We start from the raw sequence: 284,168 nt of genomic DNA on the forward strand, positions 1-284,168 counted from the left end.
AGGGGCTCGGGCTGCTATTCCGGGCAGGGACGGGAGGCCAGATGGAGCGTGGGTGTCACGTTCAGCAGATGGGGCTGTCATGGCAGATCCAGGGCAGGGGTGGAACGAGAGCGGCTCCGTGCCCAGCCCCTCTGAAGACTACTCCGGCCAGCAGCCCTTGTCTGCTCGTGCCCCGTTCAGGCCATCTTCGTCCGTTTGGGCTGCCACGACAGAAGACCACGGACCGGGGGCTTGTAAGCCACGGAGAGTTATTGTTCACGGCTCTGGAGGCACCAGCAGATGCGGCGTCTGGTGGGGCCTGCCTGCCTCTTAGCTCAGAGACACCATCTCCTCGCTTCTCCCCCCATGCTGGAAGGGGCGAGAGCTCTCCCGGGGGTCTTTCATAAGGGCATTAATCCAGGTGGCCTGGGGGCGGGGGGGGGGGGGAGGGGCGGTGCTCAGTCGACTCTTGGCTTTGGCTCAGGTCACGATCTCGGGGTACGTGGGATCGAGTTCCAAGTCGGGCTCTGCGCTGACAGCGGGGAGCCTGCTTGGGATTCTCTCTCTCTCTGCCCCTCCCACACTTGTGCACGTGAGGGCACGCACACGCGCACGCGCGCTCTCTCAAAATGAATAAACATTGAAAATAAAACAAAATCTTTCGGCGTGTCTGGGTGACTCAGTCAGTTGAGCGATCGACCTCGGCTCAGGTCATCATCTCGTGGTTCGTGAGTTCGAGCCCCGCGTGGGGCTCTGTGCTGACAGCTCAGAGCCTGGAGCCTGCTTCGGATTCTGTGTCTTCCTCTATCTCTGCTCTCTCTCTCTCAAAAACAAATAAACCTTAAAAAATTAAATAAAACCTTTTTAAAAATCTTCTTATGAATGATAAAAGACACTCCTGTGACTTGGGAAATCCCAAGGGTTTTAAGAGCTCTGTACCAGGAGCTGGGGACAGAGACCAAATATATTTCTCATCAAACCACAGGGACCTTGTTTGGAAATCAGGGCTTTGCAGATGTAATTCAGGTAAGGGCAGGGATGAGATCATACTGCATTGGGGAGGAGGGTGGGCTAAATCCAGGCGAAGTGTCTTCGTAAGAGAAAGAGACACAGGGACAAGGCCAGGTGAAGACAGAGACAGAGGCGCAGTGATGTAGCCACAAGTCAAGGAACGCCTAAGGGTTGCCACCAACCACCGAAAGCTGGACAGGAGACATGGATGGACAGCTTCTCCTTCAGGACCTTCGGTGAGAGCCGCCCCGCCAATACCTTGATTTCAGGACTTCTTGCCTCCCCAGTTGTGAGACAAGAAATTTCTGTTGTTTTAAGCCACTCAGTCTGCGGCGGTTTGTTACAGCTCTCCTAGGAGAGTAATATTGCTACTATTTAATGTTTTTAAAGCCATCTGTTCTCCTTTTTCTACTTATGTGTGTTTTTTAATCATTTTTTTTTTAAGAATTTTCTTTTTTTGAAACAGCGCATTTATTTCGCGTGCGTAAGAGAGAGCGCACGAGCCGGAGGGGGGCAGAGAGAGAGGGAGAGGGAGAATCCCAAGCAAGCTCCCCGTGGTCAGCGAGGAGCCCGACACAGGGCTCGAACTCACGAACTGTGAGATCGTGACCTGAGGTGAAATCAAGAGTCCGATGCTTGACCGACTGAGCCACCCAGGCGCCCCTCTCCTTGTGTGTTTCACCACTCTAAGCACCAGTCGTTGCTCTGTAGGTGAGGCTTTTCCAAATGCATGGTGACATAAGACACGGGCTGAGCGTCGTGTCCTCGTCCTCCTCCTTCCGGTTGCTTCCCTAAAACCGGGCCTTTACCTCCATGCTGCGCAGCGATCTTGAGGAGCCAGTAGTCCCCATCGTGGGGTGCTCTGGTCGGCAGCCACCCACAGATCTGACTTTCCCACAAGTCTTCGAGCCAAGTGCTGTCACCCATCCACACCCCGCCAGTCCTTTGATGGCAGCTGCTGGGGGTCAGATAGGTGCCACCCCCAAATACGCCACTTGAGGATGATTTTGAGCTGAAGGCAAGTGAGATGCAAAAGAGCTCTCTGTCCTCCTCTTTTCTACCTAAAAGCAGGGCATCAATTTCCTTTTAAGAAGGTGACAGAAAGTTCCCGTTTTGAAGGTGTCCCCTTTTCTCCTGTGTCGGGAAGAGAAGAGTGACTCATCACTGAAGACGGAGAGGCACCAGGGTGAGTCTGTATAAACAAACCTTAGGAAACCTTACAAAAATAATCCGTATCTTCCATTAGTTTCCACTGTATATTTCCTAGTCATTTCCCCATAATTTACTCATCCCTGCAAGCCCAAACTCCCTTTTCTTTGTTAAAATGGTATATAAACCCCTGAGTCGAATCACTCTTTTGAATTTCACCGCTTTTCTGCGCGCGTAAATATTAATAAAAGTTGTGTGCCTTTTTTCCCGTTAATCCGTCATTTCTCAGTTTATTTTTTTTATTTTTTATTTTTTTATTTAAAAATTTTTTTTTCTCTTTCTTTTTTCTCTTTCTTTTTTCCTTTTTTTTCAACATTTATTTTTATTTTTGGGACAGAGAGAGACAGAGCATGAACGGGGGAGGGGCAGAGAGAGAGGGAGACACAGAATCGGAAACAGGCTCCAGGCTCTGAGCCATCAGCCCAGAGCCCGACGCGGGGCTCGAACTCCCGGACCGCGAGATCGTGACCTGGCTGAAGTCGGACGCTTAACCGACTGCGCCACCCAGGCGCCCCGGTCATTTCTCAGTTTAATTCACAGGCCTCAGTCAGTGACTCTAAGAGGGTAGAGGAAATGTTTTGCCTCCCTGACACAGTAGTGGGCCCCCATTTCACAGACAGAACATTGAGGCTCAGAGAGAGAACAGGGGGAAGCTTTAGACTGTAGCGAAGCAGTTCCTTTCAGCCCTGAGGATGTCCGGATCTCTCAGATCATTGTCCCCAGGTAGGAGGCTGCCCAGGGCATTTGCAGGGTATACTTGGCTTTCAGAGTCCCCATTTCCCTGCCCCTTCTGCAGCCTTCCAGATGACGTGGCTGAGGCCAGAGACTGAGGGGATGTGAGACCAGGGCTTAAGCCAAGCCACCCTCTGCCTCTTCCCCTCCTGATTCCCTCCCTCTGAGTCTCCTGGGCAACTCACATTTGCCCCAGCCTGAGGTGTGGGTGATGGAGGCCTGGGGTCTAGCCTCCCTGCACGCAGCCTCAGGTTTGGGCCCAGGGGCTGTGGGGGGCTCTGGCAGGGGGACTTGTTCCCTTGTGGACAGATGGCTGCAGTTTCCCTGGTTCCAGAGGGAATTGCACGGGACAAATGTGCCGCACAGCTTCAGCACCACGGGAGGTGGGCCTTTGCCGGAGGCCAGCCCTGCCTCGGGCAGACAGCTGGCCTCGACGTCTGTGGGGGGTTGTGACTGGCTTCCTACCTGGTTAGGAAGTGAAAACCCTCTTTCGCTTTTTGTTGGACCGGTCACTGCCTAGATGTCATTATTGTGGAGGGAGCTCGGCCTGCCTTGCCATTTGGAGGCCTTCTCAGGCTGCCTGCTCAGCCTTCTTTGCCCAAGGTAAGCTCGAGGGTCGAGGTCTGGCGGAAGGCCTGTCGAACTTTCTGCTTTGGTGCTATGGAAATAATGGCTCAGGTGGGACGGGTGACACTCTGAGAACAGCAGGTCTCAAAGGGGTCCGGGCCCCTGGGGCGGGGGATATCTGTAACTATTACCCACATAAAGAGACATGCTTTGGAGTCCTTGATAATTTTCTTAAGAATGTAAAGGGGCGTTGACACCAAAAAGTTTGGGAACCACTTATGTAGGACAAGGGCCCAATCTGGCCCACTGTCTGTATTTATAAGTAAAGTGGGTTTTTTTAAATGTTTTATTTATTTTTGAGAGAGAGAGAGCGAGCTCAAGTGGGGGAGGGGCAAAGAGACACGGGACCCGGAAGCAGACGCCAGGCTCTGAGCTGTCAGCACAGATCCCCACGCGGGGCTCGAACCCAGGAGCTGGGAGATGTTGGCCTGAGCTGCAGTCGGATGCTTAACTGACTGAGCCATCCAGGCGCTCCTGTAAATAAAGTTTTATCAGAACACAGCCACATTCACTTGTTCGCATGTTATCTCTGGCTGCTTTCCTGGTACGACTGGCAGGTGGAGGAGTCGCAACAGAGACTATCTGGGTCCCAAAGCTGAAAATATTACTCTGATCCTTTAGGAGAAAGTTCGCTGGCGGCTGATGTAAAATAGCGCGTTTAACTTTCACAGTCTTATTATCATTTCGATTTTACAGCTGGAAAAACAGAGGCACGGAGAGGTTAAGTCACTTTCCTCAGGTCACATAGCCAGTGTGTATGCTGAGTTGGGAGGGGCTCTAGGGAGGGTGGTGGCGCTAAGCTCCCCAGGGTCCAATGACTGACCCGAAAGTTGGGGTGTTAGTCTCCCCCTGCCTGGCGTCTGATTTTCCTTCTTCTGGCGCCCTGATGTTCCCTGAGGACCATCCCCCCCTCTCCTTGTCTGCAGACTTTGTGGGATTCCCTCAAGCCCTTTCTAGGGAGAACGAGGAGCTGCCTTTCCGCTCAACTTGAACAAGGGGGTGTAACGGGTCTTTTGCTCACCTGAATCGACACAGCCCTCTGACCGCCAACTCTGACTACAGTTTTGTGGCTATTGCCCGTATTTGCAGGAGCATTCACAGAATAGGCAAGGAGGTGAAGTCTTGACGATGGGGGGGGGGCAACGTGGGAGTTTTCTGTCACTTTCATCTGTGGGGCCAGCTTCTGTAAGGCTGGAGCGGGAGTGTACAGGCAGGGGCAGGGGATGGGTCTGAGGGTGGAGGGAGGGCAGGCTGTCAGCCCCTGTGTAAGAACCCCACCTCCACCTGTACCTCTCACGTGCCGCCAGCATCTTGAGCTGGCCGTGACCATCCCCCATTACGCAATGGGGGGGGGCTGCTCTGACCTTTGACCTTTAGGACACCCCACCTGCTGCTCAGATGTTTCCAATAGGAAGTTTCACTAACGTTTGGGGCCTCACAGGCACTCCCCGGGCTCCCACTGGCCCCATCATGCAGGATGGTCATCCGAGATGATTTATCTTCCAGGATGGCTGCTTGTAGGTAGAACCTGGTTGACAGTAGACGGTGGGAGACCCGGGTGCCCGAGGGTGGAGGCCTGGGGTGGCAGCGGGGTGCACTGCTCTGCCTTCCAGCCAGGACAGCTGGCAGGGACCTGGGTAACATCTTCGGCCTTGGCCTTCTTGGGCTTGTTCAGGTAGCCAGGATTTCTAGGGCTCTGGCCACCAAGCTCTGTGAGGATCAGGGTCTGTCTGCCTCCTTCTTTCCTGCCTTCAAACCCTTTCAAAGGGCTTCCCTTCCACCATTCCCCCCCAAGAGACCTGGGGAGCACTTTGCAGAGGGACAAAGACCAGTCGATCCAAAAGCCCTTTGATTCAACTTTTTTTTATTTTTTTTTTTCTTTTTGGATGTCATGCAGTAATTCACAGTCCCAAGCCCACAGTTTTCAAACAAGGTAGGAAAAAGGAAAAAAGAAGCAAAGGAAACCGGTGGTGGTGGTGGTGGTTTTTTTTTTTTTTTTCCTTTTTCTTTTGTTATTTCAAGCAGGACCAAATGTCAGAAAAAAATGCTTCTTTTCTCAATCATTAATTTTTTTGTCCTTTTTAAAATTGTGTATCTTTTTAAATTGATTTTTCTGCAGGCAGTAATAGTAGGGTTTGGTATAACCAGCAAGCACTCCTGTGTGTGTCTGAGAACGTGTGTGGGGTATGAGCGTCTGGTGGAGGGTCTTGTGTGGGACGCTGGGTTTCGGCTTCGCTTCCGGCTTCTCCGCCACAACACGGGCCACCAGCTCGCGTTCACCAGGGAAAGGAAAGATTCAATTGAGATGATAAAACTCATCAATAGAAGCGATTTTTTTTTCTCCCCGTTTTTCTTTTAAAAATGTGTGTTGTTTTTTTTTTTTTTTTAAATTTCCATTTTCCCCAAGGTTCTCCAAAAATGGCTGAGTTAATTCGAATCCCTTGGCTGTATGGTTTGTCTGCCTCCCCCCCCCCCTTCCAGGGTCCCCCTCGTGGGGGGCGGGGGGAGGCGGGGTTGGGTCGGCTGGGTGGGGCTGGGGGGGCTCATCGCCGCCCCCCCCACCCGCCCCCCAGCGGCTTTTCTGGCCGAGGGTCTTCGCGGGCCACCCTGGTGTGTCCGGGTCCTGGGGTCTCCCTCCAGAGTCCGGGGCCGTCCCGGGCCCCCCCCACCCCCACCCCCACCCCCCGGGTGCGCTGGGCAGGCGGCAGCGAGGTGGGCCCGCGGCCCGTGCGCGGCTCCTCCCCGCGGGGCGTGTGCGTGGGGTGCGTGGGGGGGCCGGGCGGGCGCGGGGGCCACCTCGCCCGGGCTTAGCACCAGTCGTCGTCGTCGGTCTCGCTGTAGGCTTCGTGCAGGCCTCTCCGGGGGCCCGGCCCGCGCGGCCTGGCCGGTCCGTGCGCCAGGTAGTAGCCGTTGGGGAGTCGCCGGCCGTGCCGGGAAGGCGAGGCGCACGCCGCCGGGCCCGGAGCCCGGGGAGTCCTGGGCGAGCACGCGCGTCGCGCGGGGGGTGGCGCGTCGTAAGCCGCGGCCCGGGGCTCCTCCCCTCCTCCGCCGCCCGGGCCGTCGGCCTCGTCGTAGTCGGAGCCCCGGTAGTAGCCGTGGTGCCGGGGCCCGGGGGGCCCCTCGGACGCCGGCCACCGCGCCCCGCCGTGGCGACACGCCCTGGGGGACTCGCTCCGGGCCGGGCCCGGGCCCCGCCGCTCCATCGCGGGCGAGCGGCTGCTGCCGTGGCCCCCCGCGGGCGGCCGCTCCCCGGCCAGAGGCTCGGCCGCGGGGCCCGGGTACCTCCGCGGGCCGCTGGGGGCCGCCCGGCCCGGCCGCGCCGCCGGCTGCTGTTGCTGCTGCTGCTGCGGGGGACCCGAGCCGCCGGCCTTACGGATCACGGGGGAATAGGACACGTGTGGCCGGGGGGTGGAGGGGGTCTGGGGGAGCTGGCGGCGTCCCCGCCGCGGAGTGCTGGTACCAGATGTTGAGGGGGCTGGGCTTCCACTTACGGAACTACTGCCCTACACGAAAATTGAAACAAAGGAAATCAAAAAAAAAGATACAACAAAATCAACCAGAAGGAGACGGAGGAGACACAGAGGACGGGAGGGAGAGAGGGAGGGGGCAAAGGAAAACCAAAGGGGGCGGGGAGAGGGGACCGGGAGGAGGAGGTGGAGGAGTGGGGGGGAGGGGACACAGGACGTTTGAATGGAAAAAAAGGAGAAAAGCAACAGCCACAGGTAGGAGGAGGAGGACCGGGAGGGGAGGAGGGGGAGGAGGAGGGAGAGGAGGAGTGAGAGACAAGGAGGGAGGGGGAAGTCGAAAACCAACACAACAAAGTGAAAAGAGAAATGAGAAATGGAGTTTTGTAAGTTTCGGGGTTAAATAGCAGAAGTTTCAAAAATTACTCACAGGCGTCCAGAGGACAGAAATCATAATCGAAACAAAAACGGAAGCCGGGTTAAAGGAAAGCAAAAGGCAGCAGGCAGCCAGCGGGGGGCATGAGTCGTAAGGACCACGCTGGCCAGAAACTCAAACGGTGATCCACAACCAAAGAGGAAGCAGCTGCGGGGCAGGGGAGGGGGCGGCAGGCGGGCAGGGGGGCTGGGGGGGAGGCAGAGTGGGGAGCCGGAGTGGCTGGGGGCAGCGTCTCCCCCTGCCCGGCTCCCCCCTGGCTTGGGGACCCCAGTGGTGGGCAGGGTCAGAGGTCACATTTGGGGAATGGAGACCCTGCCTAGAGTGGCTCTCTGGTGTGCCCCCCCTCCCCGCCCCCGTCCCCGTCCCGCACCCCCGAGCTGTCTCCCCCCGGGGGCTCGGATCAGGGGTGCCCGGTGCCACACCCACCTGCCGGTGTGCCATGTGTTCACGGCCCTCGCTGGGCGAGCGGGACCAGCGCTGGTCCCGGGCCCGGGCCCGGCCATGGTCAGGCCGCTCCTGGGGGTAGCGTTCCTTGTCCGAGGGTGGGGGGTGGTGGTGGTGGTGGTGGTGATGGTGTTGCCGGTGCTTCCGGTCCTTGGGCCGGCCCCGCTCCTGGTCCCGCTCCTTAGACGGCAGGTCCCCGGACTGGGTGGTCATGCTCAGGTCGGTCCCCAAGCCTGGGCAGAGCAGGGAGTCAGACAAACAGACGGCCATGCAGGAGGCGTGGGTGGCGCACAGGAGGCCTCCCCGAGGGCCTGTGGGCTCTAGACAGGGGCACCTTCTCCCGGACCAAGGAGAGCCTGCTGGGCGTCAGGGGTCTGGTCCCCAGGCTCTGGGCGGCATCGGGCCCAGCTCGGCCGCTTGGTCCTGTCCCCTGAGGGACCTGCTCCTGGTCCAGACCTCCTCTTTTCGGCCTCGGTGTTTCCCTGCTCTCCCTTGTCGTCCCCTCCCCTCCTTCGTCCCCTGGGCCCTGAGCGGTAGCCCACCTGTGTCCACGTCCGTGTAGCGGCCCAGGGAGCGCTCAGAGGCTCGGTGGCCGCGGTCTCGGCGCCGCTGGTGGTGGTGCTGGGTGTCTTCAGGCGGCACCCTCTCCAGGGAGTAATCGTCCAGGCGCCGGGCCTTGGGGCCCAGCACGGAGGCTGAGCGCTTCATGGGGCTGGTGTCTGAGATGGTCTGGGGGGGTGGACAGGCCAGCGGGCCGGGGTCAGCGGCCCGCACCGGGCGGTCCCGGTCTGTCCCGGCCCCTCAGCCCTCGGTGACGGGGCGTGAGTGTCGGGGGGGCAGAGTCCCAGAGGGCCGTGGGGCTCGGCTTCTGATCCACCAGGGTCCCGGGACCCTTCTGCCTCCTCCCGGGCCCATCCTGGGTTCCGGCCAGGAGGCCCCATCTGATCCAGCCCCGTTTCTCGGAACCACCCCTGGGAGGTACCCCCCAGCCCTGGCCATCCAGCCAGGGGCAGGCAGGCTCGCCGAAGGGGAGAGCGTCCCCCAGCCCGGGTACCACCCGGAAGCCCCGGGCCCTGGGCAGCACAGCCCGGCGCTCACTCCTGTCTGCTCTCTGGAGGCTGGCAGGCCTCCTGCGTGCTCAGGACCGGGTGCCCAGCCTTCCGGCTCACTGTCCTCTCCTGGGCTAGCCGGGACCGGGCTTTCCTGCCCACCCGAGTCCGGCTCCCGAAGGGAGCCCTTGAGGGGCTTCCCCTGGCATTTGAGGCCCCGAGGGGAGCTGCCCTTCCCCTTGGCCTGCAACCTGGGAGCCTGCCCGCGCTGCACCCCCAGGGGTCAAACCCTACAGAGGGGCCTGTGGTTCTCTGCTGCTGGGAGAGGAGAGGAGGAAGATGGCACCTGAGGCCATCCCAGCCGAATGGCCGGTGGCTCCGCCCCAGGTGGCAGTTTTAAGAGACTTGGGGCTTCTGCACCAGAGGGTCAGGGGTGGCGTCAGGGGTACGAGCCTCTGAAAAAGAGCGGGCCAGGTGGGGCTGCAGGTGAGGCTTCCTGGAAAGATGGCATCTCCCAGTTTGGGGGCTTGGAGGAGAGGGGGTTGGGGGGTTGGGGGGAAGGGTGGGGGGCAGGCCCGCCCGGCAGGCACACGGAAGACACAACACACAAGGATGGGGCTTCACGGGGTGGGGGGGTTGCAGTCTGCAAAGAAAGGGGGGGGGGGTCCGAGGACAGGGGAGATGACGGGACTCCCACGAGGGGGGGTGGGCGGGAAGAGGGGGCCGGAGCCCAGCCGGGAGGCGGTACATACACTGAGGTTATTCCCACGTGGCCGGCCCCTTCTCCTCTGTCACAGCCCCACGGGATGGTGCACACAGAAAAACAGAAAGAAGAAAATAAATATAAAAGCCAAGAGGGAGAGTGAGAGGTGGTACACGGAGATGCCAGGATCAGGAAAGAGGAACCTGGGCGGTGGGGGGGGGGGGGCGGGGGGGAGGGGGACGGGGCAAGAGGGTCAGGGAAAGAGGTGTTAAAGTCCCTGGTGTGTGGGTGACCCCAGGCCCGGCCGGCCAGCCTCCCACGGGCACAGAGGAGACAGACAGGCGACCCCACAGACAGACAGATGGCAGAGGCACGAGACGGACAGATGGGATGGCGTGACCACAGGCCCCGGGCCCTGGGCTCCGCCTCATGCAGGGTGCCCCAGCCCTGGTTCCCACTGACACTCAAAAGCTTGGGGAGGGGGTGGCCGTCAGCCGTCCCGTCCCAACCCTCTCTTGGGGTCCAGCGACTCAGTCCTGGGGGTGTGGGTGGCGCGGGAGGTGGGGAGAAGGCCTGGCGGGATGACGCTGGGCGGCCACATGCAGCTGGGCGCCCCCCCCCCCGAGTTCTCAGCAGCCAGAGGCCAGGTCCTGGAGCCACCCTGGCCCAGCCAGGCACAGCACAGCCTTGTACCCCGTGCACACGCCATGGCACAGCACACGGGAAGCCTGCCACAGCCAGACTATGCCACCCTGCCTTGTAGGCTGGGCGGGCGGCCAGCCATGCTTCTGGCTCCGGTGCCCCTGTCCCTGCGAGCCTGGGGCAGTGGGCGCACCTCTCCCCCCCCACCCCTTCCCCCGCCAGCACTGACCAAGTGGGTGCTACAGCTGGGTGAAGCGGCCACACACAGACACGCATCAGGCATACGTCCCTGTCCCTCCCCACCGGCCCCCACAAAGACCAGACAGGAAATACAAACCCCAGCTGTCCCCAGGCCACCCACCCCCCCGCCAGACTCTGCTACCAGGTCCTAGGACCTGCCAAGTTCCCAAGAGCAGACCCACGTGCACACGCGTGTGCGTCCGTAGGTGCCAGTAAGAGCACAAACGGACACGTAGCGTGCGTCTGTGCGTGCGCGTGCCCGGGTGCGCGTTCCCGATCGCCGGTCTCACCTGGCCCTGACGCGTCACCTCCCCCACCCCTCCCGCGCCCCCATGTGTCCTCCATCAGGGAGGAGCTGAGGGCCTCCGGGGGTGGCCACAGAGGGTGGCAGGGCCCTCACCCTGCGGCTGAGGGTGTGGGTGGCCCCCTTGAGCCGGGATCCCGGAGGAAAGAGACCCCTTGGGCCGTGCGGGGAGGGAGGGGGCCACGGCATCCCCACTGCTGGCCAGCAGGGACCCTGGGGGCCCTGAGTCCAGCCCTGGGTGGGGGGGGGGGTGAAAGCGCTCACCTGGTTCTCCGCGGGGAGGCGGGGCATGGAGGCCGCCCGGGCCTGGCCTTCCATGGGGACGTAGTGCTCGCTGTCTGAGTAGCCGTCTCTGCCCATCTCTCGCATCTCCACAGACTGTGGGGCACAGGGCGAGGCCGGTGAGTCCGGGACCTGACGCTCGGACCCCAGACCCTTCCCTCCTGTGCTGCTCGCGCCCGGGAGCTGTGGGGCGGTGGGGGGTGGAGTGGGGGGGACAGAGGCACCTGGGAGTTGGGCTGGCTGTTGGGCATGTCGGTGGGAGGCCCCCGCTCTGGGCTCCACGTTCCGGTCTTCTGGAACATCTCCTGGGCCCGCTGGGTCACCCAGGACGGGCTCTCCTTCATGCCGCTTTCGTGAGCCAACCTGTGCGGGGGGACAGAGGCTGGGGTGGTAGTGGGCACTCCAGGGGCGGCTGCCCCCGGGGGATGGCGCCCCCTGCCCTCCCATCCCCACCTTCTGGCCAGAGCCACACTCACAGGCCTCCTCCTGGGTCCAGCTGGGAGGACGGGAGGGCGTTCTGGCCAGGGCCCCCCTCCTGGGTTGGGGACGGGGGCTCCATGCGCTGGAACATGAGTGGTGTCCGATTCTGGGGGGACAGAGAGCAACGTGTGTGCACAGGGCGGAGGCTGGGGACGGTGTTCAAGGCTCAGGCTCTGGCCACGGCTGCAGCTGAGAGACAGCAGGGACGCTGTGCCGAGAGTGCGCCACCTTCCCCCCGCCCCCCGCCAAATGCCCAAAGCAATTCCCTCCTTGCAAATCCATGCGGAACGGGACCACTTCTCAACCCGGTCTGGCCCCCTCATCTCCCACCTGGACCTGGAGATTCGCCTCCTCCCGGGTCTCCCGGCCCCAGCCCTTACCAGCTACGGCCACCAGAGGGCGGCCACCTGAGTGAGGTCGCTTCCCACGTCTAACGAGGAGCAGGGTGGCTCCCGTCTGACCCAGAGCAAAGGTCAGATTGCCCCCAGGGTGCCCAGGGCCCCCAAGGCGGAGCAGATGAATTCGTCCGGGCCACCTCCTTGGCACGGCCCTGCTTTCCAGCGACCTGCTCTGGGTCCTGGCTACCCCTCGCTGTTCTGGCCTGTCACCGCGGTGCCCGCAGGGCGACGGGCACCGGAGCGGAGGGCGCCGGGGCCCAGGGCCGTACCTGCTCCTCACGCAGGGCCTGCAGCTTCTTGGCCTTGCTTTGCCGGTAGTATTCCATAATCATCATGGCCGCGTAGATCTTCCCCACGGTCAGGTCTGTGGCTGGGGGGGGGGGGCACAGGACGAGCTCGCCGTGGGTGGGGGCCCCGGAGGCACCAGCCTAGTCCCTGCACCTGCCTCCTCCTCTCTCCCGCCCCTTCTGTCCTGGCGGGTCAGAGCCCGGGGCCGGGCGAGGCACGGCTCTTACACTTGTGAGGGGTGACCAGCAGGTCGAGCGTCTTCTGGGACAGGTTGGGCCAGATGGCCATCATCTCCTTCCTCAGCTCAGCGTCCATTTGCTGCTTGTCGGCCCCGCCTGCAACGTGCGCACAGAGAGGCCCTGACTGCCCGCCCGCTCGGGCTCCAGAGCCCTGGTTCTCACGGGTCACCAGTTCCCTGTGGGCCTGTCCCGGAGGAGGAATGGCTACGTGGGCCTCAGTCCTGGGCAGGGCCAGGGCCGCGGAGTGGCTGTGTGGGGGACCGCAGACATCAAGAGGGTCCAGCCGTGCAGTCTACCGCCCCGGGCCTCGGTATTCCCATCCGCGAAACGGGACGGTGGCAATAGGACCCACCTCACCGGATCGAAGGCCACAGTAGGTCATATGCGTGTGGGCTCAGGGCAGTCTCTGCTAGAGGATTATTAGCACGGTGGCCCGTGCATCTGAGACGCGGCCCGGAGTAAGGCCCAGAGAGGCCAGGGCGTCCCAGAGCAACCCTGCTAGAGGAGACTTCTCCTTCAACCAAGCCTCCCCTCCCCCGGATGTGACCTGCTGCCGCTGCTGGCCTTTGGTCCCTCACCCCAGCCACGGTGGCCACCGTCTCTTTGCCAGTGATTCTTGGTCCCTCCTGCCTGAGTGCACGGGAACATGACTCTCCCTGGCCCCTGGGACTGGCCGGGGCCCGCGTGAGGAGTTCTTTCTAATGAGCTGTGAGCACCGTGAACCGTCACTTTCGGGCGGGGGCATTTGATGGCCAGCGAGGGCCACTCTTGAGTTCTTTCTCCCTCTGGTGATATTACGGATCGTGGCTGCTCCCTCAGGCCTGGTGCCTAAGTGACTGACGGACAGAGCCCCCTGCCGACCCAGGGAGGACACACAGCAGGAACGGGAAGCAAATCTTTTTCGGCTGGAGACCTTGGGGCTGTTTGTTCCAGAAGCAGCACGTTCTCCTCCATCTTGCCTGAGACACCAACCTGGCCCCAGCGCCGTTTCGGAGCCCCCAGCCCCGGGCACAAGGGCACTGCTCCTGACTTTTACGGGCAGGCACGGAGCCACAATAGTCACAGAGCTAGAGCAAGGGCCGGAAGGCCCCCTGCAGGCCAGATACGGACCCTGCAGTTGCTGGATTGTGGGGGGAGGCCCAGCAGGTGTGGGGAAGGGCAGGGGCCAGCTACCCCCCTTCCCCCACCACAGAGAAGCATTTCAGCGTCTCAGCAGCCATCCCCTGGCGCATGCCCGCTGAAGAGCTGCTCCGCCTGGGGAGCCCCAAAAGCCCGCTTTGCCTCTCCTGGCCCGGTGTCTGCCTCTCTGCCCTTCCTTCCCCGCCCCCCCCCCCATTTCCCCCCCCCACCCTTGGGCTGCCCCGGCCCAGCTTCTCCGCAGATGCGGGCCAAGCACAGCCATCTGCCAGGCACTCTGTGGAGTTTTCGCTCATCTTCTCCCATGTGACTCTGGACACGTGTGTTTATTCCGGGAAAAGTCTAGCAGAAGGGGCTTTTTGTCGATGCGCAGGTAAAGCTCAGTGCCTGTGCTGGAGTGAGAATGTTGAGGCAATGCGGCACTTCGCTGCCTGGGTTAGCACGGCCGCCTCTGCTCAGGTCTCCATGTCCGCCCCTCTCCACCACCAGGGGGCGCCTGTGACCATCCCTGTCGGTCACGGGCCTCCTCTGCTTGGAGCTCTTGTGATTGCCCACGCCCTCACCATGAGCCCAGAAGTCCCTGCGGGATGTTCCTTCTTTTCCTCTACTTCTGCCCTTGCTCACCAGACACACCGATCTCACTGTTCCTCAAACACACCAGGCACGGTCCTGCCTCAGGGCCTTTGCACAGCCTGTATTTCCTTTGCCAGGATTGTTCTTCCTGCAGATATCCGCATGGCTCCCTCCCTTACCTCTTTCAGGTCCCTGCCCGACCTCTTTATCAAACAAGTCTTCTAGCTGGCCTCCCCAGCTAAAAACAGCCCTCCCCCATCCTCTTTGACGCCCTCCTTCTTTCTCTTCTTCCCACAAATCACCTCATGATGTCATTCCCTATCTCACCCGCTAGAGGGCGAATTCCCCCGGTCTGGTCTTCCTTTACACCACTGGCGACGCAGGGGGCTGTGGTCACCAGGGGCCAAGCTGCACGGGGGGTGGGGGGGTGGGGTGGGTGGGACTGATGGGTGGTGGGTCAGGACTCAGGTTGGGAGGTCAGGACTATTGCGGGAGACCCTTGGGACCCTTGGGAAAACCCCCGGTGTTGTTAAGCTCTCAAGACCCTAGACACTAACCTATAACTGTTTCTCTTTCCTTACGGGAAGTGGTTGTCTGCTGTCCACTGTGGCTAAGGGAGGTGCCCAGGGTCTCTGTGGCTCCTTCTCAGAGACACAGGAAGGGAGAAAAGAGAACATAACATTTCTTATTAAAAGCCACTTTCTCTTTAGGGCTTATGTTTCCCGTTTCTCATGAAGAAAAGGAAGACACCTGTCATTAAGGACTGAAATGTGTCCCCTCCCCCAAATCACGTTGGAGCCCCAACCCCCCAGTGTAACTGCATTTGCAGATAGGGCCTCTCAGGGGGTAATTAAAGCTACATGAAGTCACAGGGTCGTCCCTAGTCCAGTAGCACTGGTGTCCGTCCCTATAAGGAGAGAGAGAGAGAGAGAGAGAGAGAGAGAGAGAGAGAGAGAGAAGTGTGCCTTGGTGGCCAGTGAATCGTCCGACTTTGGCTCAGGTCATGATTTCGTGGTTCGGGAGTTCGAGCCCTGAGTTGGGCTCTGCGTTGACAGCTGGGAGCCCGGAGCCTGCTTCGGATTCTGTGTCTCCCTCTCTCTCTCTCTCTCTGCCCCTCCCCTGCTCGTGCTCTGTCTCTCTCAAAAATAAATTAAAAAAAAAAAAGGGAGAGAGAGAGAGGAGAAAGGCCTCACCAGGGATCAGCCCTGCTGGCACCTCGATCTTGAACTTCCAGCCTGCAGACCCGCGCGAGAAGACACGTCTACGGCTTAAGCTGCCCGCTCCTGGCATCTGTGGACACTGGGGGCTGGGTCGTTCCCGGTTTCGGGGTGCCCACGCGCTATATGGCGGGGGCTGAGCCGCGTCCCTGGCCTCCACACATCCAGTTACTGCCAGCAGCTCCCTCCTCAAATCCTGGCCACCAAACTGTCCCCAGACATTGCCAAGTGTCCCCTGGGGGACAAGACTGCCCCCCCACCCCCCCACCCGAGAACCACCACCTTCAATCACATCTAGGATTGTAAGATTGTCAGTCGCATTGAATGAAGGGAAATGTCCGGGGGATTTCAAGGTGGCCTCCCGCGGAGGTCCTGGGGTTCCCTGAGGGCTGAGGCTCGGACTTATTCCTCCTCCAGGTACACGATTACTACGGGGGGGGGGGGGGCAGGGGCAGGAGCAACAGTCACGCCCAAACCAGGTGTGATCGGAGCGTCCTGCCCCAGGGTCCTCCCCTCCCCCGGCTCATTCTGCAGGACTTTGGCCTCAGAGAGGCGGTCCCTCCTCTCAGTGTGACAACTAAAAACGTGTCCGGACACTGCCAACGTCCCTTGGGGGCAGACGGCCCCCGGTTGAGAGACTCCCCGGCCGCCGACCCTGCTCTAGCCTTTCCGCAGAGTTCCAACCTTCCCACACATTACACGCTCCACGGACTCGTCGTGCTTGTTGTTTGTCGCCTGTTTCCCTGCAGTCCCGTGAGGGTTGGAGGTTCACTGGTCTTTCACTGCCGTGTCCCACATACCGGCGACGGGGCTGGGCACACAGCAGGCACTCAATGAACGCTCCCATTCAACGAGCCATGGCCAACGGCCATCAGTTTCAGGCAGGTAACAAGAGGCCAGGAGGCCACCCTCTCTGGTGCGGGCAAGGCAAAGCCTTTAAGCTCCCACGAGGCCCACCCCAGAACCTTCCAGGTTATGGCGGACCCCACCTTCAGAGAGAGTCTGGTCTTCGGGGGGATTAAAGGGTGGGACAGTGGCCTCTCGGCTGGCCAGCTACGCGCAGTCTTGAACAAGAGTCCGGGCTGGCCCTGGGTGGGGTTAGCCAGGACTGTGGCCCTTCCTAAGACCATGGCAGAAAGCGTTCCTGTTTTTAGGAAGCTGAGGTCACCCTGCGTGTCAGCTACTAGTTGGCTCTGGGCTTATCTTTTCCCCATGCGACCCCTCCCCTCGCCCTGCCCCCAACCCTCCCAGTGACCGGGCTGGCAGCACACGGGTGGCTCAGTCAGTTCAGCGTCTGACTCTTAATTTCAGGTCACGATCTCACGGTTCGTGAGTTCGAGCCCCACGTCCATGCTCACGGTGCAGAGCTTGGTTGGGATTTTCTGTCTCTCTCTCTCTCTCTCTCTGCCCCTCCCTTTCTCCTGCTCGAGCTCTCAGCTCTCGCTCTTTCAAAGTAAATAAATAAACATTAAAAAAAAAAAGTAAAGCTCTCGCTTTCCGCTCAGCGGAAGTCAGAACGTTAGTGTTCGGCTGGGGGTTTTGATCTGCTAACTGGGTTTATGTTTGTTCAGGCAGGTGGTCGGCCCTGCCCTCATCGGCTGGCTGCGGGCAGCAGGAGGGCAGGGGGGCAATGAAGGGACGCAGACTGAGTCCCTTGGAAGGAGGATTCAGGAGTTCAGACACAACATCCAGGAACAAAAGAAACTTGAAGAGAGAAGGACTTTCCCTGTATAAGGATGAGACGCTCCTGGGCGGAGAGAGCGGAGGGGTGGGGTGGTGGGGGAGGGACAGACAGACAGAGGAGGGAGGGGCACAGACATAAAGGGGACACAGGGGTGAGCCGAGGGACTTGTGTCCTCTCTCCCAAGCATCTAGCTAAGAATGGCCTCCCAATTTGGGGAGATCTGGAGAATGACAGAGGTTAATCTGTTCCCACATGCTGTCCCCTGCCTGCTGGACAGGTGCTCAGTGTGTTTAGAAGTAAACTGAGCTGTCGGGAAAAAAGAAAAAAAAAGGTGTTATACTTTGAGCCTGCCTGAGACTCTCAGCTGAAATGGCTGTGATTGTCATCACTGTTGTAACTGTTGTCCCCACGCACTCAGCCGACATTCCTTAACCCCAGAGATGGGCTCAGCTGTTCCCCGTGGAACTCTGGCGGGGGGGGCGGGGGGGGCTGGTGCCTTTGTCAACGTCAGGACCGAGGAGAGGCCCTTGGCTCAGAGATGTTGAGGGCGTGACCCTCTGGGAACTGAGTAGCATCTGGAGTACGAGTGACAGCCAAACTCAGGCACATTCCCAGGAGCCCCTGAAACCCTCACGTGGGGAATCTGGCAGGTGTCCCAACGACTGGCCTTACTGGGGTCCCACAGAAGGTGTCCCCGTGGTAAAGGACAACTCGGCACATTCTGGAAGAAAGGACTGGTCCCTGGCCGTCTCCTGGGAGGTCACTTTCTAAAGTGTCCTGTGTGATAAAAACCTCTTTGTTTATCTGAGGGCCTTGGGCCGCTCAAGATGGTTTATTCTAACAGTGTGATTTATGGCAGGGGGGTGGGGGGAGGGGGGTCTGGGCCATGTGACATCATTAGTGTGACCTCTGGAGTGGCTGGGGTCTGAGTAGCTAAGGTCGGTCAGGCCTACGCGAGCAACCCCCAAGGGACACTCTGGTCACCGAAGCTCGGGCGGGCTTCCCTCGTCGGTAGAATTGCACCGTCACACGCGGTCGTGGGGACACCGGGAGCCGACTTCCGGGTGCTGCCCGCGTAACTCCACCAGCAGGGGACCCTGACCCATGTGCCTCTGCTTTGCACGTTTCAGTTTTTTATTTGTAAATTCTACTTATTTATTTTTTGAGAGAGAGAGAGAGAGAGAGAGAGAACCATGCTCAGCAGGGAGCCCAACGTGGGGCTCGATCCCACAACCGTGAGATCATGCCCTGAGCCGAAATCAAGAGTCAGCCATCCAACCAACTGAGCCTCCCAGGCGCCCCTCCTCTGCGGATTTTAACCTGTGTCCTTCTGCTGTAATAAACTGCGACCGTGAGTCAAACAGTGCCTCTCAGTTCTCAGTCTTTCTAGTCAATTACTGAACCCGAGTCTTGGGTTCCCTTGGGACCCCTGAACAGGTTCCCCAGAGAGAAACAGCAGCCGGGCCACCAAAGCATCACGTGCCAAGAGTGGGGGCGCTGTTAGACCTGTTTTACAGGTGAGGGAACCACGGCAGGCCAAATTCTAAAGCCGCCCCTGCCTCCTGTCCTAAGATTCTGGCTGTCCAATCCAACGCTAGTCTAGGGGACTGCTGTGAAAGGGCTCTGCAAAAGTAATTAAAGTCCTGAGTCGGCTGACTGTCAGACACAGAGCTGATCTGGGTGGGCCTGACCTAATCAGGTGAGACGCCGAAAAGCCGAGTGTTCTCTCTGGCTGGCGGCAGAAGAAGTCAGAGAGATGTGGAGTGCACGAAAGATCAGATGCGTCCCCGGGCGCTCAGCGTAACCTCTGGCTAAATCCCAGCGAAGAAACAGGACCTCCGTCCTACAGCCACAAGGGACTGAATTCTGCCAAAACCTCAATGAGTTTGGAAGTGCATTCCCCCCCCCCCCCCACCCAGAGCTTCCTGAGAAGAGCCCAGCCCGGCCAACAGCGAGATTTTGGCCCTGGGGGGACCCTCAAATGGGTCACACTAACCCATTTGAGCCCTCCCAGGCCTCTGACCTACAGAACCGAGAGCTAAATAAGCAGATGTTTTAAGCCGTTCCGTTTACGCCGGCGAATACACGGCCGGAGGCTCGGGGAGGGTGGCCTCACCTGCCCAGGTTTACGGCGCGGACGGGGCAGGTGGGCGAGATGAGGCCACAGAACACGACCCTCTCACCCGATTTCTCACCCGGAAAACTGCCACCCACCCCTGTGCTCCCTCCCCTCCCTGGGCTGGGACCTGGACCAGCTTCCACCCCAACGATGGGGAAACAGTCCTGGGGGCACAGAGCCACGAACAGCCAGAAACCGGGCCCGGACTCCCATCGTGCACGGAGCTGCCCCGTAAGCATGAGCCGCTCACCTCCGACTTCCTGCAGGAGACAGGACTTCCAGGGGGATGGCCCCACCCCCCTTCTGCTGTCCCCTGAGCCTCATCTTGGCCCTTTCCGATCTTTCTCGCTCTCTCCGGGGGCTCTTTCTGCTTTTGTACCTTCGCCAGCACGCTTCCTGGCCCTAACTTTGTCCGTCCTCAACCTGCTCTCCCTCCGGCCCCGGCTCTCCCTCCCCTGGGGACCCTGGATGGAACTCCCGGTGGCTTCAGCTGGTGGAGCCCTGACCTTTCTCTTTAGCCCCCCAGCTTCCGGCCCTCTGCTGGACGACACGGTCATCGATCTGCCCGCCCCCCCTTCCCACACTCCCTCTCCCTGGCGACTGGCGCACCTCTCTCTCTGCCCCGCTGTCCCATCAGCTGCCAAGTCACATCCGGTCTCCTGTCAGGCCTCTAGACCCCGTTCCAAGGCAGGGGGGCTCTGACCCCCTCCGCCAGAGTTGCCTGTCATGAAATCCACTGCTCGCTCTGGGTCCTTGTCTTCCTTGAGCTGTTGGGCGGGAACGGACGTGCTGGAGACACCCTTCGGGGGCCCACGCTGGCCCGGCCTTCATCTCCTCCCCAGTCGCCCCTTCCCTGGTCACCTCTAACACTGCGGTGGCCCCGGGCTGTCCTTGGGGCCTCTCGGTTCACACTTATCTCCTTGCCGAGCTTGTCCAGTCCCCTGGCTAAGACGTGTCGGCATCTGATGCCTCCTGACTTTTTATCTCCAGCCCAGCTGGGAAGACGCGTTAACCTCGCCTTCAGAACCTTCCTGGGGAGGCGTTCCCCACCGGAAGCATCCGCGGGAGAGCCCCCTGCCCGCACCGTGTCTCCAGGCCGACACCGACCTCCTGCCCTTCCTTCGCCCCAAACCTGCCCCTCCCACATTTTCCTCGTCTCAGGCAGCCGCGGCTCTGTCCTTCGGCGGCTCAGGCCCTCGCCCCTGGGGGTGGCCTTGACTCCTCTCTCTGCCCCACGCCTTGCATCGGCCATGGCGTGGGCCAGCTCCCAGGACACGGCCGGACTCTGAACGCTCCACACCCCCCGAGTCTAGGCAGCCATCCTGCTTTCACTGGGATCATTTTTGGGTCAGTGGCCTCCACGCTGACCTCCTCCCGGTCTGTTCTGCCCCGCAGCCAGAGGGAGCCTGTTCAAGTGTGAGTCAGGTCAGGTGCCTCCTCTGCTTTGGAGGCTGCCGGCACCCCCCTCGCTCAGAGGGCAAGGCAGTTCAGCACGGCCACGGGTGGCCTCCTACCTCAGGGCCTTGGCGCCTGCTGGGGCACTTTCTCCCCACGTGTCCACATGACTCCTTGAGAACCTCCTCAGGGAAGCCTCTCCCACTGGAAGCGTGAACTGCCACGTGCCCCCCGTCCGCGTATAGCACTGGCCGGCACACAGGAAGCGTGCACGAAACGTTTGCCGGCTGAGTGGGAGAGTGAGTGGAGACCGGGACGGGCCAGTGGCTCCTCTGGTTTCAGGCGGGGAGTGGGATCCCCGGCTGTCCGCTGCTCTCCCCTTCCAGGCCCCAATTCCATCCGGTCCCGCCTCCCTGCTCCCGTCCCTGCCCTTACCCTTGGCGATCTTGATGTCCAGGGCTGTGCGGATCAGGGCCATGAGGGTAGAATTGAAGTGGACAGTGTTGTCATCGGCCACGGGCAGATCCATGCGAAGGAGCCTCTACAGAAGACCAAAGGCGAGGGCAGTCATTCCCAGGTACCCCTCCCGGTCCCCTGTGAGCCAGACCCACACTACCTGGGGAGCCCCAGGAAGAACTCTGAAGGCAGTGGCTGAGGCGACCCCACCCTCAGGCTACCTGTCTCCAGGGCTCCGTTTACGGACTCCCCTTTGTGGCCCGTGGGGAGGGCTCTGGGGCTCGGCTGCACCAGGAGCCCCCGCCCTTCCCTCTCCCGCACGCCGGACGCGAGAGCTGGCACGTCCCCAGGTTGGCCCAGACCCCCCCGCCCCTCGCCCTGCCCCAGAGTTCTTCTGGACGACTCCGTTCCGTTCCGACCCCAAAGAAGAGAGCAAGCCGGATCTCAGCAGCACGTGCAGCAGCCAGGCACAGGGGTCCACGGCCACAGCCGCCGGGGGGCCGCCGGCTCCCCACCTCCCCCACCCCCCCCCACCCCCGCCCCCGGCTCGGCCCAGACCAGACCAGATGGGCACAGACCACATCATTCCTCTGAGAAGCGGCAGGCAGGCGGCCCCCCCGCGGACGGGGCGGCCCCTCGCGGACATGCAGCGAGGCACAGACACACAGAACGGCAGACAGGGGCGCGCATGCAGACGGAATCTCGAGACTCATTCATAGCTCCGTGGAAAGTGTATCTCAGGGGCATGTCCGGATCTTGGCTCTGTGTGATGGCAAGGGGAAGGGGTGAGGGGGCATTCCCGCGGCCTGGGGAAGAAAGGACTCCCCATGTCCCAAGCAGGGGCTCTGTCCCCCGTGCTTGGTGATATAGGAGAGGATGCTGGACCGGTGGGCACCAGCCCAGGCTGAGGTGGCATGGAAATGGGGGTTGAGGGGGGGGATTCAGACGCAGGTCGGCGGGAAACACAGAGCTGGAGACGGGGAGAGGGCTGGCAAACCCAGAACAGGACACGGGAGAGGGACTGGGGCGGGGAGGCGGGGAGGGAGGTGGTAGACGCAGACACACACACAACTGCAGGTTGTGCACTGCACAAAAGGCTCACCGACTTAGAAGTCACGCATTTGTGTATTTGAATGGCAACTTCTCAGGCGATGACAGAGAAGTTTCCTGTTCTTACCACATGGGTGGATTACAACCATTTTCCAACAGACCAAATGTTCTGTGGAAAGGGTGTCCTTTTCAGAGTTGCACAAAGGTGCCTTATGGACTCCTGGTGGCCCTGCACAGAGCCCAGGAAGCGAAGGGGACCGTCTCTCTCTCTCTCACACACACATGCACACAGCTAAACACCAAGAAAAGGGACAAAAGGAAAGCGAGAGGAGGGAGAGGCGCGGGGGGCGGGGGGGGCAGCCCCTTTCCAGCCTTGATCGGGAAGGAGGAGGAGGAGGGATGAGGCTGCAGTGAGATGGCTAGAGAGGCAGGAAGGGATGGCACTAACAGAAGGGGAGGGAGGACTCTCGCAGACACAAGGTGGGCCGGGGTAGATGGGAGAGCAGGATGACGGGGTCATTTTCCGGGAGGCGGTAGGCAATTTTAAAGGTCATCCCTGAACTTCTCGTGGATGAGCTGGAGGGAACAGAGCGTCTGTCCTTGGGTGCCAAGGGAGATTCCGGGACAGGGGTCTGGAGGGGCGGCCCGGCCCAGCCGCCTGGCGGCGGGACCCTTGCTCCCTCAGCCAACATGCACCATCCCCCGATCGGCCATGGTGCCTGCCCGCCCCAGGCCCCCGCCAAGGCAGCGTGCATGGCCTGCATCAGGGTGCCACGGTCCAGGGGTCCAGCTGCGGCCTGCCTGCCCACTCTGGAACAATGGAGAGGCATGTTGGGGTGTCTAGGGGAGGATGGGTGGCATAGGGATGGGGGCTCGGGAAGCAATTTGGGGGGGGAGGGAGAGGTGGAGGGAGGAGAGGCTCTGGGTACTCCTCGGGAGGTCTTGAATCCCCCAAGGCCCTAGGTCAGAGATCAGCTTCAGGTGTACATGGGGGGGGGGCTTCTGGACCTGGGGGCTCGAGATACAAAAGATGGGGGGGCAGGGCCTCGCCTTGTTGGGGCCAAAGCCCCCTGCTGCGAGGCACCTGCCCCGGCCTGGGCGTGGGGGGGGGGGCCGCTCTGGGTGGGCAGAAAGGAGGCGAGGCGGTGTTCCCTCCGAAGCATGTTTGTGTCCAATTTGGTTCCCAGGGGACCAGGTGCGAGGGGACCGGGGGGCTCCCCTCCCCCTCCCCCCCGGCGTGTCGGCCATAATGGAGTCTCAAAACACCAAACCACACTCATCAGAAAAGACGGACACAGTGTGCTGCTTAGAGTCAAAGGGACGGTCATGATCCATTTACTCGAGGAGGAAAGGGGGAGAAAAAAAAGAAAAAGAAAAGGAAAAAAAGAAGAAGAAGAGTAACTCGGGAAGAAGAAACTCGGCTGGTCGTTCCTGGTCAGCACTGAAAAATCCCCAGTGCCCGACGCTAGTGGTCGGCAAGGGTAGACTACCTTGTAAGCCACTCTGGCCGGACACTTCTTCCCCAGACCCAGGGGCGGAGACATGTGTCTCAGCATCTGATACATGTCCGGGTAAGGCATGCGGCCCCTAGCAGCACCGAAAACAAAACGGGGTGGGAACGGAGAACCAAAGGGAGGGGTGGGGGGGGGGGAGAGGAAGAAACCGAAAAAAAACCAAAAAAACAAAAAAACAAAAAAAAAAAAACAAAAAAAAACCCAAAACCAAACAAAAGCAGGAACCAAACCAAAAAACAAAACAAAACAAAAAAACAAAAAACCAAACAAACAAAAAAGCCACACGAGCCGAAAAAGAGAGAGAAAGATGCAGAGAACAATAAAATAGGTATTTCAAATCAAGGGAAAACAGGAGAAAAAAAAAATGGAAGAGGAGGGAATTAAAAAAAAAAAGATTATTTCACTGCTCACGAGCAGGGAGAGAGAAAGAGAAAAGAGAAAAGTCAGATTCAGTTTTGACTCTGAGCTATGGTTCTGGTGGGGCGTGGAGGAGAGGGGGCAGTTCTCGTTTTGGAGCGCCTGGAACAACGCTTTGGCTCAGTGTTATTTTAAAAATCGGGTGAAAGTTCTCTGGTTTGGCTGAGGCTGGTCTCTGAGGGGGCCTAGACGGGGAGGGGGGCGCTGGGGCGGCGGGAGGAGGGCTGGGGGCTTTGGGAGGCGAAGGGTGGAGGGGGGAGAGAGTGGAGGTGATGGGGGGGTCAATGCACACTTCCGACCCCCCCCGGATGTGTCTGATTTGGGGTGCCGTTGAGACCCTGGGATGGGCAGCTTCAGCTAACAGCAAGCAGAAATGGCCGAAGGGAACGGAGAGATATGTTCCATGCTTCATCGAGTCTACGTGACTGCATTCTGTTGGCTAAGAATTTTCTAGTTTAATGCAAGAAAGAGAGATGGCTCTGTTTTTTAGATATATATATATATATATGAAATATATATATTGAAGAACCCCAAGCCACACTCATTCCATGGATGCTAGCAGGTTTTAGTGGAAATCAAACCTTGCAAGCAACCCTATGAGGACATTTCTTGCCTAAGCCGAGAGGGGGAGATATCACGCGCAATAAACTGTACATATCCTTATAATGAATCCGACCGCTGAAAGGAGAAGACAGGGGTTAGTGGAGGTAAGGGTCAGGCTGCGCTCTCGCCGGCTCCCCCGCGCACACGGCGAGGTCATGATGCCAGGGGTTGGGGACCCCTTGGCTTGAACACTCGCAGACCCGGGGCAGAGGGTCTCGGTTGGGGTGTGCGACATTTCTGGGCTGGTGGTGGTGGTGGTGGGGGAGGCCCTCCCCCCCGGGTTCTCTCTGCGTCTCCCTTCTCCACAAGCTACATGGGCTACACTGGGGGGAGGGGGAGCTCGTGGAATAGAGGACAAGGGGACAGCATCCAACTGCTGTGACCTAAAATCAAAAGAGGAAGAGTTAGGAACCAGCCAAAAGTCAAGCCCCAGACGCGTGGCTCACCCCAGGCTCTCGGTCTCACGGAGGGCTTGTCTGGGGCTGCAGGAAGGGCAGATAGACTCCTCCCTACTCCTCCCCACCTTCCTCCTGAGGCCTCCCCTCCAGCACCCACACTGCTGAGGGCCCCCATTAACGCCTTCTCAGGCCCCAAGCCCAGTCTGAACTAGACTCCCCGGTTAGTGGTGGGTGGGTTCTGAGGTTCAGGATTGCTCCTCTGAGCGTCCCGCAAGGCGTCACGCTGTTCCATGCACGCACTGGGTGGAGACAACCCTCTGGAGCCACCACCTATCAGTCAGGAGGGAGCACTCGGGTGCCTAAGAGTAGGAGAGCTCGCGCCCCTTGAGACCGTGATTTGTGTGATCACTTGTACCAGCACGACTCCAAACTCACGGCCAAGCCCATCTGCCCAGGGAGCCAGGCCGGCCCCTTTCCCACAGCTCCCAGTAGAGCAGAGGCTGAGAGGCCTCTGGCTTCCTCCCTGGCTTGCTTGTCCTCATCATCCGGAGGCCTCTCAGGCAGGGGCAGGGGAGATTCACGGGAGGCAAAATTCTCAAAATCCTCAATGCTCGATCCCTTTCCTCATCTCCCAGAAAGCCTGGGCCTCGGGCAGGGGTGTACCCGACCAATTCACCTGTGGTGTGGGAGGGCACTGATTCTCATCTCTTTCCTCCAGGCTGACCCCTCTGAGGTCCCCGCGAGCTCCCTAGGGACCCAGTGCCCCAAAGTCTGGGCCCTGGCCTAGCCTAGGGTGCTTTGGTGCCAGAGAAAGGCGGGCAATGTGGCTGAAGGACTTGGGTGACTCCTTACCACGCTGCGGGGTCGTACTCGGCCCAGACACGCACGTACTCATCCAGGTGGTGGGGGCCCAGGATGGAGGAATCTCGGGTGAGGTACTCAAAGTTGTCCATGATGACAGCGACAAAGAGGTTCAGCATCTGTGGGGACCCCGGGGGCCAAGAAGGAGTGGGGGAGAGCGAGACAGACCCAAACACACAGACACAGAGGCCCAGAGAGAGAGAGAGATGAGAGAGAGAGGGAGAGAGGTGAGATGGGGAAAGGGAGACGGAGAAAGAGAAAGATGGGGGGGAGGGGTTAGAGAGGAAAGGCACAGACTCACACAAGGAGTCCGGAAACAGATGGCAATATGGAGACGGGACAGAGAGAGACAGAGGTGGAGACAGAGAGAAATACAAAGAGACAAAGACCAACGATGATGGACAAAGAGAGTTGGAGAGAGAGGGGGGAGAGGCTATGTGAAATGGGGGCCAACCCCAAGGGACCGCCATGGCCCCAAGTCTTCCCACACCTGGCCCCCAGCAAGGCCAAAGCGAGTGCTTCTTGCGGGCTGTATTCCCAGTCCCAGCCCACAGTAAGCAAATATTTCTTGGGTGGATGGGTGGATGGATGGATGGATGGATAGATGGATGAATGGGTGAATTTTCCTGCCCCCGTCTGCATCCGGTGGCACCTTTTCACATATTCTTTTAGCCCTTAGCACGTGGGGGTCTTGCATCATCTTGCCTCTAAGTCTTTGCAAATGTTGCTCCCTTAGGGAACATCACGATCTGTCTCTCTATGGGTAGCAGCATCTGGGGGAACTCCCTCCTTTATACTTAAGAGGCTGTAGCTGGGCGTGGCCAACCCCCACTTTATGGCTCCACAGGCAGCAGTCATGTAACCCAGATCTGTGATTGGCTGGGGGGGCGGCGGCACGTGACCCAAGGTGGCCAATGAGAGCCTTCCCTGGGATTTGTGCTGACGCTCCGGCCGCCATTTTGCCTCCACAAGGAGAAAGTCTGAGAATGGAGCCAGTGTGGAGAAGAGCAAAGAGGATGGAGTCCGCTTGTCTGGCTCCAGCCTCGCCTGACCGTTCAGTTACACAAGTCGGTGAACTGTATATGCTGCTTACTTCAGTTAAATTTCTGCGGCTTGCAACCAATTTGATTAAAACGGGTTCTAGCGCCTGCTCATCGGTCCTGCAGGCCACTCTTTGAAATCTTTCTTTCCTCAGTCTGAGTCTCCCCCATCACAGCACATATCAGACCACATTGCTATTACCTGCCGACCTGTCTGCCTATCACCCCTGCAGACTGAGAGAACCACGGTCTGCCCTTGTACCCCGGTGCCTGGCATGTAGTAGGTATTAAACAAATGTTGAGACGTAAACATAGTAGGTGCTTAACAAATAACTCATAATCCTCGCTGTCCTTAACTTCAGTCGCTCAATTTTTAACTCAGCTTCGTGATATCGATTGAGCACCTGCTGTGCACCAGTTGCTGTCCTAGGTGCTGGGGATCTGGCAGTGAACAAAAAAGAAATCCCTGCCCTTGGGGGGCTGATGGTCAAGTGTAGATGTCCTCTAGGGGCCTGCCCTTCCAAGATGGGCTGTATTATAAGATCTTGTCCCCACAGGTACCCATAGCTGCTTGGACAAGGGTGGCCATTTGACCAGAGACTGGGTTGGCCCTTTCAGACTCTTCTGGGAATTTGGAACTGGACAATGGACCCTCCGGGTCAGCAGCTGTAGATGCTGGGAGATAGAGGCTGCAAATCTCTCCGTGTGAGGCCACTGGTGTGAAGACGGAGAGGGTGCTGGGCTTCTGCTGACAGACGCTGGCGTCTGGCTGGGGTCTGCACACGTCTACACTCCCTCAGCAGCTGGCTTCTTATATCCCGCCAGTGGGAGCCACGGTCAGGAAACCAGACCGGGAAGGACAGGAGAAGGGACTCCTTTTCCTATATTGTGGGTTGAATGGTGTCCCCCTCAAAAGACATGTTCAAATCCTAACCCCTGGGAGCTGAGAGTGTAATCTTATTTGGGAAAAGGGTTTTTGCGATGTCGTCAAGTTAGGAACAGGTCATACGGGATCAGGGCGGGCCCTTGATCCCATCTGACTTCTGTCCCCCAAAAGAGAGAAATCTGGACGCACACGCACAGGGGAGAGGCCATGCGAAGGCAGGGGCAGAGACTGGAGGGATGTGGCCACACGCCAAGGGCCGCGTGGGGCCACCAGAAGCTAGAGGAGGCCGGGAAGGATTCTCCCCTAGAGCCTTTGGAAGGGGCAGGGCCCTGCCAACGCCTTGGTCGGTTTTAGCCCCCAGTTTGTGGTCCTTTTTCACAGCCGCCGCAGGAAACCATCACCGTCTGCAACGGTCTAGGGGCAACGGACGACCACGGTGCTGGCACCCCCTCAGCGGTGCCAGGGGCAGCGGGGTGGGTCAGTACACCCTCTTGTCCTTTTAATTCCCCAGTCCTTGCCTTCCACAGCCAGTAATTCTTGGTGGCTTCGGGGTTTTCTATTTCTCTTTCAACCCCATGTAGCCAATCCCTGTATTAAATCTCCTCCGCTGAAGACACCTAATACCTAGATGGTTTCTGTTCTTCTCACTGCTCCAGGGAGAGGGGAGAACATAACTAGCGTCCTGTGTAACTAGACTGGCGGGGGGACCAGCTCTCAGCACCACTAGGCTTTCCCTCGGTATAACCCAGCAGGTCTCGGGTGGGGGAGATTCTGCCCTTCCCCTCTATCCCTGGGAACACTGTCAATGTCTGAAGGCACATTTGCTGATCAACAGCTGGTAGGAGACCGGGGTGGAGACCAGGGATGCTGCTAAACACCCCGCAGCACACAGGACAGAGAGTGAGCCAGCCCCAAGTGTCGACAGTGCTGACGTCGAGAAACCCCGGTGAACCTAATCCCCAGCGGGCTCAGAGACGCTTCGGAGGGGGCAAACCTGTCACACAGCCATATTCCAGAGAAATCCGTGCCCCTGAGTGGGAGCCAGGTGAGGAAGCCCACCCTCACATGTCCGCAGACTCACCAGAAACGAGCACAGGAAGATGAAGGAAACGAAGTAGAAGTAAGCAAATTCATTGCCACACTCGGGAGTCAGGATGCCAGAGTTCTTATCACACGGCTTCCCACTGAGGCAGGAAAGCATGATGTTGTGCCAAGCCTCCCCGGTGGCACTCCTGAGAACAGAGAGGGGGCATCAGGGACCTGGGCACCCAGTCCTGGACACTAATACCCCCCCCCAGGGAGGCCGAGCACTGGGCTCTGGGTTGGACTGGCGTGAGTTCAAGTCCAAGGTAAAGCACCTTTTTTCTCTGGGAACTAACAGAGGTGATTCTCACCCTTTGGCTGTGCCTTAAAGTTCACGGGGAGCCTTTCAACAATGCTGGCACCAAAGCCCCACTCCCACAGACTTCGTTTCAGTTGGTTTGGGGTGGGGCCTGGGGATGCAGGTATGTTTTAAGAGCTCCCGTCCCTCCAGGCAGTAGTCACCTCTTCCTACCTTCTCCCTAGGTCTCTCTGTTCCAGGCACACTGGGATCCTTGCTGTCCCCAAACATGGCAGCCACGTTCCTGCCTCAGGGCCTTTGCACTTGCTATACCTTCTTCCTGGATTGCCCTTCCTCAGATATCCACACGGCTTCCTCTGTCAGCTATTTCTTCCACATGTCACCTGCCTCCAGGGAGGCGTGACCTACCAGCCTCCGCTCCTTTAGTTGTTGCTAAATTAGAACTTTTTTTTTTTAATTTTTTTTCAACGTTTTTTTATTTATTTTTGGGACAGAGAGAGACAGAGCATGAACGGGGGAGGGGCAGAGAGAGAGGGAGACACAGAATCGGAAACAGGCTCCAGGCTCCGAGCCATCAGCCCAGAGCCTGACGCGGGGCTCGAACTCACGGACCGCGAGATCGTGACCTGGCTGAAGTCGGACGCTTAACCGACTGCGCCACCCAGGCGCCCCAGAACTTTTTTTGATTGTACCCAAATACGTATAACATAAAATTGATCATTTTAGCTATTAATAAAGGTATAGTTCAGTGGCGTTCAGTACACTCACAATGCTGTGCACCCATCACCACTGTCCACGTCTGGAATCTTCATCTCTCCCAAACTGGGAACTTGTATCCGTTAAACATTAGCTCTCCACTGTCCAGTTGTGGAGCCCCTGGCAATATCTGGTCTGTTTCCTCTCTATGAATTTGCCCTTTCTAGGTACCTCCTATAAGTAGAGTCACTCACTATTTGTTCTTTTGCGTCCACTTCCCTCTTAACCTTTTTTATCCCCTTCTAGCACTCTCCATCATTAGCTCACTGATTGCCTTTCTCCCCATGGGAATAGAAGCATCCGGATGGCACACACTATCTCTTTCTGCTTTGTTGCCAGGACCTTCTGCAATGCCTGGCACAGAGTAGGTGCTCAGTAAATCTGTGATGAGTAAATGAAAGAACTCTAATGTGCAGCCAGGATTAAGAATCAAGCCTCAGGGTCTATAAGCCTCAATTTCCTTACCTGTCGGATGGGATTGCCGAGAATCCCCACCTCACAGGACGGTCAGGATTCAGTGAGGTAATGTCTGAAAATGCCTTCTGCACTTGTGTCCCTGGGCCTTCAGCTTCTGCCCAGCCAGTGTCCCTGCCGCCACCACTACCCCCCCCTCCACGCCCCCACAAGCCCAGCCCAACCCTCACTGGAACAGAAGAGGACACGCCCCCACCAGAAGAAGAGGGAGAGGACACGCCCCCTATAGGAAGAGGAGGAAAAGGACACGCCCCCACCAGAAGAGGGAGAGGACACGCCCCCTACAGGAAGAGGACAGGCCCCCACCAGAAGAGTGGACACGCCCCCTACAGGAAGAGGGCACGCCCCCACCAGAAGAGGGAGAGGACACGCCCCCTACAGGAAGAGGAGGAAAAGGACACGCCCCCACCAGAAGAAGAGGGAGAGGACACGCCCCCTACAGGAAGAGGAGGAAGAGGACACACCCCCACCAGAAGAAGAGGGAGTGGACACGCCCCCTACAGGAAGAGGAGGAAGAGGGCACGCCCCCACCAGAAGCGGAGGCTGAAAGCGCGTCCCCTCTCTCACCTGAAGAGAAGCATGAGGGCCTGGAAGAAGGTCCGAAAGTTATTGTGCTCAGTGATTTGGAACTCATCCTCATCACTGTCCTCATCCTCCACGTCGATGCCGATGTTGCCAAACACCTGGGGAATCGGAGCGTGATGACCGGGGGCAGCCATGCCCTCAACGGCTCCAGGGAAACCCCACTCAATCCCCATGGTGGTCTCTCCAAACTGGGTCCCCCTGACCCGCCCTGCCTGAGGACGGTGGCCGTCCCAGGGAGGGCTCTGGGAACATTAGGGGTGGGCACTCACCTGCATGCCGATGATGGCGTAGATAAAGAAAAGCATGGCAATCAGCAGACAGACATAAGGCAAGGCCTGGTGGGAAGGAAGGCAATGAAGGAGAGTGCGGGGGGGGGGGGGGCGGGGGTTGCCTCTCGGCCACACCATTTCCCTCCCTTGTCCCAGAGCGCCACCCCACAGGGTTGGGCGGTCCCAGGCTGTGCCAGAGTGGTGCCAGGGCTTTTGGTGGGCCTCTTTGAGGCCATGGTGGCAGGGTATCAGGGGGGATTCCCCTTGGAGCTCTCCAGCCGCCCCAGGAGCAGGCAGTCTAGAGAAACAGACTCTCAACAAAGTGCACCACACAGGCATTTCCACCCGATTTGTACTCTCAGCCAGAGCAGGGATGGGGGGTATGATCTTCTCAGCCCCAGGCTGGCTCCAGGGGCTCACCTTGAAGGACTGCACAAAGGTCCAGAGAAGGATTCGGATGGTGTAACCCTGTCGGAGGAGTTTGATGAGCCGGGCAGCTCGGAAGAGGCGGAGAAAACTCAAGTTGATGAAGTTATTCTGGGGAGATGGAGAGAAAAAGGGTGACCATCCACCCACCCCCAGGGGCTCAGAGCCGTCACCACTCACAGAGGCCCCTACATGAAGCCAACCAACAGGAAAAGCAAGCCAGACCCCAAATAAGGAGGGAGAGAAAGCACTATTTAATGCAATGGTGCGGAGGAAAAAACGTCGAAAAGGGAACAAAGTTTGGGAGGTGGTGGTGGGGGGGGATAGGGTGGGAGGAAGGAAGAGGCAACTCAAAAGCATAAACCCTCCCAGCAGCCCCACCCGCAATGGGGAAAAGGAAAGAAAAAGGAAGGAAGAGAAAGGAACCGGGTGGGGTAGGGGTGGGGAAGAAATAACAAAAGAACAAGGAAAAGAAAATATATCCGAATCATCCAATCAGGAAAAAAATCGAGATGGTTTTTGTTTCTCCCAACAACCAAATGCACTGAGACGATAGGACACAAGCGGGTCAAGTTGCCGAATCCATCACACGTGTACGATGCACAAACACCAGGGCGGGGTGGGGGTAGCCAGCACGCTCAGGCCTGGCGGACATGTGCGGGTTCCCAGGGCATGTTACGCTCCGGGCCAGAAATGCATCTGTCGTGGGACTCAACGGGCACCTGCCCTGCCCTGCCCTGTAGAGCTGCCCACCCGCTCCTGCCCGCCCTGACCTCACCCCACGGCCAAGAGGAGCAGCGGCTTGAGCCAATCGGAGAAGCGAAAGAGCATCTTTTCTTACCCCCTTGGCGAGCGGGAATGGGGAGGACGGGAGGGAGCTGGGGCTGGTCGGCTGCAGGGCGAGTCCTCGCTGCCCGCTGAGTCGGAGAAGATGCATTTGGGGCCCTTTTCCCCCCTCTCAGGGATGGCTTCTCAGCTTCTGGGGCTGGGTGGAGTAGCTCGGGACCAGGCCTGCGGGAAGCAGGAAGTACGCAGCGCCCGTGGGTGGGTGAGCTGGCAAACAGCCCAGGCCCACCGAGGGGCCGGGGCTGGAGGTGGGGCCGTCCCTGCCCCCAGGACCTCCCTGGGTGGACCCTGCCTCAGCTCACGGGCCCCCTGTCTAGTCACTGCCTCTCCCTCCTCCCGCCCAGCCGCCGGGAGAACTTCCCAGGGAAGGGGGGGGGCAGCCAACTGGGAGGGGAGCGAAGAGACCAGGCAGAGACGGGCGCTGGCTGGCTGCCCCGGGGGGGGGGGGGGGCGTGCCTGCTGGGGCCTCAGGGTCGCCGCTGGGTGGGGGGCAGGAAGCTCAAAGTCACAAATGGACCACATCTGGCTGACGGAGCTGTCTTGTCGGGCCTCGGCAGTTTTTGTTTTGTTTCGATGAAAAATAGTTGCCAGTGTTTAAAAGTCTGACTTCTCCCCCACATCTGACTTGCTGGCAACCCTGGGCCTGCTTCCAGGTTGGCAAAAGTTAGCTGGGGCTCAGATGTGGCTGGCCCCCTGAAACAGGCCACACGTGCCCTCCAGGATCCTCCAGGATCCTTCCCAGTTACTGTATCTTGCCTGTATCCGGCCTGGGAGCTGAGAGGCAGGGATGGGGGTCCGAGACATTTCTGGGGCTCCAAGAGGCCTCTGGATTTGCTGGCCAAGTCTAGGATGCCTCTGGGGACACATCAGTTGGTCCTTAGGCCTCTAGGACGGGGGTGGGGGCTGGGAGATCCTACCTTGACCGTACTGGGCCCAACCACCGTGAGAATGTCCCAAGGGCTTCGAATACGCTCCCACACCCAGCTCAGCTGAGAGTCACCCCCTGTGCCCAGCTGACCTGACACCCAGCCCTGCCTGGCCACCCAGCTCTACTTGGGGATGGGGCCGATGGCCCAGGTGTCCCCAGCCCCTCCCGACCATCCCCAGAGTACAAGCCATCCCTTCACGGGGCGGGTCATAACATGGGGACTCTGCCCAGCATGCAAAAGCAGGCGGGCCCTGGAGCAGCCTCCGGGGGCTCAGGGTAGAGCAGGGGGGAGCCTGTCACCATGCGGGAGAAGCAAGGGGGTGTTGCAGGGAGACGCGTGCAGAGAACATGCTGCCCTTCTTGGAGCTGAGGGAGGAGACACATGGGGGAGGTAGGGGGTGGAGAAGACAGAGGTCCAGGTGACAGGGTAGGGGAAGGAACTCATCTGCCCTCCATCTCTTCTTGGTTCTGCATCGAGTCCTTCAAGTGCTCGCAGAACTGGCGACTTCCCTCTTCCTAGCTCCCGCTTTTCCATCCACAAGCCCGGAAGGAGCAGCTATGCTGTCCTTCAAGGCTGCCCTGTGCTTCCTGGTTCAAGGGCGATGGGGTGGGATGCAGGCCCCGGAAGGCTTGTGGTGCTCAGGGGCGCGAGAGCTCAGAAAGACATGGGAACCAGCCACCTGAGGGCTCCAGAGAAATCCTGCCCCCGGCAGCCCCCATCTCAGCCGACTTTGCCTCTGAGCTCCAGACCCCACAACCACTCGCCTGGCCCGACTTCTTCCAGGGTGCTCTTAAAGGCACCTCAGACCCGCCACGGCTGTGCTCTACACCTGTTCTCTTCTCCTAACCTGCTCTTCTGTCATTCCCTAGATTCTATCTCCCAGTTCAAGCCAGACTCCGATCTCTCCAGGTACCTTCCTCCCCCAGTCCAGACCTAACCCATCCCCGGGTCCCGGAGAAGCCCCTGCTCAGACGGCCAGCCCCCTCTCGCTGGGGATTCCCCATTGCGGCCCAGCACCTCCCCCCCTCCACACCCCCCTCCCTCCCCGGCCGCCGGCTGCTGCCTCACAGCCTCGCCATCCTGTCTAATCACACTTCCAATGCTACCCCTGCTCTAAATGCTCCCCGGCTTCCGCTAGGCCCCAGGGGCTTATCCCCTTCCGCCCTCTTCACTTTTCCCGGGTCAGCCTTCCCTCCCTCTCTTTGCTCCAGCCACACCCCCTCAGCTTGCAGACCCCGACCCCTGCATGATTCCTCTTGACACAGGGCCTTTGCCCGTGCTGTTCTGGGCCTCAAATGCCCTTCCCCCCGCTCTTTTGCCTTGTTAACACTGCTCATTCTTTAGCTCCGGACCCAGGTATAACTTCAGGTGGCTTTGAGTGCCTATTCGACCAATGCCCGGCTTTCCCACTTCGACCCGCGAGGCGGTGGCAGCGATGTTGCCCGCTTCAGCCCGCCACTCCACTTGGGGCACCGAATTTGCAATCTTTCAACGTTTGTTTGGCGGATGACTGCATGTGGTACTGGTTGGGGGTGGGGAGGGGTCCTGGCGCAGAGATGCCATTCCGGGAGTCCTTCAACGGGGCTCCGAGGTGGCGGGCGTGGGGCGGAGGCAGATGGAAGGTACCAGAATGAGAAGTGAGCAAGGAGCCGAATCCGTGAGGCGACAGAGGAGGAGATGGTGTGTGCTGTGACAGGGCATGCGGGGGGCAGGCTGGATGGATGTAACAGGGAGGGACAGGTGTGCGTGTGTGTGTGTGTGTGTGTGTCGTGGGCAGAGGAGAGGAGGAGCACAAGAACAAGAGAGGAAGGGAGAGAGAGGGCGCATGTGGGAAAGGGGCGAGGGCACCTGTGTGCCTTGACTGTGTGTACGGGGGCGGCTACGTGAGCACGTGAAGGCCGGGGCTCCGGGAGAGGGTCTCGTCTGGCCGGCCCGAGTCCTGGCCCTTCCGTGTTTCCCTTGTCTGGGAGTGTTTGCCTGCCTGCTGTCCGGCCCTCCGGCCTCCTTGGACTTGGGAGATTTGCATCTCTAGAAAGTCACACCCGTGGGCCTGGAGTTTCCCGGGGCCCAGGCCCCATGGAGCTGATCGGGGGGGGACAGGAGCGATGTCTGGGTGCTGTAGGGGCTCGGCGTGTAGGGACGCGTGTACGGGATGGGGTGGGAGGCCCACCCTGGGAGGCCCACCCAGCTGATGAGTCCTGCTGGAGCAAACCCTTTGCTTTGCAAAAGACGCAAACCAACCCACACAGAAAACCCCAACTCAGAGCCCAGTAAAAACGAGAGAGCGAGAGAGAGAGAGAGAGAGAGAGAGGGAGGGAGAGACTGCAGGAAGGAGGAGGGAGGGGGGTGGGCTGGGGAGACGGACAGACAAGACGGGGTAGGGGTGCTGGGGGAGGGCGGGATGCATCAGGCAACCCAAGTCCAGAAAGCCCAGGGCGGGACGTGCAGTGCTGGTACGAGAAGATGCGTTCACAGTTAATGTAAGGCATTTAGACTTCAGAAAGAAGTAAGACCAACCGGATTCTAGATGCAGATGTTGAAGATGGAGGGGGAGCGGGCGGGCGGGGGCAGTTGGGGAGGCGTGTTCAGCGTTTTTTAGGTTGATTTGTAACCAGTGCCAAAACACCAATGGGTTTCGGTTCCCGGGCGGGGAGTGGGGGTGGTGGGTTGGGAGATAGTCATTGGTGTATGAACACACAGACCATGTCATGGATGAACAAATGAATTTCATAGTGCATTTTGATTGGATGAGTTTTTCAGACGGCGTTGTGCCAATACACAGTTTATAGAGCAGGCATGAAAAGAGACAAGACAAGAAACAGTCATTAACCATCGCACGCAGGGCAAACCCCCGTCACCCGGCCACTAGGGGGCGGCAGCTGAGGCCCAGTGGGCCTCCAGCCCTTCCCCCTCCCGCACAACCCTGGGGATCTGCCCTCCCAAGCGTCTGGCGCCCCCTGCCTCAGCCTGGCGGGGTTCTGGCCTGAACCTGGCGGGCTTACCTGTTGCCCCGCGGGGCAGGCCTCCCCTCAGCCCAGGTTGGGAGGAGCATAACATCCCGAAAGGGTCCACACACCCAGCCTCCACCTTCCCCTCCGAAGGATTCTGATCCAGGGCCCCGGGGGGCTGGGGTGGGGGAGGTGACTGGCAAGCCCAAGTACAGTAGAAGGCCCACTGCAGACCCAAGGACGCTCCCAGTAATAATAGCAACGGCTGTAGCAGTAAGAATAACAACCGCCATTTGTGAACGATCTATTTCCTGGCAGGTTCTGTGCCAAACCCTTCACGTGGCTCGCTCACGCGTGTTAAAGGTTGCCAGCTCCTTCCCTAGAATGCCAGTCCTGTGGGGGCGGGCGTTCTTGTCTGGTCTGGCTTTGCTCACGGTCTCCAGCACCTACGGCAGTGCCCGGCACACAGCAGGCGCTCAATGAGTGCCTACCGGATGCATGTGTGAACGTGAAGCTGGCAAGGACCCAGGGAGGTTAATTACAACAGTTATCCCCACGCTACAGGAGCAGAGGTGATGTAGGCTGGCAAAGTCAAACAGCTTGTGGGGAGGGCTGTTCGACTCACTGAATAGCCCTGATGCCCTTCCCTGTCCTGCCAGTCCGGAGCCCGGGCCGAGGGGGTCCAGCCCTACGGATCCCTTACTCCTGGCCACTGGAGGTTTCAACCCACTCCCTCCACATGCTCTGCGGGGGCGTGCGGGGCCACCCTTGCCTCGTACTGGTTCAAAGCTGTCGTGTGCTCAGCTGGGTGACTGCCAGTCGGAGCTCTGGATCTCTTAGAGACTCGGGACAGAAGATGAGGCCGGGGCTCTGGTCCTCTGCCAGAGCACGGGGCCCAGGTCGGGGACACCCCCGCTGACCTCCCTAGAGGAAGGTGTTAGGGATGGGACGAAGGGAAGGGAGAATTTCTGGCTCAGTGGAGCTCAGGGCAAAGAGGTATGGTCAGGATACCACTTGGGAGGGAGGTGCCAGGGGACCCATCAGAGAATGGCCTCCTTTTCTGTGTAGCTCTTTCGTCCCGTCGGCCTTCCAGGATGGGAGAATGGGTCCATCGATCCCTTTCTGCTGGGGGCTCTAATGGGCCACCCCAGGGCCACTAGTGAGCCTCAGGAGTTACCAGGCCTGGGTGCTTGCACGACCTTGGGCAGGTCCCTCGCTTCCCCGAGCACTGGGCACTAGCTTCCTCATCTGTGAAATGGGGCAACACCCTCTTCCTCGGGCCACACCCCCAACCACGTGTATTCTCCACTTTTCTCTGCTTGTTCTGAGCACCTCCCCCACCCCCTGCTCCCTGGCCTTCTGGCTCCCTTCTGGCTAGGCTTGGCCAACGGGAAGCACTGGCAGGAGATGGAGGGCGGGGGGAGAGATGGGCTTGGGTTATTTCTCCCCTGATGCCCTGAGCCTGCTCTGGCCTTTCTCTGGGGCACAGGCTCTGTCCCCGCAGGTCCACGGCTCCTGCTGGGCGGCCCCTCCCCACCCCAGCTCAGATTTCCTCCCCGCTTCAGCACCTGGGCAGGTGACAGCTCCTCACGGTGGCTGGGTGCCCCGCGCTTTGCCATCCCGGTCATCCCGGTCGGCCCTCTTCCCCTCCTCTCTGAGTAGTCTCTGCTTTCCAATCCCTTCGGTTAAACCCTCCCAAAGGAATCCTTTTATCTACCGACCCCCTGACCTGTACCACGAGCTGATCCACGTGAATCGCTTGGCACTGTGCCTGCCACGCAACTAAGTCGGCCATTATTTTTACTGCTATTTTGATGAGGTTGATATCCCTTCCCACCCCTGGCTTCAACAGTCTTTGCCCTTTTTGCTCCCCTTGTGAGGATTTCCTGCCCTCCCCACCACTTTCCTGAGGGCTCCCAGGCCTGGGCTTACTCGAAAATGGCCAAAGAGGGTATCTGAGATAGGAGCTCTGGGGCCCTGAGTCTCTCAGATGAGGGGGAAGGATGATGTGGCTGGCCTATGGGGCCACCACGGAGGTCTAGGGACCGCCCCCCTCCCCAAGCTGCAAGCCTCCCAAGCCTGGGGACAGAAGAGGGTGGACATCCTGGGGACCTAGGAGTGGGATCCCCTGTTGGCTCCAGGGCCACGGCTCCCTCCTCAACCTCCTTCCACGAACCAGAAGATGGTTAGTTCAAACAGAACGGACTTGAAGCTCGTTCTTCCTGGGTCCCCAACACTGTGTGGGGTTTGGGGGGTAGGGCTCAGCCTTGGGATCCTTTAATTATCTCAATGCACTCATCCATATTATTGATTCAATGGTCAACAGCCGAGATGCAGGAAAGTTCACACTGCAGTGCTGGCCCCACAGCTGTGGCTTCGGGCTCCCCCGTCTCCCTGAGCCGCCCTCCCGAGGGGCTGCCCTTGCCCCTGGGGTCCCCGCTTCTCCCTCTTTGGTCACAGTCAAGTGCTGGCCCGAGTCAGCTGTGGCTTTTGGGACCGCTGCTTTTGGAAGGTTCCCCCCCACCCCCAGCCACCCATTCTCCACCCAGCCGGGAGCTACCCAGAGAGAAGCTGGTGGGAAACTTACCCCAAACTCAGTCACGAGGATGTCGGTGATGCTGCCCAGAACAGTCACAAAGTCGAAGATGTTCCAGGCATCACGAAAATAATTCTAGAATGGGGACCCACAAGACAGAGATGCCAACACAGGGGTCCACGCCCGGCTGCCACGGCCGGCCCCGGGGTGCATTAGGGGCACGGCTGCTGGTCAGCCCGAGTGCCCACAACACGCGTGGTCATTCAAATAGCAAAGTGCTGCTGTATGGGCTGCTTAATATCACCTGCTCTGAGTCCCCCTCCCTGGGACCCCCATGGCTCTCCTGGCCCCGGGGGGGCCTCCAAAGCCTGGTGTCGCTCTGCTGGAGAACGAGGGCTGTCCTTTGGGCTTGCCTGTCTTTTTGACACATCTGAGGGCTCCCTGAGACCCGAGATGCTTTTTAAACGATGTCACTGGGATCCTCACATGGACCCTCAGAGCAAAGGATCGTCACCCGCTTTACCCGAGGCGACGGAAGCTCGGAGTGGGATGCCGCTCACCTTCTGAGGTGAGCAGCACAGAGGTGAAGGGTCAGGACTGAACTCAGCTCGAGTCTAGGGTTTGTGTTCAAGACCGCACCTGCTGCAGCATGCTCGCTAAGACAGTGGACTGTGGGTTCGAATCCCAGCTTTGTCACCACCCTGCTGTATGGCTGTGGGCCAGTGACTTAACCTCTCATTTCTTCCACTTCCTAATCTGAAGAAGGGGAAAGGCAACAGGGGCATGAAACGCCTTCGGGGCACGTGCCAGGCTGCACTCTCTGGTCCCCTTGCGGTTGGATGGGGCCGCCTGTGTCTAGTTATAGCCAACAGGTTTTGCGCAGAGGAATATTTGTGAAAACATTCCACACCGTTTGAGCCCACGCCGAGCAGCACCTCTGTCTGAATCCAAGGGTCTGGTTCAAACAGACAGCCCTCCCCTCCAGGCTCAGTGGGACCCACACCGAACACAGGCTTTCTCAGCACCCTCACAAAGCGGGGGCCAGCTTGGGGCTCGCAGGTCCCCTTCTGGTTGGTCTGTTCCTCCCCTGAGCGTCTGGCCCTGAGGCAGCCCCTCTGCCTCACAGAGAAGGACTCAGGCTTTGGAGCTGTGCTTTCCAGGCTCAAACTATTTTCAGCGCGTAGGAATGAAAGGGTCTCGGAGTTGGGACTGGTTGGGCCTTGGAGCCCTCTTCTGGAAGACAGGGGTATAACAGCAATCAGATAATGAATGTGAAGCCGGGGGGTGGAGTTTGGTTATACAGCAGGTGCTCAATGAATGGATGCTGTTTCGTAATCATCTAAAAGGAATTCATGTTCCATTGGCACTTTTGGTATTTTGGCACATGCTGCTGGGGCCCTGCCCACATCCCCTCATATTTCCCCTACACACCTTCCGTTGCTCTGCCCAGGGTCTTTCTCTGGTTGCAAATTAAACGGCTCCCCCTGGGAGCGGCCCTTGATTATGACTGATGGGCCTTGGAGGATAAATACCCCGGCTCTCCCCTCAGGTGGAAAGAGGCGGCAGTATGTGCTCTCTTCTGCCTCCTGCTGGTCCTCAAGGGAACTGTGCCCCTTTTGCCCACAGTGGGAACTGGCTCCATTAACACACCTTGTACTGACCGCCTTCTGGCTCCTGCCTCACTCCTCTGCCCCACGCTGAGTTCCCTGGGTTTCCAGATAAATTCCTCGCACTCAGTCCTGATCTCAGGCTGTGCTTCTGGGGGGAGTCCAAATGAAGGCAACTTTCTAGGCATCTGGCCATAGGCCTTAGCCCCTGGACGACAAGGGTCCCTCCCTCCCACCCCACTGCCTAAACCGCACATGGTGAACTTCACCCAAACCAGAGGGGGCGGCTCCACGCAGGCCCCTGGGGGATGGTCGGGGGCGGGGGGGGGGGATGGAGCCCTAAGCCGCTTCATTTACCAGAAGATCGACGGGGGTTACAAAAACCACACAGCACAACTGGGCTGGGCAGGTCCCGCGTCTGAACCTACACCACGCTCCCCTCTGCCCTGGGAGGCCGGGTGCACGGTACTCCTGTTTTGTAGATGTGGAAACAGGAGAAAAAGGCCATGTGCCTTGCTTGAGGCCACACAGCTAGAAAGGGGTTTGCACCCTGATACGGGCACGCCAGAGCCTGATTGCCGCGCCCCCCCATACGTGTTCTGTGACCCATCCTGGTGGCATCCCCAGGACCGAAATGCAGAGTCGGTGCCCTTGCCCTGGCTGCGGGGTGCCTCCCCTTTCTGCCTGTTGTTCAACACTAGATGCATCTTGGACTCCCCTTGGGGCACTCATTAAAGATACGGATTCAGGGGCTCCCACCTGACCAAGTGAGCCTGAACTTCCGGGGCTGGCTCTGGGGGATCATTCAATTTTAAGGCCTCATGGAGACCCTTCCTGGCATTTATGGGGCGCTCACTCCATGCCAGCCCTCACCCTCAGCCTTCAGGCACACTGGGGTTCGCAAGGGCTCTTCTGAGGAAGAGGCAGAGGACGAGCCCTCGCGACGGAGAGGTGAGGTGACACAGCCCGGATGTGAGTTGAATCGAGGCCTCTCTGGTGTCCAAACTAACACCCTTTGCCACCTTGGGAATCCAGCCTCCACCTCGCTGACAGCCTGGCGAGGCCACAGGCTGTGGGCCACTCTCCTCAGAGAGCTGGACAAAGTGGGTGGGCAAGAGGGAAGCATCCTGTCCTAAGTCTGAGCTTGGCCACTCACAGGGGACCTTCTAGAAGGTCCCATCACACATCCATCAGTTCAGTTCAGGCCTTCTTGGCTTTTTTTTTGGGGGGGGGGCTGTGAACCTCCCTGGCCTCCTGGGAAGACCTTCTCAGAGGAAGCTTTGTAAATGCGTAAAATAAAATACCCAGGATTGCAAGGGCACCTGTTACACCGAAATACAATTATCAAAAACTATTTTTAAACGGTGATCTAATGATTAATGCACTTCTTCATTAACACATGAAATAATTTCCGGCGGTAGGTTTGACGGTCACCGGCGTTCGAAGCAAGGCTGAACACGAACAAAAATTTGGAGGAACCTGCTGCCTCTGTCATTCGCTACGGAAAGATCTGATTTTTATCGGTGACACAGAGAGTACTGGTCACACTGCAGGGGCTGGTCTGCCTTCAAGATGGAAGGAAATGTTAACGTCCAGTTAGCGGCTTGTGAAAACTAGAGACGTGATCTGCTCACGTCTAATTTCACAGCTCTCCCCCCCCACCCCCCCCCCCTTCCCCTGCACCCACGGATCAGTGGGCTTCAGGTTAAGACCACTTGCATTAGTCGGAGATGAAGACAGGCTAGGGGGCGACCAACTGCATTTAGAAAAGAAAAGCTCCGCCGTCAGTGGAAGAGCCCGTGACGCAGGCAGAGACGGGATTTGGATTCTGGAAAACTTCACGTCGGTTGTCTGTTTGCGCGTCTGGGTGCTGCCTCCCTCGCAAAAGGTACGCCTGACTGTGGACTGTGGTTAGAACGGCTGGGACACCACGGACCTGGCCCGGTCCGGATCTCAGTTTCCTTAAACTGGATGGTAATCGCCGCCCCCCCCACCCCCGCCCCCCAGTTTGGATCGCTCTGAGGAATGACGGCAGGTGCGTGCGCCTGGCAAGGGCTGGGTCTCCTTGCCGTTACCTGGCAGACGCAGGAATGACTAACAAGGGTCTGTGGGCACTGGAGGGATGCTCTAGCTGCCGCTGGGATTGGGGAGATCATCACCCACCATCCCCGACCCACGGCTCTAGCCCCAAGGCCGTACTTACCAGAATCCCGAAAGCCATGACTTTCAGCAGACATTCCAGAGAGAAGAGGGAGGTGAAGACGATGTTGAATACCCTCAAAGCGTTTTCATAAGCAACCGAGGCCCCGTAGAACTGGAGTAGAGAGGAGGAAGGACGTTGGGGTCAGCGGGCAGGGGGGGAGCTGGGGAGGCGGCTCTGTGACTGTCCTGTCCTGGGGCAGGCGAGACCTGGACACTGGGCTTCCCGACATGCTGTTGGAGGCGACCCAGGCCCCCCCGGCCAGCTGTTCCTGGGCTGGGCTAATCTTTTCACATCCAAACACGCACTTTCTTGAGTCCCACCTTAGCATCCCAGATCCCAGGACTGCCTGCTTGATGCAGCTCCGGAGGGAATGCAGGAGGAGGTCTGTGGCATCCTCTCTGCGGGATTTTCTTTTCTTTTTTTTTTTTTTTTCAGATCTTTTATGTATTTATTTTGAGAGAGAGAGCAACAGCACAAGAACAGGGGAAGGGCAGAGAGAGAGAGTGAGGGAGAGAGAGAATCCCAAGCACTGTTAGGGCAGAGCTCGATGTGGGGCTTGAACCCACGAACCGTGTGATCACGACCTGTGCCGAAACCAAGAGTACGAGGCTTAACCCACTGAGCCGCCCAGGCGCAGCGCCCCCCCCTTTTTAATCCTTAGCTGTGCACTCCCATGAGACTGCCCCCCAGAACACTTCCAGCACCCCCAAAAGTTTCCTTGCACCCTTTCCCAGTCAGTAACCTGCCCCAGAGATAACTGCTACTCTAAGACTTCCTTATGAGGTCTTCTTGTCCAGACTATTTAATTATATTCAAATTTATAACATTCAGCCCTGAGGACCAGGTTACAGGAGACACGGCAAGTGGGAGAAGTCACAATACCCCACGAGGAGACTAACGCACCCACAGGTGGGACAGTTTTCATTCAACTTATCTGGTTTCCTCAAAAAGTCAACAGCATGGGGCAAGAAAAAAAAAAACAAAACGGTATGGGGAAGACAGTGATTTAAGAGACAACAGCCAGGGGCGTCTGGGTGGCTCAGTGGGTTAAGCATCTGACTTTGACTCAGGTCACTACCTCATGATTTGTGAGTTCAAGCCCCACGTCAGGCTCTGTGCTGACGGCTCAGAGCCTGGAACCTGTTTCAGATTCTGTGTCTCCCTCTCTCTCTGTGCACCCCCGCATTTGTACTCTGTCTTTCTCCCTCTCTCTTAAAAATAAACATGAAAAAATTAATAAAAAATAAAAGACAACAACCAGAGGCCATGTGTAGCCCTTTGGATCTTGGCTCAGAGAACAACCCATACTGTAAAAGATACTTTGGGGACAATTCAATACGTATCTTAGAGAAATCCTGTCAAGCATAAGAATATATAGGAAAAAAAAAAGAATATATAGGAAAATTTCTTATTTGTTTTTTTTCTTATTTCTTAGAAATACATACCGAAGAATTTAAGGTCGAAACATTGCGGTATCTTTAAAATAATTGGGGAGCCTGGGTGGCTCAGTCGGGTTAAATGTCCAACTTCGGCTCAGGTCATGATCTCACGGCTCGTGGGTTCGAGCCCCGTGTCAGGCTCTGTGCTGACAGCTCAGAGCCTGGAACCTGTTTCAGATTCTGTGTCTCCCTCTCTCTCTGCCCCTCCCCTGCTTGCACTCTGTCTCTCTCTCAAAAATAAATAAACATTAAAATAATTTTTAAAAATCGACGAAATTGGGGCGCCTGGGTGGCTCAGTTGGTTGAGCGTTGGACTTTGGCTCAGGTCATGATCTCGGGGTATGTGAGTTCGAGCCCCTGGTCGCTCTGTGCTCACAGGGCAGAGCCTGCTTCGGATCCTCTGTCTCCCTCTCTCTGCCCCTCCTCTGGTCACGTGTGCAAGCGCCCTCTCTCTCTCTCTCTCTCAAAATAAATAATCATTAAAAAAATAGATGAAATGTCCAGAATAGATAGATCCACAGAGACAGAACACAGACTGGCAGTTGCTGGAGGCTGGGGGAGGGGGATGGGGGGCGGTGACGGCTCACGGGGACGGGTCCTCCTTTTGGGGTGATGAAAATGTTCTGGAAGTAGGGAGAGGTGATGGTTGCACAGGGTGGTGACTGTACAAAACTGCCCCTGAATCGCACACTTTGAAACGGTTATTTTATTTTTTTTAAGGAGGCTCCTTTAAGGAGCCCACCTTGAGGCTTTAACTCCCAACCCTGAGTTGAGGTCAAGAGTCAGATGCTTGACCGACTGAGCCCCCCAGGTGCGCTTGAACTGGTTAATTTTATGTTATGTGAATTTCACCTCACAACAACGACAACCACAAAAAAAAAGAGAGAGAGAGAGAGAGAACGGATGAAGCCAACACAGAGCATGTTCCAAATGGGCACCTCTGGGTGACAGAGACCGGTATTCAGGGACCCGCAGCAATCCCGGGGATTGCTGCATCCTGGGGGATGCTGATTAGAATTTCAGAATCCTGGCCCCACCCCGGATCTGCTGGCCGAGAATCCACATTTTACCAAGATCCCTAGATGATCCGTGAACGCACAGCAGTTCGAGAAGCGCTGTGCTGTACTATTCCTTTCTGTCTGTTTGGAACCGTTTAAGGATTATAACGATGGAAAGAGAAAAGAGCTTGCTTGCGGAGAAGCGTTTCAAGCAAACGCAGGCACTGCTTTTTCGCCAATTCAAAAGTTGGCAGCTTAGGGACCGCGTGTTTTCAAAGTGCCGAGACATGTGCCCGTGTCTTTGCCTGGACTTCCTCATTCAATCCTCACCCCCGCTCGAGGTCGGGAGGAAGGTGCCGTTATTATCGTCCTCGTTTCATTGACGGGGAAACTGACGCCTGATAGTTGCTGGCCCCTGGCGCCAAGTTAAATGCTAAGTCAAACAGCGGAGCTGGGCTTGAATCCTGCCCTTTGGTCTTTAGACCACAGGGTGCAAGGTCCTGGCTTTTCACCCGGAAGGGACTCCGCGGCCCCAAGGGTTGCAAGGTCCTTACCTGCCCCTCCTTTCTCATTTCACCCATCGCACGTTTCTTGAGGGCCTCCTGTTCCCTCACCCCCAGGGATGTGCCGAACCCCAGGAATTCAGGGCTGAGCGGGATTTGCCTGGCCCCTGTGGAGCTCACAGGCTGGTGGGGCAGACGGCTGGGCAACCCAACACCAACATTACGGCCCGCGGGAGAACCGCTAGATGGGTGCCTTGTGCCGCTGCGGGAGGCCAGGGAGGGCTTCCTGGAGGAAGGTCCCCACAGGTGAGGTCGGAAGGGGCTCGGTCTGGGAGACTCGCGGCAGGCGGCTCCGCTCTGCGGGGGGGGGGGGGTGGCGGGACGGGCGGCCTTGGGAGGTGTGGGCGGTGCTGGGGGCTCACCTTCATCATGAGCACGATGGTGTTGAGGGCGATCATGGCCATGATGGTGTACTCGAAAGGCGGGGACACCACGAACTGCCACATGCGATACTGGAAGCTTTGCTTGTTCTGCGGCATGTGTCGGGTCAGCGGTTTGGCACTGATGGCGAAGTCGATGCAGGCCCTCTGCGGGGGAGAGGCCGGCGGCTGGACACGGGGTACCCCCCACCCCCCGGCCCTCGGGCACGTCAGCCGAGCCTGCCCCCAGCCAGGATTCCTCACGCCCGCTGGGTCTTCTCGCCCGCTTCCTCCTGCCAACACCCGCGGTTCCCTAAGAAGTCGTCATCTGCCCACGTGGGACGCCATCAGCAACCCTACTTTGCAGGCTCAGAGAGGCTGAGTCACTTGCCTGAGGCAGCACAGCTGCCAAGCGGGCCAAACCCGAACCTAACCGTTCTTTCCTACTGAGCTCTTTGCTTCGTTTCCTCCTTCCCTTCGAAGGACGGAGGGATAATGGCCATTCAGTGTGAGGGGCCAACAGAGCAGAGGAAGGATGCATTCCCAGGTCCTCCACCTGGCTGAGCTTGGACGGTTCTAGAAGAGCCAAGGGCCGCATCTGCACTCTCTCGGGAGGAGTGGATTTTCACTCACAAATATTCACCACCCTGCCCTCGGGGAGATTACACTTCGCCACCCCACGGACATCAGACACAGATGTGTGACTTCCTCTGGCCAGTGAGATGTGGATGGGTGGATGGAAGGGTCGCTTCCGGGCACAGATCCCCCGCCCCCCACCCCCCGAAAGTGCACAGTGGTTTGCCATTATCTCTTCTTGATCTGAAGTGTCTCGGAGAGCAACCAGAATAAAGGTAACGTGGACCAGAGCCGCCTAGACGTGCGGTGCTGGGCAAGAAATCAACCGATCCCTGTGTGGGCATCTGGCACTGAGATTCCGGACCTGTTTGTTACTGTGGCATAACCTCGTCTGAACTGACTGATACATACACCTTCTTTCGGTGTGTTTTCCTCTGGGAACCCCATGAAGGGCGGCCCTACAGACCGAATGCTGCCTAGAGGATTGTTTTCTGGACGCACGCGTGTGCCTGTGTGTGTGCCTGCGATGGGGGGCGGGAGTTGTCAATTTTTAAGTGAAGGATGCAACTGGGAAGCGGCACCTCATTTTTCTCCAGGCTGTATTCCTCCATCATCTTGTCCCCCTGCTCCTGGAAGGTGATGATGATCAAGGCCACGAAGATATTGACGAAGAAGAAGGGGAACACCACGAAGTAGACGACGTAGAAGATGGACATCTCCATGCGGTACCCGGGGCTGGGGCCCTGGTTCTCAAAGGTGGCGTCCACGGAGTGCTTGAGGACCCTGGGAGGCGCGGAGCAGGGGGAGGGGGAAAGCGGGACAAGCAACGGGAATGGAGGGAGACATTAAAAGAAAACAGCAACAAGATGGAAATAGTCGTTATTTTCCGACCCCGATTCCTGTGGTGATTTTACAAAGCCAGGAGAGTTCCCTCCTCCTTCGTCTGGGGGGAGTGTGGACAACGCTCTCAGTTACCTCTCCCACCGCGTCCTGAGGGCTATCAGGGGCTAGAAATGATTTTATCTATGTCCTTGGCAACCCTCTCAGGGAGGTTATTACCAGCCCCGTTTTGCAAATGAGGAAACTGAGGTTTGGCAGTTTAAAGTGACCTGTCGAAGTTCACCCACTAAGGCCTGGCCAAGTTGGGATGGGAAACCAGGCTGGTGGGGATGGATGGGAGGGTGTATGGGAGTCATGGAGGCACACACCTAAGTGCGTTGTGTGCTGGGGGGGGGGCATTTAAGCACAGGTGGTGGTGCTGGGAAGGTGTAGCGGGGATGAACATGGGAGTGTGTGTCTGCAGAGCTGCTCTGAACAGCTGCACAGGTTGTGCACTGCTCAAGGGCTCTGTGTCTCAGGGGTGCCATTCGTACTGGAGACATGATAGATTTGTGCATTTATGAGGACAACTTTTTGGCAGGTGGCCACGAAGTACCTTATTTGAACAAAATCATTCGGTACATTCCGACAACATTCTGACAGATGGAAGTGAAGTCTGTTGAGGAAGCGCTGCCGAAAAAATTTGCCCAAAGGTGCCGTATGGGCTAGCACTGGCCCCGTGTGCGTGGGCCCGGCCCTGGACTTGCACAATTCAGCCTCACCACAACCCTGACTGGCCCTGTCTGGGTGAGGAACGGTCCCGTGGTCAAAGGGACTTGGAAAATGCCACGTCCAGGCCTTGTCCTTGGAGATCTGTGCTCACCAGCACAGAAAGGGTTAAGAGGACGTGACTGCCTGCGTCCATGGAGCCTTTCTGCAAATTAGAAACAGCACCCCATCTGGGAGGGTGCAGGGCCCTGACTCTTAGGGTTCGGCGAACTGCACGGAGGGAGGCCTGCATTTCGGCCCCAAACGAGCCCAGGCTGCTGTTCTGGTGACGGGGCCCCTCGTGCACCCAGCGGGGTCTCCACCTCGGGAAGCCGGGAGCAAACCCCTCCTGGTCCAGGCCTTTCTCAGCGCTGGGCTCTCAGACCCTTCCCCATCCTGCTCCCCGGGGTCCCCTGACTCCTCCGTGGCGCTGTCTGGTGGGCCACTTACTGTGGCCAGCCTTCTCCCGTGGACACGGTGAAGAGAGTCAACAGAGCCCAGAGCACGTTGTCATAATGGAACTCATACTTCTTCCACTGCCTGTCCCGGGCCTTCACCTCGTTCTTCTCGTACAGGAGGTACTTGCCGCTGATGCAGAAAATAGGGGCCGTTAGTCAACGGAGGAAGGGGACCCTCATCTTTGGTGACCAGAGGTAAGAGGGCGAGGAGGCCCACCAGCCCACACGGCATCCCTCAGCCCAGGGAGTGGAAGCCCCCCGTGCGGCTCTCTGATGGACGTGCGCACCCCCTCGGAGGTCGTCAGATGAGGCCACGGTCCCTGCTCCCAGCGGGAGAGCTGACTCAGGACCCAGCACTGTCTTCCAACATGAAAAGTTCCAGTCCTGCGGGGGGGGAGCCTCGGACTTCGGGGGGGGCTGAGAGCAGGGAGAGAGACAGGAACTTTTCTGGGTCCATCAGGCCGAGGGGGACGGGGGCTGCTCCTCTTTAGGGCAGCGATACAAGGCTTAGCCCCAGACCCGTGGCCGAATGGAGTCCTTCCAACGTCAGGAAGCCTCCGAGATAACGACAGGCTGCCCGTAACATTTTACACGGCGACAGCATGTACTGGGCACGTCGGTAAGGGCCTAGCGATTTCCATCACGAGGGGGCGCCCGGGTGGCTCAGTCAGTGAAGCGTCTGACTTCAGCTCAGGTCATGATCTCGCGCTTCATGAGTTTGAGCCCCGCGTCGGGCTCTCTGCTCTCAGTGCAGAGCCTGCTTCACTCAGCTCCTCTGTCTCCCTCTCTTTACTCCTCCTCCACCCTCTCTCTCTGTCTCTCAAAAATAAATAAACATAAAAAAAATTAAAAAAGAATTTCCATCATGAAGATGACCCAAAGACAGGCGGGGCGGGACTCCAGGCCCGCAAGTTCTCGTCCACAACTCCAAAGTCTAGAAAGTTCTGAAAGCCAAATATCTTCCTCTTAACTCAGAGGGTGAACGTTATGGCTTGCAGACCGAATCTGCACCTGTTTCTGTATGGCCCACAAACTAGGAACGGTTTTCTACGTTTCCAAGTGGTTGAGAGCAAATCGAAAGAATGCATTCATGACAGATGAAACTTACACCGACACTCAAGTTTTCGTTTCTAGAAATAAAATTTTAGGGGAGCCTGGCTGGCCCAGACGGAAGAGCATGTGACTCTTGATCTCAGGGCTGTGAGTTCAAACCCCACACTGGGTGTAGAGATTACTAAAAAATAAAGAAATAAAAAATACAGAAATAAAATTTTATTGGAACCTTTGTTTATGTGTCGTCTGGGTGCTCTGTGTCATTTTTTAAATGTGTATTTATTTTTTAGAGAGAGAGCGGGGGGCAGGGGAGGCAGAGACAGAGTGTGAGTGGGGGAGGGGCAGAGAGAGAGGGAGAGACAGAATCCCAAGTGAGCTCCAAGCTCCGAGCTGTCAGCACAGAGCCCAACGCGGGACTCGAAACTACGAACCACGAGATCATGACCCCAGCTGAAGTTGGACGCTTAATCGACTGAGCCACCCAGGCGCCCTTGGCTGCCCCGTGTCACCACGGGAGCTGCAGCTGAGACCATAGACTCCATAAAGGCATAAGTGACGCGCCAGCTGGCCCTTGGCGGACAAAGTCCGCCCACCTCTGATCTAATTCGTTTGGCGACAAAACCTGACCCCCTGGACCTGAAGCTCTTTATACTTGCTTTTCGTCCCATTTGCTGCAAACAGTCACGTGACCCCCCGCCAAAAAAAAAAAAAAAAAAGTTTGATTACAGGGATGCCTTAGACCCAGCGGAGGGAGTCACGTCCTGCGTGGAACACGCGGTACACGGTCTTTCTCAAACAACTGCGAACTATTCTGAATTTTGAAACACATCTGCCCGTAAAGGTTTTCAAACAAGGGGACGCGGACACGTGTCAATATCCCCCAGGTCGATCCCACGTGGCGACTGAATGAAGAGTTAAGCAGCCAGCTTAGGGCGCATCCTACCTAGAGCTCCAACCCCGACGCTTGTCCTCCCTACTCCAGACCCCAGCGGGCGGCCCCTGGCTCACTTCCGGAGCCCAACACTCCAGTCGCCAAGCCCGGTGGCTCGTGCTTCCGGCCCCCCCCCTCCCCCGCTCCCGCCAGCCCCTCGGTGGGGGCACCGAGGAGAGCGGAGACCCACCGACAGTCTTTCTCAAACTCCTTGGATTCGTCGGTGCAGTGGAAGAACTTCCCCTTGAACAGCTGCACGGCCACCACGGCGAAGATGAACATGAACAGCATGTAGACGATGAGGATGTTGAAGACGTTCTTGAGCGAGTTCACCACGCAGTCGAACACGGCCTGGGGGGACGGGGGTGGAGGGGAGAGAGCGCGTGAGGGGCTGGGGGCCTGCCCGGTCAGTTGCCTCCAGCAGCCCACGATCGTTCCGTTTCACCGACCAGGCCTCACGCCAAGTCACGCGGTTAAGGCCCCGCGGCTCTGGGAGGTAGGTGCTGGGGCTGCACTCAGTCCTGGCTTTCCGTGCATCAAATCCCCGCCCCCGCCGTTTTCAACTCCCGGGAAACGGGGCAGCTTCTCTGAGCCTAAGACAAGCTCACAGCTCCTCAGGGCAGGAGGAACGGGCAGACAAGGAATTTCCTGTTAATTCTGTGTCCCTGCTTCACTCGTGGCCCCTTTTCCCATCCCCTGGAGCTGTGCTCTCACGCCCTTTGGACCGCTGAGCAGTAGGGGGCGCTCTGCCGGTGAGAGCCGACTTCACGTGCCCCGGAGATCCTGCCCTGGGTGACCTGGAACCCTCTCACCATCTGCCCAAGAAGGCAGGGGTCCAGGCCCGGAATGTCTCCCACCCCGTTCTGCTTCTAACCGCAGCGGGTCCTAACCCCAAGCGGACAAGGGTCCTCGAACCTACTGGAACTATAGGCTGGCTTCGGCAGCTTTCCCCAAGGGAGAGCGTGCATAGCTTTCCTGGGGGCTTTTATTTATTTATGTTTTATCTAATTTGATTAACTAATTAAATATTATTTTTCAGAGGGAGAGAGACAGAGTGAGAGCGGGGGAGGGGCAGAGAGAGGGACAGAGAAAGAATCCCGAGCAGGCTCCACAAGGTCAGCGCAGAGCCTGATGCGGGGCTCAGTGCCACGAACCGCGAGATCATGTGTGACCTGAGCTGAGATCAAGGGTCGGATGCTTAACCGACTGAGCCACCCAGGCACCCCTCTTAGGCTAGATTTTAAGAACAGTATCTTGTCTTTTGGGAACATGTTTAGCTTTATCTTCTGTTGGGTTCTTTCTGCTCTTCCCGCTTGAGAACCTTGACGCGGAATTTCTTTTTAAAATACGTTCACTTAAATTTAAAAAAAGTGATCGATGAAACAAACATGAAGAGAGGATACAGGTGGCCCTCAGGTGGAACACCAATTGGAAAGATGCGTTTGAATGACTAGGTTTCATTTCCTTTTCTCTTCTCCTGAATGACAAGCTCTGGGAAATACTGGTTCACACTGTTGAGGAACAGGAGATACTCGAACCTAGAACTGGTAGGTGAAAAGTCAAAAGCTACGTGGGACCAGAAACCTAGTTTCTTGCTTCCCACATTAGGGTTGTGCCCGACTGTTATCCATACGACAGCTTCGTGGGAATCAGGAAAGGGGATCCTGACCTCAAGACGCTTCATCTAATGGAAAATTGTCATAATACACAGATTCTGTCAGGTCAGCGCGCTTTACTGCCATCTGCTGGAAAGCTGTAGTAATAAATACATCCATCTACGATGGATGTGATGTTACCAGCACCCCTTTCAGTGTCTGTGTCCTTGAGCAGTGCTCAACCTGCCCAACTGTACACGGCAGCAACCCTGACGGGCCTCCCACCTGCCCCAATCTCACCTTGAGCTTTGGCAACCGCTTGATGGTTTTAAGAGGTCGTAGCACCCGGAGGACTCGGAGGGACTTAATTGTGTTGATGTCCTTTCCTTTGCTGTTGCCACTGTGGAGGGACGTTAGGGTACGGAGAGGGGAAAAGAGGGAGCAGAAGTCAGTCTGGGTGGGGGGTGGCCCACAACTCCACGTGACCCTGCCCCCTCAGGCCCAGGAGTCTGGGGTGAGCCTGGCACCGGCCTGCCCTTGCTGGGGAAGAGTGGTGAGCACCCCTGCTGTGTTTGGGCTCAAGAGGTAGCCAGCAGACGGCCTTCTGTGGTCCTGGTCTCAGGACTTGTTAAGGGCCCTCCACCACTTGGCTGGGCCTGTGTAACTGCATGGGGTGGCCCTCAGACCCAGCATGGGGCGGCTGGTGGCACCTGTGGGCTCTCATTGGTGCTGGAGAGCGGGATTCCCTGCCTCCCCTCCCAAAGGATCTAGGAACGAGTTAACGTGGCCCTCCCTCGATATTCCCTGGGCCCGCGCGAAAGCAAAGAACCGGGACGTCAGAGGCTGATGCTGAACCTCTGCCAGGGTCTCAGGCCTCATTCTTCCAGGGTCTCTTAACCCATCTTTTCTACGGGGTTCAGTGCAGGGTCTACTGGACCGGGGCCCTAGCCGTACAGCCCCTGCAGAGGCCGTGATACCCTTAGCCAACCATGATTCAGGTCCCCCAAAAGGAGGGCATCGGGTGCGGCCATCAGAGGCCTGCGGTTAATAGAACTCACCACCCGCCAGTCGCCCAAGCCAGAAACCCGGGTCCCGTTCAGCTTTCTGTCCTCCATCCCCCGTGGGTTACCCTCCTAACCTCTCCATCATCGTCCCTGGCCATCGTCTTGTGCTGGCGTCCCACTACCCATTTCCCAGCTCCCCCCCCCCACCCGCTCCCTGTCTCCCTCTCCTTCCACCTTTTCCGCACACAGTGGTTCAAAGCCAATGACCATGTCACTCTCCTTCTCAGAATCCTTCTGGAGACATCTGAATGCCCAGAACTGCAAGCTTTTGGCTCGGCATTCAAGGCTCTTCAAAACCTAGCCCAACTTACCTCGCCTTTGCATTCCCATCGACTGCTACACACCCCAAGCCCCAGCCAGACTCTTTGCCTCTGTTTGTTTTTGCACCTACTGTCCCTGCTGCTAGAAATGCCCTTCTGCCACCTGTCCGTTCCCAGGACTATGTGGCCTTCGCAGCCAAGTTAAGTGGCCCCTTTATCCGACAGCCTCCCCTGATTGCCTGCGGTGCTACCAGACCCTACTGCTGTTTCAGAATCATCTTTGCTTCGTCTTTGGCTTCTGGCTTTAGCGAGAGAACTTCTCAAAGGCTTAAACTGTGACCTATTCTTCTACGGTTCATTTTCCCTTTGATCTTGGTTCTTGTCCCAGCTCCCGCCGTGTGCCTGGCGTGTGATCTCAGGACACACGTGAACGGATCCAGATGAGAGTTCTTTGAGGGTCTCCTAGCGAACATCTCCCCAGAGTTACCTCGTGGGTCAGGTGTACAACTCCCAGAGACCCCTCCCGTGGTGTATCTGGATACAAACCCCCCCACCCCCTTTTTTAAAGATCTCTTTTCTCTTCATTTTTCAGGGAATAAAGAGCGGGAGCTGGACTTAACCCTGCGGGGCACAGCCATGCTCCAGGATTCAGCTGGAACACGTTTTTCCCTTGTGAAACCCAAAGTCACCGTTCTCTCAAGGCCGTGCCCCTGAAATACGAGATGCACGTCAAGAGAGCCACTGAGATAATCTGAAGCAGGACAGGGACACAACTTGGATCGCACGGGGACACGGCTACTTCTTCCCCAAGTGTCTTTCAGGCCTTTTGCTTTGGGAAGAGCGGAAGTCTCCGTACTAAAACATCAAGCAAGGGGGCATCTAGGTCGTAAGCGGGACCGGCTAAAATCCTGAAGTGCCGAAGGCCTGACATTTGGAAGCAGGACCCCCGTGGGCAGATCCACTCCTCGGAAAGTGACTCCCCGGCCATCAGGGGGCCCTCTCTCCCAGAAGGCGCTGTGTGCCCTCTGGCCAGGCTGGGAGACAATCTTGTTTACGGAGGCACTGAGGAGTGTTCCTGGCGGGTTGGCTCCTGAGCATATGCAGGAGTGGCTTGATCAAGGCGTTCTCACAGAAAACCACCCGCTTTTTGAACCACTTTGCTGAGAGTGTAGATGTTCTTTCTCCCTTCTCCCACCCTTCTCCCATCTCGGGGCCTGGACATGCTTAGTCCTTCGGGAGTCACCTCCCCGTGCTTGTCTGCCTTGCTGAAGGGAGCCCCTGGGGAGGCCCCCCCTCCCTCACGTCCCTTCTAATCTCTGCCAAGAACCAGACTAATGGTGCGTTGCAATGGGAAGCAGTTGCCAAGACCCCTGAGGGCTCCCCTCCCTGGGGAGAGACCGAGGGGGGGCTCTGGTCACTGCAAAAAACAGGACAGCAGCAAGGACACGAGGCCATGGAAAGGGGCCCAGAACCAACGTGGCTGCACCAGAGCACGGAGAACGAGAGACGAAATGAGAGAGAGAGAGACAGAGAGAGAGAGAGACAGAGAGAGAACTTTACCGTGTACTGCTCCTGGTGAGGTGGCGTTGGTGGGAGAGACAGATCGTAAGCGGCCTCAGAAGAGAGAACACAGAGCACACACATACACGCACGCGCCCCTGAGCGCCCCCTGCCCCACCCGGGCACTGGGTTGGGGCGGGGGCGGCAGCCTCAGGCTTGCGGCTCTGGCCGACGTCCATCCTTCCATCTGGAAGCCCCTGTTCGGTCCCCTGCCCTCGGCAGGCTCCCAGCACTGCCCAACCGCACCGAGAAAGCCAAATTTCCAAGTAGCTGGACAGCCAGAGAGCCGTCAACTGCCGAAGGCGAATGCGCCCCTGAAGGTCACTGCCAAGAGCTGGAGAAAGAAAGCCCTTTCCTCCAGAGGTCCCGGGGCTGGGAGGTTTTAGAATGGCTTGCCAGTTGGGAGCTTTGGAGTCAGGAGCACCAGGGTTTGGACCCCAGCTCTGCCTCTAAGGACCGTCCTCATCTGCAAAACAGACCCGGGGGATTCTGGTGCTTGACACGCAACAGCCACGGCCTTGCCTGGACCCCCTACGTGACGAGGGACAGGGAGGTCAGTGGAGGGTTCCGATGCGGGCTGTGGTTAGAGCCTGCTCTCGGGAGTCCCGAGAAAACGCGAGCCTAGACGAAGCCACCTTCGCACAACTCCTCTCTGGCCTCAGGCTCGGCCTCGGTAGGACCCTCCGACCATGGCGGGAGGTCGAGGCCGAGAGACCCGACCGCGTCAGCGAATGGAAGCCTTGCCGCCTGCCCCTCTCGAACTTGGTGGTGTTTCTAACAACGGAACGGCTTAAATGCCTACGAATATTCCCGATGGGGTTTTTCCTCCCCCGCCCCCCTTTTTATTCTATCTCAGGGGTTCTCAAAGCTCAGCGTATCTAGGAATCGCTGCGGACGTGGAATCGTGTCGCTTCTCCTTCGTGGACGGCTGACAGATCTTTCAAGGACGGTGACTCCCGCCTAACCCGCTGACTTCGGGTGTGACCTGGGAGTCTTCTGAAGGTCCCCGTGCCTGTGGGAAGGTGGCACCGTTATGTCTGTTTTCCAGATGAGGAAGCTGAGGCCCAGAGCGGGGGAGCGACCTGCCCAAGGTCACCCAGCGAGATTCAAGCCCCGGTTCGTGTATCTCGGGCTCAAATCTTCTCTCCGTTTTAGCGCACGCAAGAAAAATAATGCCTTCGGTGCAGGGGCTGTTTTGAGGGTAGGATAAGAAAGGTGGCAGCCTGAGGGCTCCTCCTTTGGCTTCCCGGCAGTTTGGCTGCCGAGCATGCAGGAGTGGCTTGATCAAGGCGCTCTGCCAGCGGTGCCGGCCTGCCCTGAGGGAGGAGGGGCGGCGCCAGATGGACTCTTGGCAGTGAGGGCAGGATCGTGATCCGCCAGCTGCTGAGAAGTGTCAGGTGGCCGCCCCGATGCATGGGCACAGAGCATGACATCATGTGTGATGGCTCATGAGATGCTGTGATAATGGCGGTCACGTGGACACGGCACGCAGCCCGTAGAAGGAGCAGGACGCGCACACACACACACACACACACACACACACACACAGATCTGGGTGAGATGCAGGAGGGGTGGAGACCGTCAGCAGAGCTTCGACACATCCCTTGGAGGACCACAGGGATCGTTCTCCCACATCCGAGACGGGGCCACAATCACAGCGCTGAGGCAGAATCCTTGCCTCCACCCCAAAAGGCCGAGCAGGCTCGTGTCCCCTTCCCCCGACTCTCGAGGAACCCAGGCTGGCTAGGCCGTCAGGTGCCATCCGGCTCACTGGTGGAAGCTTCCAGGTTCAGGGCTGGGACGCGGGCAGCAGCCCTGAGTCTGACAGCCGAGGCCCACGGCAGCCATCCTGCCAGACTCGCTTCCCTTCACACGCCCTCTGGGCCTCAATTTCCTCATCTGCAGAATGGGGATCACGAGACAGCTTCCCACAGGAGGCGGTGGTGAGGGGTTTTCTATTTTATGGGGAAACCGAGGCACGGAGCAGGCTAAGGGACCTGCACACTGCACACAAACCGGACAGGCTTCCAGGAACCTCTTTCTAAAGCAATGAGACTACTCTAACACCTGTTTGGGGTTCTCAGCCTTGTCTACGAGAAGATGGCACAGGGCAGATAAACTGAGGTAAAGGACCAGGGAGAAAGGGAAGCAGAGGACTCTGGGGTTGGGCACTCAGGCTAAGACCCCCACGTCTGCCAACGTTGACATCCATGTAGTAACAAGGAAAGGCCATAAGCAAAGTCCTTACAGGGACTTTCTCAGGCAAGAGGCCAGAACCCTGCAGCCAGGAGGAGGATTCTGAAACGTTTCCGGGGAGGAAAGCAGCAGCCTGGGGGCTCCTTGTCTGGCTTTTTGGCGGATTAGCCCCGGGCATGCAGGAGTGGCTTGATCAAGGTGCTTGGCCAGTTGCACCAGGCCTGCAGCCCTGCCTTGAAAGAGAGATGGCGGCACCCGATGGAGTGTCTGCGGCAAGGGTGTGGCAGGGGGCCCGAGGGTCCGCCTCTCCCACCCCTATGGCCACCATAGACAGGTGCTCCTGTGACGGTCAGCTCTTCCAAAACCCCGCGAGAGTTGCCGGCCCTTGTCAGGATCCCACTGGCAAAATCTCACATCCCCCAGCTCCTGTGAGATCTGCGAGCCCATCGAGGCTCATAGGATGCCCTTAAATCCCAGTCTGGACCTTTTCCTTGCATAGGGATTAAAAAAAACACCAAAACCCAAAACAAGAAGCCAAACATTCAAAACAGGGATTTTTCAAGGTCACGGGCTGGCTGGCTTTGTGCCTGAAGCAACTTCGCAGAAGCAGCTGAAAAGATTCGCTACAAACGTGCTGCCAGATTTCTGTGAGTTGGAGGCTCGTTTCGAATGCCCTTGGATAACTTCATATTTAAAATGAAAATTCAAAACAAAAATCAGCTCCCTCCAGCAGATTCTTTTGCAACACAAAGAATCCACTCTGCGGATTGATTTTTGGTGGAAAAAATAATTTTGATTTTGCAGACTGCAGAGACTAATTGTAGCTTCGGGGATCCTAGAAACAGCATATTGTGAATTACCAGCTCTTTATGGCCAAAGTCCTTCCTATGGTTGAAAGCCCCCGGTCTTTCGGAGGCTACCCCTTCCCCAAACTGTGAGGCCAAACTGGGGGGTGGAGGTGGGGCGGGGGAAGGGGTGGGTAGGGAGGGGGAGGCTCCTTCAGCACTGAAGCATTTGCTGCGGACAGAGGTCTGGGAGGAAAGCGCCAAGGTCAAGGGTGAGCTGACGCGTCAGTCGCCACTTTTTCTGTGCTACACCCAGTGGTGGCCGCGGAGGGCAAAATTCACCACCCAGGGCACAGCTGGCCAAGCGGTGGTTGTGTGTGGGCAGGGGGATGTGGCCGACAGGTGCTCACCCCTGTCCCTGTCCCCGCCACCTCCTGAGCCCTAGGAGACTTGGGGACTGTTGGAAAGACCTCATCCTGGAGGGCTCGAGGAAGTATGGAAGAGGCACCCGCCCAAACTTGCCCTCCCTTGTCACAAAGACCACCGCTGCTCCGAGTATAGTGGGGATCGGGTCTCCTGATGCCCGAGCGTATGGCGAAGGGTCCGCCTTCTCCAGGCCACACAGCCCAGGTTACGTGGATGGTCAGGCCCACGTCACCGGAAGATAAGGGCCAGGGCCCGGGGAGGGGGAGAGAGAGTGAGAGGGAGAGACAGAGGGACAGGGAGGGAGAGAGAGAATATGAACGAGACAGAAGGACAGAGGAGACACATGACACATGCTGAATGGGCTGGGTGGGCAAAGAGAAACAGAGAGACACAGAAAGTGATAAACAGAGAAGAGAAAATGGGGGGGGGGAGGAGAGAGGCACACAGAAAGAGGGAGGGAGGGAGGGAGAGAAACGGAAGGGGAAAGAGCCAGGGAGGCAAGTCAGAAGGAAGAGGAAAAAGGGGAAAGGGGAAGAAAGACACAGAAGCAGGGCAAGGCAGGGGATCCGAGACAGAAAACAGAGACAGACAGGGGTGGAGACACAGGTAGGTTATCTCGGCGGGGGGGGGGGGGGGGGGGGGGCAGATTCATTCTAGCCTGAGGGAGGTAAGACGTTTTGGCTCTTCTGAGTTGAAATTTTCCCTGGACCTAGTGTGGAGCCCTCCAGCCACCTTGGAGGAATCGCTCAAACAGCTGACACAGGGAGGGACGACTGTATTTCGTTACCTTCTCATATATACTTCAAAGATCTTTAAAATAAAATTTTTTTTTAACATTTATTTTTGAGAGAGTGAGACAGAGCACGAGTGCGGGAGGGCCAGAGAGAGAGGGGGGGGACACAGAATCCTAAGCAGGCTCCAGGCTCTGAGCTGTCAGCACCCAGCTGACCCAGCCACCCAGGCGCCCCTAGAAATCTTTTTTTTTGAAGAAAACTGGTGCTATCTTGATAGGAAAAAAATTGTATCTTGTTTGTATTTTATATTTCTCCAAATTCCAAGGAGGCGAAATTTTCTTCATTTTTACTAGCTGTCAGCATTCTGCAAAATTTCTGTTTATATCCCTTCCCTTGCCCACGTATCTACTGAGTTTCAGGTTTCTTAGTGATTTGTAACTGCTTTTTACATATGAAGGCCATCGATTCCCTGTCTTATTTGTGGCCATCTTTCTCCCCTCATTCGCTGTGCATTTTACTTATTTCACTTTTTTTTTTTTAAATTTTTTTTTTCAACATTTATTTATTTTTGGGACAGAGAGAGACAGAGCATGAACGGGGGAGGGGCAGAGAGAGAGGGAGACACAGAATCGGAAACAGGCTCCAGGCTCTGAGCCATCAGCCCAGAGCCCGACGCGGGGCTCGAACTCGCGGACCGCGAGATCGTGACCTGGCTGAAGTCGGACGCTTAACCGACTGCGCCACCCAGGCGCCCCTTTATTTCACTTTTTAAAAGTGTCGACCGTTTTAATAACGTAGCCACACTTCGGATTTTTACAAAATCTCTTCGACTGCTCTAATACTGAAATAATCATTTAAAAAAGGGGGGGGAGGCGGAGGGAGTGAGGAAGAAGGAGAGAGAAAGGAGACGAGGTGGAAGACGAGCAAACCTAGAAAGAGGAAAAGAGAGTAGAAGGAAAAGGGGAAAGGGGGTGGGAAGTCTGGCCAGAGTCAGAAATACAATCAGCCCCGGGACCCTCGTCGTAGGGCTCCAGAGGCTTGGAGCCGTCCGGAACCCTGGAACTTTCTTGCTGTTCTGACACAACTTGACCGTATTGTGTCCCCAGGGGAGAATCCGAGCGTGGCCCGCTTTGGTCCTTAAATTGGAAAGGAGCCACCGCTCTGGCCTCCTGACAAACGGAGTCTTCACTATTGGGTTGGGGGGCCATTCAAGGACCCCGAGAGAAGGACGCGAGGGAGCAGAGGCACGAGGGAAGCCTCTGATTTCTCACTGTGGGGGTGAGGCGGGTGGGAACCCCTCTGAGACTTTCCTTTCTGGGACTGACCCACTGCGGTGGGCACACACAGGGTCTGCCAAGAAGACTTGGGGGTGAAGGGCCGGCTAGGTCTCCTCAACCTGCCCCAAATGTCTAGAACTTAAGGCACGCACTGCCGAGTTCGCTCTCGGGGCCCTAAGACCTCGCGGGTGCTCAGCCCTTGGGTACCACCTTGAAATGCTTCCCAGAGCTCAGGAGCCATCTTGGAATGGGTCCCCACAATTTGGGTGCCATCTTGGAGAGAATGGCTGCCCGGCCCTTGGGTGCCATTCTGGGATGGCTCCCCAGGACCCAGGGGCCATCTCGGAGTTGCACAACGATGCATGGCCTTTCAGAGGGCAGAGAGTCTTAGGACCTGCCGGGACACGTGAAGGACACACAAGGGGAGTCACCAGGTCCACAACTATTGAGCCTGCAGACACAGGGTGGGGGGGGGGGTCCGAATTCTCATGCACATTCGTTTCCTGATTTTCTTTTTAGGGGATCTCAAAGAGACAGCGGTTGGGGTGGAGCTTGTAGAGCAGAGGGAAGATGAAATGTCCCGGCGGGGCTATTCTACTGAAAGCAGCGAGCGAGGGGCCAGTGACGTGGCTGCGCGAGGAGGTAGAAGGTGGGGTCCCTTCTCTTCCTTCTTCCACAGGGGACGTCATGCAAAAGCCAGTCGAAGCTCTTCCTGGCGTAGCATGCGGATGTCCCCCCCGCCCCCCACCTCCCAGAGCCCACTCTCCCGTCTCTACGCCCTGAGAACACGTTCCCTGGTCCAACGGGCAGCCCCCGGCCGGGGGCGGGGCGCAGAGAGGCAAGTGGAAACCTCAGGAGGAGACTTACGTGAAGGCAAAGGCCACCAGGGCCCCACTGACCACTATGAAGTCGAGAATGTTCCAGAGGTCGCGGAAGTAGGCACCCTGGTGCAGGACGAGCCCCAGGTCGATCATCTAGGGGTGAGAAGAGACGGTGCTTGGGTCCCTCGTCCCACTTGGGGGAGCAGCCCCCACCCTTCCAGTCTCTGGGGGGAAGGGCACCAGGAGGGGACACACGGAGGGGAGCCCAGTGGACCTCCCCATCTCACGAAGGGCAGTTCTAGCCTGCTGGTTCTCAGGTCCAAACCTCGATGCCCCCCTTCACTCCTCTTTGTCTCGTTCCCCCACGTGGAATTCACCAGGAAGCCTGCCAAGAACCTGCCCACCTTCTCCACCACCCTGGCCTGCCCCCACCACCCTCTGCCCGGCCCAGTACAATCGCCTGCTCCTAGCTCTCTCAGCTCCCACCCGCCCCGCCCCTCCCTCAAGCGCATCCTCCCCAGCGAGGCCAGAGGGTGCCCCTGGCATGGGCAGGAGTCAAGTTCCTCCTCTGCCCAGAGCCCTCCATGGCTCCCACCTCATTGGGGTAAAAGCCAAAGTTCTCCCCGTGGCCCACAAGGCCCCGCCGGATCTGTCCCTGTCACCTCCCTGCTCTCATCTCTCCGCCCTGGGTTCTCCACTCTCCTCACTCACTCCTTCCAGTTCTCACCGCTGCTCCAACACACCAAGCGTTTCTAATCCCCCTGGGGAAGCCACCTGCGCCAGGGTGGCATTCTTGAGAGTGAAGTTTCCCTTGGATCTTGGCTCTCTCAGCACTCACCTTGATCACCATCTCAAAGGTAAAGACGCCTGTAAAAACGTAGTCAAAATACCGTAGCACCTGTAGGGGATCAAAGCAAAGGGGCAGCAGATCACTGGCTTGCTCCAGCAGAGTCCCCAAGGAACAGACTCTCCAAGCAGAGGGGGAAACACGGCTGCCACATACAGTTGGGCAGGGTGGGCACTGTACAACGGCCCCTCCCACCCCGTCTCATAGTGCAGATTAGTACGTTGTGTATGAAACTGTCCAGCAGATGGCAGAAAAGTCCTAACGAAACCACTCAGGGTGGTTTGCTTACCCACGGGAAGGGCGCCTTTTTTTTTTTTTTAATTTGCCCAAAGCTCAATATAAAGGAAAGGTGATCTTAGGGACGTTCAGGGAGGACTGTAACCCTGCTGGCGACCGGTCTGACCTCCCCACGCCCTTGACCTGCTGGGTCTCCTAGGTGAGAAGTCCTAAACATGACCGGCCTTCTAAGCCAGACACTGGGGGGGGGCGGGGATCAAACTCACCACCGTGGTCTCCCCCAGCAGATCTGCGGCCACATCTTCACCATGGTGGGGGGATTCTCCCCGCACCCCTCCCTCCCCCCACTCCCTCGTGCGGGGCCAGAGCTGGGTGGTCTCCGCCTGGCTGAGCGACGGCCTGCAGCCTGGCCCCTCTCCAGGCCATGCCATAGCACGGCTCTGGTGTGGCCTTGGCAGGAGGATGTGGTTATGCTGACACAGCAAGTGCACGTTGGAAGGGCTGATATTTACTGAGCACCACCACCAGAGGGCGCCCGTGAGCACCGCACTCCGGTTAGGGTCCTTCTCTGCCCTAGAATCCTCTACGGCTCCGATCTCACTTGAGGTAAGAGCCAAAGTCCTCCTGGTGGCCCCCGAGGCCCCGAACGACCTGCCCGGTCACCTCTATGCCTTCACCTCCACTCACCGTCCCTTGTTCACTCTACACCCGTCACTCTGGGCGTCTTCACCGCAGGGCCTTTGTACAGGTGGCTACCTCTGCCTGGAATGCTCTTCCCCATGTCCTGCCTGATTCCCTCTTTATGGCTTGGCTCAACTCTCACTTGCTCGGCGAAGCCTTCCCCTACTGCCTGTTTAAAGTCCTACTTCCTGGCGCTCGCAGTTTTCCTCACCAGACCAACCACCCACCCCTGCGAACGATTCGTTGTAATTTGTTATAGTCATCAGTAACCTCATCGTCCACGTTCCTGACCTGAGATCAGCCCCACGCGGCCAGGGACGTTTGGCTATGCCTGTAGTGTCTCCAGCTCATAACACAGGCTCAAGCATACAGTTGGCACTCAAGAAATGTTTGCGGAATGAATGCATGGGTAGCTGGAAGGGTCCTGGGGATCTGTGTGGTCACACCTCACGTTCCCGTTACGCGTGGGGCTTGAAGGGCCATCAGGGCCCAGAGTGGCCAGGATGGCTGGCTCCCTGAGACGGGGGGGTGGCAGGTGCAAGGGGCTGGAAGGATCTGGGTGCAGAGAGAGCAGTTCAGGTGCACCGGGCGGAGGGCTCAGCAGGGCCAGAGGCCTGGCGCTCTGTGAGCTGGGAAGGCAGGGGCCATCTCCTACCCTGTCAATCCTTGACGTTTAGCTCTCTGCGTGGCACATACTATTTGCTCATTAATTGCTAAATAAAGCAATGAATGGAAAGCAGAGAGGGGGTGCCTGGGTGGCTCAGTCAGTTAAGCGTCCGACTTCGGCTCAGGTCACCATCTCACGGTTCGTGAGTTCGAGCCCTAGGTCAGGCTCTGTGCTGACAGCTCGGAGCCCGGAGCCTGCTTTGGAGCCTGTGTCTCCCTCTCTCTCTGTCCCTCCCCCACTCGCATTCTGTCTCTCTCTCCTTCAAAAATAAATAAACATTAAAAAAAATTAAAACAAGAAAAGAAAAGCACAGAGGAAAAAAGGAATGAGGGGAGTGGGGGAGGGGCAGGCCAGGTGGTCAGGGGAATCAACTTCTGGAGAACTGAGGGGTTGTGAGTTCGAGCTCCCACGCTGCGTGTGGAGATTACTCAGAAGTAAAATCTTATCAAAAAAAAAAAAATTCTGGAGAACCGAATTAAGTCGGACAAGAGGAAATCAAGGAAACCGAGAGACCAATAAATCAGGTTTGACTCTCTCGGATGTGCCGATCCTTTGCCCTATGCAAATGACAATTTCCTGTGGCTCGGTTTACTCCAAGCAGGTGCTCGGGCTCATTTATCCCAGGGAAACGCAGATCAAAGTCCCAGAGAGCCTCTGCGTCATACCCACCAGGTCGGCCAAAGGAGTCTCCAGTCCCCAAGGTTGACAAGCCTGGGGAGTGGGGGGGGGGGGTGGGGTGGGGTGGGGCACGAGGTTGGGTGACAGAAGAGAGGCACAGAATTATTCCATCTGTTTTCATGTCAGAAATGAGCAACAACACCCAACTCTAGCGCCTAAGGGTGCCCAAGCCGGTGGGAAAACTAGAGTAGCTAAGCTCGTTCCAGAAGGGTGGTCCCTTCTGGTTACCGCTAGGGTTGGGTTATCCAGTGTGGACCCTTGGGGCTGGCGCATTCCCCTCGCGGGGGCTGCCCTGTGCCCCTGAGGGGGCCGAGCACCCCTCTGGATGTCAGTAGCGCCCCGTCTGCCCACCCCAAGTCGTGACAACCCAAATGTGTCTCCGGACGTCCCGGGATGTGAACCCTGACTTCAGAGGGAGGGAAAGGGGGCACTGAGGAGATGTGCCCGGTGTGGGGGGTGGTTTTGTTTCACTTCCTGCCCCATGGGGGAGGGGGTCCCCGGGCATCAGCTGGCCGTGTGGGGCCACAGTGCCCTTGAAGAGGGGAGGGCTTCGAGGAGAGAAGTTTCAATTGCAAGATGCAGCAGGCAGGGGCCGGGATAAGGCTTTGCAGACGCCCCATGGGGCTGGTCCGAGCCCCGCCGGGCTCCCTCAGCTCCAGGAACCGCAGCGGTACCCCTGCCAGTGACAGAGCCTTCTCTGACCTCCTAGAGTCTGCAGGGGGGTTGCTGACCGCTCCTGGGACACCCCCTCCCGGACCTGGCTCCCTGCAGTCCCCGGGGGTGGGGAGAGCTGGCCGTAGAGAACAGAGCGCAGCCTCAGCCCTGCCCTGGTGCTCGTTTCTTCCGGGAGCCGTGTTCTAATTATTTCCTTCCAGCTCCCCCCTCGGGTCCCCAGGGGCCCTGCCAGGCCTGCAAAGGAAGGGAAAGTGCAAGGTAAGCTGCTGTCCGGCAGGCTTGATTTATGGGGCTTGCCAGCCTCACCAGGCTCCTAACCTACTTAGCGAGGGCGGCAGGGCCTGGCTCCCATCGGAAAATGTGCCCCTGGCTCCGGGCAGGGGGGCAGCGATGGGGGGGGGCAGGAAGGAGCTGGGGAAGGAGGTTCTGCCACCGGTGTGGAATCTGCCAGGCCCTCGCTTCTCAGTGCCTCACTTTCCCCTCTCAACCACAGGCACGTGCCCATTCTTGCTGGGCAGGACTTAAGGGGAGCCATGCGCACAGTAGGTGCTCAAAAAACGGACACAGTTGAGGGAAGCAGAAGGAGCGACGGGGGAGGCAGCATTGGGATTCTGCCGTGTGATCTCGGCCAGGTCACTGAACCTGCCCGAGCCTCAGTTTCACCATCTGTCCAATGGGGATACCTGGGAGAGCTTACATGTCAAGTGCCGGGGCTTGTGCTCTGAACACAACCACCACTCAGTTATCAGGAACCGTTAGCAGACCCTGCACCCCTAAAAGGAGAGCCTTACAGCTCTCCAAACAGCTGAAAGTGTTTCTGCGTCAAGAGAGTTCTTTCTTTCACGGTTCCTGGGCGGCTCAGTCGGCTAAGCGTCCGACTCCGGCTCAGGCCACGATCTCGCGGTTCGTGGGTTCCAGCCCCTCGTCGGGCTCTGTGCTCTGAGCCCGGAGCCGGCTTCGAGGTCTCTGTCTCCCTCTCCCTCTGTCCCTCCCCCACTGGCTCTCTCTCTCTCCCCCTAAAAATAAGCACGCATTAAAAAAAAAAAAAAAAGCATCGTCCTTTCTTTCAAAGCTCGTGTCAAAGCCAAGATCAAAGCCAAGAAGTCTGTTGGGTGAGACCCGGCGGCCGAGGGGATACCTGTGGAGCACCCCTGCCTGGGTACTCCCTACGTTCCAGGCAGAGGGTGCGCACCCCCACCTAACGCCAGCCTCGCTCCCCCTGCCCGGGATTTCAGCAACTTCCGGCCCCTCCTGCCCTCGGCCGCCTTTCCCCCACCAGGTGCACAGTCACCACTTCCTCGCGGGACGTCCCGCCCCCAAGAGCTTACGCGACCAATCAGGGCTTCCCCGCCCCACCGGAAGCCGTGGTGAGCCCAGGGCTGCGCCCAGGGGTACCCCTGACATTCCTTCCAGCCTGGCTGGCGGCGTTGAGGACGCAGGGGAAGGTGGCCCGTAGCAGAGCGGCCCGGCCAGGAGGGCGCCCGCGGAGCGGGACTCACGTTGTTTCGCGGTGCGTTGGGCTGCACGGGATCCTCAGCCGCCAGGGCGATGCTGCTCATGGCAATGACCATGAGGATGCACATCTCAAAGTAGCGCAGGTTCAGGATGTAGTGGCACAGGCGGCGAAGGCTGTGGGGACAGGTGGGTGTGCAGGGGTCCACTCAGACTGTGGGCTCCCAAGCCCTTTCCTCCTGTAATCTCCTTCTGTCACCTGCCACCACCTGAGCTCTCTGACTCCCAAGGTTCTATACCCCACCCAGTGTCAAGATCTTCCCCCTGGGGGGCCTCTCGGGGGTTCATGGAGCCCCAAGAAGGTGGCGGGGGGGGCCCTCGGCCAGGGAAGATAGTCACAGGCCCTGTGGATAGGTTCCTTTCACTTCCAAACAACCCTCTGGGAAAATCTTGATTCCCGGGACGAGTTGAAGAAATACTGTTCTTGATTCTGCAGGAGACGAAAGGGTCTTTTGTGCATAAAATACCCTATGGTCAAACAAAATTGGGAAATTCTGGGTTAAACAGATTTCTTTCTTTCTTTCTTTCTCTCTCTCTCTCTCTCTTTCTTTCTTTCTTTCTTTAATTAATTGAGTGACCTTAGGCAAGTTACTTATCCCCTGTGCCTCAGTGCCCTATCTGTGAAATGGCCGTAATAATGGTGCCTACCTTACAAGAATGTGAGGCTCCGAAGAGTTAATATATGCCTGGCACATAGTAAGGGCTCCAGAAAAATCAGCTACTGAAATGATTCATCGCGGGCCTTATCAGAGCCTTTGATGGGGTACTAGGATAACACTTAAGTACTTAACCTCTTGAGTGGAGCTAATAATATTAATAAATATGTCACAAAGTTGTGTGAAGGGCAGCAGGGCTGAGTGGTTAAGAACAGGGATGCTGGCGTCAGTCTGTTTGGGCTCTCCCACTTGCTTGCTGTATGAACTCGGACAGGTGACTTCACCTCTCTGGGCCTCAGTTTCTTCATCTGTTAAATGGGCATACACATAGTACCAATCCCATAGGGTTATTATGAGAATTTTTTTTCCCCCAGTTTGTAAAGCACTCACAACCGTGCCTGGCACTAAGTGCCACATAAGTGTTTCCCTAACAAAATAGATAGTTTCAACCAAATAAAAAAGGAAGCACGCAGAGTGAGACTCAAGAGTCTCAAGAGGCAGGTTACAGAAAGCAGTTACCGCCCAATTTATGTGATGTGAGTTTTCTTGGTCAGGAAGCACTTTGAGGGACCAGGGTTTCAAGAAATAGCCTTCGGAAAAACGCAACCCTCCATCAACCACCGTGACACGCATGTGATAAGTCTCTCCCCTAAATAATCTTTCCTCCTCAAGGATGCCCAAGACAAAGGGCTATGGAACTCAGAGACCATCTGCCTAGAATCCAAATCCTTGTGGAGCAGAGGTTAGGAGCCAGAGCTCAGGGACCAGGGCCACCAGGTATGACGGTACAGGTTGCGCACTGCACAAGGCAGCCGTGTCTTAGGGGTGCCTCTCACATTACAGACCGTGTAGAGTTGAATATTTATGACAAGGATTTCTAGCTGATGGCAGGGAGGGGTCTTTCCCCCCCCCCCCCAAATCAGTACTTTATGAGAAATTTCTCTCTTACAGGACTTAGGAAGAGAGCATCCGTTTCTCATCTGCTCAAACACCCCCTATGGGACTAATCGTGATCTGGGAAGCAACTCTCCCCATTACCCTCCACTGGGCCTGCCCTCTGGCTTGACTTCGAGTGCCCCAGTGGGAGCCCCGGGCCCCCTGCCCTGGCCACAGGCCATACTCACGGGTTGGTTGTAGAGAGGATAAACATAGAGCTGTAGGGGGGCATGGGCTTGGGGCCGTCTTCCCCAGGGTCGTCTTCCTCCTCCTCCTTCTTCTCTTCCTCCTTTTTTGGCAGTGGGTCTGGGTTGGCGTTTTTGTTCACTGTGGGGACAAGAACCAACACAGGGCTCCCTCCGTGATTTCCCACAAGCCTCTGGGCTCCTGTCCGCTCCCCAGGGCAGTGCCTACTATGTGCCAGGCACCACGGTATGTTGTTGAGTCCTCACGTGACCCTACGAGGTTTGTACTTGATAAGCTCCGTTTTACAGATGATGCAGCTGCGGCACAGAGAGGTGAAGTGACTTGCCTAAGGTCACACGGATTTGAACCTGGTCCCAGAGTGGTCCCTGCACTCGACCACTCGATAGACAACCTTGAGTCTGGTGGGACCCTCACAGGATATTAACACAAACCTGCCCCCATTCATTTGGAGGCAGGTAACATGAGCCCCAATAGCCCCACTTTACAGATGGTAATACTGAGCTCTCTCTTCGTCAAACTGCAGGGTTTGCCCCCCATTAACACCTCTCTCTTGATTGGAAGCGTCCTGAGCGTTGATTCTGCAGCCTAACCTTGCTAGGAGTCTGTGGGCAGGCGGAGTGTCCCTGAGCCTCAGTATTTCCATCTGTAAAATGGGCATAGTGACCAGAGTCACCCTGTGGGACTGTGGTGGGCGTTTATTAAGCAGACTCACGGAAATCTCCTACACAGAACTGACAAGTAAGAGGAACCATCTAGTTACATCTAGTTCAGAAATAACAAACCCGGTGGGTCGTTTCTAAGTTCTTAGTGCTCCTCTGACCCCAATCTCACATGGTGGGGGGTCTGGGGGTCAAAAACTGCCAGTCTCTCAAGGGTCTAGGCCTCAGCCGTGCAACAGTGGCTAGTCCAAACCACGAAAGGCTGTAAGTGTAAAACACACTGAATTTCTAAGACAGAGTACAAGAATAAGAACTAAAATAGACGATTAATCACGTGAAAAATACTGATCATAGGTTGAAATGGTGGCATTTTGGACAAATAAATAACACTCTGGGTTAAACGCAACTTATTATTAGAGTTCATTTCACCTTTTTCTTTTTTTTTTCTTTTTTACATCACTCCTTCCTCCCTCCTTCTCTCCCTTCTTTTCCATATGGATTCTAGAATGCTTCAAGCTGCACACGTGGCCTGTGTCGCATTTCTTTTGGACAGCGCTGCTCTAGGGAATCATGTGAGGCCCCCTCAATTTCCATCAGAAGGATCCATGGTGGCTTCCCGGCTCCCCTCTGGGAATTTGGGATGCAGGCAATATCGCTAAACCCTACCGAGTTGCACAGATATTAACCCTCCCGGCAGTCCCGTGGGGGCGGGACCCACGTCTATGCCCATTCTGAGAGGAAGAAACCGAGGGCAGAGAGGTAGGCTCAACTGTCCAGGGTCCCCCAGCCAAGCCTCCCGGGACTGGGCCCGAGGCGGCCGCTCCGGGGACCCCGGGTGCCCCGCCCGGTGATGTGTGGAGGCGAGGGGGGCGGGGGTCTCACCTTGGACGACGGTGTGGTTGAGGGGGGGCGGGCAGGCCGGGGGGATGTCCACCGTGGTGTGGTCGGGTTTCCTGGCAGTCTTTGCTGAGTTGGTCTGTGTGCTGCTGGGGTTGGTGACGATAAGGCTGTTCTCGGGGGTCTTGGGGGGGCCGGGGTCGGACGGGTCCCCCGGGTTGTTGGGCGCCCGGCGCCCGGCGGCGTTCTGGGGGTTCGCGGCCACGGCGGGCGGTGCTGGCGCGGGGCCGGGGTCGGTGCTGTTTCCGGTCCTGGAGGGGCTCTGGGGCAGGCCGGGGCGGCCGAGGCTGTCGTGGGCGCCGGCCGACCCCGCGGTGGCCAGCTTGTTGTTCCTCATGTTGTCAATGTCCTCGGCCAGCGGCGGGTCCTGGCGGCCCAAGTCCTGCTGGATTGGCCGGGTGGTCGACAGGTTGGGGCCCGACACGGGGACCCCGGAGCCCTGGTTCTCTCTGTAGAAGGCAGGCCAACGAGAAAGGACCCGTAACGGAGTTAGAGGAATAGAACGCATGTTCTGGACCCCACCCCAACTTTCTGCCAGAGCCTGCATTCAGCCTACAGGCCCCCCATTAGCTCCTGGGCAGGACTGGGGCGCACGGTGTTTTCTGGAGTGGCTAAAGGAGACACGGGGACACCATCCCTCTAGGGGTACAATTGCCTCGTGGCTTTACATGCCTGCAGTATTTACGTCCCCTCCCAAAATTCCGGTTTGGGGGAGCACTCAATATAGGCAAGTAAACAACATAAAAAATAACAAAAGTAATAACAGCAAACACCTCAGTAACACACAAGCTCGCAGGTGCCGTTCTAAGCACTTGACTTCTAACCACCCGTGTCCTCAGCCCCGCGAGGCATAATGACTGGCACCGTTTTACAGATGAGAACACTGTAGCCCAGAGAGGTTAAGTCTGTTGCCCAAGGCCACACAGCTGGTAAGTGAACTGGGTAATTTTTCACGGGGATACAGGTGTGACGGGCAAAGGGCATCCCAGGCAGAGGGAACCCAGCCGGTGCAAGGGTCCAGAAGTGGGGACAGGCTTGTTGAGCTTCAGGAGGCTGGTGCGGCTGGAGATGGAGAGGGAGGGAGACGTGGTGGGTAGGAGTCTGGTGCCTCAGTTACTCAAATAATTAACACTATGCAGATGGACACGAGAAGAAAAGAGCCTGAGCGTTCGGGGGCACGGGGGGAGGAGACAGAAATGTGAAGGGTCCCGGCTGATTTTCCACCTCGGTGCCCTCTGGGACATCAGCTCTGCGAGGCAAGTGGTTTATTTTTGTCTCTCTTGTTCACAGCTGTGCATCCAGCGTCAGAACAGGGCCTGGCACCCGGCGCACGCTTGGCCGCTTCTCGTCGAATGGTCAACCAATGCCCCCATTTCTCAGATGAGGACACCGCGGCCCAGAAATCCCGCAGGCCCAGACCGCCCATCGACCCCTGCCTCCCCCCATCTGCACACTCACCCCTAGCTTGCCAGACACCCCCCCCAGGAGCCGTGGCCCCAGGGAGGGCGGCTGGGGTCTAGGGCCTGTCTGGTGCCTCCTCGGCTGGCCCCAGCTCCGCCCGCCTGAGCCAAGTGCACCCGGCCCCCCAGTCTGCTCTGTTCACTCTCACACGCCCCCCCTGGACCCTCGGTCTTCGGATGAGGGGCCTCATCCTTCCCCAGTCCCCGTGAAGTCCATTTCCTGGAAACTTCAGGACATCTGTTGTTTACAATCTCAATGACTTCTCCCTCCAGAGGGTTCTACGATTCAGAACTTCTCTCTCTGGGGCTCCTGAAAGGCTGCCCCAATTCTGCTTCCTGTATCCTCCACTGCTCCTAATAGCTCACCCGTGTACCAGACTCCACAAAGCAGCCCCTGTGATTCTCAGAATCGCTGTGGGAAGTGGGTAGTATTGTTAGTCCCATTTTACAGATGAGGAAACCGAGGCTGGGAAACAGGAAGGGCCTTGGCCCGAGGCCACACAGCCACAGCCAGTTGGTGGCAGAGGCAGCTTGGAGCCCAGACGACAGGGCTCTGGTGCCCAGACTGCTAAACCCCTACCCGACACCCCGCTTCTCTAAGCAGTCTGAGATCTCCCTGAAGGCTTAGCCCAGCACTGACGGATGCGGGGGCATCCTTGGCACCGCCCTCATGGCCAATGGCGTAAGCCAGCCCCTGGCTCCGTCAGCTCATTAACTTCTCAAACAATCTTAGGAGGCTGGGGTCACGATGCCTCCCATTATACAGATGCGGAAACGGAGTCCTGGAGAAGCCGAGTCGTAATAGAAAACGGTTTTCTCAGGCTGTCCCCACCACACGCTTGCTCAGGACACCGGAAGTGAGCAAGAGACAGCACTTAGATCATCACACCGTTCGTTGAGCAGCTGGGAGATCAGGAGCAATCGCAGGCACCACAACCCAGGCCCGATCTGGAAACGTCCATCCACCTAACCCTTCTTCGTTTTAGTTCTGCATTTTACCTTGCAAAAGTCCAGTGTTTTTAGGGGGCGGAAGGGCAGGCCCAGCCGGGTTTCTCCCTTCTGAGTCACGAGAGTGGGCCAGAGTGAGCTGGGTTTGAGTCTCGGCAAAGCCACTCGCTCGCTGTGTGACCTTCTGGGGTTTGATTAACCTCTCTGAGCCCCGGGTCCCTTGTTTTAAAATTACGAATATAGCAGCGGAACCTTGCCTGTAACTTGGGGACTACGGTGGGGATCCTAGAGCCGATGTGCCATGTAACCATCGGCGAATCACTCAGCCTGTTTCTAAACGGTCACCGGGTGGGCGTGGTAACTTCCCTGAGTCGCTATGAGGAACACATGTGTTACCGGGCCGAGGGCCGGGTTTTAAACCCGCTGGGTTTAGAACCTGTTTGGGACCAGTGACCCTTCATCCTTCCCAACACCCCTCTTTTGGAATAGGAACGTCTGCCCCACGTCTGTCCCCCGACTGTATTCTGGAGGCAGAGAATCTGTCCTTCCAGTTTCCCATCCACAGAGGGACAGGGATTTGGCCCCCAAATGGATCTTACCCAGAGTCTCACCCACACCCGACTTAGAGGATGAGACTTAGGATCTCCGAGCTGGTGCGGTGACGGACAGGTTTAGACTTCTGGGGATGCTGGGATGGGGAGGTGAGTATATGCCGCCCGTGAAATGGACACACATTTGGGCGGGGGGGCGTCAGAGGGCGGACGGCAGTGGGTCGAATGGTGGCCCCTCAAAAAATATGTCCAGATTTTCCTAACAAGAGAGAGCTATCCCTAGCACAAAGCAGGCTCGGGTGAATTTCTATTTCAAAGAGAACCTAGATCCCTCGGCCACCGTGTGAAGAGGTCACACTAAGAGAACACAGCAGCTGAGACCATGGTGAACCTCGTGGGGACGTCAGCCTCCCGCCCGGGGCCGGGAGCCCCTTGTCTGGATGGAGGGGCTGCAGGCGTTCTGTCCTGTTTGGCTCCCTCTGTCGACCCTGTCTGCTGTAGAGCCTTCCTTCCGAGCTCAGCCTGCAAGGCCACTGCACATCGATCTCCAAGGAGAACTCAAAAGGGGCAGAAAACTTTGAAGTCAGGCCCCTTCCCCCTTCCCTCTTGGGGACCTGCATCATCTGCCCGGAATAGGCAGCCGGTTGCATAACCCCGTCTGCACCGCGTGCCTCTGCCAGCTAATCACTTCAGCATCCTTCTGCCAGGGGCGATGGCCACCTTGCCTGGGGCGTGCTCAGGCCCCCAGGAGCAGAGGACGGTCCTGCTTCCCTGGGTCACCAGGCTCTAATGCCCACAACCACCTCTGCTGGAGGTGGGACTAGCATCAGGCCCATGTTACAGGTGAGGAAACTGAGGCCCGGAGAGGCAAAGGCATTTGGCAGGTGTCCCCCAGCTGGGAAAGGGCTGGGCTGGACTCTGGTTCTACAGATTCAAAAAAAAAAAAAAAAAGTTTATTTATTTATTTTGAGAGGGGGAGGGGCAGAGAAAGAGAGAGAGAGAGGAGAGAGAATCCCCAAAACTCCACATTCAGCGCAGAGCCTGACCAGGGGCTCGACCCCACGACCCTGGGATCATGACCTAAGCCAAAATCAAGAGTCAGACGCTTAACTGACTGAGACACCCAGGCGCCTCTGGTCCCACAGATTTTAAGCTACGGCACCACTTGGTGAAGAAAATGTTGCAGTGGACAGCCTGGGGGCATGGAATGGGGGTGCTGGAGCCGCTGGCTAAGGCTCACTGGGGGTGCTGTAAGATCAGGGCGTTAATGGATGGAGCGCCCCTCTTCTCCCCACGCAGGACAGACTGTGGTCTCAGCGGTCCCGGATGTCTCCTTGCTCTTCCTGGGGTCTGGGTTTCATGGTGATGGGAGGGAGCAGGTGGAACTATGGCACCGAGATGTCAATTCTGGGGTGACACAGATCTGGGCAAAAGATTTCCCTGCTCAGCCGTGTCCAGCAGGAAGAACTGCCCAGGTCTGTGACCCACAGCGTTTTACCGGGAGTCAGGGAAAGCGCTACCTTCCCTTTGGTCGCCCCGGCGTGGGGGATCTGGGCACAGAGGCTACTGAACGATGTAGAATGAATGAAATAGAATGTGCTTCTGTCCACTTTTCACCGGGATGAGCTGGGTGGGGGGCATTTAAAGCTGGGGACGCCGTCGAAGAAGACAGGAGGTGTAATCGGGGGAGCGACAGAAAGGAAACAATTCTATGTATATTGTCAATGTTTTGGAGAAGGAAAAACACAGAGTGTGTCTGGGAAAAGGTCTAAGAAATGACAAAAAGAAAAAATGCAGGTGGCAGACCCCTTAGGCAGGTCCCCTGGCTTGTCACCGTATAGAACTGAAATGTCTTTTTAGTATATCATATTCATGAATGAATGAAGGTTTCTCTGCCATTCTTTTTTTTTTTTCGTTTTTTTTTGTTTGTTTGTTAAAGCACGTGAATGCCTCGTCTTGGATTTTTTTTTCCTCTACAAGTGTCTGAACCTTCACGAAGTTTTATCTCCCATGAGCATTAGAACCTTTCCATAAGCCAAATGAGTAATGCCTCTCCTGGCCAGGACATTTGACGTGCCCATTAATAAGGGAGTAGCAGATTGGGTGCTTCGGTGGGGGGCAGCGGGGATGGGGAGGTACTTTCTGAGAGGAGGGGAAGCAGGGGCCATCTGTGGGATTCGGGAAAGCTGGGTTCTTATCCCACTGCTGCTATCGGCTTGCGGTGCCCGGGGAAAATCCCTTCCCCTCTCTGGGCCTCAGTTTCCCCATCTGTGAAAGGAAGGAGCTGGGGTGGTCACTCTAAAGGCTATGAATGCAAAGGTGTTTTTTATATCTACTGATGAGAAAATCCTAATGGTGTAAGTGACACTGATAACAGCAATAGCCATCCAGCTGACCGGACGGCTCAGTCAGTTGAGCAACTGACTCTTGGTTTCGGCTCAGGGCATGATCTCACGGTTCATGGGATCAAGCCCCACATCCTGCTCGGGATTCTCTGTCTCCCTCTCTCTCGCACCTCCCCTGCTCAGTCTCTGCCCCTCAAAAATAAGTCAACATTAAAAAAACAAAACAGGGGCGCCTGGGTGGCGCAGTCGGTTAAGCGTCCGACTTCAGCCAGGTCACGATCTCGCGGTCCGTGAGTTCGAGCCCCGCGTCGGGCTCTGGGCTGATGGCTCGGAGCCTGGAGCCTGTTTCCGATTCTGTGTCTCCCTCTCTCTCTGCCCCTCCCCCGTTCATGCTCTGTCTCTCTCTGTCTCAAAAATAAATAAACGTTGAAAAAAAAAATTAAAAAAAAAAAATGGGGCGCCTGGGTGGCGCAGTCAGTTAAGCGTCTGACTTCAGCCAGGTCACGATCTCGCGGTCCGTGAGTTCGAGCCCCGCGTCAGGCTCTGGGCTGATGGCTCAGAGCCTGGAGCCTGTTTCGGATTCTGTGTCTCCCTCTCTCTCTGCCCCTCCCCCGTTCATGCTCTGTCTCTCTGTCCCAAAAATAAATAAACGTTGAAAAAAAAATTTAAAAATAAAAAAACAAAACAAACAAACAAACAAACAAAAAAACCCAGGCGCCTGGTGGCTCAGGTCATGATCTGGCGGTGAGGAGTTCGAGCCCCGCGTCGGGGCCCCTTCATGACTTTCTTTTTTTTTTTTTTTAAAGCAGGTTCCAGGCCTAGCTCACGACCCTGAGATCACGACCTGAGCTGAGATCAAAAACTGGACACCCGACCGACTGAGCCATCCAGGCGTGCCCCCTCCGCCCCGCTTCACGACTTTTTAACGTCCCTGACACGGCCGAAAAATCTGCTCGTGATGTCCTGCGTCTTTAGTTTTAACGTGACTCCGTTCTACGTATCGGCGTATCTCGTATGCGTGAAATACACACCCCATGTCCCCGGAATGCAGCTACTGGACGCACCGAAGGAACGCCAGACCCGATCGCATATGGAACTTCACCAAGGGGCGTTCTCCACTTGGGAAAATCTCAACACCGGTGGCCACTCCCTCGTGTCACCTGAACGGCCCACAGCACCCGGAGCCCGCCAGCATTTCCAGCTGTCGCATTCCTGGGGACTCTGCACGCAGGGCCTTGCGTCACTTAACTTTGCCCTCTGGACTCTTCTCGACTCAAAGTGTGGTCCTTGGACCAGCATCAGTCTCCCCTGGGAGCTCCTTAGAAAGGCAGAATCTCAGGCTGCACCTGAGACCCAAGGAATTAGAATCTGTAGCTTAAGAAGATCCCTGGGGATTCGCGCACACATTCAATTTTGGTTAAGCGCTGGCCTAGTGCCTATGTCATATAACAGAGCCACTTAAACACATCATTAAAAAATCAATATGATGCCCTCGTGGTGATAGAAAAGAAAACTAACGGGACATCAATGACTATAAGAACGATGTCTGTTTCAACATCGTTGGGCTCCTATATATAGAATCACCACAGGACCGGAAGGAGTGTTCCAAAGTACCAAGAACACGAGGATGCTGTTTCCCACTGGGCAGGGCTCTGGCCTGGAACAGGCCTCCAGAAGCCTGAACCCCGCTCTCCTTTCAATTCCGAGGGCCCAGTGTGGGTTTTCAGATGGCTAAAAGAGATGGCTGCCTCATTAACAGCTAAAAAACGGTCTGCATGTACCGACTACTTAAGGTGTCGGCTGCTCTTCCGGGTTTTTTCCATGAGTGATCTCTTAATTCCAGCAACGACCCAAGTGGACCCCCCCCATCTCCATTTTACAGATGGAGGAAACGGAGGCCCAGAGACGTGAAGTCACCGGCGCCAGGTCACACAGCAACTACATGGAACAGCGCCAAGAATTCTGGGGGGGGGGGGCGTGGGAGTGGGGGGCGCGGGGAATTTCTCATAGATGTTCCCAGAGACATGGCACCAGGGCGAAATGGTGGGCCTGCAGCCTCTGGCCGCGCCACCTACTGCACGTGTGACCTTGGGCAAGGCGCTCCACCCGAGTTTCCAATCTGTGACACTGGGATCCATCTGCCGAGGGGGGGTGGGGGTGGGGCGCAGGGCTGGGGGGCGGGGCGGTGGGCAGGGGGCGGGGCGTAAGGCTTGGGGGCGGGGCGCAGGGCTGGGGGCGCGGCGGCGGGGCGCTTGGGGGCGGGGTGCAAGGCTGGGGGCGGGGCGGAAGGCGGGGGGAGAGGTGGAGAGGACGGAGACGCTCCACCAGAGGAACGGGCCACACGGCGGGCGTCGTTACTACCGCTGCCACCAACCCAGATCAGGGGTCACACCCACTTACTTCCTCCTCCGGTGGCGGCGCTCTCGGTCCTCCCTGCGCGCTGCGTCCGCCTCGTAGGAGGCCGGGGGGCCGTGCCGGTGCCGCCTCCTCCGCTCGCCGCCCTCGGGCCCGTCGCCCTCGCCGCCCTCGCCGCCCCGGGCCGGCCGGCTGCCCTCGCGGTGCCGGGACCTCCGCTCCGCCTTGTCCTCCGCGCCCTCCTCGCCCGGCCGGCGGTGGGCCCGGTGCCGGCGCGGCTCGCCGTCGGCCCCCGTGCGGGGCGAGCCGCTGCGGCTCTCCCTGCTGCCCCCCTGCCGGTGGGCGTGCCTCCGGTGGGGGTCCCCGGCCTTGGCCCGCTCCGCCTCGCCCTCCCAGAAGCCCGGCTGCTCCAGGCCGCCCTCCCGCGCGTGGTGGTCCGACTCGCGGCCGTAGGGCCCCTCCCGGCTCAGCTCGGCTTCCTGGCTGCCGGCCCAGGGCCTGCGGGGGTCCAGGCCCATCGAGCCGCTGGGGTCCCGGGCCCGGTCGTGGTAGCGGGCCTGTTTCCTGAGGAAGTCCTCGGCTCGCTGCTGGCCGAGTCGCTGGTCCACGGTGGGCTCGGCCGCCCGGCTCTTGTTGGTGTTGTTGTTGCGGTTCTCCTGGGGGTCGACCACCAGCGGCCGGTCCAGGTGGGTCTTCATATCCGGCCGCAGATGCCGGGCGTACGAGGCCTTCCAGCGCTCGTCTGGGTCCATCTCGTTGTACAGGGCCTCCCGGCTGGCCAGCAGGTTCTGCTTCCGCATCTCGCTGGTCCGCTGCTCCCACACCGACTTGGCGGGCTTCTGGTTCTTCTGCTGCTCCTTCCTGCAAGGGAAGGGTGGGGGTGGGGGGTGGGGGTTAGAGCGCTGGGCCACGTGGCCTGCTCAGGCCCCACCGGCGAATGTCTCGGCCTGGGGGGCCTCTCCACCGGGGAGGGTATTTCAGCCCAACCGAGCGGCTCGGCCTGTGCCGAAAACTCAAGCTGGCTGGGCATCCTGGCCTAGCCAGGGCCTTGGCCCAGGTGGGTGTCTCCATCCAGCAGGTGTCTTTGGGTGTGACTGATGGGGAGGGGGTCTCAGCCCAGGTGGGTGTTCCCGTTGTCCTCTCCACGCTTCCTCAAATTGTAGCACGTGACCCCCTGGGGGATGTAGCCTTGATGGTCAAACTATCTTAACCTCTGGGATAAGCCATCACAGTGGACGTTGGCCTGGAGCAGATTCTGGAATCGTCCACATGATCTTTTAATTCTGGGTCATGGAGGGTCTGGGTGGTCCCAGGGGGAGCCAGGGTGGGCACTGGGGAGTCTTGGGCAGTGCCTATTTACCCAATGGTGCCTATTTACCCACAGGGCCGGTGCTGGCCAGCCTGCAGCCCAGTCTGGGGTATACAGACTTCTCTAGGGTTTTTGCGGGCATTGATAGTTTTTTGTGGTTTTTTTTTTTTACATTTATTTATTTTTGAGAGACAGAGAGAGAGCACAAGTGGGAGAGGGGCAGAGAGAGAGAGGGAGACCCAGAATCCGAAGCAGGCTCCAGGCTCTGAGCCGTCAGCAAAGAGCCCAACACGGGGCTCGAACTCAAGAACCATGAGATCGTGACCTGAGCTGAAGTTGGACGCTCAACCGACTGAGCCACCCAGGCGCCCCATACAGACCACTACCTTCCACAGACTGCACACCTAAACTCGCTTGTCTGATTATGTGTTTTCCTGGGCTCTCCTTTCACAGACACCTCTCCTCCTTCCACTTTGGCAAAGAAAGCCCCCTCCCCACCGTCCCATCATGCACTGTCCCTCGGTGTGCAACGTCCCTGGGACATTCCAACACAGGCAGAATGTGGGTTGGCTCAACGGATCTCCCTTTAAAAAAATTTTTTTTTCAACGTTTATTTATTTTTGGGACAGAGAGAGACAGAGCATGAACGGGGGAGGGGCAGAGAGAGAGGGAGACACAGAATCGGAAACAGGCTCCAGGCTCTGAGCCATCAGCCCAGAGCCCGACGCGGGGCTCGAACTCACGGACCGCGAGATCGTGACCTGGCTGAAGTCGGACGCTTAACTGACTGCGCCACCCAGGCGCCCCATCAACGGATCTCCCTTTAATCAAGATACCTGAACTCTCACCATCTCACCACCTCTGATTCACCAGGGAACTCTGTCCACTCTACCTTTCACGATGTGTCTAGAACTCAGCTACATCCATCACCATGGCCACCACCCCACTGCAGTCCCACGATCTCTTTTGTATGGACCAATGAATGTAGTCTCCAACCTGGTCCCCCGACTCCCACCCTTGTTCCCTACAGCCTGTTCCCTTGACAGCTGCCAGAGGGGGCCCATGAGCACCCGAGTCAGGTCTTGCCCCTCCTGTGCTCCAGAGCCTTCCACGGCCCCCATCTGACTCAGATCAAAAGTCCACAGCCCACCCGTGACCCTGCATGATCTGCTTATCACCTATCTGCTTCACTTCCTCCCACTCTCCTCCCTCCCTCTACTTCGGTCACAGTGGCCTCCTTCATGTTCCCTAAACACACTAGGCACATGCCTGCCCCAGGCCCTTTGTATATACTGTTCCTGCTGCCCGGTATGATCTTCCCTAAGATCCCCCTGCCTGGCTCCTCCCTCACCTCCTTCCGGTCTTATCTCCTTCTCAGCCAGGTCTTCCACGGCAACTTTATTTAAAGTCCCAACTCTCTCCACCCCTGGCTCCCCCCACGCCCCTCAGCCCCTTATTAATACCGTATCCCCAGTTGCTAGAACAATTCTTGGCACGCAAGAGGCGCTTATTAACTATCTGTTGAGTACAACTGGGCGATAGAGCAGAAGCACCTCTTCCTAAAGCTCACCCCTGTCAGGGGCTGGTCCTTGCCCCCAAATTCTTGACGTGAGGACCCCGGACAGCACTCTGGAGGTCGGGGCACTTACACAGCTATGGACATGTTGGCGGCTGACAGGGGACTCACTTCTGCCACCTCCTTGGCTTTCTGCAGGGCCAGTTTCTGGTTGGCTGCCTCTTCTTCTTCTTGTTCATCCTGAAAGACACACGGGGTCCCTGTTCACAAAACATGACCCAGGCCTTGGGGCCTCACTGCTGACCCTACTGCCACCAAAGGGCAACATGGGAAAATATTTACAAGCAGGTGTGGCCTGGGCGTCGACCTCCCCCCCCCCCCCCCCGGCCCCGCCCCGAGCCGAGCCCCGCAGACCGGAACAGGTGCCCCGTGTCGGTCAAGTGTACTGCTATCCCCTCTAGGTGCAGGCTCAGTCTCCAGCTCGTTCTTTTTTTTTTTTTTTTTTTTTCAAGGTTTATTTATTTTTTTGGGACAGAGAGAGACAGAGCTTGAACGGGCGAGGGGCAGAGAGAGAGGGAGACACAGAATCGGAAACAGGCTCCAGGCTCTGAGCCATCAGCCCAGAGCCCGACGCGGGGCTCGAACTCCCGGACCGCGAGATCGTGACCTGGCTGAAGTCGGACGCTTAACCGACTGCGCCACCCAGGCGCCCCTCCAGCTCGTTCTTAATCCTGTTTTAGGACACAGCCAGGAGAAAACCAAAGGGGAAAGAGACTCCCTTGCTTTCCCACAATGGAGACTTTTCTGCACCCCGTCTCAACGAGCCGGAAATTAATGCAAAGACCTCCCTCTCACTCTACCTTCTGGGTTAAGCTCTCCGAACCCAGACTTTTTAAAAACACGGACTAGCCCCCACATGCAGAAACCCTGGCCCATTCCGTGCACTGCCAACAGCTTCCAGAAGGGGAATCGGGAGAGGAGCTTATATTCTCGGCCGGTTAGGTTCAGAGAGGAGGAGGGTGGAAGATGTTTTACAAACACAGAAGAAGATGTGTTGGGGCTTTAAAGCCTTTTTCATTCAGCCTTCATGCAGGGCCTCATTCGTAAAACAGAAAAGCCCACAAAGAAAAAGCAAAGGAAAAGCAAACGAGGAAGGAATGGCCAGAGAGGAACCCACCAGTAAGAAGCGTCGGGCTACGTGGCAGGGTGCCTCTCCCCCTGCACTGCGATCTCTGGGGCCAGAAGCAACCTTAACCACCCCGGAAACGGTCAGATCAGGACGCTCTGTCAGTGGCCACACAGAGGTGGGCCCCGACCAGCCACCCCGTTCTCAGAAGGCCTTCTTTCCTTCCGGCATCTCACCCAGCGTTTCTCAGAGCTGGGTCCCTGGACCACCTGCCTCAGTGGCTTTGCAGATGCAGGTTCCCAGGTCCCCCGCCCCGCCCCCCGAAAAACCCCGGGCTGGGCCCCATGGAATCTGCGTTTTCAACAAGCTCCTGGGCGAGTGTCAAACACGCTCGGGCTTAAGCAACAGTACACGTGGGTCAGAGCACAAGTTCTGGACCCACGTGGATTCAAATCCCAGCTCCTTCGCTCGCTGTTAACGTCGCCTCTGGGTGCCTCGCTATCCTCACCTAAAATTTCCATTCTCCCCGGCTCTCCCACCTGAGCACTTCTCACCCCCTGAGAAACTGATTTCGTGTCTGTCTCTCCCTCCCGAATGTCAGCCCCACAAGGGCAGGGATTTGTGCCTTTTTGTTCACTGCCATATCCTTGGCTCTTAGACCAGGCTCTGCTCACGGGAGGTGCTCAAGAAACGCTTTTGAAAGACACAGTCTGTAAAAGGGGGGCTCAGAGAACTTGATTCCGGGGGGTTTCTGAGAAGATTCAATAAGACCAACACATCGGGGGCTTAGCGGGGTACCTGCCTCATGAAATGCTCAAGAAATACCTGCAGGGTAAATGAAGGAAACAAGTTGGTCTGGAGGAGAATGTCCCTACTAAATACATGATCTTGCCTTTCTCTCTCCCCTTCTCCCATGCTCCCGGCGCACCCTCTCCCCCGTGACAGCCCCTGAGGACGGGCTCTTGGAACCCGGATGAGCATACGGTTGGATTAGCCCCTGGAGCCAGCCAGCTCCATGGTGACCAGGCTCGTGGCCGTGTGCTTGGGGTAGCAGAGCCTTCCGTTTCTCCCCCCCCCCCCCCCCACCGCCAGTCAGAGCGGGGCCCGGGAAACTCTCTCTCCCCCCTGCCAGGGCCAGCAGATGGAGGGTTTGGCAACGTCCGCTCAGTTCGGTTCAGTTCCACGAACGTGTCCTGAACACCTCGAGGCACTAGAGATGGGACCATGAAGAGGAGGGAAGCCCCAGGCCGGGCCCTCCTGGGCTCACAGGAAGACTCTGCACATGTTCTCTTCACGTGATGGGGCTGTTTCCCAACACCCTCCTCTGAAATTGCAGAAAAGGTGCCAGCTTCCTTTGTGCAGTGCGCAACCTGTACAACCATTCCCAGCAGCCCTGCTTGTGGGCTCTCCCAAGGGTGTGAGCTGTGTTCCTGAAAGCAGTGTTGTCTCCTCTGTGCCCAGCTGAGACGCATCCGAGTTCCAGGGAGTCCAAGGCTGCTCTAAGGGGCATCTGACACGAAGTTTTGCTCCCTTTATTGGGCACTTACTGTAGAGCAAGAACTGTGTCAAGTACCTGACGTGCATAGTGTGCTACTGTGAATAGTAGCTGCTATTATCATACCATCTGGGGCCAGTGACTTTGCCTTTCTGAGCCTCAGTTTCCCCTTCTGCAAAAGGGAGAGAACAGCGATGCCCGGCACCGGGAGCATCTAATTCTTTACTGATGTCACTTGGGGGCGACGTCCGGCCAGCCCCCAAGCTCATGGGGCCACGAGGTGAGCCTCAGGCCCCTGTGTGGGTTTTCCCACCTGTCCCATCCCTTCAGGTCTGGGGTGGTGACAGTGCCTGCTGGCCTGGGGGCTGCACCATTCCTTGGAGAGGTCCCTTGACGCTCCCCGCTCCCTATAAATGGGCCCTCGGGTGGAGCCTGCCATCTGTTTCCTGCGGCAGCCCCGCAGCCTTACGCCCCCCCACCTTCTTTGCTGTGGAATCCTCTTGATCAGAGACAGACTATTTCAGGGGGAAGGGGCTCCTTCTCCCGGGGAACAGAGCCTCCAGGGCAAAAGCTCGGACCCTGTCTCCACCCCCACGCCCAGCACAGGGCTGATCGGCCACAAGCAGGCGGTAACTTTGCCCGAGGGAGAAGCATTCTCCCACCAACTCCACCTTGGTGAGCTCCTGGGCGTTGGCCAAATTATCCACCGCGATGGCTAAGAACACGTTCAGGAGGGTGTCTGCAGGCGCTGGAGTCAGGGAAAGCACCACCACTCGGACCCCGGGTACCCGGGCCTCGAGGACCCTCCCTCGCCGCCCGGCTGCTCCCCCAGCCCCGCCCCCGCCGGCCCCGCCCCGCCCCCGCCGGCCCCGCCCCGCCCCCGCCGGCCCCGCCCCCGCCGGCCCCGCCCCGCCCCCGCCGGCCCCGCCCCGCGGAGGATACAGTTCCCGAAGAGCGTCAGCACGATGAAGTAGATGGAGAAGACCATGCCGCCCTGCACGCCCCCCTGAGACTTGATACCGTCATACATGACCTCGTTCCAGTCTTCGCCCGTCAGGATCTGAAAGGGGACGGAGAAACACACAGCCAACCCCTCTCAGCCACGGGCCCCGCGGAGACGCCTTGGCTGCGGAGCTGGCGCCTGCCTGCGGTGGCTCTTGGGGCGTGGGAGGGGCCACCCCTGCCCTGAGGGGCTCTCGGCCTGGCTTCCAGGGAAAGGTGCCTCTGGGGGAGTCACAGGTCGTTCCGTAACTCTGTCCTGCCTCGTGTGACCAGGGGATTCACTACCGATGGAGCTGTGCCCCCCTAAATTCATAGGTTGAAGCTCTAAAATATATTTTAATGTTTGTTTTTTAGAGCGAAAGAGAGAGAAAGACAGAACGTAAGCAGGAGAGGGGCAGAGAGAGAGGGAGACACAGAATCCGAAGCGGGCTCCAGGCTCCAAGCTGTCAGCACAGAGCCCGACGCGGGGCTCAAACTCATGGACCGTGAGATCACCACCTGAGCTGAACTCCCCAACTGTGAGATCAGGACCCGAGCGGAAGTCGGACACTTAGCCGACTGAGCCACCCAGGTGCCCCAGTACGTTTAAGATCTAAACGCTCATGTGACGGTATTTGGGGATGGGGGGTAATCAGGGTTAGATGAGGTCATGATGATGGGCCTCTCATCATGGGAACTGGGGCCTTTATAAGAAGAGACACCAGAGAACTTGTTCTGTCTCTCCCCATCTCCACGCCATGTGAGGACACGGTGGGAAGGTGGCCATCTGTAAACCAGGAAGAGAGTCCTAACCAGGAACCAACCCCGCGGGCACCTTGCTCATGGACCTCCAGCCTCCAGATATACAAGAAAGAAATTTCTGGTGCTTAAGCCGCACATTCACTGGTCCTTCTGGCCTGCTGTGCCTGGGGGCAGGGCGGGTGCCAGTGACGGGAGAATGTGTCAGGCACAGGGAGGCAGGTGCTGGCAAACACAAGTCTCCCTGATGCATATGGGACGGACTGAGGGGACAGGCGTGCGTCACCCACACGCTCACTAAAAAAAAATAAAATAAAATAAAAAAATCCAACTTCCCTCCTCTGTAATATTTCCACAAGGATAAACTAAATGTGAATCAACTCCAAAAATGTCAACCCGTTAATGTGGGTTTCTCAGCCTCGGCCCTGCTGACATTTGGGGACCGGGTCATTCTCTGTTAAGGGGCCGTCCTGGGCACTGTGGGGTATCGAGCAGCAGCCCTGCCCTCTACCCACCAGGTGCCTGTAGCGTAACTTCCCCAGGGCTGTGACAACCAACCACGGTTCTAGAACTTCCAAGTGTCCTTGGGGGACAGACCCCCCCCCCCTTAGACAAGAACCCCTGTGCTCAAGACCCACCATCAACAATCTTCATGGCTAGTTTCCCTTTCTAACCCCCTGTCCAGGGGTTCTCTTTTAGAAACTGCCCTCCCCGGGGAAGGAGAAAGTGAAGTCACATTTTCCATAGATTCCCTGTCTCCCCCACCCCACAAAGAGACAGAACCCACCAGGTTCTGGTGGTCCCAGCCAGGTCAGTCCCCAACCTCAGGGCATGTGCCCACACAGATGCAGCAGTTGGTTTGGGGAGAGCACCCAGGGTCTCTTTGCCTTGGAATGTGGGATCAGGGGCATCTCCTAATCCAGGGAGGATGGGTGTGGTAACCATGCCTTATTTTCTGTATTCTGATGCTGTGACTTGGTGGGGGTCGGGGGTTTGTTGACCCTGGAGGGGGTCAGGGCCAGCTAATTCCTAGACATAATGGCCAACTTGCCCACGGTGTGCACTTTTCAAATGCAAACCAACCACCTCCTCTATGGGGCTCTTACACTCGGGGCCCACAGTCCCCTGATTTTTCCTCATCAGCTAACCCGAGATGGCCCCCACGCCCAGAGCCCCACTGAAATCACTCCAGCTAGCCACTTCTAAATCTGCTTACCCTGCCTCGCGGGATCCTTCCTGCAGAAACCACAATAAAGGCTTGTGCTCATGTTCCCCCTTCTCTGCCTCCTGACCTCCCCCTCGTGGCCCTGCGTGGCCCGCCGTGGACTTCCTCTCTTGGGATCTCCAAGTACAACAGACTGCCTTTCCAATGGCATTTACCCACCATTGTTGATTGAGGTTGCGATCTCACGGAGATCTGCTGGCCTCACCGTGCCTGAATAATTCTAAAACCTGTATTTTAAAACAGCGGGACAAGGCAAAGCGGAGGAAGAGCGATTCGAGGAGCCCCCCTCCTATGCTGAATGGTTGCTTTAGTCTCTGGCACTAAGAGGTATCCGCCCACGGGGGCCAGGTGAAGACCGTACCTGAAACACTGTCATTATTGCTGCTGGAAAAGTGTCGAAATTGGTAGGAGGAGTCCCTTCATCGAAGTTAAACCTGCGGGGAGGACACAGGCATTTCACGCTGGCCCTGCCCTGGGTGCTCTGAGGGCTTACTTAGCTCAGCATCCTGTCTCCAGGGCAACATCTCCAGCATCTCTGTTCCCCAGGACACCCTGACTGGTACCCAGGACCCCGCCCATCCGGGTGAATACACTGGGCTCCCGGAGCCACGAGGGGGGCGGTCTGCGGGACGGAGGCGAGCCTGGGTCTCTGGACGCACCAGACCCGCTTCTGTCCCCGCACGGGACCCCGGGGGAGCGGAAGTCAGGGAGTCTGCTGAGTGCTTACTGGCCGCCGAAGAGTTGCATTCCCAAAAGGGCGAAGACCACGATGAACAGGAAAAGGAGGAACAACAGGCTGATGATGGATTTCATGGAGTTGAGAAGAGAGACGACCAGGTTCCTGAGTGATGCCCAGTACCTGCCAGCAGAGCCCGGGTCGGGGAGGGGCGGTCAGGCCGGTCAGGCCGGTCAGCTGAGCCCGCCCGTCCCCACAAGCTGGAGGCGGCCCCACCCCGGTCCCCATCCCCGCCCCTGCTGGGATGCGGGGGGAGCTCCAGAGACTTACTTCGTGACTTTGAAAATACGCAATAACCTGAGGGCTCGTAACACGCTGATTCCAAAGGATGTGCCGGGTTTTATGACGGCCCAGATGACCTCGAAGATGCTCCCGATGATAACCTGGAGCAGAGAACCTGGTCTCACGTCCCTGGAAACCGTGCCCTGGCCCCGGACCTTACGGGAACCCAACCAAGATGCCCCCACACGGAAGCAGGGTGAGGGTCTCCACCCCCAGAAGCCTCGAGGGGCCCCTGGGTACTGCAGTAACCATTTCCTTGCGTTTTTTCAGAAATCGAAGTGAAACCCACAGAACGTCAAAGTAACCACTTGAAGCACACAACCCGGAGGCATTTCGCGCATTCACAATGTTGTGTCAGCGTCACCTCTATGCAGTTCCGAGACGTTTTCATCGCTCCCCCAAGAGACCCTGTCTCCCCATGAGCAGTCACTCCCCATTCCTTCCTCCTCCCCACAACCACTAACCTGCTTCCGGTCTCTATGGATATGTCTATTCTGGACCTTTCACAGAAATGGAATTATGCAGTATGTGACCTTTTGGGTCTGGCTTCTTTCACTGAGCATAACGGTTTTTGAGGTCCTTGCCCCTTTAAAGTTCTCAAGCATCATCCTTAACCAACACACAGTCGTCTAGTTTTTATCCTTTTGATCTTACGTGAGCGGAGCGGAATCCTGCTCTACGGGGCTGATTTTTGTCAATGTCTGCGGCTGGTCGCCTCTCCTTGCTGTGGAGAATTCCGTTACATGGCCGTGCCACAGTTTATTTCTCCATTTTGCTGCCACGGGATATTGGGTCCTGTGGTTTGGAACTTTTATAAACGAAAGAGGGCCTGAACGTTCCCCTCCCGCTGGCAGTGGCTAAAAGTTTCGGAACCTCTGTGTCCTCACCGGTATCTGGGATTGCCCTCTCATTCCTTCTGCATTCAGCTGCGTCTCTCACGTCCAGACGTGACCCTACTGTTCCCTTTCTGATGTGCCCAGGCATCAGCCGTTCTTGGCCAGAGCCGGAGAGTTGAACTTCCTATCAACGAGAGTACTTACCCCACAGTCAAAGCAGTTGAAGGAAGAGTGGAAGTAAGGCCGCGTCCCAAGCCCGTACATTTTTATAAACATTTCGGACATAAAGAGTCCTAAGAAAATGAATTCTGCATAGTCTAGAAGGGAGAGGAGGGAGAATGGAAAGGAAGTTAGGTTTGTGGAGTGCGTGGCGGGGGGGGGGGGGGTTCCAGGCGGCTCTGACTTTCCTGTTAAAGTCAGGCTAAAGATTATGCAAGCTTCCTTTCCACGGGCCTCAGTTTCTCCTCTGTTAAAGTGAGGAACAACAATTGTCCCCCACCCTCCAACCCCCAACCCCTGGCCGATCTTAAAAAGGAGTGGGGAAAGTTCCATGGCTCTCCACCATGCACTTTTTTGCTCTGGTTCAACGATAACAGCTGGGCACAGGTCTTTGCCAAGGACTCAGGTTTTGTGCTGGCTGGTGGGTTCCTGTGTGCTTAGTACGTTTTATTTTTTTATTTTTAAAATTTTTTTTTAATGTTTTATTCATTCTTGAGACACAGAGAGACAGAGCATGAACGGGGGAGGGTCAGAGAGAGAGGGAGACACAGAATCCGAAACAGGCTCCAGACTCCGAGCTGTCAGCACAGAGCCCGACGCGGGGCTCGAACTCACGGACCGTGAGATCACGACCTGAGCCGAAGTCGGATGCTCAACCGACTGAGCCACCCAGGCGCCCCAGTACGTTTTAAAACTAACGAACGAGGGGCGCCTGGGTGGCGCAGTCGGTTAAGCGTCCGACATCAGCCAGGTCACGATCTCGCGGTCCGTGAGTTCGAGCCCCGCGTCGGGCTCTGGGCTGATGGCTCAGAGCCTGGAGCCTGTTTCCGATTCTGTGTCTCCCTCTCTCTCTGCCCCTCCCCCGTTCATGCTCTGTCTCTCTCTGTCCCCAAAATAAATAAAAAAAAAATGTTGAAAAAAAAAATTAAAAAAAAAAAAACTAACGAACGAACAAACGAACTGCCCGACTAACAAAATAACAATGAGCCCAGGATGCCATAATCTAAGAGTTATGATAAGTCCACTTTTACATGCCTGAGCTCGAAAGGAGAAACAAATAGAAATCATAATCGTGTCCTTTTAGTAACCTTTGTGTCAGGGGCTTAGTTGGAGATTCAGGGGCAACCAATCTAAGATGCGGCCCTTCTCCCAACTTGGAAAACCTATCTGATGCCCCCCGGTAGAATCCTGTCTTGTTGATGTCTAAAAGTCTTGGACAAGATAAAGCACTTTTGTTCTTTGGTAAGAAAGCATGATAGTCCAAACGCCCTGGGGAGAGGTAACATATGGGAATCTGTTTGCACCAGCAGAGAAATGGCTAATTTCAAGACCTCTTCCGAGAGAGCTTTCTTGGTGGGGTAAGGAGGCTTTCTGAGCGGAAGAAAACAGAAAGGAAGACAAAGGACCCAAACTTCCAAGAGTTTCAGTTTTGGTCACATAGTTAATTCTGTTTGAAAGCCAAGGGTGTTGGGGCGCCGGGGTTGCTCAATCGGTTAAGTGTCTGACTCTCGATTTTGGCTCAGGTCACGATCTCACGATCCGTGGGTCCGAGTCCCGCGTTGGGCTCTGTGCGGGCAGTGCAGAGACTGCTTGGGATTCTCTTGTCCTCTCTCTCTGCCCCTCCCCGCCTCAAAAATAAATAAACATTAAAAAAAAAAAAAAAAAGAAAGTCAAGGGTGTTTCTTTTATCATTCTTTTAAGAGGTGGTTTGAACCGTCAAGGTCCTTCACACTCATTCCTGACCGAATCTTCTTCCCCTTAGTGTTTTGGATGCCAGGGAGCTCCTAGTGTCTGAGGGAAACCAGGGTCTCTGGGATCGTCAGGCCAAAATATCAGCGAGGGACATCTGGCTGTATGTAACTTCTGCTGTATTCCGAGAACCACCAGAAACAACTTTGGGAAACCTGCTCCCTAGTTACCATGGCAACCTGGTTGCTGGCAATGCACAAGACCTGAGAGAATTGTCTGTAGCCCTGGAGGGTCAGGAAGAACTTTCAGGGCCCAATAAACCCAATTTCCGGATGAGAAATCTGAGACGCCGAGAAACGACCACACTTCACGGATTCTAAGACACACGCTTTTGTTCAGTTTGACATCTGGGAAATTGGGGTGTATCTTCAAATCGACATGTCCTCGTTTAAGATAGTAGCCCTGCTTTCTTTCTTTGTGGCAAATAAAATAAAAAGGGTGCTTTATAAACGAAGACGCTTTCCGCTGATGGCTGGCTGTCGGTAGTGACTTGTCCGGGGTCACACGATGAGTTAGGAGCAGAGCGGGCACTGAGAACCCAGGTCATCTGGTGACCAGGGCAGGGATCTGTCATTAGTCACAGTTTGGATTCTGGGTTCAAATCCTGGCTTTGTCACTTACTAGCTGTGTGTTCCTGGGCAAGTTACTTAACCTCTCTGTGTCTCCTTTTCCTCAAATGGGGATAACTAGAGGACCTTTACAGACACAGAAGCCCAGGACAGGGAGTCCCAACTCTCTGTTCCTGAACCAGGACAGACAGAGCAAAGTGATTAGTGTGGAGAATATGGGAGATTAAAAATAGACTACCAGAGGAGATTAAAACAAGAAGTAAAGAGTCCTCATTTGTAAGACTCCACGGGGACCAAATGCAATTACGAGGGTTGGAACTAGGTCAGGGCTCTCAGAAGGAGAGCTGGCCCCTGGGGAGTGTCCCTGGGGGGTCAACCAATGTGACGGAGAACAACAAGGGTTACAAGGAAATAATGACCTGGACCAGGCTCCTAGGCCTCTCTAGGCTGAAGACTCGACTGTCTCCAGTGGCTGTCTGGGTCAACCCCGAACCAGGCCAGACGGGGCAAGAAGCTACGAACCTAAGTCAGGCCAGTAGATGCAGGCGGAGGGCAGCCAGCAGGCAAACGGTGTTGGGAAATCCTCACTCGGGGCCCACAGGCCAGAGCCAGGGTATGCGCTTGCCTTCCCCACCGCCAGACGCTACTCTTATTGATTTCTCAGAGCTCTTTATTTTTTAAATCGCGGTCAGAGGTCTCCCCACCTCTCACTGCTTCTCCTCACCCCCTCCTGGCCATCAATTCTGATACTATCACATGCTAACTCCTGGAATCTGGAATAGGCCCAGAAAGGCAAGGCCTTAGGGGTCCTGGTAGCCATTGAAGGAGCCAGATGTTCTCATAGTTGTTGGGGCAGATCTTCTAGGAATGAATCCCGGATATAAGGAGGTCATAAAGGGCTAGAGAGGACAGTGGCGGGAGTGGGGGTGGGGTGGGGAAGAAGAAGGTTTGAAAGAAGAGGGGAGAAGCAGGGAGTGTCAGAAACGAGCAGAGAAAATGGGGACAACTTATAAGGGCCACTCTTTGCCCCTAAAGCACCCCCTCTCTCAATCACAAATCACTCGTTTTAACATCCTGTTAATTGCATGTGTGTTTCTGTCTCCATCTGGCTGTCCTGTGGTCTCTACCCCTTTCTGTCTCTCTTCCAATGCCCCCTTCACCAGCACCCTCATGCCTCTCTTTTAAAAAGCATCACAGGGGCACCGGGGTGGCTCAGTCAGTTAAATATCCGACTTCGGCTCAGGTCACGATCTTGCGGTTTGTGAGTTCGAGCCCCGCACTGGGCTCTGCGCTGACAGCTCGGAGCCCGGAGCCCGCTTGGGATTCCTGTGTCTCCCTCTCTCCGCCCCTCCCCTGCTCGTTCTCTCTCTCTCTCCGTCTCTCTCTCTCAAAGAATAAATAAACATTAAAAAATTTTTAAAAAGTATCACAGAAGTATTTGGTGGCCTGAATTCCAGCTTCCAGCCCTCAGGCCCAAAGACTCAGTTGAGGTGCCAGCTGCAAACACGTCCACATCAAAGGGCAGACTCAACAAGGGGTAAGGAAGGAACACGCGGCACCACAAGTGGGAAAGGGTGTGAGGTTGGGAGCGGGCGTGGGCAGGGGCGGGGCCGGGCGGTACTCACAGAGGAAGTCGGAGAGCCACTCGGGCTGGTTGTAGTGAACAATAGCGACACACAGAGTGTTGAGGGCTACCAGACTGAGCACAGTCCAGTAGAAGGCCTGAGTTTTGACCATGCGGCGGATGTAGAAACGCATCCTCCTCTCCTTTTTGTGAAAAAAAGTCGAGTTCTCCAGCTTGGCACTTTTAATGCTGGCTCGGGCGAAGGGAGACCCTGCCGAGGAGAGGACGGAGAAGGTCAGGGCGTTCCTGTGGAGGAAATTAACCGCCGCGCGGCCCAGGCACAGAATCCGGCCAGGGGATCCATCAGCCTCCCGGGCGAGCCGTCCAGCCCCCCGGGGGGATCCACCATGACCCAGGGACGTAGCGTTCCAGAGCTGGAGCTTACAGGAAGGCAAAGATCATAGTATCGCAAACGACCAACGAGAGCTCTGGATGTCACGGGGAGACAGATGGCTCTCCACTGATGATGCCAACCTCCTGCGTCTCCCTCTCCTGCCGCATCTGATGGCTCTGGGGGTCATGGCACGGTGGGGGGATGAGGAAGGAGCTTCTGCTCAGGACCCTTGCTGCAGGGAGAACTCCTGGAAAGCCTCCAGGAAGAGGTGTGGCTAGGACATTTAGTTTCCGTGGACACTTCACTTTAGACGTGAGCAGCAAAGAATCTGCCTGCATACACTTTTACTTGTGGAGCATCTACTGTGTGCCAGGCTCTACTCCAGGTGTTTAGGACACTCTAGGTAGCAGAGCCCTGCCTTCCTGGGACTAATCTCCATTTGGGGAGAGAGAGAGCAAATATGGTTAAAAAAAAAAAAAGTAATAGTGTGATGGAAGGTGCAATGTACTTTGGCAAAAAGAAAAAGGACAGTAGTGTAAGGGGCTGGGGAGCCTCAGGAGGGACCATGGGGCAGGCTGCCATATTTAAGCCAAGCGGTCAAGGTGAAGGCGTTGGTTTAAGCCCCCTTAGTATTTGTGGGCAGAGGAGACAGTAAGTGCAAAGGTCCTGAGGCAGAAATATGCCTGCCTGACCTATCTGGGGAATGGCATAAGGAAACCAGTATGGCTGGAGTGGAGAAGATGAGGGGGAGACAAGGAGGAGCTGAGGGCAGGGTGGGGACCGTGCGGAAGGAGCGGGGCTTTGCGGGGCCGTGGGGAGAACTGACTCAGCTGCTCACAGCGCCCTCTAGCTGCTGCAAGGGGGGGGAACAGTCTGGATGGCCAGGGCAAGAAGAGGGAGGAGGTGACTGCATTGGTCCAGGCCAGCAATGACGACGGCTGGACTCCGCGGTGGCTGGGAAGGCAGAAGAGTGGGCAGACTGGGGATGTGTTACTTCAGGGACATTTCCACGCCTGCTGCCGGTCGAGTGTGGGTGTGAGAGAGACAGAGGAGCCAAGGTCTTTGGCCTGAGCCCCTGGAGGGACCGAGATGCCACGCACTGAGAGCGGACAGGTTTAGGGGAAGGCTCGCAGCTCCTATCTTCTAAATGATCTCTCCTTGAACACCTTCAAGGGCATTCGTTTGCTGGCTGACTGTTCTTTGGCTCATTCATTCTTTCCCCTGTTCACCAGCTTGTTCATCGATTCATGCGCTCATTGGTTGATCTGTCCATTCACTCATTCGTCCTCCCAGCAGGTGCATCAGCGGCATCCCACCAGCATGGGACGCGGCAAACGTCTCCCAGGGCGCCACTCCCTTTCCACGCACAAAATTTTAAACACACATGCCCGCTCGGCGGCAGCTGGCCAGCCCTGGTGGCGGGACCCTCTCTCCCTCATGTCCGTCGCCTGCCTGACCTCACAGGCGTTGAGAACCCCAGCGGGGCTCCTCACGGCCCCTTCTCAGCTGGGGCATTTCTGACAGCTCCCAAAGACGTGGGATCCGCAGGCGTCCATAGGGCATGACAAAGAGTTGAGACTTTTGAAGGTCTCAGGTCAGGTTGGGATGTTCCGTGGGGAGGAGGAGGGAGAGCTCAGTCACAGTGGGCGGGAGGCTCCCCACCCCCCACTCCTGCTGGAGCCCCACCGAAAACCCGTTCCATGGCCGACCAGCAGGTGACCTTGGCCAAGACACCTCGCATCTTGGGGCCTCAGTGCCTCCGTTTGGAAACCGGGACAACCATACTGCCCACTCACAGGGCCGCTGGGAGAATACGCCTTAGCCCCATGCTGGCCACCATGGCCATCATAATCTTCTACTAGAACCCCCAGTGCTCCAGTGAAGACCGAGTTCATGTGCCAATTTATCGAGCAAGTCTTTCCTGATCACTGGCCCGGAGACATATCCCACAAGCACAGCACCCACTGGGAAGGAAAAGGGAAGTGCATGTTAACTGAACACCTACTACGTGCTAGGTCCCTGCTAGCTGCGTATCACCTGGATTGTATCTCACACTCACTTGGACCCACGCTCCCCTTCTCTATACATTCTTGTCTCTAGCTTTTCTCTGTGGTCTGGAATGGCAATTGCAGGCAATTCTTAGATTTTACAAATATTTTCATAAGACAGGGTGCCTGGATGGCTCCGTCGGTTAAGCGTCTGACTTCAGCTCAGGTCACGATCCCACGGTTCGTGGGTTCGAGCCCTCCGTGGGGCTCTGTGCTGATGGCTCAGAGCCTGAAGTCTGCTTGGGATTCTGTGTCTCCCTCTCTCTCTGCCTCCCCCACCCCGCTTGCGCTCTCTCTCTCTAAAATAAATAAACATTAAAAAAAACTTAATAAGAGATTTTATGGAACCCAACAGATCCAAAACATTATCATTTCAACATGGCATCAGTATAGAAATACGTTAAAGAGACGTTTCACACTCTTTTTCTTGGGCTAAGACTTCTAAATCTGATGTGTTAGAAGAATGAAGCACCTCTTTGCTCACACTTTGCTTACATGCCCCTGAAATCGTCCATAAGTTGAAACGGGTCCTGCCCACGCTGCGGGTTGAACTGTGCCCCTCAGAGAGACGTGTTCCAGTCCTAACCCCTGGGATCTGTGAACGTGACCTTACTTGGAAGTTAAGGGTCTCCGTGGATGTAATCAAGTGAAGATGTGGCCCAACTGCATCAGGGTGGGTCCTAAATCCGGTGACTGGTGTCCTTATAAGAGGAGAAGAGCCACACAGATGCACAAGGAGAAAAGCGTGTGGCAACAGAGGCCGGAGTCCAGGGATGCACACAGACGCCGGGGATCGCCAAGGATTGCTTCGAGCTTCCCAGTCTTGACACTATGTTACGCGGCCCTGGCAGACGGATACGGCCCGCGCAGAGCTTCCGATCAAAAGTCATCTAAAAGGAATCTGATTTTCCTGAAGAGCTGGTTGTGATGGCGGCTTCCATTCGCGGCTCAGCTTTTCCTATAAACGACTCAAATTCCAGAATTCAGCAGTATATTCGTCAGCTGCAGACGAGACGGCTTTGTGAGGCGCTCATCGGCTGATTGGACCGCGCGGGAGAAACACCAACTGCGCAAGGCTGTGCTCGCTGCCGTCCAGGGTTCGACGGCAGATGCACGGCTCCGGCCTCATTCCGAAACGCTCAGCTGGTCTCACTTACGGAAACGCAAGTCAAGCCATTTCCTGGTCAGAACGGGAATTCCAGAGGTGTCCTTTGGGGTACTGGCTGGAGCGGGGGCCCCTTCCTGTGCGTTTCTGAGCCATCGGGCAAAGGGGCTGGAGTTTGGTGGGTTTGCCCGGGGCAAACCTGGTCCGGGGACACCAAGCCCCTGGCCTACGTCTGGGACCCGTCTGCAGAGCTGAACGTCGCCTGCTCTGTTAACAGAAAGGGCACGGGACAGCCATGGCTCTTAGTCCGACCGCTTCCTACTCTGGTTTCCCGTCCTTCCCCTTATCACGTGCTTATCCCACACCAGCCCGGAACTGCATTCTCCAAGGAGCAAGGTCTCTTACGTCGGCCACCAATTCACGAGCAGGGTCTCCCACGGACAAACCATCTGTGAGTCTCTCTCATGGCTTCTTGGCTGGCCCCCCTGTTATGTACTGACCTGCATCCCCCAGATTCATATGCCGGAGTCTTATCCCCTAGTACCTCGGAATGTGAGCCTATTTGGAGCTCGGTTCTTTAACGAGTGAATTTTAACGCAAACTCAGGTCCTGTAGGTGGGCCCTGATCCGATACTGACTGGAGTCCTTGTAAGAAGAGATCGGGAAAGACCGTGTGAAGACACAGGGAGGGGTCTACCAGCCTGGTCTACCGCCTTGGAGGGAGGCCTCAGAAGCAGCCAACCCTGATGGACGCCTTGAGCTAGGAACTCCAGGCTCCAGAACTCCAGTCTCCAGTCTTCTGCTGTTAAGCCCCCCAAGCCTATGCTAGTTTATTATGGCAGCCGTCGCAAATGGATGCTCTCTCCCCATTCCACAGAAAGCCCAGCTTAGAAACAAACCCCTCCCGGGGTGCCTGGGTGGCTCAGTCGCTCGCGCGGTGGACTTCAGCTCAGGTCACGATCTCACGGCTCGTGGGTTCGAGCCCCGCGTCCGGCTCTGTGCTGGCGGCTTGGAGCCTGGAGTCTGCTTTGGATTCTGGGTCTCCTTCTCTCCCTGCCTCTCCCGTGCTCACGCTCTGTCTCTCTCTCTCTCTCTCTTTCAAAAATTAAATGAACATTAAAAACATTTTTTTCAAAAACCAAAACCAAAAAACAAAACAACAGACGCCTCCTCCGTGAAGCTTTCTCTCTCTGCTTTCCACCAAATTCTTCCCAGCCTGTACAGCTATCAGAGTCCTCATGATCAGTCCCTTGTTGCTTTTTTTAAAAATATTTTTTACCTACTTGCTTACGTACTTAATGAATTTTTTAAAAGAGAGCGAGAGCACAGGGTGAGGAGGGGCAGAGGGAGAGAGAGACAGAGACAGAGACAGAGAGAGAATCCCAAGCAGGCTCCACACTGTCAGCACAGAGACCAACTCGGGGCTCAGTCTCACGACCATGAGATCGTGACCTGAGCCGAGATCGAGAGTCAGACACTCAACTGATTGAGCCACCCAGGCGCCCCCAGTCTGTGTTGCTTTTAAGTAACTTTAACCGTAGTTAATTACTTTTCTGATTTCAAAAGAAATGCCCGTCACTAATTTGTACGTTTTAGAAAATTGTCGTGTAGGAAGTGAAAGAAAATCCCTCACACTTTCCCACACTTTTAAGTACCTCTCATACTTAGTATTGTTCTTGCAACGGGATCATACATTTTATATAATGCCGTGCCGTTTGCTTTTTTCACTGAGAAATCGCTTTCAAACATCTTTCCATGCGAGCAGCAGCCACGTTCTTTTTCCTGGCTGCGTAACAGTCCATCGTACGTAAATACTGCAATTTCTTCAGTCGTCTCCCCATTTCTGGGCATGCGGGTTGTCTCTGGTTTTCACTTTAGTTTCTTGTGTGTGTTTTCACTGAAAAGATTTTAAGTAATCTCTCTACCCAACACGGGGCTCCAACTCACCACCCCTAGATCAAGAGTTGCACGCTCTACCGACGGAGCCAGCCGGGCTCTTTTGAACACCAGAGACAACGCTGTTGAGAAGAGGCATCGATCTTTTGCACACGTGGAAGAAATATTTTTGCAGCAGAAATGCCGGGTCAAAGAATAGAAACATCTACAGTTAAATAATACCCAACCACACGGTGGAAACCGTGCAAACCAAACTCCTACCCTCAGCACGCGACAATGCCCATTTCCCCACATCCTTGCCAACATCGGGTAGTATCACTTTTCCATCTTTTCTAGGATGACTGATGAAAAATAACCTCTCCATCAGTGAGGAGCAGGTACCCAATCTTATCCACAGAGGCGATCCTGACTTGAGTATGCCAATCTTTGGGTGTGTGAGCCAGACGTGACAGATCAAACACACAGAGCACTGTTGGGAGTGCTCCCGTTCTTGAACTTGCTGTGGGAGGAGGGACACAGATGCACCCACAAGTCGAAATAGGTCTAGCTCAGCACTACAAGGCAAAAGAGGGTTGTGGCTAGAAATTAAAAATGCAAATTGAAACGAGCTTGAAGGTATCATTACACACCTACTTAGCTGGGAAAGGGAATTAAATGGGCAATACACAGTGGCTGGGGAGGGGGGGATCCGTTGAACGTATGAGTGCTTGGCAGGTTTATACATGGGTTCGGTGTTTCTGAAACCCAGAAGGGCTCTGTGAATAATGAGTTGAAAAGCTGTTGATATCTTTGATCCTGTAATTATCCCCAAGGAAACACGCCCAAAGGGTGGGGGCAGTAATTGAACATAAATGCTCGCGGTGGTGTTCCTCTGGAGGGGCAAAACACTGGAAACTCCAACACCGTAGGACAGAGCCACGGCTAAGCAAACAACTACGGGGGCGCCACCCTCCGGGAGGATGGGACTGCAGTGGAATTGATGTCAAAACCCAGCGCACAAGGTCAAAAACCAGGGGGGGGAGCGAAAACAGCAGCATATGGAATAGTTGGTGCCCGTGGATCAGAACCACGTGTATATATTAAATTCCCTTCTCCCCTTCCTTCCTCCCCTCCCTCCCTTTAAAGGCTTTCTCCCCGCAAGGTCATGTGTTACTTCCCCTGCCTGGATGCTCTCCCACTTTCATTACTGGAATGTTTAAAAACCCACTTCAGGGCGCCCGGGTGGCTCAGTCGGTTGAGCGCCTGACTCAGGTTGGTTTGGGCTCAGGTTCGTGAGTTTGAGTCCCACATCGGGCTCTGTGCTGACAGCATGGGGCCTGCTTGGGATTCTCTCTCTCTCCCTCTCTCTCTTGCCCCCCTCTCCCGCTTGCTCTCTCTCTCTCTCAGAAAAAAATTTTTTGTTCAAAATATAATCTAGTCTCTCCGGAGAAGGTCGGAAGCAACACGGTCTCAATCAGGAGGGGCGCGCAGAGAAGGAGCAAATGTCCCCTCCTCCCCAGGCTCTGCCCTTGGCAAGAACCAACGGCAACAGACCGAGCACAGCCTTCCGCCTGGCTCTCTCTGCTTTCACGGCCACGGCCAACTCCTATACTCATCCTGCAGTGCTCAGCTTCAATGTCGCCTCCTCCGAGAAGCCTTCCCTGACCACCCCCCATTCTTCCAGAGCACGCCAAACCCGGGGCGTATTCACAGCCGGCCCTTCGTAAGAGCAGCCCCTCCGTGAGTACTGACGAATCGTAATATCATTACTGGGAGCTTATGCTGTGCCGGGCGCCCTTCTGAATGCTTAGTGTGGATTATTTAGTTTAAGCTCCACGGACGGTATCAGGAGAGAGGCGCCGCTGTTATTCCCATAATCGCGTCACCTCCTCCAGGAGACAAAGGTGGCAAGGGGCAGAGTAGGGATCCAAGGGCAGGCCTGGAGGGTCCCCGGCCTTCAGCGCGCATCTCTGACGCCATCGGTGACAACCGAGCGCCAGGATGCAGCTGGACGGACTCACCCACGGAGGCGATGTCGGCCAGCTGGTCCTCGGCCTCCTCGGGGTTGAGCAGGTCGGTCTTGCTTTTCTTTATGGTGGCTCTCCGCAGAGCTCCAACAATGGAAACATGGCAAGAGAAAAAGACGTTACCCTTTTGGACACCGGAACCACACCTCGGCGCCCCTGCGTCCTCGGCCCCAGGTGTTGTTCTGCCAGGGACTCTGCGGGGTGTTGGGTTTAACCCTCACGGCGATCCGGTTTGGTGGGAGGGAAGAGTATGCCCATTTTGCAGACGGGGAGACCGAGGCTCGGGGGGGAGGGGTTACATGACTTTGCCCAAGGGGTCAAGACGAGAACCACGTCCTGTTCAGTCTGACTTTAGAGACTGAGGTCTGGGCTCTCAGTTGTCATTGCCCCTGGGGGATGCCCGGGACCGGATATACAGTGACCCCTAATGAAGGCAGCCCACCCTTGACCTTTAGTACGCTTGCCAGGCCGGCCGGGACTGCGGATCCCTTTGCTCAGTATGTAGGTTCCGCTCCTCCCCCACGGGCTCTCCAGGGGACAGTGAGTTCAGGCACACGCTTCCGACAAAATGATTTAGACACCCCCGTGGGTCACCTCTTCCCCTCCCCCGCAAATAGTAAAATCCATTTTGTAACCCTCCGAGATAAACCCTAGCTCCTTTACTTCCTGCTCTCGCCTGGTATTTTCGATCCAAAGCCCTTGCTCTGTCTCACCGAATTTCCAACCGTGAGACCACGGTCCTGAACGGTAAGCCGGATTCTTGGCTATTTATTTATTCAGCAAACACAGATGGTGAGTCATGACCTTGAGTCAAGTAGGCGTTGTATTTGCAAGCATTAATGTAATCTTCATAAACTATCCGATGAGGTAGGTATTATTATCATAATGCCCATTTCACGGATGCGGAAAACTGAGGCACGGGGTCAAAGCAGAAAGGGCAGGCCAGAACACGAAAAACCTGCGCCGACGTCCTGAAATTCCCGAAAGCCGCAGATTCCTGCCATTCCCTGTATCCTCCTGGTCCTGACCTGGTCTTGTGTTTGTGCTTGGTGTCACCTGGGCTCTGAACGTCCATCCCCTGGAGGCCCCTGACAACCAAACAGCCTGTTCCCCCAGCACTGGCTGCTCTGGTCTCCCCCCCCGGGAGCCACCCCCCCACCCCCTGAGCCAGGTTCAGAGCAGTTACCATCAAAGGGATGCCTCTGCTCCCCGTCGGTTTCATCCTCGGCGAGGATCACCTCTTCTGAGGAGGAAGAGCACAGAGTTAAGCTCCAGCGTCTACGGGGCTCTCCTGGGACGCGCTCCCTCGGACCAGGAAGGGCAAGGGTCTGCCCGGCCACCTTCGCTCTCCTCTTGCTGATTGCGGCAGCTCAACCAGCCAGCAGCGTGCTACTCGGTTCTTCCTGCCTCGCAGCCCACGTCAGCAAGAGCAGGAGAGCGAGCACCACCTCCACGTCCCTCAATATGAGACCCAGCTTCCTCATAAGGCCTTGCCTGATTCGGCCCCCGCCACCTCCCTGCCCTCCTTTCCTCCCCATCTGCCCTGCGTGTCCCTGCTCCAGCCACACCGGCTTCTTTGCTATGACTCAACGCTGCCCCTACCCCAGGACCTTTGCACCTGCTATCCCCTCTGCCCGGAACACCCTCCGCTAGACATCCACACGGCCTCCTTCGGGTCTGCTCGGACATCACCTCCTCGGAGAGATCCTCTCTGACCAGCCCACCTCCTCCAAGTCTTTCCTACTTCCTAAGCTGCGTTATTTTTCTCCTCGGCACTGGGGAGCACCCCGCGTCGTCCGTACTTGTTTCTTTTCTGTCTCCCTCACTAGAACGTCGGAGCCCCATCTTTTGTTCTGTCACATCCTCAGAGCCTAGAGTGGCGCCTGACACAGAGTGGGTGCTCCATAAGCATTGGGAATGGCTGAGCCAATAAACACGTGCCTGCTGCGTGGACTGTCTCACTGCACACTCCACAGCCCTGGAAGGTAGGCGTGAGCGCGTCTCCACTGAACCACCCAAGAAACCGAGGCACAGGGAAGGGAGGTACGCTGCTAGGAGGCGGCAGGGCTGGGACGTAAACTACAGTTGACGGGAACAGAGGAGGCGATGTCCTATCCTGGCTTCACCCCGGAAGTCCCGCTGCCGTAGCCCAGATTCCGGCCTCCGGGAGGTGGGGCTCCTTGGTCAGGGGCCCTCTTTGCTCCCCCCGCCAGGCCCTCCCCTCACCCACCTTCAAGCCGCGTGCATGACTCCGTGCGCGCTCCGGGGCCTGGGGATTTCGGTTCCCGGGCCCCAGGATGAATGGGCCTCACCTGCTTTTGAGATCCACTCCATGTACCCGTTGAGCTCCCGTTCGATCTGCTGCTGCCTCCTCAGTTTCAGAAAGGCCCGCCGGTTCTCCACCCGCTCCCTTTCTTTGGCAAACTCCCTGCAGAAGCAGGAAAGAGCCGGGTGTGGCCGTTGCAAACGTTTTAGGGACTCTGTGCGTGTGTGTGCGCGCGTGTGTGTGTGTGTGCGCGTATTTAGGGGTTCGAAAACCCCAGGAGGGCAGTGGACTTTAGCACGAGGAGTCAGGTCTTCTGGGAGAGCACCACAGGGATGGGGGTGTTTCTGCCAGCTTCCCACATTATCCAACAGCTGCGCCCCAGCTAGAGGAAACAAGTCAAACCGAAGGCTGCACACCCCCTTCTCATTCTCTGCACTCCCGGGTGAAGAAGATTTGAAGCCCTCTTTTAGGTCAGGCCAAGGAGACACAAGCTGATTTCCTGCCACAGCCTCCCTTCCCTCATATATGCCCTCCTCCCCTTTCCCTTCCCCTCCCTCCTCTTCGGGTTTGGAACATGCGGTGGCTCTCTTGTGAGTGTGAGGCAGCCCCTTTCAGACCATGAGGCATCCACGAGACCGAAAGCCTCTGCCTGGTAAGGACGTCAGAGCAGAAAACCAGAAGGAACTGGGGTCCCTGATGGCACCGTGGAGCCACTATGCCACTCCCCAGACTTCTTGTGACGAGAAAAAGAAAATCTATTTATGATTAAGCCAAAAAACCCCACAAAACACCCAATACCCGATCTTGGGGGTACAGGACAATATATGTCATGGAAATGCATGCTTGACTGTATATTGAGATTTTGCATTTGGAAGACAGGAAGGGGAGAACCCAATCTACTGGTTTTTGTTTTTTTTTTTAATGTTAATTATAGGAAGTAACGCTCTATAGAATTTTCTTGTGTGATGGGCTGTGTGCTGGGAAAGACTTCTGAATGAGAGGTCTGCATTGGAAAGAAGCTCCCTTTTCCTGGGTGGAGGTTGCTCAATGCCAGGGGTGCAGGGTGGTGAGTCGAAGTTGCACCGGATTTCAGCCCCCTTGAGTCCTTTTGTTGGGTGCTCTCAGCAGTGCACAGCCTGTGCATCTGTACCTGACTCGCTAATAACTTTCTAGCTAGCCCAAGACAAGGGAAGAAGCCTACTCTCTGCCTCTGCCTGGAATATGAAAACAAAGGCTCGATGGCCTCTTTATGGTCAGAAGATGGTGACGGGGAGTGGGATGGGGAGAGTACCAGACACTTACCCTGACAGCACACCCAGCACGAGGTTCAGCATAAAAAAGGAGCCAATGATGATGAGGGGGATGAAGTACAACCAGTTCCAAGTGTTCCCTGAGGCATCGTTGCTCTGTGGGAGGTGAGGAGGGAAAGCGGGTGAGTGTTCAGTGGGACTCAGGTATGACCTGACAGGTGGGAGAAGGGGGACCTCTGCCCTCAGATGTCCGTGGCCTGTGGAGTCCTGGAGCTCTGGCAGCCCCGACAAGGAAATAGAACACAGGATCAATTAGTGGGGGAAACCTGAGAGGTATCATTAGAAGCACAAAGCCCCCTCCTAATCATGTAGCCCTCACAGGACTCAGGAACCAGCATGAAACTCAGAACTTCCCAGACCAAAATCCATGAGGAGAGAGAGAGAAAAAAAAAGCCCAAGCAAAATGTACAAATGAACCCCTGGTTCCCTCCTCCTCTCTGACACAGTCACACTTTTCCCTTCCAGGAGGGTGTGCATGAAGGCAGAGTCTGACTCCCGGGTTAAATCACCAAGACAACCAACAGGGCTGTGAGCCTTTTCCTCAAATGTCTCCCTCCTCTGTGCCCTGCAGCCTCAATGTCAATCTCAAAAACATTCCTGGAAGCGCCCAGCTCAGTTTTCAAGGTGGGGAGAAGTCCACAAGTAGAACATTCTTCTCTGGGAGAACAGAACACTGTGCCAAGAAGGAAGTAAAAGGAAGGGATGAAAATCCAGGAGAGAGAGAGAGAAAGAAAGAGAGAAATATAAAAAAGCAGTGCTTATGGAGTACTTACTCGTGCCAGACACTCTTATAAGTACATCAGCCATTAGCTTAGTTAGTCAGGATACCCTACTTTATCATCATGCCCATTTTATGGCTGGGGAAACTGAGGCCCAGAAAGACAAAAGTGCCAGCCCAAGGTCACGGAGCTAGCTGGTGACGAGCATGGGATTGGATCCCAGAGCCCATGGACTTAACCTCTGTGCTGGAGAAGCCTTGGCATCAGCCGCCGGAGCAGGGGAGCTTTAGGGTGGCTCATCAGCTCTGGGCCATCTGCACAATGTGGGGCCCCCAAGAGTGGCTTTAAAAGCTCACCTTTAAAAGCACATCTAATGCTGTTGCCACCAAGCAGAAAGGCCCGAATGAGAAGGACACATACGGCCAGGTGCTAGAAAGCCTAGAGGATCTGTAATCGTCACACGCTGCTCATGGGAGGGTGACATGGTGGATGAGGGTCCTGTGTCTGGGTAACGAAGAACCACAACTGTGTGGCCTAAAACAACGGAAATTTATTGTCTCACGGTGCTTGGAGGTCAGACGTTCAAGATCAGGGTGTCGACCAGTCTGGTTCCTTCTGGAGGCTTCCAGGGAGAACCTGCCCCATGCCTCTCTCCTGGAGTCTGGGGATTCACTGAAAACAGCCTTTAGTGGTTCCTTGGCTTGCAGAGGCATTGCTGTGGTCCCCACCCTCACCTCCGCGTGACGTCCTCCTCGTGTGCATGTCTGTCTCTGCGGCCAAATTCCTCCCCCAGCAGTCATACTGGATTGGGGTCCCCCCTGATGACCTCATCTTCCCACAATGACCCCACTTCCAATTAAGGTCACATTCTCAGGTGCTGGGGGTTGGGACTTCTACATAGAACTGGAAGAGGGAGGACACAGTTCAATCCACAGCACATGGTCCAACCACTTTGGAAGATGGGTTGGGAGCTGCTGCTGAAATTAGTCACGTCCCCGCACGACCACCCGGAGATTCCCCTCCTGAGTCCTGGATAGTTACCCAACAGACACGTGAACCTGCGTAAGCCAAAGGCACACACAAGGTTGTTCACAGTGGCGATCTTCATAATAGCCCCAAACTGGAAATAATCTGAATCCCCCTCGACAACAAGAGAGAGGATAAATAAATGGCATAGCATGCAATGAATGACCGCCACTTGTCACACGAAACCTTACAGAGTTCGTGTCGAGCGAAGGAAGCCGGACACAAAGGAACATCGATGTAGGATTCCGGTATACGAAACACAAAAACAGGCCAACCGGTCAACGATGCTTGAGGTCCTGATGGGGCACCCTTTGGGGAGGAGGTATAAGCAGGGACATTCTCATCCATGGCACAACATGGATGAATCTTGAGGACACCACGCTGGGTGAAATAAGCCAGTCATAAAAACACAAATGCTGTAGGGTTCTACTTCTGTGCGGTCCCTAGATTCACAGAGACAGGAAGTCGGCAGGGGCTGGGGGAGGGGGTGGGGAGTCAGTGTTCGGTGGGGACAGAGTGTCACTTTGCAAGACGTAATGAGTCCCGGAGATGGGTGGTGACGACGGCTGCCCAACAATGAGGATGTACTTAATGCCCTGGAACTGGACACTTAAAAACGGTGAAGATAGTAAATTTTGTGTTCTGTGGGATTTCACCGTGATAAAAAAAAAAAAAAAAGGAAAATAAGACAAACAAATAAAGTCAACTTTCACTGCAGACACAGACAGGTTCTGGGGACAATTAACAGGCCAGGGCTCCTAGCTCCTGCCTTTCTTCCCAGAAACACCCAAAGTTCCAAAGCTGTGCTGCTAGAAGGTTCTGGAAAAAAAGAATGGAGTCAGCAGAACAGGGCTGGACAGAAGGCACGACTGGCTTTGTGCTTTTCCTTTCCAGTGCTGTGGCAGCTGAGGGTTCTCATGCCTATTTCTTAGGCTAAATATAGTCCAGGGAGAGAAAGCCCTTACCAGCCAACACAAGAAATAGTCTGGGCCATCTCAGGAAACAGGCTTGGGATGGGAACAGAGCAGCAGGCGTGTGTCGGTGGGGGGGGGGGGGGGAGGCAGGATGGAATGGGGAGAAATGGCTGAGGCCCCTCGGAACCGAGGCGGCCCCTTCATCTCAGACTCTGCCCACACCCCAGCTCCCCAACGGGCTTAGGGCCCTCTGGGCCAAGACGTGCTGGCGAGGATGATAACAGACATCCACAGGGCCAGGCACTCGGTCTACCCGAGCTCGTTTAATCCTCCCACGGACCCCCAAAGCTGGTGCGTAATCCTTCCCATCCTCCTGGGTGAGGAAACTGAGGCACAGAGAGGTAAAGTTCCATGCCCAAGGTCTGTTCTGGGTTGCGCTGTGTCCCTCCAGAAGATGTGCTGAATTTACAACCCCGGTACCTGGGAATGTGACTTTACTTGGAAATAGGGTTTCGGCAGCTGCCATCGAGTTAAGACGAGGTCGTGATGGGGGGGGGGGCCTAGTCCAATATGACTGGCGTCCTTTTAAAGAGGAAAACACCAGGTGGAGACAGGGACGCGCAGGGGAGAGAACAGCCACATGATCACGGAGGCAGAGGGTGGAGAGGAGCCAAGGAACACCAAGGGTCAACAGCCAGAAGGAGAAGCCAGGAAGAGGCGAGGGAGGATTCAGAGGGAGCATGGCCCTGCTGACATCTTAGTCTCGGACTTCTGGCCTCCATGTGATGGCAGCCACAGATGGAAGCACCCCCCCCCCCAAGCCCCTCTGTCACTCTAACCTCGGATAACTCTGCTCCAGCCACATGGGCTCCTTTTGGCTCCTCAAATGCACCAGGCACAGTGCATTTGTGCCCACCCCAGGACCTTTGCACCTGCTGCCCCACCCCCGCCTGGAAAGCTCTCCTCCTAGATTCCTACATGGCTCTTCCCTCACCTCCTCCAGGTCTTTGCTCCAAAGTCACCTTCTCCAGGAAGCCCTCTTTGATGACCCTCCATTGCTAACCCCATTTCCTGCTCTATCTTTGCCCTTAGCGCTTCACCCTTTCTACGCTTTGTTTATTTCTCTTGATCACTGCCTACCTCCCCAGCTGGGATGTCAGTTCCACAAGGAACAAGGACAGCGCTTTTTCTGGTCCCTGCTGTGTTCCCTAGCACAATGCCAGGCATGCAAGTACTGCTCGATAAATGTTTGTTGAATGACTGAATGAGAGGCGCGTCCAAGTTCCCCGCCCAGCCCGCGTCCTTAGTTCTCAACCTGTTCTCCCTCTTCCCCTCTCCCTTGTTTGATTTTCTCCCCGGGACTGGCAGAGAACGTGTTGTGTTCTCTTTCCAGTCTGGCCCAAATGATTCCATTCCACGCTCTGGGTCCAACAACTCATGGAGAAGGAGTTGGCGCAGGGACAGGCGCGGGTTTTGATCACCAAGTGGGCTTCCCGTGGGGTCTGCTCGGGAGCAAGATGGCAACTAGATTTCCCAGGCAGAAAGGCCGGAGCTGCCGTGGCCACGGTGACGGCAGAGAACGTGGGGCGGCCCAAACCTCCCCTCCTGGGTCTGACCTCCTTTGGCAGTTCAGGTAAAGGGCGGGTGTGTGCACAAGTCTGGGTCTGGGGAACGGAAGGAGGATGGAAACTTGCTCACTTGTCATCAGTGACACTGAAAAGGATGTGCTCTTACAGTCCCGTCTTTCCTCCAAAGGCTCAAGGAGTCCTGGTGCCTGGAACACTATTCCCCATTAGTGCTGTCACTGAGTATTTCCGGTGACATGGTAGGATGGCCTGTTCTGGTCCCCCTGTGGTTGGCTGACGGCCACACGATGGCTGCTGGCCGGTAAGGAGTGGATGGAAATAGCCGTGCCACTTTTGGACCAGAGCACTGAAGTGTCACTGTGGGACCCTCAGGGGTCTCTCTCCTTTTGGGACAGCAAGTGGCAATGTCCTAGGGGCTCCAGAGCTGGCTCCCAAGTGACCATGTTGCACACGGCCCCCTCTCCTCCACTGCCAACCCACACTGGACATGTAGCTTGAGCAAGAAAGGAGATTTGTTGTTATTAACGTCGCGGGGACTTTGGGGGATGTTTGTTACTGCCGCCTAACGTAGTTTTCCTGGCCGATACACCCTGCTGTCTCCTCAGTTTACTCTGTCAAGTCCTTCGTCTCAAATGTCACTTTCTCAATGACCCTTCCATGGAGCTCAGGAGGCGGGTGTGGAAAAAGAATGTCTCCGGCACGTCCAATGGAGACATCGGTACGCCAAAAGGTAAAGTTCCAGATTACAGTGTGCTACGTGTTTCTGTTCCCCGAGCCTCTGCCCGGAGCCCGGTGTCCCCTCGATCTTGGTGTGGTTGATTCCTCCTCACCACTCAGCCTTCAGCTCCTACAGTGCCCCCCCTCAGAGAAGCCTTCCTGGACCTCCCGGCCCAAAGGACTCCCTCCAGCCGCCCCCTCCAGCCCTGCCAGACATCCATTCTTCTCCCAGCATGCTCTGCTCTCTGAATCACCTAGTCAATTCATACACGTGCTTGTTTGCAAATGGCCTTTGCTCCCTAACACGTCAGCTCCCCAGTGCCCAGCACGGCACCCGGCACGCAGTAGGTGCTTACCGAGCAGCACGCAGTAGGTGCTTACCGAGCCTCGGCGGCATGGCGAATGCACGGAACCCTGAGGTCCCTGGGGGTGGACTGTTTAAATAACACTAAGGAGGCGAGACCGTATTTATCTCGGGTCCAAAGGATCAGGCTCTTCCCCTGGAATGCGATCCCGCACTATCGCTTTAGTAGAGGACTTCCGAGCCAACGAAAATGCCCCGTGATTTCCACAATTTCCAGGCCCGGTGGATGGGGAAACTGAGGCTGAGGAAGGCAAGGTGATTTGCTGGCTCACACAGGGTGTGGAGGGCACAGCTGGGGTGAGAACCAGCCTTCGGGCTTGCAACAGAGTGAATTTTTTTCCCCCTACTTCACCCCTTCGCTGCGTTTACGTAGTGGTTTCCATCTAAAATGGTTGGTCCAGGAGAGCCTTAAAGGAGATGCGGATTCATCCCAGCCTCGGCCCCGGGGCCTCGTGTGGTGCCTGGGGCTCAGCGAGCATTCAGTAAACACTCATCAAGCAAATTAATGACCGAGTCCCAGTAAAATTCTGAAGTGCCTTCTGTTTTATGGTTTATTTTCCTCTAATGTTCTGAGAACGGTTCATTCAAAGTATAGAGGATGTTAAAAAACACAATATTCAGCTCAGGAGAACACCCCGTTCCCCAGCCTCCCGGATAAAAATGATGTGGGTTTGACCGTGAAAGAGCCAAGGTCCCACAGTGGTGGTGCGGGAGGTCGAATGTCCCAGTTTACACCCATTGTAGATCAGGCAACGCCTGTTAATTATTTTTTGAGTCCTCCTTTACCTGTTTGCGCTCAAAACTGTCCCGGTTTGGATGATAAATTATACAGCCTCTCCGCCTGTCCCCTCCTGGGACCTCACCCCCTCCCTCGTCTGCCCTTACTCTCTCAACCAGCCAAGTGAGCCACCTTGCTGCGCCTCACAACTACCAGGCGTGCTGCTGCCCCAGGGCCTTTGCACTGGCTATCCTGGGTCTTCCTTCCTTAACATACTTCCATGGCCCCCCTCACCTCCTTCAGGGCTTATTAGGAGAACTACAACCTCTCACTCTGATGATCCACAACCCCTCTACTGCTTAATTTTTCTCCCCAAGCTCCCACCCCCCTCCCACACATGAGTCTGCAAAGAACCCATGGACGAGCCACTTGTGTTTGTAGATTCTGGCTTTGTTGGCACACAGCCATGTCCAGCCCCTCATGTATTTTCTCCGTGGCTGCTTTGCGACCGAGCAAAGCTCACGTTGTCGCAACGTGAGCTGAGCAGTTGCGACAGAGACTGTGTGGCCCACGAAGCCTAAAATATTTAAGATACTTGGCCCTTGACACACACATACATACAATCTCTTCGTTACGTTGTTGACCAACTCCACCCTCCGCTAAAATGTCAACTCCCCCCGGACAGGGATTTTTGTCTTTTCCATTCACTACATACGCAAGGCGCCTGGAAGACGACCTGCACACAGGAGGCGTTCAATGAATGTTTGTTGGATGAATGCGTGATCCCAAGCCCCCTAACTTCCGATGCTTTGATATTGGCCACAGTGAGCATCTATGAATAAAAAAAGGTTTAGGTCAAAGACCAGTGTCCACCACGAGCGGCCGTGTGTCAAGGGACACACATTCACAACCAACTATGCACACGTTGCTGCTTACTTAGCTGACGTTAACCGAAAGAGAGAAATAAAGAGTGACAGAGACAGAAAAAGCACCGAAAAGCACAGAGAGGTGGGGAGGGAGAGGGAGACAGAGAAGACAGGGGGAGGAGGAGACAGAGACAGATGTGGAATAAGAGGGACCAAGGCAGACAGGGAGACAGAAGGGGAGAGTCAGAAAGAGGGGAGGGGGTGTAATGTTTAGTTCCCAGTGCTGGGTTCGAGTCCTGATTTCACCACCCTCGGCTATAGGACCTTGGCAGGTCGTTTCAGCCCTCTGGGCCTCAGTTTCCTCATCTGGAAGATGGGGTGAAAAATGTCTCGTCTCACAAGGTTGTTCCCCAGATCAGTCGAAAGGGCAAGAAGACATGTGGCGCCCAGCGAACTCTGTAAATGGCGGCCGGAAATGAACTCAGGATGTCTTGTCCTGCCAGGACCCCCTGGCTGCTCACGAAGGGTCCTGTTTTTTGTTTTTTTTTTTTTAAGTTTATTTACTTTTGAGAGACAGAGACAGAGCGTGAGTGGGGGAGGGGCAGAGAGAGGGGGAGACACAGAATCCGAAGCGGGCTCCAGGCTCCGAGCTGTCAGCACAGAGCCCGACGCGGGGCTCGAACTCACGGACCGCGAGATCGTGACCTGAGCCGAAGTCGGATGCTTAACGGACTGAGCCACCCAGGTGCCCCCATGAGACGGGCAGGAGGGCCCCAGCCTCTCCGCCTCCCGTCCCTGGCATCTACCACCTAAACACTGCTTCGAGGCTGCTCTGGCCCAGCAGAGCCCTCCTGAGCTTCCCCAAGCCTCCACCATCACAAGCGGGAAAAGACCAATTTCTGGTCACCGTATCAGGTGACAGATGTTAACTAATCGTTGTGCAACATGCGTCCGTCAAATCATTATCCTGGATCTCTCAAACTTGTATCTCAATAAAGCCAAAAACGGGCGCACCCGGGTGGCTCAGTCGGTCGAGCGTCCGACTTCCACTCAGGTCATGATCTCGCATTTGTGGGTTCGAGCCCCGCGTGGGGCTCTGTGGCGACAGCTCGGAGCCTGGAGCCTGCTTGGGATTCTGGGTCTCCCTCTCTCTCTCTGCCCCTCCCCTGCTCGTGCTGTCTCTCTCTGTCCTCAAAAAATAAAAAATAAGACATCAAAAAAAAAAAAAAAAACCTTAAAACAAAATACAAAAAAAAAAAAAATCTCTGAGGGGGGCTCTTTTGCTCCTGATTTCTATCTTTTCTGCCCCAAACTTTATTTTTTAAGTTTTAATGTTTTATTTACGTTGAGAGAGAGAGAAAGCGAGAGTGAGAGAGCCTGAGTACATGAGTGGGGGAGGGGCAGAGGAAGAGGGAGAGAGAGAATCCCAAGCAGGCTTTGTGCCATCAGGCTCTGCTTAACCGACTGAGCACCGCCCCCCCCCCCCACCAGGCGCCCCTGCTCTGGATTTTAGACAGCTTTAAGAAATTACTCCGTTAAAAATTAAACTGCTCTCTCTCTCTCTCTCCCTCCGTCTCTCCCTTCCCCCATATCTATTTCCCAGACCGGATCAGGGCACCTGGTCCCACCACGTCCCTGGCTGGCAACCACAGGCCATGCTCTCAACCTCCGACTCTCATTTGTAATTCGGGGGGGGGGGGACGGTAACCTCTCCTTCTCATGTTATTCATAAACCAAACTCCTGACTTTATTTGGATTTCATCGGTTTTCCCATCGATGTCCCCTTTCTGTTCCCCTTGCAGTTCCCCGCGCTGCATCTAGCAATCACATCTCCTTCGGCCCCTCTGGTCTGTGACGGTTTCTCAGTCTTTCCTTGTTGATCGTGACCTTGACGGTCTGGAAAAGGACAGGCCAGGTATCCTGCAGGATGCCCTCCATTCTGGGTTTGTCCGATGTTTTGCTCATGATTACGCAGGGGTTGTGAGTCTTGGGGAAGACGGCCCATGGGGTCCCTGCCCCTCACGTCAATCAAGGGCCACACGATTACATATTCCCTGGGGGTGTTGACTTAAGGTGGGGTCTCCCCACTCTAAAATGACAACATCTCCCGCTTTGCTACTCTATTCTTTGGAAGCAAGTTACTAAGTCTAGCCCACCCTCTAATTAGTGGGGAGACTAAGTTAAGCGTCCAACTCTCGATCTCAGCTCAGGTCTTGATCTCAGGGTCATGAGTTCAAGCCCCGCGTTGGGCTCCATGGTGGGGATGAAGCCTGCTTAAAAAATAATAAAGTAAAAACGACCATTTGTCATTGCTATGTCAATCAGCCCTTCGGTGCGGGCTCTCTCTGGACACATTAGTAAGAAAAGAGCACCCAACGTACCATGGGCACACTGGGAAAATGTTCATGTCCCTCTTCCTCCCTGTTTCCTGGTATAATCTTTTTCCCCCCTCCTAAATAGATAACAAGACAAGTTTAAATATTTTTTTTTTCCCGATTGTAAAGGAAATTGTGATCTCTGCAGAAAAATTTGGTGATACGGAGAAGTATCGGGCAAATGCCGATTCCTGAATCCTAGAGGCCATCTTGGTAGTGTTTTCCAGTCTCTTCTTCCTAACTTCTATTTTCAAACGCACACGCTTGAGCTCAGAGCACCCTGGTCTCAGACTTCCCGTCTTCAGAATTGTGAGAAAATAAACTTCCGTTGTTCAAGCCACCTGCTCTGTGCTGTTTTGTAACGGTAGCCTGAGCTAAGACATAAGGTTTACCTCACCTTGATTCTTTTTTTATTTTTTTTTTATTTTTTATTTTTTTCAACGTTTATTTATTTTTGGGACAGAGAGAGACAGAGCATGAACGGGGGAGGGGCAGAGAGAGAGGGAGACACAGAATCGGAAACAGGCTCCAGGCTCTGAGCCATCAGCACAGAGCCCGACGCGGGGCTCGAACTCACGGACCGCGAGATCGTGACCTGGCTGAAGTCGGACGCTTAACCGACTGCGCCACCCAGGCGCCCCAATTCTTTTTTTAAACAACGTTTTATTTATTTCTGAGAGAGAGCACGTGCGAGTAGGGGAGGGGCAGAGAGAGCGGGAGACAGAGAGTCCTAAACAGGCTTCACGCTGTCAGCGCAGAGCCCGGCTCGGGGCTCAAACTCGCAAACTGTGAGATCACGACCTGAGCCGAAATCAGGTCAGCTGCTTAACCGGCTGAGCCACCCAGGCGCACCGCCTGTATGCTTTCCAGAAAATCGACTTCCCCGGGGCGCCTGGGTGGCTCAGTGGGTTAAGCGGCCGACTTCGGCTCAGGTCTTTGATCTCGCGGTCCGTGAGTTCGAGCCCCGCGTCGGGCTCTGGGCTGACGGCTCGGAGCCTGGAGCCCGCTTCGGATTCTGTGTCTCCCTCTCTCTCTGCCCCTTTCCCCGTTCACGCTCTGTCTCTCTCTGCCTTTCAAAAATGAATAAATGTTAAAAAAATTTTTTTAAAGAAAATCAATTCCTCCCTACTCATCATTAGACAGTGAGCATTTCCCTGCATCCTTAAATATTCTCCCAACAGATGCTTTTTAATGACGGCGTAATATTCCCTCATACAAAGGGACCATACGGCACTTAACCGCTTGCTTCCAGCTCTGTTCTATTTTTGTAAGTAGCGCTGAGATGCACATCCCGATATAAACCTTTGTCAGCACTGCTGATTAGTGGAGGTTAGGCTTTTTCTGAAAGGCGCTTTAACCAGGAAGCCACGCGGCAAAGAAAAGAAACCAGTCGTCGTTGGGGAAACCTGGAGGAGGGCCGAACACGCCGTGTAGGTCAGCAGCTGCTGTTCCCCCTGCCGCGAATGCTCTCCCACAAACAGCTGCCTGGTGCCCTGCTTCTTTGCGGACGTGTCCCTTCCTCTGAGGAGCCCTCCCTGACTGCCTGACCTAGACCAGCCCCGCCTTCCTCTTGTGCTGCTTCCGTCCTCATAGGGCAGGTCGCCATGGCCCGCCTTCTGCCTTCGTTTGCTGTCCACCTCCCACTTTAGGACCAGCTCCTTATCTGTTGTGTTTGCTTGTGTCTGTCTCCCTTACGAGAGTGGGGAGATTTTTGTCTTCTTATGGTGGGTCCCCAGTCACCTGCCCGTTTCCCAGCGCACAGTAGGTGCTCAACAGTTACTGAACACACGGCTGGATTTCAAGGACACCGAGAAAAGAAACGAGCTATTGGGACTGCCCACCCAGGCAGGCAACGTCCCCTCGGCATCTGCGCCCATCGATCCTAAGACGCTTGGAGCATGTGCGTCTGGACTGTCTCCCCACGGGGCCTCAGCTCTAGTACAACAACAGAGGACAAAGATTCCAGACACTGTGGCCGCCTGTGGCTGGATGGACTGAGGGGGGTGTCCTAGGGCTGGGCAGGGCTGGCCGAAGGCGGCACGTAAAAGGAGAGCCCAGATGAACCTGGAAAAATCAACTGCTCTGTCCTCACCAGCAGAAACTCAACGACAGCCACCTTAGTCCCTGCCTCTGGCGACGAGGGGCTCTGGTGGCTGTATGGGATGCCAAGGGCCGTTGGCAGCTACTAGAAGCTGGAAGAGGCCAAGAAGGATCCTCCCCTACAGCCTTCGGAGGGAGCCTGGCCCTGCCTAGGCCTCGATGTGGGATTTCTGGCACCCAGACCGCAAGACAATGAACGTCTGTTGTTTCAGTCACCACTTTGTGGTACCAGATCACTGCTGGGGTTTCTACGACAGCGGGATGGAAGCGCATGGAAAGTTCTAGAAGGCTACTCTGAGTTAGTGGCAGCTACCAGTGGGGTGAGGGTGGGGAATAAAGTGGGACCCCACAGCTCACTCCTCTCCCTCACGTGCTGCTGGAGTTTTTTACGGGGTAAAATTCTGAAAATGTTTCTGAAAGGAGTGTCCACCGGTGGGGAGGGTTCGGCCTACGCAGACCAGGCATGGTTGTAAGCACTTCACAGGCGCCCACCTCGCCCAGTCCTCCTTCCCTGTGAGGTAGGACTGTGCTTCTGTTCATACTGCACACGGGGAAGTGAGGCACAGGGAGGCCAAGTGACTTGCCCAAGGTTGCACAGCAAGGAAAGGCGGGGGGAGCCAGGATGGGAACCCAGGCAGTCTGGTGCCTCTGACTCTGTGCTCTCACCGCTTCCCCAAGGCAGCTCAGCTCTAAGCTTCCAGGACAAACATCCCTTCCAACGATGGTGCTTGGGACTAGAGAATCTTCTGGAAATCTGTGGTCGCGCTCACACTTCTCCTCCCACCACTAAGCACATCCCCAGTGTCTTCCCCTGAAACTCTGGACGTCTTCTCCGGACGCCTGACCCCACGACACAAACCCTTGCCCGTGTTCACAAGTTTCTTAGCTTCTGCTCCCCAGTCCCTTTCTCTGCCCGGCTTCCCTTAACCTTCCTGGCTCCCAGCTGTTTCACTTCCAGGAGGGTTCATTTCCCCTGAAGCCCCCCCTCTCTCACCATGCTTGCAAAGCAAAGACCTAGAGCCCCATAAAAGCCCCCCCCCACAAGCTTTTGCAAATTGGTTGTAACCTTCTGTCCAGGGTGTTTGCCAGTGAGGCCCAAGAGAGAGACTTACGGAGGCTGTGCTCAGGCAAGGTCTTCATACAAATTAGAACACCGTGTGTCTTTCCTACATCCTTTACTTTTGTCGAAAACTAGAATCGTGGTAGACATTTGTGGAGACATTACACGCCTGTGATGTGGTGGCATGAGCAGTGTGTGACACGCACAACTGTCCACGGCACTTGTGCAATCCTGTCCCAGGCGGCACTCTCCACCCCACCCTAAAAGGAGCCACTGATCAGAAGGATGGGTTCCTGTAAATCTCCCTCCACCCGCCAAAGGGAAACTTCCTTAAGAAACATGAACTGGGACCAAGAGGAGAGTTCAGGAACCCTGTACGCAGGAGGAAGCCTTCTGGTATTGCTTCCCCAGCAGGCCAAGCCAGGACTCCTATGGGCAGAACCTTAACTGGCAATTTCGGCACTTAGGGCAGGTGGAGAGGACGCTTCTGTGAGTCAACAGAGGGATGTGTGCGGAGCAGCCCCAGGATGCCCCGTGGGGTGGCTACACCCGTGGCATCCTCGTGTTTGATCCTGAATCTCTGACTCCACACATCTCCAGCTGCTGACAGGCGACTGGCCTGGGGCGGGGGGGGGCTCTCACCTGCACAGGAGGGTGAGAGGAAGGTGTGCTCTGTTTACAGCGGAGGGGCCTCTAAAACCTGCACCTCCAAGTATCAAAATTACAAGTGCACTGTAGCCGTTGACCCAGTGATCCCACTTCCGGGAATGGACGCCACCAACCCCAGCTGTATCTGCACAAGGGTGAAAAGACATGCATGTTGCAGAGCTCAGGGCAGCACGGAGCTCAATGTCAGAGGGCGGGGAAACCATTGAAACATTTGTCTCTGGGGAAGCGATTAAATAAAAGAAAGAAAGATCTCCAGGATATGTTGTTACGGGGGGGGGGGGGGGGGGCATCACAGAACACAACAGCGCGTATAGAACGCTACACTTTGGAGTAAGAAAGAGGGAGGAGAATATGGATTCGATGACACTTACAGTTGCATAAATAACACTGAAAGCATATACCAGGGAAGTAAAGGGGTTGCACATCGTGGGGGGATAGGCAACAGGAGCATACATCTCCTTGGATGTGTCTCTAACATTTTCAAGATTTTGGACAAGAGTACTGACGGAGGCCCATATACTCTTGTAAATATTTAAAAGCTCCTAAATAAAATATGCTCTATGCCTCTCCTTTGTAAACATACTTTCAGAAGCACCAGGAAGGTCAATTTAGAACCTAGATGTCTGCACTGGATCACGACGTGAGCAAAGCCAGCCTTGCTCCCTGGCCACGCACGGCTCTGTCTGGCCCAGGGGAAGGGGGCTTCATGCATAGATGCATGGGTACTTCTGCTTGCATTAGTCTAAGCTCCAGCCACATTTGTGCCAACAGATGCTTCCAGAACATGTGGCGCCGTTGGACAACAGACCCACGGGAGAATCTCATTGCAAGTCCTTGGAATCAGAAAATTCCAGAATCCCAGATGATCCAAGAGTGGGGTCTAGAAAGTGGGGTAAGTGGTGCCAGTTCCTGGTAGACATGTCCCCTGAGCCCCGGGGATGCCTCACCCCACAGGGAGGAGCATGGCTGGCAGAGGGCCAGCGAAGGTCCCAGCACAGAGCCCCTTTGTATAGATCCAAGGATATTACTTTTTTATCCATGTTGGTTTTTGAATCGCACAAGCTTTACATATTAATAAATCTAAAATTATATTTAAACACTTGCACAGCGAAAACTTATTCAGCATCGGTCTGCCTTCCAGATTTCCATGTCCTGAGGGGCCTCCTCTACTTAAAAGTTCTGGGCACCTGCACCTCCCCTCCCTCTCTGGTTCAGAGTCCCTCCAATGCAGCCTCAGGAATTGGCTGGTCCAGGAGGGCCACCTGCCCCCAAATTTGCATCACTTACGTTGTAGAGGAGGTCAGTCCACCCTTCCATGGTGATGCACTGGAAAACAGTCAGCACTGCAAATAGGATGTTGTCGAACTGAGTGATCCCATTGTTGGGCCCTTCCCAGTAGGGCTGACATTTGGTCCCATTGGGGCAGGTGCGGGCGGGTTCCTCTGTCCCACACGGAGCCGGAGACTCACCCTGAATGTCATCTATGAAAGAGAAGAGGAGAAAAATCAGGGGAAGGGGCTGGGAAAATCAACTCTGAGAAATAGGGGCTGTAAAGATTCAATGCTGTTGCAAAAACAAAGACTACTGGAATGAATTTATCAATGTTTTTTTTTTTTTAAAGTTTGGCTTTGCTGATCTAGTCATTGGTGTCTGTTTTAGGAATTGCTTCTCTAAGCTTTATTACTTTTCCTGTGCATTTCCCAAACTTTTGCGATGCATTCCCTTTCTTTAAGGCTACAAATTGCCCTCTGAGCGCAGCTTTAGCTGCATCCCACAAAATCTGTCATGCATTATTGTCATTATTGCGCAAGTAAAATATTCTTTGACCCATAGAGAGCCAAGATACTTCTTTTTTTAAGTCAGATATATAAAAATAGAATAGTGTAATGAATCCCCATGTACCTATCATCAACTTTAACACTTATCAACTCAGGGTTAATCTTGCTTCATCCGTATCTGCTCCCCACACTTTGCCTTGCCACTAGAATATTTTTTTTAAAGCAAATCTCAGATATCCTATCATGTCATCCACAAACAAGAAGCAGGTCTCTTGATTTCCAAACACTTTCTGAGTTATCCTTTTGTTGCCAATTTCCAGCTTAATTACACTGTGGTCAGAGGATATGTTTTGTATAATTCAGTCCTTCAAAATCTGTTGAGATGTGCTCTATGTTCCCAAATACAGCCAGTTTTGGTGAATATGCTGTGTGCTTTGTGCCGTGGTTGGGTGCTGTGTCCTCCAGACTTCCATTAGGACAAATATGTCCGTCGTGTTATGCTGTTATCCTGTAGCCTGATTTTTTTCCATTTCCTTTTCTCTTCTCTCCTCTTTTCTCTTCCTTCTTCTTCTTTCTTTTTTTTCTTGAGATGTACTAGGCACAGGGAGTTGTTCTGGGGGCGAGGGAGGCCAGTACACATGGTACTTACTTACCCTTAGGCACAGGCGCTAAGTTTTCTCCCCAAACGGCAAGAGGCAGATTGTAAAAATGCCACAAGGAAAGAGGCACTTGCCAACAGATGCTGCTTTCGCAGACAACCAACGACAGCTTCGTGGCGAGGTTGGGCTGGGCGCCCGAGGTGGGGTCTGAATTCCAAGGGATTGAGGGCGAGACCCCAGGAGCACACAGGAGCACAGAATGACCTGGGTGTGTCCCCACTGGACCAGAGCAGCAGGTACGAGAGGGTCCTGTTCAGTGAGTCGCACTTTTGAAGGATTTCAGAGAGCGACATTGTCCGCCAGGAAAGCAGCCCAGTGTGCAAACTCAAGCTCTCCACCAAACAAAAATGTATCTCAATGTATGTGCTACGGGCACGAATGCCAACCTCCACTCAGCACGCAGCAGAGAGAAATAAACGATGGAATGTGTGAATTTTATTGGCCTTTGAAACTCCAGTTGAAGGTCATGCAAAGAGACACCTGCCACCCTGGGAAGTGACACACTCAGTGCTTGAGAAGCACTGACCACACTGGCCACTCGTTTAACTGGCTGGACATGCCTCCCTCATTCACGCTGCACTTGGGACAGGGGCTGCGATTTAATATAGGTTGGAAGGCAAAATCTTCTGAACAAAAGGCTAAGAGCAGGGAGAGGGGAAATGCACGGGTTCCTATAGCAGACGAGAACCGCTGTTGGTTGGGAAGGCCGCCTCTGTCCAGAACCTTCTCTGTCTCCACCCTGCGACCACATCGGGCTCAGTTCCCACCCCCGTGCAGCCCCCTGCGTCAGCCAGTGAACGCCGGTCCCGCCTTCCCTTCAATGGCTCTGGAAGGTTCGTTCATATTTGCCGGGGGAGGGGGAGATAAGAGCACGCATCGGGCTTCACTGCTACGAGCTGGTGGCAGACGAGGAGACTTGTCTGGAAGCTGTTGGAAATCAGGAAGCCCTCCACTTTACCTTTGCATTTCCCTGAGTGCGGAGCACAGTTCTGGGCGTGCAGGAACCGGGTTCCCGATGACAAAAGAGTGCAGCTGGAAACCTGACTCTCTTTAGCAAGTTTGCATCGTGGTGCTCTTGATTTCGTTCCCACCCCCCCACCCAGCCTTCCGTCCCCCCTCCCCCTGCCCCCCATCACGAAACACTCTGAGGGCTGCTTCTAGAAAAGCAACCGTCCGGAGAGTCTGAGGAATTTGGTTATAAATATATTTTAAAATTAACCTGCTGCCTGGGTGTCTGTCTATATTGGTCTCTTACTCACACGCCTTATATTTTTAATCGCGAGCTTTTCAGTTATCCTCCTAAATCGGGGCTTCCTACCCACCCCGCAGCTGCCCCACCCACATCTGCCCCCTCACAACCCCACCTAGGCCCGAGCCAGTTGTGTCTGCTTGGCTGGAGAGAAAAAGGAAGGAAGGAAGGAAGGAAGGAAGGAAGGAAGGAAGGGAAAGAAAGAAAGAAAGAAAGAAAGAAAGAAAGAAAGAAAGAAAGAAAGAAAGGAAGGAAGGAAGGAAGGAAGAAAGAAAACCAATAAAACCTCAACACTTAGGATCCAGGAGTCCTGGTTTCTCTGCTCTTGGCTGACTTTTCCGAGGGGCCCTGCCCTGTATCTCTCCCTCCTGCATTTCCGCCCGGGGTGACGAGGCCAGGCGCAGAAATAGCTCTGCCTCAATTAACACCTTCTTCATCGGGGAAAGAAATAATTAGGACATCCCATATTGAGCAAATTCACAAGCCCAGGAGAGAAGGAGTCAGGAGAAGCAAGAGAAAAAGGAGGAAGAAGAAAGCACATCTTGAATACACATTTTCCGTCCCCCGTGGGGCGGCCTGGGGCCAGGGCTCTGCCTCTTGGGGGTCACCAGGAGGAGATGGCCCGTGGGAAGCCACTCCCGGCCAGATCCCTCTGCCCACCCAGCAAGACAGGCCTGAAGCCTCTTTCTTTTCTCATAGGGACTCCCCCTCGGCGTCACCGTCCTCTCTGTCCACCCCATGAATTCGTGGTCCCCTCGCCCCGTGACCAGCCCTGCCGATGGGCCCGTCTGCACCAAGATGGCCAGTGGCGCCCAAACTGACATACAGGCTTCTCTCCTTATCCGATTCCGTTTGGTACTTGGGCTTCAGGGAGCAAAAGGGTTTGGAGAGCAGGAAACAGCACTGAGAATGTATCTGGGAGCTACCGGGTCCCCGTGTGTGTAGACAGTGGGGGAACGTCATCCGGGGACCCCAACGCAAGGCCCTAGAACTACCGAGACCTCGAGGGCTATTTCACCCCCCGCCCCTCGCTCTGCCTGCAGAACTTCAGAAGCAAGCTCTCCCAGCTGCCCGGAGAAAGAAGCAAAACCCTGCATCTCCCTTCCGGGAGCTCGTCCCCAAGGGAGGAAGCTTGGGAAAGTAACATCATGCTGCTTGGACCTACCTGTCCCCTCTTCAAAGCAGGTGGTATGAAATTTTCCCATATAAAATTCTAACCCTATGATTGCAAAAATAAGAATTGCAAAAAACAGGAGGAGGCCAATCTGCAGCAGGGGGATCATTGCCTTCATGATTGACTTCAGGACGACTTGTAAACCTGGGGAGACACAGAGAGAGCCCCACAGCTCCGTGAGCGAGCGCCCCAAACCCCAGGCACCCCGAGCACACGCGAAGCTGAGGGCGGGGTAACAAGGCTGTTCGTTATACAATGGGAACAATCCCTCCCGGTGTGTGAGGGCACTTTTTGCTTTAAAGTATTTTTGAAGTATTTGACATATGCTGTGTCATCTGATGACCTTTTAGGCAAGACAGGCGTGGAAACTGGTTGCTTTCGGAGCCGTCCTCCTAAGTGTAGGGCGGCCTTCACCCAGAGAGGGGAGCCTTTTCTTAATTCTTCCCACCGAGAGGGGGCGTCTTTTCCTAATTCATGCAAAGACTCCAGTTAGGTTAGCCCCACCTCTACTCGGGAAAGCAATCAATGTCCTAGTTCCGGTCCCGGGGAAACCAGACATGATTTCACCGGCTTGTACCCCCAGCCCTTGATGTGGGCGCACACGTAGCCCCATTTCGCAGAGGTGGGAAGCGAGACCGAGAGAGGTGATTTCATCCCAGGGCATTAGCAATAACAGAGCCAGGGTTTAAGCCCAGGCCTGAGGGACGTCAGATCCTAGGTTTGCGGCCACCGTGCGGTCAGGGAAGTCTACGGTGAAAACGAGGGTCCGAACAAAAAGCCTGAGGCCTTGCTTCTTGATTAGCAGAACTCCGCGTGGCTCATGATTAGCCCCTCCTGGTGGGGGGAAACCACGGGGGTCCGAAATGGAAGAGCGATGTTCTTCCACCCGCCTGGCAGGGTGGGTAAGGCTCCGAACACTGGGTGGCGTCAGTCCCCGGGCCAGATACCCTGCACCCACCTGCCAGCCGCTAGGGGCTCCCAGCTGCCCCTCCTCTTTGTACAACTCGGTTATCAACAGCGGCCTCACCCAGGCGGCTGCTGCCTCCCCGCCTCCCACCCCCAGCAAGTGACCAGAGAGGTACAGAAGGCCAGCAAGCAGTCTCTTCGCCTCAGGTTGGAGGATACCTAGGGGGCTACTCACAGTCTAGAGCTCTCCACGAGATCAGGCCGAGACTGCGTCCTTGCTGGGCATCTTTCCCGTTCCAGCCCGCTGTCCTCATTCTCTCTCTCCTGACAGCCCCCTCCAGATAAGGCAGGGCCCATCTGAGCACCTCGCTAAGCCTGCATCGAGGGGCCCCGACCTCGTCAACTACCCCAGCCGTGTGACCTTCACCAAGGCAGGTCACCGTCCTGAACCTTGGTCTCTCCATCTGTAAACGGGGACTGGGAGAGCACCGCCCTCTCAGGATTGAAGGAGGGAGCTCCTAGCTGCCAAAGCACCATCGTAGGTGGTGATTAATAGAAACCCTTATTAGCATTAGCTTGGGGATGATCCCTGACTCAATGCAATGCAGGCAGCTCCTGGAATCCTGCAGATGCTTCAGTAGACGTGCCTTCTTTCCACGAAAAGGCCCTGCTGGTGGTCATCGGGGAGACCTTACCCTTTAAATCTGGGTGGCAACGAACCCGACGGAAAGAGCCAAGGAGGTGGGAGAGGGTGCTAATGAGAGAAGCTACCTCACGGGCTTGTGGTGAGGACAAACGAATTTGAAAAATGGCAGCTACTGAGAGCAGCGCCTGGCACACAACAAATTATTAGCGGTAGGACGAACTGAGGCAGTGGGACAGAAAAAAGGTCGGCCCTGGTTTTTTGTTTTTTTTTTTGTTTTTTTTTTTTTGCAGCTGAACCTCCTTCTGACCCTGAATACTGCAGCTGTCCCCAAAGGGGGGGGAATGGAAGCACCCTGAGAGAAGGAGAAAGCAGCACCAGATGCCTATGGACTTTGGAGCTCATCACCGTCAAGCTGTCAGAGCTCAGGTGCATAACTTAACCTGAGCCTCAGCCTTGTCACCTGTCAAATGGGTTCACTGGGTGACTGTGAAGACAAAGTAAGACATTCAATGCATGGAAAGTTCTGTCCCTAGCGTCCAGTAGGCAGCGGGCGCTCGATACGTGGTGACCGCCACTGCCACCAGCATTACTGGCCAGGCTTGGGGCCACACTTGCTAAGCCCCAGTCCCGCCATTCTCAGCCACGTGACACTGCTCCAACGGTTCGGCCGCTCTGAGCCTCAGTTTCCCCACCTGTCAAACGGAGATGTTGCCGAGGCCCAACTGCGGAGAGCTGTGAGTACTGACTGAGCTAACATCAACACGACTCCGGACAGATAGCAGGTGCTCAATAAATGAATGGGTGCTGTGGCTCTAGGTGAGGCCCCTGGCTTGCTTTCAGAAGCTCACCCAGACCGGCTGCCAGGTTCCTGGGGGCGGGCGGGCGGTGGGGGGTCCCTTGGGGAGCTTCCCCCAAGAGAAGGTTGCCCTGACACAGGCTGGGAGGCACTCGGGGGCCCCTTCTGAGATGCTCTGCGGAGGGGAAACCGAGGACTCCCGGGACCCCCTGAGCAGACCCCTTGCCAGGGTTGGAAACTCACGCACTTGGGATTCCAGACACCAGCTTGAGCGGTCTCAGCACTCGGACTGCCCTCAGGGTCCGTAGGTCAAACTCCGTCCCAACGGTCGCCAATATGCTGGAAGAAAGAAGCCAGAGCGGAAGACAGAGGGTGGGTTTCAGGGTCAGACAGGAGTGGGATTTGACGTTAGTTGTTGGCTCGGTGACCACAGGTGCGGGACTTGACGTTGCTGGGCCTCGGGGTCCGGACCTGGAAAGCAGCGTTAACAGTACCTGCCTTATAGGATAAAAGGTGATTTGCAAAGACCCCGAGTCGGTGTATGGTTGATGGTGATCAGTAAATGCTGGACGGAGAGGGGCGAAAGTTTCCCATCACTCGTGGTCGGGGCGATGCTCAATATATTGCACAACTCGCCATCAGAACGAATCACGGGGAGGCCCGGAGGTCTGGGGGAGGGGCCCGGGAGAATGGCAGACCCTTCGGGGCTCGGCGCTCTTTATCAGCTGGAAGGAAAAGTGGTTCAGTCTGAGCAGCCCAGCCTGCATGGGTTCAAATCCCGGCTCTGCCATTTCCCAGCTGGGAGACCTTGGACAGGCCAGGACTCCTCTCCGTGTCTCAGTTTCCCCTTTTTTGTACAACAGGGGTAACCCTAGTACGGACGACACCTCAAAGGGGTGTGGGGACTAACGACACGTTGAATTGATACGTGTGACGCGGTCAGCACTACTCAGAAATAAATGAGAAGGGAAAAAAACCCAACCAAACAAACATAGAAAACCAAAGCAAACAACGCGTGTGGCTCTGCTGGTGTGGACTAGCTTGGTCATCTGAAGAAGCGTGAGGCCGCCGGTGACGAGGCCAAGCCAGCCAGGGTGACAGCGGGAGGCGGCGACAGCCGATCACACAGGGCCCTGTGGGCCGTGGCGAGGACCTGGTTCCTTCTCCAAGTGACGCGGGAGCCACAGAGGGTTCCGAACACTGGAGAGATGGGATGTGGCCTGTATGACAATGAAGCCCCCTGCGGGGCAAGGCCAGAAGTTGGGACCTGGGGACGAGGCCACCGCACTTCCGGGTGAGACTTGGCGGGTCTGGGCGGGGCTGCGCGCGGGACCCAATGGGAGCCCGGAGAGGAGCTCAGCCCCGCCCTCAGATGAACCTGCGAGAGAGTGAGGTTCAAACACAAGTCCCTGCAGCCCCGGGCTGCAGGAAAATGGGGAAGCAGCACCACCGCACACACAACCTGCGATCTGGACCGAAACCCTAGCCCTGCCTTTTCTCATTGTGTGGCTTCTGTCCTAACCTGTCCAAGCCTCAGAAATGCAGATCATCGGACCTCCCTCCAGCCCCTTGCAATCTTAACTGGCAACTAAAATGCACTCTCTTCCACCCTCCCCCCCCTGCCCTGGAAGGATGAGAAGGAATGAGGGGGGGAGGCGGGGAGGGCGGAGGAGAAGGCTTCTGTGGCCAAGAAAGCCCTATGGAGGCCTAAGTTTCATTCAGGATGTTGCTGGGGAGAAATGGGTGGGCTGGTGCCGGAGGCTCTGAACTGGAGGCTGAGGAGGTGGGCCTTATCGTATGGACAGTGGGAGTCATATAAGGTTTCGGAGCAGGGGAGGGATGTGATTAGGGTTGGCGTGGTAGAGACAGGGCTGACAGCTGACAGGACAGATGGGCAGTGATGGAGGCAGAGCGAGGAGGGAGCGGTGAGAGCAGGCCGGCGTAATGAGGGCTGGAACTAGGACAAAGGCAGTGGGAGTACAAAGGAGGCCCCAATTTAAATATAGCTGCCATTGATTGCTGGGCATCAGGGAGCTTGCCTGGGCTCATCAAATTCTGCATTCCAGCAGTTGGTAGGATGAGCCCCATTTTCCAGAGGAAACTAGAGCCCAGAGAAGTTGCTAATGCATGGAGGTCCATACCGTGGAGCAGGACCTCAAAGCCAGGACCCCAGCACGCCAGAACCCCGGTTCTTCATCTCCTGCGGCTTGTTGGATGGGGTGGGGGCCACGGTGGGAAAGACAGAAGGGAAGAATGGCTTCCTGGCTCTGAATGAACCACTAGGCAACGGTCATTCACTTATTCAACAAAGGTTTATTGAGCACCTACTACAGGGGCCCAAGGATGCCGCCATGAACAAAGAAACAATGGGAAAACATAGGGTATGTCAGAAGGTGGGAAGTGCTATGGAGAACAACATGGCAGCTGCCAGGGCTTCCCGTGGAAGGATTAAGCGTCGGGGGATGGCAGCAAGAGGAATCCAAGATGACTGTAGGGTTTGGCCTGAAATACCTGAAGGATGGGGTGGCGGGAAACTGAGATTGCAAAATGGTGGGTTAGGAGGAAGGTCAAGACCGGGCTGTGGACACGTTGAGTTTGAGATGCCAGTTGCTATGACTCCCTCGTTAAAACCTTCCATTGGCTTCCATCAGGCTTAGCATAAAATCCAAACTCTACCGGGATCACAAGACCTAGAGTCACTTGACGCCCACGGCCTGTCCTATCCCCCCACACTCTGGCCACCCCGACCGTCTGTTCCTCCCACAGGAAAAGCTCCTTCCCACCCCAAGAATGTTACAGTGGCCATTTCTTCTACTGCAAATGCCCATCCCCTTAACTCTCTCCCTCTTTGCCTGGCGCCCTCTTCAGGTCCTTCAAAGGTCACATTTCGCCTTCTCAGAGAGGATTGCCCTGGCCCCTCTAGCTAAAGAGATTCTTTGCTCTCCAGGATTATATCGTTTATTAAGCTGTATTTATTATTCCCCCCCCTTCTAGAATGTGAGCACCACAGAGACAAAGGTTGTGTGTGTGTGTGTGTGTGTGTGTGTGTGTGTGTGTGTGTAGCACCTTTTACGGCCTAGCAGGTACTCAATAAATGTCTGCTGAGTGAGAAAAGAGTGGTGGGAAACAGGGTTATGGTAGACCAGATGTCCTAGAGTAGTACAGAGGTAAAGTGAAGGAAGCCAAGGGCCCCCAGTGGAATGTTGGGAAAGAGCAACATTTTAAGAGACAAGTGGTTGAGGAAGGAGACTGGTGAAAAAGAGGAAGTCACGGAGGTGGGTGGAGACCCGGCAGGGAGGTTCATCCTAGGGGGTCAAGTTCAAAACTGTTTTGAGAAAGGCAAGGTCACCGGTCTTCAGGGCAGCCCAGGGATGAGTTGGGTGCAAGGGATGAGGAGCATCAGGTCACGGGGGGGGGTCTTGCCGGCGGAGGGGGGGGGCTTGTAAGTGCTCTATAGCCCCATGGGGACAGTGGCATTTCCATCACCGGAGAACGTTCCACTGGATGGCGCTAGTCTTGCTTCGCCCCACTAGGGCGGGGATTTTCATCTGTTTTGTTCACAGCTGTATCCCCAGTACCTAAAACTATGCCTGGCATACAGCAGGTGCTCAATAAATGCTTCTTGCATGCACAAACAATGAGGAAGTGAAAAGTAGGAGAGGCTGATGATAACAGAGTATATTCTGGAAGAGACAGAAGGCTGGGTAGAAGACAGGACTTGTCTTAAACTAGGAAAAGGATCGTGGAAGATACGATGGCTGTTTATCCAACAGCCAATCCTACACCCTCCCTTGCCAGTGGAGTGCGTCTTCCATCAGAGTCAGAAAATACCCAACAGGAAGTCTTTTTTTTCCCAGAATTCCTTTCCATGGGAGCCCTGGTCGAATGAGCCAGTCATGTATCTAACAGGACCTGAGGGGGCTGCTGGGGGCTGTTGGAGGCTTCTGGGGGGGAAAGTTTTCTTCCCCTGAGAAAAGTGGCATGGCAGGAGACAACCCCTCCTTTTCGTTGGCTGGATGCTTTTGTGTAGACGTCTTGGAACAAGGTGGCCATCTTGGGACCATGAGTGGTAAAGGTTACCAGGAAAGTCCTTCCACAGAAGACGCCACAGTGGAAAGACAGAAAGGGCTCCTTGGGGACATCCCTGGGCTGTGGAGCCAACCCTGCCACCAGCCACCCGGCCTCCAGACTTCTTGTCATGTGGACGGACAACAGCCATCCTTCCTAGTGGATAAGAGCCAGGCGGCCTGGGTTCAAATCCCGGTTCCTCCAATCACTAGCCGTGTGGCCTCGGGTAAGTCACTCAACTCTTCTGTTCCTCAGTTTCTTGGGCCGTACAATGGGGATGACAATAGTACCTGCCCCGATAGGTGTGCTTGGGATTTAGGAAGTCCTACACAAATGGTTGCTTTTGTCTTCTTCATCATTTTTCTTCTTCTTGTGTTACTTGGGGGTAAGTTATGCCGGAACCCACCAACCAGAACCCATGGTCATCGCATTGTTTCCTTTGTCAGGCTACAGGCTTATTCTTTACCTACTGAGATCTCATTTCATCCCCCAGCATCTTTCCCTGGTGAGGGTTCTACTCTCTTCTCGTGAAGAGGGAAACCGAGACCCAGGGCATGAGCTACTCGTCCACCACAATCACACAGCTAACGTGCGGTGCCTGGCTCTTGAGTCTGGCTGTGTCACCTCCACCGGGCTGCCCCTGGGGAACACCACCACCCCGACTACCCTCTCCTGGGACTTCAGCCACGCTCATTCCTCCACTAACCTGAGCGTAGAAAGGAGCTAGATTTTCCTCTGCTGGCTGGAGGTCAGGATGTCAGGAACTATTCGTGCAACTACCAGGTGCCAGGTGGGTGAGGAGGGAAACATGTGCAAAGGCCCTGGGGCTGGAGAGACCTCATGGTAAAGAGTGAGGTTACTAGCTGAGAGGGAGGGGACGGAGGACAGGAGAGTGACCAGGAGGTGTTAGCATGGTCAGAAAGCAGGAGACAGATGGAGGCCACTGTGGACCCCTGACCTCAGGTTAGAAGAAACACTTGCCCCCACGGCCAGGGTCAAATCTTCCTGAGATGGGTACTTAGGAGCATAACTGCTTCCCATGCAGTCTAGATTCTTGCCATTCATAGATCGTGCAAATCCTTTTCAGGTTTATTTTTATATCACTTGGCTTTTACCTCCTCTTGGAAAAAGTATTTCTAAAATTCCTTAAAAAAAAAAAATCTTCAAACAGAGAGAGTCAAGTTAATTGCTCTCCTTAGTTCATGGCATATTTATTTATACCTTTGGTCTTTGCACTGTCCCTCTCTGTTCATTTGCCCATTCACTCATTCACTCATTCATTCGTTCGTTCGTTCACTCATTCATTCATTCCCTTGTGTCCCCAAACCCTACTTTCATTCGCCTCTCCCAAGAGACAACCAATATCATGTTTAATTTGGTCTTATTGGAGTGCATTCTTGCAAAACATGTGCTTTATTTTGAGGGCTTATATTTTTAACTTACATTGACGGCACGAAGTTAAGCATATTCTGTTGTTTCCTGTTTTCACCCAGAACCAGGTTTTTAAGCCCCATCCTGGGTGGTCCATTAGACGTGCCATCTGGAGCTCTCACTCGGCCTGGGGCTCCGTAGGTGCATCCGCCATATTCCTGTCCCCGGGGATGGACACCAGGTGGCCTCCAGCCCCCCCCCCCCCCAGATGGTGCTGTAGCAAATAAGCCTGCACCGCCCCTCACAGACCTGGTGAAAATCTCCCTGGGATGACTGCCTGGGAGCGTAACCGCTGGTGAGTCTGAATGAACTCCACTTGGCACGGGTGATGACCTTCCGCAGGGCCGCCCAGGCCACACCCGCAGGAGTGGGGGCAGGAGTTTCCCCTGTCCCCACATCCCGCCCACCCTTGCTGACTTTTTCCACTACGAGAGGCACACGGAAATACTCGCTGTTTTGATTTTCATCTTTCTGATTGCAAATGATTTTGAGTACCACGTCACATACTGCTTAGCTTTTCAGACTTCTCTTCCCTAATCTCCCTGATCATATATATATATGTATATACATATATTGCCTTGTACAGTCCTGATCAGTGCTGCCCAGTATGGTGGCCATTGGCCACATGTGGCTATCGATGCTGGAAATGTGGCTAGTGTGAGTAAGGAACTGAATTTTCGTATTCTCTCTCTCTCTTTTTTAATGTGTATTTATATACAGACAGAGAGAGACAGAGACAGAACATGAGCGGGGGGGGGTCAGAGAGAGAGAGAGAGAGGGAGACACAGGATCTGAGGCAGGCTCCAGGCTCCAAGCTGTCAGCACAGAGCCCGACGCGGGGCTTGAACCCACAGACCGTGAGATCATGACCTGAGCCGAAGTCGGATGCTTAACTGACTGAGCCACCCAGGCGCCCCGCTTTTTAAAGTTTATTTATTTATTTTGAGAGAGAAAGAGAGAGAGAGAGAGAGAGAGAGAGAGAGACCTTGTGTGTGAGCGGGGAAGGGGCAGAGAGACAGAATCCCAAGCAGACTCCCTGCTGTCTGTGCAGAGCCCGATGTGGGGCTCGAACTCATGAACCACAAGATCATGACCAGAGCCGAAGTCAGACGCTTAGCTTACCAGACTGAGCCACCCAGGCACCCCAAGGAAGGGAATTTTAAGTTGTATTTACTTTTATTTCATTTATCTTTAAAATAGTCACATGTGGTTGGGGGGGCAGCCTAACGGATAGCAATTAGATACTCATCTGTGGTCAGTTATTTTTCTGTCGTTCTATTTACAAATACCACTTTAGGGGGCGCCCGGGTGGCTCAGTCGGTGAAGCGTCCGACTTAGGCTCAGGTCATGATCTCGCGGTTCGAGTTCGAGCCCCTCATCGGGCTCCGTGCTGACAGCTCAGAGCCTGAAGCCTGCTTCCGATCCTGTGTCTCGCTCTCTCTCTGTCCCTCCCCTGCTCGTGCTCATGCTCTGTCTCGAAAATAAATTTAAAAACATTTAAAAAAATTAAAACAAACACCACTTTAGTTCTTACCATGCACCAGGTGCCAGTCTATAGGGTTTTAAATATTAACTCATTTAATGGGGCGCCTGGGTGGCGCAGTCGGTTAAGCGTCCGACTTCAGCCAGGTCACGATCTCGCGGTCCGTGAGTTCGAGCCCCGCGTCAGGCTCTGGGCTGATGGCTCGGAGCCTGGAGCCTGTTTCCGATTCTGTGTCTCCCTCTCTCTCTGCCCCTCCCCCGTTCATGCTCTGTCTCTCTCTGTCCCAAAAATAAATAAACGTTGAAAAAAAAAATAAATATTAACTCACTTAAGAAACTCCTAGCAACCCCGTAAGTAGATACTATTCTTTCCCTTTTATTGGTGAGGAAACTGAGGCACAGAAAGGTTGAGTTACTTGCCCGCGGATTCACAGGAAATGGTAAAGCAAAATCTGGATGCGGGCAGTTTGGTTCCTAAACTGTCCCCGTTATGTCTTTATCTGAGCAAAACATCTCACTTTTCATCTAATCAATTATTGTTATTTATTATTATTATTATTATCGGCCTTGGAGTTTGTGCTTTTAAAGTTCTGTTTAAGAACCCCTTCCCCCACCCCAGGTCACACAGATATTGTCCTGCGTTTTCCCCTGTGAATATGAAGCTCTTAGCACTCACACAAGGTCCTCTCAAGCACCTTAACCTTTGCATGGAGCTGTTCTCCCATTTAATTGTCTTCTAAAGTACAGGATTACACAAAAGGACACGTTTCTATTTTGGGTGATTCCTGAAGCTCTCTTAAAGTGCAGTGTTTTCTTAAAAAAAAAAAAAAAAAAAAGCAGGAGCAGATGTAAAAACCCCAGAAGGAGAGAGGAGGTAAGTGATTCTAGAAAAGATGGGAGCTCCAGAGGGGTGGGTTTGCTGGGGGCGAGAAGCGGATGACGATGAGACGGCGGGTTTGGAGATCTCCGCAGGTCGCGGGCCTGCGGAAGGGCACCAGGGCACCATCGTCGTGATGATCCCTTGCTGATCGCAAGGCTGGAGGAGGCGGGAGGGAAACCGGTCCCCGAGACACTGGAATGAGAGCGGGGGAGAGCTAGAGGGGATCGGTCCAAGTTTGCAAGGAGAAGAGCACAGAGGGAGTGCAGAAGCAGAGCCTGAGGGTTCGAATGAGACGTTTGACGGAGTAAAGCTCTCGAGGAACCCTACGAGGACGTTTTCGATCTAATTCCCAGACATTTAGTGGGCCCCTCCCGAGGGAGAGGCACTCCCAGATCAAAATAAAAACAAAAGCTCAACTCTTGGCCGGTGGCAGCTGGTGGGAGTGGAGACTCGTCCCACCACTACTTAGGACGGTTTTCGCCGGAGCTAAATGGACTCCTCCCTACGACTCAGAAACCCCCGTCCTAGCAATACTTCCCGCCAAAGACAAGCGGTTCCCCCCCCCCCCCGCAAGCGCTGCAAAGTGCAAAACGCCCAAATGCCTGTCACCCCCGTGCCGCGCACGCGGCCGTGACCGTGAACTTTGCCCAGCTCACGCACAGGGCGGCAAGGGAAGAAGGCCAAGAAGAGCGTGCCGCGTGATTCCGTGTGCTCACAATTCAAAAATAGGCGACGCTAATACGAGCTGTTCTCTGTCAGGGTGGAGCGACTGGAAGGGAATGAGAAGGTGTCAGGGGGTTGGGGACAATCCGTTTCTTGCTTTGGGTGCTGGTTACACGAGCGTGTTCAGTTTTGGAAAATTACTCAGGCCGTACCTGTGTGTGTGTGTGTGTGTGTGTGTGTGTGTGTGTGTGTGTGTGCTTTTCGGCGTGTATGTCCTACTTCAATACCAAGTTTTAAAAAGCAGGATTAGAAAGAAGGTAATGTTTACTGAGTGTTTGCCGTGGGCCAGGCAGGGTGTGTTGTTTTAATCAATCCCCACGACGACCCTATGAAGCAGGGCCTATCATTCCTTCTACTTTGCAGATCAGAGAGGCTGAGTCACTGCTCTAAGGCCACACAGCGGGTACATGGCGGAGCTGGGTTTTGATCCCGTCTCTCATACATTTCTAACTATTCTGCGGCACCAGGCTTGGAAAAGTGAAGGGATGTGGATTTCTCTACGACAGAGGAGAAAAATAAAAAGATGATGACCTTGGGGGAAACTGAAAGGGAGGGAGTTCTTGAAAGCGACCGCCGATGTCTTAAGAAAACGTGGGCAAGATCTCAAGGAATCAGGGAAAGATTGGAAGCAGATGTGGGGCGAATTTAGTAAGGCAGTGGCTAAAGACGAAGAAATGCTGAAGGATACTGAAGATCCAAACAAGGGTCACCGGGTAGGAAAGAAACGAACCCTCCTCGCTGGTTCTCTTGGGACCATTCTAACCCCAGCGATCATTTCCAAGGATGGCAAGAATTACCACCTCATACGGTCTTACTTTTCCATAGCTCCCATCATAGGCATCGTCGTCATGGGAGGCAGGTGGACACCCGCTTCAGTGATGACCAAACCAAGGTTCTGAGAGGCCTGGAGTCTTGTCTGAGACCACACACCAGTGAGCGTCCGTGAACTGAAGCCTTCTGACTCTACTCTGCCCGGTGGGGTCAGCCTCCATCCCAGCAAAGTGGCTCACTCAACCTCCCTGCTTCTCCCTCTGCTCCTTCGCCCAGAGAACCTCCTCCCCACGGATCCATAGCTCCGCCTGCCTTCCAAACTGCCTCCTTCACTGTCCAGCCTCACCCCGGACTCCTTTCTCTTCCATCCCGTAACCTTCAGGGGCTCAGCTGACACCAGAGCCTTGCGGTGACGGTGGAAATATTTTCTTCCGAGCTGTCCAATATGGCGGCCAACAGCCCCGTGTGGCCAGTGAGCGCTTAAAACGTGGCCGGGCAACTGAATTTTTCACTTGAGTGAACTCTAATTGACTCACATTTATATTTTCTACCGTAGCTATGTGGGGCTAGTGGCCACTGTGCTCTATTGTGCAGCTCTGTGGCTACATTGTAGAAGAGACCACATAAACAACGGTATGCAGTCGGTCACACACTGGCCGGTGCTGATTATTCCCCATTTGCTCCCCAGGTCAACTCTCGCTTGTGCTGTGCGCTGTGAGGCGGACCCCTGTGGACTACATCTCCCACAATGCTTTGCTCTGGTTCCTGCTTGGGTCTGGCCAATGGGAGGCACCAGCAGAAGATGAAGGAGACAGGTTGGAGTATTGCTTCCCCCATTCCAAGCCTACTCCTTCCTGCGTGGCCCTGCCTCGGCTGAGTTCCAAAAGTATCGGGGATAGCGATGGCTTCCCTCATGGGATCTCAACATCCCTTTACTGGTTTCCTTTACCTGCACCCGCCACTTTAAAGAGTTTCTTAATCACCCACTCTTCATGTGAAACCATCCGGTGGGTGAATTTCGTTTCCTGTGGAGACCTTGACCGATAAAAGGTGGGAAGAGTGGATGACCCATGAAGGCTGCCCATCTGAGGGTTCCAAAAACCCACAGCTTCTGAGACCAAGGTCTCCAGAGAAGCGAGACTTGATTCCAGGTCTCCTCACCTCAAGGGACAGGGATACTCTGTGGCCTTTTGCAAATAAGTCTTGGGAGAAAGACATCCCACCAGGTTCTTGCCTCACCTCACCGCAAAGCGAGAGCAATTCCTCGGGGCAAGGAGGCTAAGAAACAGAGGAGGTGGAAGAAGACGGGGGTGTCTGAAAGCTGTCCGAAGGCAGGTTCCATCGGGGGGACACCCAAGGAGATGTGGAGCTCAGTTCTGGATACACTGTGTCTCTCCTTCCTGGGCATTCAGCTGGACTCAATTTTCTAGCCTTGCCATTAGGTGTGGCTCTGCAACTAAGTTCTGGCCAGGGCAAGGAGAGCAGAAGCCACGTGGGCAACTTCTAGTCCTGGCCCCGACGTATTTCCTGGGTGCCCCCCCTCCACTCCTCTTCCCTTTTGTGGCTTCACCATAAGGAGCGCAGAGACCTTGGAAGCCCCGGGTCGACGATAAGGAGCCACAATATGGAAGGAGCCTGGGATTCGCCCTCCCTGCTTGGCGGAGAGCTGCCCCGCTGTTCCAGGATCCCTATTTTGGACTCGGTCTGTGCCAGCACTAACTTTATTGTGTTTGAGCCCTTTATACATTTGGGGGGGTTCTCTGTGACGGCCACAAGCACTTCTCCAGTACGCTTACTAGTACCTTATCTGATACACAGTGACAAATACGCTTAGGCAGCTAAAATGTCAGCTCCATAAGGCCACAGGCCCGTTTCTTATTCCCTGGTGGACCCTTAGTACATGGTCGGCCTCAAGGAGGAGGTTTTTGTTGAATAAGCTGTCAGGTTCCACGTTTCTTTTCAGCCGCGTGGAAGGCAGAAGAGTGCAGCAGAGTGGAAAGGGGCTGGGTTTCTATCCTGACCAATCACCTACCAGCTATCTACTTCGGGCAAACTCCCCAGCCTCAGTTTCCTCACAGGGAGGAGAGAGACTTATAGGAAAGGGGGGTGGAGGGGGGAAGAATGGGAGAGGCAGGGCTTGAACCTGGGATTATAGCCAAAGACCAACTCAGGAAACGCTATTCCACTCCCATGATCCTTCTGCTGTCCCAGGAGGGCTCGAGACTCTGTTTCTTGCCGTGACCTCAGACTAACTCTGCGGGAATCAGACCCACAGTTTCGGGGCTTGGAGCGGCTGCTTCTGGATCAGGGGGCCCCGCCGGGGAGCCGGAACTTGGAGAACCTGGAGGGGTCCTCAGAACTGACGGAGGAAACAAACCACAGTTAAATTCAGGGCATCCCACGTTTGGGGGGGGGGGCATTCTTCTTACGACCAGCCTCGAGGTATGGGTGACGGGACACATGCCTTAGGACTGATCAGGTTTTTTTCTCCCCCGTTAATTAAAATGTGAATCACAGCTGAGTCACTGAAGAAAGAAAATGGTCAATGAACAATTCTGACTTCCTCCCTCCTTCCCTGCTCAGAGAGATGAGTCAGCAGAAGTCCGGATCCAAAAGTGAGAAGGGAAAAAAGAAGGGATGCTGGGCTTGGGGGGAGGCAGGAGCCGAGCAGACCTGAGTCACTTCGTTCTTTGTCTTAGCAGAAGACAAGTCCTCAAGCTCCCGGTCCAAGGCAGCAGCCAATCCCTCTAGTGCGCATGCCTCTTTTTCTGGTTTTACACAGACTCATGGCACCCTGAGTTCTACACGAGCCCCGACAATCTCCTTCCTTGCTTCCTTCAGACAAAGGCAGACTCCTCACCATGCCAGAACCCACCTCAAGCCTCTATTCCACTTCAGTTTCTCCCCCAAAGCCCCAGGCGCCCCTGTGAATTCACACACCATGATCATGTTTCCTAAGCTACTGGAAGAGTGGGGAGCCTTGTCGCCTCTCGTCAGCGGGGAAGGGCCATGGGGAGCAAATGGAAGATTCTGGAGGTGGGGGCCCCTCAGGTTGAGGGCAGCCACGGAGCCTACAACCTGCAAGCATGGCACCTAGAGCCAGGCTGGGTCTGAATCCTGGCTCTGCCAGGCCTGGGAGACCTAGTTTTCTTTCTGAGCCTCAGTTTCCTCATCTGTGACACGGGGATAGCCAAAGCTCCTGCTCACAGTGCGGTGAAGACGAAGAAGTCCCACCCTGGACTTCAGACGTCTGCTTCGTGCATTTTTGGGAGGATCCCTTTTAATGTTCAAATTCCCTAGGGGGTCCACCCGTCGCTCCTGTCTTGACCCCCTGGACGTGCAAACGTTTTCTTTAAGGAGTGGGTGGAGTCTTGCGCTCGTTCATTTTTAACCAGAGGGACACTGTCCAGGTCCCATCTGTTAATGTCTTAGGGTGTCATTTCAGCAGTTTGCCTCCACAAGGCTTTACGAAATCTGCATTTTTTTTTTTTTACAAGGTTGGCAATTTCAAAGTCCGTCTGCCTTGAACTTGCATTGTACTGTAGGATAATATTTAACGAAACGGAGACCAGTGGCTCTCAACCTGGGGTAATTTCATCTCCCGGGGGGCATACGGAAGTGTCTGGAGACGTTTTTGACTGTCATGACGGGGGGCGGGGGGGGGGTGCTACGGGCATGTGGTGGGTGGTGGCCAGGGGGTTGCCGCTAAGTAAGCAGCCGACGACGCACAGAACACAAAGAATGATCTGGCCCCAAATGTCAAAAGTGCTGTGGCCAAGAAGCTGTGATCTAGAACCTGATCAACAAGGACATGGACCCAGTGGACCATGGTTGCCCTGGGGTGAGATATCTTGAGTCAGAACTCATTTTTACAAGTGGCCAATTTCTTAGTGACCAAAAAAGTCGATTAGGTCTTTTGGGTCCCTCAGCCTCCTTCTAACTATAATAAATTTATGCGAAGCTTGAGGCTCATAGCCAGACTGCCTGGATTCTAATTCCAACTCTGCCATTTCCTAGCTGTGTGATCTTGGGCAAGTTACATAACTATTCTGGGCATCAGGTTTTTTTTTATTTTTTATCACCTGTAAGTGTGGCTAATAATAGAGCCCACTGTATAGGGGCTGTTGCATGAAATGGGTTGATATGTGCAAAGTACTTAGAACAGTACTTGGTACATAGTGAGTTGGAGGGTGCGTGGGAAGTGGACTGAATTCCTGGTGCAAATGTTGTTCAAGTATGGAGTGCTGAATGAAGATTCACATTCTCCTTCCACAGGGTGGCTGGGAAATGGCCGCCAGGTCAGGAACTACATTTCCCAGTCTCCCTTGCATCAACATGGGGCCATGTGACCACATTCCGGTCAGTGGAATGGGGTCAGAAGGGAAGTTCATCCCTCCCTGGCCACGCCCACAAATACCTCTCACTTGCCTCCACTCCACTCTCCTTTGCCCCCAACCTGCTGGCCGGGAACAGACTCTTCGAGCAACCTTGGAAGCTGCATGTTAAAAAAGGGCAGAGTCCGGGCGCCTGGGTGGCTCAGTCGGTTGAGCATCCGACTTCGGCTCAGGTCATGATCTCGCGGTTTGTGAGTTCGAGCCCCGCGTTGGGCTCTGTGCTGACAGCCCAGAGCCTGGAGCCTGCTTCGGATTCTGGGTCTCCCTCTCTCTCTGCCCCGACCCACTCGCATTCTGTCTCTGTGTCTCTCAAAAATCAATAAACGTTAAGAAAAAAAAAGTCAGAGCCTCCGTCACCCTGCACCCCTGAGCGACTGTGTGGAGCAAGGCCATACCTGTGCCATCTACCCCTCCACCCTATCCTGTCCCTTACCGGCTGTACTTTAGAAATTTGTTTTTCTCTCATGTATTTCCTCAAGCCAGAGATTTTTGTCTTATCTGTTACAGCCGCTGGTGCTAACTAATACCTCCTCTTCCCTCAGCGTGGCTATTTTTCTCCCTACCAGCAAATACCATCACATCCTCACCATCGGACAAGCTTCAAGATGACTCTGAATCCTTTCGTTCATACCTTCCCCACCATCTAGCAGACAGGGGAGAAAGCCCCTTCTCCCAACGGGGACGGAGGAGGGGTCACGTTCCCCAGGTCAGGAGCTGAATAAAGATCCGTGAGCCTTCCTTAGCCAAGTTTTGGATGTCAGGCCAATTAAAGGGGCTGAGTGAGGAGACTGGCCCCACATTCAATTCAAATTCATATTCGTGCCTCCAAATGGTAATAAGATGTGCCAACTCCCCGGTAGTCTGCTCAAATGCTCAAATGTCGCCTTCCCGGTAAGACCTACTCTGACCACCCCATTGAACCCAACACCGCCAACTTCCTTGCCCAACTCTACCGTCTTCCCAGGGCACCCTTTAGCTTCTAGCACACTGCTACTGTTTGGGACCCCCCACCCTGCTAGATCATAAGGTCACAGGTCTCCCCATCACCGAGAACACTGCCTGGCATAGAGTTACTGCTCAGTAAATCATCGGATAGGTAAATAGGGAGGGATTAATTCGAGTCAAGTGCTTGCTCTGTGCCCAAAAAGTCCTAAGAACTTTATGCATATAAACCCAACCTTGAGCACTCAACGACAGTTTAGCAAAGTGGAGACTATAACCATCCCCACTCCACAGACAAACAAACAAGTTCAGAGAAGGCAGGGGGAGAGCCAGGATTTGAACCTGGGCCCTCTGCCCCTGGGTCTAGGTCTTCTGCAATTGGTTTTGTTCAAGCCCACAGCATAGAGTCGACTAATCCCGGACAAGTCGACTAATCCCGGATCTTAAAGCAAAGCTCCTCATTTAGTCTTCTCTGAAAAATAGACACTGGGTTGTCCGTGGCGTGTGGACACGGACAGGCTCACAGAATGGTGGCCGGTGACTGTCCTAAGGATGGAGAGGTGCACGTGATCGGTCCTGGCCCCTTCACTCACCAGCTGTGCGATCCTGGGGCCAGAAACTTGACCCGTCTGCGTCCAGTCTTATCATCTACAAAATGGGTTGTGGGGACGATGAAATAGGTTACTATTTGCCAAGCGCTCAGAACAGCCTCACAGGCACACGCGCACCCAGTAAGGTTCACGGTAAGTACTATATAAGTGTCTGTGAAAGAAACAAAGCTCGGGAGAGTGGGCAGGCCCCCTGAGGGCGGCGCTGACCCCTGCACCGTATTCAGGCTCACACTACCTGCACAAACGTGTGCTGGGCGTCTGACGAGCTAACGGTGGCTCTCGGACTCCCGCTAATTTTGAGGACAAGCTTCTCCGTGCTGAAATAATGGCAACGCGACTTCCATCAGGAAGACGTCCTCTCTCAAGAAAGCTGACAGCAAGAAGTGGCCCGGGCTGCCTCAAACGGGACAGGAGACGGCCAAGAGCAAAGCGGGGTGGGGGGGGGGGGTCAGGGGGAGAAAGCGTGAGGGCTCCATCCACCTGTCCTCCACCTGCCGGACAGAGGATCTAACTCGGCTTCAACACCGTACAAGCCCAGTGATGTTTGCAATCTGCAAGACAGGCGGAGCTCGAAAGCGCTTTCCAGAAAGGAGCTAATGGCGCTTAGGGAAAGGTCGCTGATGCTAAATGTGGCCACCCTGAGGACGGAAGTCCACGTGTGGACTTCCATTCAAGAAAACACAAAACACAGGGCAGAGGGAGAGAGGCCCTTAGTAACAGTGATGACGATGGAGGTGATAGGAAGACATCACAATAGGAAGGCATTGTGATGTTTATTGAGCACTTAGAAGGAGCCAGGCGCTCTTCCCAGAGCCATACGTGGATTATACCGGTTAACTCTCTCCAGGACTCTAGCAAATGGGAATATTATTATCCCCACTGACCAGATGAAACGCGTGAGGCCCAGAGAGGTTCGGAAACCTGTCTCAAGTCACAGCGCTTGCAAAAGAGGGACCTGATTTGAGCTCAGGTGGTCTGGGAACAGAAGTTCCTCACCATCCTCGCTGTTATAATGACGTGCTGTGTTTTTTGCCATAGTTGCAACTCCCTGAGGCTACGACCGGCCCTATTTTACAGATATGGAAACGGAGGCACAGAAGGGTTGGCTGACTTGGCCAAGGTCGCACGGCCAGGAGGTGGTGGAATCAGGATTCATCCACGCTGCCTTCTTCTCTCGCTACCCACACCAACGCCGCTGGATGGACGCTCTTTCTACAGGATAGCTTTACAAAGCAGGGGCCCCGATCCCTACATTAGTGAGACAGCTACAGGTTAGGGTTCGACCGGGACAAGAGGCTGATATACTCCATAGCCACTGGGGACCTCCGACTGGGGCCACTCGACCTGGCCACATCCAATCCGCCCCTTGATAACCGTGCTGGGCAGAGAGGGTGGGTAGACATCCCCATACTTAGGCAGGAGGAGTCCTTTATATACCCTTGCATCCTGGCCAACACATTGCAACCAGGGTGGCCCTTCTAAATCTGGGGGGCACCTGGGTGGCTCTGTCGGTGAAGCGTCCGACTCTTGGCTTCGGCTCGGGTCGTGATCTCACGGTTCGTGGGATCGAGCCCCGTGCTGGCTCTACACTGACAGCACGGAGCCTGCTTGGGATTCTCTCTCCCTCTCTCTCCGCCCACCCGCCCAAAACAGATCAAAAAACTTAAAACATATATAAAGATCTGATCACGTCCATCACCCGTTGTCTGAATCCTTCCATGGCTTCCTTCTGTCTTCAGGCTGAAGTCCCGGTCCCCGCTGACCTTCTGCAGATTCTTCTTTCCCCGCTCTCCTCTTCTAGCACACAAGCCCATGTACACACACACACAGGTACGTGTGCAGCCGTCACACCCTGCTTTTTCTGCATAGACGCTGCATCCAGATTTTGCCTGATTTTGAATCTCGGCTCTGCCACTTGGGTGGGTCACGTAACTTCTCTGGGCCTCATTTTTCTCATCAGGAATGTATTTTGCCCACCTATGTTTTTCTAAACCCTAACTCCCAATGCGATGGTATTGGGAGCTGGGGCCTTTGGGAAGGGATTAGGTCACGGGGGTGGAGAGAGACCCCCAGAGCTCCCTCGGCCCATGTGAGGACTCCGTGAAAAGACAGCCGTCTGTGAACCAGGATGAGGGCTCTCACCAGACAGCGGATCTGCCAGGGTTTCGCTGCCGGATTTCCCGGTCTCACGTAAGCCCCCCCCCCCCCCCCGCCGTCTCTGGTATTCGGTTGCAGCAGCCCGAACGGACCAAGACAATGACCATTTTCTGCCGGGTTGGTGGACGATAATGCACACGCATAGTATGCAATTCAGAAGAGCACAGCATTTACCGCAGAAGGTAAGTTTTCTCCGTACGCCTATTTCCAAGCCTCTTGGGGTCTCCCTCCAGAGGCAAACACAGTTATTAGTTTCTACGGCCGCTTCCGTGCAATGCTAAGGGCGTGTTCAACATCGCCCGCGTGATCGGACTGCGTTGCTGTGCACGGGCTACTAGGTCACTTTCCTGCTGGAGAACAGGTCTAACCAATGAGGCAACTGTCACAGACGGGAGCTTGAGTCGGTTCAGTTGATGGACTGTTCGTGCCGCACCCCCCCCCCCGACCCCCCCAGGTGGAGTCAGTCGGTGTTCTTTTCATCAGCTCACGGCCTCTGAGGACACTGTTGGTCTCGAGAGGTTAGACAGCCGTTGGTCGAAGGAGGAGGCCCCGGGGAGGGAGGCGGGTGGCCAGGCAGTGGCCCCCGGAGTGGCCTCGAGGGGTTGCCAGGGGGGGCCTGGCGCGCCCGAGGCCGAGAGGTAGAATGAAGGGTAAAGAAGGGTAGGAGGCGCAGAAGAGGAGCGAGGTGGATCGTGAGCTTTGCAGAAAGGTATTTTTGTAGCTCCGAGTCGAAAATAGGCACGCCGACTTCATGCTGACTGTTCCGTCGCAGTGACGTATCCCTGCTACCGGGGGCCTTTCCATTCAGCACGTCTCCGTGGCAATGGACCACTTCTCATTCACGCCATCTCCAGGGTTACCTTGCTCGGCTCATTCATGACTGTTGCCACGGAGACGGGCCCATTGATACAATCTTGATTGTTTGGCACGTTGCTTTTCCCGGAATGATAGAGCTAAGAGTGCTGGCCTTGGGGTGGGGATAGGATCGCGGTAGGGAGGGTGTGTGTGTGGGGGGGGTGATGAAGAGAGTTCTGGAATGAGTTGGGGGGGCGGGTCTTAAGACTTAAGATCCAGCAGGAGGAAGACGAGGTGGTGGGAGGCGGGGGGGAGTGGAGTCAGTGACATCTGAGGTGGCCGGTCTAACAATCCCACGTGCGCGGGCGGGCGCCATGTCTCTGCCACAGCCCGCGATTACTGAATGAACTAGTGTTTGTTGCTCGTGAACCTCCCTTGATAAATTGTGAGAAAACAGAAGCATCCGAACAGAAGTACCACCGGGCACCCGTCTTACTCCCCAGCCCCAGCATCTGCCCAGGCGGTGCCTTCCCTCGAGGGTCTGCGGATGACCCGTGTACCTTCCACACCAAAGGGGCCATCCTTTCCAGTTCACCGAGAGCGATCCCTCCTGCCAACCCTCGTCTTCCCCTCTGGCCTCCCTGTCTTCCTCCTTCCTACTGGGCCCTTCCCATGAGCATAACATCCGCTGTTAGACCTCTTGTCTTCAAAACAGAAAACCCCTAGGGGCGTCTGGGTGGCTCCGTCGGTTGGGCGTCCGACTTGGGCTCAGGTCACGATCTCGTGGTCCGTGAGTCCGAGCCCCGCGTCGGGCTCTGGGCTGACAGCCCGGAGCCTGGAGCCTGGGAAAACTCAAGTTTTTCCCAAGAAATTCCCACCAGCGAACGCCTCGTCCCTCCCCCTCTATCCTTCCCGGCAAAAGTCTTCAGAAGAACCACTGGTAATCCCTCCAACGGCCTCTGCCTCTCCCTCTCCTCCAAGCAGCTCCGGCTGGGACCACCAAAGGCCTCCACGGTGTTTTCTCCACGTCTCCCAGCCTCTTTAATGATGGAGAGCCAGCCCGGGCTCAGTGCTTGGTGCCCTTTTACATCTACTCCCTTATCCAATTTCAGAGCTAAAAATAACTTCCACAGGCTGATGACTCTCACATTTGTATCTCCAGCCCTGTCTCCTCTTCCTGAACTTCGGACCCCCGATGCTCCACGGCCAACGCCGCAGCTCCCCTCACGAGCCGGCAGAGAAAACTTAGCACGTCCAAAAGCTGAGCTCCTCACCTGCACCCCCCGGCCCCCTTCCTAGCACATTCAATGGCAAGTCCATTCTCTTTCTTAGTCGCCTCCCAAATAGTGTGCCCGCTTCCGCAGTCCTTTATCCACAATCCCTTCAGTCCATTCTTGTTTTAAAAAGTTGTTTTTATCTTAGAGAGAGAACACACACGTGGGGGAGGGGCAGAGGGAGGGAGGGAGAGAGAGAGAGAGAGAAAAAGAGAGAGTGCTGATGCCAGCGCGAGAAGGGCAGAGAGGGGGAGGAAGAGAGAATCCCAAGCAGGCTGCCCACTCAGCGCAGAGCCCGACCCCGGGCTCGATCCCACAACCCTGGGGTCATGAGCTAAGCTGAAATCAACAGTTGGACACTCAAGCGACTGAGCCACCCAGACGCCCCCCCCCCCCAGTCTATTCTTGACAGAATCAAGCAGGAAATCCTCTTACTTCCTCAGTCAGGGCTTCCCTGCCCATCCTATGTAAATTTGGATCCCTCACCCCAACATCCCCTCTGTTCCCCGCTGGCTGTATCTTTCGCCACAGCACTCATCCTGACTTATTGACTCTACATCTGACTTAAGCGTATTGTCCGTGGTAGGTCTCTCCTTGCTAGGCGATCAGCTTCATGAGTTCCGGAAACTTGTCCGTACCGTGTTCCTGGCACCTAGGAAATTGCCTCGCACACAGTAGATGTTCCATGAACGTCTGCTGAATGGCAGGAGAACAATGAGAACAAAAGGCCAGGCATTAGGCGATGTGGCCACGACAAAGAGTTTGTCTTCCGTCTTGAGGTTAGTGAGTTCAAACCGGGTGCCTCAGAGGTGCCTCAGGGGCCACCTCACGGGCAAGGGGAAGTGAGGTGTGGACTGGGCAGGTGGAACTTTCTGGAAAGTCATTTTCTGCTTCGGAGCTCCTTTTTTATTGCTTTACATATTGGGATTCAAGTAACATCTCAGAAGTTCAGTTAATCGTAGTAAGCTAAGGTTAATTTCTTAGTTTTGACAAGGGTACCGTGGTAATGTCTGACGGTAACACTGGGGAAACTGGGTGAGGAAACCTCTGTGCTATCTCCTCACATAACCTTTCTATAAATCAAAATGATTCTAAAATTAAAAGTTTATTTAAAGGTAAGATTTATTTGGTGGAAAGGGTTCCACTGATTTAAACGAGTTTGAAAACCATGATTTTGGTTTCTGAAGTGGGAAGTGATTTAAAAAAATTTTTTTAAATGTTTATTTATTTTTGAGAGAGAGAGAGAGAGACAGACAGAGCATGAGCAGGGGAGGGTCAGAGAGAGAGGGAGACACAGAATCTTAAACAGGCTCTGGGCTCCGAGCTGTCAGCACAGAGCCTGACGCGGGGCTCGAACTCACGGACCGCGAGATCATGACCTGAGCCGAAGTCGGACGCTTCACCGACTGAGCCACCCAGACGCCCCAAGGGAAGTGATTTTTTTTTAAAGTAGGTTTCATATTGGGGCGCCTGGGTGGCTCAGTCGGTGAAGCGTCTGACTTCGGCTCAGGTCATGATCTCGCGGTCCGTGAGTTCGAGCCCCGCGTCAGGCTCTGTGCTGACAGCTCAGAGCCCGGAGCCTGCTTCGGATTCTGTGTCTCCCTCTCTCTCTGCCCCTCCCCTGCTCATGCTCTGTCTGTCTCTGCCTCAAAAATAAATAAAAACATTAAAAAAATAATTATAAAATAAAGTCGGTTTCATGCTTAGCACGGAGCCCAACACAGGGCCTGAACTCACAACTCTGAGGTCAAGACCTGAGCTGCGATCAAGAGTCAGACACTCAACCGACGGAGCCCCCAGGCGCCCCCGAAGTGGTCTGATTAAACTTAAATATTAGATGAAAGCAGTTGGGTCAGAAATTCAGCAAGTGGGCGGTGGGGGGTGGGGGGGGAGTGGATGCCGGGGGCAGAAGCCCAGCAGGAGGATGGCCAGAGGCCCAGGCGGTCCAGGTGAAGGATGACAAACCCTGAGCTCAGGAAGGGCGGCGGGGGTGGGGGGGGCAGGAAAGTGGACACGTACTTCCCCGACACGTTCGGGAGGTGGGTTCAGCAGATTTCACGTGGACGAGAGGAAGGAGGAAGAGAAGGAGGGCAATGATGGTGTCTGAGCTCCTGGTTTGGGCGAGAGGGGTGGACGGTGCCACCGAGGAGGGGAACAGGCTGAGGCTTTAAGTGACTCGAGTTGAGCTCACCAGAGAAAACCAAGCACAGGCTTGGGGGTGGGGTGGGCTCACAACACAGACGGACTCAGGTGTTCTCCCATTTCCGTGTTCTTGTCTGTCTGGGCACCTTGCTACCTTTTATACGTCCCAGCATCGCTTCCATTAGGACCGGGTCATAAGACTGAATCCGGCCCATGGGATGTGGGAGGAAGTGATGTAAACCATTCCCAGGCCTGGCCCCTAAAACTTCCTTCAGACCCTCTACTCTCTCTCTCTCTCTCCCCTTATCTGCATCCAACTGCAGAGGGTCCAGACGAGGACCCCACAGCCCTTGGGGATAGCAGAGCCACAAGAGACTGGATCGCTGCATGACTGTGTGGAACACAGCCCAACCTCTCCCTCTGATCAGACTGGGACTTGAGCAAGGAATAATGCTCCCAGCCACCGAGATCTGGGAGTGGTTTGTCACGGCAATTAGCCTATCCTAACCCAGGTGCTGTCAGCCAAGAGGCGATAATTCCGGCGGCTTAATTAACTTACGATGAGCACTAACTATGTGTCAGTCATTTCTCTCGGCATCAGGGACACAGATTTAAATAGAAAGGTGACACATCCCTTCCCTTTCACAATCCTGGATTAAGCATTATTCCACGTGTTGTTTCCTTGAGTATCCAAAAGAACTTGATAAAGAAGCGACTCCTACTTGTTTCCACTCTACAGATGAGGAAGCCAAGGCCCGAAGAAGCCCGTAACTTGCTGAAGGACACACAGGTAGTAAATGGCAGAGCTAGGACTTGAACCCGGGCAGCGGGGTTTCGGAGTACGGGCTCTTAACTTCTGCCGGATGCATGTGGCGCTTGCTCTGGGACACGATGAGGGGAACAGAGCTCAGCTGGGAGGAGTGAAGAAAGCTCCTGAGTGAAGAAGGGAGAAGGGTGACCCTAGGGGACCACCTCTGCACGAGCCCACGTGGGGAGGTAGGAGAAGGCCGCGTGCACGGGAGTTGAGAGAGAACGCGAGAAGTGAGCAGGGGGCGGGAGCCGGGAGAGAAGGTGGACGCCAGGTAAGGGTCGTTCTGGGTGCCATGCTAAGGCGTTGGTGGATCGGACCTTGGGAGGCAACGAAGGGTTTAAAACCCGGGGGCTGTCAGCCACGGCTCGGGAATCACGTGATAAGGGTGTCCTCTAGGTGGACAGGAGACCTTCCTGACCCCGTGAGGGTGGCTGGGAAGGAGTCACTGGAAAAGATGAAATGCAAGCCAAGAAGCGCCACTGAGCTGAAGAGAGAGAGAGAGTCAGCACGCCTCTGAATTCTCAAGAGAAGTTCCAAGGTGCCTGAATGAGACAACTGGCCACTCTCTGGGGACTCTTCCTCTTCCCAGAGTGATTCGGGGGCAGGTGGGAACACGGCCTTCTGGTCCGGAAGGGGCCTCGGCATTCGGAGACCAACCTCCCGGTTCTACCAATGAGAAGAAAGCGCCAGAAGGGCTGGGAAGCCTGTCCAAGGTCACCTACCAAGTGAGCGACAGATCTGGAGCTGGAAGAGGAGTCTCTCACCAGCTCTGGCCCGTGTCCTTTTGCTCTAAGAGTTCTCTCTTTGTTATTTTATTGCGGTGAGGACACTTAACGTGAGACCTGCCCTCGTAACCAGTTTCTAAGTGCACGAAGCATTACCGTCGACTCCAGGCACAGTGCTGTATATAGCGCGTCTCTAGAGCTCATTCATCTTGCTTGGCCGAACCTTGAGGGATGCTGATTAGTCACTCCCCACCTCCCCCGCCTCCAGCCCCTGGCAAGCACCTTTCCGAGGCTTCCTGCACTCGGCACCGCGTCCTCAAGATTCATCCGTGCTGTTGCAGAGCGCAGCTTTTCCTTCTTCTCAAAGGCGGGACGATATTCTACCGCAGGGGTGTGTCCCATCTCCTTTGCCCCCTCACCTGTCAACGGTCACTCGGGTCGTTTCAGACCTTCGCTGTTGTGCGTAACGCTGCGGTGATCACCGGAGCGGTGATGCCTCTTTAAGATCCTGCTCTCAATTCTTTTGGATAAACATCCCAGAAGTGGGATTGTTGGATCATATGATGGCTCTATTTTTAAGTTTCTGAGCAACTTTCACACTGTTTTCCGTAGCGGGTGCACCGTTCTGCGTCCCCACCAGCAGCGTGCAAGGAGCCCAATTCCTCCACATCCGTGCCGGCACGTGTGGTCTTTTGGTTTTGCCATCAAGGCCACCGTGGCAGGCGTGGGGAGCCCGGTTCGCGAACTGCCTGTGCCTGGGCTGGTTCCCACAGGACTGGGGAGCGGGGCTGCGGGAGCCTCCCGCGGTGCCGAAAGTGCCCTCCACCCACGCTGTCCGATCCAGGAGCTCCTATGTGTGTGTGGCTCCTAAGCCCCAGGAACGTGGCTGGTATCTGTGATAGAACTTGAAACGTAACTCCATTCTAAATGATCACAAGTTGAGTACGGTGGTTCCTCCGAGAATGAGACAGAGAAGCGGCCCAGCCCCACCTCTGGGGATCTACCCAAAGGAATTGAACGCAGGGACTTGAACGGAGACTTGCACATCCGTGTTCACAGAAGCCCTGTTTGCAGTGGCCGAAAGGAGGAAGCAGTCCAGGTGTCCATCGACGGAGGAACGAAAAAATGTGGGATAAGCATGCAGTGGAATATCGTTCCGCCTTAAAAAGAAAGACATTCTGAGACACCACGGCGCCGATGAACCTTGAGGACCTAACGTTAAGTGAAAGAAACCATGTGCCAAAGGACAAACACTGCACGATTCCACTTCTACGAGGCCCCTAGAGTCATCAAATTCATAGAAACAGCCAAGTCGAGGGGAGGGAGCCAGGGGCTGTTGGGGGGAAGGGGAACGGGGCGCTCATTGTCAACGGGGACAGAATTTGGGTGTTGCGACATAAAGAGCGTCCTAGAGACGGACGGTTGCATAACAACGGCTGAACAATGGATGGCTGCACGGGTCATCTAGAAGTGGCTAAAATGTTCAATTTTATGCTGTGTAGGTTTGGCCGCAATTTGAAAAACTCTGACATCCACATACGGTTGGCGGGGACCGGACCGGAGGGTGCCAACGCTAAGAATGTTCCCAGGGATGGTTCCCACGACCACCTCAAAGCTCACGGTCTTTCCAAAGAGACCATCGTCCCCTCCCTGAGTGGGCAGCCTGAGGCTCCGGGAGGTGGCAGCTACTTGTCCAGGTCAGAAAGCAACTGCCAAGAACTCGCCTGCATCCGGAGGGCTGGAGGGAGGCATCGCACCAGCGCCGCGTAGCTCTGCGCTGTGTGCACACGCTCGGCGTCCGGGTCCTGGGGGGTTTCCACTCCACTGGGCAGGGCCAGGGAAGGAAAGCTGTCACGCCCGGGTTTCTGCATGCCTGATGGCTGTGGCGACAGCAGGAGAGCGTGGCCGAGGGCTAAGAATGGGGACACCTGGCTCCCTGCATGGAACATTCCACCCACAGCCCATTCTGGAGGCAGCAGGGCGGATCCCATACGACCAGCAGAGGAGTCTCTGACCCTGTTCAGCTCCGCACTGCAAGTGCCTGGCTTTCTGGGACTGACCTGGCTTGGAATTCTCCAAGAAATCCAGCACGAGGAGTTCAACAAGACCCAGGGCGTGGGAGACCAAGGTGCAGGACCCCCCGCCCCAGACTGTGTGTCTTTGGGCGAGTTACTTAACCCCTCTGCGTCTCAATTTCTCTGGGGAAAACACCACGAGTGAAGTCGATTAATTCCTGTAAAGGCTGCAGGACAGCGATTGCCATGTCCTAAGTAGAATGAAACCTCCAGAAAGCCACCTCTCCCAGGTAGCACAGTGCATGCTGGGGGCAGGAAGTTCCTGGCATTACATACACAGCAGGCCCTCAGAGGTCAGAAGCTGAATTCCAAAGCGCGTTGTGGGCACAGTGGGCTGAATGGTGACCCTTCAAAAGACAGGTCCACATCTAAATTCCTGGAAACTGTAAATGTGGCCTCACTGGGGGGGAAAAAGGGGGTCTCTGTAGGTATGATTAAGTTAGGTTTCGAGAGGAGAGGCTTATTCTTGAATTATCTGGGGGGAAGCTAACTGTGCCCACATGTATACTTGGAGAGGGAGAGAGAGTTTTTGGAAGAGAAGAGAAAGGGGCCATGGGACCACAGGCCAAGTTCCTTGTGGCCTCGGGGCCACAAGCCAAAGAATGTCTGCAGCCACCAGCGGCTGGAGGAAGAAAAAAATGGAGCCTTCAGAGGGAGCATGGCCCTGCCAGCATCTTGATTTCAGATTTCTGGCCACCAGAATGGTGAGACAATAAATTTCTGCTTTTTTGGTTTTTTAAAAATTTTTTAAATGTTTATTTATTTCTGAGACATAGAGAGACAGAGCATGAGTGGGGGAGGAGCAGAGAGAGAGGGAGACACAGAATCCGAAGCAGGCTCCAGGCTCTGAGCTGTCAGCCCTGAGCCTGACGCGGGGTTCGAACCCACAGACCGTGGGATCGTGACCCAAGCTGAAGTCAGATGCCTAACCGACTGAGCCACCCAGGCGCCCCGCTTCCTTTCTGATTTTTTTAAAAAAATTTTTTAATGTTTTTATTTATTTTTGAGAGAGAGAGAGACAGAGCGTGAGCGGGGGAGGGGCAGAGAGAGAAGGAGACACAGACTCCAAAGCAGGCTCCAGGCTCTGAGCTGTCAGCACAGAGCCCGATGCAGGGCTCGAACCCACAAACCGTGAGATCATGACCTGAGCCGAAGTCAGTGGCTCAACGGACTGAGTCACCCCGGTGCCCCAAATAAATTTCTGTTGTTTTAAGTACCGATGTGCCTCTGTCCCCAATACCGTCCATTCATTTTGAAGCAGCTTCATGAGATACAGCCTGTCTGACAGCTTGATTCAATAAATATGGTCCTGGGGCGCCTGGGTGGTTCAGTCGGTTGACTCTTGATTTCGCCTCAGGTCATGACCTCGCAGTTGTGGGATCGAGCCCCGCGTTGGGGCTCTATGCTAGGCGTGGAGCCTGCTCGAAATTCTCTTTCCCTTTGCCCCTCCCCTGCTCGTGCTCACACTCTCTGGCTCTCTCTCAAAAATAAATACATGAGTAAACGAATAAATAAAGTATTAACCTCTGGATACCCGCCAAAACCCACCCCTCTCCTACAGTCTCCTACAGTTGTAGCATTTTAGCCAGGCCCTTGGCTGCCACCCAAACTGCACATCCCAGCATCCCCGGCAGCTGGGGGCGATCACGTGACACACCCCAGCATCCCCGGCAACTGGGGGCGATCAGGTGACACACCCCAGCATCCCCGGCAGCGGGGTGCGATCACGTGACACACCCCAGCATCCCCGGCAGCTGGGGGCGATCACGTGACACATCCCAGCATCCCCGGCAGCGGGGTGCGATCACGTGACACATCCCAGCATCCCCGCGATCACGTGACACATCCCAGCATCCCCGGCAGCGGACGCGATCACGTGACACACCCCAGCATCCCCGGCAGCGGGGTGCGATCACGTGACACATCCCAGCATCCCCGGCAGCTGCGGGCGATCGCATGACACATCCCAGCATACCCAGCAGCGGGGTGTGATCACGTGACTGTTTCCAGCAGTGGTCTGCGAGCAGACGCGGCATGTGCCACTTCCGGGTCTGAGGCTTGAGAGGTGGGGATACCCATCACCCCTTCCTTCTGTCTTCGTATGGTCAGTCAGCTTCGTGTGAATGATGCCAAACGCCCTTAGTTGTGGCAGAGCCAACAGAGGGTGGGAACCTGGATCCCTGAGTGACTGTCGCTCGGAGCTCCCCTGCCAACCTGCAGGGCTCAGCTTGGAGCTACTCTGCAAGGGAGATGTAACATTCTTTTTTTTTTTTTTTTTATGTTCATGTGTTTTTGAGACAGAGAGAGAGTGCAAGCAGAGGAGGGGCAGAGAGAGAAGGGGACAGAGGATCCCAAGTAGGCTCTGTGCTGACAGCGGGGAGCTCGATGTGGGACTTGAATTTGTGAACCGTGAGATCACGAACTTGGATGCTTAACCGACTGGGCCACCCAGGTACCCTGAGAAGCAACATTCTTTATTGTTTTAAGCACTGTTCTTTTGAGACTATTGTTACAGCAGATTAGCATTACCACACAATATGATGAACACTGATTATGAACCTGGGATGTTCCAGGCACTGGAGATGTGACAATGGGACTGATCGGGGCGGGGGGGGGGGGGGCAGAGGGGTGGGTCCTACTCTGATGGAGCCCACAGTCTTGTGGGAAGAAAAGAGATGATTAAAATCTCAATGATAATATAGCAGGATAAGAAATCTGGTGGAGGGGCACTCACAGAGAAACAGGAGGTTTCCTAATACAGGCCTGGAGGCTCAGGGAAGGACTTTTGGAGGAAATGATGCCTATTCTAGGACCTGAAGGCAAACAGAGAGGGAGAGGAGCAAGTATTTTACAAAGAAGGATGAACACCCCCGAGGCTGCCCAGTGAGAGAAAGCACAGGATGCTAGAGACCTTAGAGAAGTTCGATGTAGGGGCGCCTGGGTGGCTCATTCGGTTAAGCATCCGACTTCAGCTCACGTCACCATCTTGCAGTTTGTGGGTTCGAGCTCCGCATCAGGCTCTGTGCTGACGGCTCAGAGCCCGGAGCCTGCTTCGGATTCTGCGTCTCCCTCTCTCTCTGCCCCTCCTCTGCTCACGTTCTGTCTCTCCCTCTCAGAGATAAATTCAAAAATATTAAAAAAAAAAAAAAGTTCGATGTAGTTAGAGAGGAGAGACGACACAGGCTCTCAAGGACCCTGCTAAGAGCTATGGGTCACCTTGGGAGGACTTCATGAGGCGAAGGACTTGGTGAGATTTACACTGTATAGTCAGAACCGTAGATATTCCAAAGAAAGGACCGGCCCCTGACTATCTCCTGGGGGATAACCTTGGAATATCCCGCCTGACGAGAGCGTCTTTCATTTCTATCCTTTCCTTCTACTAAAATGGAACTGCGAGTATCACGGCTCTTCGGGGTCCCATGACCCTTCTGGCAAATCATCCAATCTGAAGGTGGTCTCGGGGACCCCTGATCCACAGTCCTACACCCTTAAACCTGCCTCGGGCCGACGAGAGTCTGGTCTAGTTACATCTCAAGGGAAAGCAACTCCAGGCAACGCGTCTTGAGAAGTCCCGCCTGCGTATCAGGCACGGCGCTGTCGCGAATTCAGAAATAGACAGAACTGGTCCCTGTCTCCAAGTAGCTCAGGGAATAGAGGCCGAGATAGAAAGGAGATCAAATCAGTACGCTGAGTACTTTCACGGCAGAATGTGTGAGGCTAGTGAGTCCGGTCAGGAATGGGGACGAATCTGTAGCACCCAGCTCACAGCTTAAGTTGATGGGTCTGGGTGTGTCTGTGTGTGTGTGCGCGTGTGTGTGCATATCTCTCGGGGGGGGGGGGGGATGGGGGAGAAGGTGAAATGGAGCAGTCGGAACCGTATGGGCCAGAAATGAGTCCCAAAGAGAATCTTCTTTTAGAAAACTGCACCTGGAGGAATGCGGAATCTTGGGTACCCAGAGCTACCCCAAGAAGTAAATGAGGCTTCTGGACAAGACCGGCTAAAAGCCGAACACCATCCAAGAAGACCTGGGTCACGTTCTCTGACTTCGCCCCACAGCCCCCTCGCCCTGCCCTGGGGGGGATGCCCCTAAGCCAAGACTTCACCGCTCTTGCTTCCTTTTCAACCGTCCTCAGTAACAATCAAAACAGCCAACATACGCAAAGCACCGAGCTAGACGCTCTGCTATTTTATATAATCCACACGACAAACCTCCGTTTCTGGTGACACAGCAGGCCCGGTAATCAGAGCGGCCCCTCTTGCTGAAAACAATCACAAATCCTGCAAAAAGTCTAAAAACCCTCTTGGTGACGCAAGGACACACCCCCCCCTCCCCAATTAGGATGGGGCCCCAAGGGTAAGAAACCTGGAGCGAATTTACCCCATCCTCTCTTCCAGAGGGATTTTCAAGCAAGTTACTCTGGAACTCAGCACAGAAACAGAAAAAGAAAAGGCTCCGAGAAGTTTTAACCGCAAGCTGGCCTCTGCAAACACTGGCGTCCTAAATCCTCAACCTAGGGCAGGTCCAAAAGTTTCAGACGGCCTTGGAATGGGAGCACCCCAGATACCCGGAAGGAAATTTGTAAATGCAAATCTTCCAGGGAAGATACACCTTTATCTCAGGCCCCAGAGAACTCCCCCCACCCCAGCATTATCTCAAGGAGAATGAGTTTCACAATCAAGAATAAGAATAGTAAAACACTCAAAGCAACAAAGAGACAAGGAGAAAAGCCATAAAGAAATTAGATATTTAAGTTATCAGACACTAATTACAAAAGAATTCTTTGCACGTTACACTTAAGGAAATACACAGTAAGCCTGAAAATATCTTTTTTTTTTTAATTTTTGAGGGGGGGGGGCGGAGAAGGAGGGAGAGAGAGAATCCCAAGCAGGCTCCGCACTGGCAGCGCAGAACCCAGTGTGGGGCTCGAACCCGCAAACCGTGAGATCGTGACCTGAGCTGAAACCAAGAGTCGGATGCCCAACCGACTGGGCCACCCAAGCGCCCCAGCCTGAAATTATCTATAAAGCAATTCTCAACCGGTGGTGATTCTGACTCCCGCGGGACATCTGGCAGCATCTGGAGCCATTTTGGGGTGTCACAACTGGGGGTGGGGAAGGTGTGCTCCTGGAATCTACTTGGTTGAGACCAGGGATGCTGCCCAACGTCCTACAGTGCACGGGACGTCCCTTACAGCAAAGTTATCACGCCCAAAACATCATCGGCGCTGACTTTTGAGAAATCCTGCCGTAGAAAAACAAACTACGACAGAAGAAAGAAGCCAGTGTGCAAGGATCAGGTAGCACTTGTGGGGATGAAAAGACTCATGCTTGAAACAAAACACTTAATGGCGTGGCGAGTGGCAGATTAGAGACAGCTAGCGAGAGAACCGGGAAGCTCGTGAGAGGCAGGTCCCGTTCTCCTCCCCGTCCGGCAAATGGGTAAACTGAGGCACGCGGCGTGCTGAGAAGTCCGTGCCAAAGCTGGCATCTGCCGGACGTGAGCTCCGTGCTCTGAACCGCTCTGCTGTTCCATTTAAACCCAGGAGAACGGCTTCTTCTCTGGGCCCGTGTCTCCGAATGTCTTCCCCACGTGCTCTTCGCTTCGGCAAAATATCTTGAGGAAAATAGAATTCGTCGACAAGGTCTGACGGAACACACACCGTGTTGCATTAGCACGCGGGCAACAATGCCCAGGGAAAAAAGCACAGCGATTTCCATCTCGAAAGCATTTACCTTCCATTAACCAATTAGAGCCCACAGTTTACAGCGAGGGGGTTCAGGGTGCTTATCTGTCTACAGAAGCGGAGAAAACGGAATCAATGCCCCAGTGAGAGCCTTCCCTCTATGAGCCACTGCAGGCTGGGATGTGGGGTCCAAGGCCACCCCCAGTTTGCAACCCCAAGAGTCCCTGCTGTAGGATCTTGAACAAGGCACTCAACCCCTGTGTGCTTCCGTTTTCTCTCTCCACAAAATGGGGATCCTTAAGGGGCACCCGAGTGGCTCCGTCCGTTAAGTGTCCGACTCGTCATCTCGGTTCAAGTCATGATCTCAGGACTCTTGAGATCGGGTCCCACGTTGGGATCTGTGCTGACAGCTCAGAGCCTGCTTGGGATTCTCTCACCACCACCCCTCTCTGCCTCTCTCTCTCTCTCTCAAAATACATAAATATTTATTTTTTAACGGGGATCATTAAGACCCAGCCAAGGATTGTTGCAGAGGTCCAAAGAGACGTGTGTGAAGAATACAGCACAAAGCCACGGCTTGATGTGATCAATGACTGTTTCTATCAGACGAGCAAGAACGCACAGGGGTAAAGAACATGGACTCTGGGACCGGACTCCTGGGTTTGAATCCCAGCTCCACCACTCGCTCAGCTGTGTGGCCTCGGGCAAGTTACTTGACCCCTCTGTGCCTCAGTTCCCTCCGACAGAATAACAGCTCTTACCTTACAGGCCCTCTGTGAAGACTAAATGAGCTAGTTATTTTCAAAAGGCTCAGAATAGTGCCTGGCTCATAATAAGTTGCTAATTGCTATGGTATTCTCATCACCCTTTCAGGGAATGATTACGCTGACGAGCGCAGCGTGGCTATACCGAGGTTCTAGAAAGGCAGGAACCAGGCCTGTCCCGTTGACCACTGTATCTGAAGGGCCTGGCACACAGTAGGAGCTCCGTACGCAATGTGTGAGTGAATAAGAAGTTTCCTCTTTACCTGCCAATACTGTCCCCAAACATACAGCTATGGCTACCACATACTGAGAATCTACCCTGGAGCAGGCCCCCTGCTGGACACATGACATCCTCACAGCAATGCTAAAAGACAGGCGGCATCACCGTATTTCACAGATAAGGAAACCGAGGGTCAGAGCGGCCCCACGGCCAGGGAGCGAAAGAGGCAGAATTTTCACCACGTCTACCCCTGATTCCCAAATCCACATGCCCCGCCCCTCTCTGCCACCTGCAATCTTCCCTTCAACGTGACCGCGCTCGAGGATTTCAGAGTCAACTCCTGTGCCCCGAGACCCTTCTTGCTTATACGTCTTTGTTTTTCCCTGGACCCCGCATTTTCGCCCTTCTGCCTGGCTCATTCGCTGCTTCTAACGGGGAAGGTATTTAGTTCAGTGCCTTGGTTTCCCCGCTCATAAAAGGGAGAGAGTCACAGTATCTTTCCCCTGGAATGGCCTTCTCGCAGCGTCGTCAGCCACTAAAATTAGCCCCATCCCCAGTCCACGTCCCCAGGGCACCTGTCCTGGTTTCTCTGGGCTCCCGGCCGCTTGCGATACCGCGTCTCAGACGCCTGATGAAAGTACTACCTTTCCGAGGCCACGGCCGCCTCTTTAAACAAGGGGGCTCCTGAGATACCAGAACAGGTGGTGTCGGGAACAAAGGATTTCACCTACCCTCCTGACGCAAGAGCCGTCTGTCCCCCGCACTGTACCCGGTATCCCTACTTCTAGTATTGAAATGTCGGCAAAACGCTTTAGCCGGTAAAACCTCCAGGGCCCCAGGGAGTTAAATCGTGATTTGTAAACAGCGGAAGAACGGTAATTCAGTCATTCTGCTTCTGGTCTACACCCCAAAGAATCGAAACCGAAGACCCAAATGGATACCAGCACATCCGCGCGAATATCACAGCAGCGTAATTCCAAAGTAGCCAAAGGACACAAGCAACCTACATACTCACCGACGAATGAATGGATAAGCAAAATGTGGCTTGTCCAGACAAAAGAAAACTGTTCAGCCTTAAAAAGGAGGGAAGTTCTAGGGGCGACTGGGTGGCTCGGTGAGTCGAGCACCCAACTCTTGATTTCATCTTAGGTCATGATCTCAGGGTCATGGGATGGAGCTCTGACAGCGTGAGCCTACTTGGGGTTCTCTCTCTCCCTCGCTCTCTGCCCCTCCCCCACTCACACTCTCTGAAAATAAATCAATAAACTGGGGCGCCTGGGTGGCTCAGTCGGTGGGGCGTCCGACTTCGGCTCAGGTCGCGATCTCCCAGCTCGTGGGTTCGAGCCCCGCGTCGGGCTCCGTGCTGACCTCTCGGAGCCTGGAGCCTGCTTCGGATTCTGTGTCTCTCTCTCTCTCTGCCCCTCCCCACCCCCCACGCTCTGACTCTCTCTCTCTCAAAAATAAACACACATGAAATCATTAAAAAATAATTTAAAATATGGCTCAAAGGGTACATCCTGTGTTATATACATATTTCACCACAATTAAACTTATTTTCTTAAAAAGAAAGAAACAAGCGAGACAAGCCAGCCGGGAGGAGATAACAGAGTACGTGGGCAGAGCAGGGCCTTGGAGGCGCTAAGCACCACAGAGGGGCTTAAAGCTCCCAGGGCATTTTACTGGGGAAATTCATGCGGCGAGTTATTTCTTGAGCACCTGCTATTACGAGGTCCAGCTGTAGCGCTGGGACACAGCAGCGAGCACAACAGACCGAAGCCCCTGCCCTCACGGGGCCGGGATTCTGGCGGGGGACACAGAGCGCAACCCACCAGCACAAAACGAATGTGTCCGGTGGCTGCTCCTCAAGAGGGTGGAGGGAAACGGAGGAGAGAAGCGGGAGGGGAAGCGTCAGGAGAGGGGCGAGCGAGTTACAGTTCTGGAGACAAGAACATCTGAGCAAAGGAAATGAGGGCGCAGTCAGGCAAAGACCCGGGGGAAGAGCGTTCCAGGCAGAAGGAACAGCCAGTGCAAAGGCCCTGAGGCGGGGCCCTGCCTGGTGTGTTTAAGGGACAATACGGAGGCCTGTGTGGCTGGAGTTCAGTGAGTGAGGAGGAGCGTGGGGGGGAGATGAAGGCAGGCACGGGATGGGGCAGAGCTTGGGGGGCCCTGTGGGCTGCAAGGAGGACTTAGGTTTTTTTTCTCCAAGTGAAGTGGGAGCCACAGAGGGTCATGAGCAGAGGAGGGACCCAGCCTGCCTCGGGTGTTCACGGGAGCCCTCTGACTGCCGTCAGGGGGACAGGGCCCGGGTTGGGCTAAGGCTGGCCTTGTTCTGGCTGAGGGTGCAGGTCAGATCGACGCCCCGGGCCTTGCCGTCTCATCCTCGCACGGGGGTGCCAACAGCCCTGATGCAAATGGCTCAGGCAGCCCCTGGCCCAGGGCACGTGGGCAGGAAACAAGGGCAGTTATTATCATTTAGCGAGAAAAATGTTGCCGTGTATCCGGCGAAGCTCTCCGGGGCAGGAGGCCTGTGTCCACCAGCCGCGACCTCCTGGAGCCCAAGTCAAGCAGCCTGGAAACAGGTGCTTCACCTCTCCGATTCCTGCATCCGATACCCACGCTCCATTTATCGACTGCTTAAGAGTCAGGCCTTGTCACTGAAATCCTGCTTCCTTCCCTCCCCGGCCACGTGGCCTGAGGCAAATCCTCGAGCTTTTCCAAGCCTCCGTTTTCTCACCTGTAAAATGGGGATGACAGCTCGCACCTCACGGGAGGTGGGGACCGAATGGAAAAGTCCTTACAGCAGAGGGTGTGGCCACAGCAAGCGTTTCACCGGTGGGCACCATTTTACTGGCATTTTCACTGCCCTGCAAACTAGGTACCATAAGCCCCATTTTACAGATGAGGAAACTGAGGCTCGGAGAGACAAGAAGTTCGCCAGAGGAGTGGCGGTGAGTGGGAAGGACGCAGCTGCCCCAGGTTCGCCCCGCTTCCTGCCCGGCCACGGCCCCCTCATCTGGTCCTTGTTTTCCCAGTTGTATAATGGGGACGATGGCAGTGCCTACACCGAGAGGGTATACTTGGAGGATTAAATGAGATAGTCAACTCGATGCTGAGGACAGCACCGGGCGCATGGGAAGCTCTCGGTAAATGTCAGCGGCGATCTGTAATGGCCACAGGTCCCCTAGCTGGACCCCGAGGAAGCCCATGTCGGTATGACCCCGGGGCTCTGCTGTTGAACCTACAGCTTAGAAACATGCACGCCTTGCCCGTTCCTTTAGAAAGGACTAGAAAATGAAAACTTAGGGGCTGTCCTCCCAACCCCCTGCATTCTCAAATCCCCCACTGCTCTTAGCTTCCCAGGATGCCCCTCGGCTGGCACAGCCCCCAGCATGAGGCCAGACAGAGAGAGGAACCTCGGCTGCTCCTGTGTCCGGGTGTTCTCTGCTCCTCCAGTCGGGCTTCTGTTCATTCATTCATTCATTCATTCACTCATTCGTTCATTCAACAGATGTTTACTGAGCACCATTCTCAGGTTCTACACCGGGCTCTGAGTTTAGTCTTTGCCCTCCAGCAAAGAAGACAGGCGATTAACCCACTACGCCATGGTGAGAGGGTTCACACAGATGCCACCAGATCCCATAAAGGGACCTAAGCTGGCCTGATGCTGAGCATGACGTGGGGTGGTCAGGAAGGCTTTCCGGAGGAAAAGAGCGTTACTATCAGTAAGGAGGTACTTCCTCGAGTCATGGGAGTGCTCCTCTGGCACCCCGGTCCCCCTCCAAGTCCCCTGGACCCTCCCATGAGGCAGCAAACAAAAGGTCTACGCTGCACACAAAACGGGAGCCTCCTTCCTAACTGGTCAGGGCCCATGTCGCTCCAGTTGTTAAATACTTTCAATATCGGGGCGCCTGGGTGGCACAGTCAGTTAGGCGTCCGACTTCAGCCAGGTCACGATCTCGCGGTCCGTGAGTTCGAGCCCCGCGTCGGGCTCTGGGCTGACGGCTCAGAGCCTGGAGCCTGTTTCCGATTCTGTGTCTCCCTCTCTCTCTGCCCCTCCCCCGTTCATGCTCTGTCTCTCTCTCTGTCCCAAAAATAAATAAACGTTGAAAAAAAAATAAATACTTTCAATATCATGTCGGAGTCAGAATCAGCTAGACACAGAGGAGAGAGCATATCCCAGACAGAAACAATAGCATTTGCAAAGGTCCTGGGGTGAGTGAGCAGGTGCTGCTGCTGGAGGAGGCTGGCATCCCTCTCCCTATTTTTCTCCCTCTTAAAATGCAACTGTGACCAGAAGGAAGCCTGCTCTGCAGCAGGGTGGATCTGCACCCAAATGCGGGGAGGTTTGAAGGCAACAAGGTAGGTAAGGGGCGCGGCGCATAGCCGGTGCTCAACTAACGCCAATTTCCTTTCTCTGAGGTTGACCTCCCCTGTTGGCCCGGGTCTCATAACGCTGGAGACACGGAAAGGAAGAGAGGCGGCGGGGTGGGGGAGGAGGTGTACACAGGGAAGGCTGGAACAAAACAGAATCAGGGCGTGAAGGAGGGATGGAGAAAAGGTCTCCGCACGGAGGCCCGCCAGCCTGGCCTCTGTTCCCCTGAGCTGATGGAAAGGCAAGAGGCTTCTATCTGGCTCTGATCAGGAGCAGGTGACATGTCAAAACAAACAAACAAAAGAAAAGAAAAAAGAGAAAAGGAGAGAGGAGAGGAGAGGAGAGGAGAGGAGAGGAGAGGAGAGGAGAGGAGAGGAGAAGAGAAGAGAAGAGAAGAGAAGAGAAGAGAAGAGAAGAGAAGAGAAGAGAGGAGAAGAGAAGAGAAGAGAGAAGAGAAATCACAAGCCCCCGTTCACATAAGGAGCCAGGCTGCATGGCCGTGAACTATGCTGGGCTAACATGGCGGGCAAGAAACCTGTTCCCTAGCTTCGATGCCCGTGAAGGCTCAGAACTCAGATATCAACTCGAGATCTGATAAAAGCCACGTCATCTTCCATCCCCCTTACTTCCCAGGTGGCTGCAAGACTGGCCCTTGGGCTCTCAGCAGAACCCTGGCTGCCATTTTCTCTCCTTTCCACTGTGTGACTGACATGATAATAATCACACATCATCCCTGTTTCTTGCTAAGAGGAAGAAAAAGGAAGGGGAGGGTGTGGCACCAGTGACTAACCGGAAGTCAGGGCGGAAGGTCTCAGGGGACAGAAGCCCAGGTCTCAGTGGCCCCAGGGAATACGTTCTTGGATACACACAGCCTTTGCAGTATGAAATACTGCTTCTCCCGTCAAGAGACGGGATCTATCGCCTTACCCCTTGAATCCGGCCCGGCCTCACCGCTTGCTTTGGCCATCAGTTGCCAAAGTGAAGGCATCACATTCCGGGGACTAGCCCTCCGGAGGCTTGTGTGCTCTCCTCTTTCTTCTACTGCTGCCACAGGAACGAGCCCGCACTAGCTGAAGGGTAAGACCACTTGGAGGAGAGCACAGTGGGGTCCCAGCCAAGGCCGTCCCGGGCCAGCCAACACCCAACCAGGAGAGCCACCCGGCTGCCCCACAGCTGCGCACAGATGCACGGACGAGCTGGCCTGAGCTCAGATAAAGCGCCCAGATGAACCGGCGACCCTCAGGATCATAAGCTGAATAAATGCTGTCGCGGGGGCGCCTGGGTGGCTCAGTCGGCGAAGCGTCCGACTGCGGCTCAGGTCATGCTCTCACGGTCCGTGAGTTCGAGCCCCGCGTCGGGCTCTGTGCTGACAGCTCGGAGCCTGGAGCCCGCCTCGGATTCTGTGTCTCCCTTTCTCTCTGCCCCTTCCCCGCTTGTGCTGTCTCTCTCTCTCTGTCTCAAAAATCAATAAGCATTAAAAAAAAATTTTTTTTTTAAATAAATGCTGTCACTTGAAGCCACTGGGGTTTGGCACTGTTTGTCATGCAGCATTATTATGGCAAAATCTATAGCTGACACGAAGGAACACACAGAAGGGACGCGGCTAAGGTGAATTCAGGTGGTTTCAAAAGAAAATGTTCTGACTTTAAGCGTACCCTTTAAGCATATACAAAATCAAGAGTCAGAACGGTCTCCAGAATGGCTGGAAAAGTGAAATACTCTCCCAGGCTCTCCTGGAGCTAGATGTGGCCATGCGACGTATTTCTGGCCACGAGGTATACAGAGAAGCTTGATGGATGGTTTCCGGGAAAGATTTCACTCTGCTGGATACGAAAGTTGGCAAAGCTGGATGGATCAGCTTGTCCCTTCTGCTTCCTGCCTTGAAAGTGGACACGATGCTAAAAGCTCTGGCAGCCGTTTTGCAACCATGAGGTAAAGGCCGAGAGAATCACAGAGATTCCGGCCAATGCCAGCCAACACCCGCCACAAGCTTCTTGTACCATGACAGAAAGGGAGCCCTGTCACTTGCCACGGAAGGCATTCCTGGAACATCCCTCCAAGTCTCCCAGTTCTGAGCCACGCAGGACTCCACAGTAGGAGCAGAAGAAGCACACATCTTCCTTTTCCAGGGGTGAACATGGGATGCTGTGCTGTCCCCCGTGGAGGGGCTGCCCCTACTAATGCAATTCACTTCACAGGGAGAGCAGGCCGGTTTGCTCATCTTTCCCTTTGTTCTAGTGCATTCTACGCATCATCGCCAGCCAAAGACAATGCAAAATGTCGTTGGCTCATCCCCAATCCCGGACCGTGGATCCCACCTGGATCCTGTCTGGCTCATCCGCTTCGACTTCCGATGCCTTTTCTTCGCTCTGACTGACCCCTGTTCTTCTCTGCACGGAAGTCCCGCGCCCATCGGGCCAGGAAGGAGAGGATCCTTTGTCTCCAGCATACCAATGGCGCCCAAACTCCCCCAAAGGGCGAGGATCTGGCTTTCAGCTGCCCCTCCTTTTTCCTTTCCCTACAGAGTGGCTGTTCTCGCTTCCCACTTGGGGCCGACAGGGGCGAGCTTTGGTTTCCTCTTGCTGAAGTCTGGAGAGGGACTGACCCTCACGATGCTTCGGAAGAAAGCTAAGGAGCTGAGCGACAGCTCACGGCAGAACCACGTTAAGTACAGACGTCAAGGCAGACGCCGTGTCCCACGCTGCTCGCTACGAACGTCGGGGATGTTCCGGCCGCAGAAGCGTGCTCAGCCTGAGCGCAGAGCAAGCCAGGACGGCCAGGGAGCTCGTGCCCCAGAAGGATCTCCCAGCCCAGCCCCCTCGCCCCTGAGGTGAGCTAACTCCGAGGGGGCGTCTGCTACTTGCCTCCCAAAGTTGCCCAGAGAGAAAAAGCAAGCGCAAGCCGCCAACGGCACTGAGCTGTGCACCAACGCGACCTTTACTGGCTGCCTTCTCTTCGCGGTCTTCCCCCTCTCCTCTCCATCTGTGCTTCCTGGGATCTGCAAACAAGGTCCTGGCCCTCAAATCTTGGTCCCAGCGTCAGTTTTGAGTTCTGGATTGCAAACACCGGAAACCGGCCGTCTGTCTTAGGCGTAAAGGGGATTATTCTGAGGAAGCGCAGATAACCAGCCAGCGTCCAGGGGAGGGGACTCGGACGGCGGGCAGGGACAGCGCAGCCAGACCAACGACTCCCCCTGCAGCAGGCTGCCACGAAGGACTCCGGAACCATCCCTTCGTGTCTGAAACGTCCTGGGTCGGGGAGCGTTTGGCTGGTGCAGTTTGAATCACACGCCCTGATTTACCCAGGGGTCGGGGGTGGACGACTGCCCCTTCCTGCCACCTTCAGTTTGGGAGTCCGGAGTCCTGTGATCCAGGAGCACCGCGCACAAAGGGGGGCTCTCCCCAGAACTAACGGGTCTGTGGAACCAGGCCTGGAGAAGCAGCCACAATTATCATCATCATTATGATTATAGTTATTAGCGTTACAATAGCCAACGGCACTGAGCACTTACTCTGTGCCAGGTTCTGAGTACTCTACGTGCAGGATCTCACGGCATCCGACCTCTGGAGGTAGGTCCAACTATGATCCCCATTTCACAGATGAGGAAGTGGAGGCCCCAGGAAGCGCCAAAGCACCTCTCTCCTCCAAACCATCCCTCGGGAAATGCCATCCAGCCACTCACCCCACCACGTGTCAGACATCAGCTCATTCAACCTCGGAAACGAGTCTGCAAGCTGGGGAGTGTTAGCGTTGCTGCTTTCCAGCTGAGAAGGCTCAGATTCAGGGAGGCACAGTCACCGGCCCCAAGGTCACAGCACCTGGGAAACGGAGCTGCGTCCTGAACCTGTTCGGACTCCAAAGCCCGTGGCCCTAACCACCACCACACAAGGAGGAGCTGGGCTGCAAAGCCGGGTTGCGGCCCGAAGGCTCTGCTGCCCGAGTATCTTTCCACGTAGGACTGACATCTGAAACCAAAATACATCAGACGTATCACTCCCGAGAAGTCACGCAGGGTTGAACCACAATTTCTGCTGCTCGGGTGGATCACATCCTAGGGCGACGAGACACAGCCTCTCGCGTGAATTTCCTGCGTATCACCAAGTAAAGCCACCCCAGATGTACCCTCCACATTTCGTCAAGATCTGTCCAGATGTTTTGGTATGACGTAACTAGACTTTTATTTAGGAAGAGATACATAATACTGCGTAATGCCCGTTTTCTTCATCTTTCTAAACATGCCCCACCATTTCGCTCTTCTGATTTAAAAAAAAAAAATTGTAAAGGAGGGGAAAAAGACCCAGGAAATCAAGCTCGTCCCCAGATGAGATCACCCAACCCGTCAGCCCCTGGCACAGTATGGTAGGAACTACCCAAGGTTTTTTTCCTCCTTCCTTTTCTTTTCAATTAGAACTTGGCCACGAAAGTTTCATACATCTGCCTCCCCTCTATGGACAACGCTTTAAAAAAATTTTTTTTCAGTTTATTTATTATTTGTTTTGAGAGAGACAGAGACACCGCATGAGCAGGGGAGGGGCAGAGAGAGAGACGGGGAGAGAGAAAGGGAAACAGAAAGAATCCCAAGCAGGCTCAGCACGGACCCCGATGCGGGGCTCGAACTCGCGAACCTCAAGATCATGACCTGAGCCGAAATCAAGGGTCGGATGCTTAACTGACTAAGTCACCCAGGCGCCCCTGTGGACAACCCTTTTAAAGTCCCTCTTTTCAGGGCGCCTGGGTGGCTCAGTCGGTGAAGCGTCCGACTTCGGCTCAGGTCACGATCTCGCGGTCCGTGAGTTCGAGCCCCGCGTCGGGTTCTGGGCTGACGGCTCAGAGCCTGGAGCCTGCTTCTGATTCTGTGTCTCCCTCTCTCTCTCTGCCCCTCCCCCGTTCATGCTCTGTCTCTCTCTGTCCCAAAAATAAATAAACGTTAAAAAAAAATAATTTAAGGGGCGCCTGGGTGGCGCAGTCGGTTAAGCGTCCGACTTCAGCCAGGTCACGATCTCGCGGTCCGGGAGTTCGAGCCCCGCGTCGGGCTCTGGGCTGATGGCTCAGAGCCTGGAGCCTGTTTCCGATTCTGTGTCTCCCTCTCTCTCTCTGCTCCTCCCCCGTTCATGCTCTGTCTCTCTCTGTCCCAAAAATAAATAAACGCTGAAAAAAAATAATAATAATTTAAAAAAAATTCCCTCTTTTCCTCTGAATTACAAAGCCCCGAAGGCGTTCTCCACTCTTGAGCTGCAACTCACGTGGCTGACGGTGGCTCGTCTCTCTTCCTAACCACCTGCCCACTGCATCATTTCCTTCCCTGATCTTCTTCCTCCCTCTGGCCCCCAAGTGTGGGTGCTTCCCTGACCCTGTGTCCCTGTCCGTTACACCACCACACCTACAGAGCTCAGGCACTTTCCAGCCTTCTCCGACAGGCCCGTCAAGCTCTAACCATATCTACATCTATCTAAGTGACATTTCCACTTTGATGTCTTGCAGCGACCTCCGCATGTCTGAAATAAGTTCTCACACTAGAAGCGCCCTGTGCCCCTGCAATGGCACTACCACTATACTCGTCAATAATTAGTTGGTTATTTTGTTCTGGAATGTTCTTTTTTTCTGAGAAGGAGCCCTTAAGTCCACCCTTTCCTTCCTATTTCCCTTGACATCCCAAATCATCCCAGACATGGAATCATCTCCACTGTAGGACCTACTCCATCACAGGAAGCCTCCTCCCACTCTCCCTCCTCTTGACTATATTTTATTGAGCCCCTACTATGTGCTAAGAATTATCCATCTAATCTTTACCTCAACCCGATGAGGGAAGTCCTAATCTGAGCCTTATGTAACAGATGAGTAAACCATTTGCCCAAAGTCACCCATTCTCTGAGAGGGAGAGCCAGGATTTGAACCCACATCCTCAAAGTGATGTCCTATCTTACCTGGGAGAGTTAAGTTCTGGTTCTGAAGTCAGTGCACAGAGGAAAAATTGCATATACCAAAAATACCCTTGACAAACCTTCAAATCATCCATAAAGTACAACATACGTAGTTTTGTATATTTAAGTCCGGACGGTAATAAGCATGTTATGATGTGTACGGTAATATGTGACATAAAAGAATGTGAAGGGTATGTTACATGTGACAGATACTGCTAACTGTCCCAACAGCCACTTCCCTCTCTCATCTTTCCTACAAGCAGAACTATAAAGTGCCTCCTATAAAGTGGCAAAAATGCCGGACGCTCATGTTTCTGGCCTGCCAGGAAGCCGGAAGTGGTCACGCGACCCAAGAATAGCCAATCGGACGCAGAGGGAGGTCTGCTGGGAACTTCTGGCCAAGACTTGTTTCTCCTAGATAAAGAAGAACCCTCCAGTGAGAGTTTTCTCTCCCAGTCATTACTTTCCTGCCTTTGAATGAAGCTTTGAGAGGAGGCGATGTGGCAGCCACTTTGCCACCCTGGGGCAAGAAATCATGAGGTCAAAATTCGACTCACCCAGGAAGGTGGAAGGACATCCCTGAGCCACTCAACGAATCCCGGTCCACAGGTTTGTGGATATTTCTGTCAGGTAACAAAAACGTCTACTTAATATTAAAGCCCCTTCTAGATGTCTCTTCTGTTATTTGAAGAGAAAAGCATTCCTAACTGATATACTGGGTTCTAGGAAGAACACGTATCATGCTCATTCCTTGGGAAAAACTCACTAAATGCAAGCAGGTAGAAATGACCTCACTATTGGCTGTCACGGGGACGGGACACATGGAAACTTCCGGGTGGCCAAAGGTCTATTTCTTGATGTGAACGGTGGTTACAAGAGTGTTTTACAACAATGAACTTGCGTTACGGTGGTTTGCTGATTTTATTTTATAACAAAAAAATTTTAGTGGTAAAAAAAAAAAAAAAAAGAGATGACCTCACTCTTTCGTTATTGTATTCACCCGGTTTCTTTTTAGATGTGTGCCAATTACATAACAATGATTTTGTGTAAAGTCAGATTCGCATAAGATGCACTTCTGCTACGCACTTTGCGGTTTCCGCTTTGGAAACATCCAGGGCTATTTCCTGTGGATCAAAACTCATCAGTCCAGTTTGACAAAGACCTCTCAGGCTGATCCCTCCTGTCTACCCAATCTTATAATGGTTCTACTTAACATCCTTGGGATTCCAACATGCAGCAAAGAAAAGCAGCACCGGCCAGCGCTGGACTTTGAGAGTCTTAGGCTTCCTCCCTGCCTCTGTTCCTGATGCCAGAGTTCCTGTCCTGAAATTCTCTGGGCGGCCTCCAAAGACGCCTGTGAACAGCAATATCAAAACGACCCATGACCGTAAGCACCGACCATGTCTCTTTAGCACCCCCTTGACTCCCCAAACCAAAGCTTCTTAGGGTGGAGGGGACTCCTGGGCATGAAGTCTCTGATCCTTTTTAGTCTGGGATGTCTCCGAAAGAAGTTTGCCCACAGAGGAGCTACACACTTAGGAAATATACTCCAGCTGTCTGGTTCAGTGTGCAACCTGCACAACCATACACAGTAGGCCTGAGAACACAGCCCTGCTCAGACCCCCGCTCGTCCGTACGAACCTGTTCATACGTGTGCCATTTTATCAGCGCACAGTAGCTATCAAAGCTGATTCCAAAGGAGTTGGAGTCCATTGAGAACTCAACGCATACGACACACTGTAACTCCCGGGGCAGGACCACAGACAGTAAGTAGACAGACTCATTCTAGCCACAGCACACGGAATAGTTACGCTGACATTCCAACTGCCCTCCAAAACGGCACCGTCTGATCCAGACCAGCCGAGATGCAAGGGCATTTGGGAAGGGGCTTCTGTGCCTCAGCTTACCGGAAGTTCCCTCAACATTGGCAGGTTACAGGTACCACCGATTCAGTCATTCTGCCAAAAACAGTGGGTGCCTACTGTGTGCCGGGCACTATGCTAGGCACGGGGGAAGAGAACCATGAGCAGAAGAAACCAAATCTCTGTCCTCGGGGAGCCTACCTAGTGGAGGAGACAGGCAGAAAATAAGGAAGTAGAATATCGAGTTTGCCGGCAAGGGACAAGGGCATAGAAAAACAACTGAAGAGAAGAGAGAGGACGGGGAGTGTTTGAAGTGTTGGGATTGTAGATAAGGGGCCAGGGGATATTGGTGTAAAGTCTTAAAGATGAGGAAATGGATTGAGAAGAGGATGCCAGGCATAAGAACGGCAAATGCAAAGGCCCTGAGGTGGAGACTGGCCTGAAGTGTTCAAGGAGCAGTGAGGAGCTCGGGGCAGCTGGTGTCAGGTGTGCAAGGGTGGGAGCCGATGAGGGTGGGAGGTGATGGGGGCAGATCACGCAGATCCTTGTGGGCCGTGGTGAGGACTTTGGCTTTTACACTGAATGAGACAGGAACCAAGAGAAAAACGTGAGCAGAAGAGTGATTGGATCTAAGTTATGTGTTAAAAGGATCCTTCTGGCTGCTTGTGTTGATGACGGGCTGCGGGGGGAGGAGGGCAGAAGCAGAGAGACCCGGGCGGAGGCTGCTACCACCAGCCTGCTGAGAGATGATGAAGGCTTAGCCCAGGTGGGGGCAGCGGGGGGTGGAAGAAGACAGAACCTCCTGAATTTTGCAGCAGGATTGACCATGAGGGAGGAGGTGTCAAGAGTTTTAGCCAGAGCTTCTGGAAGGATGGAGCTGCCATCCAATGATATGAAAAGATAGGAAGGGAGATATGAGAAGGATGCACAGGAATTCAGTTTTGAACATCCTGAGTGTGAGATGCCTGTGGACTCCTCCCCACGTGGGGACTGCGAGAGAGCTCCGGGCAGAAGCCTGAAGTCTGGGGAACATCAGTACAGAAGGTATTTACACCTTTGAGACTGGCTGACATCATCAAGGGGCTTATTATAGCCGGAGAAGTCAAGACAAACGGGGCATTCATTTTCCTAGACCCCGTCCTCCCACACCTCAGCCATTCCACTACACAACCTCACTGAAGGGGGGAGGACCTGTCATCTCTGGGTCAAGCCCAGGTCCTCCCCAGCGAGAAAAGAGATTTTCCAGTCTCTACAACCTCTGTCACAACATAGCACCTTCCGTGTCTGTACCTCCTCCCTGCATAAAGCAAAACACAGCGTCTCTCACTTGGCCAGCCTCTGCCTGAGCCCCAGGCACCCACTTGCTTCCCGTTCAGCCGAGATTTCCTCTGCCCTACAGGCAGCCACCTCCGTGCCCTGGTGAGAAGATAGGAGTCATTTAACCCTGCAAACTGTAGAGGCAGTGGCCAGAGGCCTCTGTGGAGGCAAGCTGGTGTTCGTTATAGCAATTCAAGAAGACAAGACCTCGATCAGCCCCGAAACCTGCTCGGAGATGGACGGCCAGGTCTTCTCCAGCCACACAGGGAAAGTGGCCAAGAAGCTCAGTACGGAGCAATGTCACCTAGCCAGCTGGTCCTGGCTCAGTCCCTCCCCACTCCAGTCAGGGACAGAGGGAGAAAAGAAGGACTTTACCTCCTTTAGCAGGTCGGTGCGCTGTCCATGGTGCTGAAATCTCTTACTCGCTAAGGCTTCAAACTACTGCTTCAAGACAAGGACTTTGGGCAGATGATCCACGGAATTACAAGGGATGAACTAGAAAGCAAGAAGTCAGCAAAGGGGGCACTGATGAATGGCTGTCACTGTGAGCCACTACGATTCAATCCTGTGGAGGGCCGTTTGAGAGGTTGTAGAACACCTCCGAGTCTTCTCACTGAGCAATGGAGAAGCCAGGATATTTATACACTGACTCCCTCTCTCGCTGGTTACGGTCTGCTCCTGGGGGGGTGTTAGACGTCTGTCACGTGGACCCAACAAACTCCTGTGGTGCTGGAGGGGACCCTCCAACAGAGACGTAGAAAGATGAGCGTGTTGGAGGTACAACACGTGTTGGAGGTGAGCTTGCCCTTGGAGGTACAAAGAAGTGAGCTTGCCCAGGACCCGACCACCACGGGTACACTTGGAGGTGAGTGGGACGAATAAGGAGTGGGGCGTTTCCAGTATTTACCACACACCTCCAGAGGAATTGGTTTTAATTTTCTCCCTTCAGTTAATCAACTCCCATTTATGGAGACCATGGAATGGTCCAGGGGCTCAGTTCACGGTGTCTGTCACAATGTTGCCTTCTCCAAGCCCCACCACAGCCCAAGAAGGCAGACCCTATCACTACTCCCCCTCTTTCCAGGTGAGAAAACTGAGGTTTAGAGAGATCCACGCACATTCTCGAGTTCATCATCTCATCACAGAGATCCCTCCGACTCTGAAGCCCAGGACTTAACCATTAGCCTATGCCACTCTCCCATTTCTGGAAACCTCTTTTGCCCATTTTTTTTTTCCTTGCTACAGTGGAGTCCAAGATGGGGAAGAAAAGCAAAGGTGTTCCTGACTTCCCTGGAAAACCTGACTTTAAAGAAACAATGTAGGACTCGAGAAAATGGATCCTGGTTCCAGACCCACCTGAGTTCAAATCTTGGATCTACCACTTTCGAGGTGGGTGAACTGGGCAAGGTGTTTAATCTCTTGGAGCCTTAGTTTCTTCATCTGCAAAGTTGGGGGCAATAATGATACTTCATTCAGAGGGTTGTAAGGATTAACTGAGCATATATGCAAGTACAGTATATCATGTTGTAAGTGCCTTCTAAGTTCTAATTTGTCAATGTTGCCATTGCTATTAACAACAGGTATTATGTTCATAAGGATACTGGGCTGTATATAGCTCTTTGAACTTAAGTCGGGCGAGGGTCATCCTAGTCTTAGGTCACTGTCCCAGTAGAGTGGCTGAGATCCAACCTACCCTCTACTAGCTGTGGGACCCCTTGCAAGCAGCTGACCCTCCCTGAGCCTCAGGTTCATCTCTACAAAAGGCTCGTGGAACTGAAATGTGGTAATGCACATAAAATTGTTACTACGGTGAGAGCACACAGCAAGTGCTTAATCATGGCAGCCCGCATCGTTACTATCTCTGTCACTATTATTATAAGACGGAGAAACTAGCTCCTACCGCTAGGACATGAGGCTGTTCCCGGTGGAACACTGGTTCAGCAAATACCATGACGACCAAATGCTTTGAACAATAAAAAAGATCAACGCTCTCTCAATGCTAAAACTCCGAGTGATAAAAAGCACTTGTGCCACAGGAGGGACTCCTTCGGACACCAAGGGTGACTGACCCACTGGGGGAGAAATTAGGGGACATTAAAACAAAACGCAGCTGGTATTTATGGGAGCTGTTTGTTAGCTGGTCTCGGGAGTGCTGATTGTGTCTTACTGTTGTTGTGTTTAGAATGCTGTTTTTATTTTCAGGCAACTCAGAACAGCAACATAGGAGGTGGGAGAAGGAGGAGAAAGTAAAGAGTGGTAACATGCATTTGCTACATTAATCAAAAAGGAAAGACAGTGTGCGGTGTGTGAGTCTGGGTCAAGTCATTTTGACCCCTCTGGGCCCTAGTTTCTTCAGCTGTATAAGGAGAAGCTAGGATTACTTTTTGGAGGCTCGCTTTCTGTCTCTCTGGGAAAGGGCCACAGGCTGGGCACTTGGGGGCAGAAGGAGGAAAAAGGCAGAGCTCTGATGGCAGAACCTCAGGAGTGACATTAATCATCTACACCACTCCCACTGCCCCCAAACTGGGGTTCTTGGCTCCTTGACCTGAACATACCTTCTGCTTCTGGAAGTTTCCTGATTTGCCACCATCTCAGTGTGACTTTGGGCAAATTACTTAGCCTCTTGGTGTCTTAACTCCCTTATGAGTGAAATAAAGGGTTTGGACCCGCCAGAGTTCATGGAGTCCCCAAATTCAGTGATGCTATGAAACCAAAGCCAATGTCCTTTCCTGATGGTCCCTGAGCACTTGGGTATTTTTCTCAATTTTGAGCCCCAGTGAAACTGCCCAAAGCCTGGGGCAGTTCATAGGACCTTCCAGAAAAGAACCCCCATCTTTACAGAGTCAAAAATGTCAGGGTTGGCAAGGACCCAGAGCTCATCTGTCCCATGCCTTATCTGATGTCAGAGTATCTGTCATAGATTCCTGGACTGTTTGACTATCAATGCCACGGTCCCCAGCTTCATAAACAGCTTAGTGCATTTCCCAGAACCCTCTGATTCTCAGAAGTGTTCCCACTTGCCAGCCATTTATTTTGCTAAACATCTATGCCAGGTACAGTGCTAAGCCTGTGAACGTAAAAACAATTGTCTTCATCCCTACCCTGGTAAGTCTCTTTTGTTAACACACACCCTTGTATTACTTGACCTCCTAGATGTCTATATATATTTAAGCGTTACAGTAAAAGCTCTGTCATCTCAGAAATATAGCCAAGCTTCTGAAATTTTCCTCTTACACAGTTTCAATTTAATGATTGGACCTTCAAATACAATAGAAGCACACTTCAAATGGGGGTTGACAAAATTACAAAGTTAGAATGTCTCTGGGGCCTTGAACTCCACAGAACAGACCAAACTCCACGGGGAAGATATTTTCTGCCAAACTACACAAGAAGAAGGCAAAAACCTTCTTAATCCATGAAAAATGAATGGTGTTTTAATGCTGCAGTCTACTTAGAAATGTGAGAAGACAATGAGTTAATCAGATAGTGCTTATTAAAGCCACTGTTGTCCCAGCGTCAGATTAATGCACTCGGGTCCCCTCCCCCTGGAATGGGGAACTAAGAGGGTACTGCATTTGCCTGGCGTGGCATTGCAAAGAAAGCTGGGTCTGCGGGGTTTTTAGTCCCCGCTCTCTGTTCCATGCTTACAGCCCAACAGGAGACTAAACAGCCCCTTGGAATTTGAAGTAATGAAATTTGAGCTGCGTGCTTGATTTGCAAGAGACAGAACCACTAGACAATAAGAAAGGATGGCTGACTGCTGGAGAAGCAACAGACAGACGAGCAAGAGAGAGGAAGGCAGGGGAAATAGAGAGGGAAAGGAAAGGTGTGAGAAAGGAACAGAATAGTGGCTCCTGGTGGTGTTAGGAGCAGGACGCCCTGGGAATCTAATGAAAACCACAGGCCAGAAAACTATACACGCACACATAATTTTTGCGTGCAATTTCAGAGGGCTCGTGGATCCCATTAGTTCCAACTACAGACTTGCATCCTTAGGGCCTATCCATCCGAAGATGGTCCGGATGAAGAATTTCTCCTCTAGAGTCTTAGCAGATGGCAAAAACTAGGGGGGAAAAAGGTCACCTTGTTGTCACAAAGACCCACACCCAAGTGGCTAACTACCTTATCAAACAGCCGCCTCTCAACTTAATGACCACTTACTGAGACGTACTAGGCGCTCAATGGTATGTGAGCTTCTTTAGATGTTCCAAGAACCGTGTTATGAAACACCAGGGATTTTTAAGGCTTTTTCCCTGCCAGCAAGGTCGAGCCAGCCCCTGCCAGCCAAAGTCAGCCCCCAGGGAAGCATAAATTGGCACAACCACTTTGCAGAGCCATTTGCCAATGCCTCGTGAAGCTGAGGATACACAGGGTCCACGACTCAGCAATTCCACTCCCAGGTATACGCCCTAGAGAAATCCACTGGCGAGAATGAAGGGACAGCTTGGTTCAAAATAGCCCAAAGCTGGAAACAACCCAAATAGATAAATACATGGTAGGATATTCATACTGGAGAATACTGTGCAGCAGTGAAAACAGACGAACGAGACCTTGTCAATCAGATTAATCTCGTGTGGAGTGCAGAGGGAAGGCTGGAGAAGGACACATTTACGGAGAAATTTAAAACAGCGCAAAAACAGCACTATGTATATTTTCTTATGTGGTCACAACGTAGAACAGGTGCTACCTATGTCTCATATTCTTTTTTTTTTTTTAAAGCAGGCTTTATGCCCAGCACAGAACCCAACGTGGGGCTCGGACTCACAACCCTGAGATCAAGACCTGAGCTGAGATCGAGAGTTGGACACAACCAACTGAGCCACCCAGGCGCCCCTATTTTTTATGTTCTTATACGTGTACAAAAGGGCAAATACATATAGACACAAAACTCAGAAAGTGCTTCTGGATGGGGAAGATAAAGTCACGAGGCCAGGGAAGAGAATGCAGGGGACTTACCCAGCCCAGCCCCAGGGCCTTTGCATGTGCTATTCCCTCTGCCCGGCACTTTCCTCCTTCAGCCATCCTCAAGGCTCATTCACTCACCAGCTTCAGCTGTTCATTCAAATACTGCCCTCCCCGTGAAGCCTTCCCCGGTTTCCGGCCCTCCTGCCCATAACACATCCTATCCTTTCTCTGATTTATTTTTTCTCTGTAGCCCTCCCTGCCATCTAACACGCTAGATATTTCATTCATTCACTCATTCATTCACTTAGTCTTCCTTCACCATTGGCCATCTGTTGCACACAAGGAGGGACTTTTATCTGTTTGTTCACTGCTGTGTCCCAGAGCCTGGTGTGTAACAGGTGCACAAAACATACTCATCGAATGATTATTTGCATACGTGAGTATCTGTGGTGTTATTCTCTACCTTTTGAATATCTGAATATTCAACAACAACAACAACAAAGTCAGCTATTAGGATGCACAGATGGATTTCCTAGTAAGCTATGAAAAAGGTGCCCCACGCCGTAACATCTCCCTGGACCCTGTCAAAGTCCCAAGCCACGGGACCGTGGGCACAGCCAACAGAGGTCCCTCAGTGAGCACTCAGGCCCACCAGGGCTAGCCCAGGTCCTCCTAACAGACCACTCACATCCGAACGCCTCTACTGAAACAGCCCAATATCACAAGGCTCCTTTTGGGAAAAGCAACATTGCTCGGAAACAACAAACGTGCTCAAAACCTGAATTGCAGGAGCCCAGCCATCGCAGCATGGGTGCTGAGAGCCGTGACATCTGCCAGGAAAGACGGGATCTGGAACAGCAGCAGAGCCCAGAGGAGGAATATTATCTTAGAAGAGAACCATGACCCCACAGATGAGAGCGATGACCCCACAGAGGAGAGGGGTGACCCCACCGAGAAGGGGGGTGACCCCACAGAGGAGAGGGGTGGCCCCACAGAGAAGAGGGGTGACCCCACAGAGGAGAGGGGTGACCCCATAGAGGAGAGGGGTGACCCCACAGAGAAAAGGGGTGACCCCACAGAGGAGAGGGGTGACTCCATAGAGGAGAGGGGTGACCCCATAGAGGAGAGGGGTGACCCCACAGAGGAGAATGATGACCCCACAGAGGAGAAGGGTGACCCCACAGAGGAGAGGGGTGACTCCATAGAGGAGAGGGGTGACCCCACAGAGAATGGGGGTGACCTCACAGAGGAGAGGGGTGACCCCACAGAGGAGAGGGGTGACCCCACAGGAGAGGCATGACCCCACAGAGGAGAATGATGACCCCACAGAGGAGAAGGGTGACCCCACAGAGGAGAGGGGTGACCCCACAGAGGAGAGGGGTGACTCCATAGAGGAGAGGGGTGACCCCACAGAGAATGGGGGTGACCCCACAGAGGAGAGGGGTGACCCCACAGAGAATGGGGGTGACCCCACAGAGGAGAGAGGTGACCCCACAGAGAAGAGAGGTGACCCCACAGAGGAGAGGGGTGACTCCACAGAGGAGAGGTGTGACCCCACAGAGGAGAGGGGTGACCCCACAGGGAAGAGGGGTGACCCCACAGAGAAGAGGCGTGACCCTACAGAGGGGAGCAGTGACCCCACAGAGGACAGTGGTGACCCCACAGAGGACAGCAGTGACCCCACAGAGGAGAGGGGTGACCCCACAGGGAAGAGGGGTGACCCCACAGAGGAGAGGGGTGACTCCATAGAGGAGAGGGGTGACCCCACAGAGAATGGGGGTGACCCCACAGAGGAGAGGGGTGACCCCACAGAGAAGGGGGGTGGCCCCACAGAGGAGAATGATGACCCCACAGAGGAGAAGGGTGACCCCACAGAGAAGAGGGGTGACCCCACAGAGGACAGCGGTGACCCCACAGAGGACAGCAGTGACCCCACAGAGGACAGTGGTGACCCCACAGAGGACAGCGGTGACCCCACAGAGGACAGCGGTGATCCCACAGAGGACAGCGGTGACCCCACAGAGAAGACGGGTGACCCCACAGAGGACAGCGGTGAATAGGGGTCTTGGAGGACAAGAGCCAGTCTCAGCTTGAGGAGAGGACTGGGTGGGCCGACAGGCCAGAAATTCTCATGAAACAGCATTGCCTACGTCGGCATCTAATACAGGACTTTTGGGTCCACGACAGAGACTGACTGGCTCCCCACCAAATCAGTCTCCCTTTCCTCCTAAGCGCAGTCTGATGTTTCCCGGCTTCCCCTGCAGTCATGTGTGTCCCGCGAATAAATTCTAGCCGAAAGAATACGAAAGGAAGAGGCAGGTGCCGGGCCCATAAAACCTCCCGAGTACCCCTGTCCCTGCTTGTTTCTCATCTGTGCCGTGACGCAGAGAAGCACAGAGCCCTTGGAAGATGTGGGCCAACAATGAGGAGCCTCAGCGTGGCCAGGGCCTGGGTTCCCTCAATCCCTGCTTGGAGGACAGAGCCCTGCCGACAGGGACCAACCACTTGGGACCTTCAGTGAGAAATAAACGTCCGCCGTGTGTAAGACATTACCCAGTTTTGTTTTGTTTTTCTGTTGCTGTCGTAACAGGTCGTGTCGCCTCACAGACGGTCCCTGGAGGAAAGCGTATACACAGTCACCTTTCAACCACGGTGCGCTATACGCAGGTCTGAAAACCCTTCGGAGGCAGTCACTGTACCTTACCTAGACTGGTTTTCTCCACAGTTCTACCACAAACCGTTGCCCCCAGAAGTCCTCCACAGACATTTACCGGCTGGAAATAAAGACCGCCTCGGAAGAAAGGCGTCGCTAAGTGAGGCAGAAGGACCACGTGCGCGCAACTGTTAAAAACTCGAGTTCTGGTTCAAATTCCAGTTCCGCTAGCTAGGTGGTCTTAGGACAGTTCATATCTGCGCTTCGGCTCTCCCTGTGGTCACAGGGGAGTATTAAGATTTCCTGATTCGTTGGGTCGTCGAGAAGATTGAATGAGAACGCACGTAAAGCTCTTTGGAAGCTGTCAGCTCCCCCTAAGCCCTAATTCTAACTGTAGCCGAAAGCATCTGCTGTCGCAGGCAGCCAGGCTCCAGAGGTGGGTGCGAGAAGGCTCTAGACGCATATCGAAGAAGAACACGGGGACTCAGCCCTTCCTGAGCCCAGCCTGACACGCCAACCGTTATGGGTCCCAAGTCTTCTTAGTTCGAGATAATTCTAAGAGGCACAGCATCCGACACTTACCCTGTTAGCACCACCACGAAGTCCATGACATTCCAACCATTCCTTAAGTAAGAGCCTTTATGGAAGGCAAACCCGAGGGCGATGATTTTAATGCCGGCCTCGAAACAAAAAATTCCAATGAAGTATGGTTCTGTGTCATCCTGGAAGGGAGAGAAGGTCAAGGTCAAGGTCTTTGGCTGGGCAGAGGGTGGGCTGATCAGGGACCCCGCCCACCCGGAGACCTCTACCCGTTTTCCCTCACCTCTCCTACCCCACCCCTGCACTCACTGTCCCCCAATGCAACCTGCTTGGAGTTGTCTTGCCTGAAGGCTCTTGCAAGGGAAGCCGAAGCATGGAGAAGGCACCCTCCTTCTTTCCCTTCGGCCAGCCTCACCTATCACTTGGCCAAACAGAATTGCTTGCTCGGACCTGTGCTGACAGCCACTGGTCACAGGAGTTTATTTTTTTTGTATTATTTTTTTTAATGTTTATTTATTTTTGAGAGAGAAAGTCAGGGACAGAGCGCGAGGTTGGGGGGGGGAGGGGGTGGGGAGGAGGAACAGAGAGAGAGGGAGACACAGAATCCGAAACAGGCTCCAGGCTCTGAGCCGTCAGCACAGAGCCCGACGCGGGGCTCGAACTCACGGACCGTGAGATCACGGCCTGAGCCGAAGTCGGACGCTTAACCGACTCAACCGCCCAGGCCTCCCTAACTTTTAATTAATTTAAATGAAATCACAAGACATTCAGCGTCTCAGCCACACTGTGCAGAAAATTCTACAGGAAAGGACTGGTTTGGAATGTTTGTCACACGCATCACTCAACACCTTTAAGGTTGGACCCTGTACACCAACCTCACTCCCAAATCTGACATTCGTGATGGTTCTCAGCTGGTATGCACCAGCACAGCTGTTCAGGTTGTGAAAATATTGGAATAATACTTCTGTATTTGCTGGCAAATGGCCAGTGCCCTGGCTACCAGCCCCCGTTCTGGCTTCCAGCTGATAGTCTATAACCTTTGAAATTAAGCTATAATCTCGGCTCCATCAGAGCCCCTACACGGATGTTTTCCAATTTGTTACGAAGTTTCTCAAGCTTCAATCCCTTGCATTTTGCCTTCACGATTCTTTCCATATCTCCTTGCCAGGCTACCATTTGCTTCCTATTTTTCCAATTGACTCTTTTTGCTTAGCTTCATCTTAAGCAAAACCAAAAAAAAAAAAAAAAAAAAGTCCTGAAATCATAGGTTTGCCGGGTTAGTGATATTTTTTAGAATACACATGATAATTCATAACTATTAAAATTTAGATGTCTTGAGACCCATCCATACTTTGTGGATTAGGAATGAGTGGATTCTTACATCCCCCTACCTACCCTTGAGTCATTACGGTGGTTCTGAAAAGGTGACAGAAAGGAAAGAAGTCTCTTTCACTGCACTGTGGGAATGCCAGGAGAGGAACCAGCGGGCTTGGGGATGGGTAAGGGGATCGAGAAGGATCTTGGTGCTAGTTTACAGCTCCGCAGAGTTACCAAATGAGTAACTTTTTTTTTTTTTTTAACCCCCAGAGCTGGCATCCATGATAGGAAACACAGAGGACAGAAGAACAAAGCCAAATGACATCATACACAAACAACCAGGCTAACATCAGAATGTGGGACGTTCCTTAGGGCAACCAGACTAGTTTCTGCAATAAGTCAAGGGTAGGAGGGAAAAAAATAATGGCTTTAGATTAAAAGGCTTAAGCGATGTTACAAAATCGAGTCCCCGCTTGGATCCTGGTTTGAACAAACCAACTGCAAAATGCTATTTCTGAGACGATCGCGAAAATTCGATTCCTGACTGGTCTTAGATGATTCCAAGGAACCACTGTAAATCACGTTGGGTGTAAAAATGTCACTGTGGTAATGTAAGAAAATGCCCATATTTTTAGCAATGCAAGACTTCAATGAATTGACAAGTTGTCTGGGATTTGCCTTAAAATATTTTGGCCAGGAGAGGTGCCTGGGTGGCTCAGTCGATTAAGCGTGCAACTTCAGCTCAGGTCATGATCTCATGGTTTTTGAGTTTGAGCCCCACATGAGGCTCTGTGCTGACGGCTCGGAGCCTGAAGCCTGCTTCGGATTCTGGGTCTCCCTCTCTCTGCCCCTCCCCCACTTGTGCTCTGTCTCTCTCTGTCTCTCAAAGATAAATAAACGTTAAAAAAAATAAAATATATATATGTATATATACATATATACACACACGCACGTGTATATATATACGTACGTGTGCGTGTATATATATATATATATATATATATATATATATATATATATATTGGCCAGAAAAGACAAAACCGATGAAATAAAAGGGGACAGAGGACACGAATAAGGCAAAATCTTGACAACTGTGGATCTGGGTGATGGGTTCATGGAGGGGTTCATTGTACCGTTCTCTCCATTTCCACATACAGTCGATCTTTGTCACAAGAATTTTGTTTCTCATACGACGTTCCTGTGGCCAGCGTGGACATCCGTCACCCGCTGCCCTCCTGGCTGGCACCAGGTTTTTCAGGTCTGGGGGGTGAGGAGTGAAGGCATCTTGCTCCCCAGATTATCGGTGTTCACGAATTTAGGGGTCCCAGGTGGGAGGCTCACGGTCCAGCTCCTGACTCCAAGTCCGAGAGCCCGCTCTGCCCTCTGCTCCCACGGCCACAGCAACTTGCCTCTCAAGCGAAAGAGAGACCCCCTCAAGACAGGGAGACATCACTCACCAGTCGTTCAGACATGGGGGTCTTGTCATCGTCAGGCAGGTGCTGCTCCAGGGCAAGGACAATGCAGTTTGCTATGATGGTGGCTAAAATCATATATTCAAAGGGAGTACGGAGGAATTAAGGAAAATCCTTCCAACTTGTTCAGGTGCACAGCAAAACTCGGCAGAGGGTCAGGGGGGTCCCCATACACCCCCTGCCCCCTCCCCCATTCTCAACACCCCCCCCCACACACACCAGCACAGAGCATTTGTTACACTCAATACACTCACAGTGAGGCATCACTATCACCCCAAGTCCAGAGCTTACGTCACGGTTCACTCTCGGCGCCCAGCATTCAGGAGGTCTGGACAAGTATACAATGAGACGTATCCACCGTGAGATGTCCTACGGAGTAGTTTCACTGCTCTAAAAACCCAGCAGGTAAGTTTGTGAGAAAAACGCAGACGTGATTCCTCTACCGCACCTCCAACATCCAACGAAAAAATATTAATTCAGCACCCACTGGGTGCCAAGCCCTGTTCTGGGCAGTGGGGACACACCTTATAGCCAAACAGACAAAAATCTCTGCCCTTGGGGCACCTGAGTGGCTCAGTCAGTTAAGCATCGGATTCTTGATCTCGGCTCAGGTCATGATCTCACGGTTCATGGGATCGAGCCCTGTGTCGGGCTCTGTGCTGACAGCATGGAGCCTGCTTGGGGTTTTCTCTCTCCCTCCCTCTCTGCCACCTCCCCTGCTTGCATTGTCTCTCTCTCTCAAAATAAATAAATACACCCCCCAAAAAAATTACAGTAGTCAGGTCTGACACCGAAAGCGTGAGTTAACAAAAGAAAATACAGATAAACCAGACTTCATCAAAATTAAAAACTTTTGTGCATCAAAGGCCATTATCAAGAAAGTGAAAAGGCGATGCACAGAATGAGAGAAAATACTTGCAAATCATATCTGTGATAAGGGTCTGGTATCCAGAATATATAAAGAACAATCACAACTCAACAACAAAAAGACAAACAGTCCCATTAAATAATGGGCAAGTGGCCTGAATAGATATTTCTCCAAAGAAGATATTTAAATAGCCAATCAGCACACAAAAAGATACTCAATATCCTCAGCTGTTAGGGAACTGCCAATCTAAACGCAATGAAATACTGCTCCATAGCCACTAGAGGAAAAAACAAAACAAAACAAAACAAAACAGAACAGAAATCAGTAAGTGTTGGCAAGGATGTGCGAAACTGGAACTTCTGTGCATTGCTGTTGGGAACGTAGAGTGGTGCAGGCTTTTTAGAGACAACCGTTTGGTGGTTCCTCAAAAAATATATATACAGAATTACCGTACGATCCAGCGATATATATCCTGGGGACACACCCCGGGGGATGGCAAACAGGGCACCGAAAGGCACACTCATGGCAGCAATACTCTCAAGGGCCAAGAGGTGGCAACAACCCCCACGTCCCTCGGTGGAGGAGCGGGCGAACACAGCGTGCTCTGTCCCCGCAGCGGAATATTACTCCGCCAGAAAAATGAAGTGGTAATACACGCCACAGTGTGGACGGACCTCAAAAACGCAAATGCGGTGTGAAAGAAGCCAGACGCAAGAGACCGCGCGGGGTATGATTTTGCGCAAGGAAAACGTCCAGAACGGGCAAATCGATGGAGTCAGGAAGTAGACCGGTGGTTGCCAAAAGCTAGTTTGGAACTAGACAGATCGTGTCCAAGAAACACTACGAACGTACTAAATGCCACTGAATTCGTCACTTAAAAATGGTTAATACGGTCATGTGAATTTCACCTCGATACAAAAAAAAACCAAAACCAATGTGGTGGTCAGGGCAGGCCTCTGGGAAGCCGACCTTTCAAGATCTGACATAGGGAAGGGGTAGTCCACGCGGCTATTTCCAGAGGTACAAACAGTCCAGGCCCAAACTCCTTCCTGCATCGCGGGGACGCTCCTCTGGGTTGACGAGGCCGCCAGAGTCCCGCTGGAGCGTCTGTACTTGGGGAGGGTCTGTCCTGCTCTGTTCACATTAAGGCCTGATCTGCTGATCAGGGGGTGAGCCGGGATGTCTCGTCTCCCTCCCCGCCTCATGCCAGACCCACAGAGGCACCCCTGACCAATCTCTGAGAAGGGGGTTACAAGCGGGTCACGTGTAAGGAAACGGACGTCGTGGGGAAAGCCATAGGGTGTCGTCGGTTACTCTGGAGCAGAGCTCCCCTACCTGCGGTTCACTGCAGGGCGATGAGTAGAGCCCTGGCCTCCACCCACCGGATGCCAGGAGCATCCCCCCCTCTCCAGCTATGACAACCAAAAATGATCTCCAGATAGTGCCAAGTGTCCCCCAGGAACACGGAAACCCACTGTTCTGCAGAAGGATCAAAGAGCAGGTGTTGGTGAGGTTGGTCACATGAAACCGCTGGGCTCCTCCCAGTTTTCTATGTTGGAAGCTTAACTTGCCTCGTTCCCTCTTTGGGCCCTGAAGTTAGGTCTGGCATTTGGGGAGCTCCATCAAACCAAGGGATCTTATAGGCTGGACTCACTTTCCAGGTGGGGAGAAGAAAGTCTGAAACAGACAACCCGAGAGCAAGAGTCTAAGTAAACCAGGAAAACCAGGCCTTCTTTGTCACCAGCCTCGGCCTTTGCCTCCAGCTCACAGCGGCTGAGCTGCGCTCCGTGCACACTCTGAAAAGCAAATCTGACACTCAGGGCAATTTGGGGAGCCAACAAAAGCCGGCCCTGCCGACGAGCGCCTCTGATTGGCTTCCTGCCTCCGAGCTGACAGTCATTAGGAGCACAGAGAACAAAGCTGGGCTGTGTTGCACAAATACTCCATTCTGCCTCACCCTGCAGCCCAGAAAATAAGAGACAATATTTGTATACAGAGAAGCAACGCCAAGCCCTTCCCTGGCCTCCCCTCGCTGAGGCTTCTGAAGCCATGATTTGAATCTGATGATTTCCCTTCCCTTCCCCGCCAACTAGCTCCTTGCCCGCTTCGGCACGGAGCTGCCGGCTCCCTCCTGGCGGGGAGGGGGGGAGGGGGTACGTGGCCTCCTGCCCCTTAACAGCTGGGATGTGACTTCCTTTCCATCAGACTTGAGCTGAGGTTCCAGGAAGAGTCCCAGAAGACTGGCAGCAAGCAGCATCTTTCTGGGCTGCGTTCTCAGGGTTTCAATTGCCCAGTGTCGCCTGGATTTCAGACCCGGGGCCCTCTGGGTATGGTGATGAAGCCTTAGTCAGCATGGGGGAGAAGAGGAGGAGGCTGCCCGCTCCTACCTTACTTCTGTTTCTTATTTCTCGTCCAACGTGGCAGTACTGGGTATCAGGTGTTACCTCCTTCCCCCTCCACGCACACACAGGCCCCACCAACGTCCACAGACCTGCCCCAGAAGGGACCCCGCGACGCTGACCTTATACCCTCACCGGCTGCCTCCTTCAGGAACGCAAAGTCTCGGGCCCCTCGCTGACCTGCTGAGTCAGAAGCTGCATTTTAGCAAGACCTTCAGCGGCGGGGGGGGGGGGGGGGGGGGGTCTGTGTGCACACCGAAGTTTGGGAAATGCTGCCCTAGATCTATTTCAGAGGTGGGAGGGGAAAGGTAACTGTGGTTCTGAGTCATCCCCAAAGAGGTGGGGGCTCCTCTTTCTCCTCCACTTCCTGACCCCAGGAGGAGAGTTCAGGAGTCCTGGACCAGCCTTCCGCTCTCACCCAGGCTAGGGGAGCCGGTAAGAAACCCAAGATCTTGAAGAGAGAACAGCAGCACTGAAATGGGACAAGCATGCAACAAAGAAAACTCCAGCTTAACTGACATGGAAGGACTCACAGCGTTCCCACGGCCCCCATCTCACTCAGAAGAAGAGCAGACCCCGCATGACCTGCCCGCATCACCTCCCCGCTCTCATCTCCTTCCATCTCCCCTTGTTCCGCCAGCTGCAGCCACAGTGGCCCTCCTCCGTGTTCCCCAAACACCAGCCACGTTCCACCGCAGGACCTTTGTACCTGCTGTCCTCTCTCCTGGAATAGGCTTTCCCCACAGACCCAAATGGTTCCCTCCCTCACTTCTTTCAGGTCTTTCCTCAAAGGCTGCATTCCCACTGAGGACTTAACCCCCTTGCCCTGCTTCCCCCCCCCCCCACCTTGGCCCCGGTCCCCAGTCAAACATCTGCTCCGTTTGCCTTCTTTATCTTGTTCACCGTTTGTCTGCCTTACTAGACTCAATGGCAGCAGAGATTTTTGTCTACTTTGCTCACGGCTTGGTTCTCAGCACCTAAGAGAGCATCTGTTTTATAGTAGGTGCTCAATAAACACCTGTATGAGGAAGGAAAGGTGGGTAGGTCCTGGTCTTTGCATCTCTCCCCCCACTTCATTGCATGCCAAGTCTCGATGGGCACGTTAGGCACACGATCAGCTTCTTGAAATATGCACTGATGTGGTTGGCATGCAGACACAAAGATGGGGTTCTGGGCTCTCGGCACGGGAGCAGATGCCTTGCCCCAGGCAGAAGTCAAAGGTAGTCCAGGCAGGGGGAGGTGAGGTTTTCTCAGCCCAACCCCAAGTCGTGCCCGATCCTCCCAATTTAGAAAGCCTGGGTTCTAACTCACAGCTGCGGTGAGCAATGCCTCTGCTCGCTGCGCTGAGCCTTCCTGCTCCCCGATTGGTTCGGGGAGAAAGCACCTGTGTCAGCGGGATCCAGAATAATCAGCCAGCCAGCCGAAGAGGCCAAGGCGGGCGGGGCGGGTGGCTGGTGGGGGGGGGGGAGAGAATGTGGGGAGAGGAGATGAAAGGAGAGAAGCATCCCTGATGGGAGGAAAAGCTGGCTCCTGAAATGCTTGTGGAAGTCAGGACAGCAAACAGCCCTGCAGGCAAGGGCAGATACACAAAGCTCCGCCCACAATTTGATCAGGACCCACAGAGGCCCCAGCAAGGGGCTGCGTGTGACACTGAAAATGACCAAGTGATTCTTCCCAGGGAAGAAGGGCTGCGTCTGCTAACAGGAGCTCCAGAACATCAAGGAAAATCAATCTGCAAAGTGTAGGCCTGGCTGAGGGTTCCAGCCCCTTAGCAAGACCTTGCAGAATGTCTAAGTCGTTCACTCTTCTCTTTGTGAAGCCCCATCCCTATCTCATTCCCAGCCTCCTGTGGTGGTTGTGAAAATCAAATCGGGTTTGTTAACTCGTCAAGACCTTTTCTCTATGACGGGGTCTGCCTGATGTTCTGAGGAAACGGATATTTCAGTGAGTCAACCAAGCAGTTGAACTTGTGTGGAGAAGCCAAAGGGACCTTATTTTTGTGTTCGTTCCGTGCTCATCACAATTACCAGGAAAAGAGCGGGGGGTACCAGGGTGCTCGATGTATGGGTTTAGGACATATTCCTTGCTTCGCTAAACAAATGCCACCATTTAACTCGGCGATATGATAAACTATTATGGGGCCATTAACAGGCACAACAACCATAATTACAGCTGCTGTTTATCGAGCGCTTCACTGGGCAGACATCGTGCTAAGCATTTTACACTCGTTTCAGTTAATTCCTTGCAACAATTCTACAAGGTGGGTTCTGTTGCAAGCCCCATTTTCCAGATAGGGAGATCAAGGCTCAGGGAGGTTAAATAAATTGCTCAAGATCACACAGGCTATACCGGAAGAGCTAAGGGCTCACCCCAAGATCCATGCTTGTAAGCTGGTGGTCCCCAAAGACCACTCAACTGCTTACCCTTATTAGAAGGGGGATAGTTTTGTCTTCACTTGAAAACTGGACTTGGGGCACACCTGGGGCCTTAACCATATGGATGAGACCAATGGATTAGACCTCACCTGCGTCCCAACTGCCACCATTTAACGTAGTAACGATCAACTATTGCATGCTAATCCATGCCCTCAGAAACCCATCCCAAGTGGGTTAGATTAATGAAAATTTTAACCTCCAATAACCCAAAGAGTCTGCAGTTCTCAGACACGGGGTTCAAAGTCTCCAACGCACAGTACCAACCAAAAATCAAGCCTAGGAAAGGGCGTTACACGAGCTGATCAGCTCGAGACTCTAGTGGTGAGGACGCATTAACAAGGGCAACTCTGGGTACTGCCCGGGATGTTTTCAGCACCGCGGCCAGCGACAAGCGGTGAAGTTTAATTTCACATCCACCCCAGACAGTACAAGCCTGGGGCAGAGCAAGGAAACCCAGCGTCAAGTATTAACACTCTCTGCGACATTTGTAAAGATCTACATTTCACATCTGGGGTAGAGACAGAAAAAAAAAAAAAAAAGATTCATTATGTCACCAGGAAAATCAGATGAAGAGAAAATTAAAAACCCAACACCAAATAGGTGTGATGTGTCATTTTTTTAAGTTTATTTATTTTGAGAGAAGGAGGGGAGGAGGGGCACAGAGAGAAGGGTTTGGGAGTCAGACGTGGTTTGGAGATTTATCTTCCTTCTCTGAGCCTCAGTTTCCTCATCCATAAAATACAAAATGTAGTGCCTACCTCATAGGGCTGTGTGAGAACAGAATGAGTGGACACGGACAATACACTTAGAACAGGACCTGGCATTGCAGTACGTGCTCAATAAATGTTGAGTGTTTAGTTACAATTTACTCTGGTTCCTGCAATGGAATTTAATATTAAGAAAACATGTTTGCAAAAGCAGAAGATGGGGTGCATCTCATTGTGATCATGCAATCGATGCTTAAATTATTATTTTTACCGTAGGGGCACCTGGGTGGCTCAGTCGGTTAAGCGTCCGACTTCGGCTCGGGTCATGATCTCACGGCTCATGAGTTCGAGCCCCGCGTCGGGCTCTGTGCGGACAGCTCGGAGCCTGGAGCCTGCTTCCGATTCTGTGTCTCCCTCTCTCTCTGCCCCTAGCCCACTCGCATTCTGTCTCCGTCTCTCTCAAAAATAAATAAACATTAAAAAAAATTTTTTTTAATTATTGTTTTTACTACAATTGCAGCGACGAGTATTATAAGCCTTTCCTGGTCCTTTTTACCGATGTAAGTCTCGGTCTCTTCCCTTCACTGGAGGCCATCAACACCTACTCTCATCATGGGATTATACAATGTGACTTTGTGTGTGTGTCTGGTGTCCTTCATTCAGCGTCATGTTTCTGTGCGTCCCAGCACTTTGTTCCTTTTTACAGCTGAGTAGTATTCCTTTGTAAGGATGCGCAGTGCAATTCCTTTATCCATTCACCCACCGATGGCTGTTCCAGTCTCTTGGCTACCCAAAATAAGTAACTTAATAGAGACAAAATGCAGATTCACGTTTGCCGGGAGGTGAGGGAAGCAACTGCCTGATGGGAACAGGATTTCCTTTTCAGGGTGGTGATTCGGAATAATGAGAATATACTAAATGCCACTGAACTATTCACTTTAAAATGTTTAATTACATGATAGAATTTCTCAACAATTTCTTCCATCTGTAAAAAAAAATAAAATAAAATAAAAACAAGAAAAAAAAAAAGTCTTGCCGGTTCGCTCCTTTTCTTGCTCCTAGATTCTCCGAGGTTCCGCGGTAATGTGTTTACGCGCTCATTCTCTCCTCTGAGCCATGAACTATGAACAGAAACCCCACCCAGACAGCCTCCAAGATCTTTCTTTTTAAATAACAAATGGGTTCAGTTATAAAAGGAATACGTGCTTATGGGGTTTTTTTTTTCCATTTTACAATTTATATCGTGTCATTTAAAAAGTGAAGAGCCCGTACCTAAGCCCACTGGCCACAGATAGCCCACCACTAGCAATTTGCTGCTTATTTTTCAGATTTTTCCCTACATGCATTCTTTACACTACCTGCTGTCTCTTCCTGAGTTACTCTTCCCCTAAATACGGGCAGGGCTCATTCCCTTGCATCCATCAGGTGGCACAAAAACATCTTCCCAGCGAGGTTTCCCTGGGCTCCCAGATCTAAAGTCTCCGCCCGGCCAACATCACCATCCCTCTTCCCTCTTTGTTTTTTGCTATTTTTTAATTTTTTTAGCACCTTATCGCTTCAAACTACACATTTTATTTGTTTGTCTTACTGCCTCAGTCTCTTACTGGAATGTCAGCCCCTTCGGGGGCTTGTTCTCAGCTGGGTCCCCAGCATCTAGGGCCCATCACACACCAAGCGCTCGATAAATACTACCGAATGAGTGAAAGCAAACGTACGACATTGCATTTTCCCTTTTATGAAAACGGGATGGTGCTACGCAAGTTCCACCACTCGCCGCGCCCCTCACCACACTGGACACGTTTTTCCCTGTTGGTACATTGTCTCTTCCTCTTTTAAAAGGCCGTGCGGTATTCTTGCGAAGGAACGCCCCATCATTTAATATTCCCCTAAATGCTTCCAGTTTGTCTCCCTGACAAGCAGAGCTGTGATGAATAACCTGACCATGCAATCACATTCCCTGGGATGTCCCCTGTGTCCAGGGAGGCCTTCTCCTCACGTGTTGTACTGTCGCCCTGGGCAGTGAAGTCCTGCATTTCCTGGCGTCTCCTCTGTGCATTTCATCTACCCCTTGGCTTAAACGCAAACTTGGAAATTCCCTGTAGGCCATCAACTCCAAGGCCAAGAGGACCACCAGCAGCTTCAAATTAGTCCCCAAGAACGAAAGGGAAATCCAGCCCAGGGAGAGGTCTGCCATGATTGCCCCCAAGGAAACCCAGTGAGGCCACGGAGAAGGGCCCCAAGAAGGGTCGAAAAAGCCAAGACGTCTCCATGAAGGTTCCCTCCCCCCAACCAGTGCCACTGGGCTCAGCAGGAAGTCCAAAGTCCAAGACGGAAAACAAAAGCTGAGAGCAAGACTCTGGTGGAGCTGGTGACTTTCTATGACCTTCCATTTCCATTGGAAAGACCGTCCATTCCTTCTTAATCACTGGAAAACATCCCTACCTCCTCATCAGTAACCGCTGTCAACTCCAGCCACACGTGCCTAGAAGCGACACCAGCCACCTTCAAAATACCTTTGCCCAGCACCCTCTCCTGCCTCCGTCTCCTTCCTTGCCAGCCTTGCACAGGTTGGCTGTGTATCACACAATGATACACATTTCCCTGCATTTCCTTCCCTCCTGGAAAGAGCCCACCCCCGGATGAACCACACCAGTTGCCTTTCCCGTGCTTCAGATCAGTGATCTGGGCTGATGATGTTAAACTCATGATCTTAAATTCGAGAAGTCTAGCATCCTAGGTGGGAGAGAATACCAGGGCATACTGGAGCACTGCTAGGAATGACCCAATTTAGGGAAATTAATATCCTCCCATCATTAGAAACCCCACCCCTGTCTCCAAATTTCCCTCCGGCCACCAATCCATTTCTCTGCTCCCCTTCATAAAGAAGGAGTTGGCTTCACGCGTTGTTCCCACTTTTCCACCTTGATTTTTCCCCTCCCCTCCCCTCCCCCCTGGACTGGCTTCCGCCTCCATCACTTAACCAAAACCCTTCCAGTGAGGATCACCAAAGACCTCCAGGCTGCCAAATCCCAGGCCCACCTTTCTGTGCTCGGATTCCTTGGCCACACATTCCTTTTGTGTTTCTTCCTGTCTTCCTCTGCCTCCCCACTCCTCTTCTACTCCATCTCAAAGCGTTGGTCTTCTCTGGGGCGCGGCCCTAGCTAACCTCTTCTCTACCCATATCCGCCTTCTAAAGGCCTCATGCATTGGGATATGTTGTGCCATCCTCCTATGCCCTTCCCTCTCCCCCCAGTATCTATCCACTCATCACTCTCCTTGGTGTCCTGGGAGAGGCAAGGTTGGCTCTTGGCTCCTCTTCCTACTTTCCAGGTAGGTTTGGTCAATGGGAAGCACCAACAGGAGACCAGAGGGAAGAAGGAGGAGTTCATCCCGTTTCCTCCCTACTACAGCTGGGTCCCGTTGTGCCTTCCCACAAGCACCTCCGACCGCACGGAACTGTATGTATCCGTTTCCGAGGGCTCCCATGACGAATTACTACACACCGGTGGCTTGAAACAACAGAAGTCTATTATTTCAAAGTTGTAGAGGCCAGAACCCCCCAATTAAGCTATCGAGAAGACAGAGCCGCCTCCGAAGGCTCTAGGCTTGGATGCTTCCTTGCCTCCTTCAGCTTCGGGGGGCTCTGGGCATTCCCCAGCTTGTGGCCATATCACTCCATCCTCTATTTCTGCCTTCACATGACCTTCTCCTGTGTCTCTCTCCCCCCGCCTCCCCTCCTAGGAAGCCTGGTCATAGAATTTGCTCACCATCACATGCTCAGCACCCCTTCCAGTGCCAGGCACCTAGCAAAACCCCAGTCGATGTTCACTGAACGAGCCAATGAATCCACATCCACATTTCCCTCTACATCTCCAGAGCAGTTCTTTCTGCGCCTTCCAATCTTCTGTCTTTTCTCTTCCAGCTCTCTCGGCTGTTGGGCTGGCAGCCCAAGTCAAACCGACTTTCCAGAAAGTCCCAAGCCCCCGATGCGACTCCTTCACCTGCTCCCCGTGCCCTCCCCCCGCATGTTTGGGTCTGTCTGGCCTTTTCCTCTGAAGCTTCTCCTTGAAGCTTCAGCATTAAAAATAATAATAATAAACCCACATATTCTATGCCTCCAAGAGAAGCTTTTACTTTTGCAAACTCTATTGATTTAATCCTAGAGGCTGCTGGCGGCGGTCCCAGGAGCTTAATCAATACGACAACACCCAGCACGGCCGGAACATCAGGGAACCTCAGCCAAGACCTTCTGCTTGGGTCTTCACTGACCCTGACTGAAGCTCTCGCAACGAAGGAGAGAGATTTACAGTAGGGCACAGGACATTTGCCATCGCTCCAGGATCCTGCTTAGGTGAGCACAGGGAAATGCCTTCAAGCTTGAGGTGCTTTGGAGCTGTTCGTTAATTTGCCACTACAGCTGAGTCCCAGGGGGGCTAAGCAAGCAAGAAGCCAAAGATAACAGAAACCCCGCAGGTTCCAGAACCTGAGTATAACATCCTGGTGGGATGACCAGGCAAAGGGGAGGTGGGGAACAATAAGACGAAGGGGGGAGAATGAAAACTTGAACGAGTTGAGACAGGACTTCCTTGACCCCGCAGCAGATACTAAGGGATCAGGGAAAGAGAGGGAGAAGGCCACGGAAGAAGGAGGTTGAGGGCGACTGAATCAGTGCCCAGGGTTTTAGAGGCCACTCATCTGCTTGAAGGAGCGGTCCAACAGTGCTTTGCAATACCTTTGGTTTTCCAAGATGCAAAAACAGGGAGAGGAAGGGGACGCCCTACAGGAAGAAAGCAGAGGGGAGTATTTGTTAACTGGCGTAAACGCACGTGAGTGTACATCACACCCCCGAGAACGCCGTGCTTAGATATTAGCCCGGGCACACCGACGACGAGGTAGTCCGGCCCCGGTATTCTACATCCTGCCATAGTGACAAACGCCTCCCGAATCTCGGCGGCCGAAAGCACCACAGGGCTCTTTTCTTGCTCGTGCTATGTGCCCACTGCAGGTGGGATGGGGACTCTGTTCTGCACCCCACCCTCTCCCCAACACCTAGCCCGAGGGAGGCTACATCTGTGTGCCTGAGTGAGAGCAGGGGCAGGCAGAAGGAACCGTGGTGAAAAGATACAACGGCTCTCAAAGCTTCCGCCCAGAAGCGACATGTGTCGCTTGTCCTCGCATCCCGTTGGCCAAAGCAAGTCGTGTGGCCATGCCCAAGTTCAGGGAGGCGGGGAAAAGCACACTCTGCCGTGTGCCCACGGAAGAACCAGCCGTGTTAGCTGAGCAGGGGGAAGGATCTCTGCTCAGGGACCCGAAAACGACTTGCCCAAAGTCAAGCAGCTTCAGAGCTGGCAGAGGGGGGATCAGGGGTCAGGACCGTACGGCCCCACGTTCTTTCTTTAAGTGCTACGGCCTCTTGACCGGGGCACGTGACAGAAGCTGAGAATAAAATTTAGGCAACGCTAAGGAGAAGCATCAGCGGAGGCAGGGGGAAGAAGGGGCGAGGAAAAAGAACGCTTCGGCTGAGGAAGAGACACAAGGAGCCAGAAAGTTTAGAGACCGTAACACATCACAAACATGGCGAAAGGGGGTGGGGGGGGGAGCTTCCCACTACTCTCAGGGAGCTCAACAGCAACAGGGAATGGAGAGGCCACTCCTATGAGGCCACACAGGGGCACAACCACGAAGGGAACCCAAATGCTTCTTGTTCTTTCCCTGAAAGCCGCCCAGCAGATGCTACTCGGGGCTACAGCAGCCCAGGAGGCCGAGGCCAGGGCTTGCCAGGACTCCCGTCGGCCGCACTGTCCCTCCCTGGACATTTTCCTGCCTGGTTCTGGGAAACCTGGACCGGAGTCGGATGCTGTCCCACCACGGACGGTGCTGGCTTGTTCCTTCTGACCACGCCTTCCCCCCCACCCCCAACCCCTAGGCACGCTGAACGGGAAGGGTGACAGATTCTGGTGCCACCACGCACCCAGCCAGTACGCGGGAGGGAGCTCCAAGTAGATGGTAAGCCGGTTCCGCCCCAGAGCGAGGCTTCTGGAAAGCACTCACCATCGCTGCCAACGCACCATGGCCGTCGCAGCTGTGAGCACGTCTCAGGCACCGCCTAAGTGCTGTCTGCACGTCGGTTCCCTGAGCCTTCTTCTCCTATCTGTCCAGAAATCCTACTGGTCAACCTTCAGATTATATCCCGAATTGGTGGTTGCCGGGACCTGGAGGGAGGTGGGGTGGGGAGTGAGTACTACCGGGTATAGAGTTTCCTTTTTGGGGAATGAAATGTGAGTCTCAGTAGAGGTGATGGGGGCCCCACGTCGTGAAGTCCCAAAGGCCACTGAATTGTACACCTCAAAGTGGGAACTTTCATGTTACACGTATTTCGCCACAGTAAAAACATCTTTTTAAGTTTATTTATCTTTTGAGAGAGACAGAGTTATGTGCATGCAGGGAAGGGGCAGAGAGAGACAGAGAGAGAGCGAAATACCAAGCAGGCTCCACACTATCAGCACAGAGGTCAGCTCAGCACCCAATGAGGGGCTCGAACTCATGAACCGTGAGATCATGACCTGGGCCGAAACCAAGAGTCGGATGCTCCGCGGGCTGAGCCACCCAGGTGCCCCCACGGTAAAAACATTAAAAATTTTTTTTTGCTAGGGTCCAAACACTCTTCATTATGTCCACAGCCAACATTTTGGCCCTGCCCCCACCTGCCTGGACCAGAACAGTCACTTCCTCCCGAGTGTTTCACCCCCCTACGGTGGTCGGAGGGACCTGTGAACATCTGAGTCTAGTCACAACCCTCCTCTGTTCAGAACCCTCCTCGGCCCCCACCTCACTCACAGCAAAAGCCAAAGTCATCCTCACGGTCCACAAGGCCACGCCCAACTGTCCTGTCCTCTCCCCGCCCTCCCTTCTGCCCACTGTCCCCTTTGCTCCTCCCTTTCAGCCACGCCAGCCTCCTCGCTGTTCCTCAGATATAGCACACATGACCCTACCTCAGGGCCTTTGCATACGCTCTTCCCTCTTCCCCCAGACACCGCCATGGCTTCCTCCTTGGCTCAAATGACAGCTCCTCCTCCTGGAGGCCTTATCCAACACAGCAACTGGCCTCCCCATGCCCTTTCCTTGCTGTTTCTCCCCGTTGCCCTTATAATCTTCCACAGTACTGTGCAATTAACTTGTTATTTTGCTCCTTGTTCATCCCATGTCTCTCCCGGTGAGACCGCAGCCCCAAAAGGGCAAGGACTTTTGCCTGTTTCCCGTGTCTAGAAGAGTGCCTTGCTCACTACATGCAGTCCTAGGACGCAGACACTATTTTCCAGACATTTTATAAAGCAGGAAAACAGAAACCCAGTATCAGGCACGCAGTGAGTAATGGAGGACCAGTCACCAAGCTCATCCTGATTTCACAGCCCTGGTTCTCAGCCACCGTGATTGTTCTTTTCAATACTCACACAGCAAGGATACACTGAACACCTACTAGGGGCCAGGCAGCATCCTAGGCGCTAGAGATGTGACAGGGGACGACGCGGGCAGAGCTCAGAGCTCATGGAGGTGACACTGTCCCTGGCTCAACATTTTCCTGCCCCAACTCTCACCCACCTTTACATTTGGGACTGACACCATTCTGCCCCATGGTCTGAGATGCTCCAAGACGCGGGCTGGGTATGCGATCTAAGCCACCTCCCCGTGGTGCTTCTAGGCCAGCTTTCATGACAGTTTGTCACTGTATGACATATGACATCACATGAAGGCACGACGACTCGTCAGCCCCACTGTCTTCACAACGGACGGGGATCCCCGTGAACTCAGGGACCTCATGATGGATTTCTCCCCATCCCATGTTTGCAGATTTACGGGTGAACGGGGAGCCCGGAGCCCCTTTGTCTGACAGGCAGCCCCTGATTTCTCCACCCCAGACAAATCCTCAGCTCTCTGTCCCTGGAACCTGAGACCTCAGCCCCTCCCTTGAGCTGTGTTACAAATTTTGTGGTGGCTTTTTTTTTTTGCCTTCCATATTTCACTCTGGACGTAGACAGTTCTTGCCCAAATGTCACCTGCATTCCAGCCACGTCCACACATCCCTGTACGTTGCGATAAGTGCTACTGAGGAATGATGGGGGAGGACGGGGTGGGGGGGGGGAGGCCTGATATCAGGACGCCCCACATGTCCCGCTGGCCCGGCACGCTCTCCTGAAAGACCGGAGCAAAGGAGAGCAAGAAAAGCTGGCTTTGTAAGTACAGGAGGGTATAAACAAAGGAATACGGAAAAAATTGCCAATACATAACATCAGACCTCGGCAAACTGTGGTCTTCGCAAACTAGGGCCCGTGGCCTGTTTTTTAAATAAAGTTTTATTGGAAAACAGCCACTCCTGTTCATTTCCTTATTGTCCGCGGGTGCCTTCGCGACAACAGCAGAGCCGAGCGGTCCCAACAGAGACCCGTGGCCTGCAAACCTTCAGACCTTCACTGTCCAGCCCTTGGCAAAAACTGTTTGCTGGCCCCCGTAGTGTAAGCGTAATACAGAACTCCGTGTTGACAGTCTAAGTACTTGCAGCACATGTTAACATATAATTGTATAATATAAAATAACACAATCTGCAGTGTAACTAACATCTGGATTGAGTGCTTCTTCTGGGTGGGGCGGTGGACCAAGCTTTCCTGCCTATGCTATTGCATTAGATCCGCTCAACAGCTCCTGGAATGAGGACATCATCACTGTCGTTCTCTCTAAGGACGCAGACCCTGGAGCCGAGCAGCCTGGGTTCCAATCCCACCTCTGTCACTCATGGAGCGCGAAACTGGAGAAGAGGTACTCTCCCCGTCCTGGTTTTCTCTTCCGCCATCTGGGAGGATGACAATGGCACCTATCCCTCGAGGCACTAAGAGGACAAACCTATTTGATGCAAGTGAGGCGCCCGGCATACTGTCCAGAACTTCCGAACAGAGGCACACAGAGGTGAAGTCGCTTGCCGATACGGTCAAGCCCAAGCGGTCGAGCTGGGATCCGAACCTGTGTGGCCATCGCTGCCGGAAGCTGGGACCCGGCAAAGGGGGGAGGAAGGTGATGAACACCAGGAACCGCGAGCTCATGAGACGCGGGGCCAGCACACCACCCTGGGGGACTTGGGTCTGTCCGCCTCCCTCCCCATTGCTGTCCCGGACCTTGGAGGGTGGCTGGAAGGCTGGGACCTGGCTGGTGGCTGCCAGAAGCAATGAGGGGCTGTTCTTCCGCTCTCCACCGAGGGGAGGACAGGCCGGTTAAACTTGAATGGAGGAAGGCAAGCCAGTGACGGCCCCTATCATCACAGAGCTTTGGAGGATTTCAAAGAAGGAGGCAAGGCTGGGAGGGGACGGGCCATTGTTACAGCTGCTGGGGCTGACCCTGGAGGGGGCTGGGTAGCGGGAGCCACTGGTAACAAAGCTGGATCAGAACTGGGGGGCGGGGAGGGGGGGGTGGCAAGAGCCGTTGTTGGCACAGCCAGGCTACAATTTCATTTGTGCACCTACTTGTGGCTGCTAAGACGGGCTCCGAAGAGAGGGAGGGCAGGAAGCAACGAGGGGAGTTGTCCTGCCCATGGGACCCGGAGTCCACCTCCCTGGACTCAGCCCAAGGGGCCTCTCCTAGGAGCGACCTCCCACAAGATGGTCACTTGCTTCAGGTAGGAAGCCTCCCTTGCTGCCTCACCCAGGCGCCTTCCGTCCACCCCAGGGGCAACGGGCTGCCTGCTAAGACCCCAACTACCAGCTCTCCAAGCAGAGGCCCCCCCTCTCAAAGCCTGGCAGAGAACCGAATTCCTTTTGAAGCTTAAAAAGTCTCCACTCGGCAAGAAGAGAGCGAGGGAGAGAACAGAAAACGAGACAGGAGGCACAAGCAGGTAGAGGGACCCAATGACCACCGTCAACAGCAATAATAATAGCAGCAAAATAGACTTTCGACGCCAGGGGACTGGTTGCTCCTGGTGAAAAAAAAGACAACGTGATGGGTCCGTTAAACCTTGTCTCCCTGGATGCACACACGGCCTAAACGTCCCAGCCTCCCCTGCAGTTCAGTGGGCCACAGGTGCTGGCTGTCGTCTGCTACCCACGTCTGCCACGGTCCCTCCTCTACCCTGCTACGCCTGGGGAGCCTGACCTGTGTAGACGGCCTCATTCGACTCCCTGCCTCTGGCTTCCACCTGGGTTTGGACAATGGGGAGCCGTGGCAGGAGCTGGAGAGAGGGCATGATGCTGGGGCATTTATTCTGTTGATTTTCTCAGATGGCGGCTTGAGTCAGGTGGCTTTCTCTCTCTCTCTCTCTCAATTCCTCCTTTCTTCTCTTGTGTTGGTTAACTGCCCACATCTCCTAATTCAGTTCTTGAAGGACGTCTCCTGATTCCTACCGACATCCTCACTGATACACCTCGGGGTGAAACTCTAGTCAACAGAAGGCTGGCGGAAGGCGGAAGTGAGGTTCCCTACCTCTGCTCCAGCAGGCGGCACGCAGGGACGCACCTTTAAAGGGGTCACTCCCACCTGCTCCGCGAGGCTGGCTCCACCTCCAACACCAGAGGCAGACCACGTGACCCAGACCTACGCCAATCAGAGCGCCCCTTTCCCCCCGCTTCCTAGTTCCCCACGAAGACTGGGTCAGGCCTGAGCACGTGACCCCCGGCAGAGCCAATCAAAAGCAGCAAGTCATTTACTGAGAAGGCTGGGGTAAGGGCTGGGAAAGAGAATTACTTCGGATGTTTGGGGAGGCCCAAAATACTGGAACTGCAGCCACGTCCTGGCCGCAGGGAGAATGGAGCCAGCTTCGAAAAGCACAGCCCGGAAACCAGGGCCTAATGATGTCATCTGATCCCCGGATCCAGACGCGCCGGTCATTCCCTGGACTCTTCCGTCTATGCGCTAGTATATTAAACTCCCGTCTGCTTGCTTAAGCCCCTTTGAGTTTTCTGCCCCGGGCAACCCAAGGGCACTAATGGATTCACGTAGGGAAATGTGGTGAGTCCTCAGTCTGTGTCACGTCTCAAGTTTCGGAGGCACGTATTTTATTTTAACTCTGACTTGACAGTCAAAGAAACTGAGGTCTGGTAAATTACTCAGGCGCGCCCAGTAGGAAATGGTCTGCAAGCCTCTGTTTGGGGAGCTGGTGCGTGACCTTGCAGAAACCGCATGGGGCCGAAAGTCAAGGACTGGATTCCAATCCCCAAACCAACATCTTGCATGTGATCTCAAGAGTGCTGGGGCGCCTGGGTGGCTCAGTGGGTTAAGCCTCCCGACTACGGCTCAGGTCATGATCTCACAGTTCGTGAGTTCCAGCCCCGCGTAGGGCTCTGTGCTGACAGCTCAGAGCCTGGAGCCTGCTTCACATTCTGTGTCTCCCTCTCTCTCTGCCCCTTCCCTGCTCATGCTGTGTCTCTCTCTGTCTCAAAAATAAACATTAAAAAAAATTAAAAAAAAAAAAGTGCCAATTAGGGGAACCTCATCCTATCGTAAAACAGACAAAAATCCTTGCGTGTCTCCCCCACGCATCTCCGAGGGTGGGTGGGGGGTGACCCATGAAGCCATAACTAAAGGTGTTTGGAAGGAAAGGCTATCAACTCGTTGCTGTTATTGTCAGTAATAAACGACCATTGTTGAGTTGCTTCCAGAAAACCCTGGGGGCCAGGGGCTGTCCAGCTACTCTCTTGGCTAGAATTCCAAAGACCATCTGTGGCAAACACGTCCTCCAGAGCACATACCCTTGGCAGGAACACAAACTGCTTTCCTCACCCAGAAAACTCAACCAGAAAAGGAACAGAGATAGAGAGAGGGGAGAGGGAGGGGGGAAAAAAAAATCACGTCAGCTCAAAACATCTTGCTGTCTGATCAATGATTTCTATCTCCACAATCACCATCCCAGTCCAAGGTCTTCCTTGAAGGACCAAAGTCACTTCCTCACTGATCTCCTGGCTTTCGTTCTCGCCCAGGGTCCAATCCATTCTCCACGCAGCAACCAGTGGGGCCGTTCACAGATGCCATCTCATTGCATCGCTGTTTCCGTGGCTGGATGGCGCCTTTAGGATAAATACCACATTCCTAAACATCTGCCACAGGACCTTTCGCATGCTGTTTCCTCTGGTCACAACAGATTTCTCACCACTCCTGCCCCCACAACCGCATGCACGGAAGCGCTGAGCGCACCTGTTGTGTCTGTCGCTGTAACCCAGTGCCTGGTACATAATCAGTGCTCAAAAGAAAAGTATTTGTGGCTTGACTAGCAGATCAGACCTAAGGAAGTCAGAGTTAAACAGTCAGAGAGGTTGTCTTCTGGATCATGAGGCAAGTCATTGGACTTTATAATGAATGGTGCTGGCACAGCCCTTCTGGAAATTGGGTCTCTACCACATGCTGGACTCCAAAATCAATTCCAAGTTGATCAAAGACATACGGCGAGAAAAACTGTAAAACTTTTAGAAGTAAAGATACAGTATCTCCCATGACCTCACAGTAGAAACGGTTTTCTCACAGAACATACACAACCCACAAACTGTAAAGGAGAAGACTTCTAAATTCAAGAAGATTAAGATTAAGAATTGCCGTGTCGGTGCCTGGGAGGCTCCCTCAGTTAAGCGTCCGACTCTTGGTTTTCGGCTCAGGTCATGATCTCTCAGTCTGTGAGTTCGAGCCCCGCATTGGGCTCCACGCTGACAGTGTAGAACCTGCTCGGGTTTCTCTCTCTCTCTCTCCCTCTTTCTCTGCCCCTCCCCTGCTCACGCTCTCTTCTCTCTCTCTCAAAATAAATAAACTTAAAAAAAAAAAAAAGAAGAACCACGGTTGATCAAAAGACATCATAAAAAAAAGGATCAAAAGGCAAGTCAAGAGAAGATACCGCACAGCATATAATGATGGACGACCTATTTCCAGAATAGACAGGGGTCATCTAGAGATCGGTATGGGAAAAAAAAAAAAAAATCAACCCAATAAAAAAGTGGACGCGACGTGAAGGGCGCCTCCCAAAGGAAGGAACTTGAATAACCGATAAATGTATGCTCACCCGTTTTGTGATCGGGGGGCACAGGCAAATCACAGCAAGAAATCACGCATTTCTTAGAAGGGCTGCAGTTCAAGGGTGACGATGCCCAGTGTTGGTGAGCAGCTTGGGCACTCGGTCACTGCCAGTGCAAGTGTAAACAAGGACGAGCATGGAACATCGCGGTTCAGTGCCTTTAGCAAAAAGGAAGAGGCGCTGATTTTAATACCCCGCGACCCCGCTGGGCCCGCGCCCTCAAGACACGCCCGCGTGCACGCAGCAAAACCCACGCACAATGAGCCACGTGGCCCATCATGGCGCCCAGAAGGGATGCAAACCCACGTGTCCATCAGTGAGCGCGACAAGGATGAAACGTACAAACGGAACTGCCGGCCAGCGCAGCAAAACGCACGACGGTTCATATCGCGTGAGTTTATTTATGCAAAGCTCAAAACCACAGACCACGTAAGGACGCTGCTTAGGGCCGCACACCTGGGCGGGGAAAACCACCAAGGAAAGCCAGCCAACGACTCCCATAGGATCCTCCCCGGCGCTTTGTGACGCAGAACGGGGGGCTCCGAGGGGATGGGGGGTTCTGGCTCCGGACGGGCACTTCGTGGTTGGTCTTTATTTATTTATTTATTTATTTATTTATTTATTTATTTATTTAGAGAGGGGGGAGGGGCAGAGAGAGAGAGAGAGAGAGAGAGAGAGAGAGAGAGAGAATCCCAAGCAGGCTGCGAGGTGTCAGTGCCGAGCCTGACACGGGGCTCGAACTCCCGAACTTGGAGATCGTGGCCTGAGCTGAAGTCAGACTGAGCCACCCACCCCAAGGCTGGTCTTTAAAATGTCCATCTACGTTTCTACATTCTTCCCTGGGTTCTCAGACACACAGGCACACGCGTGCATGCACACACACACACACACTCTCTCTCTCTCTCTCTCTCTCTCTCTCTCTCTCGGCCAGAGACTGACAAGAAACAATAAGATGCAGGAACCAAGGGATGGTTTACCAAGAGAAAGGGAAAAGGGACAAACACCCAGAGACAAAGTGAAAACGTAACCGGGACACAGGAAATGAAAATGGATGAAGACGAGTCTGAAAGCAAGACGAAGGAAATGAAAAATGGGAAGACGGAGGGAGAACATTGTCAAGGGTCCCTGGGCGGGGGGAGGGGGGGTGCGGGGGGAGATACAAGACACAATATTCTCCCTCTTCTGTATTGTCCCTGTCTCCCTCCCCCCACCACCCTCCCCTGGGTCCCTTTCTCCCCCCTCCCCCCCCAGCACTATCCCCGTCCCTCCAATTCTTTCTCCTGCTTCTTCCAGTCTCTCCCTCTCGTCTCCCTCCTCCTTTTCCTCCTCCACCTCCCCTGTGCACACGCGCACACGCCCTTTGAACAGACATTTGTCAAGTGGCTGCTCTGTGCCCGACACAGTGCTAAAGACAGAGGGAGGCCACAGCTGGGGGACACGGGGACGGCGGCACTCAGGCAGGGACCCGTGGGCCACCTGTGACTCTCTCCCCCTCATTAACTTCACTATCAAACGCTCCCCGGCGTCACAAGTTGTAGGTCTTCTTTATGAAATATTTAACTAGGAGAAACCCAACTGGGATGAAACCTCTCATTGGTGGCGGCCCCAGGAGAGCAGAACACGGGCCCTGCTGCTGGCATTAACCTGGGCTGCCGGCAGGCCCGGGGCGGGGGTGGGGGGGGCCACGGGTGGGGTGGCAACAACACCAGGGCCAGGAAGACGTGGACGTGCTCCCAGCACCCCCCTTGGGTGTCGGGGGAGGGGGCCGCAAAAACTCCGAAAGCGGAATCGCTAAATCCAAGAGACAGAACCTGACTAGCCATGGCCAGGGGTCGGGGGAAGGCAGGGGAGTGACGTGATGAGGACGGGGTTTCCTTTTGGAAGGTGAAAACGTCTTGGCACGAGACAGAGGTGACGGTCACACAACTCTGCGGACGTGCTAACCAGCACTGACCTGTGCACGGCAGAAGGGTTAGTGGTCAGTTTTAGGCTATGTGAATTTTAACTCAACTTTTAACAACCATTACAAAAAGAGCTTAGCTTCCTCCGCTCCGACTGTTAGCTCTCAGGCTACTGACCTCAATTTTCAGAAATGAACACTGGGAGTGCTTACCCTCCGTGTCCCAGCCGCCTCCCCCCTCCCCCGCTCAGCACTTGGAACTGTCACATCGTTTGCCCCTCACAGCCCTGGGAGGGAGGCGCCTGCCAGGAGGTCCCGGGATTTTACGGAGCGGGACCTTGTGGCCCAGAGGCTCAGAGAGGGTAAGTGACTTGCCCCACCTAGATCACACAGCTCCAGCTCCAGCCTCCCTGCCTTCTGAGAGTCCTCAACCAGCTGATGGACACTTTGCCAATCCTGGCTGAACCTGAGAATCACCTGGGAATTTTTAAAAAACCCCCATGTCCAGAGGCAGCCCTGGACCAATCTCACCAGCATCTGTGGGGGTGGGGCTCGGGGCATCCGCGTTTCGAAAACTTTCAGGTGATTCCAAGTGTAGCTAACCTGGGGCTCTTGCTGAGACGCAGATTGAGATTGAACAGCTATGGGGTGGGAAGAGGGGAGGAGGATGGGATTCTGTATTTCTTTTTATTTATTTATTCATTTCCTTTGAGAGAGCGCGCGCGTGCGAGAGTGGGAGGAAGAGAATCCCAAGCAGGCTCTGAAATGTCAGCGCAGAGCCCGACTCAAGGGCTCGATCTCACAAACGGTGAGATCATCACCTAAGCCGAGATCAAGGGTCAGCCGCTTACCCAACTGAGCCCCCCGCCCCCCCCCCAGGAGCCCCTGAGATTCTGTATTTCTAACAAAGCTCCCAGGAAAGGCTGCAGCTGCAGGTTCTAAACAGCCTGTCCTACACAACGTCCCACGGTGACGGAATGTTCTAGATCTTACACTATCCAGGACGGTCGCCAAGTGTGGCTGCTGCAGCTGAGGGCCAGACTCTTTCATTTTATTTAATTTTTAAGTTGAAAGAGCCCCACGTGGCTACTGGCTTCCATACTGGGCAGCTATACAATGTCCAAGGAAAGAAAGGAACGAGACATCAAACAGGTTAAAAAAAAAACAAACAAACAAAAACGGTGCCCTAGAACCTTAATAAATAACCTAGAGACAAAAACAACCCGGAGCGTGGCCTCCTTGTCTGCGTCTTGAAGAATGAGAGACACCCAGTGGGGCGCCCGGGGGGCCCAGTCGGTTGAGCGTCCGACCGGCGGCTCAAGTCACGATCTCACAGCTCGTGAGTTCGAGCCCCGCGTCGGGCTCTGTGCGGACAGCTCGGAGCCTGGAGCCTGCACTGAATTCTGGGTCTCCCTCGCTCTCTCTGCCCCTCCCCCGCTTGCACTGTCTCTGTCTCTCAAAAAATGAATAAAGGTGAAAGAAATTAAAAAAAAAAAAAGAATGAGAAACACCGTTAAGAGAAAGGAAGAAACGAGGAAATCCCTTGGGTCTTCCCCTCCTGCCTTCCCCAGCACCTTCCCCAGCTCAGGGCCCCCGCACCTGTCGCCTTCACCGGCCCTACCTTGTGTCTCTCCAACCAACCCCTCTCCCCCGCCAGACGGAGCCAACTACGGCACGGAGCTCCAGCCTCACACCTCCTGTTCCACACCTTCCCTGCTCCCCCGAATCGTGCCCACACCTCCCCTGGGGTCCCCTCCTGGCCCAGCTCGGCACCGACACCCCCTCGGCCCTCACCGTCCTGCCGTGTCTCCCGCCCCTGCTTTATTTTTGCTCTAAGGCACTCGTGTCCTCGGTCTGTCTTCCCAGCTAGAACGTCAGCCACGTGAGGGCAGCGGTTTACGTCTGCTTATGTCCATCTGTGTGCCGGTGCCCATAGCAAGGGGAACGTGCAGGTGCCGCTTGCCAAGCATGTCCCCTGTGCCCAGCACCACATCCTGCGTTCACCAGCGGCTTCATCCGTACGCCATCCCTGGGAGTTAAGCGGTGCTCTACGCACAGGCAGCGCATAGATGAAGAAACCGAGGAGCTGCAAAGTTAGGCAGCGTCCCAAAGGCCACACCGCTGACAGAGAGAAACCCAGTCCCGGCGGACCTCAAACTCTGTCCCTCAACCCCTCCCTCGTGCCATCTCTTGCCCACGGGCATTGCAGCTTCTCTGGAGTGTGAATGCTTTCCCAGACGCCACCGGAGCTCTGCTCCCCCCACCCCCACCCCCACCCCGGGCCTATGTCCCTGCCGTGCTGATTCCTGTCCTGTGAGGTTTCCCCACTCGCTAGATGCGTGACCTCGGCACGCGAAGTTAGCTCTCTGAGCCTCAGTGTGCTCATCTGTAAAATGGGGGCAAAGATAAACCCACGGAGCTCTTGGGGCCGGTACAGGGTTAAGTCTGAGAGTCATAAGCTTCCCCGGAAAGAGAAGCTACTCACCATCGTGCCAAAGGCAGACAGCTCCCACGTCCTCCCGGAATATCGCACTTCTTGAGTGGGGCTCCAAGTGAAATCCTGGACACGAACACGCACGGGAGGGAGGAAAGGGCCCACCCATCATGCATGTGGAAAATGGGCTAGCTGCTTTTCAACCAGACGAGCCGTGACTGGCACTAAGGCTCAGAGAGCTTGCTCTGAATCGCACGGTGGCTGCCGTGCCCCGAAATATTTCAGCACCGACGGACGTACACGGAAACACACGCTGTAGCACTGCCAGGCCCAGAAGAGCAGAGAAGCCAAAGTTATTCAGCACCCACCGTGGGCCAGGCACCGTTCCAGCTGCCGCCTGAGCCTCACGACAACCCCATGGGGTGGACGCTCAAGTTATATGCATTTCACGGATGAGGAAACTGAGGCCCAGGAGGTTAAGCAACTCACCCGGGACGAGGCGACTGGGAGGAAGAAGCTGCCGAGATTCAAACCCACGGAGGCTGGTTCTGCAGCCCTTCCTCTTAACCACTACGCTGGACTGCCTCGGCCCCAACACAGGGCCACGGAACCCCCCAGGGTCCACAGAACCTGACGCGGTCCACACAAAAGACGTCGATGCAGAACATCTCTGGGGGACACGGAGCAAAGAATGTGACGCGGGACATCAAGAAGGAAATGCAAACAGCCCAACCAGACCTGGGAAATGGTCTACTTTCTCAGTTCCCGAGGGTCCTCTGCACCACAAGGGGGTTCCGCTTTTCGCCTGTCTGGAAAAGACGCAAAATCAAGGGCCACCCAGTCGGGCCACGTAACCAAGGAAAGGGGACCTCAGAGTCTGAAAGGACACAGACATACTGTTCCTTGCAATCTGGCCCCAAAGCCTGACATGTGACCCTGCTATGCCACTTCCAGGACTCTGTCCTAAGGAAGCAGTCACAGACGTGTGCAAAGATATCATCACGGGGTGGGTCTCAAGACGTATACACAAAAGGACCCCATTTTTGTTACAGAAAACCAAAAAGTGGGGCGCCTGGGTGGCGCAGTCGGTTAAGCGTCCAACTTCAGCCAGGTCACGATCTCGCGGTCCGTGAGTTCGAGCCCCGCGTCAGGCTCTGGGCTGATGGCTCAGAGCCTGGAGCCTGTTTCTGATTCTGTGTCTCCCTCTCTCTCTGCCCCTCCCCCGTTCATGCTCTGTCTCTCTCTGTCCCAAAAATAAATAAACGTTGAAAAAAAATTTTTTTAAGAAAACCAAAAAGTATAGGCGTGCCAAGGGGAAAACACGGGAAAGACGATGCCATTTCCTCTGGAGTGCAGTCCCCACTGTGGTCCACAAAGCCCTGCACGATCTGTCCGGTCACCTTCCTGCCTTCATCTGCCCCCATCCGCCTGGCACGTACTAGGTGCTCAATAAACATTTATAAATGAATGATCTCATCGTGAATGAATGCACTCCTCTCCCCGCTCCCATCTCTAAGCTAATCTGCCCCAGGGTCTGTCTCCTGTTCGTGGGCAAGGCCAGCCCCCCCCCGCGGGGAGGGGGGGAGGGGAGGACTAAGGGAACAGAGGACTAAGGGACCAAGGGAACAGAGAACCACAGTCTACACCAGCAGCACCCACCGCACCAGGAGCCCAGAGAAGTGAGGCACGATCTGAAAACTGGGCAGCAGAAGGAGAAGGAAGGAGAAAGAAAGGCCGCGGCAGCTTTCATTCCAACATTTTCCAACTCCGGTTGAGATTTCCTTCTATACACTCGTCTATATTTACATCAACGAATCTGTCGGTAGCAAGCCTGTTGCTGATTGTGTGGGATCTAAAGTTCACAGAAAGCTGGCTTAGACACCCAGCTAGGAAGAGAAACTGTAAATTCAATTTAAGTCACCCAAAAACCCTAAATCCACCCACTCCCCTCCAGGAAATCTGTGACATCTTTTACATCAGGATCTCTCCGTGTCAGCCCTACTGACACCTTGGGCCGGATAATTCTTAACTTGGGGGCGGGGGGTGGGGGCAGGTGGGGGTGTCCTGAGCATTTTAGGACACTCAGCGGCTTCCACACACCACACACCAGTAGCCCCCTTGCCCTCCACGGTCACGGCAACCGGAAACGTCTTTAGACATTGCCAAAAGTCCCTGGGGTGGGGGAAATCGCCCCCAGCGCACAAGCGCTGTTTTACACGCACCCCAAACCGAGCAGCGGTTCCCTCCCCGCGCCTTCCTCGTCAACTTCTTGAACTTTGAGCCACCCGGTCTCCAAATCTCTCCTCCAGATCAAAGAAAAGTGCCGGTAACAGTTTCCAGCCTCGGGCACCTTATCTACATCAGAATCTGTCTCTGAAAACAGCCAGAACCTTGGACAAAGGCGCGCAAAGATGTTCACTGCACTGTTGTTTATGAGCACAGCAAACAAACAACTGGAGACGATGACACGAAGCGGGATACGTCCATACAGCGGAATATCGTCAGCGATCAACACCAGTCTTCTCCAGGGCTGCTGCCAATCCATACAGCAGCACTGTGTGGGTTTAAATAAGACACCCTTTTTTTTCAAGTTGTTAGGTCCATCTGTCAAAAAGTTGTCATAATAGCTTCATTTTTCTAGAACAAGATACTGAGCTTTCATCAGCTGGGAAATCGAAATACTAAACGTACAGCTCCATGATGCCTAGAAGGTATGATCCTCTTGTGCAGTGTACAGCCTGTGCAACGGTACATGGTAGCTCTGATGCTTTCCAAGGATGTCTAGTGGCATGGAAATGTGTTCGCACAAGCTTCTATCCCATTAAAAGGTGTGGAAAGAAATACCTTAAAACGTCTCCAGAGACTCCCTCTGGATAGGAGAGTATGCGTATATTTTAGCATCTACTCGGTATTTCAGGTGTTCAGTAAACGAAGAGGACAGGCCTCCTGGAGGATGCCAGTCTTGCACGGAGACCTAAAATAAAGAGGAGTCGGCCGCAGGGAGACGGGTGGAGGGAACAGCCATCACACGCGCGCCTTCGGATGCAAATGAGCTGGGTGTGGGCAAAAATGGCCAGCGGAGAGCGGAAGGGGTGGAGAATGGAAGATGCGAGGCTAAAGATAAACCGGGCACTAGATCGTGTGGGGCCTGATGGGGCCCTGGTGCATCTGTAATCTGTTATCTCTGCTCAGTGCTAAAACCAGGGGGCAGGGCATGCACCTAATCTGCTCAGGAGAGAGACGTTTCCACCAGCCCAACCGCCGTTCATGGACGGGGCAAAGTTCAAGGAATTCTGCTTTTAGCCCCAATGCTGAAATAAACAACACCAGGTGTTTCCAGAATTTGAATGATCTCTGTCAACACCACTGCTCATTTTCCTCGCCGTTACTCAATGAACAAACATTTATGCACGATGCGATGCGGCACAAGAACAGTTGGGGGCGGGGGGGGGGGGTGACGCAGGGAAAATCGCTGTCCCCTGCCCTCAAGGAGCCTTCTAATTAGAGAGGGAAGACTTAAGCAAACAGTCCCACTGATCTGCATAAAAAGCAGTAAGACTCACTTATGCCGAGAAAGGTACGAGGAAGGTGGCAAGCAGAGGTCAGGAATGACCCAGTAAGAGCACCGAATATCAGAGACACCCAACATGGATGACCACCCTGCCATACACACCCTTGTCTTCAACGTCCATCCGTGCAGCCACCCATCCACCTTCTTACCCTCCAATCCAGGGTAATCATCTGCCCATCTCGTCATCCACCCATATATTTACCCATCAGCCACCAGTCGACTTCTCCATCCACCCGTCCATCCAACTGCCCCGCCATTCAACATCACCCATTGTCCTCTTTCTTCCTCTCTCCCTCCTTCCCTTCCTCCCTTCCCTCCTACCCTCTTGCCTTCATGCCATCCATCCATCCGTCTGTCCAACCATCCACCCGCTCGTCCGATACCAACTGCATTGCTCCCCGATAAACCCCAAACGTCCATCCACGATCCGTAACTGAAAAGACTGAGCTGTGAGGAGGAACGGGCCGGACTGTTAAAAATTTTGCACTGCAGCTCTCCCAAAGATAACTCAAGTCCATGAACGTTTTTGACGATTCCAACTGGTTCAAGACCCAAATTCTCCGAGCAAGAACGGGGGGCTGTCTGGCTGACCCAGCCCTTAGAATGAGGAGGAGACTGAGGAATAGGGTGGCCAGGGCGTGCCCGAGGTCTGGTGCTCCATCAAGGCTGGTGCATCTCAGCAGATTCTAGCTGAAGCTAGGTTGCCTGGTACACAGACGAAAATTAACACCTTGCATCCACTCCAAAATTATTTACTCACCACCGCAGCACTGCCCACAAGGGCAAACACAGCCCGCATGCGTGCACCCACGCACACCCAGGAAAATGGATACATTGTTGTATCATCACAGAACGCAATACTAAACAGAGAAAAAATAGGGGCGCCTGGGGGGGCTCAGTCGGTTAAGCGTCCAGCTCTTGATTTGGGCTCAGGTCCTGACCTCAGTTTTGGGAGTTCGAGCCCCCTCTGGGGGCTCCCCCTCCCTCTCGTGGGATTCCTCCTCTCTGTCGGCCCCTCCCCCGTTTGCACTGTCTCTCAAAATAAATACACTTAAAAAAAAAAAAAAACAAATAGAAGAAATACAACCTACCGCTACACTTCATAGCCGATGAATCTTAGAAACATACAGCGGAGTGAAAAAAGCAAGTACAAGTTCCAGAAGGCTAGGAAGTTCAGAAGCCAGGAAAATTAAATTTACATTAAAGCGCGTGCAAATATGTGATAAAACTTGTTAGGAAAAGAGAGAGAGAAAGAAGAGGGAGGGTAGGAAGGAAGACGTAAGCATCCGAGAGACCGAGAGACCGTAGTTGCCTTTGGGTAAGTGGAGTGGGGGAGGGGCAGGGGGGAAAAGGAAGGTCCAGGACCACAGGTAGGAGTCAGTCACTGATCATATTCAGCTCAGGGTTTCTCAAGGCGCGCTCCCACACCGGCAACATCAGCACCGCCTGGGAACTCGGGAGAAATGTTAAGTTCTCAGGCTCCAGCCCAAACCTCCTGAATCAGAAACTCTGGGGGGTGAGATCCAGCCACCCGTGTTTAAACTGCTCACGGGTGAGAACCTCTGCCCTAGAGCCGGCGATGCTGACCCTGGAGGGTCGGGGACCACACTTTGAGGACCACCGTTTCAATTCCTTTTTTTTTTTTTTTTAAGTTTATTTATTTTGAGAGAGGGAGAGAGCACATGCGTGAACATGAGCAGGGGAGGGGCAGAGAGAAAGAGAGAGAAGATCCCAAGCAGGTGCCTCGCCACCAGCACAGAGCCTGACTCGGGGCTCGAGCTCACGAACCGTGAGAGATCATGACCTGAGCCGAAATCAAGAGTCAGACGCTTTCCTGGCTGAGCCATCCGGGCGCCCCGATCATTTTAGCTCTTGACTTTGGTACCTGGTCAAGCAGCGTTTCCATACATTATTACAATAAATAAGGGGGAAAGTAAGTGCAAGGAGAGACGATATTGAGAGTGTGTTGTGAGCCTCGAATAGGATGAAAGCAACAGGCTATTAGCGGGAAGTACAAGAAAACACCCCACGGATATGCATTCAGCCCCCGTAGGTGCCGGGCTCGGGGCAGAGCGGTGGTCACACGGTCCCAGCCCTCGCGGTCGTGGGGTCTGAAGTCCTTCTTTTTCACTGCATGCCACACGCTTTCTGTGCACGGTATCTTTCAATCCTCCCAGGATTCCCTGGACGTAGGACTGCTCTGCCCATTTTACAGATGGGGAGACTAAGCTCCAGTACTGTGGGCTGGAGCTGAGATTTGCACGGGGGTCACCTATCCTCAAGCCCTGTGTGCTTTGCCCCCACCCTAAGTCACCTCCCTGGCCCTGCCTCTCCTCAGCCTCCACTCTCCGGTGCTGTCGCTCAGACAAGAACATTCCTGCGGACTCCGTGACGTGTCACAAACATTTCACGGGAGCAAGCGAAAGTCGGCATAGCCTCCCACACCCGTTATTCTTAATAAAGAAAATAAAGGTTCGGTGAGATAAAAGAACACGGCAGGTTCTAGAAGGTCAGAAGCCACGTAACCCTCCCTTCCCTCCCGCCAGCAAGTTCTAGGGTCTGTCTCTCCTCTGAGACGGATCTGTCAATGTATTCTTGAAATCAGACTTAGCCCTCCTGCAAAAGCTACTTGTATAAAAATACTTTAAAAATTGGTTTAAAATTATATACACTTTTTACACACAGACCTAAAATGAGAACAGAACGGCGTGAATATTATTTACTGGCAGGTGGGCGAGGAAGAGGAGTTTCCCTCACGGCTCATTTCGGGGGAGGGAGTGCTAATTCCCAATCCCAGGTCCGACCTGAGCACTGAGCACCTTCAAGGAAGCTCCCGGTCTGAACAGCAGATAAAAGCCATCTCTGACCCAAGAGAGACAACAAACTTGATCCGGACTTAACTCGGGAATTTCACTTCAGAGCCGGGATCTCTCTCGCATTAGCTGCCTTAAACAGGCAGCTTCCAAAAGCACAATTCATTCCGATAAAAAGCCTCAGCTCTTCAGAGGGGGAAAAAGCCACCTATCTTCCCCTTTCCTCCTTTCCTGCCACTGTCTCACGATCCCCTCCTCTCTCGCTTCTTGGATGTTAAGAACTCACCAGTAGGGTGACCCGTGTCCTGCTTTGCCCAGAACTACCGGCTTTCCCGAGATGCTAAAAGCAGGACAGTCCTAGGCAAACTGGGACATCTGGTCGTCCTTTCCAGACAAGGACTAATGCCCAGTGGTTTCTGAAACCCAAGTTGTAGAGCCCACCCCCTGGTTCCCTCTCCTGGAACGTTCCTTGCCTTCTCTATTCTCCTAGGAAGTGAGGGAGAGGGGAAACATAAGACAGGATTTGGGGGGGCGGGGACACATTCTAACCCCAAACTGGTGGCCTGGGTTGGCCACAGAAGCCGTCCTAAGGCGTGTGGTCTCCGTCCTGGGCTAAACTCTTGGCCGGCTCAGAAGAAGGAGATGGGCTGGAAGGGAGAACAAGGAAGCTAATTATACACTTTAAAACTCCCTCACCTTGTCACCCACAAAGGGAGGGGTCAAGGGAGAGGGAGAAAATTAATTTTATCTGAGACCGAAGGGAATAGAAAAATGGGTCAAGTGGGCATGGCTTCTTCTCCCCCTTATAAAGCCTCCAGAGAGAACAGAGAACACAGAACATCTGAGGGGTGCTTTAAAGAGTGCCACACTCAGATTAATAAATCCAAATTGGCCAGTCACAGAGGGGCCCTTTGTGCCCACTCCAATCCAGCCAGAGCCTTGTTTCTAGCCAAAGTTTCCAGAAAAAGAACACCGGAGGGGGGCGGGGAGCACTGTCCAACATTATGGCTTATGTAGCCTGGAGCTTCTTTGTGACCGAAACTGCACGGAGCATTTATGAACCCACTTAACCTCCCCGAGGGTTCTCCAAGGGAGATGCTACCAGAGGCAAGATCCTCAGCACGTACATGAGGAAACTGAGGCCCCGAGGCCCCCAAAGAGCCTGGCCGGTGAGCCGCTGGAACCCGGGCCTGGCTGTCCCAGGGCACAGAACGGTTCCCGGCTCCCCTGTCATCTTTCGTGGCACCACACGCATCCTTCCTCAGGAGCTGCGTTGGCATTCTCCAGAATGTGGTCACTGTGGGGCTTTGGGGCTTCAGCCATCTCTCGATCGAACCCACCTGCCCGCTGGTGCCTTCCCGTGTTGAGCGAGTACGCATGTGTGCTCGCAACTGGGGGCCGGTGGGGAGGAGGTGCTATAAAAGCCCCAAGCACCCAGCAGACATCCCCCCCGAGCCCCTGAAGGAAGCCTTCACCCTCAAAGGTCCACTGCTCCCCAAATTCTCAAGCACCCTAACTTCAGAGACCTTCTCTGGCCTGATACCCTCATGCACACGTGCTCTCCCCGTCTTCCCAACCCCCCGCACCTCAAACCCACCGGAAACCTAAAAGAGTGGCATCTGTGTGCCCGCACACGGCTGATGAGAGGCGCTTTTGCACTCACTGGACAAACACTTACGGGGGACTTCCTTTGTGCCAGGTGGGATGGGGCTGCCGTGGGGAACAGGGTGACGGGCACGAATGAGTCTCAGGTCCTCAAACCCGACTTTTTACTGCGAATGGCCGAACGGACGCACCATGCAGGAGACCCCGTTTCCCCACACCAGAGACCCCCGCCCCGACTCTTTCCCATTTCCCTGACTGGCCCTTAATGCTACCGTTTTCTGGCACCATCTACACACCCTCAATCCTTTATCTAAACCCTAGAGGCCAGATGTGCTCTGGAGGTTAGGATTCGGTGCTTCTGAAGGGATAACGAGGACGGGAACAGAAAATGGCACAGCCGCCTCGAAAAGCAGCCTGGCGGTCTCTTATCAAGTTAAATGTATACTTTCCACCTCACACCCCAGCAATCTGACTCCTGGCTATTTATTTACCCAAGAGAAATGCAACATACATTCCCAGTGTTCCCACTAAAACCCGACTGCCAACGTTTACAGCGGCTCTAGTCATAATCGCCCCAGCTGGACGCAACCCAAATGTCCTTCAACTGGGAAATGGATGAACAGACTCTGGTCCAGCCATGGAATACTACTCAGCACTAAAAAGAAATCAACTACTCATACGCACAACGACATGAATGGATCTCAACGGCTGCACAAAAGCCAGGCTCCGAAGGCTACATTCGGTATGAGTCTATACGACCTCCTGGAAAAGGCAGAAATATAAAGATGAAAAATAGACGGGCGCTTGTAAGGGTCTCGGGCAGTGCTGACCCAGAAGGGCGTTAGGGTATCTCCTGGGATGCTGAAACCGTCCCCCATCTTTCTCTCTCTTTTTTTTTAAGATTTTATTTTTAAGTAATCTCTCCACCCAACGTGGGGCTCAAACTCGCCACCCCGAGATCAAGAGCTCCACCGACTCAGCCAGCCAGGCGCCCCGAAACTTCCGCATCCTGATTCTGGCGGTGGCTACGTGACCGCACGCATTTGCCAAAACTCACGGTCCTGTATGCAGAAAGGGTGAATTTTCCTATCAGTAGTTTTTTTTTTTTTTTTAATTTTTTTTTTCAACGCCTTTTATTTATTTTTGGGACAGAGAGAGACAGAGCATGAACGGGGGAGGGGCAGAGAGAGAGGGAGACACAGAATCGGAAACAGGCTCCAGGCTCCGAGCCATCAGCCCAGAGCCCGACGCGGGGCTCGAACTCACGGACCGCGAGATCGTGACCTGGCTGAAGTCGGACGCTTAACCGACTGCGCCACCCAGGCGCCCCTCCTATCAGTAGTTTATATCTCAATAAACCCGATCTCGGAGAAAAAGAAGAAAAAAGTAACTCCCAGTGTAACCCGAGGACCAACAGCCCAGGAAAGCAAAACCCCGGGCCCCACCCCAAACCCGCTGGACCAGAATCACCATTTTAACAAGACGATTGTCACACACATGTGAACGTTTGGAAAGCGCCACAGAGCGGGAACAGCACCCCATGACCCGGCGTTGGTAACATTTCTGCACCAAAACGCACCCCAAGGGGGATAAATTCAAGCTGTACACGAAACCTAAAAACTCAGGCCAATTCAAGGCAGGTTTTTACCCCTATATGATCCGACCTTTTGGTTTTCAGAGCTTCTGGGGCCTGGGGCTTGCGGAGGAGAAACTGCACCTTTGTAGGGGGAAAAACAATCCCAACGCAAAAGCCACACTGATTCCTACGAATTTTGCTCCTCTGGAAATACCAGCCACGCTGATCTAGAAGAAGGATCCGTGGGATCACCCTGCCCTGCCTTCTACAATGGTACCTTCTAGCACGTTCTACTTCTCAGGACAAGCGGAGCCTCATAACACACTCCAACTTCTCCCGGGGCTCCCTCTGTTTCCCATAGAGAACATTCCTCTTGGAAAAAACTGGGGAACACCCATCGGCCAACGTCTGTAGGTTCCCTGAGGTGATGGGACTCGGCTTCTTGGTGAAACTGTGGGAAACAAGGGTGAGAAGCTGGAACCCCGTGTGCGGTGCAGGGGACCGAGTGTGACAGCACAGAGACCTGGCTCCGTGGCTCTTGCGATGGCCCGAATTCCTACACCACGCTCAGTGGGAGATCTGCTGACATCGGCAGGACTGGGGGAAGCTGACAGTCACACTGGCTTTTGGTAGCGCATCAGAAGGACTGAGTGGCATTAAGTGGGGGCTCCAGCAAGGTTGACAGACGCACCTTAGTGAACTGACAAGATACGGGCTCTTTAGAAGCCAGCCCCAGAGCCCCTCCCGGCCGTACTGAAATCAGACGCCCGATCAACGAAAACACGGAACCCAATGCGCGTGGTCAACACGGCCTGCTGGCCAGCATCCTCCAAGAGGAAAAGGTGGCCGTGTCAAACTGAACATCTAAAGCTCCCACTTGGGTTTTCTTGCTTAAAAAGAGAGCACTAAAACGAATGAGAGACACCCGATTCTCATTGCCGGCTTCCAGCTCGAGCCGCCCTGAGAGGAGGGTGCAGAAGGGCAGAAGGCTTTGCGGTGGCAACGCGCCCAAGAGCACGGAGAATGCAAGGCTGTGCCCTCCGCCGGCGTGCCATGCCGGAATTTGCATTTGGAAGTAACACCCTTGGGCCCCACGAGCGTACAGCCAAGTGCGCAAAAACATTCGCTCACTCCTCCTCCACGAGACGGTCAAGAAGGTGCTTTCCGGATTCAGCTGCGGCCCCCAGGGAGTGCCATTTCCAAATACACGTCCTGCCACACGGGCATCAAAGCACAGCAGGGACAGCTCCACTCCTAGGTAGAGAGACCCGAGAGAGGTTTAAAACAAAAACAAAACCAGAAAAAGTTCACCCAAAGACGTGCACGAGGATGTCCCTGACAGCACAATCTGGGAACTACCCAAATGGCCCCCCAAAAGCAGAGGGGCCGAGCCCACAGTGGTGGAGTCACACGGCAAAACGCCACGCGGCGAGGAGAAAGAACCACCTCCAACCAATACTTCCAGCAACGGGGGTGAATCTCGCGGACGTGCTGTGGAGCAAGAGAAACACAGCCTGTGACTCCACACGCAGGAAGTTCAAATGGAGGAAAATGAATCTGTGGGGCTAGAAGTCAGGGTAGTGGTTAGCCCTGTGGTGTGAGCGGGGGGGGGGGGGGGGAGGGGCCGGGGGGGGTGTCTCTGGGGAGCCGGTCACATCCTTTTTCTTGCCCTGGGCACTGGTGGTGCGGCCGCGTTCACTTTGTGAGCACGTATGAAGCTGGACTTGACTTGTGTACTTTTGTATGCGTATATTAGACTTTCTTCTGAAAGTTCGGAGTAAGTACTCGAATACAGCTTTTTAAACGGCAGAAGCGTTTGGATATAGAAGCAAACGTTCTGCCCTGGCGCCTTCACTCGTCAGCATTTCCAGCCCCGATTCTCTTATCCAGCGCCCCCCCCCCCCAGCTCTCTGTCCCCTCACCCACCCCCCACCCAGAAAGCTCAGACCTGGATTACCCTGCTTGGTGACAGATTGGGGGATGGGGAGCTCTTCCTTCCAGAGCGGGGCTGTATAATGTGTTTGCCACCTCGGGCCAAAGAGAGAATAAAAACTGTCTGCAGACGGCAAAATGCACAAACTCATCACAAAGCTACCAAGAGCATGAAAGCCACAGAAAACCTAAAGAACTAACAGAACGCTCCCAATTCACCCGCGTCTCGCCCCACAGATCTTCCCTCTGAGGGGTCTCGAGCAATCCCTTCCCTCCCAGCAGCCCCCTGATCCACAGGATTCAGGCTGGACGGGGTGAGCTAAGGACACAACGTTAGGACTCCCACCTCCTTCCTTTCCTCTTAGAAGACTCCAAATCCGGGCTCCAGAAGGCAATCCAAAGCCATTTTCAACATGGAAGCCTGTCAGCCCAGTGAACCCCTCCTGGACACCCCCCGGAGTTATCTGAGCGTGCACACATTGAACCTTGCCACCCCCAAGCCCCCATCACTCCCTGGTGGGGTGGGGGGGGGGAGGCCGGCAGAGTGATCACAAGACCCCTGAGTATCTCAGTGGGTCTTCATGAGGTTGGAACTCGGGAGGCAGCCACCGGGCTCCTGCTTCGTGCACCAGTCAAGATGACCTCACGCTTAGGGGTGTGGCCCTCCAGAAAGACCCCAGCCAAACCTCCTAATTTCCACCACCCTCAAAAGCAGACTGTTCACACACTCCAAAACCTCAGAGCCCTCTTACAACTGCAGCCCCCACAAGCCGCAAGCTGGTTCGATTTTGAGCCTGCCTAAAAATGACTCCACCGGCCACACAGCTCCCCAAACAAGCAACCCTGGGACCACCTGAGGCCCAGCCCCGTTGAGCACAGAGCAGTGGAAACCAAAGATGATGGCATGGGGGCTCATCCAGCCCCGTTCATTTGTACCCGGAAGGCAGCCAGTTGGAACCAACCCGACGAACAGCACATTTGGGCATATGGCACAGTGGCCAGTCAGCCTGGGGGGCAGGGTGCGTCCCCCCACTTGGAATCTGGGTCACGCTTAAATAACTGCTAGAAAGCCCAACTAATTACCCATCCTTGCCTGCCTACATCTTAACAGATGTTAAGCCCTCCTCAAGGTTTATTTCAAGCAGGCACAGATTTAAAGAAACACAAGGGGGATCTGCATTTTGATAGCATCTCCATAGAGAAAAATGTGGTCTTCACCTACTTCCTCTGGACCTTCGATTTAACAACAAAAAAAAAAAGGCGTTTACCTGCTGGAGGTGTCCACATGGAGGCTGATTCTCCCGGTGTCCCCTCCCGGCTCCCTAGGGTGGGAGAAGCGGAATCCAACCCACGGCCTGACACTCTACCCTAGGAAGGACCTGCCGCTCCATTTCCGCTTTGCCCTATCTTTCTTATTGAAACGGTCCATCTGGGTCTTTCCGTTCGGGGCCCTAGATGGGGCAAATGGGATGCTCTGTACACCCCAAACGATGATGGGGACCCTGAGCAGTGGTTGGCAGACACAGGCAGCAGAAGTGTCCCCCAAACCACCACTGCCTTCCCCGGATCCGGGCCGGTGGCCCGGCCGGGGATATTACCTAGGACCAGCGCTGGCCCCTCAGTGTGAAGGCCACATGTTCGTCCACTAGCTCTTGGCCCTGGGCACCCCTCATGCCCTGCCCTCAGAGAGCGGCCCCCTCCTCCTCAGGGAAGGCAGGGGTGGAGAAGCCAGGGAGCTGGGTTGGGGCTCCTGGAGGCTCCGGCGGATTCCAGCGAGGGGCACCTAAGGAAACCCGGCCGGAGCCCCCCACGGTTCTCCTGCCCTGGCCAGAGAGAGAGAGCCCAGGCCCCGGCCGGGTCCATGCTCATTTGGGAAGACTCTGACCCATCCGGACCTGGCCCTGCAGCCCCCCACCCAGGCCCCTGTGACGACCCCAGGGCCCAGCCCTCATTCCGGAATCGGTCCTAGGAGGAATCCGCTCCCCGGGCTGCCCCGGCTCCCCCGGCTCCCCCCACCCCAAGCCTCCACGATAGCTCAACCCAGCTCGGGGTGGAGAGATTCTCCACACTCCTCCCCGGTGCCCCCTCTCCCAGCCCCTGGAAGACCCCCCCACCTCCCATCAACCCCCGGGTCTCTCTCCCAGCCTGGAAGAGGGGAAGCGGAGGGAGGAGGGGGGAGGCGCAGCTGCCGGGGTTCGCTGCCGGGTTCGGGCAAAGGATATGGCCATTCGGTGATCTTTTTGGCGTATTTTCTCACCACGTTGTCCTCGCTGAAGAGGAATAGAGACCGGTTGACCGTGAGGCAGTTCTGTCGGACGGGGATGGGGTTGTAGAGGGCCATGGTCCGCGCTCTCTGCGCCATTGACTGCTTGTACATCCTTTGCGCCCCGGGCTGCCCGCCCTGCCGGCTGCCCCCGGCTCCTCGCCCGCCTCCGGCGCCCACGACCACCCCGGCGGCTGCCCCGGAGCCTCCTCCCCCGTAGCGGGCCGGCATCTCGTCTCCGAAGCGGGCCATTCTGCAAAGAGCAAAGGGCTCCGGGTTACGCTGCGGCGAACGATGCGGAAGACGCCGCCGCCGCCGCCGCCGCCGATGCCGATGCCGATGCTGCCGGGGCTGTGAAGACGGCGGCTGGAGCTGCGACTGCGGAGACGCTCCACGGCCCAGCCCATCGGGCGGCGGCGGCTCGGCGCCTCGGGTCGGGGGCTCACAAGGCGGCTGCCCGGCCCCAGCCGGGGATAGCGGCTCGGGACATCTTCCTGGCTGACCCCGGAGAAGGAGGGGCGGGAGGAGGGTGCGGGGGCGGGGCGCGGGGGCCGGGGAGGGGGGAGGGGAGAGGGAAGCGAGGCAAAAAATAACCGAGGAAGGAATCCAGGCAATCCCCAGTCCACCCACTCCGGAAAAAAAAAAAAAAAAAAAAAAAAAAGACAGTTAAAAAAAAAAAAAAAAACAACGCACACCCCCTTTAAGACGCGAACGGTTTGCAAAGGACGCCCCCCCCGGGACGCAGTGGAAGCTTCAAATTCCTCCGAGGTCCGGGTCAGGCTGGCATCTTGCAAAAGGAGTGCGCTCGGCCCATTAGAAAAAAAAAAAATTTTTTATTGAAAAAATAAAAATAAAAACGAGGTCTTTGCGGGGGGGGGAGGGCAGCCCCCAAAATTTTTAAAAAATCCCCCTTTCTGTTTTGCTTGAGTTCCTAGACCTTAAAAATGCTCAAAGATCTGTAGCCAAAAATAATGATAATAATAATGATAATGATAATGAAATTAAAGGAAAATGAATATTAACGGGAAAGGAAAGAAGGGGAGGGGGAGGGAAACGTTCCGGAGGGGCTCTTAAGGAGTCTTGAAGCCGCAGGGTGCAGGTGATTTTTTTTTTCTTCCTGAATCACGAGCGGCTGCCTCTTCTGCTCACGAAGGAGTGTGTGTGTGTGTGTGTGTGTGTGTGTGCGCGCGCGCGCACGCGCGCGCACGCAGCCTTTCGCTTAACCGTGCCTCATCTCGGGGTTAAATTGCAGCAATGAAATCCTGAAAATTCCCAACAGGGGAAAAAGAGAGAGAGGGAGAGAGAGGTATGCGCCGTTCGCTTAGCCACTCAATAGCTGCTCCCGGATGCTGCAGTGCCTGGCGTCCCCCCCCCCCCCATGCCTCCTCCTCCTCCTCCTTCTCTTCTAGGTTTTGCTAAAATAAGACTGGTGGGGAGGGGTGGGGGAAGAGGAAGGAAGAGGGAAAATGGGCTCAAAGGTCTAAACCACTAGCCAGCGAAGCTCCAAAGAGGAGCGATTGATGAGTTGAACGGGAGAAAGACCCACCCAGAATGCCGACACATGATGGCCCGCGACCAATCGCGGAGGCGCGAGGGGACCCGGCTCAGCGGAGTTTGTGGGGGAGAAGAGGGGAGAGCCGGATGGTCGGGAGGCTGGGGGGGAAGTTGGGACGACAGATTCCTCCTCCCCTGGGAGGAAACCTTGTTTTCCAACGGGTTCCGTTTCGGTTGCAGACAACCGGACGCTCTCGGCATCTTGCAAAGAGGAGCTTGGGAGGAAGAAACTTCATGATAAAAAGAGAAGGGGATTCGAGTCTAGGGGTGCAATCAGTCCCTAAACAAATTTGGTCTGTTTAGCAGAGGACACAATTTTGAGGAGAACGGTCTGGGGGTACTTCTGTCAAAGTTTCGAATCACAGAGGCCCTGCAAGCTGGCATAAAAGGTCCGGCTCATCTTTGAAGAGATTCCAGAGGTGGCAAATCTTAACTGCCAGCGGCAGATCATTAAACCAGGTCCTAGTTGGCTGGACAGGGTTTCCCGGTGGTATCTGGGGCGTGGTGTTCGCTTCTTTCCAGAACCACTGCAATTTACTTCCCATTCCCCTTTGTATACTGCGAAATTGAATCAGCACACAGAAAAAATGTCTAAAGCATAAATGTACAGGTGAAGATGTTGCCCTGAAACTAATGCTCTTGAAACTAACACCCAGGTCCAGGGCTATAAATGGAACATTGCCCCTTTCCCAGAAACACACACACACACACACACACACACACACACACACACACACAGAGCAATAATCACTATGGTGACTTGCTTTTCTTTATACTTTTACTACCTTATTGTGTACTCCTAAACAATACAACTCCACTTTGCATCTTTTTGGACACACAGTATGTATCCCGTGATGTCTGGCTTCTTTGGTCCAGTATCATGTCTTTAAGATTCATCTGTTGGGGCGCCTGGGTGGCTCAGTTGGTTAAATGACTGACTTCGGCTCAGGTCATGATCTCACAGTTCGTGGGTTCGAGCCCCGCGTCAGGCTCTGTGCTGACGGCTTGCTCGGAACCTGGAGCAAGCTTCAGATTATCTCCTTCTCTCTCTGCCCCTCCCCCACTTGTGCTCTGTCTCACTCTGTCTCTCAAAAATAAATAAATGTAAAAAAAAAAAAGCTTCATCTGTTGTTACGTGTAGCTGACTGGTTCACTCTCACTGCTGCACAGTATTCCTTTGAAAGAGTATGCCACAATTTGTTTACCCATTATCCCCTTGATGGACATTTGGATTGTCTCCAGTTGGGGCTTTCAACATTCCTGCCTCAAATACTCTTTGTGCCTAGAGGCATGCTTTTCTGTAGGAATAGCCCTAGGAATGGAATTTCTGGGTCCCAGGGTATGCCTGTCCTCAGGTCTATAAGATGTCACCAAACTGTCTTTCAAAGTAGATGTACCCAGAAACCACTGAATTTTCAGAAAGCAGTGTATAGATTTGGAAAGCAGGGATGCGGACAGGGGTTGGGGAAGAGGACGAAGGCGGCAAATTATTCTCCAAGCCTTAGCTAGGTGAATCTGAGTTGGTGCCCCGCCCCCATCAGTAACTGAGTTCTTTGGAACATTCTAGAAAAGATACATCTTTATATAAATTCCCCATTCTGTGCCTATGAGTCAGCTTTTACAGGTTGCTTATATAGCACCTTCAAGTTTTCTAACTCGGGGTGCCTGGGTGGCGCAGTTGGTTGAGTGTCTGACTCTTGATTTCGTCTCAGGTCATGATCCCAGAGTCGTGGGGTTGAGCCCTGCGGGGGGCATCATGCTGAGTGTGGAGTCTGCTTAAGATTTTCCCTCTCTCACGGGGCGCCTGGGTGGCTTAGTTGGTTGAGCATCTGACTTCGGCTCAGGTCATGATCTCACAGTTCACGAGTTCAAGCCCCGTATCGGGCTCTGTGCTGACAGCTCAGAGCCTGGAACCTGCTTCGGATTCTGGGTCTCCCTCCCTCCTCTCTCTCTCTCTCTGCACCACCCTTCCCCTACCCACCTCACTTTTGCTCTCTCTCTCGAAAATAAATAAACATTAAAAAAATTTTAAGATTTTCCCTTTCTCTCTCTCTATCCCTCTCCCCTCCCCCCTCCCCCACTTTCTCTATAAATAAATAAAAAAATAAATAAGATTTTCTAGCTTGTCGAGGTATGGGCAAAATGATTAAAACAAGCAACCAGAGATGCAAGGAGATGGTATATATAGGATTCTCGACAAATATTAATGATTTCTGTATCTGATGTCGTTTCATATCTGAAAGGCAAACGGGAGCCAACGTGAAACGAAAAGTAACCCCACGTACATGGACGCAAACAGCCAGTCGTGTAAGAAGACTGCATCGTGAAAAGTGAACTTTTATATTACTTGTTTTTGTGGCCTTGCCTGAGAAGACTGTTGCGTTTCGTCGCAAGAGCGTCACCTACCCAGGTTTCTAAAGACCCCAGAGTTTTTCAGGAAAGAGTGGCCTCCCGCTGATAAAGTCCACACCAGGGTAAAGATTCTACGGAGTGTTCACAGAAGCCCCAGTTTACAGATGAAAACACTGAGGCTGAGAGAGGTTTTAAAACTTCACCGGGTCCCCGCCATGGATCTGAAACCACAGGGGACTTGGGCTCTGTTGGCCGGAGTGTAATCTGGTACAACCCCTTGGGAACGCTGGCCATTTCTACCAACACTTGGCGTCTGAATATCCTGCGGTCCGGCATCGGCCCCCGTGGGTACGTGCCCAGGAGGGACGAGCCCGTGCGTCCGCTGAAAGACACGCCCTAGAATGTGAACAGCAGCACATTCCTACTAGCTAAGCACTGGGGACGTCCCCGATGTCGTTCGACAGTAAAGTGGACTAAATGCGCCGTGGAACATTCGCACGTGCGGTCCCGGGGAAGCAGCGGGAATGGTGGTTCCCCAGCTGCGTACAAACGCACGGGTCCGTCTCACGATCATGACACGGAGCCAAAAGGCCCAGACACGCAGTAGAACACAGTGTACGATTCCTACATATACAGTTTGCACGCGGCCGAACAAGAAGGTACATGTCCCTCTTATGTTCACTGCAGCGTTATTTACAATAGCCGACGTATGGAAGCCACCTAAGGGTCCATCAGTAGATGAATGGGCATAGGATACATATATACACACACGCGCACGCTAGAATCACCCATCTATGAGTTACGCAGTTTTCTACGTGCGCTACACTTGAGAAGCAAACGTCTGTAACCCTTCTGAATGTAGATCCCATGTGGCACCACTTGTCATAGTGGCCTGTAATTCTCACTGTGTACTTTGACTGTGAAGTCCCTGCAACAGACACCGTTCTTTTGTTTTGTTTTGTTTTACTAGAAGACGAAGAACGGTCCTCCGGAGCGCTCTAACCCACGCCTCGGGAGCAGGCAGGCTGGCTGCAAATTCAGACTCCTGGGCCCTCCCCTCTACCCTGATTTTCATCCAGCAAGTCCTTGGGGGTACGGCCAGCTTTGGCAGTCACTGCCCTGGAAGGGACAAATTTGCCATCCCTGTCTTGGCATTCTCTAGAACTATCAGCGGGGCATTTGTGGCGACTGTGGTGGAAAGACTGTTGCTCGGGGCTGTCGGGTACCTTGTGGGCTGTTTAGTACGCCCGGCCCATGCCTGCTAAGTGTCATCTGCACCCCCAATCTTGTGACAAGCACAGATATCCACGCACATTTCCAAATGCTCCCCACCAAAGTGCCAGGAGAGTCTACCCTTTCCCCCCACCAAATGACATCCCCCAAACTCACCTGACTACGAAGTTCGACATGTTTGAGTATACCTCTCCTTCCTCAGCATCATCCAAGTCCTCCAACCCCCTCAATTGCTCCATCACCCTTTTCTAGAATGAACTCAAAACTCAGGCACCCAAAAGTGTGACAGGCCCCCACGGGCATTATCCTACGGATTCACTTTACAGAGAACTACAACAACAACAAAATGCAGCTAGCCGAAGGAATGAATCTCTAGTATTAGAATCTTACTATCACCTAGCCAACGGGGATGGGTGAGCAAGAAATCTTCACAGGCTTCTCGAATGACTGCAGTTGGCAGTTCCTTGCTCCCCATTCATCCAAATTACTAATGTTGACCAGGTAGGACGCAGAATCTCATTAGCATCATAGAAACGGCTTAGCAGCAGGCCTCCGGAAGTCAGTCTCAGCCATTGGTTCTAATCTTTAACACATCTGCCAGCTGGAAGTTTCATTTATCAATCAGCAGCAGCATTACCATACTGGCTTTGAGAATGTTATTCCAGTGAACAGGGCTAGCATCTCTGAAATAGGTGCCCCAAATAAATAACTGTGGGTCGCATTCATTTGGCTTCTAAAACAATTACCAGCTAAGCCAGTCATGTTGAGTTGCGAAAATGTATCAGCCAAAAGATATGTGGTCTCTGCCTTCTGGTCTGGATACCAGTCAGGGAATGAGGACCAAGATCTCTGGGAGACGGAGGGTATAAATGACAAAAACCAGATCGTATGATCCAGACATTTGTGGGTCACGATGTAGGCAGTAAGAGTGAATCCAGAGACGGAATGTGGCTGTCACTCCAGACATAACTTTAAAGAAGTACATGCCCTACAAATTTCCAAAAACAAATGAGGCGGGAGCCTATCTCTGGATGCAGAGTGGGGTTCAAATCCTAGCTGTGGCACTTCTTCCTAGCTGTGTGTTTTTGGAAAAGCTCTTAGCCTCTCTGAACTACAGTTTCCTTGTGTGTAAAATGGAGACACAAATCTTACCCCACAGGTTCCTGTAAGGATTCAGATCAAGCAGCTAAGCACGTAGCCTAATGACTACCACACAACAAGCAGTCAAGAAAAGGTAAATGGACTTTTGTCAAAACCACCACATTGGGGCGCCTGGGTGGCGCAGTCGGTTGGGCGTCCGACTTCAGCCAGGTCACGATCTCGCGCTCCGTGAGTTCGAGCCCCACGTCGGGCTCTGGGCTGATGGCTCAGAGCCTGGAGCCTGCTTCCGATTCTGTGTCTCCCTCTCTCTCTGCCCCTCCCCCGTTCATGCTCTGTCTCTCTCTGTCCCAAAAATAAATAAACGTTGAAAAAAAAAAAAAAAGAAAAGGTAAATGGACTTTTGTCAAAACCACCACAATCTGGAAAGATAGTCCATGTTCATGGATGGCGAGACTCAATATAATCAAAACGCCAGGTCCTCCCAACTTGGTCTGCAGATTCTATGCAATCCCCATCAAAATTGCAGCAAGTTATTTTGTGGATATTGACAAACTGATTCTAAAGTTTACACAGGGGCGCCTGGGTGGCTCAGTCGGCTAAGCGTCCGACTTCGGCTCAGGTCACGATCTCACGGTTCGTGGGTTCGAACCCTGAGTTGAACTCTGTGCTGACAGCTCAGAGCCCGGAGCCTGTTTCAGATTCTGTGTCTCCCTCTCTCTATGCCCCTCCCCCACTCATGCTCTGTCTCAAAAATAAATAAACATTTACAAAAATTTTTAAGTGTATACAGAGACGCAAAAGACCCAGAATAGCCAACACAAACAACACTGAGGGAGAAGAACAAAGTTGGAGGACCGATGCTACTCGACTTCAAGACTTTAAAGCCACAGTAATCAACACAGTATAACACTGGTGAAAGAACAGATGCATAGGTCAATGGAACAAGAGAGAGAGCTCAGAATAGACCAACATAAATACAGTCAACTGACCTTTGACAAAGGAGCAAAGGAAATACAATGGGGAAAATTGACTTTTCGACAACTAGACATCCCCACATAACAATGAAGGAAATCTAAGCACAGATCTCACACTCGTCACATAAATTAAAATGGATCGCAGACTAAATAGAAAACGTAATACTGCAAAACCCCTAAAAGATGACATAGGAGAAAATCGAAGCGACCTTGGGATGAATGGAAAAGCTGAACTTCATTAAAATGAAAACGCTCTGCTCTGCAAAAGACACTGTCGAGAGAATAAAAGACAAGCTGCAGACTCAATAACAAGAACTCAAACTTGATTTTTAAATGAGCCGAAGACCTCAACAGACACCTTGACAAAGATACACAGATGGCAAATAAGCATATGGAAAGAGTCCCCACATTATACGTCCTCAGGGAAATGCAAATTAAAACAAGGAAATACCTCCGCACACCTCTCAGCATGGCCCAGATCCAGAACACTGACAAAGTCAAATGCTGGCGAGAATGTAGAGCAACCGGAACGCTCATTCGCTGCTGGCGGGAACACAAAATGGTACGGCTACTTCGGAAGACAGGTTGGCGGCCTCTTACAAAACTCAACTTCCTCTTCCCGCACAATCCAGCAACTGGCACTCGTTGGTATTTACCCACAGGAGGTGAAAACTTACATCCACACAAAGACCTACACGCGGATGTCTAGAAGCAGCTTTCTTCATAACTGCCAACACCCGGAAGTAACCAAGCTACGGACTTTGGGTGTTAAGGACGCGTCGGTGCGTGTTCATCAATTGGAGGAAATGTACCTTCTGGTGGGGCTGTTGATGATGGGGGAGGCTATGCATGAGCGGGGCAGCGGGTGTAAGGGAAATCGTTGTACCTTCTGCTTGGCTGTGAATCTAAAACGTGGGCTCCAGGGGCGCCTGGGTGGCGCAGTCGGTTAAGCGTCCGACTTCAGCCAGGTCACGATCTCGCGGTGCGTGAGTTCGAGCCCCACGTCAGGCTCTGGGCTGATGGCTCGGAGCCTGGAGACTGTTTCCGATTCTGTGTTTCCCTCTCTCTCTGCCCCTCCCCCGTTCATGCTCTGTCTCTCTCTGTCCCAAAAATAAATAAAAAAAACGTTGAAAAAAAAAAAGAAAAAAAAAACACAAAAAAAAACGTGGGCTCCAAAAAATAAAGTCTGCTTTTTAAAAATCACATCGGAGTCTGTGAATATCATTGACCCAGACTGATTCAGTACTGGCTTCTTTTTAGTTTTTTCAACAAACGTTTTACTTGGGAAGACTTTCAGATTTACCGAAGTCTGGAAAAAATAGTACGAGAGAGTTCCCATACGCCCTTCACCCAGCTTCCCCCTCGTGTTAACATCTTACGTAGCCCAGGTACATGTGCTAAGACTAAGAAACCAGGGGCGCCCGGGTGGTTCAGTCGGTTAAGCATCGGACTTCGGCTCAGGTCACGATCTCACGGTTCGCGGGTTCGAGCCCCGCGTCGGGCTCTGTGCCGACGGCTCGGAGCTGGAAGGCTGCTTCCGGTTCTGGGTCTCCCTCTCTCTCTCTGCCCTTGCCCCGCTTGCACTCTGTCTCTCTCTCGCTCTCAAAATAAATTTTAAAAAATACTAAGAAACCCACATCAGGACAGTGCTACTAACTAAACCCTCTGCTCCCTATGCTCCGATCTCACTAGTCTTGCCGCTAATAACCTTTCCTGTTTGCCGCCTGCCATCGAGTCACCTGGCCTCCCTAGTCTTCTCTGTGACGGTTTCGTTCCTTGTTTCTCACAATCTTGACCATCTGTAGGAACATCTGGCCAGGTATTTTGTAGCGTGCCCCTCGCTTTGGGTTTGTCTGCGATTTGCTCGCGATTAGACTGGGATACTCCTGGGAGTCAGATTTGCCCACCGGCTGCACGGCTCCGGACTCGGGAGAGAAATCCCAACAGGGACACGTATTTGGGAGTTGTCACGGGTCGAATGGTGGCCCCTAAACACCGGGCCACATCCTGATTTCCAAAACCTACAAATGTGATCTAATTTAGAAAAAGCGTCTCCACAGACGCCATCAAGTTAAGGATTTTGCGAGACGAGCTTATCCTGGACTCCGCAGGTGGGCCCTAAACGCAATGACAAGTGTCCCTACAAGAGATAAAGAGAAGACACAGACACAGAGGGGATGGCACATGGAGACGGATGCAGAGATTGGAGAGATGCTTCCCTGAGCTGAGGGATACTGAGGATTGCCAGAAACACCAGAGGCTAAGAGAGAGGCAAGGGACAGATTCTCCCCTCGAGCCTGTGTGTGTGTGATCTCACTGACATTTGATTTGGGACTTCTGACCCCCAGAAGAGTGACCACTGACATCTGATTTGGGACTTCTGACCCCCAGAAGAGTGACAGAATTAATTTTCTGTGGCTTTAAACGACCTAGTTTGTAGTAAATACGGCAGCTACAGGAAATTAGCACAGGGACTATCACTATGGACACCTTGGAAGGCGGATGGAATGTTCCCGGACAACGGACCCAGAGAGGGTTGACAAGGCTTTAGGAGGGATTCGTGAGAAGGGCGGACACTGAAAGGCAGAGCAGAGGGGCACCTGGGCGACTCAGTGGGTGAAACGTCTGACTCTCGGACTTCGGCTCAGGTCGGGATCCCACGGTTCGTGAGTTCAAGCCCTGCATCAGGCCCCGTGCTGACAGCATGGAGCCTGCTTGGGATTCCCTCTCTCTGTCTCTCTGTCTCTCTGTCTCTCTGTCTCTCTGCCCCTCCCCTGCTCTCTCTCTCAAAATAAATAAACTTAAAAAAAAAAATAAACGCAGGGGCGCCTGGGTGGCTCAGTCGGTGAAGCGTCCGACTTCGGCTCAGGTCACGATCTCACGGTTCACGAGTTCGAGCCCCGCGTCGGGCTCTGTGCTGACGGCTCGGAGCCTGGAGCCTGCTTCGGATTCTGTGTCTCCCTCTCTCTCTGCCCTTCCCCCGCTCACGCTCTGTCTCTCTCTTTCTCTCTCTCTCTCAAGAAGAAATAAAAACATTAAAAAATATTTAAAAAATAAAGGCAGAGCAGAGAAACCGAAGCCTCTAGGGGGGACTGAGAAGGTACCATCAAGGAGGAAGAAGGAAACGGTGGCGTGTGATCTAGAAGCCCCGCGGACGGGGAGTCCAGGGTCAAACGCTGCCAGACATAAAGCCAGACAAGGACTGAGAAGTAGCACCCTGGTCCCGCCGCACATACGAATACCGCCAGGGTTTTTTAAAGGAGCCGGTCCTTTTTTATGGTAAAGTATGCGTCGCATAAAACTTACCATCTGAATCTTTTAAGTTTATTTATTTATTTGAGAGAAAGAGAGAGAGAGCACAAGCAGGGGAGGGACGGAGAGAAGGAGAGACAGAGCCCCAAGCAGGTCCCGGTGAGGGGGCTTGAACTCGCAAAATATGAAAATCGTGACCTGAGCTGAAATCAAGTCAGACGCTTAACCGGCTGAGCCACCCGGGCGCCCCTCTTAACCAATTTTTTAATGTTTATTCATTTTTTGAGAGAGAGAGAGAGAGAGAGACAGAGCGTGAGTGGAGGAAGGGCGGAGAGAGAGGGAGACACAGAATCCCAAGCAGCAGGCTCTGAGCCGTCAGCCCAGAGCCCGACGCGGGGCTCGAACTCACGGACCGCGAGATCATGACCTAGGCGAGGTCCGACTGAGCCACCCAGGCGCCCCCATCCTAGCCATTTTTAGGTGCCCAGGTCAGAGGCCCTGGATACATGCTACGGTCCACCTCCAGAACTCCATCCTCTCCACTGAAAAGGAATTCCCGGCCCCCTCCTCCAGCCCCTGGACCTGTCACTCTAACTTCTGTCTCTAGGTCTTTGATTCCTCCAAGGACCTCATATGAAGTGGAATCACACCGCATCTGTCCTTCTGCGACTGGCTGATTTCCCTCGGCGTTATGCCCTCAAGGGTCTAACCCACGTTAGAGCAGGCGTCAGAATTTCCTTCCGTTTTAACGCTGAAGAATCGCGTGTGGCTGAACTGCTTTTCTCCATTTATCTGTCAACGGACGCCTGGGCTGCGTCCGCCTCTTGGTTACTGCGAACAATCCTATGAACGTGGGTATACAAATCTCTTTGCGTCCCTCTTTGGGGCATATTCCTCATCCCAAGGCGGGACGCCGGGGCATATGGTAATTTGACGTTTGCTATTTCAAGGAATGGCCATACACGCGTCCCACAGCGACCGCAGAGCCCTTCGCTTTTCAGAAGGGCGTATTAAAATAGTTACAGACGAGATCACGCGATGCCTGAGGTTTGCTTTAACGGAACCCGGGGTTCCGTTAAAGCAAATCAAAGGTCTGCTTTGATGGGCAAAGTAAGGTTACGTTACAAGTTTAGGGTCAGTATCACAAGATGAGTCACGAGTTAATAACAACTGAAGACAGACGGTAGGAATACGGTGGCTCTTATTCTGGTCTCTCGTCTTCTGCGCTACGTTTGAACTTTTCCGGAAGGCACAGTGTCCTTTGCACCTAAGCCACTTGAGGCGTTCCTGACTCGCGTGGCGGCAGGAACCTCGCACTTAATTATGAGAACAAGGGCGTTCCAGCTTACTATATTCTCAGGCAGTTGCAAATTATATTCAGCATCTCACCTCTCTGTTGAGTCGGGAGCTTGATTAAATGCTAACTTACGTAGTCACGAGGATCCGAGACATTCAATCAAATGAGTTACATCTGCTTCGGGAAACCCCGTGGTGGTTCTTCTGGGCTGAGCACTGAGTTCAGTCCCGACCTCAGCTGGAAAAACAACACAAGTTCTGCCACGTCTGGTGACAAAGGTACAGATAACAGAGTCAAACGTGCTACTTAACCTAGTCAATTTCATTTGCCCGTTTCTTCATTCATACACAAAATGGGTTTTGTTTTGTTTTGTTTTTAAGTTTTTTTGTATTTGAGAGAGAGAGAGCAAGCGGGGTAGGAGCGGAGAGAGAAGACAGAGAGAGAATCCTAAGCAGGCTCCACACGGTCAGCACAGAGCCCGATGTGGGGCTCGAACTCATGAACCGTGGGATCGTGACCTGAGCCGAACTCAACAGCCGGTCACTCAACCGACTGAGCCACCCAGGCGCCCCTACAACAAATGTTTACTGAGCATCTATTAAATATCAGGCCCTACCCCCGGGCAATCAGGGATACGCAGAGCCATGAATAGAACAAATATGAAATTTATGTTTTAAGGACAGAGAAACCAGAAAACAACGAGTGAACTCGGGTAGGTCTATCACATGTCAGGTAGAGATCATTCTTGTAAGAAAACTGGAGCGGGTAGGGGGTCAGACAGAAGAGGAGGGGAGTTATTTCACAAAGAGCTCTCCGAGAGGGTGGCGTTCGGGCAGGGATCCTCGGAGAGGAAGGAACAGAGGCGCAGACATCGGGGACGGTGGCCGGGCCGAGGGAACGTCAACAGCACGGACCGTGAGCCTGGCGGCTGGCATGGGGGAGAGCAGAGAGGAGGCTCCTCCTGCCAGAGCGAAGACAGGGACACAGGATGAGAGGAGGGAGGGGACCAGGCTGACCAAAAGCTGTCATCCAGTGTCAGACCCTTACTGTTTTCAGGTAGAGGCTTTAGGGACGCCTGGGTGGCTCAGCCGGTCAAGCGTCCAACTCTTGATTTTGGCCCAGGTCATGATCTCAAGTCAGGCTCTGTGCCGACCGTGTGGAGCCTCCTTGGATTCTCTCTCTCTCTCTCTCTCTCTCTCTCTCTCTCTCCCCCACTTGCACTCGCACGTGTGTGCGCGCCCGCTCTCTCTCTCAAAATAAATAAACTTAAAAAAAAAAAGAATACATGTTTTCAAAAAATAAAATGCAGGTTTTATTACGATTCAGCTATGGTGAGGCCACCAGAGGAGGAAATGACGGCCATCAAATAGCTCGTTCTCCTCCCAGATGCCAAGAGGAGGGACACGCATGTCGTGCGGGGCCACGGAGGGAAGCAGAGGGTTGCTGGGGGGCGGGGAGGTGGGGGGCAAGAACAAGGGAAGAATGTGGGCAAGACCCTGTAGTGTGGCTTCCCCAGGGAAGGGGCAGAGCGGAATAAGCAGGCTGAGGATTGGCTGGTCCCCATGACTCCAGGGCTCTGGGACACCAGGCTGTCCCTGATTGTCTGGTACCTGGCGCTGGGGTGATCAGGGTAGGTGGCCCTGAGTGCGAGAGCCCCACAGAGGAGGTGCGGGGCGTGGGCTCGGGTTGGTGGGTTTGCAGTTGAAACGCGTGTGCGCTGGTGAGCCCTTTACTATGTCTAGTGATGGGCCAGCCCTGGGAGGCGCAGTCAAAACACTCAAAGCCCACGGCTAATGCGTTCGTCTTCTGGAACTCGCCGGAGAGGCTTGTTCTCCCGTAAATTCACAGCGTGTCCCTTAAAATGTTTTGAGTTCTGGGTCCCCCCAGGTCCTGCCTATCCTGTTCACCGCTCCAAGCCCCAGCAGCCAAGAGAGATCAAAACAGGAATCCAGGGGCGCCTGGGTGGCTCAGTCGGTTGAGCGTCCACTTCGGCTCAGGTCACGATCTGGCGGTCCGTGAGTTCGAGCCCCGCGTCGGGGTCTGTGCTGACAGCTCGGAGCCTGGAGCCTGCTTCCGATTCTGTGTCTCCCTCTCTCCCTGCCCCTCCCCTGCTCGCCCTCTGTCTCTCTCAAAAATAAACATTAAAAAATTAAAGAAAAAAAAAAGAAACCCACTGCCCCAGAAAGCGAAAGGGGGACGTTGTGGGGAAGTACAGAATGAGAACGATCTTTAAGAGAGAGAGAGACGGAAGACGTGAACGTTTAAAGACACTTGTGCAGACTTTGTAAGAAGAAGCAAAGGAATAAACCAAAGACCAAATGCAAACAATGTCACCATAGGGAGAAGGGAAGGGGCTGGGGACCGAGAAGGGAGAAATCGGGCGCTGACACCTGCTTAGATTCACAGCGGCATCAATTTGCCTGGGGTACACTTGCCCCTTTTATTTTCTTCGGTCTTGACCAACGACTGAAAAAGAGAACAGGAAACACACACACCACAACAACAGCGGGGGCGGCCAGGGTTAAGCGCGGCGACGACACAAATGCGGGAGCACACAGGTGCCTGCGGGGTCACATGTAAATATCCGCATTCGTCTGCGATGTCCTTCCATAGCTGTTCTGCCTTTTCCGTCACTGAGATGACAACAGAGAAACAATCTCACGTCCCATGCGGCGCCCCGACTGTCACAACGTTAACACGCTTCGAGTTCAGGAGGGCTTGCTATGGGGAAGAAACGCTTCTGAGTTACGAGGAGGCCGGGGCGTCACCGGCGTGGTCGGCGGTCCACAGGGCAGGCTGGGATGCCAGGAGAGCGAGGGAAGTTGGTGGATAAGGACCCCAGCTCTCTGGGTCCTGGGGTGTGGTCGCGGGGAGGGAGGCAGGTGCTCTCTGCTGCCCACTAGAGGTCCCCGCTGGTAACAGAGGACAGTCGCTCGCGGCGTCTTGACTGATGGCACATCCATCGCTTTTCCCTTCTCTGCCTCTTCTGCCAGCCTGTCCTGGGATCTGCCCCCCAAGCAACTGCCCTTTGCCTTCCAGATCTGCGTCTGGGGGGAGCCCAAACTAAGACAATGGAGTTGGACAGAGTCTGTTACCTCTTTCAAGATCTGGGGGCCAGAGGAAGTCCCATCCTCCCTCCTTTCTTTCCCCCCTTCCTCCTTCCCTTCCTCCCTCCCTCTCTCCCTTCTTTCCCCTGCCCCCTCCCCCCTCCATTCCTTCCCCCTTCCTCCTTTCCTTCCTCCCTCCCTCTCTCCCTTCTTTTCTTTCCCCTGCCCCCTCCTCCCTCTTTTCCTCCCCTCCTCCCTCCTTTCCTCCCCTCCCTCCTCCTTTCCTTCCTTCCATCCTCCCTCCCTCTCTCCCTTCTTTCCCCTGCCCCCTCCCCCCTCCTTTCCTTCCCCCCTTCCTCCTTTCCTTCCTTCCATCCTCCCTCCCTCTCTCCCTTCTTTCCCCCGCCCCCTCCCCCCTCCTTTCCTTCCCCCCTTCCTCCTTTCCTTCCTTCCATCCTCCCTCCCTCTCTCCCTTCTTTCCCCCACCCCCTCCTCCCTCCTTTCCTCACCTCCCTCCTCCTTTCCTTCCTTCCATCTCCCTCCCTCTCTCCCTTCTTTCCCCTGCCCCCTCCTCCCTCCTTTCCTCCCCTCCCTCCTCCTTTCCTTCCTTCCATCCTCCCTCCCTCTCTCCCTTCTTTCCCCCGCCCCCTCCCCCTTTCCTTCCCCCCTTCCTCCTTTCCTTCCTTCCATCCTCCCTCTCTCCCTTCTTTCCCCTGCCCCCTCCTCCCTCCTTTCCTCCCCTCCCTCCTCCTTTCCTTCCTTCCATCCTCCCTCCCTCTCTCCCTTCTTTCCCCCGCCCCCTCCTCCCTCCTTTCCTCCCCTCCCTCCTCCTTTCCTTCCTTCCATCCTCCCTCCCTCTCTCCCTTCTTTCCCCCGCCCCCTCCTCCCTCCTTTCCTCCCCTCCCTCCTCCTTTCCTTCCTTCCATCCTCCCTCCCTCTCTCCCTTCTTTCCCCTGCCCCCTCCCCCCTCCTTTCCTTCCCCCCTTCCTCCTTTCCTTCCTTCCATCCTCCCTCCCTCTCTCCCTTCTTTCCCCTGCCCCCTCCCCCCCTCCTTTCCTTCCCCCCTTCCTCCTTTCCTTCCTTCCATCCTCCCTCCCTCTCTCCCTTCTTTCCCCCACCCCCTCCTCCCTCCTTTCCTCACCTCCCTCCTCCTTTCCTTCCTTCCATCTCCCTCCCTCTCTCCCTTCTTTCCCCTGCCCCCTCCTCCCTCCTTTCCTCCCCTCCCTCCTCCTTTCCTTCCTTCCATCCTCCCTCCCTCTCTCCCTTCTTTCCCCCGCCCCCTCCCCCTTTCCTTCCCCCCTTCCTCCTTTCCTTCCTTCCATCCTCCCTCTCTCCCTTCTTTCCCCTGCCCCCTCCTCCCTCCTTTCCTCCCCTCCCTCCTCCTTTCCTTCCTTCCATCCTCCCTCCCTCTCTCCCTTCTTTCCCCCGCCCCCTCCTCCCTCCTTTCCTCCCCTCCCTCCTCCTTTCCTTCCTTCCATCCTCCCTCCCTCTCTCCCTTCTTTCCCCCGCCCCCTCCTCCCTCCTTTCCTCCCCTCCCTCCTCCTTTCCTTCCTTCCATCCTCCCTCCCTCTCTCCCTTCTTTCCCCTGCCCCCTCCCCACTCCTTTCCTTCTTTCTTTCCTTCTTTGCACTGTCCTTCCTCTCTTGCCTTCCTTCCTCTCCTCTTCCCTATTCCCCTTCTCCTTTCTCTCTTTTTCTTCCTTCCTTCCTTCTACAAAAAAAATATTGAAGGGGGCTGCAGGATAAAAGCTGAATATAAATCAGGAACCCCCAACATATGTGCTGCCCTAACTTCATCGTGTAACAGAAAAATCCCAGAACTACTTATAGAAGATTCGGACTCACTCTCCCCAAAATACAGCCACAAGCCTCAGGTGGCCACTGAGCACCTGAAATATGACTGATCCAAATCAAGACAGAAGTATAAGAATCCGCAGCAGATTTTAAAGACTTAGTACAAGAATCAAAATGCAAAATATCTCATTATTAATGTCTCTATTCCACCCAATCAAGAGTCAGTGGCCTAAGAGCCACCCAGGCGCCCCTGCTGTTGTATTTCTATTGGACATCGTCCGTCTGGGTAGTCACCCCAGCTCTGCACACGACCGAGCTCCGTGACCTAGAACCAGACCTTCAACGCCACAGAGATGGTTTCCCCGCCCAGAAGCAGCACCAAAGAACGACAATAGCATTCCTCCCTATTTTAGGATGAGCCATCCTTGAACCTCCCTGAACCTCAACTGCCTTTTCGGCACAACGGAGATGAAAGCAGGACGTGCCCCGGGGCGTCACGGAAGGGGCGAGTGACGCCCCGTGCGGGATGCACCGGGCACCGGGGAGCGAAGACCCAAGCACCGGTTCCCTTGATGGTCTATACTGCGCGTCGGGTGGAATTCTATCTCGCGTCCAAAGGAAGCCTCCCACGCTCCCCAAATAAGGAGGTCAAACGCAGGGAAGGACTCGTCAGAGACACAGACAAATAAAGGTAACGGAAAAGAGATTCCAACCCCACTCCACCGAAGGGACTAAAAGTTCCATCGAAGAAGTACCTGCGGAGAGAAACACGAATGCATTTCTGTTCAGGCTGCGCCAACGCGTGGGGTCCCACAGAGACACCACAGGGGTTGACTTGACAGAAGGTTAAGCCTCTTTTCCGCGTCTCTTTTATTCCTTCCCCGGGCATCATCTGGGTCTTTTGTGGAGGAAATGCTTTCATCACACGCCGACAGGAATCCCTTCACTCTCCCACCTGAGGTGCTCGCTCAAGAACGTGTCTCGCGGTGTTAGGAGTTCCCACTTCCGGGAAAAACCCAGGTCGCCCCGAGAAAGAGATTTCAGTTGGGCTCGCAGATGGGTTGCAAGGCAGCACGATGTGTGGCTGAGCCGTGTGGCTTTGGGCAAAAGTTGCCCAACCTCTCTGACTTCAGGGTGTCCATTTACGAAACGGGGAGATTACAGTGTTCGCTTCTTTGGTGGTCGCAAGGATTAAATGAGATAGTCTACACAGCATGTCAGAGAGACAAAAAATTGGTTTTGAGAGAGAGAGAGACAGAGAGAGAGAGAGCATGAGCAGGGGAGAGGGGCAGAGGAAGAAAGAGAATCTTAAGCAGGCTTCAGGCTCAATACAGAGGCTGGTGTGGGGCTTGATCTCACGACCGTGAGATCATGACCTGAGCCAAAATCAAGAGTCCCGTGCTTAACTGCCTGAGCCACCCAGGTGCCCCATCAAAAACAAATTTAAGCCACTGTCCCCTGACTGCCCCAGTACAAACATCGGGGGTATTCCGTGGTATTTCTGTCTGGCCTCCCCACCCCCGGGCTTTTATTTGATAGACAGAGGTAATTATAGCAGAAAGATGTTTTATATACAATAGTTCCTCATCATCTGAGTATTCATTATATGGTTCATTATCCCGATAACCACACGGTTAAGAGCTTAGGGAAGCCAACGTCATCCTAACATAAACATTTTCGCTAATGAACCGACAACTTCACAATGATCCCTTCCCGGGGCGCCTGGGTGGCTCAGTCGGTTAAGCGTCCGACTTCGGCTCAGGCCATGATCTCGCGGTCCGTGGGTTCGAGCCCCGCGTCAGGCTCTGTGCTGACAGCTCAGAGCCTGGAGCCTGTTTCGGATTCTGTGTCTCCCTCTCTCTGACCCTCCCCCGTTCATGCTCTGTCTGTCTCTGTCTCAAAAATAAATTAACATTAGGGGCGCCTGGGTGGCGCAGTCGGTTAAGCGTCCGACTTCAGCCAGGTCACGATCTCCCGGTCCGGGAGTTCGAGCCCCGCGTCAGGCTCTGGGCTGATGGCTCGGAGCCTGGAGCCTGTTTCCGATTCTGTGTCTCCCTCTCTCTCTGCCCCTCCCCCGTTCATGCTCTGTCTCTCTCTGTCCCAAAAGTAAATAAAAACGTTGAAAAAAAAAATAAATTAACATTAAAAAAAATAAACGGTAAAAAAAATTAAAAAAAAATAAACGTTAAAAAAAAAAATTAAAAAAAAAACAACAACGATCCATTCCGAACTAGCACAAACATCGCTCCGGAGCCCATCAGATCGACGAGTTTGCCAATGTTTATCTCGGGTTGTTGATGTCGTCTGAAATGCGACGACATGACTCGAAATGATGTGAATCGACGGCAACGTGAAAAAGAGAGAGAGGGAGACACGGAATCCGAAGCGGGCTCCAGGCTCCGACCTGTCAACACCGAGCCCGACACGGGGGTCGAACCCACAAACCGCGAGATCACGACCGGAGCCGAAGTCAGAAGCTTAAGCGACTCGGCCACCCAGGCGCCCTTGCAAACTGGATCGGATGTAGCGTCTCTCCAGACTGGCCATACAAATATGCCCTGCTTCACATATTAAATATATTCGTTGAGAGGCACCCGGGTGGCTCAGTCAGTTAAGCGTCCGACCTCAACTCAGGTCACGATCTCACGGTTCGTGGGTTCGAGCCCCGCACCAGGCTCTCTGCTGTCATCGTGGAGTCCACCTCAGATCCTCTGTCTCCCTCTCTTCCTGCCCTTCCCCTGCTCACATGCTTTCTCTCTCTCTCTCAAAAACAAATACACATTCACAATTTGTATAGAGAGAGAGACGTTTGTTGAGCACCTACTGTGTGCCAGGAGCTGTTCTAGGCACCTGGGGCACAGCGCAGAGCCACATGGCCTCACATCCCTGCCCTCATTGAAGGGACATTCTAACAGGGGACAATGGCCAATCAACAAATCATTTCGTAATACGGCAGATGCGGTGAGGAAACCTACATCGGGAATGGGGACCGAAGTGGGGTGACTTACTGACAGGATGGCCAGGGTAAGCTTCCGTGGTAAGGTAATATGCAAGCAGAAACTTGAAGGAAGTGAAGGAGGGAGCCATCAGACATCTGCAGGAAGAGCATCCCAGGCTGGAGGGGGGGGGGCAGCACGTGCAAAGGTCCTGCGGCAGGAACATGCTCCGTGTGTACAGACAAGTCGATAAGGGTAGAACGTGCAGAGCCTTACGGACTGCAGTGAGGACTCTGGCTTTCATCAAACTGGGGACCACAAAGGGTGCTGGGAGGAGGAGAGACGTGAACCGACTCAGGCGTTCGCCGTCTCTCCCCGGCCGCTGGAGCGGAGAGAGAAGGAAAGCAAAGCTGGGCGTCTGCAGAAGAGGCGACGGCACCGGTCCATGATGGGGGCCATGAGCAGGTGGGTGCCGTGCAGGGTTATTTCTGCCTATATTTTAAAGGCAGAGCAGACAGGCGCTGCTTACGGATCGGACGTGGGGTGGCAGTGAAGGACAGGAGTCAAGGACGCCTGGGGGATTTTGACACTGAGCAGCCTGATGGAGGAGGCTGCGGGAGGGGTAGCGTGGGAAGGGTAGCAAGCGACACTGCCACGTCCCTCTTGAATTACAGAATCACCCCACAGCAGCACTCACAAAGAATGAAAATGCAAACATCTATTAATAATTATTTGCAAACGCCGCACGTTAGGTAGTTTAGATAAACCCTGCTCTCTGGGAATTTTGCCAGAAAAACCCCGAACGAAGCTGCCGCAGCTATCGAAGCCAATAAAACGCCATCAGGGAGACTATGGAGAAAGGCAAAGCCTCTGCCTCATGTGTGAAGATCTATTTAATCTAACGTTATCATTCCTTCATCTACCCTCTATGAGACCGGGGATCGTCTGAACGCCAAGACAAACGTAAGGAAGCCGAAGAAGGATTGGAGGCGGCCCACCCGTTATCCACTCACGCCTTCTTCTCCAGCTCTCGGAACTACATTTCCTGGGCTCCTCTGCGGGGAGGTACGGCCACGTGAACGGTGCTGGCCAGTGAAACAGAAGGGCACCGGTCTTAACTGGCCTTTGTCCTTCCACCTTCTTCTTGCCTGAAATGCAGATGTGATGTCTGGAGCTACAGCAGCCATTTTGGGACGGATCATGAGAAAAAAAAAAAAGGTCCTCGGGTCACCGCAGTATTTTATTTTATATACAACCAAATAAAATTCTTGGCTGCTACGTACAAACGGTCTGAACAAGCTACCTTTATGTGTTTCTTCGCATAAGACCCCTCGAGTACAAAAACCAGTTTTATTTAGCCTTGTTAAGCCCTCAAGAAATGTGAGCTAGGGGCGCCTGGGTGGTTCAGTCAGTTGATCGTGCGGCTCTTGATTTTGGTTCAGGTCGTGATCCCAGGATTGTGGGATCCAGCCCCCCCATTGGGTTCCACACTGAGCATAGAGCCTGCTTAAGATTCTGTCTCTCTCTCTCTCTCTGCTCCTCTCCCCCATTCACACTCTCTCTGTCTCTCTAAAAAAATTTTTAAAAAAGATAACACTGCCTTAAAAAAAAACAAAAGAAACATCAGATGAATTAATAAATGAACGAGATAGCTCTACCTATACAACTGAAAACCAGTGGGTCAGATTTCGGATGACAAAATGCGCATCGGGGACCATCTGAGCTCCCCCCCCCCCGCCACCCGCCACCGCTTTCCACAAGGAACTCCTACGGCCTTAGAAAACCTCATCTGTGAAATGGGAGCAATCACAGTGCCCATCAGGGGCGTTTTGTGAGGATCGAGGTAGTCGCCACGGTCAAACCTAGAATGCCACCTAGAATGGTCTCTGACCCATTCTCAGGGCCACTCAACGTGCTGCCCTTGCTGTCCCTCCCTGACATCCCCAGCCGAGGCAGATCCCACCCCCCACACCACCTCTCTTCCCCGTCGCTGCTTTCCTTGGGAGCGCTCGTCGCAAGTATTTGTTGACGGTCTATTTATTTTCTGAGCATCTCCTCCTGAGAAAGTGGTTCTCCACGTGCCCACCCCACCCCTGCCAGACCCATCGTCTGCCCTTCCCTCCTCTGAGCATCCTCCCAGGCCCCCTGGATTCCTGCTGCTCTCGGCCAATGGGAGGCACCTGCCGGAACTCAGAGCCGGGAGAAGGAAGACAGGACAGTTTTTCCCCAGTTCCCCTCCGCTTTGCTGCCCCGTCTCTGGTGAGTGGCTGGGTCCCTCCGCCAGGACGGCTCCTGCCAGGCAGCCCCTCCCCCATAGCTCCAGCCCTCCTTGGCTCTAGCCCTCCCCATGCCAATGCTACAGCTCAAGGGTGGTAAAGGCTCTCCGTTATTGCCAGCTCCTGAGTGCCCCCTGCCTTGCGGGCTCCCTTATCTCTGTCCACACTTCTTCAAGCACGTCCCTCCTTACAAGCCTCTGCATTTGAACCACAGGGAGGGAGGTGAATTCTCTTTCCTCTTTGGACCTCGAGAGACCCCTCCCACCTGGTGGTAAACTCCACGCCTCCGGGCACCAGAACACGTATCTGCTTTACTCACCAGTCCCCCGGGGCCCAGCACACGGGCCTAGCACGGAGAAGACGTTTAATAGATATCTGTGGAATGACTAATGTCAGCTCCCATCAAACAAATCAGGATTCTAAGATAATAAGGCGGTGCTATTTTTGTCTATTAAATTAACAAAAATAGTTTAAAACACGATACTCGATACTGGTTAGTGTCCCTTCAAATGGGCAGAGGCAGGCATTGCTGGTAAATGTGTAAACTGGTAGGCCCTTTGGAGAAGCCATTTGGCCATATGTAGGAGAAACCATGAAAAATGGGTCCTATTTCGGGGCGCCTGGGGGGCTCAGGCGGTTAAGGGTCCGACTTCGGCTCGGGTCAGGATCTCACGATTGGTGAGTTCGAGCCCCACATCGGGCTCTGTGCTGACAGCTCAGAGCCTGGAGCCTGTTTCGGATTCTGGGTCTCCCTCTCTCTCTGCACCGCCCCCCCACTCCCCCTCTGTGTCTCCCTCCTTCAAAAATAAAGAAACATTAAAACAAAAAAAAATTTTTTTAATAAAAAAGGACAAGGGGGAAAGAAGCAAGGGGTTGCTGGGGCTGGTAAGAGTTGGTGCTGTCTGGAGTAACCTTCGCCTGGGCGGGCGGGGTCAGGGAACAGTGACCTGAACACCGGAAGGAGTGGGGGGGGGGGGGGAGGAGCCAAGCAGGTGGCAAGGACGAGTCACAGGAATGGGAAAACCATAAGGGAGGACTGTTAATAATTAAGGTATTAACGCCTGTGCATTGATCAATACATATTTGTGAGCTCCTGCTCTGGGCTAGGAATTCATTAAAAGGAAAACTGGAAAAAAGAAAAAGAAAAAGGAAACAAGGGAAGAAAAACCGGACGGAGCCCTTATCTTCTTCTCACTCAAATAATCGTATCAATAAAAGCTAAATGACAATGTTGACAAGGACAACGAAGGCAAGGCACGGGATGCAATAAAACAGGGGTGGTCGGAGACAGACAGAGACAGATGGCAGAGAAAGAGAAGGGGGAGAGAGACAGAGACGGAGAGAGACGTCAATAAGGTGAATTATATTTGGGGTTTTCTGAAGGCTCTTTTCCACAGCTGAATAATAACAGTTATAGCCTGGTAATTAGTGTAACAGCAGCTCAGTCTCTCTCCTGCCTGGGGCTGGCAGGGAAAAGAACCACTCGTCGTGCTGGAGAAGGGACCAAGGACTTGGGGAGACACTGGAAAGAAAGATCAGCCTAGAAGTCATGCATTGGAGAAAACCAGTCTGAAGGTTCTGGCAAGGAAGGTGGGGGGTGCTAAAACAAGAGGGGGGCGGGGAGTGATTTCCAGAGCAGGTCCCAGCGTTCAATACGATCTTGGGAGAGTACGTTGGTAAGACCTGGCTCTAAAGCTCTCTCCGACTTCACAGGTGATGTTCCTAACCCTTCGCCACCACAGCCACACCCTCCGTGTGCGTGCGCATTTTCCTCCAGTTACGGCAAGTCACGGAGATGGTGAGCCACGTGTAAGCCTGACCCGTAGTAAATGTCCGGTCCTTCTGTTCTCTCTCTTTCCTTATCTGCCAGTCAGATGCAGAAGCGCCACCGGGGAACTCAGATGCCCTACTTAGGACAAGACAAAGGCACACGATGAAAGGACCCCGGATCCCCAAGTCACCGCCCGGAGAAAAGCCACCCAGGAGAGGTCATCCATCTGGGACAGTCGAGCAAAGACATTTTCACCTTGTCCCGTCACGGAGCATTCAGGGAGCGTATGTGTTACAGCAGCTAGCATTACACTTCCTGTCTAACGCCCCCGCCACCTTGGACAGCGACGTGAGCAAGAAGGAAACTCGCACGGCCTTCAGCCCCTCTGTGTTCGGGGACTACTTGTTACGCAGCTATCACTGCTTAACCTGTTGAACACAGCCTTTCAGTAACGGTGTGCATAGCCAACTCGTTTTGAGTAGAGTTGACATTCTCTCCAATTCTGCTTCTAAACCTTTGCTTTCCTGCCCTTGAGGGAAAATCCATCTTCCTTTGGGACTCAGCATCCCCACGATCTCCTGGGCACCCCCATCGCTCGCCCTCCGCCATCCTCTCCAAGCTGTTTCTTACTTGGTCTTGTGCCTGTGGAACAAACAGGAGGTCTATTGGAAGCCTCACACCCATGACTTTGGCCTTGGTGATAAGTGCTCTCTAGCCACTAGACAAACCAAGCACGGAAGGAAGCTTTTAAGACCACCCAGTTACTGGGGCGCCTGGGTGGCTCGGTCGGTGGGGCGTCCGACTTCGGCTCAGGTCATGATCTCGCGGTTCGTGAATTCGAGCCCCGCGTGGGGCTCTGTGCTGACAGCTCGGAGCCTGGAGCCTGTTTCAGATTCTGTGTCTCCCCCTCTCTCTGCCCCTGCCCTGCTCATGCTCTGTCTCTATCTCTCAATAATGAATAAACATTAAAAACAATTAAAAAAAAAAAAAGACAAGCCCAGTGACTGAAGCAGAGAACTGGGATTTATTTTCGACCCCTCTCCCCCCCTCACCGCACTATTTGATCAGTCACCAAGATGTGTTGATTCTACAGTCAGAGACCTCCCAAACCCATCCATCTGTCCCTATCACCACTGCCTCCTTCAAATTCCAGGCCACCATCATCTCTTGGGATAAATTCCAAATCCATCACCGTGGTCCCTGCCCCAGCCCCAGCCTCCTCTCTCTCATGCTCCCCATTCTGGCGGACCCAGACTCCTTCCAAGTCTTTAAACGCACCGTCTTCTTTCCCCTCTCCAGACCTCTGCGATACTGTCCACGTGGCCTGGCCGGAAGACGTCTTCGCTCCGCTCGGCATCAGAAGCTTTGTTCTCCCTTCAGAGCACTCTAGGAACCCGCCAGACTAGGATGCTGGCCGCAGGGCCCATCCCTGTGCGGCTCACTGTTGTGTTTGCAGGGTCTGGGCCGTGGGGCCCGACGCATAGCAGGTGTGTGGCACCACGTCCTTGAAGAAATAAACGGATGGACGGACGGAGGACTTGCTCCCTCAAGACGCCAAGCGGGAATCTGCGCGTCCAAAGGAAGCCGGAGGTGGCTGTCGATCCGACCGCCCTAGAACCAGAAGTTCCCCAAGGCCGCATTCTGCCCATCTTTGCTTTCACGGAGCTCGCCTTCTCTTGGGGAGGGGGAGCGATCGCGGGGAGGAGGAGCGATCGCGGCGAGGGCGCAAAGGCAACAGGGAGCACCCGGATCGCGCTCCGAGGAGGAGGCACCCGCACCACCCGGGACGTCAGACGTTGGAAATTAACACGAAGCAGGGAGAACGTCAACTCCACGCCAGACCTTGAGCCACGTGATCATCAGAGGGCGTCGACGCGCAGCAGGGGCTGCGATTTCAAAACAGACCAGCCCCCAGGTGTGCGCCCCTGGCCTTTGGCTTCGCGAGCGCGTTCCCCAGGTGCCTGGGCAAATGCGGGCAGCCTCGTGCGTCCTGGGGCGAGTGGAAACTGGTACCAGCCTCACGGAGGGCCGCGTGGCCACGGAACCCAAGCCTCTGCTCTGCGACGCAGCCACCCACCCTCTCCAAATGTATCCCCTCGGCCCGGTTACGTTTGGCATGGTTTTTCAAGCCGCGTGTATGTACAGAGTTACCCCCTGAAGCATTGCATGTGACGGCGGGACACTGGAAACAACCCGTGTACCATGAGTAGGAGAGGCTTGAATGAGTTATTAACCGCCACGTTAAAAAAAATAATAATAATAGTAATCACGGGAGCCTGGGGGGCTCAGTCGGCTGAGTGTCTGAGTTCAGCTCAGGTCACGATCTCACGGTTTGTGGGTTCGAGCCCCACGTCCGGCTCTGTGCTGACAGGGCGGAGCCTGCTTGGGATTCTCTCTCCTCTCTCTCTGCACCCCCCCTTAAAAATAAGTAAACGTTAAAAAAATTTTTTTAAAGAAACCCAAGAGAAGGGCGCCTGGGTGGCTCAGTCGGTTAAGCATCTGACTCTTGAGTTTGGCTCAGGTCGTGATCTCAACATGCATGAGATCATGCCCCGCACTGGGCTCTCTGCTGACAGCTAGGAGCCTGCTTGGGATTCTCTCTCTCTCTCTCTCTCTCTCTCTCTCTCTCTCTCTCTCCTCCCTCCCTCCCTCTCTCCCTCTCTCCCTGCCCCTCCCCTGCTCTCTCCCTCGCAAATTAAATAAATAAATAAGCTTAAGAGAGAGACAAAGAAACCCAAGAGAGCTGTTTGAAGCACAGGGCAGACAAGTGGCAGGGTAGGGGAACAAGATGCTCTAGGGTCACTGTCACATCACATCCAGGCCCCCAAAGAGGGTGCTCGTGGTTGGGACAGAAGAAGGAGCCTCAGTGTCTCCCTCCTCCTTAGCTACCCCTGCTCCCTCAACCACACGGCCGCAACCCTGCCTCTCTCAGAACAAAGAAGCTCTCCCTGAACTAAGCTGGAAAGATCTCCGAGAACGTACGGGTAGGTGGGAAAAAAACACAAGCTACCCAGCCGCAGGCTGAGAATATGCTCTTTTGCGTAAGCAAGGAGGGGAAAGCGGGGAAAGGAAGGATCGATATTTGCACACACTTGACGGGCTTGCACGAAGTAGGTCTGGAGAGACACGTAAGAAACCAGTGAATGTTGCAGGCACGGGGGGTAGAGGCAGAGTGAGGGCTATGGCCCCCCTCGGGGAGGCGAAGGAGAGGTAAACGCATCCCATGCGGGAACAGCGACAACTCACGCAGCAGCCAGAGAGGCTCCCAGGTGCTCAGGAGAAGCATCTCTCACCTGGTAAATGACAGGGCCCGTGCCTTGCTGTTCGCCACAGTCCCCACCGTGCCCTGATGTCTGCCTGATAAACGGGCCTCACCTAAAGGGGGCACTTGCTCTCGGCTGGGTTGTGGGCCCCGAGTGGCCAGATTCCCTCCTTTTCCAAGAGGAGTGGAGAAGCCAGGTTTTTCTGTCAAATCTTCCAGATTTTAGGAGTTAGCAGGGACTCTGTTGTTTTGTTTTGTTTTGGAAAGCAAAAGCTGGAGTCTGTACACAACCTCTGATCCAGAGAAACGCAGGATCTGTGCCTCCTTGGGAAATCTTCTGGAAACTTCTTCTTGGCGGCGTGGCAGCCTTTGTGGCACTTTACGAACCTGCAGGGCAACTGCTGGATGTGCTGTATGACCCCCGAGATGCCAAGAGGCGATCACAAATGCTGGAGAGAGGCTGCCACGTACGGTTGCTCAAGGCACGCACTGCACAAGGGCTCCCAGCCGCAGAAGAAAGAGGAAAGCTGAAATACAGCCCACCGATGGAGAGACCGTCATGATACGTGGCCCCAGCTGGTCACATCAGAATCCCTGTCAAATTCCACGTCGCTAAAAGAGACAACCAGATGTGACGTACCACCTGATGAGGCAATGGGAAATACCCAGCACCGTCAAAGAGCTATTCTTGCAAAAAGAGCACCAAACCACCAAAACTGAATCCGATTAATCCTCTAGTGCAGGGATCATCACACTGTGATCTCCCCGCCAACCCCAGCCCTCCCCCTGATTTCGTAAAGAACGTGTCGTTGAGACCCAGCCACATCCATTCGTTTTCCTACTCTCTATGGCTGCTCTCCCAGCACAATGGCAGAGTTGAAGCCATATGACTGCCAAGACTAGAATATCTACTGTCCGGGCCTTTAGGGATTTTTCACCAGCCCCTGTGCTAGATCGAGGCACAGGTTCACAGGAAGCATGGAGGACAGAGGAACGTGCCCAACCAACACCACAGAGGATGCGATCGGCAAAACCTAAAGTGTGGAACGGTCTCCAGGAAAAATGATCCGGTCCCTCCCGTAAATAAGTGGCAAGAAAACAAAAAGAAGGTGAACGGTTCTAGATTCCAAGACACTTGCAAGATGTATCAGCCAACCAGGGATATGGGGATGATTATTGGATATTTGGCAATATTAAGGAACTAGTCATTTTGGGGTCGGTGTGAACAGGGATCCCGAAACAGCAAACGGGGCATTAATGGAAAATCTGGTAAAACGCAAATAAAATCTGTGGTTTAATTAATAGTAATGTACCATCGAAATGGATTGCACTGGGGCGCCTGGGTGGCGCAGTCGGTTAAGCGTCCGACTTCAGCCAGGTCACGATCTCGCGGTCCGTGAGTTCGAGCCCCGCGTCGGGCTCTGGGCGGATGGCTCGGAGCCCGGAGCCTGTTTCCGATTCTGTGTCTCCCTCTCTCTCTGCCCCTCCCCCGTTCACGCTCTGTCTCTCTCTGTCCCAAAAATAAATAAACGTTGAAAAAAAAAAAATTAAAAAAAAAAAAAAAGAAATGGATTGCACTAATGTAAGATAATAACATTAGCGGAAATTGGATGAGGGACATACAGGGACTCCCTATCATCTTTGCAACTTTTCTGTTAAGTCTAAAATTACCCGAGGGGCGCCTGGGTGGCTCAGTCGGTTAAGGGTCCGACTTCGGCTCAGGTCGTGATCTCGCGGTCCGTGAGTTCGAGCCCCGCGTCGGGCTCTGGGCTGACGGCTCGGAGCCTGGAGCCCGCTTCGGATTCCGCGTCTCCCCCTCTCTCTGCCCCTCCCCTGCTCACGCTCTGTCTCTGTCTCAAAAATAAATAAAAACATTAAAAAAAATTTTAAAGGAATCCTGCAAACTGCAGACAGTAGGTGTAGAGAAACCAGACTTGCCAATGTTGGTAATTATTAAAATTAGGAAAGGTCATTTTTAGAATTCTCTCCAATTCGGCCTAAGTTTGAAATTTTTCATGATAAAAAGGTTTTCTTGAAAAGGAAAGATTGGACCTACGTCCTCTTAAAAGATGTTCCTCAGGATAGACTGTTGTAAGCCCAGAGGGAGAGGCAGCGTCGTCTCACCTGAAGGAAACCTCCAGTAGCCAGGCCACATGTCCTGAACTGCAGACCATCCCCCACCCCCACTGCAGTCCATGAGGATACCCAGGCCTTGGCGCAGCTCCCCATGGAATGATGGGATGACGTGGGTCTCTGACCTCCGGGGCTGCTAAGTTCTTCCCCCAACCCAGCCTAACTCGACCACCTCTGTGTGACATCGTAGAATCTGCCTCAAGCCATGTCGCATGATCAACAGGGACCACAAAAAAATCCCAACGTGCCCCACGCGTTAATTTGGACAATAAAGTCCGTAAGAACATCTCCTGGGGACAGCGGCAAAGAGTGTCTCTTACAAGAGCCATGGGAAACTACCTTTCTTCTTCCGTGGGGCACGAACAGGGAAGCAGGTAGCCCCAGTTACAATGGCAGCCATCCTAAGACCTTGGATCCTTGAGAAATTAAAGTGGTGCTGGATCAACCCCATCCTGAAGCCCACACCACCCCTGCACTTCCGGTCACGAAAGCTCATTACCTTCCCTTCCTGCCTCAGTTTTCTACGACCTGCAGCCCAGCACCCACCCTGGTCTGATCACATCAAGCGTTCTTCACGGAGGCCCGTGCCTCTCAGTTTATGCAAACCTGTACAGACTTGCCAGCAAGGTGGGCCAGAAGGGCAACCGTGCGTCTGAAATCGTCACACTCGGAATCCCAGTTTCGTTCAGATGATGCAAGTGTTTAGAAGCAAGAAGAATAGGTCTAAACAGATTCAGAACCCTCTTCACCACCCCTCACCCGTTAACCAACCAGTCACTCGTCAAAACCCCCCCTAACCCATCCCTTCCTGTCCATGCCGTAACCGCTCCGTCCAGGCCTCCGTCGCAGCTTGCCTGCCGTGTGGCAGTGTCCCCCTCACCGATCCCCCGGCCTCTGGTATCTCTTGTCTTCAATCATCCCTCACACCGTCCCCCGACGGCTCTTCCTCACGCACACACCCCGTCCGAAAAAACTCCCTGGCTCGAAATTCTCCACGGACTCTCTTTCCTTATCTTGTTATCATGTTTGAAGTGCCCAGCTCAGTGGCACTGAGTGCATTCGTGTCATTCACACCACCAGATCCCCGCCCAGGGTCTCCAGGATTGTTTTTCACCTCCCCAAACTGAAACTCCGTCCCCATTAAACACTGACTCCCCAGTCCTCCTCCCCCAGCCCCTGGCTCCCATCACCTCCTTTCTGTCTCTGTGGATGTAAATCGAATCGTGCAGTATCTGTCTTTTGGTGACCGGCCCCTTTCACCTGGCCCAATAGCCTCAAAGTTCACCTACGTCGTGGCATGTGTCCGAATTTTCTTCCTTTTTTTTTTTTTTTAAATGTTAATGCATTTTTGAGAGAGAGAGAGAGAGAGAGAATGTGTGTGAGCGGGGGAGGGGTAGAGAGCGAGGCCAGGGGGACACATGATCCGAAGCAGGCTCCGCCCAGACCACAGAGCCCGATACCGGGCTCAAATTCACAACCCTCAAGATCACGACCTGAGCCGAAGTCGGACGCTTAACCGACTAAGCCAGCCGGGCGCCCCAGAATTTTCTTCCTTTTGAAGGCTGAATAATACTCCATTTTATATACATATAAAGCATTTTCTTTAACCATCCACCCGCTGACAAACACCTAGGCTGTGTGGTGTCCAAATATCTCTTCCAGACCCTGCATTCAATTCTTTCTTTTAATTTTTTTAACATTTATTTATTATTGAGAGACAGACACAGAGCATGAGTAGGGGAGGGGCAGAGAGAGAGGGAAACAGAATCCGAAACAGGCTCCAGGCTCTGAGCTGTCAGCCCAGAGCCCGACGCGGGGCTCGAACTCACAAACTGCGAGATCATGACCTGAGCCAAGGTCGGTCGCTTAACCGACTGAGCCCCCCAGGCGCCCCTCAATGACCATCACTTGCTTCTACATTAAACCCCTCTCCTCTGTTGCTGGAGGCTGCCCTCCGCCCACTGGGTAAACTCAAAAGCCTTGATTTGACTTCTAACAGACGTCTGTTTTGCCACATCCTCCTTGCACCACAAACTCTAGCCCAGAGGTCCTGGGTGCCTACTAGAATCCCCGGGAAAAGGGAGGCTTTTAAAATTGCTACCCTCAGGGACAGTACCGTGCACTTGGTCTCGGGTGTGGCCCTGGCTTCGGCGGCAGGTGGGCAGGCCGCCCGGAGAAGCACAGGCGGGTATCCATACTCAGTTACTTTCCGTTCCTCCAACACCGAAGTCATCCACACTTCTAGGCCTCTGGGTACCAAGTTCCTTCCATCCTGGAAACCATTTCCTTCCCCGAGCGTTTGACACACACCAGCCCACGTCAAGAGTCACACACTTCAGGGGCGCCTGGGTGGCGCAGTCGGTTAAGCGTCCGACTTCAGCCAGGTCACGATCTCGCGGTCCGTGGGTTCGAGCCCCGTGTCGGGCTCTGGGCTGATGGCTCAGAGCCTGGAGCCTGTCTCCGATTCTGTGTCTCCCTCTCTCTCTGCCCCTCCCCCGTTCATGCTCTGTCTCTCTCTGTCCCAAAAATAAATAAACGTTGAAAAAAAAAAATTAAAAAAAAAAAAAAGAATCACACACTTCAGGGGCGCCCGGGGGGCTCAGTCGGTTAAGCGGCCGACTTCGGCTCAGGTCGTGATCTCCCGGTTCGTGAGTTCGAGCCCCGCGTCGGGCTCGGTGCTGACAGCTCGGAGCCTGGAGCGTGCTTGGGATTCCGTGTCTCCCTCTCTCTCTCTGCCCCTTCCCCGCTCGCTGTCTCTCTCTCTCTTTCAAAAATAAATAGACACTTAAAAAAATTAAAGAATCACACACGGCATAAATTCTTTTCTAATACTTCTCAGGAGAATCAACCAGTCCCTCCTGGAGTCCCGATCTAACAAGGGCTTCCTTCCCCCCATCTAGAACATAAGCCCTCTGAGAAGAAGGATCACATCTTATCTTTACTCGCCCGATCTAGAACCAGCTGCTGGCAACCTGGAGCCCGGAGCCCTTGGCCAAGAGTCATCTCCTTAGCATACCAACGACCCTCTTATCACTCAGAGATTCCAAGAGTTTTAGGAGCTGTATGCTGGGAGCTGAGGCAAAGCCCAAATATGTTTTTATTATCCCACAAGCTGATGGCCTCATTCCAGTGCCTGAAACAGCCATTCCTGAAACCTGACCTTATTTCAGCCCCTGGATGCAGCCATTCCTGAAACAGACTTTTTAAATTACTTGAGTCAACACACACACACACACACACACACACACACACACACATGCCCCCTCACACAAAACCCTTTTTGCTTTCAACCTGACTCAATGTGCATCGTGTTTCTATCTCTCACAACCAAACGAATGCTGTCTGATCTCCCCATCCGTCCGGAATGCCCCACACACACACACACACACACACACACACACGCGCGCGCGCGCGCGCGCGCGCACACACACGCCCCTCAGACCGACAACATTTATCAGCCTGGCAAACTCGGGCTCGTCACTCACATCTCGGCCCAGTGCTTCCTCCAGTGGGAGGGCTCCCCTGATTCCACAGAGCAAACCCAGGAGCTCCCGGTGCCCGCTGCCTCCCTGCGGCATCCCCCCGCCACCTTGGTGACCGCTGATCTGTGTCCGCCGCACCGGACCATTCTTCCCGAGGAGGGGGCGCTACGGCCTTCGCACGTCCGTGTGCCCGGCACCGGCCCCGGCAGCCTCCCCTGCAGACGGCTGTTAGGGTCGAATGAACGAGTAAGTGAACGATCGAATAGTAAAGTGTCACCTTCCTCTGACAATGCATTTATTTTTTTTAAGGCATGAGAAAAACCAAGAGTCTCTGCTGCGGATGGATGGCACCGATGCGTGCATTCTCTCCTCCGATGAAATAGCAGGCAAGGTGTGTGGGAAGGGAACAGAGGGACCTCGGAGACAGGCAGATAAACGAGTGGGTGGCTCCTGCCAGCACCGGCCTTTCTTTCAGCCTCTGCCGTGTGGCAGCCCTTGCCTCCAGTGCCCCCCCTGCCAGGCTAAACTCCTCTGGAGCCCCGGAAACAAGGAGAAACCCTTTGTCCGAGGAGGGGGCAGGGGAAACAGGACGGGGAGAGGGAGGAAGACGGGTCCGGCTCCTTCCAGCTGGCTCCAGCTACCGCTCCGGGAGCGGGCCAAACACATCTAATTTAGTCCTTTCTTCCCTTCCCAGACGCTGGTAATGGACCCACACAGAACACTGTCAGCATTCAACCACCCCTCCTCCTTACAGAAAAGGAAAGATGAGAAGGCAGGCAGAAAGAGGGATGCAGAAGGAAGGAAGGGAAAGCGGCAAGGAGGAATCATCCCAGCAATCCTGACAAATACGGAGCTTGCCGTGTGTCAGGCCCTTGGCTGAAAGCTCGACGTGCAGTAACTCAATTCACCCTCCTCGAAATGCATGAGGTAGGTCGTAGCGTTATCCCCATTGTGCAGATGAAAAGGGGGAGGGGAAATATGGCGAAAGACAAAGCAGGGATTTTTTTTTTTAAGTTTATTTATTTGTGTTGAGAAATCTCTACACCCAACGTGGGGTTTCGAACTCACGACCCCGAGATCAAGAGTCACAGCCTGCCCTGACGGAGCCAGCCAGGTACCCTGACAAAACAGGGATTTTGAAAAACCGTTTTGTGGGGCGCCTGGGTGGCTCAGTCGGCTGAGTGGCCGACTTTGGCTCAGGTCATGATCTCGCGGTCTGGGGGTTCGAGCCCCGCGTCGGGCTCTGTGCTGACAGCTCAGAGCCTGGAGCCTGCTTGGGATCCTGTGTCTCCCTCTCTCTCTCTCTGCCCCTTCCCCCTCCCCCTTTCAAAAGTAAATAAACATTGGGGCGCCTGGGTGGCGCGGTCGGTTAAGCGTCCGACTTCAGCCAGGTCACGATCACTCATTAAACAACATGGACTGAAAGTTCAGAAGAAATCCTAGCCCCCATCATAAAGACATCGATCTCATCCCCTACTTAGTGGGACAGACACATTGCAAAGCAATATGGATGTAGGATGTTAATTCTGCTGACTACACAAAGGGGCCCATCACCACCATTAATGAGAATCATCTTGGGCGGGGAGGAGGGGCGGGTAAATTCAGTTTTGAAAACATTTTTTAAAACACTGAGTTTTTAAAATAAAAATGCATTGACTGCACAGCAAAACATATTTTGGGGTGGAAAGACAGCACGTCCCATCCTTCCTGTTGCCCTTAGTTCAAGGCCACCACGTCCAGACTGTTAACAATTTTGGACCAAGTGACTGGGGCTGAGGGTGGGGGTGGGCTTTTTTGTTAACCTTGGCCTTCAAGGCTCAACCGGCTCCGGAAATTCTACAACGAAAAGGCTTCGGGGCATCACCAGGATCGGCATTCGGTCTGGAGGCGTGACTTTGGAGTCACGCTTGCGGAACAAAACTACTGCTTCTGTTCGGTTTAATCGCTATCAAATGCCGTGTAACAAATTACCCCAAAACTTCACAGCCTAGAACAAACAACTGAGGACTTCGTCGATTCTGGCAGGGCTTAGCGGCTGCCTCTGCCTTACGTTGTGTCGTGAGATGTTATCACCCAGGGCTGTGGTCTCATCTGGGGACTCAGCTGAGGAAGGGCCTCTAAGCTCACTCACGTGGTTGTTGGCAGGATTCAGCTTTGCTCAGGCTGTTGGCTGAAAGCCAGTCTCTGTTCCTTGGTAGCTGACGTCATCAAAACCGGCAAGAGAACCCCAAGGCAGAGCAAGACAGAAGCCGTGGGCCTTTTGTAACCCAATTGGGAAGGGGATCCCATCACTTTGCTGTATTTTCTTGTTAGAAGCGAATCGAGGGGCACCTGGGTGGCTCAGTCGGTTCAGCATCCGACTTCAGCTCAGGTCATGATCCCAGTCTGTGAGTTCGAGCCCCACGTCAGGCTCTGTGCTGACAGCTCGGAGCCCGGAATCTGCTTCAGATTCTGTCTCTGTCTCTCTCTCTCTCTCTCTGCTCCTCCCCCGCTTGCTCTCTCTCTCTCTCAAAAAAAAAAAAAAAAAAGATTTAGGGGCTCAGTTAGTTAAGCATCCAACTTCAGCTCAGGTCATGATCTCACAGTTCATGAGTTCGAGCCCCACATCCGGCTTACTGCTGTCAGCACAGAGCCTGCTTGGGATCCTCTGTCCCCCTCTCTCTGCCCCTCTCCCATGCTCTCTCTCTGAGACAAACATAATGAGAAAAAAATAAAATATTACAAAAAGTAGCAAGATTTCCCGGAGATGTCTTATTCACACAACTAGAACAATGACAACGGTCTATGACAAAGAATAAGAACGCCACGGGGTTTCTGTTTACTGGAAATTCAGGAAGAGAGGCAAACCCTACCCACGGTGAGAGAAAATTGGGGTTGAGTCTGAGCAGGAGCTCCAAGGAGCCTTGGGAGGAGACGGGCTGTTGTACATCTGGAGGGGAGCAACGTTCCCAGAGTTGTGTAGCTTCGCAACAATTCGTGGCTCTGTGAACTTGAAGCAGATGCATGTTACACATCTTGCCCAATGCATCTTAGGATTCCATTTTTAAAGACTTTTTTTAAATTTTTTTAATGTTTTATTTATTTTTGAGAGCGAGAGAGAGAGAGAGAGAGAGAGAGAGAGAGACTGAGTGTGAGTGGGGGAGGGGCAGAGAGAGAGAGAGACCCAGAATCCGAAGCAGGGTCCGGGCTCCGAGCGGTCAGCCCAGAGCCCGACGCGGGGCTCGAACTCACAAACCGCGAGATCATGACATGAACCGAGTCAGACGCTTAACCGACGAGCCACCCAGGCTCCCCAATTTTTTAAAAACTTTTAAAATACATATAGTTATTTATTTATGAATGTATTTATTTTTTATTTATTTATAAAAAAGCATGACGAGCTAGCTGCTGTTGGAAACAGAAAGCCCCAGGTGGAGACGTGGCCCCAGGTGCCGGAGCCCCCAAGGAGGCAGGAGTTAAGCCTTTCTTTGCCAGCTCCCTTCGCCATGACAACAGGAGGCCAGAGCACTCAGAGACACTGGCCTCAGCACTTTTTAATCTGAGAGCTTTGGAAAAAGGCTCTGAGTCGGGGGAGGAAGAGGAGACTGCAGAACTGGTTGGCAAGCTGCTGGGGTGGTGGAAAAAAAAAAAATGCTTCCAAGGCAAAAAGGATTAAGAACCAGCTCTTCTGGGTTCTGGATGCATCGCCTGGCAGGCTGTGGAGACATTCCCCCCCCCTCCATCCCTGCCTCCTCTAGAGAAAAGAGGAGGCGTGATGTTAAAACTTCACCAACCTCCCCCCGACCAAAAAAAAAAAAAAAAAAAGAAGAAGAAAGAAAGAAAAGAAAAAAGAAAGAAAAATAGAACTCACTTTTAAAATATTTTTTGAAAGCCTTCTAAAAAATATTTAGCCAGAAAGCGTTCCCAAGAAAATTGGGTACAAATACTAGGTCAGTCTAACTGAAGAAATGCAGGCGTATTTTTGGGCTCCGTGACTGTCTGGTCGGCAGTCTTGGGTGGGGGCAGGTATCTTAGGGTCCAGATGCTTAATCCCTAGATGTGTCATCTAAACAGAAGAAAAAAAATTTTTTCTGTGTGCTTCACTTTTAAGCGCCGTCATACTAAGATTTCAGAGCTGGGAACTGGCTTTTGCTCCCCGGCATGAACCACAAAAGGAACTTTTAAGTGAACCCAGGCAAAAAGATGTGATCGTGAACGCGTATCCGCAGGTGAATTAGGCACTTCGTGAATAAGGGTTGTCAACTTCTGATCCTCGAGCAATCGCCTGTGCGGAAAAGGGACTGCTGTGTCCACCAACATCCCGGCAGGCGGAGGGACTACATTTCCCAGCTGCCCTGGCCATTCCGTGTGGTCATGTGACCAGTGACAAGCCAGCAGAAGTTTTAGGTGCCGATTCTGGACCTTGAGGAAAGGGACAAGGGACACGTCTTCCCATTTGGCCGTAACCCTTGGTGAGCCCAGGGCATGATGACACCCGGAGAACGGTATCTTGGTCCGAGTTCCCCCAAAAGGAGACCCGGAGACAAGGTTGTGAAATGACCCCAGAAAACCCCAGTGGGGGAATGGGGAAGTGAGACGGAGTAGGGGAGGCAGCCAGTTACCACCAGGCACACCTCGGATCCCATCCTGCTGGAGAGTTCTGGAAGGCAGCATGGAACACACACACACACCCCTCCGAGCCCTCCTTCCCAAGGGGGGGGGCGGGAATTTGGCGCACGTATCCACCACGCCTCCAGGGGGAGGGGGTGGTCTCCCCAACACTTCAGGCTCGCCTTGCTTGTACCCACAGCGAACTCTGGCTGCCAGGCAGGGCTCGGAGGCAGACAGAGGCAGGTGCTGTCCATGGAGAACCGGGCGGGCGGCTCCAGAAATGGTAGGTGCCAGAGGCGCTGCGTGGGGAACGGAACTGCGTCTGCAGCGGCGGCAAAAGCCACACGACCTGCATAATCGCCTGGCGCAGAGCCACCCCACCGCCGTAACAGGCGAGACCGTAACAGGCGAAAGAAAGAGACGCCTGCCCTCTTTCAGACCTTGAATTTGCATTGGGCCTCTTGTTATAGCTGCCTAGCCTCACCCCGGTGAAGAGATCCGCCTTCTTTCCATTGAACTTGGGGGCCACAGTTGCAGGGATAATAGCACCTGTGGTCTTCACCCAGCATCTCGGCGGAGAGTCACAAAAGCGCTACGCCAGATGCTACCGGTGTCCCACCCACCATATCCCTCAACGAGTGTTGAAGGTGGAGGCCAGCCAGAAGTGTCCTGGGAAGCAATTAACGTCCTCAACTGCTGACAACCCAGCCCCCTTGCCGCTCGGCGGGGGGACTCTGAAAAGCATGCTCTCTGCTGCCTCCCAGAGGCCTATGATGGAACTGAGCCCCAGTTACCCACTGTGGTACCTGCCTTGCTAACATTCCCTTAACCACCTGCCTGCCTGCCTTCGCCTCACGCCTCCTTTCCCTCCTGGTGTTTCCTGGGCCACCTCCCAAATAACTATTTGCACTTGAATTCTTTTTTTTTTTTTAATGCTTATTTATTTTTGGGAGAGTCCGAGCGGGGGAGGCTCAGACAGAGAGGGAACAGAGGATCTGAAGCAGACTCGGTGCTGACAGCAAAGAGCCCGATGTGGGGCTCGAACTCATGGAGCATGAGATCATGACCTGAGCCGAAATCAAGTGTCAGAGGTCCAACCGACTGAGCCACCCAGGGGCCCCCGCACTCGAATTCTTGTCCCAGGATCTGCCTCAGAGAGCCCAAACTAAGACCCCGACTATTATTACCTCCAACTTAAAGACCAGGAGACAGAAAATTCATCCCAGGTTCACAGCGAGGAGTCTGGTGTCTGAGCCCCAAAGACGTGTCTGCTGAGTGTATGATCCTGCCTTGTCCATCAGGCTGCACGCTTTCAGGAGAAAGTCCTCACCTCAAAAGCATTATGGGGAAAATCAGTCTCACCACCTTTTTTCCCCCAAACCCTATTACTCTCCAGGCTTTAAGTTTCAATCCGACAAACATTTATAGAGCACCCACAGTATGCCGTGCACACGCTAGGGCCACGTAGATAACAGATTCGTGGGCTCCCCTCTCAAATAGCGCCGGGTCTAACTGGGGAGCTGATATTTAAAGGAAGAAACGCCAAACCGACCAGGAGTTCCGATCGCGGCTGCTGTTGGCCCTCTGGGTTGTTCAAACTGTGAGCTGCTTCCATTCCGGTTGATAAACAGCCACTATCGTTGGTCTCCCCGAGGGCTGCCCATCTGCTGTCCAGGGAGTTGGCCTCCTCCAAGCCACCCTGGACCTCCCCCTGAGCCAGCATTTCCAGGGGTATTTGGGCACCTAGACGAGTCCCAGGGCCATACTCCAGGGTTACAGTCCCCGTGCACTCTGACAAGACACCTGACCCGGATCTGATCACTGGGGTGGTGAGTCCTCCGAGGGCGGACCAAACCAGGTGTCATCGGCTTTACCTGAGCTGGACGGGTAAGGCCTGCACTGAGTTGTTTTCATTTTGGCGAATGCAGAAAACAACAGCCTATAAGGGGTATGGGATTCTAAATGGCCTGAAATTAGATAGCGTTGATGGCTGGACCTTATGCATATTATACAAATCACTGTACGTTTTAAAGGGGTGAGTTTTCTGATATGTGCATTGTATCTCAAGAAAGCTCTTATTTGAAAGGCAGAGGGAGGGAGAGAGGGGAGGGGGGAAGGAAGGAAGGAAGAAGGAAGGAAGGAAGGAAGGAAGGAAGGAAGGAAGGAAGGAGAAAAGGAAGGAAGGAAGGAAAGAAGGAGGGAGGGAAGGAAGGAGGGAGGGAAGGAAGGAGGGAGGAAAGGAAGGAGGGAGGGAAGGAAGGAGGGAGGGAAGGAGGGAGGGAAGGAAGGAAGGAGGAAAGGAAGGAGGGAGGGAAGGAAGGAGGGAGGGAAGGAAGGAGGGAGGGAAGGAAGGAAGGAAGGAGGGAAGGAAGGAGGGAGGGAAGGAAGGAGGGAAGGAATGAAGGAGGGAGGGAGGGAAGGAACAAAGGAAGGAAGGAGGGAAGGAAGGAGGGAAAGGAGGAAGGAGGGAAGGAAGGAAGGAAGGAGGAGGGAGGGAGGGAGGGAAGGCGGGAGGGAGGAAGAAAGGAAGACAAAACTAGGGCCTAAATCCTTTTCCTAACACCCCTGGCACTGGGCCTGGAACAAAGGAGGGGAGAGTTAAGCACTCACTCTGGGCACAGAACGTAACAGTTGCCCCGCCGGGTACTCGTGAGCTGGGGCCACCAAAACACCACACGCACGCGGAGCGGCTTCAGCACCAGAAAAGTATGGTCCCCGGTTCTAGAGGCTGGAAGCCCGAGATCACGGCGTTGGCGGGGCCCGGCTCCCTCTGCGAACCCTAAGGAAGGCTCCATCCCAGGCCTCCCTCCTCCCTGCTGGTAGCTCTCTGGTCGGTGGCAACATAATTCAATCTTGACACAGCGTTCTCCCCGAGCGCACGTGTCTGTGTCCAAATGTCCCCTTTTCCTAAGGACGCCGGTTGTACTGGGCCAGGGCCCGCCCTCCTCCAGCCTCCTCTCATCTTAACGGATCACATCGGCAATGACCCTGCTCCAAACAAGGTCACACCCTGAGGAACTGGGAGTTAGGGCTTCAACGCAGGAATTTCCAGGGGTGACACAATTCACCCCGTAACACACGCCAAGCCCTACTGGAGCCTGAGGCCAAAGGAATGGTCAGAAATACTGATCTTGCCCCTATGTTCAATTTTGATATTTTGCTCATCACTGCTGTTTGTGTTGATTTTTATTTAAAAAAAACAGACATTGCGTTAGGGGCAGCTGGGTGGCCCAGTCGGTTAAGCGTCCAACTCTAGACTCTGGTTCAGGTCATGATCTCACGGTTTGTGAGTTTGAGCCTCACGGCAGGCTCCGTGCTGGCGGTGTGGAGCCTGCTTGGGATTCTCTCTCTCTCTCCCCCCCACCCCTCTCTCTGCCCCTCCCCAGCTCGCTGTCTCTAAGTAAATAAACTTAAAAAAAAATACTGCGTTAAAATATTTACCTTGATGAGTTTTGGGGGGGCCCCTTACATTTTGCACCCAAAGCTAACGCTGCACTAGCCTCACCCCAGTCCGTGTCTGGCATTTTCCGCAAGTTCAAGTTTTCTGCCAGTGGTTCCCCAACCACACCTGCAAATTCCCTGTCTGCCCTCCGATGGGACTCGCTCAGGCCTAGGAGGTTAAGGGAGCTGGGCTCTTCCTTCCTTCCTTCCTTCCTTCCTTCCTTCCTTCCTCCCTCCCTCCCTCCCTTCTTTTTTTCTTTTTTAATGTGTATTTATTTTGAGAGAGAGAACATGCACGCAGGAGCAGAGGGAAAGGCAGAGAGAGAGAGAGGGAGACAGAATCCCAAGCAGGAACCACACTGTCAGCACAGAGCCGGACGCGGGGCTCGAACCCACGAACCGTGAGATCAGGACCTGAGCCGAAATCAAGAGTCAGCCGCTCAACCGACTGAGCCCCCCAGGCACCCCAGGTTCTTTCTTATCTGCCCCTCCCGCCTTCCTGGGCTTCACTTCCCCCTTAACCTGAGGCTGTCTTGCTGTCCGCCCCGGAAGACAGACAGACAGACATCTTCTCGTCACGAGGGCAAAGCCGACAGCAGGGAGCTCAGCGCTCTCTCTGTCATCTCTCAGGTGGACCCCTCGGCGAGGCCAGCCGTGTCTTGTTTCTCTACTGCCTGGGTCCCTCCGGTTGGTGAAAAAGCCATTCCGGAGCAAGCCTTTCTGCTTGGCCAGTAACCTTGAAAATGCGCGGCCTCGGTGACATTTACTTCGACCCTTTCGAGACACACAGAAGTGATCCTCCTGGCCCCACCTGTGTGGATGCAAACCTGCCGAAGGCCTCGTTGTTCTAAGATTTGACTAGAATGGTTCAGCACGGGGCGCCCGGGTGGCTCGGTCGGCTGGACGACCGACTTCGGCTCAGGTGGTGATCTCGCGGTCCGTGAGTTCGAGCCCCGGGTCGGGCTCTGTGCTGACAGCTCGGAGCCTGGAGCCCGCTTCCGATTCTGCGTCTCCCCCTCGCTCTGCCCCTCCCCTGCTCATGCCCAGTGTCTCTCTGCCTCTCAATCATAAATCAATGTTAAAAAAAAAAAATTTTAGAAGGGGGGGAGGGCTGCCGGAGAGGAGGAGGGGGCGGGGACACCCTCCGGAGCGGCAGGCAGGATCCAACAAGGTTATTTCGGAAAGAGCTATTTTAATTCATTCATATATTACCCACTCTTATGCACAAAGAACGCATCTCAAATTACGGGCAAGGTTCAAACTTGATACATCTCCTAATAGCGACAAGAACACGAATAAGAACAAATAGGAAATGCGTTCCCAGCAGCCACGGCACTCCAGGCACTTTCGCACCTTAGGACGCACACAGGACCACCGTCCCATTTTACAGACGAGGAAACCAAGGTCCAGAGCGGTGAAGGGACTTGCCCAAGGCCACACAGCCGGTAAGCAGCAGAACTCACACCCACCCCGTTTGGGCCACACCGTCCGGTCTCTGAGCTGCTCTGTTCCAGCTGCCCCTGTGACTAACATCACCATAATAAGAGCACGGATTATTCGAATCGTGGTAATAGGAATCATCGCGGACCTGCAACACTAACCACTATCAGTGTGATCGTAATAGTGACCCAACCCTGCATCATTTGGAGAGTGAAAGGCATGGAACTCCCAACAGAAATGTAAATCCTAGAATATCCAGCGTCCTGTATCATCCAACCTGGTTTTATTCTCTGAGAGGAGGCTCCTGGCACCTCTTTGCGGGGCTGGGGCGTCTATCCCCAGGCTCCTGTGAGTTGGGCTGCTGAGTTCCCAGCCCAGTTCCCAGCCCCCCGGGGATCAGTTCTACGGCAGTTCTATGGCGTTCTTCCTGTTCCAGGGCCCTGCACCCCCTGCCACTGGCATCAGGCAGGGGCTGAACCCACATCCTTAGTCTGGACTCCCCCCTGCCCTTTGCTGCTTCCCCCATTTTCCGTAGACCACCGGTTCTCAAACTGGAAAGCACCCCCACCCCCACCCCCAGAGGTTCTGGCTTAATTTGTAAGGCGTGAAGCCCGGCCATCAGGATTTTTCAGAACCTCCCCAGTTTGAGAAGGCCTGCCTTGGCGGTCTCTCCCGAGAACACCCCCTCGATAAATCCCTTGCCCAAGACTCCCCATCCCATTTCAGGGAACCTGACGCAAGACAGGTGTTTTAGGCAGAATGTGCCCTCCCAGCAGCGACGACCTGTCACTGGGGCGGGTGCGGAGAATTCCTCTTCCGTGCCCGGGGGGGGCCCAACCCACAGGCAGGACGGCAGCCTGGTCATGCGGGACTGAGCAGGAAAGCCAGGGGTGGCTGGAGGGGGCGTGAGAGAAAGTTTGTGCACATGGGAGAGAGGGACAGAGGGAGACAGAGACAGAGAGATCCAGAGGGAGGGGGACACTGACGGAGAAGAGAGGGATCCAGATAGACAGGGACAGAGAAACAGGAGACCAGAGAAAGACAGAAACAGACAGAGAGAGAGAGAGAGAGAGAGAGAGAGAGAAGATGAATTCATAGAGATGGAGAAGGAGGAAGCCCCTTCTATGTTCAGCCCTGCCCGCTATGTTGGCAAAGACCACGACGAGGGTGTCTCTGACCCCCCCCCCCATTCGAGGCGCCCCGAGACCTGCCTTGGGACCCCTGCCCACCGGCAATGGGGAGGGGACCTCCAGGAGGGCTCCCAGAGCTACCTGCTGATGCGGCCGAGGTAGCGCCTCCTTGGGGCTCTGCGGTACTCACTAGCTCTGCTTCGTTAAATTTAGCTTCGGCTCCTCGGCTCTGAGTAAACTGCCTCTTCGCGAAGGAACGGAAGAGGGACTAAACCTGTTTACAGTGTCTGAAACCCACTCACGGCAATATTTTGCAACCTTCGCAATAATGACTCGGATTCCCATCTCAGAGGTCTCTCGGGCGCTCAGGTGGGCGCGGGGACCTCCGAGGCCACCTGGCATGGGGGCTGGGGGGCCCTCACGCTGGAGTCGTGGGGTCCAACCCCGGCTCTTGCAGCCGACCTGCCGGGAGCCCGCGGGGTGGCTCGTCCATGCCTCTGTCGACGGGATCGGTGATTTCCGCCCCCTCGGATTTCTGGAACCGATGAGAGGAAATGCTGGGGGCTGAGCTCGGTGGCTGGCAGATATTGGAGGCCGACAGCTGGTTGTTTCCGATGGAACGAGAGCCGGAGTCTGGATGCCAGCGTTCGAATGCCACTCGTGCCCTGTGTGACCCAGGGTAAGTGGCCTACCCTCTCTGTGCCTGTTTCCCCGTGTGTAAAACGGGGATGATGAGCGTGCCTAGCTCATGAGGCTGTCATCAGGTTACTTAAGTTAATCCCCAGAAAGCATTTTGCAAATCGGTACAACCCCAGAAGGCACCATCGCATACACAGTCTGGGTAAGCGGTGACCCTAGCGTTATGCAAAGCAGTAATGCCTTTATCCGCTGGGCTGCTTGTCGTGAGAGCTATCCTGGGTACTTTACGTCTATCACGCACCTCACCCTCCTAAGAACCCTATGAACAGGTATTAAGATCCCCATTTTACAGATGAGGAAACTGAGGCTCAGAGAGGTTGAGACACTGACGCATAATCACACAGCCGGGAGATGACGGGGTCGGGATGCAGGCCTCGGTTCGTCTCGGGCAGTGGCCAGAGACTCAGGCTTGGCCAGAGCCAAGCCACCCAGTTGGTGAATCTGGGCAGATGATGGTCAACCTCAATCTCGTCATTAGCGATTGGTTCGTAGATGGGCGGCCTGGGCCAATGTGGATCCAATATGACCCAGGGAGAAGTTTACCAGGCTCTTCTGGTGGTACAGAGAGCTTCGCAGGAAGTCAGTGTTTCCCTCTTCCTAAACGTGAATGGGGCATTTGTCAATTGCGGTGACAACCATGCTTCCCAGACCCATTCGCGTGACCCGCTTCCAGACTATGCTTCCTTTATACTATCCCACCATCATCTTACTGTTAACTAGCAAGTCTCTGCCTAAAATTCCAAGCAGAAGTCTCTGTTCAAAAAGTCTGCCTTCCTGGGGTGCCTGGGTGGCTCAGTCAGGTAAGCGTCTGACTCTTGATTTCAGCCCAGGTCGTGGTCTCACAGTTCATGACACTGACATCGTGGAGCCTGCTTGGGATTCTCTCTCTCTCTCTCTCTCTCTCTCTCTCTCTCTCTCTCTCTGCCCCTTCCCTGCTTACATACTCTCACTCTCTTGCGCTCTCTCTCTCAAAATAATTAATAAACTTTTTTTTTTTAAGTGTACATTCCTGGGAGAAAGCCGTGAGGTCACTCGTTCAATCAGCCCGTGTTTATCCAGCAACCCACTCTCTGCTTTGCACCACACAAGGCAGTAGGAGGGATTCAAACGCGGTCCCATAAAAGTTCTCATTCGTTTATTCTTCTGTGTGTCCGTTCATTCAAAAATACTTGCGGAATGCCTACTGATTCTCCGGAAGTTTTAGATGCCGGGATACCACAAACAGCCCAAAGTCTTGCCCACGGAGGGCTGAGGTCCTGGGACGCAGGTGGAAAGAAACAAACCATAGGCACCAGAGCAGAGGATTAGGTGGTTAAACAGCGACGTCGGGACTGTAAATGTTATGAAAGTTTCAAGGAGCCTTCGCCGAAGCTATTTTTAACGAATCGATAGTATTTGGAAAGGAATTAGAAGCGAAGGGAAGAGCGTGCTCCCACATAGCAGAGGGGAAACCAGCCTGCCGGGACCTGCGGAAGTCACAAAGGCTAGGATCGCGGTCGGGATGGCCTCCCTGCGGCTGCCGCGACAGACGGGCCCAAAGCCCCAGGGGTTTAAAAGAACGGACGTTTATTTCTTGCTCCGGCTGCGTGTTCAACACGGGAGCAGGAGGCAAGGAGAGCGTGGCAGGTCACAGACTGGCTTTCGTTCACATTTTCTCACCCAGAGCAAGCCACGTGGCCATCCTCCGGGTGGAGGAAGCAGAGAACCGGAAATGTCAGCTGACCTCGCGCGGTACCTGCTTGCTGAGCGGTGACGATCGCTGCCCAACGCCCGGCTCGGTGCCCGGAACAACAGTGGGAACAGAGTAAACGTCCGATGAGAACCCAGATGGGAAGGCTTGGTGGCATCTCGAAGAATGGAAGCGATGAGTTGGGGGGAGGCGGCAACAGTCCGAGAAAGTGACGGCGAGGCTGGTCCGTGTAGACTGACGGGGACCGGAACTCGGTGTCAGAGGCGGGGTTCCGGGATGCCCCCACCAATGCTGGACGAGCCAGGCAGTTCGAAGCAAGCACGGAAAGGGCGCGGTGACACGGCTGAGTCCCAGGGTGCAAAGAAAGAGAGGAGTCAAAACGTGACTCCCACGTGTGTCCTGACACTCGGTGAGTCGGGAACACATGTGTCCCCAGCCACCGCCCGCCACTGCACACGACGGGGGCATCTAGCCTTCAGCCACCGCTCACCTGAACTCCCTGCCTTCTTCCCTCTCTCTGCCTACCTGCTCTCTCTCTCTCTTGGATCTCGTCACTCTTGTTCTGTTCTGGAATGATCTCCTGCTTATCTTTGGGTGTTGCCTCTTGAGCCCCTTAGAAAGCTGTGGCTAATCCCTCTGTTTATACCTCTCCTAAAGCATTTGTCTCGTCCAACCAGTCTACGGTTAGGTCTTTGGCGTCACTGAGGGCACCGACCGGGAAGCCTCTATCCTCCACATCTCGGACATACGACACAGGAGCTGAGCCGCCCCCCCCCCCGCGCCCCCCCCCCCGCCCCAACCCTGGCGACATCATTTCTCACCGCTCTCCCCCGCTCACTCGCCTTGCTCCAGCCACACCGGCTGCCTTTGCTGGTCCTCAAACACACCAGGCATGTGCCTGCCCCAGGACCTTTGCATTTGCTCTTCTCCCTACCTGGAACTTCCTTCTCCAAGAACTTTGCATGGAAGCCTCATCCCCCTCATGCAGGACTCAACTCAAACGTCAGCTCACCAGATGGGCCATCCCGGACCACCTTTTCTAAGACACTCCAGTCAAGGTCACACAGGACTCCCTCACCCTGGATTATGCGATTGCCCTCCTCATTCTACAGATGTGTCCACTGAGGCACGTGAGGTTGGGTCAGTGATTGATACATAAGGCAATGGAGTCTGCACGTGGTGCCAGAAGTGGGGTGCTGTTGGACGCAGGATCGTTACAAAGCTGGTAAGAAGGTGGGGCAGGATTAGAACACGGGCACTCTCGGCTCCCAAGGCCACAGGTTTAAACGCTCTGGCCTGTCTCACAATTCCTCCAGAATCTACCCCTTCTCCCCACTCTGTTCTGCCCTCTAACTTTTCTCTTTTTGAGAGAGAGGGGAGGGAGAGAGTACGTGTGCGCATGAGCAGGGGAGGGGCAAAGGGAAAGAGAGAGAAAGAGAGAGAGAGAGAGAGAGAGAGAGAGAGAGAGAGAGAGAATCTTAAGCAGGCTCCACGCTCAGCATGAATGCTGACATGGGGCTCGATCCCCCGACCCTGGGATCATGACCTGAGCTGAAATCAAGAGTCGAACACTCAACCGACTGAGCCACTCAGGCGCCCCTGACCTCCAACTTCTCACGGCCTCCCGGGTAACTCCACTTTGACCCTCCCCAGACTCGAAACCTCAGGGTTCCCTCTGAACACATCTCTTCTTCCGTTCACCAGACCAAGGAGGACTTAACTTGTTTTTCATTCAGGGAGTCCGTGACTTTGGCTGGGGGGGGGGGGAGGCACATCCTAAGGTTCACTACCTCTAGCTAAAATTATGAATGGAAGCAAAAAAAAAAAAAAATGCAGTAGCATTAACAGTGTTAGAGCAGCACCTGTGACTCTGTCATCAACGGAAACCACATTTTTATGTCCCATGACAATTACTGCAGCGATCTTGAAGTATCATTGACTCTCATCACTACCTTGAGATTGTTACGCTTGTCACTAGAGCTTGGTTCTTACATGTTATTAAAGAAGCATATTTGTAAGAATAGGACAAACCCGTTGCTTACGATAGGCTGGCTACAGGGGCGCCTGAGTGGTTCATTCGGTTAAGCGGCCAGCCCTTCAGTTCAGCTCAGGTCATGATCTCAAAGTTCGTGGGTTCGAGCCCCGTGCCGGGCTCTGCCCTAAAGGTGCGGAGCCCGCTTGGGGCTCTCGGTCTCCCTCTCTCTCTGCCCCTCCTGCAGAAAAAATTTTTAAAATTAAAAAAAAAATTTTTTTTACTACATTTATCTATTTTTAAGAGACGGAGCGAGACAGAGCACAAGCGGGGGAGGGGCAGAGAGAGAGGGAGGCACGGAATCCCTGAAGCAGGTTCCGGGCTCCGAGCTGTCAGCACAGAGCCCGACGCGGGGCTCGAACTCACGGACCGCAAGATCATGACCTGAGCCGGAGTCGGACGCCTGACCTACTGAGCCACCCAGGCGCCCCAGCATAAATAAGCTTTTTTTTAAAAGACATTTTGGTTACTAACTTTCATTACAACTGGTCTTTGCATTTGATTTTACACATTCTAAAAACACGATTCTGAAAAGGGGTCCCCGTGCTTGATCGGACTGCAAAGGGCTCCTCGCGGGTGGGGCTTTGCTGGCCCTCATCCAGGGCATGCTTCTCCCCATCTTCTGCACCAGGAAACCCTCCCCCCATCTCCGTGATCCACCCCCCCCCCGACTCCCCAGACTCTCTCTCTCTCACCTGTGCGCCCCCACAGCTTTGCTCGTGTCTCTCTTCCAACATAGCCCTCTCTGTTACAGGAAGTTGTGGTCTCCAGCCTCAGAAGAAACATTCTTTAAAGTCAACACCCTCCTTGTCTCTTAGGAAATCCTGATCTCATTCAGGAAGTTATACCAGCTGTGCCCAAAGGCAAGGGGAGGAAGGTGCCTTTGAGGGCAGCAAACGGGAGGGTCGTGGAGGTTGGGGGATGCCCCAAGTACAGCCTGACCGTTCCCCAAGAGGAGAAGGATGCCCGGGGCATCAGGGGTGACTGGACCCTTGAAAAAGGGCCCAGGCCTCCCAAAGATTCCTGGGTCCCAGATGTGTCTCAGAAGCAGGTGAGTCTCCTCCTGCAAGGAGGGGACCTTGCAGGCTGGGACAAGGGAGGCTCTCAAAGGTAAGCAGGGTGGACTGATGGCTCAGAGGTTTCCTACCGATTCTAGATCCCCACCTGCATTCGAGACACCCATATGGGCAAGCGGGTCATAACGCACTGGGCAAAATTTAAAGTATTTAACAACCAGGGGCACCTGAGTGGCTCAGTCGGTCAAGCATCCGACTTCGGCTCAGGTCATGATCTCACCCTTCGTGAGCTCGACCCCCGCTGCAGGCTCCCCGCTGAGCCTGCGCGGGATTCTCTCTCTCCCCCTCTCTCTCTGCCCTCCACTCACTCATGCCCCCTCTCTCTCAAAAATAAAGTAAATAAAATACAATAAAATATTTCACAGGAGGCGTGGGAGGACCCGGGGCGGGGGGGGGGGGGGGCAGGGAGGATTCCAGGCAACAGCTGTTTACTAACTGGTATGGAAATATTTTAATATTTTAACAATAAGCTGTACCAATGTGTCCCAGCTGAATATCTGAATACACAGAGAAGAGATCACTGAAGCCTGAAGAGTAAGAATCCAAACGGTGAATCATATGAGAATCATTCCGTGTTGGCTTAGGAATGGATTAGACATTGTTATTTTTTTAACCCTCTAGTGTATTTTAAATTCCTGAATTGTGTGCAAGCCTGGGGACCTCCTCTAAGTATATGTAAGTGACAGGAGAAGTGATGGCCTATGTGTTAGTTTTCAAGCGTGACTACGTGTTAGAATCACCTGGAAACCGGGGCGCCTGGGTGGCTCAGTCGGTTAAGCATCCAACTCAATGTCGGCTCAGGTCACGATCCCACGGTCGTGAGATCGAGCCCCACTTCGGGCTCCGTACTGGGTAGGGAGCCTGCTTGGGATTCTCTCCCCCTCTCCTGCTGCCCCTACCCCCCTCGCACTCTCAAAAATAATATAAAATAAAATATGTATTAAAAAAAAACACACACACACACAGGAGCGCCTGGGTGGCTCAGTCAATTGAGCGTCCGATTCTTGATTTCAGCTCAGGTCACGATCTCACGGTTGGTGGGTTCGAGCCCCGCTTCTCGCTGACCGTGCAGAGTCCGCGTGGGATTCTCTCTTCGTCCCTCTCTCTCGGCCCCTCCCCTGCTTGCGCTCGCTCTCTCCCTCTCCCTCCGTATGGAACAGCCAGATTCCGAGGCAGGAACTGAAGAGTTCCACGGCGTTCCAGAGGGCTCCCCAACAGGCCCCATCCACGGGTTCCATGCCAGTTGGTAGAGAATTTCAGTCTTTACACGTGTCTGCTGAAAAACCCGACACGTTCACGTTTAGTCTTGGGCGCGTCCCCATTTTTTGAGGCATTTTTTGGCAGCTGTCACCATGTAAATGACAGCTTTGAAAGAAGGTCCCAGCCAGTCTCTGACCCTGGAGGGAAAGGCCAGATCTGGGGGAAACGGACCCCGAAGAGCCTGAAGGTTATTTCTGAGCTGTGTGCCTTCGGGAAAACTTCTCAACCACGCTGGGCTCTAGTCCCCTGATTCAAAAAGGAGGAAAGGGTAATTTAAAATATTCGCGAAGGGGGCGCCTGGGTGGCTCAGTCGGTTGGACGGCCGACTTCGGCTCAGGTCACGATCTCGCGGTCCGTGAGTTCGAGCCCCGCGTCGGGCTCTGTGCTGACAGCTCGGAGCCTGGAGCCTGTTTCAGATTCTGTGTCTCCCTCTCTCTGACCCTCCCCCATTCATGCTCTGTCTGTCCCTGTCTCAAAAATAAATAAAACATTAAAAAAAATTTTTTTTTTAAATAAAATAAAATATTCGCGAAGGTTTTCCTAAAGATTAAACGAAAGTATCAGAATGCCTATTACAATGGTGGCCAGGGCATGTGCTTAATAAATGTTAGTAAGTAACAAAAATAAGATGACCCTCCAATTCAAGGCTTAAGCCACCAGCGGTGGCTTTTGACATCACCATCTGTCCAGAAATCACCATACGAATGACCTTCTCTTTGTCTCCGCTGAGACAAGCTACATGTCAGGTTAGATACAGCTATAAATAAAGTTTTATTGGTACCTAGTCATCCATTCACACATTTTCAATGGCGGCTTTCGCATCACAAAAGCAGAGCTGAGTCACTTCTACAGAGACTATATGACCACATGACCCCCCCCCCCCCCCGGAGCTGGACACATTCACTATCTGGCCCTTTATATTAGTCTGCGCCCCAGATTCAGAGGTCAGATTTTCATCTCTCGGCCACAGACTCATTCTGGTCTCCTATCCCGCTTGCATGAACTTTTGCTGACCACCTCCTATGCACTTCGCCCTGGTGCTACGTAATCAGACAAGGCAGGTGAGGCCGCTGGCGGGGTCACCGGCCCGAGGTCGCACGTTCAGAACCAGAGTGGCAAATCCAGGCACAGTGGCTCCAGAGTCACCAGGCTGTGAAGGCTTCCTATTCAGAATCCCCGGACCTAAGATGCGGACCGGAGAAGCCCCATGGCCCACACTTCTAGGCCATTCCCAGGCCACCGGAGGGGAAAGACAGGCTGGCTTTTCCCTCCAAAACCTGGCTGGCTGCGCCCCGCCGCGTCAATGCTCTCTCCCCGACTCTCTGCACCAGGAACTTCTGTAACCATTCCTGGAGCCCAGAGAGGCTGTGCTACTTTCCCAGGGTCACCCAGCTCTGAAGGGAGGGGCTACGGTTTGAAAGCAGCTCCTTTTTGCCCCCAAATCAATCCTCTCTGCAACACTTGGGGCCCTCCAGCAGAACTTAAAACAGGCAAGGACAGCCTTCTCGGGTGGCAAAGGAACAGATTTGCTTTACGAGGTGGCATTTTGGGGAGATGGTGGCATTATTTTTGTTTTTTAATTTTTTTAATGTTTTTTTTTTTAATTTTTGAGAGAGAGACAGCGTGAGAGGGGGCGGGGAGAGAGGGAGACACAGAATCGGAAGCAGGCTCCAGGTTCCGAGCTGTCGGCGCAGAGCCCGATGTGGGGCTCGAACTCACGGACCGCGAGATCATGACCTGAGCCGAAGTCGGATGCTCAACCGACTGAGCCGCCCAGGCGCCCCAACGTGGCACTGTTTTTTTAACTCGAGTCACCGACCTGACTCGAGGCGCTGGGCTCACCCAGGGGTTATAAGACCTGCCCCCACCACCACCACCAAGGGGCTGTGACAAGTAGAAAATGTTAGAAGGTGAGAAATTACTGCATTTTATTTTATCCCAATTCGGCCTCTCTGAGCCGATTCTAGCGACAGATTTGGAGGACGGGTTATGTGTGCCACACTCACCTTCAAGGTTTTATAGATTTCATTCTGAACCTGTCTCAGACTCTCAACACAACCACATTTAGCAGATATCAGGTGTCTTCTCCCCACAAAGCGCTGTGCTGGGCAATGCGAAAGATTCAAGGATCAATACGAAAAGGATGTTCCTTCATGGAGTTTAGTACCTAAAAGGCGCGGAAAAGCTAAGTGGTCACACCTCATTCATTCATGCACGCATTCAGTCTACTCTGTGCCGGCATTTCCAAGCTCACGATCTTGCAAGAAGAGGAACTAAGAGCTTGGGCTCGGTACCTGGATAGATCTGGGCTCCAAGGCGGGTTCTGCCCTGTAGTCTTCATTATTTTCCTTTCTGTGCCTCCGTAGCCTCCTCTGTGAAATGGGTGCCGGGGTGAGGACCCCGTGAATTCAGACCCTAAGCTCCTAGGCCCACGGTGATGGTGGGATAAATGGGGACTGGTCTCTGTGTACCCCCTGGAGGATGGGGGCAGTCACTTGTCTGCCTCTTCCTCCAGGCAGACCCCCCTGAGTACATCATGCAGGACTTGGAACCAGAGGAGGCCCTGGACAGAGACCTGAAGTCAAAATGAGGTTCACTGGCTCTAACGAACTCGCAGGTCTCCAAGCCAGAGACCCAGAAAGGTCATCAACATAGATGTTCGATTCACTCAACAAACACTGGGACCAATTCCCTCAACAAACATTGGCACCTTCTATGCACCAGGGACACTGCAGTGGACAAGGAGGACAAAAACCCTTGCCTTCATGGTCCCAGCAGTCCAGTTTAGAAGGAAACACACAATTGCAGGTAATGAACAGAGTGATGTGACCCACAGTGACAGGGCAGGAGTCTCTGCACAGGGAGCATAAGGAGCGGACATCTGTCCTGAGACTGGATTGCAAGAAGGAGCCAGCTATGGCCAGGGCATCCCAGACAGCGGCAACAGCAAGTGCAAAGGCCCTGAGGTGCAAACACAACTTGAAAACGCCAGGCATGGAAGGTAGGCCAGGGAGACTTGACCGAAGTGAGAGCAGTTATGGTGGAAACGCAGGCGGAGACGGAGCGGATGACCCCCCCCCCCCGCCCCGCCGGGAGGAAACAGTGCAGACAGCCTGGAGAGTGCAGGTGCACAGAAGCATCAAGAGAATCTTGGGGTGTCTCAAAGGTAGACTTTGGCAGCAAGAAGAAAAGATGGGAATGAGCGGTGGGCTCAGGGGACATTTGTTCACAAGCTGCTTGGGTTCCAAAAACTAGCATGGAAAACCTGATAGATCATAAGGGATGGGATGGGGGGGAGGGGGCCCCAGGGGGGCGACACCGTGGTAGGGGGTGCTCCCCAGGCCCTCTATGGCTGGCCACGGCCAAAGCTGTAACTGCTTCAGAGGACAAAAGGAGGGTCTTTCTGCACCAAAAACCAGCCAGCTTGCACTGAAAAAGAAACTCCCTGGGACCAGACCTATATTTTTTTTAAATATCAAGTAGGCTAGAATTGTCCAACTGCCTCCCTTAAAAAAGAAGGGAGAAAAAAGTGCTCTGATTTCCAAGCAGGTCTTTAAAGGTCAGGTTTTGGTTTAATTGTGATGTCTAAACAACTTCTATTCTTTTTTTTTTCTTTCTTTTTCTTTCCTTTTCTTTTTTTTTTTTTTTTTTTTTAACTGTGTAAACTGAGGCCTCTAGGCGCAAAACAGTCGACATTCCCTAGGACTAAAGCAAACCAGCATCAAGGCTCACTAGGTGCCTGCATTGTTTTAAAGACCTGCCATCTAATAACGCATTAAATTTCATCTTTGCAAGAATTCCAGAGATGGGTGTTATTACGTCGATTTTACAGACTGGGAAACTGACACGCAGAGAGAAGAATGCCCCTCCCCCCAGAGTCACAGAGTCATTGAGGGGCAGGGCTGAGATGTGAACCCCCGCCCTCTGGCTCCCAGTCCAGGAATTTAACCACAACCCCAGCCCAAGGCCTGATGGGCCTCAGACTTGACCCCAGGACCCACCTGAAGCCCTCAGCCCTCTGGGAGCCCTTCAAACCCTGAGATCCCCTCATTCATCTTTATAAGCCCTTTGTGCCTAAAAAAAAAGAAAGTGCCATATACGTAGTGATGGAGGATTATATGGCAAAAATTGGACTCTCGCTTTGGGGCCGCCTTCCATTTCTCAGAACCCCGAGAGGGAAGGATGAGCCCCGTTGGTGAGTCCCCCCAGGAGGGTGAGCAGATCGCTTCCTGCCTTGGCTGCCAACGTCCGCCGGGCTCGGGAGCCACAGCGCCACCTGGTGGCTGGTCGTAGCAGCCGCAGGCGAATGGGCATCCCTTGGCCTGGGCATCGGCCACGCCAGGACCGAAGCGGGCAAACTCCTCTAAACGGCCTATTTTCAGCTTTGCAGGCCAGTCTGTTACAGACCGGACTCCACCACTGTGGTGCAAAAGTAGCCACAGACAAGAGGCACACAAAACGACCGGGGTGCGTTCCAGTAAAACTTTATGCACACTGAATTTTGAATTTCATACAACTTCACGTATCAAGAAATATTACCCTTCCTTTGATTTTTTTCAACCACTTAAATGTAAAAACCTTTCTTAGCCCATGGGCCATACCACAACAGGTGTCTGGCCAGATTTGGCCCCCTTACTGTAGCTTGCTGATTCCTGTTCCGGAAGCTAGGGTCCCAGCAAAGAACAAACCAGGCAAAACTTTCTGCCCTCGGGGAGCTTATGGAGAGAATATAAATAATCAGCAAGATAAAAAGCCAAATGTATAATACATATGAGTTGGTCATCAGCACTAACCAGAAAAATAAAGTAGGGCAGAAGAAATCGAAATGTATAAAGGTTAAATTTTAGGGGCGCCTGGGTGGCGCAGTCGGTTAAGGGTCCGACTTCAGCCAGGTCACGATCTCGCGGTCCGTGAGTTCGAGCCCCGCGTCGGGCTCTGGGCTGATGGCTCAGAGCCTGGAGCCTGTTTCCGATTCTGTGTCTCCCTCTCTCTCTGCCCCTCCCCCGTTCATGCTCTGTCTGTCTCTGTCCCAAAAATAAATAAACGTTGAAAAAAAAAAAAAAAAGGTTAAATTTTAAAGAAGGGGGGACACCTGGGTGGCTCATTCAGTTAAGCGTCCGACTTTGGCTCAGGTCACGATCCCACGGTTCACAGGCTCGAGCCCTGCATCGGGCTCTGCGCTGACAGCTCAGAGCCTGGAGCCTGCTTCCGATTCTGTGTCTCCCTCTCTCTCTGTCCCTCCCCTGCTCATGCTCTGTGTCTCTCACTCTCAAAAATAAACATTTAAAAACATTTTTAATAAATAAATAAATAAATAGGGGTGGTGAGGAAGGGCTTGGGTGGCCTTTAAGTAAAAGCCATTAGGCGGTAAGGAAGGAGCCATATGGGTGTCTGGGGGGAAAGCATTCCAATCAGAGGGAAGAGCCAGTGCAAAGGTCCTGACACAGAACTGCCCTGATACGTTTGAGAAACAGTGAGGAGGCCCACGTAGCTGGAGCAGGGTGAGCAAGGGGGAGAATGGGAAGAGGTGGAAGCAGGCAAGTGACAGATCACACAGGACCTTGTAGGCCTTAGGGAGGACTTTGGTTTTGACGCAAATGGGGTATGAACCACAGAAAACCGAGATCCACCTCAACCACTATTGAGGTCATATGTGGTTTAAAACTTTAACGTTTGTTTATTTTTTAAACAAAGAGAGAGAGAGAGAGAGAGAGAGAGAGAAAGCCAGTGGGGGAGGGGCAGCGAGAGAGGGAGACACAGAACCCAAAACGGGCTCCAGGCTCTGAGCGATAAAGCACAGAGCCCAGCGCGGGGCTCGAACTCAGGAACCGCGGGTGTGGTTTAAACAAAACATGTCTCTTTGGGGTCCAGTGGCATTAGTCATTTTACCAACAGTCCCACATAACCCTAAATAATCCTAATTTGTCCGCTGAAAACCATGGAACTGTTCTATGGGGTATCGAAGACGAAGGGAACAGGGGTAGGGAAGGGGCTGAGACTAAACGAGAAAATCGGTTCGCTAGAAGGACCCGTGTTGCCTTCTTCCTCACCCGGCGCGTCCCTCCTCTGAGCTCAGGCTCGGGGACCAGAACGACTCAGGCTGCCCACCCCAGCCAGTGACCTGCAGGATGGCCGGGCCTGAGCTCCCACATCCTGGAAACAGCCAGTTCCGGCCTGGGAGTCAAGGCCACGCCACCCTGTCCCAGCTCAGCCCCCAGATGCCTCGGTAACCCTGGGGGCCTGCCCGCCCGTCTGCATGAGGAGCAGACCAACGGCAATAGTAAGAACAACACGGCCGGCTCGCTGAGTGCACGTGACGAGACGTGCGGCACAGAGATGCTGGAAAATAATGATATTCTGCACTATCTATTAGTAATTGTTAGTCATGGTCCTTACGGCGGTGTGGCTGGCTCTCCTCTCGCCGCCCTCCATTCTCGTGCGCAAGCCCTCTGCTCTCTGGCAATGACGGCGACCGTGGGGATGACTTAGAACCTGGCTGCTTAGATCGCCCTCCGTGGACCCAAGGACCCACCCCATAAGTGAGCCTGTTAGAAAGAAATGCAGGGGCGCCTGGGTGGCTCAATCGGTCAAGTGTCCGACTCTTGATTTCAGCTCGGGTCATGATCTCACAGTCGTGAGGTCAAGCCCTGCATCGGGCTTCATGCTAACGACCCAGAGTCTGCTTGGGACGCCCCAGGAGCCCTGCCGGATGAAAGCCTGCATCTCACAAAGCCCCGCAGGGGTCTGCCAGCCCGGGATGAGAGTTAACCCTCCCCGCCCCAGTCCTTCCCCACCCTCCACACTCTTCCTGCCGGTTTCCTGTTGGTTTTCCTGCTGGGTGGAGAGCTGACTGTTGACCGACGTGTCCGAAGGCCCCGCATGGAGCTGAGCACGGAGAGGGTGGCTTAAGTATTGGTAAAAGAAAGAGGTCCTGGGGGAGGCAGAGGAAGGGGACATGTTGGGGTGGGGGAGAGCAGAGGGGAGGGAAGAGGGACCCCCTCACTCAACTCGGGGTGCAAGACTCTCCAGAGCGGGTTGGGGCTCCCCAGGGAGCACACCCGCAGCAGTTTGAAACCAAATGCTCCAACTTCCAGCCCTATGATTATTTCATCTAAAACAAGGAAAAGCTGGAGCACCTGGGCAGCTCAGTCGGTTGAGCGTCTGACTCTTGATTTGGGCTCAGGTCACCATCTCAGGGTCATGGGATCGAGCCCCGTGTCGGACTCCACGCTGGGTGCGGAGCCTGCTTAAGAATCTCCCTCGATAGATAGATTAGATGATAGATAGACAGATAGATAGATAGACAGATAGATAGCAACCCTCACTCTTTCTCACCCGGTGCGTTCATTCAACTGATATTTCCTGTGTAACCTACTCGGAACCAGCCTGGGTCTCAGGGGCCCGGGACGTTCCAGTGGGCAAGACAGACAAGAAAGGAGATAAAGAACCACGCAGTGGGGCGCCTGGGTGGCGCAGTCGGTTAAGCGTCCGACTTCAGCCAGGTCACGATCTCGCGGTCCGTGGGTTCGAGCCCCGCATCGGGCTCTGGGCTGATGGCTCAGAGCCTGGAGCCTGCTTCCGATTCTGTGTCTCCCTCTCTCTCTGCCCCTCCCCCGTTCATGCTCTGTCTCTCTCTGTCCCAAAAATAAATAAATGTTGAAAAAAAAAAATTAAAAAAAAAAAAAAAAAAAAAAAAAGAACCACGCAGTGTGTGGTGATCTACCAAGGTCTGCACGGCCCTGCGCAAATGGGTTGACAGATTCAGACAAAGGCTGGCAACGTGGGCACGTGGCCTCAAAAGGCCGCTGCCCGGAAAGCAAGGGTTGAAGAAAACAGCAACGGGAGCAGGCAGGAGCAGCGAGAAACGGCCAAGCTGGGGCCCTGTCCGTTCCTGGCACCAGGATTCCGTCGGTCACAGGAAGAAGAAGAAACCCTAGTGATCTCATTCAATCCCTAGCAGAAGGTGGCCGAAAACACGTTCGAGATTCTCAGGAAGACATTTTGAGACATGGAGTCACATTCACGATGCTTAGTTTTACCTCGGTGGATACTTTTCCTGCGTGGGATTCCTACAGATGGGCAAAGCCACCACGGTCAGCAGCATGTGCAGAAATAAGGTTCCCAGGGCGCCCGGGTGGCTCAGTCGGTTGAGCGTCTGACTTCGTGATCAGGTCATGATCTCACAATTCATGGGTTCGAGCCCCGCGTCGGGCTCTGTGCTGACAGCTCGGAGCCTGGAGCCTGCTTCCGATTCGGAGTCTCCCTCTCTCTCTATTCCTCCCCCCACTCAAGCTCTGTCTCTGTCTCTCTCAAAAATAAATAAACATTAAAAAAAAATTTTTTTTTTTAAAAGAAATAAGCTTCCCAAACAGACAGTTCAGAATGGTGGATATTCTGTAGAACGAGCGATCTGGTTTCTTCTGTGAGCCACTGGGATAGTATAAAGGGCGGACAGGGAGAGAACGCTATTATAGACGAAGTAAGACTTAGAGAATCCCCACGTGACCCAGCAGCACACCCAGGAGAGTTGAAAGCAGGGTCCAGAAGATATATTTATAAACCCGTGTTCACGGTAGCGTTATTCACAATCACCAAAAGGCGGAAGCAGGGTCCATCAACAGATGAACGGATATGCACGATGTGGTACGGCCACACACTGGAATAGTATTCAGCCCTAAAAAGGAAGGGAACTCCAACACAGGCTATACCATGGATTAACCTTGAGGACTATGCTAATAACAAAAGAACAAATACCTAGGATTTCACTTATGTGAGTAGCTAATTTTTTTTTTTTAATGTTTACTTATTTTTGAGAGAGAAAGAGACAGCGCGAGTGGGGTTGGGGCAGAGAGACAGGGAGACACAGAATCCGAAGCAGGCTCCAGGCTCTGAGCTGTCAGCACAGAGCCCGACGCGGGCCTCGAACTCATGGACCACGAGATCACGACCCGAGCTGAAGTCAGACGCTTAACCGACTGAGCCACCCAGGCACCCCAAATGCGACCACAAATATGTTTTTCAAAAGACAGAATGATCAGGGGCGCCTGGGTGGCGCAGTCGGTTAAGCGTCCGACTTCAGCCAGGTCATGATCTTGCGGTCCGTGAGTTCGAGCCCCGCATCGGGCTCTGGCCTGATGGCTCAGAGCCTGGAGCCTGTTTCCGATTCTGTGTCTCCCTCTCTCTCTGCCCCTCGCCCGTTCATGCTCTGTCTCTCTCTGTCCCAAAAATAAATAAACATTGAAAAAAAAAATTAAAAAAAAAAAGACAGAATGATCAAATACAACACGCCCGCCTTCCTGATTCAAACAAATCAACTGGGAAAAAGACAAGCAGAGACATTTGACTGTGGAGTGGAAATTAGGTGATATTTTAAGAAATCACTGGGGCGCCTGGGTGGCTCAGTGGGTTAAGCGTCTGTCTTCTACTCAGGTCATGATCTTGCGGTTCGTGAGTTCAAGCCCCTCATCAGGTTCTTTGCTTACAGTGTGGAGTCAGCTTGGGATCCTATGTCTCTTCTTTCTGCCCCTCCTGATGCGCTCTCTCTCTCTCTCTCTCTCTCTCTCTCTCTCTCTCTCTTAAGAGTAAACAAATGTTAAAAAAAGAAGAGGCACCAAAAACCATTAAAACACCTAGGAATAAATCTAACCAAAGAGATGAGAAATCGATACACTGGAAACTATAGGAAGCTTATGAAAGAAATTGAAGAAGACCCCAAAAATGGAAAAATATTCCATGCTCCTGGATAGGAAGAACAAAAATTGTTAAAATGTCGATACTACCCAAAGCAATCGACATATTTAATGCAATCCCTATCAAAATAACACCAGCATTCTTCACAGAGCTAGAACAAACAATCCTAAAATCTGTATGGAACCAGAAAAGACCCCGAATAGCCAAAGCCATCTTGAAAAAGAAAACCAAAGCAGGAGGCATCATAATCCTGGACTTCGAGCTGTATTACAAACCTGCAATCATCAAGACAGTATGGTACTGGCACAAGAACAGACACTCTGATCAATGGAACAGAATAGAAAACCCAGAAATGGACCCACAAACGTATGGCCAACTCGTCTTTGACAAAGCAGGAAAGAATATCCAAAGGAATAAAGACAGCCTCTTCAGTGAGTGGTACTGGGAAAACTGGACATCCACATGCAGAAATATGAACCTGGACCACTTTCTTACACTATACACAAAAATAAACTCAAAATGGGTGAAAGACCTAAATGTAAGACAGGAAGCCATCAAAATCCTCGAGGAGAAAGCGGGCAAAAACCTCTTTGACCTCGGCTGCAGCAACTTCTTACTCAACAGGTCTCCGGAGGCAAGGGAAACAAAAGCAAAAATGAACTATGAGGACCTCATCAAGATAAAAAGCTTCTGCACAGTGAAGCAAACAGCCAGCAAAACTAAAAGGCAACTGACTGAATGGGGGAAGATATTTGCAAACAACGTATCGGATAAAGGGTTAGTATCCAAAATCTATAAAGAACTTACCGAACTCAACACCCAAAACACAATCCAATAAAGAAATGGGCAAAACACATGAATAGACACTTCTCCAAAGAAGACATCCAGGTGGCCACTGACACATGAAAAAATGCTCAGCATCACTCCTCATCAGGGAAATACGCATCAAAACCACAATGAGATACCACCTCACACCCGTCAGAATGGCTACCATTAACAACTCAGGCAACAACAGATGCTGGCGAGATGCGGAGAGAGAGGATCTCTTTTGCCCTGCTGGCGGGAATGCAAACTGGTACGGCCACTCTGGAAAACAGTCTGGAGATTCCTCAAAAAATTAAAAACAGAACTACCCTATGATCCACCAACTGCATTGCTAGGTATTTATCCAAAGGATACAGGTGTGCTGTTTCGACAGGGAACATGCACCCCAATGTTTATAGCAGCACTAGCAACAATAGCCGAAGCATGGGAAATGCCCAAGCGTCCATCAACTGGTGAATGGATAAAGAAGATGTGTTATATACCTTCAATGGAATATTACTCGACAAGGAAAAAGAATGCAATCTTGCCATTTGCAACGACGTGGATGGAACTGGAGGGTATTATGCTGAGTGAAATTAGTCAGAGAAAGACAAAACTCACATGACTTCACTCATATGAGGACTTTAAGAGACAAAACGGATGAACGGAAGGGAAGGGAAGCAAAAACAATATAAAAACAGGGAGGGGGACAAAACAGAAGAGACTCATAAATAGGGAGAACAAACCGAGGGTTGCTGGAGGGGGTGTGGGGGGGGGAGGGGCTAAACGGAGAAGGGGCATTACGGAATCTACTCCTGAAATCGCTGTTGTACTATATGCTAACTAATTTGGGTGTAAATTAAAAAAATAAATAAATGTTTTAAAAAAGAAGAAATATGCGTGAATGCATGGATGGATGGATGGACGGACAGAAGGACAGGTTTGGTGAGTGGCTAGATCGGTGGATCCGGAGGAGAAAATCAGAAGGAACGCGGCTGTAGGCGAATCAAGTTTCATCACATTGCCCCAACGTGCCACCAGATGTCAGCCTAACCTCAGGAAACCGCCTCAGAGGCCAAATTAGCACCACCTTTTGCACCCCTCACGAGCGCACCCTGCACCCAGCTGGCATTTCGAATCCAGGTCTCCCTCCCAGCAGACCGAACATCCAGGGAAGCCTGGGGGACAGCCCTGTGGGGTGCCGGACACCGTGTTTGTAACTTCCCAGGGGTCAGACGGGGAGCATGGAGTGGGTGGGAGGGGCATTTCTGGGCGCCCAGGAGTGCTTAGCGTCCAGGCCAGCCTCAGCTCCGGTCGCCCTGAAATCTGCACTCGGAATCCCACCTTCCTGATGTCCGTCCAGGAATCCACCCCAGTTTTAAGCCTTTGCCAAAGAAGCACTTGAGAAAAGAAAAAAAGCGCCAGCTCTCCTTCTGTACCCGGGACTGAACCGTTCACGCACTGCTTTCCAGCCTCAGCCTAGGAAGAGCGACTTGAAGGAGAGGATGCGAGCCCAGGGAGGCCTCTCGCCCAAGATCACAGGAGCAGAGCCGGCTCAGAGCCCCACCACTTCCTCGCCAAGGCGACTCCCAGGAGAAGGCCCACATTCAGGGTCACTGGCAGAGGGAAAGGGGGCCCAGGACCAGCGCCCCGGAGCCAGCACATCCCCACACACACACACCCTCCCCCCCCAGCGCATCTCTCTGCCTTCAGCACAAACTTCACCTCCAGCCGCCAAACCCTCGGGTTTAGTTCCAGGGCTTCAAGTAGAAATGCGATCCCCGCCCCCGCCGTCCCCCCCCCCCCAAAAAAGAAACCCAGCATTTCTCAACCAGGTTCAGGAATGCCTCCCACCAGAAAGACTGGCCAACCCATCCCAGGGGACACCCACAGACCCGGACGCCCTGCCAAGCCTACCAACTCCCCCCTTCGCTGGGGCACCCTGGGCTGCGCGGAGGTTCACGTGGGGGGGGGGGGGCCGTCCCAGGCAGGGGACGGGGCTTCAGCAGCCAGCCTCGCCCTAGGAGCGCGCTCCCGCCCCGGAAGCCACCCCCGGGGGCGCGCCCGCCCCCCACCCGCCGTCCCAGCCCGGACTCACTCCCATTCCTTCCTCCGGGCCTGCGGCGTGCTGTGGACTTTGTGCGCCTGGTGGGCCAAGATGACATCTCGGTGGTCCACCACGCCGCCGCGCCGCTTCAGAGGGGGCCCGGGGCAGGGGCCGCTCGTCCGGGGGCCCCGTGCGTCCTGCGGGGCGCCGGCCGTGCCGTCCGCCGCCGGGGGCCCCCGGCCGCCGTCGTGCAGGGCGTCATAACTGCGCGGGGAGAACATGGGATCCGGGACCCGGGAGGCCTTCCACATCCATGGGCCTCGCTCAGAACTCGCAGGGTCTTCGGCCTCCAGCACAGGGCGCAGCTAGAGGGGAGAGCAGAGAGAGCGGGCGGACGGTGAGCGCGGCGCGCAACGAGCAGGGACGGGAGGGAAGGGAGCCTGGGGACAGCCGCTGGCGCTGCCCCCGGGGCCGGGGGTGGGCATTTCCTTGGCAACTCGGGCCGGGAAGCGGGTTCTCGGGAGCTGCCCGGCAACCGACGAGGCCCTGATGGCGGGACGCACCGCGGAAGGTGGGACTCTGGGTGGCTCAGCGCCTCGGGGCTCCTCGCTGCAAAATGGGTCATCGAGAGCCTGCTCCCTCCCGCCCCTGGGTGTCGTGAGCCCCACAGAGTCACTGGGAAAAATCAAAGGGCGAGGTCAAGGGTCGGCTTTAAAAACCCACGTGGGGCGTGGCCATCTGTCCAGTGAGCCTGCCTGCTCTTGGCCACCTGGCTGGGTTTTTTATTAGTGTTTCAATATATGAATGGGGGGGGGACACAATTGAGTCCATAATAAAGGGTGACAGGAAGTGTTGGATGGGCTGGGGTTTTTTTTATTAAATGGGGGGGGGATCAGAGACGGTCTCCCTGAGGGAATGACATCTGAGCAGAGGCCCTAAGGAGGTGATGCAGGAGTCATGTGGGTAACTCAGGGAAGAGTGTTCTAGGCAGAGAGAAGAGCGTGTGCAAAGGTCCTGAGGTAGGGCTGTATATGACGTGCTCAAGGAACAACGAGGAGGCCCCAGCGGCTGTGAGTGCTTGAGGACGGAGTAGAGGAGATAAGGGTGGAGAGGTGATGGGACAGAGCTTGTGGGACCTTTTGCACCGTGGGGAGGACTCTATTTGGTTTCTCCTGGAAGGAGATAATCCACGGCTTTTGGAACGCCCTGGAACACTCCACCCAAGCAATTCTTCAATCTCAAACCTATTTCTCCCACCTGAAAAGTGGCCTATCAGCGTCCGTCCAAGAAAAGCAGACCCACTGGAAGGCTAGCATGAGTGAAACAGAGTTATGAGGCTGAATCTCACGCATGAATGTTGATACGCCACCTCAACACCCAGAGATGTAAGGAGAGAGGTGCAGAGAAGGAGGCCACCTCTGGATTGCCGAACAACAACAACAATAACGTATGTGGGAATGGAAGCTCATCTTCCCCAACCCACGCCCCCCCCCAACTATTTCCTGTTTCCTCTCCCCCTGCTGGAAGCATCCAAAGACTGAGAGCTCTCCTAGCCTGTCCTGAGCCGATCAGCTCAATAGCAGTTTAACGTCAACAGTTACCCTCTGTTTTCTTTCCAAATCGTATACCCGATGGGGTTTAATAGATCTCTCCTTCACAATGCCTTTAAGCTTGCATTTACTCTCAGGAAATCTTACGCTAAGTCATCTACAGTCGTGCGTTTAGAAAGCCTTTGGTTTTCCACATGCCTTCCCCTTGCGCTGAAAAAAAAAAAAAATCTGTAATTTCTTCATGAGCATGTACCCGGGGAAGGCATTTTCCTTCCCATTTTACAGAAATACAACTGAGGACGGAAGGTGGATTCAAGTGCCTTGCCACCAGGTTCCATTTCTACCTGCAGAAGTCACCCCTCTCCCCCCGAAAAAAATATTATTACTGCCTCAGGATTTAAAAAAAGAATCCAGCTTACAGGTTGGGGGTGCTGTAAGGATCCACCACTTAGCTAAAACCCCAGAGACCAGGCGCAGCAGAAGCACCTTGATGGAGAAAGTTCTGCGCATCTACAGAAGATGCATTTGCACCTGGGAAGGTGGGAGGAGGAACAGGAAAGACAAAACCGAAGGCACACATCCTGGGTGACATCTTCTGGGACATCTCCCCGCTTGTCCTGCAACCCCAAAACAAGACGCTCCATACCCCACACCACCCTACAGCGCATGCTCCCAGTCTCCCCATTTCCTTGCAGGCTTCCCCATTTACCATGTAGTCACCCCCCTACCCCCCCGGTTCCTGAGCTGCCTCCACTCCCTGGGTCAAAAGCATCACCGGGTCCCAGCCGCTGGCCTCCAAAAATATATCCTGGAACTGATCAGTTTTCTGGCCACTGCCTGCCCCCTCCCCCAACAACGCTCACTTGGACTTGGGCAGCTGCCTCGCCCGGGTCAGCGGGCTTCCCAAGTCCCACCCTGTACTCGGCTGGGCAGTCAGTGGGTCCTTCTGACAGTCTTCGGTCAGCACTTCTACTGTTACAGGAATAAAAGCCACACCCGACAGGGCTGTCCCGTCTCCCTGACCTCATCCCCTTCACTTCTCCCCTCTGCCTTCCCAGCTCCAGAGTCACGGGCCTCCTCACCATTCCTGGTCTCTGCCGAGCTCATTCCACCTTTGCACCTGCTGTGCCCCTCATGTCCGATGGGCTGACTCCCTTTCATCATTCAGGGCTAGGGTCAGATGCAGGCACCCCCCCCACCCCCCATCGCATCCTCCAGTGGGGTCTCCGTCATGGGGCTGGTCAGTCTCTGGGACTGGGACCTATGCCTAGCCTTGGATAACATCTGCCGCCCCCAAAGGATGTCAGCACCACGGAGGCAAGGATCACGACCTGTCTTGTTGGCGTCGGGTCCCTGCCACCTTAAATATTTCTTGCCTGGGTGAACGAAGGGTCTTAGGAAAGGGTCTCCCCAGCAAGACATCATGAAGCGCCTTGCGACTGCCTGGGGTCCAGGGCTCCACCTACGGAGGGAAGGGACGAAGTATGGTGGGAAAGATGCCGGGTCCTACCCCAGCACACGACCGACTCGCTGTGTGGTCCCCAGCAGTTTGCTCAACCTGCTTCCTCCTACACAACGTGGAGGTGATGGTGAGTGCCACGGAGAGCCACAGGGGCCGCTGAGCTAACCCGTGGTAAGACAGCATCCTGAGCACGGCGCCGGCCCACGGCAAGTGCTTGGTCAGCACCGGCTCCCTCGTGTTGATATCGCGACAGGCAGGCGGAGCCCGGTGGCAGAGGGGACAGCTGCCCGAGCGACACCATCCAGCGTGCTCTGCGGTGCCCTCGCGAGCGGTTCCGGCGGGGCCCCAGCTGTTCCGTGTGTACACACGAGAAACAAACACATCCCCCGCCAACGGGCACTTGCCGGCCGGGTGTCTGTCCCTGGCACCTGCTGGGCCCCCTGGCCGGGTGTGCTGTTCCCCCTCTCTGTTTGCCCAACCACTGCCCAGAGGAAATGGCAAAGCATATGGGGTTTGCTTCCCCCTGGAAGCAGTGAACAGATAGACAACGGGGGAGAAAAGCAAACAGAAGAAAATAAGGCATGAAGCCCGAGGCCACAGAAAGCCCTGTCGTTAATGTCACAGGAACAGAGTTTTACAAAGCACCAGGCATGCTCGTATCCACCACAGCCCCGAATCCCAACTGAAGAGCCACCTGAGAGGGGGGACTGACCCCCTACTGCCATGCCTGGACCAGCCTGAGTTTCCATGGCAACCGGATGGTGCCCGGAGATGCCGCGATTCATAGAGGCTGGTACTGGTGCTCGGGGGAGGGAGGAAGGAGGGAGGGGACCGCAGGGAAGTCTGGGGGCCTCCTGTGACCCCCTGCGTGTGGACAGGGACATTTACACAGCTGTGCTGGCCACCAGGCTTCACCGCCCGTGGGCGAAGTAAGTGCTAGTAACAGGTAAAGCAGCTTCATCTCTGGGGAAAATCCGTAAAGGTACAGCAAGGAAGCAAAAAAGCAAAGGAAAACTATTCCCGAAAACTTCTCAAGCTCACCACGTACGTTGGAAAGACACACGATTCTCCTAAATATAGACAGGATGGGAACTGAAAAATGCCCCAAGGGGGCGCCTGGGTGGCTCAGTCGGTTAAGCGTCTGACTTCGGCTCAGGTCATGATCTCGCAGTCCACGAGTTCAAGCCCCGCGTCGGGCTCCCTGCTGACAGCTCAGAGCCTGCAGCCTGTTTCGGATTCTGTGTCTCCCTCTCTCTGCCCCTCCCCTCCCCCACTCATGCTCGCTCCTCTCTCTCTCTCTCTCTCTCTCTCTCTCTCAAAAATAAACATTTAAAATTTTTAAAGATAAAAATAAAAAATAAAAAAAAGAGAGAGAGCAAAGAAGTAACACCTCCACATGGACTTCCTCCCCCCACCTCTTCTCTCTTACTCTCTCTCAGTCTTTA

The 284,168-nt window shown here is 54.3% G+C and overlaps 1 protein-coding gene across 3 annotated transcripts; it reads right to left on the bottom strand.

Moving 5' to 3' along the window:
* Positions 1-6,122: 6,122 nt before the first annotated feature.
* On the bottom strand, positions 6,123-217,601 carry CACNA1A (calcium voltage-gated channel subunit alpha1 A). 3 transcript variants are annotated; one of them, XM_047094940.1, is made up of 48 exons: positions 217,309-217,601; positions 179,799-179,904; positions 177,067-177,206; positions 123,752-123,843; positions 121,148-121,300; positions 117,584-117,777; positions 103,175-103,278; positions 101,919-102,034; positions 100,793-100,849; positions 99,601-99,690; positions 92,219-92,428; positions 88,261-88,373; positions 87,209-87,321; positions 86,930-87,061; positions 86,564-86,636; positions 84,180-84,297; positions 83,900-83,976; positions 80,750-80,856; positions 77,837-78,652; positions 70,118-70,581; positions 68,558-68,696; positions 66,765-66,894; positions 62,319-62,378; positions 61,527-61,633; positions 52,658-52,757; positions 50,953-51,113; positions 48,771-48,908; positions 47,315-47,516; positions 46,161-46,325; positions 42,799-42,909; positions 39,040-39,123; positions 36,022-36,027; positions 31,724-31,840; positions 31,304-31,369; positions 31,017-31,132; positions 28,959-29,109; positions 25,943-26,070; positions 23,649-23,745; positions 21,088-21,193; positions 12,516-12,623; positions 12,270-12,370; positions 11,599-11,708; positions 11,347-11,485; positions 11,105-11,218; positions 9,704-9,739; positions 8,445-8,631; positions 7,885-8,135; positions 6,123-7,061 (listed from the first exon to the last, which is right to left on the bottom strand). In XM_047094940.1, exons 1-48 carry the CDS (start codon positions 217,599-217,601, stop codon positions 6,366-6,368), a joined length of 7,494 nt encoding a protein of 2,497 aa, XP_046950896.1. In that variant the 3' UTR covers positions 6,123-6,365. The 3 variants fall into 3 exon arrangements, with proteins under 3 accessions (XP_046950896.1, XP_046950894.1, XP_046950895.1); XM_047094938.1 differs by lacking the exon at positions 36,022-36,027 and having other exon boundaries at positions 83,909-83,976; XM_047094939.1 differs by lacking the exons at positions 23,649-23,745; positions 36,022-36,027 and adding an exon at positions 24,671-24,767 and having other exon boundaries at positions 83,909-83,976.
* Positions 217,602-284,168: the final 66,567 nt, after the last annotated feature.

Source organism: Lynx rufus, unplaced genomic scaffold (genome assembly GCF_022079265.1).
Source record: "Lynx rufus isolate CCGP_SWC_20201006 ecotype Redwood Valley unplaced genomic scaffold, mLynRuf1.p SCAF_4, whole genome shotgun sequence".
Taxonomy (NCBI): Eukaryota; Metazoa; Chordata; class Mammalia; order Carnivora; family Felidae; genus Lynx; species Lynx rufus.

Coding starts and splice junctions, on each gene's coding strand:
- CACNA1A (XM_047094940.1), bottom strand. CDS start 217,601: ATGGCCCGCTTCGGAGACGAGATGCCGGCCCGCTACGGGGGAGGAGGC. Junction 123,844..177,066: donor TTCGTGGTGGTGCTAACAGG/GTAAGTGTCGGA, acceptor TCTTTCTTCCAG/CATATTGGCGACCGTTGGGA. Junction 21,194..23,648: donor CGGCCAGAGTGGCTTACAAG/GTAGTCTACCCT, acceptor GGTCTTCTGTAG/AGGCTCCTTCGCATGGATCT.